Here is a 222068-nt window from a genome sequence, read left to right on the forward strand (position 1 = left end):
TGTAAAAATAAGGCTATTTGAAGGAGCTTTTGTCAGACAGCTTTATATCTCTCACAGCCCTGGAGAATTTTGAGGACCATTTCTTTCTTAGAATTTTTTAAAATGCATACACTTGAATGACCAGTGGGCTTTTGTATGCAGTGGTTCATCTTCTTGCATTTCCCTCATTCACCTTTATAACTGTCTCTTAAGAATTCTCACACTAGGGGACAGCTAGGTGTCACAGTGGATAAAGCACCGGCCCTGGATTCAGGAAGACCTGAGTTCAAATGTGGCCTCAGACACTTGACAATTACTAGCTATGTGACCCTGGGTAAGTCACTTAATCTTCATTGCCCCGAAAAAAAAAATTCTCACTCTAAGGATCCAAGATTCTTCTCTTCATTATAACTGGTAGGTCACATTTGGTTTGTAAACTGCAAATCTAGGTAATTGGAAATGGAAAGTGCCACAGAGAGCCACCTCAGAATTGATCCTAGTAGTCCCTTTCTCTTTGAGGAAGAAGGGACATCACATGAGGACCAGATGGAGATACCAAGAACTATTGAAGGCTGTTTTCTATTGTATTTCTATAAGTATGTGAGAAAGAATCACAGAGTGAATATGAACCCAAAAGAAAATTAGCAGTGCTATCTTAAGGAGAAGTAGAAAGGAGGTGACCCTTTAGGTCTTTCTTGCCTAGTAAAGATTAGTTAAGTAGAGGGAATCAAGGAAGACATCCAGCCAGAGGGAACAGTATAAGTAGAGTGTAAAGGATAAAGCAAGAATGCATAATGTGTATGCAGAAGATAATAGTGCAAAAGTTAATGGTGCAAAAGCTCTAGAGTGGAGGATCTGTATTAAGAAGTAATGGGGGTCCATATAAGGAAGTATAAGGTCCAGTCCTGAGTTATGCCCATACAAGGAAGAAGGGTGGGAATACTGCGTTCCGATTAGCTAGTTTTTCCGTGTAGATTGTAACCCCAACCAGTGATGAAAAAGGGGAAGGTCCATTTGCGTTAGGGACTAGGGTATAAAACAGGGCCTGCGAGCCCCCTTTTGGGGCACCCACTAGCTGCACACTAGGGTGCTTCCTTCTCATGAGAAGAAAATAAAGCCTTTGTCACCTCAAAAAAAAAAAAAGAAGTAATGGGGGGGCAGCTAGGTGGCGCAGTGGATAGAGCACCGGCCCTGGATTCAGGAGGACCTGAGTTCAAATCCGGCCTCAGACACTTGACACTTACTAGCTGTGTGACCCTGGGCAGGTCACTTAACCCCAATTGCCTCACCAAAAAAAAGAAGAAATAATGGGGGGGGCAGCTAGGTGGCGCAGTGGATAGAGCACTGGCCCTGGATCCAGGAGGACCTGAGTTCAAATCTGGCCTCAGACACTTAACACTTACTAGCTGTGTGACCCTGGGCAAGTCACTTAACCCCAATTGCCTCACTAAAAAAAAAAAAAGAAGAAGAAGAAGTAATGGGAGGGTAGTTGGAGTCTCGGAGGCAAAGTCGGTGGTTGAGGTGTAGTATTAGCGCGTTCCTTTCTGTGGCGTATCCGGATTGCGAAGTGAATTGGTCGCGATGTTTTTGCAGTATTACTTCAACGAGCAAGGAGACCGGGTCTACACCCTAAAGAAAACAGACCCCGCAGGACAACAGACCTGATCAGTTCACTCTGCCAGATTCTCCCCAGATGGCAAGTACTCAAGACATCGTATAACTATGAAGAAGAGATTCAAGGTTCTCATGACCCAGCAAGCACGATTGGTCCTTTGGGTTACCAACAAAGCAAGCAATGGCAACCACCAACGACTCTGGCCCAAGAACCTTTTTCTACATCTAGGAGACCTCATTCAGGAAGAGCTCAAATCTTTGATTCTCTTAATCCATTCTCACAACTTTGAAGTTACTCCCTTAGTACATGATAGCAATAATCAATGCTGTAGGCTATTAAAGCTGAAATGATGTAGAGATCTAGTTTCTTTTAATTGGGGGAAGGAGGGTCTTGTTTGAATTGATTAGAGGAAGCTAGTTGAGTCAGTGGATAGACTGCTGGGCCTAGAGTCTGGAAGACCCGAATTCAAATACAGTCTCATTTACTAACAATGTGACCCTGTGCAAGTCATTTCACCTCTCTCTGCCTCATTTTCCTCAGCTATAAAATAGGGATACTCAGCACCTACTTTGAAGGATTGTTTTAAGGATCAGATGATAATATATATATGTCAAAAAGGTGCTTAACACAGTACCTGGCGTATAGTAGGTGCTATAGAAATGCTTATTTCCTTTCCTGATCAGAAAAGTTTTTTGGGGGTCTTTGTTCTAAGGAAAATGCTTTGTAAACCTTAAGGCACATTAAACACTTAATGTGTGAGCTAAAAAAAAAAAAAGTAATGGGAGGGGGGCAGCTAGGTGGTACAGTGGATAAAGCATCAGCCCTGGATTCAGGAGAACCTGAGTTCAAATCTGACCTCAGTCACTTGACACTCACTAGCTGTGTGACCCTGGACAAGTCACTTAACCCTCATTGCCCCACAAAAACACACACAAGAAGTAATGGGAGGGGCAGCTAGGTGGTGCAGTGGATAAAGCACCAGTCCCAGATTAAGGAGGACCTGAGTTCAAATCCGGTCTCAGACAGTTGATACTTTCTAGCTGTGTGACCCTGGACAAGTCACTTAACACTCATTGCCTTGCCAAAAAAAAAACCAAGAATGCCATATTTTGGGCAAGTCACTTGACCCTCATTGCCCTGCAAAAAAGAGAGAGAGAAGTAATGGTAGATGAATAGACTCCTTAGATGACAGGGGTACCCGATTATGGATGTTGTATGCTAAGATTGAGAGTTCTGATTTCATTTGATGGACAATAAAATTTGATGGAGGCATCTCATATTCTTGAGTTGGGATATGATAAAAGTGTTGTTTTAGGAATGAAAGAATGAGAAGATAGTTACTGCTTTTTTTCATATAAGAGGTCACAAATAGACAAGGGGACTAAAGCAATGTTGAGCCAGAAACTGATTTTTTCCCCTTTTCTAAAGAATACTGACACACTAGGCAGCTGCCTCAACTGAAAAAATGAGCCACCAGGTTTCTGTACATACCTCCTCAACAGAATATAAGAATCTGAACTGATAATATTTATTTAACTTTAAGAATTATTTATACTTTATATCAAATGCTATTTTAAAGAAACCTAACATGGGATTAAAGGAGATATTCTTATAGTCAACTGATTTAAACTTCTCCAAATAGTGAGCTTCTCTAAGGTTGGTAATGAACTAGTTTTAGCTAATATGTGCATAAATCATCCATAAGGGGGTTTGTACAAACATTTCTAAAATAACAGATGATGGGGCAGCTAGGTGGCACAGTGGATAAAGTACCGGCCCTGGATTCAGGAGGACCTGAGTTCAAATCCAGCCTCAGACACTTGACATTTGTCAACTGTGTGACCCTGGGCAAGTCACTTAACCCTCATTGCCCCCCCCCAAAAAAATACCAGATGACACAAAACTCTTCTGGATTGTAAAATGTCCCATACCTTCTATATTCTTGTCTTCATACTTAACTGATCAATCCCAGGAATATGTCATTCAATTGTAAGTAAAAACTGTGAGATGAATTTAAATGTAGGCATAAAAACTATTCTTCTAAGGTGATGGCCTTGACCATGACCCAATACAACTATTTTGGAATTACTGGAGACTGTTCACTGAAGACAAAACTAGTGTGTTGCTTCAATTGAAAAAAATCAACAAAGTGCTAGGCATTTCCTGCCAGGAAAGGGAGCAGGAGGGGATCCAGAGGCTGGTCACTTTGCTCTTCTCAGCAGAGATACCAGGCTAGAATTATATCTGCTCCCTTAAATATTGTTAGTCTAGGGGAAGTAACTTCAAGGTTTAATCTAAATTCCTGATTGCTATGCATTAATGGGAAAAACCTTTATCTGGAGGGCTTGACTCCCTTTCCAGGGAATACTAGTTCCACCATGAATACTTTATAAGTAACAAAGAAACTCATTTGCCTGAGTTGATAGCAAAATAGAAATCAAAGAATGTATACATAAGAGAATATATACAAGACAATACAGGGGCAGCTAGGTGGTGCAGTGGATAGAGCACCAGCCCTGGAGTCAGGAGGACCTGAGTTCAAATCCGGCTTCAGACACTTAGCACTTACTAGCTGTGTGACCCTGGGCAAGTCACTTAACCCTCATTGCCATCCCCCCCCCCCAAAAAAAAACTAATCACAAGACAATACAGATCTAAGGAACTCTCCCATACAGATTGAGATAGCTCAACCAAGCAAGAAAATCCCAGGTCTCAGCAAAGGGAAAAATTCCCCAAAGTCTCTAATATAACAAGCTGAGGATAGGGACATAATGGAGACTTCCAGCTCTTCTCATGTTGAGAAGAATCGTTCTCTCCCTTCAGTGACTGGGAGAGAAGTTGGAATGGCCATCTCTCAAAAATAGAAGCCAGAAGAATACTGGATTTCTCTCTTCTCATCCTCTTCCCAATTCTGGGTCTGCCCTTCACATAGACACAGCGTTCTCTACCAATCAAGACAGAGTCCTATAACAATGGTCTTTGGCAATCAGGATTAATCCTATATTGGTTGATGAACCTTACATTTTTCCCAATTTTTTATTTCTACTTAAACAATATTAATTTTTTATTTTTATTTTTATTTTTATTTTTGTTTTTGTTTTTGTTTTTGTTTTTGTGGGGTAACAGAGGTCAAGTGACTTGCCCGGGGTCACACAGCTAGTAAATGTCAAGTATCTGAGGTCGGATTTGAACTCAGGTCTTCCTGAATCCAGGGCCAGTGCTTTGTCCACTGTGCCACCTAGCTGCCCCCAACAATATTCATTTTATATATTTCTCTTGAAGATATGTGGGTATACTATCTCTCTTTTTTAAGACTCAGTTTTACATTATTAAAAATACTTTATGGGGCAGCTAGATGGTGCAGTGGATAAAGCACCGGCCCTGGAGTCAGGAGTACCTGGGTTCAAATCCGGCCTCAGACACTTAACACTTACTAGCTGTGTGACCCTGGGCAAGTCACTTAACCCCAATTGCCTCACTAAAGAAAAAATACTTTACAATAAAAAAAAATCAGCTTAAAAATGTACATTTTCCTGGATTTATCATCGTACAGTTTAAGCAAAAGATTATGGTATCTAAATATGAAGGTCATTCTCCAATTATCAAAGCAGAATACTTATGGACTTACTTCATCAAAACATACTACACAATATGTGTGTATATATATATATATATAATGATTGATAAGTATTTTCACAATTAACCAATAAAGCACATTTACCTCTTTGGGTTTATCTGTGTGTACACCCTATTTCTCTTAAAGAGGTCTGCCATCCTCAAAAGATGTGTAACCCTCACAAGTATATGCTACATCCAATGTTAAATACAGTATTTTATGTTAAAATGAATTAGGCTGTGATTCATAGTTCATATTCCCCTATGTACCAAGATAAACAACTATGCTTATTTATTTCCTTTAGTTTATCTTATTGCAAATTTTAAATTACTGTGTTACCACACTCACCTAGAAGACACTACAAATTAATTTCGAAAGTGGGATTTCACAAGATGTTAGACCAAATGCTTTTCTGATGTTTCAATCTAGAATATCTAGCATTTCTTTTCTGACTACTGTTCCTGGAATTCTTAAACCAAAAAACCCCCAGAAAACCAATCAAATCAATCTGGCAAGGGCTGCTATTTATAATTCATCACTGCTGCTCAGGATTCCTTTAACCCCCAGAGGTTTTTAAGATTTTTCTTTTTTAAATATTTATTCCGTTTTTTTAATCATTGTTGAAATCTTGGGGAATGGTGGTTTCCAAGAACACTTTTAAATTTAGTATGTTTCTTTTCTTTCCTCCTCCTTCTTTGATTGCCCTAATGCCTAAGGCATTTATTCAGCACCTGTAGTATACAGAAAACTGAAAGAAACTGACATAATTTTCTGAGATTTTTAAAATGTGTGGTATATTAAACCTCATCATCACTGAATAGCACTACTAGTGATAATAAATTGAATTTCCCAGATTTTTACCAATAAGTATTTGTGAAGGATATGTACTGCTTCTATTCCATTATGATTAAACCTGATTTTTCCTGTGAAAAGATTAAATGTAAACATATATTCAGTACCTCAGCTGTTTGACTGTTCTCATTTTCCTGACTCCAACTTGACAGTCGTGATTCTTGTAATCTCTCCTCTTAACAATATATTTTATAAAAACCTTCTCTCTTCTCATCAGTATGATTTATCCATACTATTTGTTTTCTCCTGAAATATTTTCTCCATATGTCTGTTACTTCTGATGGTCTCATATTTTCATTCTAGCTTTCTCTTAGGAGCTTAGTACTTTTTTTTTTTTTTAGTGAGGCAATTGGGGTTAAGTGACTTGCCCAGGGTCACACAGCTAATTAAGTGTTAAGTGTCTGAGGCCGGATTTGAACTCAGGTACTCCTGACTCCAGCGCTGGTGCTCTTATCCACCTAGCTGCCCCGGAGCTTAGTACTTTTGACATATCATATGGTTTTCGTTTTTGTTTTTGTGTTTTGTGGGGCAACGAGGGCTAAGTAACTTGCCCAGGGTCACACAGCTAGTGTCAAGTGTTTGATATCGAATTTGAACGCAGGTCCTCCTGAATCTAGGGCCAGTGCTTTATCCACTGCGCCACCTAGCTGCCCCTGTAGTATGGTACTTTTAAAGATACAAAAGATGCTTGTGGAGAATAGAAGTTTCCCTCTTTAACATCATCATTCCCAGAAACCAGAAGTATTTCTTAAGTTAACCACCGTTCAGTTCTGTGTACCACATATAAAGAAGTACATGTAAGCAAAGTCATCAGGTAGTGACAGGTCTGGAAATTGTATAGCTGACAAAGGGTGTTTATCCTAGAGAGAAGCCTGAAAAGGGAACATAATAACTGTCCCCAAGCATTTAGAGTACTATCCTGTGAAATAAACAATAGATTTGTGTTACTCTTAGGAGTAGAACTAAGACAACTGGGAAGAAATTATATAGAAGCAAATTTCAATTCAGTACAAAAGGAAGAATTTTCCAACAATCGAACTCTCCAAAAATGGAATTAACTGCATTAAAGAGTAATGAGTTTTCCCAGATAAAGGGAATTAACTTAGAAAAATGGTCAAAGGATATGAACAGTTTTCAAAAGAAAAAATGCAAACTATCAACAACGGTATGAAAAATATCCCAAATAACTAATGATTAGAGAAATAAAAACTAAAATGACTGAGCTTTTACCTCTTACACATCTAATTGAAAAGATGATAAAAGAAAGAAATAGTTTCAGAGGGGGGAAAGAATAACAAACACTATTACACTTCTTTTGAGGTTCTAGATTAGTACAACCATTCTGAAAAATAATTTAGAATTAAATAAGACAAGTCACTAAACTTTTTTTACCCTTTGACACCAGCAATCAGTCTTCTGAGTATGTATCTCTAGGAGGTAAGAACAAAAGGTATATACCAAAATATTTGAGCCCTTTTATGGTAGCAAAAAAATTGAAAACAAAGTAGGTACTGATATGTTGAAATATTCTCAACAAGTTGTGGTATATTCAGACAGTGGGCATTTATTAAGTCTCTTCCATGTGATTTATATTTATTCTGTGCCCTCTTCTACTCAAGAAGTGCCAGTGGCTTCCTGTTGTTTTTTAGGATAAAATATAAATTCCTTTTTGGCAATTAAGACCCTTTGCTGTATGGACCCCATCTCCCTTTTCAGACTTATTATACACTATTCCCCTTTGTAAAATTTACATTTCTAGCCAAACTGAATCATTTACTGTCATATATAAATAAAACATTCTATAACTGGCCTTTGTCCCTTTGCACAGACACCCCTCCTCCTGCCTTGCCTCAAATTCAGTCTTTGCCTCTGCCTCTTAAATATCTAGCTTCCTTTAAGTATTAGACTTCCTATATGAGGTCTATCCTAATTTGCCCATAATTACTATATCCCAAATTGCTTTCTATTATATTTTGTTTTTATCTGTGTACATCTTTTTTTCTCCAATAAAATAAGTTCTTTGAGGGCAGAAACATTTAATTTTTATCTTTGTATCCTTAGTGCCTAGCACAGAGGTGCTTAATGAATGCTTGTTGAACGAATGAAAAAAACCCAACAACGGTTAATATAAGGAATTCAGAAAAAACACAGGAGATCTAAGTCCTAGAGCAAAGAATGAAGAATCAAACATCTATAATATGTGTGTATGCATGATGACTATAAAATGTAAATAAAACACTAATAGGCATGTGAACTTGGCTGAAATGTAAAGGACAATCTTGGTTTTAGAGGCTAGAACATGAAAAACACTTTTCTCCTCTTGCTATAGAGGTGGGAATCTAACGTATAGAATGTTGCATATCCTGCCAGAAACATTCATTGTGTTTGTTGGTTTTGCTTAAATCTTTTTGTTTGAAGAGAGGATGTAACTGTGTTGGGGGAAAAAAACCTAAGAGTAGCAATAACAATTTTTTTTAAAAACTAAAATATTGGTTTAAAAAGTAGTGAGGTCTCAGTTACTAGAAGTATTTTAATAGAAGCCTCATAGCCAGTAGTCATAAATGTTGTAAAAAGAATACATTAAGTGAAAAATTGTCCTAGAGAACTCTTTGAGCTTAGTCTCACCTCTAAAATTATATAATTAATAAGTACTATCTGAATGTAGTACATGGAATTTGTCAAGAACCTCATTATGTTTCCATTTAAATAAAAGCACTGAAGAAATAAGCATTCCCTGAAATCACTCTATTTTAAGGAAGATGACAAATTTTTCATGAGGGAATATACTTTTTTTCCCTAATAATAAACATTTTTATTTATAGTCCCTTCCTCCTCCCTTCCCCTTCCCCCTTCCTGAGGCAGTAAGCAATCAGATATGGGTTATACATGTGCAATTATGTAAAACATTACCATATTAGTAATTTTGTACAAGAAAACTTGAATAAAAGAAAAAAAGAAAGTGAAAAATAGCATGCTTCAGTCTGTGTTCAATCAATATCAGTTCGTTCTTCAGAAGTGGATAGTATGCTTCATCATTAGTTATTTGGGATTGTCTTGGATCATTGTATTGTTGAGAATATTTAAATCAGGGGAATATACTTTTTAAAAAGTAACTTTTAACAATGTTTTCTGCTTTTTATATCATCATAGTTATCACCAGTACCTTCTCCCTCTCCTCCACCCAGAGTTATACCATATAATGGTATTTTTTTAGACAAAAGAGAAAATTATGTGGGGGTGGGGGGGGGGAACAGCATAACAGATGAATACATTGAAAAAGTCCAAAAATATGTCCACTTCCTAACACCTTGTGGACGTCCCATCTCCATGAAGGGAGTATGGATTAGGGGTGTCTTCTCATATCTTTAGTCATGTTTAATCTCTATAATTATATTAAATTCACTTTTTTTGGTTTTTTGTTTGTTTTTGATTTTGGTGAGGCAATTTGGGTTAAGTGACTTGCCCAGGGTCACACAGCTAGTGTCAAGTGTTTGAGATCGGATTTGAACTCAGGTCCTCCTGAATTCAGGGCTGGTGCTCTATCCACTGCGCCACCTAGCTGTCCCGCTATATTTGCTTTTGAATTAATCTCATACATCATTTCTTTTTTTTTAATTAATAAAGTATTTTATTTTTTTTCTGTTACATGTAAAGATAGTTCTCAACTTTTGTTTATACAAGCTTTACAATTTCAGATTTTTCTCCCTCTCTCCCCTCCCTCCCCCCCTCCCCTAGACAGCAGGTAATCTGATATAGGCTATATATATATAGACATAATAACATTAAACATATTTCTGCATTAGTTCATACATCATTTTTTAAAAATTTATTTATTATTATTATTATTTTTTGGTGAGGCAATTGGGGTTAAGTGACTTGCCCAGGGTCACACAGCTAGTGTCAAGTGTCTGAGGCCAGATTTGAACTCAGGTACTCCTGAATCCAGGGCCAGTGCTTTACCACTGCGCCATCTAGCTGCCCCCATACATCATTTCTAACAGCACAGTGATATTCCATTACATTCATGTACTACAGTTTGTTTACCCATTCTCCCAGTCAATGGAAATTTACTTTGTTTCTAATTTTTTACTATCACAAAAAAGTACTGCTACAAATATTTTTGTGTATATATGTGTTGTGGGCCCAAAGTTCCCCAGAAGTTCTCTGGGGCACATTGAGAAATTAAACCAGAGGACAGATATGCCTAGAGAGATAAGAGGAACCAAATCCCACTGAGCTAGCTTTGGGACCTCCACCCTTCATTATGATCTCCCTTACCCCTGGGGAGATAAATTTGGGTGTGGCTGCGGCCTTTGTGTCCTGAAGAGAGAGATGGCTAGAGAAATCCGTAGCCACCCCTCACCCAATTCCTCTAGCCACCACCAGTAGGGGATGGTCCTCCCTCACTAAAGGAACTTTCCACTGATGGTCCACCCCCATCAGTCCCCTATAAAAGTACCCGCAGGTCTCCTGCTCCAGGAGATTGGTACCTCAGAGCCACGTGCTTTGTTCCATACCTATCTCCCCAAGAGAAGTCCGAGGATTTCTTTCATGGTTTCCCTTCCCTTGCCTTGCCCCTAAATAAACTACCATTTTATTCTAACTGCTTTCATGTGCAAAAGGGTGTGATTCTTTAAAGAGGAATTCCTAAGAACCCCATCCCCTCACCCAAACCCCGTACCCCATTTTCCCCATAACATATGGACTTTTATGATCAATGGCTTTTTGGGGGTATAAACTCAGTAATGGAGTCTCTGGTTCACAGTGATGTAGGAAGCAAAAAGGGGTTAATAGAAAAACCTAACATCCAAGCTCTAATTCAGATATGAGCTCTAAGAGGGATTCAGACCCCAGGTAATGGATAACTTACAAGTCAGGATGCTAAGTTCTCTTACCCACAGTAATCAGTACCTATAACAGGAACAAAGGCAACTAGGCCATGAAGACCTAAGACTATAACTATATACATTGACAGGGTATAGAAACTCAAACTAGGAATAAATGATAAATGAAGATGTTTTGAAACTAGCCATGGGAATCAGAAAGAGACATGCGAAAAGGCCAAATTTGTCCCCAGATTCACTTTATAATGTGTAAACCCGCAAAACAGACCTCCACAGAAAAAGGTACCCACCTTGGGGGTTGGTTTAGGACCCCAGGAACTCCAAATTAGGATAAGCCCTCCCTTGTACCTCCCTAAAGTGGAGATTATTATAATGAGACTGATCATTTATCCAAACTATAAATATAACTGTCTTTTCTTTCCCTATTTGAGAGATACCTTTCCACTGTTCTGGTTCTCTCTTTGTGATCACTCACAGTATTGCAATAAACCTTGGGAAACCAAGTCACTGAGTTTGCAATTCTTTTGGGATGACTCACGATCAATTTGACCCTAATTCCTTCCCATATCAATAGGGTAGGCATATTTTAGTCACTTTATTTGAATAATTCCAAATTATTTTCCAACCATTTTATAGCTCCACTAATGATATATTAGTGTGTCTATCACTCTACAATCCTGCCAACATTGATTCTTGCCTTTTTTTGACATTTTTGCCAATTTTCAAAATGAGAAATAAAAGCCTCAGGGTTGTATTTATTTACATATCTCCATTATTAGTGAATAATTTGTAAATACTTTGCAATTCTTGAGAACTTTTTGTTCATATCATTTGATCATTTAGCTATTGGGAAATGACAGCTGTGTTTGTGTGTGTGTGTAACTGGCTTATACATCTTGGATACCAAACCCTTATCAAAAAAATTTGATACAAAGATTTTTCCCCCATTTGAGTTTCCCTTTTAATCCAAGGTGTGTTAATTTTTGCTATGTAGAAATTTATCAGTTTCATAAAATCACTTATTTTCTTTTCTTTGGAGGAATGTTCTTTGTAAAAGCTTTTGCTTGGTGTTCCTTGGAAAGTATTTGCATCAAAATCAAATAGATTAAATTAAATGACCATCTAATCCTTTTGAATTTGGAGTTCCTATTTATGAATGAAGGAATAAAAATGCTAAATGCTGGGGATACAAATGAACAAGCAAACAACTCCTGCCCTCAAGGAGTACACAGTCTAATGGGGTAAAATAGCATATATAGAATGTTTTAACTGCAAATCAGATGGAAAGGCCCAGTGGTCCTTAGGATCCTTTGAGCAACAATGCCAGTACATTTCCTTTATTGTTATTTCCACTGATAAAACCATGTCCATTTCTTAGGTTGAACCATTTGACAGTGTCAAAGTCTGCGGGGGTGAGAGCTTTGTTTTCCAGGACTTTAGAAGCTGCATCATATACAGAGGCATTTGTCAGTTCTCATCTCCACAAAGGTTGATTCCCTTGATGGTGGCTGTGGAAGCAACTATAGGCACATACTGAAAACCTTGCTGGAACAGAAAAATGGGATCACAGATTTAGAACAAGAGGGGCCTTTAGTAGTGGTTAATTAAGACTCTATATGGGGGTCAGCTAGATGGCGCAGTGGATAAAGCACTGGCCCTGGATTCAGGAGTACCAGAGTTCAAATCTGGCCTCAGACACTTGATACTTACTAGCTGTGTGACCTTGGGCAAGTCACTTAACCCCCATTGCCCCACAAAATTTAAAAAAAAAATTAAAAAAAAAAAGACTCTACAGAGTTCGGATGATTAGCATGTTGGTAATAGAGGTTATTTTCAATAACACCCTTGCTAGATGCCCCCCTTGGGTATATGTATAAAATTCATTAGTTTTCAGAGTAGGCAGTAAACATGTGGAATTTGTGACTACCACCCCTCTCTGCTCCTAACAAGAGTTATACAGCCTGAAAACCAAATTTTAAGTGTTTTTAGATAAATTCATGAATGTCACAGAAGCAATGTACTTAAGAACTAGTCCATAAGCACTGAATCTGTTATTTTAAATTAATTATGCAAAAACACACCCAACAAGTTAACAGCACTTACAACCTAGCAAAAGGAAAACAGTTAACCAGAAACAACACTTAACAATGAAAATGAAGCACTAATGATGTAATTTCACATCAAGTTTCAGGCCTTGGGACCTTATAGTAGGAGGCTGCAGTAAAGCAGTTAAGCTAAGGCTGCCCTCTGTTCAAAGATAAACAGGATTACTATGAGTAAAGAGCTTTGTATAATTTAAAGTGTGTAAATTCAAGTTATAATTTTTACTGTAATTGTGACTTTCAAAGATAGGGTTACAGCAAAAAACTGCTTTATAAACAAATACTCTGGTAGAATACATACATTCAACTTTGAAGGCACTATTTAATTTTACAAAATTTTAATATGTATTTTAATGTATACTTATAACTTTAAAATAATAAATTTTATTATTAGCATGTTATTTCATTCTAATTTGTCTTCTTTTTCCTCTTAAAGAAAAATAGAGGCCTTCAATTTATTTAACCCTAATCAATTTTGAGCTTTCAACTGGCTTCTTAAAGAGCCAACTATGGATGTTCTCCAGTCAAGTTTCACAACAAATGCAACTTCTTCCACTCACTTCCCCGATTACTGGAACTTAGTGTTTTGGCCATTCCTTGGAAATCTTTTCAAAAGAATTTTTTCCATTACAAGACTTTTACTTAAAAGACTCAAAACTTGGATATCAGGTGACTTTCAATTTGCAAACAAGAATGTACTTTAGGGGAATTTGAGAAATCCAGAATGAAGGAGGAAGTATCTTACATGAATCAGGGATGTCACTTGGATACCAAATTAAGTTTTTAAAGTTTGGCACGTCGTATCTGAATGTGTTTTGCTTATTTGTTCAGTCCTTCTAGCAGTATAGTCAGTTTCATGAAGAAACAATACATGGAAACAGAATAATTCCTAACTCCACTAATCATCTCTTAGTGTCTTCTCAATCCTTATCTTTCTTGATCTCTACTTAATATTCATTCTCTCTAGAATTTCATGACCCTTCTGGTATTCCTGGTTGTTTGATCACTCCTTCTCCATCTCCTTTATACGTCACACCAGCTAAGCATAGGTGTCCCTACCAAGGCTCTTTCCTGGATCCTTTTCTATGTACTATTTTGCTAAGTGATCTCATCAGCTCCAATGGAATCAATTATCTCTTTGAAGATTCTCAGGTTTATCAAGCCCAAACCCTTTCTCTTGACCTCATCACATGTCTCTAACTGCCTGTTAGACATCTTAAAGTGGATGCCCTGTACACATATTAAACTCAACAAATCCACACTTATCTTTTCATTCAAATCCTCTTCCTCATTTCCCTATCAAGGTTACCACCACCATACTATCAGTCATCCAGGCTCCCAACCTAGGTGTTATCCTCAACGCCCAACTCTCCTTTAGTCCAGATATTTAGTCTGTTATTGTCTTGTTTTACCTTCACAATATCTCTCCTATATGTGCCTTCTTTCTTCTGACATAGCAGCTACACTGGTTCAGATTTACATCACTTAACACCTAAATTATTGTCAGTCTTTGGTTAGTCTTCCTGCCTTAAGTTTCTTCCCACTCCAGTGCATCCTCCATTCATTTATCAAAGTGATCTGCCTAAAGTACAGGTCTAACCACATCATTTTCCTATTCTATAAACTCTAATGGCTCACTATTTCTCCTAAGATCAAATATAAAATCCTCTGTTTTTTAAAGCCCTTCAAAACTTTGCTCCTTCCTACCTTTCCAGTCCTCTTACACATTACTCCCATCCACATACTCTGTGATCCAGTCACACTGGCCTCCTTCCTGTTCCTCACACATGACACTCTGTCAGCTATCTCTGGGCATTTTCACAGGCTATTTCCCATGTCTAATAGTCTTTCCCTTCTATCTGCACCTTCTGACATCCCTGGTTTCCTTAAAATCTAAGCTGACTCCATATCCAGAAAAAGAACTATGGTGCCTGAATGCAGATTGAAGCATACTGTTTTCACTCTTGTTGTTGGTGTTTTTTTTGTTTCTTCTTCTTTGTTGTTTTTCCCTTTTGTTCTGAGTCTTCTTTCAGAACACGATTAATGTGGAAATATGTTTAACATAATTGTACAAATATAACCTATAGATTGCTTGCTGTCTTGGGGAAGGAAGGAGGGAGAAAAAAATTGGAACTCAAAAATCTTATAAAAATGAATGCTGAAAACTATCTTTACATGTAGTTGGAAAAAAAAACACTTTTAAGAAAAAAAATCTCAGCTGAAATAAATACCCTCTTCTGCAAAAGGACCTTTCTTGTTTCCTGTCAGTGCTATTGCTTCCCTCTAAGATTATCTCCAATTTATCCTGTATATATATTATTTGTATGTAACTGGGTTCAAAGACCATTTACAAAAGACTATCCTTTTGGGTGAACATTGATTTTTTTTTTTTAAGCGAGGCAATTGGGGTTAAGTGACTTGCCCAGGATCACACAGCTAGTAAGTGTTAAGTGTCTGAGGCCGCGTTTGAACTCAGGTACTCCTGAATCCAGGGCCGGTGCTTTATCCACTGTGCCACCTAGCTGCCCCGTGAACATTGATTACTCAATGCTTTTTACCTGCATGTGGAGTGAAGTAGGCAAGAGCTTGAGAGAAGAGGGATCATCGTCTTCTGTCTTCCAGCTTTGAGAGAAAAGACATGCATTTACAGATTCTCTTCAGGGAGAGATTCTCTTAAGGGAGAAAAAGACTGGAAAGAAATCTACTTGCAGAGAAATTAGCATCTTAATCCCATCAATATCCCCAGTTTATTACATTAGAGACTTTGGGGTATTTCCCTTTAGATGATATCTGGGACTCTGTGCTGAGCTATCTTGATCCCAACTGGACAGCTCATTCACTCTGTGTATTGTATGGTATGTTCTTATCTGTATATCCTTTAAAGTTATCTTCTATCAACTTGGATAAATGGGTTTATTTGCTATTCACTATATGTGTTCTTTAGTAGGAAGGGAATCAAGCCTGGTATATTTAGCTTAGTGCACTCATTCCCCATTAAGAGGTAGTCATGAAGAGCTCAACTTTAGCCTAAAGATTCTCTTAAGACTAATAATATTTAGGGGAGATACCAGATATATTTATTCTCAGTACCATTTCTCTAAGGAGAACAAATCTGGCCACAACCTCTGGCTTCCCCTCCTGGCAGGAATCAAAGGACTCCCTTGGAGAAAGGTGGACAGAGGAGACTCTAGAAATATCAATTCATGTCTCATTGCAAGCCACATCTAGACGCACTTAAGTGGACACATATAACCTACATAGACATAATACACAGCATACACCCTTGCATGTAAATAGTTGTTTATACTTTGTTTACCCCTATTAGATTGTGAACTCTTTGGGGACAGGGATTGTTTTTGCTTTTCTTTGTATCCTTACTACTTAGCACATTGTCTGGCACATAGTAGGAGCTGACTTGCTTGTTGACTTCATATTTTTTTTGTTTGTTTCTTAGTTTGTTTTTTTAGTAAGGCAGTTGGGGTTAAGTGACTTGCCCAGGGTCACACAGCTAGTAAGTGTTAAGTGTCTGAGGCTGGATTTGAACTCAGGTACTCCTGAATCCAGGGCTGCTGCTCTATCCACTGTGCCATCTAGCTACCCCCATATTTTTTTTTACAAACTGCCTAAGGGCAAATTTGAAATCCATTCTGAGAATGAAAGTATTTCATCTTTTTGCCCCCATAAGTCTTAACTTTCAAAGTTTAGAAACTTAGAATTATAGTTCATATGACTTAAAAACTAATTAGTGTTCAATGTTCTGTAGCCTTTATCTTACAGACTTTCAGCTTCAGTGGAAGGAGTGGAAGAAAAAGCTTAATAAAGCTAAATAAAAAGAAAAATAGTGTAGGTGATTTGAGAGGGGAGAGAGGGATGTGTGAAGGTAAGAGATTGAATTTGGGGGAAGCAAAATTTGGAAGAAATTGAAGAAAATCTGAAGAACAATTTACATGCTCAGGTTCTACTTCTGATTTCTATGAGAAAAGGTTGGAGGAGTAGAAGGGACCAGCAAAGGAAGAATGAAAGACAAATATTTAAGAAGGAAAAGGAGAAGGTAGTTGGCAAAGCAAGGTCGAGATTCTCTTTCCAGATCTTTAAAAGAAGATTGCAGGGCAGCTAGGTGGCGCAGTGGATAGAGTACCAGCCCTGGATTCAGAAGGTCATGAGTTCAAATCCAGCCTCAGACACTTAACACTTACTAGCTGTGTGACCCTGGGCAAGTCACTTAACCCCAATTGCCTCACCAAAAAAAAAGAAGAAGATTGCATGAGAAGTAAGATCAAGGAGGAAATGACTCAAGAAGGGAAGGAAAGAAGAACAAATTGGAGGGGAAAGCAGATCTGCAGAGTAGATTGGTGGGTACAGTAAATGAGTCGAATAGGTAAAAAGGTTAGTGCTAGGGGGTTGGGGAAGGAAAATGTTATTGTGGACTTGATGTTGAACAACAACAGAAAAAAGAGGGGCTATCAAGTTATTAAGAGATGATAACTGTTTATAAAGGACTTATGGAGGTGTTTAGAGATAAGGTATAAACATAGATACAATTCAGATAGGTCAAGTCAGTAACTTGACTGAAGTTTTAAAAAATTGAAATTATTAGTCAATATGGAACAGGGCTAATTTTGCAGTGACTTTCATTGACCATGTGACAGTCAAGCAATTATTTTCTGTTTTTGTATGGGTTGCTCTTCCTCCTGAAAGAGAAGGTAAAGGAACTCCATGAAAGTCTATCCGATGTTCCAATTGAGCACCTAGTTGAAATGTTCCTAAGGGAAAAAGAATCAGGCATCTAATGGGGGGAAAGATAGCAATATGGTAAAAGCTAAAAATAATAATAATACAGAAAACCACAACAATTATCAGGTGAGAGATCATCCAGTAAGGATCTGAGGTAAAAGCAAAGATTATGTTGGTTTGTAATTGCCTGCTTAGGGGTACTGAGGAAGCTATTTGTTAAACTGATAACAATAGATCTTTTGTATTTCTAGTGTCTCAGACATGTCAGAGAACCCCAAAAGATATATCAAAATAAATAATTACACTCCTGGTAAGCAGAATTGTAACAAATGATACTGTTGGGGAAATGGAAAAAAGTATTACTGAAGATTATGGAGTTTGAGACAAGAAACTAGTGATCATAGGAAGCACAACTTGTGTTCTCCTCACTGTTGTTGACTGAAGTCAAGACATGCAGAATAGAAAAATAGGTTTGGAAAGTAAAAACAGCTAGCTAAGATAGTGGTTTCCAAGAATGTAATTTTGATTTGTGGGTCTCAGCTTTAAATATAAGAATGAAAATTCCTGGTCAGGAAAGAATACACCTAACAAAGATTGATAAGAATGTATTTGCTGCAAGTCTTGGAAATTTAATCAGAAGAGCTTTAAGCTAAAATGGATGGGGGAGAAAGAAAATTACCTATTTATATCCAACAAGCTAGATACTATAATAGAGAGTATTTATAATGAATAAAGAACAGCATTTAAAAACCCAGAAGTCCACAAGAGATAAAATCCAAGAAAGAAACCAATATTAAAACTCAAGGGCAACTAGTTGGCATAGTGGCTAGAACACTGGGCCTGGAGTAGAGAAGACCCAAGTTCAAATCTGGCTTCAGACACTTACTACCTGTGTGACCCTGGGCAAGTCATTTATCTCTTATTTGTATCAATTCCTCATCTGCAAAATGGAGACACACTAGAGAAAGAAATGTCAAACCACTCCAGTATCTTTGTTTTTTTTGTTTGTTTGTTTGTTTTTGTTGTTGTTGTTGTTGTTGTTGCTGTTTTGTTTTGTTTTTTGTTTTAGTGAGGCAATTGGGGTTAAGTGACTTGCCCAGGGTCACACAGCTAGTAAGTGTTAAGTGTCTGAGGCCGGATTTGAACCCAGGTACTCCTGACTCCAGAGCCGGTGCTAAATCCACTGTGCCACCTAGCTGCCCCCCACTCCAGTATCTTTACCAAGAAAACCCATGGACAAAAGTCCATGGGGTCACCAAGAATAGGATGTTACAAAATGACTAAACAACAGTAAAATCTCAAATGTCTATATACAAATGCCTAGAGTTTGGGCAGTAAACAAGAGGAATTAGAGTTCCTAATATAAGGAGGATAATTTTACCTCTGGAATGAGATATTGGATAGGGGATAAAAGCATGGCTGGCCTATGGCTCAGGATGAGAAGACCTAATTCTAAAGAAATAGGATATCCAGCAGCAAGACATAGAAGGAGAAATTCCATTTAAAATAACTGTAGACAATATCAAATTCCTGAGAGTAGACACCTGTCAAGACAAACCCAGGGATTATATGAACACAATTACAAAACGCTTCACACAAATAAAGACAATTGGAGAAATATCAATTGCTCATGGGTAGGCCAAGCCAATATAACAAAATGACAATTATACCTAAGGTAATTTACTTATTCAGTGCCATACCAATTAAACTACCAATGAATTCCTTTATAGAGCTAGAAAAAATAACAAAATTCATCTGGAAGAACAAAATGTCATGAATATCAAGTGAATCAATGAAAAAATGTTAAGGAAGGCAGCATAGCAGTTCCAAACTATCTTATAAGGTGGTAATCATCAAAACAATCTGGTACTGTCTAAGAAATAGATCAGTAAAATAGATTAGATACCGAATAAACAGTAGTAAAAACTGCCATAGTAATCTATGTTTGATAAACCCTAAAATGCAAGTTGTAAGAATTAACCATTTGACAAAAATTGCTGGGAAAACTAGAAAGCGGTTTGGCAGAAACTAGACAGAGACCAACATCTGACACTGTATACCAGGAAAGGTCAAGATGGATAAATGGTTTAGATATATAGAGTGATATTAAAAGTAAATTGGGGGGGCAGCTAGGTGGCGCAGTGGGTAAAGCACTGGCTCTGGATTCAGGAGTACCTGAGTTCAAATCCGGCCTCGGACACTTGACACTTGCTAGCTGTGTGACCCTGGGCAAGTCGCTTAACCCCCATTTTCCCGCAAAAAACAAAACAAAACAAAAAAGTAAATTAGGGGGGCAGCTAGATGGCGCAGTGGATAGAGCACTGGCCCTGGATTCAGGAGTACCTGAGTTCAAATCTGGCCTCAGACACTTAACACTTACTAGCTGTGTGACCCTGGGCAAGTCACTTAACCCCAATTGCCCCTCAAAAAAACAACAAAAAAGTGGATTGGGGGGACTGAAGAAGCTGTGTTATATGATTATAATGGAATGGTATGGTGCTATAGGAAATAACAAAGAGGATGATCCCAGAAAAAATGGAAAGATTCATGAACTGATGTATAGTGAAGTGAGCAGAATTGGGAGGACATTGTGCATAGTGACAGCAGTATTGTTCAATGAGCAGCTGTGAATGACTTAACTACTCTCAGCAATACAATGATCCAAGATAATCCCAAGGGTCTGATGATGAAGCATACTATCCACCCCTATAGAAAGAACTGATAAAAAGAACACTTGTGGATTGTACATATATAACCTGGTTGCTGTCTTGTGGAGGGGGGAAGAAAGGGAGGGAGGGAGAAAAATTTGGAACTCTAAATCTTATGAAAATGAATGTTGAAAACTACCCTTACATGTAACTGGAAAACATAAAATAAATGTTTGTTGGAAAAAAAAGTATATTGGGGGGCAGCTAGGTGGCACAGTGGATAAAGACCAGCCCTGAATTCAGGAAGGCCTGAGTTCAAATCCAGCCTCAGACATTTGACACTAGCTGTGTGACCATGGGCAAGTCACTTAATCCTCATTGCCCTGCAAAAAAAACAACCCCAAAACCGTAAATTATGGAAGCATAGAAAAATATACCTGTCATATCTATGAATAAGAGAAGAGTTTATGACCAAACAAGAGAAAGACTCACAGGAAGTACAATAGATAATTTTGATTACATGAAATTAAAAAGGGTTTGCAGCCAAAATCAGAAGAAAAACAGGAAACGGGAGGGGAAATTAAGATCAAGTTTCTCTGAGAAAGGCCTCATTTTTCAGATATATAGGGTACTCATAATGGTCAAAGCATTGACTAGGCAATTTTCAGAAGAAATCAAAAGCTATCAATAGTCACATGGATAAATGCTCTAATTCACTACTGATTAGAGAAATGCAAATTAAAATACCTCACACCTATCAGAAACTAATAGAAAAGGAAAATGACAAATGCTAGAAGGAATGTGGAAAAATTGGGGCACTAACACACAGTTGGTGGAGTTGTGAATTAGCCCAACCATTCTGGAGAACAATTTGAAACTACACCCAAAGAGCATAAAACTTTTTTTTTTTTTGAGCATAAAACTTTTGACCCAGCAATGCCACTACTAGGTCTGTATTCCAAAGAAATCAAAGAAGAGGGGAAAGAGCTTATTTGTTAAAAAATATTTATAGCAGCTCTTTCTCTGATGGCAAAGAATTGGAAATTGAGGGGATGCTCATCAATTGGGGAATGGCTGAACAAGTTGTGGTATATGAATGTGATGGAATACTATTGTGGTATAAGAAATTATAAAGGGGATAGTTTCAGAAAAACCTGGGAAGACTTATACAAACTCATGCAAAGTGAAGTGAGTAGAAACAGAACATTGTACACAGTGGCAGCAATATTGTAAGGATGATCAACTGTGAAAGACTTAACTACTCTGATCAAGACAATGATCCAAGACATTTCCAAAGGATATATGATGAAAATGCTATCCACTTCCACAGAGAGAGAGAACTGATGAACTCTCAATGCAGACTGAAGCATATGTTTTTAACTTGCTTTATTTTCCTTGTTTTATTTTTGTCTGTTTTCTTTTAAAACGTGGTTAGTATGGAAATAAGTTTTACATGACTTCACATGTATAATTGATATTCTGTTGTTTGCCTTTTCAAGGGGCAGAGGGGAAAATTTGATACTCGCAATTTAAAAAATCAATGTTAAACATTTTACATGTAATTGGGAAATAATTCTTCCTTTCTTTTTTTTTGTGGGCAGAGCAATGAAGGTTAAGTGACTTGCCCAGGGTCACACAGCTAGTAAGTGTCAAGTGTCTGAGGCCAGATTTGAACTCAGGTACTCCTGAATCCAGGGCCAGTGCTTTATTCACTGCGCCACCTAACTGCCCTGATTGGGAAATATTTAATGAAATAAAAATATATTTTAGAAATAAATAAGATAAGCAAAAGGGGTGAGAGCTACACTGTATATTAAGAAAGTATAATTATCGGAAGAAATCCCAGAACTAGAGGGATAAAGCATGATAGGGTGCTTCACTTGGGTGAAGATTAATGGAGAAAAAACAGAAGTGATTTTGTCTTTGGCGTATACTGTGGACCACCTGAACAGAAAGAAAAAAGCGATGAGGAATTTAGGAAACATATCAATCCTGGAACAGAGGTTTGATATAAGAGTGATAGATTTTAGTAATCCATACAGATGCTGGAGCTTACTTCATTTGCTGCCAAAAGTGGAGCAGGTAACAATTTCTCGACTAGTATTCCAGTTAATTTCATCCTTCAAAAAGTCAAGAAAACAATATGTGAAAATGTTATTCAGGATTTGATTCTCACTAACTGGGAGGGACTGGTTTCAAGATAGAAATGATGGGAATTGGGCAGGGGGTGAGAGGGGCAGGGTTGAAGAAAGTGACCAGTCCCTCCTAGAGTTTGTGACAGAGGATTGATTTTAAGAAAGTAAATTTCAAAAGGATTCAGAAGAAGGCAAGGGGGCAGCTAGGTGGTGCAGTGGATGGAGCACCAGCCCTGGATTCAAGAGCACCTGAATTCAAATCCGGCATCAGACACTTGACACTTACTAGCTGTGTGAACCTGGGCAAGTCACTTAACCCCAATTGCCTCACCAACAAAAACAAAACAAAACAAAACAAAACAAACAGAGGAAGGCTAGGTCAAATCCTTATAGCGAAATGATATATTAGAGAAGTGGTCCTGTGCCCCCATGCCAATAGGAGTGTGTATGTAGAAAGAAATGTGTGTAGAAGAGTGTTATAGTAATATACCAGAGAGTGTTATAATGATGTGTGGACACTCGGTGATGCTTGAGGTAAGATTGGACAGCATCCCAGCACCAGGGCAAGCTGCCAAACAGATACCCGGCTAGATTAGCTGAAGCCTATAGGCCCCAAAGGGAGACATCTCACTAATGTGGCTGAGGCCTTCTAGGCCCAAACAGCAGCTGACCACTTCATAATATTGATGCATGCACCCCATAGAATATGCTAAGGCAACCCAAAGTGATACCAATAAGGGATGCACCATCCCTAGGACTGACCCCAAGGCAAAAGTATAAAAGTTAGTGTCAATACCCCAGAGTCCCAAGCACTGCCTAGCCAGCTTGATTGAGACATTCATCCTCTGCCATCCAGTGCTCCCAATGGTCCCAGAATGTAAATCTTCTATGTTCTCATGATAGTGTTCAATAAAGTATGTGAGCATTGCACCTCTGTCACGTCTATCTATTGGAGAACTTTCCTGGCAAGAATCTAGAAAACTAGGGCTTTTCCCCAGCCCTGGCAGAATCCCTGAGGCCCTTCCTTAGCTTATAAGTCAGACACCCAGGCCGGGACTAAAGGGCGGCTGCCACACATATCACAGGGGAACATGGCGCTATGATTATGGGGGTAGAAAGCAAGGTCCATGATCAAATCCCATGCCCCTTGGGACAGGAATACCCTGACAGCCAGGAGCATGACAGCAACTGATTCAATGATTGGGATTCTCTATGGGCAGCTACTTTAGCAGCAGGGCAAGAAGATCACCAGAATCTTCTTTGGGACACATCCTGAAATAGCCAAGACAGAAATTGTGGGAGGCAGGTAGAGACATGTGGAGCCCCTCCACATAGGGTTTCTGTACCTCCTGGTTTTTAAGTTTGTCCCTTTTGTTGCCTAGAGATGAAGGAAGGAGGAGAGGGCACCAGCACAGGATTGACAGGAGTGAAGCTAATGACTCTCTCACAGCATAATGAAACCCCCCGTGGTATGTCAAACACACCAGAGGAGTAGGGGATCAGACAGTGGAGAGCAAAGCTGGTGGAGGTGAGAGACATCCCACCTACCCCATGAGAGTTGGGTACTGTCCTGGAGATCAGGTGAAACCATTTCTTTGTAGGCCTCAGGAAAGGAGGGCACAAGGACCAACTGAGGGCATCAATCAGGCAACCAGCAAAGCCACTTGTTTTCAGGTCTCAGGCTGCTTGAGTCAATTTCCCTTTTAGAAGGGATAAAGCCACTATTCAATGCCAGGTTAAGTAAACAAACTGGTATAGCAGAGAAGAGGGAGGATAAAGAGAACAAAGCCATTTGTAATCTCAGACACCTCTAGAGATATCACAGAATCTTAAAGAAAACTATCAGCAGTCTACCAATAAACCTTCATCCAACTGGCTTAGCATAAACTCTAAGCCCCTCAGCCCCATGTGAAGGGCCAACCAGCCCAGAGAACACAGTCGTGGGTAAGGTCTGACAATGCCTCTGTTGCTGTTTATGCTCTTGCTGCAAGAAAAGCCCCAGTCCCCAGGGCTACCAGCTACCTGGCCCCTGGTCCACACTTGCCAAAATCCTTCTAAATAGGCTGGGTCCAGAGTACCATACTCCCCAGGAAGTGGTGACCAAGTGAGACAAGTGCAAGAACCTAGAGATGAGTTGGCACCTGCTGGCACTACATGCCACCATGATCCAGGTGGGAAATTAACAAGAGTGAATAAGAACATTTCTAACCCCTGCCCCAGTTAGCTAGGATCCAACAATCCCTTAAGAGAAGAAGCAGACCCCACAACTAGTCAGTCCCACCCCATCACCACTAGGATGGTTTAGAAATGGGGGATTAAGGATAAGGAAGAAGGGGAAGGAACAGAGATAGAATAAGGTTAAACCAATGACCTGCCAAGAGATTTAGACCATTCTAAAAGACCCCCAACAACAGCTGTAGGAAATGGCGGCCACCTGAGTGTACCACTTCTACTGACAGGTGAGGGTCTGATCCTTACAGCCAGGGAAATAAAGCAATTAGTCTCCATCTGCAAGAACACAAGTTACCCATCAGCTCAAAAATCCAGAAGAGCTCATTAGAATCATGAGGCCCAAGCCAGAAGAAAAATCTCAGCACATCCCAGTATGGCCTAGCTAGCTCAAGACTGCATACTCTAATCTGGAACTATGCCCAAAGGGCTATAAAGCTGTGCATACCCTTTGACCCAGAAATACCACTTTTGGGTATTTTCCCCAAAGAGATCATAAAAAGGGGAAAAGGACCCACATGTACAAAAATATTTATAGCTGCTCTTTTTGTGGTGGCAAGGAATTGGAAATTGAGGGGTTGCCCATCAGTTGGGGAATGGCTGAACAAGTTGTGGCATATGAATGTAATGGAATTCTATTGTGTTGTAAGAAACAATGAGCAGGAGTTCAGAGAAACCTGGAAGGACTTGCATGAACTGATGATGAGTGAGATGAGCAGAACGAGAAGAACATTGTACACGGTATCATCAACATTGTGTGTTGATCTACTGTGATGGACTAGATTCTTCTCCCCAATGCAATGGTACAGAAGACTTCCAGGGAACTCATGATGGAAGAGGATCTCCAAATCCAGAAAAAAAAACAAAACAAAACTGTGGAGTACAGATGCTGATTGAACCATACTACTTCTTTTGTTTTTGGTGCTGTTGTTTCTCTATTTTGAGGTTTTTCCTCATTGCTCTGATTCTTCTCTTATAACATGACTAATGCAGAAATATATTTAATGTTATTATATATATATATAAAACCTATATCAGATTACCTGCTGTCTAGGGGAGGGGGGAGGATGGGAGAAAAATCTGAAATTGGAAAACTGGTATAAACAAATGTTGAGAACTATCTTTACAGGGCAGCTAGGTGGCGCAGTGGTTAAAGCACCGGCCCTAGACTCAGGAGGACCTGAGTTCAAATCTGACCTCAGACACTTAACACTAGCTGTGTGACCCTGGGCGAGTCACTTAACTCTCATTGCCCTGCAAAAAAAAAAAAAAAAATCTATTAGAGAACTATCTTTACATGTAACTGGGAAAAAAAATACTTTTATAAAAAAAAAAGGGGGGGGCAGCTAGGTGGCGCAGTGGATAGAGCACTGGCCCTGGAATCAGGAGTACCTGAGTTCAAATTCGGCCTCAGACACTTGACACTTACTAGCTGTGTGACCCTGGGCATGTCACTTAACCCCAATTGCCTCACTTAAAAAAAAAAAAAAAAAGACTGCATGCTCTGCCATTTGTCTCCCAATGGTATTGGAATACAAATCATCTATGTTTTTGCTGTTGTTATGTCCAATAAAGTATGTGAACATTGCTACTCTGTAACATTTGTTTTTTGGAGAATTGTCCTCGTGAGAATCCAAAGAATCAGGGCTTTGTTCGACTCTGCCCTGGCAGGATTCTCAAACCCCATACTCCCTGACAACCAGGAACATGATAGAATAATCCTATGCGCTAAAATTCTACAGGAAGAATCAGCTGTGGAAGGATGAGGAATCTTAAATGAAAATTTGAATACACAATTGAGTGAGAAGGAAAAACAAGGGTCATCTGAATAGACAATTTGCACTCATGGGAAAGTCACCAAACAAATTTTTTAAAGTTATATAAAGAAAATGGAGGTCACAGAGAAAGACTATAACAGCATAGCACAGTCCTATACAAAGTATTAGAAGTATAGCTCAGCCTCAGCTGGGATTAATGAAGGAAATGAAGGGCAAGAGAATGACAGTGGTGTCTATCCTTTTTATTTAAAGCTGCACTGAGGGAAACAGGAGGATCAAAGAAGACAGACCATTGAATGGAGTGATTTGGATGATATCTGATGGAGAGAAGGCAGAACTACTTATTCTGATACTGTTTCTTCTGCTAAGAAGAGTAACATTTGAATTGGACATGAAAGAACTAAAATGACTAATAAGGAGTTAAAACACTGATAAAGGGGCAGCTAGATGGCGCAGTGGTTAAAGCACTGGCTCTGGATTCAGGAGTACCTGAGTTCAAATCCGGTCTCAGACACTTGACACTTACTAGCTGTGTGACCCTGGGCAAGTCACTTGACCCCCATTGCCTGAAAAAAAAAAAAACCAAACAAAAACACTGATAAAGAGAAAGTTAAAGAGTATCTAGTTTCTCTTGATGAAGTAAAGTCATCTGGCCCAGATGAACAATATCCATAAGTATTGAAAGAACTCACAGATATGATTGCTAAGCTACTGTCAGTAATATCTGAAAAATTACAGAAAACTCAAAGGATGTCACAGGCCTAGAGAATGGAAAACATTTCAGTTTCCAAAATAGGGAAGAAAAGTCTGTAAACTATAGACCAGTGAGCTTGACTTAAGATTATTGGGAAAACTCGTGCTCATTAAAGAGATAGTGAACATCTAGAAAAAAGGAAAAAAAAAAAAGGTGCTTATAAAGAGCCAGCATGGCTTCATCAAGGACAAGCCATGTCAGACTTTTATTTGGCTTATTTTATAGAACTACTCAAGATTGTAGCAGATCTTCTGACAAATTATTTCATAATATTATTGTGGACAAGATGGAGGAATGGACTAGACAATAATACAAATTGATTCAAAACAGGTTGGATGGCCAGGCTAGAGTAGCCCTCAATGATTCAACATCAATGTGAATGGAAGTCCAAGTAAAACATCTGAGAGCTCTGTGCTTTGCCCTGTGCTGCTTTAACAATTTTATCAGCAACTTAAATAAAGGCATGGATGTCACATTTATCAAATTTGCAAATGACACAAAGCTGGAAAGACAGCTAAATATAGTGGATTAGAGTCGGGATCCAAAAAAGATCTTGACTGGCTAGAACACTACGCTAACTCTATTAAGATGAAATTTGGTAAGAATAAATGTAGGGGCAGCTAAGTGGCACAGTGGATAGAGCACCAGTCCTAGATGCAGGAGGACCTGAGTTCAAAGTCAGTCTCAGACACTTGACACTTACTAGCTGTGTGACCCTGGGCAAGTCACTTAACCCTCATTGCCCTGCAAAAAAAAAAAAAAAAAGAATAAATGTAAAGTCAAACAGGTACAAAAAATATACTTCATAAGTATAAGATGGGGGTAGGAAGGGTCAGACAGCAGTTCTGGAAAGAAATTTGGGAGTTTTAGTGGTCTGTATGCTCAATATGAGTCAGCAGTAAGATATGGCAGCCAAAATAGCTAATGCTATGTTGAGCTACATTCAGAGAGATATGGTTTCCAAGAATAGGGATTGGGATAATCCTACTGAACTCAATGAATGAAAAAGCATTGTAGGTTCCAAGTAATGTGTTAATCTCTAAAGATAGAAATACAAAATGCATGGAAGGTCCCTGACCCCAAGGAGCCTGTATTCTACAATAAGAGAAGACCCCACACATAGGGACTGGAGAGCAGGAAGGGTGTTTTGGTCTAAGAAGTGGAAGACATAGTGAGTGGACAATTGTGTTTTCAGGAATGGTAGTGTTGACTTAATTACTAAACCCAGACCTACAAGTTAAAAGGAGGAGGGAGGAGAAAGATACACACAAGGGAGACATGGTATGAAGATAGCTGGAAAGCAACATAGAAAACTTTAACCTGTCATATGCTCAAAGCTCCAGAGCAGGAGATGCAGCTCCTTGTCAATACAGTGGCCAAGATGAGTGTAAGATCTCATCTGATGTATTATGTTCAGGAACAAAACCATTCTGAGAGTCAATGGGTCTGAGTCCGAAGGTGGAGGCAAGAAGGCACATTTGATTATACTAGGGAGTGAGAAAGTAGATAAAAGGCTATTTTCTGATGTCAGCTGTCACCCTTTCTTTACTGCCTTCTTTCTAGTTCCATAGCTATCAACCAAGTTCAAGTCCCTACTTTGTTTCACCTGGACTACTGCAATAAACTCCTAATTTGTCTTCTGGTTTTCCCACTGTCCCCCCCTTTCAATCCATACTCCACACAGCTGCCAAATTAATATTCCTTATGCATGTCTGACCACATCCCTTTCCTGAAAGACCCCTTGTTACTTCTATGATCAAAAACAAAAACAACTCCTCTGGCACTTAAAACTCTCCAGATCTGTTTCCAACCAACGTTTCCAGGTTTCCACATTGCTACCCCTCATATGCTACTTTCCAATGAAATTGGCCCCCTTGGTGTTCCCTATACAAGCCCACCTGCCCCCTCCACACACTTGCCCTAGCTGCTCCACAGGGCTTGGGCTGCTCTTCCTCTTCATCCTCCCCTGGATAGCCTGGGTTTTCTGACTTCTTCCCTTCCTTTAATACTTGCCACAATGTTGGTTATTTTGTACATAGCATGTGTTTATTTGTATATATTGTAACACCTTCCCTTCAGTAGAATATAAACTTCCCAAAGGCAGAGACTGGTTTGTTTTTATTTATATCTTCAGGACAGGTTGTCTAGAACATAGAAGGCACTTAATAAACATATTCGATTGAATAGAGGTAGCTCTTTTTTTTGTTATGTTACATACATTCTACATATCCATTCAGTTAAGTGTCTTGTCAGTGCTACTGTAACATTGTCCATCAGTCCTTTGCCACCCCCATTATCATGACCTCAGCTCAGATTCCCATCACTTCTAACTGGAGGAGCCAAGATGGCGGAGGAAAGACATTAAACCCACAAGGCTCCTGATACAATCACCTCATCACTTTTAACTGAAGTGATTTTCTAAATTTCTTTGCATATGTCCTATATTTACCTATTTTAGGTGCTTTTATATATCTTTTGCTACACATCATCTACTTTTTTCAGTTATATTCCTCTCTAAGAAAGTCAACACATTGTAAAGAAATATAAAAAGAGATTATGTGAAACTAAAAGGCTTTTCTAATAACAAAACTAAGGGTCCTAGGATAAAAAGAGAATCAGATGACTTGGGAGGGGTATCTGGATAAAATATCTCTGATAAAGATCTGTTATTCAAGATACATAGATTAGGAACAAATAAAAGGACCAAAAGATATTCCCTGATAAATAAAAATTTAAACTGTCTTCAGAATAAGAATTGTAAACTATGAACAACCATGTGAAATGCTCCAAATCAAAACAACTGTGAGGTTTCACCTCACAGGAAACAAACTGGTAAAGATAACAAAAGAAGGAAATAATCACTATTCTGGTGGTTGTGGAAATAGGGGCACAAGGATGCCCCATAGGTGGAATGTGAATTGGTCCAATCATTCTGGAAAGCAATTTGGAACTATTAAATAAACTGACTAAGTTGTCCTTAGTCCCAGGCTTTGTCAAAGGTAGCTGGCAAGTGCCCTAACTCCAATCACTACAATTAGGACGTGAGATACATAAAGTAGCTTTCAAAATACCATGTTCTAAAAATACCTAGTTTTCTTCTGGATTATTTAATAAAAACCAAACTTTGATCCCCACAGCAAACTTTTTGAGAACATCAATTTCCAAAATAAGCTTGTTTATCTTTAATAAACAACATTTTGAAAAAATTGTAAATCCCAAACTACATAAGCTCAACAAACACCTAAGGAAGTACCCAAGCCCAAGTATGAGGACCTCAACTAAGGATTTGAAGAAAAACCCACCCCTTTGATATAATTTATGAAATGAAAACAGTAAGTCAAATTCTTGTGCTAAGCAGTGTATTGCTTTAAGAACAGGGATAAAAAAAAAAGAACAGGGATAAATAAATTGCTGACAGCGTATCACTTTAAGAACAAGGGTAAATAAATCAAGTACAAAGAAACTAAAAGAATTTCCTTGGTAGAAACTTGAAATATAATTCTCTGATGCTTGTTTATAGCACAAAACAAGTAAGTCATTCAAAACAAAGCAGAAAAACCAAGTTAAAAACAATAAAGGTTACAATGTGCCAACAGCAAAGTGCTCTCTATAAGTAACTGACAAATTAAAATTCACCACCTAAATCAAAACTAAACCAAAATTACCAGAAGCACTGAGATGACTTTCTGATAATGAACATAAGATTTTCCTCCTCTTCAAACTTTTTTGTATGCAATTAAGAAATAACTATTTCTGCCACTGGTAACCTTACCATACAATGACATATATGATTCTGAATTGGATTTTCTCCATTATTTAACATGTCTGTTTCCAACCCTCGACAGACACACAAAACCCTAAACAACAACAATTAAAAAAAACAACTAAGGAGTAGATGAAGAAGAGTAAAGAGAGAAAAGATCACATATGAGAGCTGGAAATCACCCACAGAGGAAAACTCTTGCTACACTTACAAAACTATTAAGATGGTAACTTTTCTTACATAGGAGTAGAATGACTATATGCATGCTCCATTACCAGGGGTGTGAGCTAGCTTCCAAGTTTGAAGAGCAACTAGGTTTTATATGTGAATTTAGCTAGGAGTCAGGCTCTTTCAAGGTTGGACAAGAATAAAATTAGGCAACTACAGATCTCTTAAGCGTTAGCTTCTTACAGAAGAAAAAGAGGCATTTTGCTTTCTACATTCTCAATTATCTTCCTTTCCCCCCATCAACAGCAGCTCTATTTTCTCCTGCAAGGACATGCTGGATTGACTCTGTTTTGGTGTATCAGTTTGTTCCTTCCGAGTTACTTTGACATCCTTTGACCCCTGTAGGCCAAGGCAACTGAGTGTCTTTGTGGTAGAGTCACCTGTTTCTGCCTCCTCTGTGGAAGATGAATGTTGATGTTTTGTTCTCACTTGTTTACCATCATATTTTGTTTCTTGTTTCTGCAAACACGTGTCTTCTTGAGCCTGCTGAGGTTTGAGATATTCTAAATCCAAAGCTTTAGGAAGCATGGCTTCTTCAAAAGGCAAAGAACCTCTAGTGCTTTTCTGTTTCCCTTCTTCTTCCATTGCTTTTTCTTTGGGATATATTAGCTGTGGTCTAACCAGGAGACCCTCTGCATTTGTCTTATAATCTTTCATGGCTCGTTCTCTTCGAAGTCTCTGGAAATCCATCAGCTGACGCAACTCCTCTGGCAGCTCCATACATGATGGCTAAGGAAAGAGAATGAAACATTCCTGCCTTTTCCAAACTCTTTAATATAGTATTTGAAATCATCTAATACTTAAAAGCAAGTGCCTACACCTTAAATTACGTTAACACAGTGCCCTCTAGTGACATCAACTAGTATTGAAGATGGAAATTAAATTCATCCACAAATTTTTAAGACCACACCTGGTATGAGTGTGTATATGGGGACAAATAATACCAGAATGTGGCCCCAATGAGAATAATTGACCCCATTAAATGCCATCAATATAAAGTTTGCTATAGCAACTGGGAAACAACTAGGTGTAACCGTAAGAACACTGGTCATGAAGTCACAAAACCTAGATTCAAGTCTTGTTGCTGATCCTTACTGTGTGATGATAGACAAGTCTTTTATTCCCTCTCTTAGTTTCCTCATCTGCAAATGGGGACATTTACATGACCTGCCTCACAAGTTGTTTTTTTTTTTTTAGTGAGGCAATTGGGGTTAAGTGACTTGCCCAGGGTCACACAGCTAATGAGTGTTAAGTGTCTGAGGCCAGATTTGAACTCAGATCCTCCTGACTCCAGGGCTGGTGCTCTATCCACTGCGCCACCTAGCTGCCCCCCTCACAAGTTATTGTGAGGAAAGCATTCTTTAAATCAAAGTGCTCCGTAAATGTTGATTTAGTAAACATTTTAAGTTGAACAATCCCACTGTGCTCTCCCTAAAAAATAAACACTGAGGTCTTTGTCATCTACCCAGAAGCAAAGTTGTGCCTACCTCTGTGCCTCCTAACAGATCTCCAGACCCTTCTCTATAGGTATTTAAGTATGCATCCACCAGTGTGGTCAGGTCAGACATCATCTCATCCAGAAGCAACAAGCGAAGGGGCAACAAATACGTCGTCTCCAGGGCTAGCACTTTCAACAAGGAAGGTGGAAGAGGTCGCAGAAACCATATTTCAGGATTCTCCTATAGCCCCAAAACAATGTCTTTGAATTACAAGCCAATATTTAAGGTTAATGCCTACTTTTAGCTAGGTTTTACTCAAGCGAATATTTAAGGCTAATATCTACTTTCATCCATTTTTTACTCAAAGGACAGCAGCTCTTGGATTATGACCCCATGTTTATTTGATACTTTAGTCAACTATTTCTTAATATTTACTTATAAGGAAGTCTATCACGCTCTACCTTCTCAAATTCCCCCAAATGAGAGAGAGCTGACTTCTAATCAGGTAGAGACTTCTTTACTCAGAGCTGGGCCTAGGAAAGGTAACTCTGAACAGACTTATGGTTCTTGCTGCCATGGGCTAAAGTTTGGGGATCATCATCAGACCTCCCCAGTAGCAAAAGAAATTATCCTTTCTTTGAGAGAAGCAGCTGGGAGTAATTTGATTCCTATTCCCTCAATTAAGAATCTTGCTCCTTTACCCCTAAGCTTTAAAACTGAATGCTTTCAAGAACATCTCTTCAGAAATCCAATAAGATTGGTTTTAGCATGGTTACAAATATTTTTCCAAGCAGGAAAATTAAGAATTTGGTACTATCCATACTTTTAGATTGCATCTAGCCTCTTTCCTGTATACTAAGCTGATCACTTGGCTCAGCAAACACTGAAAAAAGCAATACCATACAGAATATTCTTTGAAAGTCTCTACTAATCACCTGAACCATCTTTCGCTTGTCATCCAGGAAAGAGACACATTTAGGGGACATTTTAAGGTGTCGAATTAAGCTCTCCTGTAAGGTGCTGATGCAATGTGGAAGAAAGCCACCTGTTTCCATGGAAAACTGAAGAACATCAGCCACCTGTTCCATTAAAAATAAAAATAAAAACCATCAAAAAGTGTGTGCACAGTGTGAAAACACTATAAAGTAGAGTTACAAAAACATAAGTCAAATTTATATTTGTGTGACCCAGTTTAAATCATTTATCCTTTTTGGGCCTCAATTTTATTATCTATAAAATACAACGTCTGACTAGGTGGGTTTTATAAGGTCCCTTCTATCTCTAAATCTATGATCCTAGTCTTATTCCATCATGGCATAGATGGTCTGTACACTATATTCAAAGGTTGATTTCTCCAAAAACTAATTATCTAATTCATGAACTATTCTTGCTTAACATTTCTCTTGTGTGTCTTTTTTTTATTATTATTTCAAGGGCCACTAGTATTTTCATTAGAGATACAATAAAGAAGTAAAATTCAAGAACCAAATATGCTTGTTGTTAATGATTCAGGTTAAGATTTGATAGAGAAAATGCCTGGAATGAATGTTAAAAATAATCTTGGCCCGGGGGGGGGGGGGGGGGTCAGCTAGGTGGTGCAGTGGATAAAGCACTGGCCTTGGATTCAGGAGGACCTGAGTTCAAATCCAGCCTCAGACACTTTACACTTACTAGCTGTGTGACCCTGGGCAAGTCACTTAACCCTCATTGCCCCGCGCCCCCCCCCCCCCAAAAAAAGGATCAAGCTCAGCAAAAATAATCTTAGGAGCAGCTGGGTGGCATAGTGGATAGAGCAGCAGCCCTGGAGTCAGGAGGACCTGAGTTCAAATTTGACCTCAGACACTTGATATTTACTAGCTGTGTGACCCTAGACAAGTCACTTAACCCCAATTGCCTCACCAAAAAAACCAAACAAACAAAAAACCAACCCAAAAAATAATCTTATCCACAGACTCCATTACAGATAATGAGATTATCAAAATCTAAGTCTCAAACTCCTGCTTCCTGGTCTATGGAGATCTGAGAGAAGTATGAAAAGGTTACACCAAGTTCATCTTTACAAGAGATTTATATATATGTAGGCACAAGGCAAGGACAACAGAAGACTTGGGGATAATGCTAATAATGCCAGGAGAATAACTCCTTAGCAAAGAGTGGTACTTTTTCTTGGGCTGAGGGGTAAGCACGAAAGCAATCCCTTACTTAATGAAATAGCCTGAAGATCAGAAAGGTCCTGAAAAAAAAGAGAGAGAAATAACACAAAGGTTTCTACATGAAGAGCCACAACAAACAAAAACCAATCTATGGTTTCAATGAACAGAGACTTGATCTTTCTGGGGTTGCTGCCCCACAAAATGTATACAAACTTTTAGTTTATTATATTTGCTGTTGAGGTGAGATTAATTTTATTTCCTGTCCTAAAAAGCCTTCAGGCTCAAACCCCCGTATTGGCACAAACCTGGTGGCCTAAAAGAAGTTTTAAAAGGCCTACTAAAAATCAATGTGAAATTAGCTGCTTGAATTTATTTGCTCTCAAAGGCCAAAACCAGAAATTTAATTTCCTTTTAGATCTGGACTACCAGGATTTGGCTAAGATTATCCTACATTCTAAGGAAAACAGATTATTTGAGATAGACACTATCTCGATGCTATTAGGGAGCATATTTCATTCCCTGGCTTTGCCCCGTTTAGACTTGCAAACCTCATTCACAAGCATCCTGACCCTCACAAGTGAATCATTTTCCATCTCCTGGCACTGTATTTATAAAGTGAGCACTAAAAACCATGATTTCAGATGTCTATATACAAATGCACAAAGTACAGGTGACTAGTAAAATGACCTGGAGATTCTGATGTGAAGAGGCCAATTTTACTTCACAGTTGGTTATTCCTAAGACTTCATGGGATAAAACCCATGACTAAGATATGGCTCTAAAGGAAGAAAACAAGGAGAAAGAGAAGACAGGTATAGAACAGCAACATCTAGGCATACCCATAAAAGGAAATCTGAGAACTAGAAGGGGGAAACATTAGGGTGAAAATTAGAGAAGCAAAAGTGGCATCCTCTGAACTGGAAAGAACAAAACAAAAATGACTAACAGAGTATTAAAACTTAAGATGCTTATAAGAACATTTTGCTTTTGTCAGAGCTCTGCTCAAGTCAGCAGATTAATAAGAACTCCAGCCTCAGGTTGCTGCAAGAACCTGCAGATGGGGTTGCTAACCCAATCCATCAGTGATCTCTGAAGGATTGCTGAGAAATGGAGAGGTACCATGGGCCAAGGGAGAAAACATTGTAGAATATGCAGTTAAATAAGTCTTTTTCTCTTTTGGGGGATGTCTTTGGGCTATAAACCTAGCAGTGGTATTGCTGGATCAAAGGGTATGCACAGTTCTATAGCCCTTTGGGCATAGTTCCAAATTGCTCTCCAGAATGATTGGATTTTTTCACAACTCCACCAACAGTGGATTAGTGTCCCAGCTTTCCAACATCCAATATTTTCCGTTTTTGTTATATTTGCCACTCTGATTGGTGTGAGGTGATACCTCAGAGTTGTTTTAATTTGCATTTCTCTGATCAATAGTGAGACCAGCAGTTAAGAGAAATCTGCAAGGCATGGGGTGGTAAGCTCAATTTAAGTTCCTAGTAAAGTTCTAAAACGTTATTAAAGATAGTAAATATCTAAAAAGAAAAACATGGCTTAATCAATTCAGATAATAATGGACTAATTTCACTTCATAATTTGACACAGGGTTACTAAACTGGAAGAAGAAGAGAATGCCACAAACAACTTTTACCTAGAAATCAAAGTACTCAACAGTCTCTCAATATATGGATAAGACAAATGGAGGTGAAACCATAGTATAGTTAGGTAGATTTAGATTCTTGAGTTGATATCAAATTGTATGGAGGTCTTTAGTGGAATGCCCAAGGATTCTGTTCTTGTTCCTCTGCTACCTCACATTTATCAGTGACTTAGATGAAGTAATGTGATGCTTATCAAATCTGTATATGATAATAAACAAAAGTTGAGAACTATCTTTACATGTAATGGAAAAAATAAAATACCTCATACATTAAAAAAAAAAAAAGAAAAAAAAATCTGTATATGATACAAAGCTGGAAGGGATAACTAACAATAAATACCAAAAAGCTCTTGACAGACTAAAACAATGGACCAAATAAAAAAAATGCAATTACTAAAGACATGTAAATTCCTACATATGAGTTCAAATATTATAACATTCCAAGAACAGTTTTCTGAAAAAGATCTGGGAATTTTAGATATATGTAAATTCAACATGTCACCAGGGAAATATGAAACACCAACTTATGGGCATGATCTTAGGCTATACTAAAGATGGAACAGTGTTCAGAACAAGGGAGGTAATAACCCCACTATACTGTGCCCTGCTTAGGCCACAGCTGGAGGACTGCTTTCTGTTTGGGGTTCCATGTTTTAAGATGGACTGCACTGTTCTTAAACTGAAGAGTATCCATAAGAAGATAACTAGAATAGCAAAGGGCCTCAAGGTCATGTCATTAGGTTTGAAATAAGGAAATACTTCCTAACTGTCCAAAAGCTTCATGGGATGCCTCAGGAAGTACAGTGGAGGTATCAAAGAAAGGATAGATGAACACATATGAGGGAAACTGCAGAGGGAATTAGAAGTCTTTGAGTTCCCTTTCAATTCTGAGATCTTGTGATTCACTGCCAGATTTCTGAATTTCTCCTTTTTACACAGTGGGATCGGCCATTCAGCATAACAAGGTTTTGATTTTATTTGTTGTCATATTTCTTTAAAGTGAACTTAGAAAAAATAATCATATATCTCCTATACTAAAAAGTGACTCATTATTCTTTTGAATCAGAACTATAACATTTCCTTTACTGTCTTCTATGAATACAAACCCACAAAATACACATATTCCAATAGACTTCTATATGCCAGAGGAGATTATACAGTGAAATAGTGACAAGACTAATGAGCTGAAGAAGACAAAGACCCATGCTGGAGTGCTGCCTCTGACACTTGCTATAAATGTAACTTCAGGCAAATAAGTTCCTTCTCTGGGCCTCAGACTTATCTGTACAATAGGGATAGTACTACTACACTCCCTGCTTCCCTGGGTCACGGGGAAATGTTTTGCAAAGCATACTACACTGTAAATGTCAGATTTTATTATTTCACACACCTGTGTGTCAAATACATTGGAAAGAACAATTCCATACTGGTGAGAAAGGCAGTCAGAAAGCCAACGACAATCATGAATAACCTGAGGAACAAGAAAACAAGGTGACCAGGACCTGAGTGATACCACAAACATGATTCTCAGACTACCCGCCACCTTCATTCCCTATATCAGGAGAGCTACTTATACTCACCTTCAAAATCTTCCTATCTTCTAACACCATCTGAAGTCCATTATTGAAAGCTCGACTTCCCAAAAGGAAAATGTCAAATAAATAAACCCGACTACTAGTTGCCACCTATAAAAAAACATCCAGACACATGAACCCCAGGACTGAGAAGTTGTGGAAGAAACGGGAAGAAGTTGTGGAAGAAAGGGTTCAAGGACTGAATAATGGGGAAGGATGTAACAAAAAGTTTGACGTCCATGTTTTTATGCTATGGAATATGTTTATAAATATTTTTCAAAGCAGGTTTACAATTACTTGAGAAAGGAACCATAAACAATCTGTGCTATTTTCTTTTACCCCCCCTTTTTGGGGGGGCTATTTTCAAAGGAAAGAGACATAGTGTTTATACAAATAACCTTTTCTCTGCAAATATTCGGATCCCATTTATGTTTTTACTATTTACCTTTAATAGTTTAGTAATCCCCTTCAAAAACAAAGATTCAGGAGGAATGAGGAATAGTATATAATTGCTACTAGATAATAACTATTTGCCAATATGAACGTAGCATTGTGCTAGGTGTCTGTCACAAAGTTTCACAAGGCAAAAACTGTTTATCCAGACGCTTACATTTTAAATGGGCAACAAAAATTTGACAAGTGTCAATATAGCTTAGAATCCTCTGAGGTAGATAAGTTAAAAAAAAAAAGATAAGTTGATAACCAGTTTCCAGTTTCCAAATAAATCTTTTCTTTACCTGAAGCCAACAGAGTTTCCCATGACGACACAAATTAACTCCTTCAGCTGCTACACTCAGGACACTCTGTTTCTTGATGTGCAGCATCTAGTAACAACCAAAAGAAAACAGTTCCTAGAAATGCTCAGGCTAATCAACAAAGCAGTGGGATATGAGCAGGACACAGGTTTTAGCAATGAGAGATTTTTCACATAAAGTAAATGTCCACAATTTGGTGAACAAGTTATCTTATAAAACTTGCCTTACCAAACCTGCATTAAGCATTGCTTCTTTGCTTCATTGGTAAATTCAGCAAAGAAACCCTAACCTGGGAAATGAACTACATTTACAAGCCAGGATAAAAGGAACAGAAACTAAAACAGCTCCCTTACCACGAATGCTATAGCTGCTTTTTGTTGTTGTTTCATTATTTAGAATTTTATTTTATTTATTTTTATTAATAAAGTATTTTATTTTTTCCCGTTACATGTAAAGATAGTTTTCAACTTTTGTTTACACAAGCTTTCCAATTTCATATTTTTCTCCCTCCCTCCCCCCACCCCTAGACAGCAGGTAATCTGATATAGGTTTATGTGTATATATATATATATATATATATATATATATATATATATATATATATGTATGTATGTATATATATATGTATGTATATATATGTGTATATATACATACATATATATATATATATACACACACACACACTAACATTAAACATATTTCTGCATTAGTCATGTTATAAGAGAAAAATCAGAGCAATGACGAAAAACCTCAAAATAGAAAAACAACAGTACCAAAACCAAAAGAAATAGTATGGTTCATTCAGCATCTATACTCCACAGTTCTTTTCTCTCTTTTTCCTGGATTTGGAGATCTTCTTCTATCATGAGTTCCCTGGAACTCTTCTGTACCATTGCATTGGTGAGAAGAATACAGTCCATCACAGTAGATCAACACATAATGTTGATGATACTGTGTACAATGTTCTTCTGGTTCTGCTCATCTCACTCATTATCGGCCCACACAAGACCCTCCAGGTTTCTCTGAACTCCTCCTGCTCATCATTTCTTACAGCACAATAGTATTCCATTGTTAGAATTTTATTTTTTTCCAAATTACATGTAAAAACAAATTTTTACATCATTTTTATAGCAGAGAAATTTCAAGATTCAAGTCATCAATACCAAATTCTACAATGCTGTTACTTATATTTGTATAGCGTCTTTCTTCAGAGGAACTAAAACACTCTACAGAGGCAACATAACATGATACGGTGGAGAGAATGCTGGATTAGAAGCCAGAGAACCTGAGATCTAATCCTAGCTCATCCATTTATTCTCTGAGACTTTGGACAAGTCATGTATTGTCTCAGAAACAATTTCCTAGATTGTAAAGCTGATGGAGGAAAGAGGAAGAAAAAGGTAAGATGATTTCCTAAAGTCCCTTCCAGCTCTAAATCTATTATAATAATGAAAAGGAGAGAATTTAAAACATATTTTCTTGTTGAGTGACTGAAGAAAACAGAATTGAGAATACAACCAAGTCTCTTCAAATCTACTATGCTATAGAATGGACTCATGCTTCAGGTCTCAGGTGTTGAATCTCTAAGATACTTTCCAATTATAAGTTTCTATAAATTTGAGGTTCCTTTTATTAATCATTAAACCAAAATAATTTCTTTGAACCCTAAAATTACTCAAATTAACGAACTCTGGAGGAAATAAGAGCTAATCAATGGGCAAAACTATCTAAGATATTGCAGAATTTTGGCCAGTAATGTTAATTTATAGAGCATAGAAGAGATGGAAAAGAATTATAAGTAATACTTACAGCAGAACCAAACTTTTGTTGGAACTGATTAACTACTATGTAAGTCACATCTTCTTCATCTGAATGAGAAAGACAGTGTTACAGACAAATCTCTCTTCAACAATGGAACTGACTCTCCAAATTTGGCCATATTCATGCACCTTCCCTTTTTGCAAATTGAATACCAAAAGAATCTTTGTTATTGTCGGTCAAAGCCTATCCACTATCCCCACATCTATACTCCGAAAATAGGCACAGGAAAGAGAATACCAGTGACAATTTCCTCTGATATTTCAATAATGTTTTCATCCTTGTAAAGAATCTTTTAAAAAATCCTCTCTGGTTTAGGCCCCATGTTAATTTCACAATAATTCTCACAGTAACAGAAAATAATCTAGTCTTAAACAAATTTGGAAGCCAGGGTATGAATAAAAAGTCCATGTCTTATCCAAATGGCTATCCCATCCATCAGTTTGTATTATGTTGCTGAGTCATTTTTTCAGTCATGTCTGAGTCTTCAAGAGCCCATTTGGAGATTTCTTGGTAAAGATACTAGCATGGTTTGCCATTTCCTTTCTTCAGCTCATTTAACAGATGAGAAACTGAGGCAAACAGTTAAATGACTCGCCCAGGGTCACCTGGCTACTAAGGGTCCTAGATCACATTTGAACACAGGAAGAGGCGTCTTCCTGACTCCAGGCCTGGCATTCTGTGCACTATGGCGCCATCTAGTAGTCAGTTTGTATTATATATTAAACCTATTTTCAATACCACGTTATTTTATTGTGTACCCAGAGGAAATGGTGCAGGTTAAAATTTTTCAGGAGTAATCTTGCTTTCGTTAGGACAATCAACACTAGGTCAAGTCCCAAAAAGTTTTAAGCCATAATAAATGTCATTCTGCAAAATGTATAGCATAAGATCCTGACTTCCAGGCCCACTATCAATTAATTACCTGATGGACTGTATTTTAAGTCATTCAGCAGGGTGATGGTATGTGACTCAAGGGAAGGAGAAATGGAATCATTCATACTCTGGTCTGCTTCTTTCACTTTGTCCATCCTTGTTCCTTCTGTATTTAGGCTATCCCTACATTAAGACAACACTTGGGCTTTTATTCTCTGTCATTGACATAAATAGATTTTGCAGGCCCTATAAGGGTACACACTATATATAGCAGATGCTTAATAAATGCTTACTGACTAAATCTAATAAAAGGGACCTAGTTCTTCTAGCTTAGACTCATTTAAGAAAGAAAAATTGCCTACAAAATGGAAAAAAGCCACCCCCACATCCCTAAAAAATTTTTTTTACATCGAAACAATTTATTTGACAGGAAAGGCTTTTCATCCTGACCAGGGTTTCATTAATGGACATATTCCTAAAACACCATGATTTTAAAAAATGATTCCTTCTCCATACCTGACAGAAGCTATCTTTTCTCCTACTCCTTGTTCCACATCATCCAGCAGTTCCACTAAAAAAAAAAAAAGTTTCCAACAGTTCCCCACATAGAAACCATCATAATCCCCTGAAAAACACACCCTGATCTTGGTAGCCTACACAAGAAATAAACTTTGAGAAACAAAGTTTTATTGATGCCTTTTGCTTTTATACAACTTTCCCTTCTCTATATATTCCTCTTCTCTGCAATGATCCTTTTCTTCTAATAAAGATTTTTAAAGAAATCAAAACCAAATAAGACCTGTCTGATATCATATGTTAACAGGCCACCCCCCTCCCCCCCCCCCAGTCCTCCCACTATCTATACAATGAAGAAGGTAAATTTTCTTATCTATTCTCTCGGCCAAACCTGGTCATTATTATTATAGTGTTGTTTCATTTTATTTAAGAATTACATATTTATGTATACTTGTTGTCGAGTAGTTACCAGAAGAAAGAATTAGTCACAATACAGTCACCTCCAAATTTTCCATGCAGTCCAAGGACCATTTGCTCCCTTCGATGCCAGTTTCTTGGGCAGCTTTTCAGCTGTCCCAACAATGGCTGGGATCACTCTGTCCTTCTTTCCTCCTGGCTCTTTCAAAGCATTTGTGGTAACTCAACTGAATTATAAGGCTCTTTCCCTTTATTTACCTACATTTGCTAAGTCATCCTCTTTTATATTACAAACTTTTTATATTATTTTAAGTTATCCATGGCAAGATTTCTCTCCATTAATGTAGACCAATGAATTACCTCTATTGAAACTACTTTTTTTCAGAGTTTACCAAATGCTCTAATTATTCAATCTAATGGCCTTTTCTCAATCTTCCTCTTCCATGATCCTGGCACAGCTTTCCATAGTCATGACCAATTCATCCTCCTCCATTTTCTTTATTTCCTAGATTTTCATAATAATGCTTTCTCCCTGTTCTCCTCCAACCTGTCTGAACATTTCTTCCCACTCTCTACTAATTTATTACCTTTGAAGCACAAGTGTCTCCTGGGGCTCTCTGTCTTGAAAGATTTTCTCTGCTTATTATACATTCTCTCCTTTTATGTGATCTACTCAAGTCCATTACACATACCCTTATTATCTCTCTTAGATTCTAGACCTGCATCTTCAACAACCTACTAGCCATATCCACCACTAGCACTTCAAATTCAGCATCTCTTAAAATGTATTCTTTATCTCTCCCTCCCCTCCTCTTCTAAACTTCCCTGTTTCTATTGTTAATAACACCATCCTCCCAAGTACTTAGGTTCAAAATCTTGGGGTCATACTTGACTCTCACATATAATCAGCTGACAAATCTAATGGATTCTAGCTCTACAACATCTCTTATCTCTCTTCCTTTTCTCCACTAATACAACTATCACTCTACTTCAGGCACTTATTAACTCTTGGCAAAGCAATTACAAAAAGCTCCTAAATGGTCTTTCTACTTTCAGTTGATCTCTTTCGTGATATAACTTCGGGCCTCCACACCAAATGTTTTTAAGCCATAGGCCTGACCATGTTATTCTTCTGGTCATATATGCTCAGTAGACCCGCTACTGCCTTCAGGATTAAATGCAAACTCCTTGGCCTAGAAATTAAGACCCCATTGCTACCACCATCCAACACCAAACTACTGTTCACTTTACCTCCATTCATATACTTTTTTTTTTTTGCAGGGCAATGAGGGTTAAGTGACTTGCCCAGGGTCACACAGCTAGTAAGTGTCAAGTGTCTGAGGCCGGATTTGAACTCAGGTACTCATGAATCCAGGGCCGGTGCTTTACCACTGCGCCATCTAGCTGCCCCCCATTCATATACTTTTTAAGGCAAACTAGATTACCTGTCATTTCACCAAACTCAACATACTGCCTTCAACCTTTGTGTAGCCACACAGGTCATACCCTTCATAGAAGAATGCACTCCATCTCAGATTTTGGGGAATTTTTTATTCTCATTTAAAGCTCATGTCAGGCATCACCTCCTCCCCTACCACCCCCTACCCCTGAGGCAATGAGGTTTAAGACACTTGCCCAGGGTCGAACAGCTAGCAAATGCCAAGTCTCTGAGGCCAGATTTGAACTCAGGTCCTCCTGAATCCAATGTCGGTGCTCTATCCACTATGCCACCTAGCTGCCCCATCACCCCCTTTTGTGAAGCATTTTCTAATCTACACGTGTCCTCTTTCTCTTCAAACTTCTCTTTAACCACTTTGCTATTAATACCAATCTGATATCATATTTAATCTGAGTACAAATATTTAATCTCCTCCAGTAGAATGTAAGCTCCTCAAGGGCAGGGAAGTTCTCATTTTTGCTTTTATTACCTGGAGTGCTGAGATGCTTAATTAATTTACTTTTGTTGAAATGAATTTAACAAACTAATGTACAGTGAGATTCTATGGGACAATGCTTCCAAAAAGTATGAAAAGGTAAAACTAGGGCAGCTAGGTGGATAGAGCACCAGCCCTGGAGTCAGGAGGACCTGAGTTCAAATCCAGCCTCAGACACTTGACCCTTACTAGCTGTGTGACCCTGGGCAAGTTACTTAACCCCAATTGCCTCACCAAAAAAAAAAAAGAAAGAAAGAAAAGGTAAAACTAGACATTCCAGTAACTTTGTTTAAAGCATTCCTTAATCTTTCTTTTAAAAACATATTATCGGGGGTGGGGGGGTGGCTAGGTGGCACAGTGGATAAAGCACCAGCCCTGGATTCAGGAGTACCTGAGTTCAAATCCAGCCTCAGACACTTGACCCTTACTAGCTGCGTGACCCTGGGCAAGTCACTTCATCCCCACTGCCCCGCAAAAAAATAAAAACAAACCAACAAAAACATATTATCAGGGCAGCTAGGTGGCCCAGTGGATAAAGCACTGGCCCTGGATTCAGGAGGACCTGAGTTCAAATCTGGCCTCAGTCACTTGACATTTACTAGCTGTGTGACCCTGGCAAAGAAAAAAAAAAATCAAAACATATTATCAAGAGTCTAAGATAATAATTCCCATTATAATAAAATAAAGTAACACTACCCCTTTATTCCAAATATTGGAGAACCAAACATCAGTGTACTAATAGGGCAAATAGCAATCTTACTGTTCAAGATGAAATACTCACCATTCATAATCTCATGGCCAAAAAACATCTTCACTCCTGGGACACTTCGGCCAGTCTCCAAATTCTTGACTACATTTTTGAAAAAATATGTTAATGAAATATTATATGTTAACAAGAATAATGGGGCAGCTAGGTGGCGCAGAGGATAGAGCACCGGCCCTGGAGTCAGGAATACCTGAGTTCAAATCTGGCCTCAGACACTTAACACTTACTAGCTGTGTGACCTTGGGCAAGTCACTTAACCCCAATTGCCTCACTAAAAAAACAACACAAGAATAATGAAACTGCCCCAAACCTATAAAATATCTTGCCTCTCAAAAGCTTAAAATACTTAAATTTGTTATATAACATAAAAGTACTAGCATACTGTCTCTACAAGAAAAGTTAAAAATGAAAATTAAGTTATAGCCTTGAATAATAGAGAAGAAAGACATGGTGATCACAGAATATACCAATAGGAACCAGACAGACTGGTAGTACTGCAAAACTTATAATATTCTCTATTTTAGACTCTTTTCTAGGTCAAAAAAACCCTTAAAAGAAATCTGTGCTCAATTTTGCAACATTTTCCCATTTCACTAAGCTTACATAGTGCTAAATGCTCTTTGAGCACACAAATCTTAATTTTCACGAATAATAATCAGGTCAAATCACAGGTCTGAAATGTGGATGGGTAAAGGAAAGAAACTTCAATATCAGTTTTTAAATATTTAGTATTCTTTGGATGGAGGAATAAATTATAACATACAATACTGACTGACATTGACAACTCTACCCCCCTCCCCCAAACACATATCCTCCATTCCCCACATGTCCAAGTATAAACTTGAAAATTCAGGTAAATCTGTAACTATTTCAGACAAAAGAAGACTAAACTAGAACTGTTCTAATAGATAATGCAGACAATTGCTTTGACAGTAGAGATTAATTTTATAATACTTTTGATTGTGTAGAATTAGTTTTCAAAATGATTTTATATTAATGATCTCACTTGAGACCCACAATAGACATGTAAGTTTTTCATCAACTGCATATTCTGGGGCAGCTAGGTGGCACAGGGAATAAAGCACAAGCCCTGGATTCAGGAGGACCTGAGTTCAAATCCGACCTCAGACACTTGACACTTATTAGCTGTGGGACCCTGGGCAAGTCTCTTAATCCTCATTGCCCTGCAAAAAACAAAACCCAAAAAAAGTGTTAATAATAATAGTTAATATTTGTTGTCGTTGTCCTTCATTTTCTTTTTTTTTTTTTAGTTTTGATTTCTTTATTGGAAAACTTCCTGTTCATATCCTTTGACAATTTTTCAATTGGGGAATGACTTGCATTCTTTTTTTTTTTTTGTAATAGAGTATTTTATTTTTTCCCCATTACATGTAAAGATAGTTCTCAACTTTTGTTTATACAAGCTTTCCAATTTCAGATTTTTATCCCTCCCCTAGACAGCAGGTAATCTGATATATATATATATGTATATATATACATATATATATATATATACACACACATACATAATAACATCAAACATATTTCAGCATTTGTCCTTCATTTTCAAAGAGGACCATGACATCTGCGTGATGCACTGGATAAGATTTAAATGAGGGAGTGCTGTGCAGGGTCACCAACCTCACTTTCTCCTCCAGAACCATCTGGGTCCAGTGGCAAGATATGCTTCAGTATGACTGGAGATGGCCCTGGATGTTTAAGGCAATTAGGGTTAAGTGACTTGCCCAGGGTCACTCAGCTTGTGTCTGAGGTGAGATTTGAACTCAGGTCCTCCCAACTTCAGGGCCAGTACTCTATCCACTGTGCCACCTAACTGCCCCTAATAGTTTATATTTATAGCTTATGTAAACCATAAGATTCACAAAGTTGTGGTAATAAAGTACTATATCCCCTTTCATAAATGAGGTACTGAGCATCACAGTAATTAAGTGACACATGTAGGGTCACACAGTCAATTAGTGTTGGGGCCAGGACATAATTCTGAGTCCTCCTACACTATGCTCCACTGTGCTCTACTATGCCTCTTACAAATGGATTGTGTTCTAAAAGTTCATTTGTAAATACACTTTGAAATTTGGAATTCACTTTTCCACAGAAATCATGTTATAGCTAACCTAGAATTAAGGCCAAAAAAAGCTATTTAACATGAAGAAAGAAATGGCAAACCACTCCAGTATCTTTGCCAAGAAAATATAGGGCTAAGAATGATCATATAGCAAACGACAGAACTAGACTTAGGGGATTTAGCACTTTACTAAGTAGTTGCCTGGATTTGTCATTTAACTAGCTGAGTAAACCTGGCCAAGTCAGTATCTCTTCACCTTACATTTCTTACCTGTAAAACAAGGTAATTGGACTAAATGATTTCTAATCAAACTCGAGTTTTGATTCTGTGAATTTAACATTCTAGGCAAATGAAGAATGTGAATTAGAATATTTTTTCACTTTAATGGAAAAAAGGAATATAGAAACACAGGCAAAACTCTTATAGAGTTATAGAGCTGTTGTGCAAATCATTATGTTATGATGCTCCTGTGTTCAGAAAAAGATTTCTAACCTTCCAATTTCCCTCAAAATAGAGAACACCTCAATTACCAAATGATCATAATGGTATCAATTAAACCTTAATCATAGTTTGCTTAAGAAAATAGTAAGCAGGGGGCCCCTAGGTGGCACAGTGGATAAAGCACTCGTCCTAGATTCAGGAGGACCCAAGTTCAAATCCAGCCTCAGACACTTGACACTTACTAGCTGTGTGACCCTGGGCAAGTCACTTACCCCTCATTGCCCTGCCCCAAAACAAAACAAAACAAAAAAAAAAAGAGAGAGAGAGAAAGAAAGAAAAAGAAAATAGTAAAGCAGAAGACTAAAAACAAAAACAATAAGACCTTTTTTCAGAACAATAATCTTGCTAGGGTCCACATGTTGAAGCACTCCCTGAAAGATGCCACAGACTAAAGTGATTTTCACCCTTCTACCCAAAATCTGGTTTAAGAAATGATAATCAGTGCTGGGATCCATCCTGTTTGATAGTGAAAACAAGTCTTCAAGCCTTCAGTTTCCTTAAATTTCTAAGCAGTTGAAAATCAAAAAGAAAATGTGGTAAGATTTTTTTTGCTATTGGTTTTTCCTTTTCTTATACCTGAAAGAGACAAAGAAAAGAATAAGAATTATAAGTTTGCTATAGTTATTAAGTTCCTATTATATGAGCAAGTACTATGCTATGGGATCTCTCAGTAAGTAAATAATGATTCTTTGTCAGAAATATACCATCACAAACACCAACCGAAAGTAATATAGGAAAATTCTCTTTCTTCCTTAACTAAAAGGTCAAGCAGACAGCACCTTAAGGCAATTTATATAGCTAAAGAGTACTCCAAAATAAGAGCAGATAGGAAAAAACCAACATTGGCAAATTGTTTTCCAAAACATTATTCGTTTCTGTTTAATCAGTCTGACATTCAAAAAAGCATAACTACAATGCATGACTCTAGGTAAATAAACAGGTATCTCTGAACCCAATACACAGATGCAGGACTGCTGGAAGAATGTTGAATAAATGCTAACACTGAACACAGAACATTACATGCTATCCTGCATACAGCACAATCTCCAAGTCCTATATGTCAAAATATATCACAAGCACAGAACAAAGCAAAAGATCATTAACTTTAAACAAATTATTTTTTGGTTCTTTTTTTCGAAGTTGAATAGGTAAGATTTACAAGTAACAGAAAGGGAAAAGAAACTGGAGAAAATTGATTTGAACAAAAAGTAAGACAAAAATGCAATTTCCTCCTATTATCCCCTCACTTTATTTGTTCTGTTCCAAATCTTTCCTTTACTATGGCTAAGGCAAAAATTAAGCTAAGTAATAATAAAACCACAATAGGCTTTTGCAATTATATATTTTATCATGTACATCATTTATATAGAATAAGCTGGTGAACATAATTTAAACTCAACACCTTGAAGAAAGTCATCCAAGGTGCACAAAAGATTAAAATGCAAACATATACTTAATATTTCAAGGACCCATGATTTCGCTGAGTACTCCCTCCAGACTATTAACTCCTCCACCTGAGTTGTCTTTTGAGTTGCTTTAACTGAAATATGTATGTTCTATTGCCAACTTTCTCCTTAAGATGATAACCATATAGTTTGGAGGCTAGAATACTATAACTTTCCCATCTCGATAGGGGCTTCCAGAGCTTTTGTTCCCGGTGGCAGTTTTGAATATCTCCAGGTTCGCCCCTGTCAATATTGGGATACAGTGGAGGAGGTCCCCTCAAAAATTAAAAGCAGCAGCCCATTTTTTTCAACCATCTAGGCTAAAAGGTAGCTAATTCGAAATCTACACAAAAAATTCTATTCTTCTAGAAATGGCTTAAAAGTTTTAAATGTAAACGTGTTTCTAAAAAAAAAAAGAAAAATCCAAAATATGGATAATTAGGAAATAGAAATAATCCTATGATCTGCTGGATTTGCTGGTAAAAAGCAAACAGAAACCTTAGGAAATAGCAACAATGGAAAGCTAAATAGAAAGCTACAATCCAAAACAATCAAGATTGAGCAGGATAAGAATTGGGAAAACAAATAATAGGATCATGTATTTAAAACTGGAAGTTCTCAGATCTGACTTCACAATTTTATAGATAAGGAATGGGAGACATCAACAATAAAGCAAGCTTAAAATGAAATGCCTATCTTTTCCAAGGCTGTTATGATTTTCCTAGCCAACCATAAAAATCTACAGTGCAAAAAGAAGTCCCTTGGTTCCTTCACGAGCTATTCCATCACTTAAAGACCCCCCAAAAAAAAGAAAAAGAAAAGAAAAAAAGAATAAAAAAATAGACCACTCTGAGAGATGAAAACTACTGGCAACAAAAAGGAGTGGTTTTCAAGGCCTAGTTGGGCAAGCATTTCCTTCTTTATTTACCAGTGAAATAAAGAAAATTAGTGACCTGCTGGTGCTTCACAAATTCAACCCCTTTTCTGATTAGGGGCAAAAGGATTATTTATACTACAGAGCCGAGGGTGGGAGAGGTATCTGACGCCCAAGTCGGTGACTATTCAAGGTACAGCTAGGAGGCACAGGAGGGGGCAACAAGGTAGGTAAGGGGAGCAGAAAAAAGGGGTGCGGTCGCGGGCCAAGGTCGGTATTTCTCGAGGCCGCGAAGGGCTGGGGGCCCAGACAGGGATAAACTCGGACCAGGACGTCGTTACCCGGGAGGTCAGAAGAGCCAGGCCCGGGCTGGGAAGCGAATAAGGGCTGGAGGTGAAGAGCAGCGCGCTGGACCGAGCTCTGCGTCGCCGCGGACCAGATCCGGGTCCGACCGTGGTACACAGCGGTGATCCTCGTGCTCGTGAAGGACTCGGCCCACTCCCAGCTAGTCCGACCCCGTTCGCTGGTGCCGGAGCGAACTCGTTTCCACGTGAGCCAATCAGCGGGAGCCAATGAACGCGCGCCCCCGGCGGCGGGAGCGAAGCCGTACGTCACCAGAAATCAGAACCCCTCAACTCCCGGCTTGCAGTTCTCTAGCGAATTGGACTAAAAAAAGGGTTTGGATTGGTTCCCCCACGTCCCATCGTGCCAGCACCTGTATGCTGGGACTCGTAGTCACCTTTTTCCCAGACTATAGAAGGGACCAGGCCTCGAAGGAGCAAAAAAAAAAAAAAAAAAAAAGGAGGCGGGGAGAAGATTGCACTTTAACCTCATTTTTGAGGTCACCTTGTCAGTCCACTACCTTTTGGCTTACAGGTGGCTACGCGCCTCTTGAATTGCCCCCTTTAAGGCCAGGCGGCCTGGTTTCGGGGGGCGGAGTTCTTCCCGCTATAGACTAGAACTGAGGAAGGCGCTCGGCAATTCCCGCACGGGGTCAGCGGCCGGCTGCGTGGACGTCGGTTCCGTGCACGGTGCTTACGGGCCGCTTTTGATTGGCTAATTTTCGGGCCGCCCTCCTCCTCGTGCCCGCCCACAGTCCTCCCTCGGGTCGGCTAAGCGTCTCTGCCTTTCCCTTCCTGACCCCTATCCCTTCCTTCCCTCTCCCTCCCCCCTTCCCTGCTACTGCTGCTGCTGCTGCTGCTGTTGCTGCCGCCGCCGCCACCTCCTCTTCGGGAGGAGCTCGTCCGTCTTGGCCATGGGTTCTCGGGCCTCCACCTTATTGCGGGATGAAGAACTCGAGGAAATAAAAAAGGAGACTGGCTGTGAGTCGGGACTGCGGGTGGGGACGAGCCGGGCCGCGAGTGTGGGCAGGGCAGCTGAGCTCCCTCTCCGGACCCCCGGGACACTTGCGGCCTCTCGGAGGCCAAGCTTCCGTAGCCATGTAGGGATCTCCCCACCCCTCCCGCCCCGAGCCGCAGCACCCCCCGACAGTGGCCGGGGAACCCGGTCCACTCCTTGGTCAGCCTGGCATCGCGCGACACGTCGCCGCCGTCCAGTCCGCGGACTTGTTCGGGCCGGAGGAGGGGGTGGGCGCGGGCGAGGGGGCTGGGGTGCGATCTCAGAATGCGGGCGCCCTCCGCTTTGTACGCGCATCCCATGTACTCATCCCCCCAAAGAGGGCGAGGGGTAACTCCAGAAATGAGGACGTCTGTTTGTTTAATCCCAACCTTCCCCTTCTCCAGCTCCTCTTTAAACCGAGCGGTGCCCCGCACTCTGCAAGACAAGCTGGATCTCCTTAGAGGAGACAGTCGGCTCTTGTGACGTTTCTGAGCAGGGACCTCAACCGCCACCAGCTGGTGGAAATCAGAGATCATTGCCAAGCATAGGAGGGGTGTCCACAAACCAGGAATTAAAGTTAGGCAATCCGAGTTTGGAGGAGTGACCCTCGACCAGAAACCTGGCCGCTGTGATGGATCTAAGGATGCCTCCAATAACCCGTCACCCTACCCAAAGATCACCTTTGTGAAAAGGAATCTATAGTTAGTCCACTAGATCATAATGATGAGTTATCCAAACTTGTTAGCAACATGTTGCTTACTGCCCTAATTTCCAGATATATTGACTTCTACCGCGATGGTGTGCCTTATAAAATGGCCTTTCGCAATTGAATGTGTTGCAGAAAATTTAGTGAGAGTTTGTACTACGAACTGGCCCAATATATGGATCTTCTCAGCCTGCACTGAGGAGGAGTAATAGAGGACTTTTAAGTAAATCAAGAGTAATAATAATGATAGCTGACATTTATATACTAATTTAAGATTTGCAAAGTACTCCACACAAGGACATAGATTTAGAGGTTAGAGGTTGTTTTAGAGAAGCAGTTGTGGGATAGTGGATAGGTCAAAAAAAGCTGGGTTCTGGGGCAGCTAGGTAGTGCAGTGGATAGAGCACAGGCCCTGGAGTCAGGAGGACCTGAGTTCAGATACGGCCTCAGACACTTAACACTTGCTAGCTATGTGACCCTGGACGAGTCATTTAACCCCAATTGCCTCACTTTAAAAAAAAGATCTGGGTTCTAATCCCACCTCTACTATACATAGCTTTGTGACTAAGCCAGTCACATCACCTTTCTGAGTTTCTTCATCTATAAAATGGGACAGTAATACAGGTATTGCCAGTCTCAAAGGGTCTTTGTGAGAGGATAAAATGAAATTATATGTAAAATACTTTGCAAACTTTAAACTGCTACTTGCATGTCAGCCATTATTATTATTATTATTGAACCCAGTTCCTTCATTTGATCTTTACAGCAACCCTGTAAGATGATTGCTTCAGTTACTCTCATTTTCCAGCTGGAGGAACTAAGACTAAATGAGTTAGTCTCCTTTTGGTCACACAGCTTTCCTGATCTATAGGTGAAACTTGAATCCAAGACTTTCCCCTGACTTCCAAAGTACAGCACCCTTTCTGTTATACCATATTGAATGCCTTTTACATAGATTATCTCTTTGGAGCCTTGTCATAACTCTGAATTATTACTACAGGTTTTATCCACACTTCACATTTAAGGAAACTTGGCCTTAGAAAGGTTGCGCTGTGTGTGTGTGGGGGGGGCAGCTAGGTGTCACAGTGGATAAAGCACCGGCCCTGGATTCAGGAAGACCTGAGTTCAAATCCAGCCTCAGACACTTGACACTACTAGCTATGTGACCCTGGGCAAGTCACTTAACCCTCATTGCCCCTACCAAAAAAAGAAAGAAAGGTTGCTGTTTGTCTCTCACTACACAGCCTAACCAGCTAGCAAAATGGAATTCAGACCTCCAGACTCAAGATCCAGTGCTTATTCTCCTACATCAGGCTAACTCCCAAGAATTTTATTTGAACTCTGGCTTGAGTTTTCTAAATAAGATACAAACATTGACCCTTTAGTGATGTCTGTCCCCAGTATTTGTGTTGCCATGAGAGATAGTTCCTCAACTTTAATGACCTGTATGTAAATGTATGTAAATCATAGAGGACATGGAATTGCTAGTTTTGTAAATATCTGATGGTCCCCTTGCGGTAAATAAAATACTGTCTTATACATCCTGACTAGGACTTTGTTGCACAGCTTTATAGAGCCTTAGAGGTGGGAGGGGCCTTCAAGGTTAAATAATCCTATCTTTCACCCATTGCAGGAATCTCCTCTTGTACCACATTCCTGGTAATTATCCAGCCTCTGTTTAAATACCTTCTGTGAGGTGAAGCTTACTAACTCAGAACTGCAAGGTTGTTCTTGGATCTTGAACAGGAAAGATAGTATAATTAAATGTTTTTGATTTACAGTACTCAGTTGGATTCTTAACCTCACATTCTCATTATGGCTGGTTCTAACTCTAGGAATAGAGATGTTTGGAGTTCTTAAGTGCATCAAGTACTTTATTACATTTAGTGACTTTGGCCTCTGGCCACATTCACAAGCACTTCCTATCATCATGCCCTATTGTCAACAGACACCAGGAAATAAGATCTTCAAACATATTTCACACCCCACCCCACCCCCTGAAAAACTACACACAAAATGAGGAAATGTGAAGAAGTTGGAGAGATCTTTCCTTTAAAGTGGAGAAGAAATAAGCTTAGAACTGCCCTGTGCCTGTCTGATTAAGTTTCTGTATCTTTTATGATTCCCAATTTCTCTCTTAAATTTTCCCCCCTGCCACCTGTTGTATTCAAACTTTCCCATCCATCAGAGAATGCCTTCAGCATGAAGCGGGTCTGGGTTTCAACAGATGAAGATATAAGTGATGGACCAGAAAGTGCTCCTAGCTCTCCTAGGAGGGATTCTAGCTTGCTTTTTGTTAGAGCAGGTGGGGTCAGCTTACTTGAAAAAATTGTACAGTACTCTCTTGTGAAGGTCAGCTGTACATAGACAACAAAAATATCCCTATAAAAGTATATGAAGGGGCTGCCAGGTGGCGCTGCAGTGGATAAAGCACAGGCCCTGGAGTCAAGAGGACCTGAGTTCAAATCCAGCCCGAAACACTTGACGCTTAACTAGCTGTGTGGCCTGAGCAAGTCACTTAACCCTCATTGCCCTGCAAAAAAAAAAAAAAGTATATTAAACCAAAGAACAACCTTTGCTTAAAAGTCTCATACCCTTGTTAAAATATTTTACTGAATAGGCTAATTTGACAGGGGTACTTAATCTGGGGACTTTTGACTAATAGGCTATCTGACTGCTATTAATTTCGTATGGGCTATTTAAAAAGTTCCACCACACTGCTCCACTCCCCAAATTGATAAGCAAAGGATTAAGAAGCCTCTTAACTAAATAATCAAAGCAGAGTTTATTTATGAGATACTATTTAAACATAAAAAAATACAGGGAAATAAAATGTACAACCCGGCTGCCTCCCGATGCTTCCACCTGCTGCCCTTGGAACTTTTTTAATACAATAAGGGCCATAGCCGCCTCTTGCCTTAGGGTATGTTCCACTTTCCCTACTCAGCTCCTTTCTTCTAACTTTGCTCTTCATCTTCTGGCCTCCTTCCAGCATCTCTAGTCTCCATTCCCTCCTTGTAGCCCCTTTCTGTCCGTTCCTCTCCAACCTCTTAACCTTCCGGCCTCTCCCTTGCTCCTAGTGCTCTAGCCTTCCTCTGTGTCCTTCTTCGTTCCCTTAATCTTCTCAGCCTCCTCTCTGTTCTTGTCCTTCGGCCTCCCTGCTGGCCTCTCTATTTTGTAATCCAACTCCCAGGTCTATATATATCTTTCTTCTCTTCTCTCAAATCTTGGGGCTTTTTGTGCCCTCACAGACCCCAAGCTAATCTGCCAACCAGGGCTGCAGCTGGGGGAACGGGGACGCTCAAGTGTCTCGTGCATACCATACCCAGGGCTCCAAGGGCCCGTCCCCCCTGCTGCGTGCCTAGGGACCACGGGCTACGCCAGAGCCTGGCCTGGATGAGCCTGGGATTTCTTGGATAGATCCTCTCAGGTCAGAGGGAGCTGGGGGCTTTTTCCCTCCCACACAGAAGAGACCCTGAGAGCCTAAGGCTTTCTAATCTCAGCCCAAAGGTAGGGTCCCCAAATCAAAATAAATTTTCACACCCTTAACAACCATAGCTCCAAATAATTAATAATACAATGCAAAACTTGGTGAGGTTTCACTTCATAGTGAGCAAATTAATGAAGATTATTCAAGATGGGAATAGACAATGTTGATGGGGTTCTAAAAAGACAGAGACCCATGCACTGTTGGTAGAGCCATGAATTGGTCCAGCCATTCTGGAAAGCCATTTGGAATTAATCAAGGAAAATAACTAAAATGTTCATACACTTTAGATATTCCGCTGCCGGCATAGATATGAAGGAGGTTAATGATAAAAAGAAAGTCGCAGTATAAATATTTACAGCAGCACTTTGTGGGGAATAGCTAATACCACTATTCTGTAAGAAATAATGGGCAGCTAGATAAAGCACTGGCCCTGGATTCAGGAGGAGGTGAGTTCAAATCCAGCCTCGGACACTTGACACTTACTAGCTATGTGACCCTGGGCAAGTCACTTCGCCCCCATTGCCCTACAAAAAAAAAAAAAAGGAAAAAAAAAGAAATAATGGATTATTGAATACAGAGAAGCCTGGAAAGACTTATATGTGAACTTATTTGAAGGAAAGAGAACCAGGAAAACAACATACACTATGATGACAACAGTGTAAATAGGAAATTATCTGCCTAGAGATGGATTTTGTTTTGTTTGTTAGATTTTTTGGTGGGGCAGGGTCATCAGTACAGCCCATTTACTATCTCTCCTTTTACCCTTTCCTCCCACTACCTTAACTGGCCCACTCCCTGATGTCCTATCAGTTCTGTGCAAGTCGAGAACAATTATCCTCCCTTGAGTTCTCCTTCCCTATCACATGGGGGGTGGGGTGGGAAATGGGGGGTTAAGTGACTTGGCCAGGGTCACACAGCTAGTAAGTGTCAAGTGTCTGAGGCTGGATTTGAACTCAGGTCCTCCTGAATCCAGGGCCTGTGCTTTATCCACTGCGCCACCTAGCTGCCCCATCCCTATCACATTGTAAGGTAATCTGAGAGCATGAATTTGAGATGATCTCTATGAAAACTTTGCATTGGAATTGGAAACCATATACTAAGATTTCTTTTTCATAGTTTCGGTTTGTTTGAAATTCAGATGGCCAGTTTAGCTGTTGTTCCCAACTTGAGTCATTAGCATTAGGTAAAATAATTCTAGGAGCAGTTCAGGTTTTTTTTTTTTACGTATAAGGTATTTTATTTTTTCTGTTACATGTAAAGATAGTTCTCAATTTTTGTTTATACAAGCTTTACAATTTCAGATTTTTCTCCCTCCCTTCCCTCCCTCCCCCCTCCCCTAGACAGCAGGTAATCTGATATAGGTTATATCTATATAGATATATAGATATAGATATAGATACACACACACACACACACACACACACATATATATATATATATATATATATATACACACATAATAACATTAATCCTATTTCTGCATTAGTCCTGTTATAAGAGAAAAAATCAGAGCAATGATGCAAAACCTCAAAATAGAAAAAAACAAACAACAGCACCCAAAACAAAAGAAATAGTATGGTTCATTCAGCATCTATATTCCACAGTTCTTTTTTTTTTTTCCTTGGATTTGGAGATCCTCTTCTATCATGAGTTCCCTGGAACTCTTCTGTACCATTGCATTGGTGAGAAGAATATAGTCCATCACAGTGGGTCAACACTCAATGTTGATGATACTGTGTACAATGTTCTTCTGGTTCTGCTCATCTGATTCAGCAGCAGCAGCAGTTCAGTATTAACCATTTTAATGGAACTAGAGATCATTTCACTTGCCAAATATCCTGTGTAAACAATAACAAATTGATATCTAGAACCAAGGCAGTATTGCATAGTGACTAAAGTTGGCCTCAAAGACAAGACATTTAAATCCTGCCTGACACACACTGGCTATGTGACCACGGGCAACTCGCTTACTTTCTTTGTGCCAGTCCAGGCAGTTCTTTTAAGTTGAAGAGAAAGTACCTCTTCTTTAGAGCCAAGCTTGGTCTTTGTACTTTTGTAACATCTCGTTTATGTTGTTATAGTCAGCGGGTGTATTTTTTCCTTAGCTCTATTTATTTGCTTGCCATCAGTTCACATAAGTCATCAAGTTTATTGCATAATAATCTTCCATTACATTCATATAACAATTTGTTCAGGTGATACTCCTCAAATGATGAACGTCTTGTTTGTTTCCAGTTCTTGATTATCACTAAAAAAAAGTACAGCTGTAAATATGTTGGTGTATGGGAAGCCTTTCTTTTTGTCATTGACACACTTGGCATATGTGCTTAGCAATGCAATGTATGGGTCAAAGGGTATGGATATTTTAATCACTTTCTTTGCTCATTCTAAATTGCTTTCCAGAATGGTTGGATCACAGATCTACCCACAAGGCAATAGTTTACCTGTCTTTCTAGAACCATTCCTACATTGACTGTTGCCACCATTTATCATCTTTGCCAGTTTTCTGGATATCAGACAAAAACTTAAAAGTTGTTTTGATTCATTTTCTCTTATCATTAGTAATTTCAAGCATTCTTTCTTTTGGTCTTTAATAGTTTGCAGTTTTTTTGTTTGTTTGTTTTGGTTTTTTGTGAGGCAATTGGGGTTAAGTTACTTGCCCAGGGTCACACAGCTAGTAAGTGTTAAGTGTCTGAGGTCAAATTTGAACTCAGGTCCTCCTGAATCCAGGGCCAGTGCTCAATCCACTATGCCACCTAGTTGCCCCAATTTGCAGTTCTTTTGAGAACTATTCCTTTGACACTATACTTGTCTTTTGTTCTTATATATTTTTGTGAATTTTTTATCTGTCTTGGATATTGAATCCTCGTCAGATATTGGATAAATAGATTTTTCCTGCAGTCTGTTGCTTCTCTTCTTATCCTAGATGTGTTCATTTTGTTTGTGCAAAAGCTTTTCAATTTCATGTAATCAATATGACCTATTTTATCTTTTGTAATTGCCTCTGTCCCTTGTTTGCTTAAGAATTCATCCCCTAACTATAGTTTTTTTATTGAATAGAATTTTATTTTCAGAAATATATGTAAAAACAAATTTTAACATCGATTTTTTAAAAAAAATGTGTTCCAACTTCTCTTCCTCCTCCATTCCCACCCCCCACTCACTAGAACGCAAGCATTTCAAAATAAGTTATACATGAGTAGTCATGGAAAACATTCCCACATTAGCTAGGTTGTAAGAGAAAACAGTCAAAAAACTCCCAAAACTTCAGACTGAGGAATTGTCAAAGAGAAAAAAATTTTTTTAAAAAAATGTGTTTCCAGGGGCAGCTAGGTGGCGCAGTGGACAGAGCACCAGCCCTGGAACCAGGAGCACCCGAGCCCAAATCCGGCCCCAGACACCCAAGACCCACCAGCTGTGTGACCCCGGGCAAGCCACCCAACCCCAATTGCCTCACCAAAAAAAAAAAAAAGAAAGAAAGAAAAGAAAAAAAAATGTGTTTCCATCTATTTTCAGATACTATCACTTCTTTCTCTGTAGATGGGTTGCCATTTTCATAAGTCCTTCAGGGTTATATTGGACCACTGCCTTGCTGAAAATAACCACATGCTTCCCAGCAGATCATCTTACACTATTGCTGTTATTTTGTATACAGTACATTTCACTCTGCTTCAGTTCATGTAGGTCTTTCCAGGTTTTTCTGATAGTATCCTGTTCATCATAACCTAAATAAAGTACCTTAAACTTGACAAAGAATTTTCTTCATATTAGCCCAGCAAAGTAGGTACCATATGTTTTGCCATTATATTCAATCATCATAACTATTTCCCTCCATCCTATTCCCTTCCCATGATATTTACTCTCTTTTCTATCTTCTTTTAAACTATTCCTCCTCAAAAGTGTTTTACTTCTGACTGTCCCCTCCCCTACTCTGCACTCCCTTTTTTTTTCACCCTTCCTTCCTTGTCCTCTTCCCCTCATACTTTCCTATGGGTTAAATAGATTACTCCTCTCAACTGGGTGTGAATGTTATTCCTCCATGAGCCAACTCTGATGAGTTTAAGGTCTTTGAGCTAATTCTGTGTTCCAAATTTTCTTCCTCCCTCTTTCCTCAACCCTCCCTATGAAATCAAGCAATTCAATATTTCATACTTGTGCTGTTATGCAGAACATCTTTACCCTCCTGGAAAGTATTTTGCTTTTTACTACTCTCTTCCCAAACCTGCCCTTCCCTCCTTCCCCTCTCCCCCTCTCCCTTATCATCTCCCTCCCCTCCCTCAGGGCAAAAATGTATTACTATACCCACTTGAGTATGTATGTTAGTCCTTTGAGCCAATTCTGATGATATTAAGGTTCACTCACTCCCCAATTCCTTCCCCCTCTTCCCCTCCCCTCCATAAGCTTTTTTCATGTGAACAACCTCTCCCCTTCCCCCTCCCCCAGTCTATTTCTCCTACACCTCAACCCTATTTTAAGGATGTCATTATGGGTTAGGTGGCACAGTGGACAGTGCACCAGCCCCGGACCCAGGAGGCCCCAAGCCCAAATCCGGCCCCAGACATAAGACAACCCACAAAGAACAAAACATAACATCCCTTTATATTCAGTTCAGATCTGTGTCCTCTGTTAAATCCTTACTGAGATAGTTCTTATGAGTTTGAAATATTATCTTCCCATGTAGGAATATAAATAGTTTGATCTTTTAATATCCTCATGAAGTCTTTTTCCTGTTTATCTTTTTATGCTTCTCCAGGGTCTTGTATTTGAAAGTCAAATTTTCTATTCAGTTCAGGTCTTTTCATAACAAATGCCTGAAAGTCTTCTTTCTCCTTGAAATTCCATGTTTGCCTCTGAAAGATGATGCTTAGTTTTGCTGGGTATGTGACTTTTGGCTGAAGTCCCAGTTCCTTTGCCCTCTGGAATATCATATTCCATGCCCTCCGGTCCTTTAATGTAGAAGCTGCTAGATCTTGCTTTATCCTTATTGGAGCTCCTCAGTATTTAAATTCCTTTTTTCTAGCTGCTTACAATATTTTCTCCTTGACCTGGGAGTTCTGGAATTTGGCTATAATATTCCTGGAGGTTTTCCTTTTGGGATCTCTTTCAGGAGGTGATCGGTGGATTCTTTCAATTTCTGTTTTAGCTTCTGCTTCTAGAATATCCGGGCAATTTTCCCTCATAATCTCTTGGAGGATGGTGTCTAAGCTCTTGTTTTGGTCATGGTTTTCAGGTAGTCCAATGATTTTCAAATGATCTCTCCTAGATTTATTTTCTAGGTCAGCTGTTTTTCCAAGGAAATATTTCACATTGCCCTCTATTTTTTCATTCAGTTGGATTTGCTTTACTGTGTCTTGGTTTCTCATAAAATTACTAGCTTCCATTTGTTCAATCCTAATTCTTTTTTTTTTTTTTTTGGTGAGGCAATTGGGGTTAAGTGACCTGCCCAGGGTCACACAGCTAGTAAGTGTTAAGTGTCTGAGGCCAGATTTAAACTCAGGTCCTCCTGAATCCAGGGCCAGTGCTTCATCCACTGCACCATCTAGCTGCCCCCAATCCTAATTCTTAGGCAATTATTTTCAGCAGACAGTTTTTTAATCTCCTTTTCCATTTGGCTTTTCAAACTGTTGACTTTTTTCTCATGACTCTCCTGCATTGCTCTCATTTCTCTTTCCATTCCTTCCTCTCTTTCTCTACATCTTCGTTCTTTCTCTCCTACTTTCTCTTCAAAGCCCCTTTTGAGAGCTTCCATGGCCTGAGACCAGTTCATATTTTTCTTGGAAGCTTTGGATGTTGGAGCTTTGACCCTATTATTATCTTCTTCTTCTGAGGATATATTGTGATCTACCTTACCCCCAAAGAAGTTTTCTATGGTCTTCTGCTTTCTCTGCCTACTCATCCTGGCTTATATTTATTGGCTTTTTACTCCTTAAAGTGTAGCGCTGCTTCCAGGACACACTGTTCGTGCTACAGCGTGGCCCAGGGGGTGATTGGGCTTCTTCTCAGCCTGCCTGGCTTGTGAGTAATTCCCTAACTATAGTTGTAAAAAGTTGTAAAAAGTATAATCTTTAATATTCAGGTCATGCATACATTTTGAATTTACTATAAACTATTTCCCTCTTGTATTTTCATTGATTTGCTCTCTCTTTTCCCTTCACAGAACTTTGTACATATCAGAAATTTGATAACTAATTTATTATTATTTTTTTTACTTTAGTGAGGCAATTGGGGTTAAGTGACTTGCCCAGGGTCACACAGCTAGTAAGTGTTAAGTGTCTGAGGCCGGATTTGAACTCAGGTACTCCTGACTCCAGGGCCGGTGCTCTATCCACTGCGCCACCTAGCTGCCCCTTTTTAAAAAATTTATTATTTTTTTTTTAATTTATTTTTTTAAGAAATTTGATAACTAATTGAAATATATTTCTCTAGATTAAACACGCTTGTGAAATACATAATTAAGAGGAAAGTTAATAAATGTTAAATTATTCTCACAAATTGTGTAATTTATACCTACTATTAAGGCATAACTTTATAGCAGTGTTCTGGCTAGGAATTATACTATTAAAGCAAGAGAGTGAAAAATGTAAAATGATATGAAAAATCATTAATGCAAATAGAATGATAAAAAATTCAGGTTTATTTTACTACATTCTAATGAAAGTGGAGAATAGGCAATTAGAGATAAATAGGGGGGAAATCAATTTTTAGGCTGGTAAAGTTTTTGTATGGAGAAAGTATAATTTTACCAGCAGTTCTCTACCATTCTTGTATCAGAAAAGCTGAAGCAATGGGGGATGCTGGTGTTGAGATTCTTATCCTTTCCACCACTAACAAGCTTTACATTGACAAAAGTGTTTGGATAATTGAAGAAACACCCTAGCTCCAAGTATTGTTCCCCTTCCCACTTAGAACCTCCTTTTTCTTTATGTTAACCACAGTAGCCAATTTTCATATTAGCAGGGCCACTGGGAATGAGGTTACGATATAAATTTTGTAATAGCAGCATGGTATAATGAGGGGAATGCTGGGCTTGGAGTTAGGAAGAACTGGGTTCAAATTTTTACTCTGATAACTGGCTGTAGAACAAGTTATTTAATCTCAGCCTCAGTTTTCTTATCTGTAGAATGGGGGTGATACCTGCTGATTCATACTTCCCAGGATTGTTGTGAGGCTCAAATGAGGAACTTTGGAAATCTTAAAGTGCTGTATAAATGTCTGTTATTTGGGGCATGAAATTCTATAGACAAAGCTTAGGAGTGGGTTCAGTAAATTTTTATTGAGCTACTTTGATATATAAGATAGTGTTTTAGGGGGTTCTTGCCTCCAGGGGCCTCACTCCTTATTATGGAAGATGAAACAGCCCGTAACTCTTAGTCCATATAAGCATGGTTGCCATGTGAGTGGTAAAATTTCAGTACTAGAAGAGTTAGGGTAGAGAAACCTTTCAAGGGACCTGAATATTGTTTATCATTTTTCTTTATTTGTGTGTTAATTCAGGATAATTGTAGAAATAAAACAGTTTTCATTTTTTTCCCTCTACTTCCCGCCCCCACTTTTTTTTTTAATTAATAAAGTATTTTATTTTTTTCCCGTTACATGTAAAGATAGTTCTCAACTTTTGTTTATACAGGCTTTCCAATTTCAGATTTTTCTCCCTCCCTCCCCCCTCCCCTAGACAGCAGGTAATCTGATATAGGTTTTATATATATATATATATATATATATATATATATATACACACACACACACATAATAACATTAATCCTATTTCTGCATTAGTCATGTTATAAGAGAAGAATCAGAGCAATGATGAAAAACCTCAAAATAGAAAAAACAACAGCACCAAAAACAAAAGAAATAGTATGGTTCATTCAGCATCTATGCTCCACAGTTCTTTCTTTTTTTTTTTCTTGGATTTGGAGATCTTCTTCTATCATGAGTTGCCTGGAACTCCGCCCCCACTTTTGTTTAATCTTTTTGTGCTTTTATGCCAGGCTGTCTCCTGCTAGTTAATGTTGTTACCTCTTCCGTTAAAAATACACAGTGCAGGAGGCAGCTAGGTGGCGCAGTGGATAAAGCTCTGGCCGTAGATTCAGGAGGACCTGAGTTCAAATTCAGTCTCAGACACTTGACACTTTTTACCTGTGTGACCCTGGGCAAGTCACTTAACCCTCATTGCCACGCCCCCCCCCCCCCCAAGTACACAGTGCATTATTCACTTTTCGAAGAGCTTAAAAGGATGGACAGTAAAGAAAATGACTGGAAAGTCTTTACCCTTTGACCCAGGGATTGTACTGGTGGGCCTGTATCCCAAGTGCTTTAGTGACAAAAAGAAAGGCTCCCCGAAAGAAATACTTCCCAAAATATTTATGTAGCAACAGTTTTTGTGCAACCAAAGAACTGGAAATAAAGTAGATGTTCACTGTTTGGAAGTAGACAAATGTATACAATGAATGTACTATAAGAAATGATGAATGTGATTAATACAGAGAAGCATGGAAAGGCAAATATCAACTAATGCAGAGTGAAGGAAGCAAAACCAGGAGAGTAATATTCACAATTACTCCCACAGTATAAATGGAAAGAACAACAAAACCTGAATGCTGGGAAATGAAAATGACCAAGATTGGTCTCCCCAAAAAAGATATGGGAAGGTAACTCCTCCTGTTCCTTTGCAGAAATAGGGGACCATGAGTGTAAAGTGCCTTAAATAATATCAGATTTTTTAAATATATTAGTTTTTTAGGCTCTTTTTTCTTCCTTCAAACTTTATTATAAGATATGGGATATAATGAGAAATATAGATATTACAAAAAAGATAGCAATCAGGGTTAAGTGACTTGCCCAGTCACACAGCTAGTATCAAGTGTCTGAGGCTGGATTTGAACTCAAGTCTTTCTGAATCCAGGGCCAGTGCTTTATCTACTGCGCCACCTAGCTGCCCCTAATAAAAAACTTTTAAGGTCTATTCCCTGTGCATGTGATGTAAAACATGGTATATTGGTTAATTTTGCTAAATTTTTTCTTGATTGTAAATGATGGTTCTTGGGGGGGGGGGGGCGAGCAGAGAATACAGTGGGAAATGTATATGATACAAAAACAAGATAAATTTTTTATTTTAAGATTCCATTCCATGTTAGATGTATAAGTCAAGAAGGCTTTCAGGATCCAGTTTCCTTCTTAGAAAGAGCGCAGGATCTAAAGTCAAAGGACCGGAGTTTGCGTCCCAACTTAGCCACTTTTAGCTAATGACCATGACCAGGTCTCTGAGCTGAATTTCATCGTATGTAATATGGGACTAATACTATTTGTTTTTTCCCACTTCCTAATAATGTATGTGAAGCACTTTGTAAACCTTAAAGTGTTATAGAAATGTGAACTATTATTATTTTATAGTATGAAATAATGCCTTGTTAGAGTAGATGAAAAAGATATCTTTCCTTCAATGACCATGAAATTCCCATTTATTTTTTATGTTAAACATTCCCATTTATGCTTCATAAGGAAGCAGCTTTAAACTGCTGAGGGTCTTCCTTTGGTCACCAAGAGTGATGTAGTTGTTAGGCAGTTGTTCTTAGCTAATGCCTTTCAAGAGAAAAGAGTTAACAGGAAACACAGTAGGGATTGAGTTGATGCCTGTAACTTCCTGAACTTCAGCTCCTTTTAGGGGAAGTTTGGAGCTGTGCCCAAATACACCCCACTCCCTTTTTACCCTTGTAGGGTGTGCTTTATGTTCACAGCTCAAAGAGTAGTATTATCATTTAATTCCCCAAAGCCCTTTGTAATAGTTTCAATAGTGAACTGCCTTTGGAATCCAGGAAGTAGGTCTTGAATGACACGACATTGGAGAATGTTAAATATTGACATTTGATTGTATATTTCCCCAGCAATTCAGTACCTTGCCCATAGTAGGTCTTCAGTAAATATTTGTTGAATAGCTCTGATCCAGTATGAAAATACCAGTTCATGGTATTGGTATCTTTAAAATAAAAATTTTTTAAATCTTGTAAAATTATGCATGTAGTCAGTTGTAAAGACTGAAGCATTTTACAAGTTAATACTATATGTTGGTTGCCCTACAAAATGCCTTTTGGGGGATGGAGAAGGTAGTCTAAAAAGCATCATGGAGAGATCTGTTTCAATTATAAGAGGTTTACACAAAAGAATATCTTTTGTTTGTTCAGTTCACTTTCTAAAAGGAAAGCAGCCTGAGAGGCATAATATTGGATTGGAATGTTATTTTATGATTGAGTCCTAGTGCCACTTCTAAGACAACTTGCTTATATAGTCCAAGCACCTGTATACCTCAGAATTCTAGTGGTGGTGCTGATTGAAGGGCTAGAGAAGGGGAAACATCATTTTTAGTGGTAGATAAGCCCTTTTCTGAACTTTCCCCCTCGTTTTGGGTTTTTTTTGTTTGTTTGTTTATTTTGTGGGGCAATGGGGGTTAAGTGACTTGCCCAGGGTCACACAGCTAGTGTCAAGTGTCTGAGGCCGGATTTGCACTCAGGTACTCCTGAATCCAGGGCCGGTGCTTAATCCACTGCACCACCTAGCTGCCCCCGCCTCATTTCTAAAATGGGGATAACACCTGAAGGTGTCTACCTCACAGGGTTGTAAGGATCAATTCAAATAATAGAGACTTGTCAGGTTTTGCCAGAGGGAGCCACTATATATGTTCAGATTAGGGTAGAAGGGTATTTTTAACTTCTGGTCTATCCCCTGATCTCTTCAAATTGCTGAACATAAAGAAGGCAGCCCATAAGAGTAAAACCTAAGGAAACTGTTGGTATCCTGATATTAACATCTGTTCTGTGATCTCTGGCCAAATTTTGCCCTACTCCCTTTTCTACGTTCCCTTATTTCACTTCACTTGCAGGTGGGTTTTTGTTTGGTTGTTTTACTGCTTTTCTTCTGGGCTATGACTAGATATTCTCAAAACTATGACTGAACTGTCTTAGAGAACTAATTGTGCCACAGCCCTTATCAGCTCCTCCCCAGCCCAGCCTCCAGTTACACATCTCTGGTCACATGCAGCCTTCCTGGAGACTGAACTGTAACAAAGTCCAGGCTTGCCACACCCTCCTTTTCTCCTTTGTTGTTTCCCCTACCTTTTCTGATACCTTATTTCTCCTGCACAAAAACTGAGTGGCTCAAAAAGGCCATTTTTAGGGACTAATTTTGTAAAGTTCTTTGCACTTTTGTCATTTGATAGTGACATCAAAACTTTGTATTCTGGATTTACTTTTCTGTGTGTCTTTCCCTTCCCCTAATAGGATGTGAACTCTTCAAGAGCAGAAACTGTTTCATTATCTTTTATTTTATCCTTAAGGCATAGTGCATAGGCACTTTAATAAATACTTATTGAATGGATGTTGGCATACCCTCTAATTCCCTAATTTTCTTGCTACCAGCCTTATTGGGAACTACACAGTACTCATGCTCAGTCAAGAAAAAGAAGGCTTATTTTAGGGTGATAGTAAGGTTATGACTAGGCTTTACCTTTCACAAGATGAGTGATGTCTCAAATGACTGATAAATGAATAAACCTGATTTAAGAGATATAGAATCAGGGCAGCTAGGTGGCACAGTGGATAGAGCACCAGCCCTGGAGTCAGGAGTACCTGAGTTCAAATCGGGCCTCGGACACTTGACACTTACTAGCTGTGTGACCCTGGGCAAGTCACTTAACCCCAATTGCCTCACTAAAAAAAAAAAAATTAAAAAAAAATTTTTTTAAAGAGATATAGAATCTCCTTATTGTTCCTTAATCTTTAATACTTAATGACTCGTCATTCACATAGTACCAAACTGAAACATCAAAATTGATAAATATGTTTGTGTTTATAGTCAACAGATATATATATATATATATATATATATATATATATATTTTTTAAGTGAGGCAATTGGGGTTAAGTGACTTGCCCAGGGTCACACAGCTAGTAAGTGTCAAGTGTCCGAGGCCGGATTTGAACTCAGGTACTCCTGACTCCAGGGCTGGTGCTCTATCTACTGTGCCACCTAGCTGCCCCAACAGATATGTTATTAAAATCTATCAATCAGCAAGAACATAAAGCCCTTGGAGTTTCTTTTTCTTTTTCTTTTTTTTTAAAGGAACATCTGAGTCTCCTTGGCTAAGAATTTATATGGGAAAGAGAACCTTTTAGAGTATATTGCTCTATGACATGTAGGTTTCAAGTTCTTAGCCAACTGAAATATTAACACAGAAATTTTAATTAAGCCCAGCCATTATTTGTGGCCATATTTGATTGCATTTGATTTAGCTTAGATTTTCTGGTTCGTTTTATTCAAGTATCTTTACTCACCTAAAATCTTAGTTTATTAATTTAGTTGGCCATATGGTGGCAAATTAGATGCAAGAGGAAGAACAAGTTAACCTGGTCCAAAAATGGTATGCAATATTGTATTTTGGTTTTGTGTTTAACTTTGTGGAGGGAAAGACCCTTGCCATATTAATCTGGATCTACTTTTGTATTCCTTAGTTTCCCACAGTCAAATCACCCGTCTCTACAGCCGGTTCACCAGCCTGGACAAAGGGGAGAATGGTACTCTCAGGTAAGTGTTGCCTTTCTTCATTTGCTGGACACCATTCCACCATTCCCAGGTGTTCTCTTACCAGCTGCCATTATGGCAAGGGCACACTAGACAGACACTTATCATACAAAGAGCTACCACTCCTTGAACAATGAGCTGCAGTCTCATTTGGTTCTCTTCATCCTTCCCACCGTGACCTCCTAGGCATGCTTGGCCAGTGAGATTAGCTAGTAACAGTTATATATTTATTGTCTTTGTACTGTTCCTTCTGTTTAACTCAAATATTTATATGGCTGGTTTTTAATCAAGATCAGGGTTAAGAAATAGGTGATGGGTTGCATGTCAGATAAGCCTGATTATTAAACTTCCCCACAGTAGCCTTTCTGTATCCCAGAACCAAGCTTGTTTTCTTTTTTTTCTTTTTTGTTTTTTTGTTTTTTTTTTTGCAGGCAATGGGGGTTAAGTGACTTGCCCAGGGTCACACAGCTAGTAAGTGTCAAGTGTCTGAGGCCAAATTTGAACTCAGGTACTCCTGAATTCAGGGCCGGTGCTTTAACCACTGCGCCATCTAGCTGCCCCCCAAGCTTGTTTTCTTATGGTGATGTAATGTGCTTTTAAACCATTTCATACTGATGCTTGTCTTGTTGAACTCAAATGAAGGAGCACTCCCTCTAGTAGTCATTCATCTTGGTCCCAGCCTCTGGGTAGATAACACACAATGAAACTGGTCTCTTTTGGAGGCTGGCCCAAAGAAGGTCAGGCTTTCTTTGCAGCAGGCTTCTGGCACAATCAGTGGAATATAATATGGGACTGAGGCTGCAGAAAGAATGTTTAATGTTGTAGTCTCTGGAAGTGAAGTATAGAGGGGAAAGCCTGATCCATAAAACTGCTTGAAGGAATATCCTGATGTCAGAGAAAGCTATAAGTTCTTTAACACTAAGTTTCAAAACCTAATATTTATTTGCTTATGAAGAGTCAGGCAGATTAGAAATTCTGGCCTGATCTTCTATCCCCAAACACAATTTAATAACCTCTTTAAATTGAGAGATTGGGTAGCAGTCCTCAATTAAAATGTAAAGCACTTTTAAAAAGACTAGCCTGCTTCAAGCCAGTTTCAGACTAGTTCATTCCTTTTTCCTTTGTGGGAGACAAATTTTTTTCAGTGTTTGTGAGGAAACTCATAGTTCCTCCCTCCCTAGTTTGCACTGCCCCTAAGTAACTATAGGAAAACTAGAACCTTTGTTTAAAAAAACAAAGTAGGGGGCTCCTCAATTGAAAAGGGTAAATAGCTTGACCTTTGTTCTTTTCATCTTTGACTTGATTTTTTTGTTTGTTTTTTGGTGAGGCAGTTGGGGTTAAGTGACTTGCCCAAGGTCACACAGCTAGTAAGTGTCAAGTGTCTGAGGCCAGATTTGAACTCAGGTCCTCCTGACTCCAGGGCTGATGCTCTATCCATTATACCACCTAGCTGCCCTCTTTTCATCTTAGTATCCTAAGATCTTCTGTGTTTGCCTTTTTGATTGGGGAAAAAGGTTCTAGGACAGGAAGTAAAATTCCCTCAAGTTTTGAGAATGTATGTGGTATACTATCCAGAGCTTGCTCCGGTGGCCTTCCTGTGACCTTGAATCTTTCTTCTGTGGTCATTAAGTTCAGTTATGTCTCACATTCATCAAGTTTATATTAATCCTTTCTTCTCTTTTCTCTGCCCTTTATCTTTTCTGGTGAAAGTTATCAGATAGGCATGACAAACTCAGGTTCCAATCACAGTGGTTTATATCATACTTTATCTTAATAAAATGCTATTTTTCTATTACCTCATCGAATCTTCTCAACAATCCTAATTGACAGGTAGCATAAGTATTATTTTCTCTCTTTTACAGATTAGAAAACTGAGTCTCAAAGATTGGGTGACTTGCCTAAGGTTGGATAGTGAATGAGTAAGAGAGCTGGGGTCACACTTTAGGTGCTCTGGCTCCTGGCCCAGCACTATTTCTAAATTCAGCCTTTCTGAAATGTAGTTACATTCTGTAGATACTAAGCCCTTCCCATGTGTGAGACACTGTGCTACCCTCTATGATACAAAACAAAAAAGAAAAAAGAGTTCCTGCCCTCAAGGAGCTTACATTCTACTGGGAAATGGCATGTGTGAAACAGATAGAAATAACTAAAGGCCAATTTGATGAAAGAGAAATCACTAACTAGGGAGGAGGTGCACTAGAGCCGAGCCTTACAGGAAGCTAAGGCTTCCTGGACATGGATAGGAAAGGGCCATATAGTCTAGGCCTGTAGGAATGCTTGGGGAAGGCAAAGAATGTCAAGTTTGGGAGAACACCACATAGGTTACTTTGGTTGGAACATAGTTTACATGAAGGGAGAAGTAATATGAAATTAATAAAAAATAAAAAGTAAGCCAGAAGCAGGGAGTGAAGGGCTTTAAATGCCTGACTTTCAAAGAGAAGCTTGTATTTTATCCTAAAGGCAATAGGGAAAGATGAACTATTTGAGAAGGGAACTAAGATGATCAAACTTGTACTCCTTAAAGTTTATTTTGGCATTAGACAGGGGCAGCCCTTTAACTGGCTAATATAATGGTCCAGGTGAGGGGTATTAGGGCCCTGACTATGTGTGTGCTATGTGAGTTAGGGAAAGGTGAGGGGCTTGGATCTGATGTAGATGGAGAAGTACGCTCATTAAGTTCTGGAAATTGATTGATGTAACAGGAAAGAATTGAGGGTTACAGGATAGAAACCTAGGTGATTGAAAAGATCATGGTACCTACATCAGAAATAGGGAAGTTTGAAGAAGGGACTGGTTGTTTGAAGGGGGGAAAACTGTGCTAGGACTTTTGTGACACCCTGTATAGATTTATTTTTAGGACACCTATGTAGATTTGGAAGTCTTCAATGTAAACTGATCATTTGATTTAAAAGAGAAGAAAGGGGGCGGCTAGGTGGCGCAGTGGATGGAGCACCGGCCCTGGAGTCAGGAGTACCTGAGTTCAAATCCGGCCTCAGACACTTGACACTTACTAGCTGTGTGACCCTGGGCAAGTCACTTAACCCCCATTGCCCCGCAAAAAAAAAAAAAGAAAAAGAAAAAAGATCTTGAGACAAAACTCTGAGAAAAACCACAGTGAAAGAAGGGAAATGCGGAATGATCCAGAAAGCAAAACTGGGAAAAGGAATGGTCAAGCAGGTTGGGAAAAAACCAGAAGAAAGCATCATCATGGAAGCCAAGGCTGGAGAGAGTATCAAGGAAGATGTTGTTAGCAGTGTGGTCCCAGCTGTGGAGAAATCCAGTAGAATGAGCACTGAGTAAAGCACACATCAGATTCATCATACCAAGAGTTCCTTGGTAAACTTGGAGAAACCAGTTTGATTTTAGTAGTGTGGGCAGAAACTTGATTGCAAGGGAATGAGAAGTAAATGAGAGCTAATGAGGTGGAAATAGTGAGTGTAGATGGCTGTTTTTAGGAGTTTGGGTGTGAAAGGAAGGAAGGAATGAATGCACATTTATTTTTTTCTTCTTTTTTTTTTTTTGTGGGGCAATGAAGGTTAAGTGACTTGCCCAGGGTCACACAGCTAGTAAATATCAAGTGTCTGAGGTCAGATTTGAACTCAGGTACTCCTGAATCCAGGGCCAGTGCTTTATCTACTGCGCCATCTGGCTGCCCCTGAATGCACATTTATTAAGGGCCTACTATATGCCAAGCACTAAGGATATAAATAGCTAGAAGAGGTAGTCAGGGATGAATATCGTGGGAACTGTATAAATAAGTGTCTCCCTAGCTTGATGATCTTGAGTTTAAATCTCCCTCTTTGGAATAGATTTAAGGGTGTGTGTCCTTGCTAGATAACCTCCTCCTTATGCTTGCTCATTATTTTAAAAGCTTCTTACATGTTAAATCACTATGCAACTCAATTTGATGCTGCTACTGCTCAGCTGACCTCTGTTGGAAAGCAATTGTTGGAAATTTTTAGTTTCTGTGTTGTTTATCAGCTAGGAAAATAGACAACCAGCAGTCCTAGTGGCAAATATTTACCTACCAGATTGCATAATCTCCTTAAGTTCCTTCTAGTCCTCCTTTTTTGATTCTATTCTAGAGTCAGACTTATTTCAGAATCCCCCAGTAGCTTCAGCTTTGGCAGAATTGGATTCCACCAATTCTCAAGACAAAGCTATGAAATGGTAATAATAAATTCAATTTATAAATGTTAATAATGATAAGTTAACACACTCAGCTTTAGAATTCCTTCCAGACTGAACCTATTTGTCAAGTGAATTTAACTCATCTGCCTATAGGGCCCAGCAGTGCTTCATGTTCATCCACCCTGAACATTTTGAGACATCTTGCCATCCCTCTTTAACTCCCTTCCCTATTTTCCATCTCTTGCTGTGATAATAGGAATCAGATCAATACTACTGTTTCTGAAATGGTTGTGTTAAATTACCCACTAGCTATGTGACCCTGGGAAAGTCACCCTCATTGCTCCACACACCAAAAAAAATAATAAGAAGAAGAAATAGGGTGATGGGCATTGTACCTTTTCATTGAGTATAAAATTATCTAATGCATTAGCTTCTTGTGGAGACAAGCAGGTGAATAATTGATGAAAAATAGTGTCAGAGAAAACAATTTGCATGTTTGGACTTGGGTTTAAGATATAAAAATGATGGCTATTTGATGAGTAGGGAGAATATATCTGCTTAGAGACTTGCTTATCTGATCCAAAGAGCCTTAAACTAAAATGAGATGGGGCGGGAGACAACTGCTAGACCAAAACCAAAAAAATAATGTGCTTGTTGGAGGAAGAACAATAATGAAAGGTTATAGTAATTCACAGAAAATAATAATCAGAAAGAAAACAAAATTATTTTTCATATCTACAGACATATTAATGATGCAAATTGTGGGTAATAAGTTGAGATAGAGATCTTAAAGCAGTGATAAATGTAAATTCCTAGACATCACTAAGATGCAGTGGGATTCAACTCATAACTGGATATGAGCAAAAGAAGGCAGCAAGGTGACATTATATAGCAAAAAAAATTTACTTCTCTATGAAAATTCAGATGTCTGAGGGTGCAATTGGGGTAGAAAGTATATATAAGTGAGAATTAAAGAAGAGCTACAAGTGATTTGAAAGTGAGAATCAACTATAGGAACCTGGCTAAAAAAGGAATTGGATTCTGAATTCCTAATACAGATCACAAAACTGACACAAAGCCAACATAGTTGTCATCACAGGTATTTCTAGGACAAAAGCAATGTAGCTAATAAGTTCTTGACTTGCCTTACTAATTATTTTATCTTTTAGAAGGTAGAAACAATAAGAATTGGTATCATAGATCTAATTTTGACCAATAAGGAAGAATTGGTGGGGGAAGTAAAAATGATGGGACTAAATTAGCATGCTGTTTTAGAGTTTTTAATAGATAAGGACATTGCCCAGTATAGTCTGTATTATATATCACACTTTAGGAGAGTAGATTTTTAGGAATTCAGAGAAAGGTAGATAGGATTATTTAATCTGAGGCTGTAAAAAAGAAAGGTTTGCTTACAGAAATATGTTTAATGTGATTGTACATTTATAACCTATATCAGATTGGGGAGGGGATACCGAGGGGAGGGAGGGAGAAAAATTTGAAACTAGAAATCTTATAAAAACAGATGTTGAAAACTATCTCTACATGTAACTAGAAAATAATAAAATACTTTTATGATTAAAAAGAAAGGTTTGCTTACAAGGGACAGGAGACAAAATTGTAAATAAATCCTTGAATGGGAAAGTTGGGAGGGGGTGAGGTAAAAACAGAGATACGCTGTGGATGGCTCTATGATATTATTGGTATAGCAAACTATCTAATTCATGTTGGCTTCCTCTAGCAATAAGAGCCTGTGACTAGCTCAGCATATATGTCAAAAACCAAACTTGAAGAGCAGGGGTAGGTAAACTACAGGCAAACTACAACCTGCCTGCCTGCCTGCCACCTTTTTAAGTGCAGCCAACAGGCTAAGAATGTTTTTTACTTCTTTAAATAAGATTTTATTGCATTTAAAACTGTAAAAAAAAATTATTATTAACTATACCTGTTAATCTGAAAATATTATAATTGTAAGAAAAATTTTAACTAATTCGTAAATCCCATCTGGGTTGCCATTCAAATGTAAAAATTGTTTTTAACTGGTGGGCCTAATCTGTGGACTCCTGGCTGGCTATCTGACTGCTTTTTGCTGGTAAAACTATAGCTGGCTATTAGCTGCCTAAGCCAGTCTGCAACCCACTGCCTTTCAGACTGATAAGCAAACAGCCTCTTTTTTTTTTCAGTGAGGCAATTGGGGTTAAGTGACTTGCCCAGGGTCACACAGCTAGTAAGTGTGTGTTAAGTGTCTGAGGCTGGATTTGAACTCAGGTACTCCTGACTCCAGGGCCGGTGCTCTATCCACTGCGCCACCTAGCTGCCCCTCTTTTTTTTTTTTTTTTAAATTTTTGTGGGGCAGTGGGGGTTAAGTGACTTGCCCAAGGTCACACAGCTAGTAAGTGTCAAGTGTCTGAGGCCGGATTTGAACTCAGGTACTCCTGAATGCAGGGCCGGTGCTTTATCCACTGCGCCATCTAGCTGCCCCTCTTTTTTAAAAATAATCAAAGCAGGGTTTATTTATATGAAACAAACTTAGAATTAAATACAAAACAAAATATGACCTGACTGCGTTTTACTTTTTTTCCTGCGGCTGCTGCTTGCGTTTACAACCCCCGAGTCACATCTCTTTCCCCTGTCTGGCCCTTTCACTGTCAGCCGTGCCTGCAACTTTCTTAGTGTCCCCCTGCATCTCCTTTCTCCATAGCCTCTCCTCACCTCCTCCCGCTTTCACTGCTCTGCTCCTTTCTCTGTCTCTGTAGTATCCACGAACTAACTGAAAAGCCTCCCTTAGTCTCCCTGCATCTCTTTTTATTAACCTCCTCTCTCAGGGCCATGGCATAGCCTGTGCCTGTGCCTGTGCTGGGAGCTGGGGGTTGGGCACAGGAAGCTGCAGCGTCCCTCAGGCCATCTGTGTGCCTCCCCGCTGCATGGGGCCTCCACACCAAGCCTTCGCACCAAGCCTTCGTGCAGCTTGTGCCAGGAGCCGGGAGGAGGAAACTGGCATTTGTGAGGCTTATGTGCGTATCCCCACTGAGTGGGGCTTGGGCTCCCGAGGCCTTGGTGCTAGGCGGTTTCGGGAGAGCAGTTGCGCTGGGGGAGGGGCAGCTCGTTCGGGGACAGTTTTAGCTGCCCACAAAACTGTAAAACCCATTGTTACCTAAGGGGGAAGCCGGTTGGCCCCCCAGTCATACTTTGCAGAAAGGAAAGACTTTAAAAAGACAGGTACACCTACACATGTTGCTCACGAATGAACTCCTATTTTTAAAGCAGACACAGAAAAGATAGTAGGTGGAACAGGTAACTGAAGGTGAATGAAAAAGTACAGCAAATTCTTTTGAAAAGAATATTAGTGAGACCAGAGCCTAGATCGGATTGAGGCACAAAAAGTGCCTTTTTTTTAAAGCTCTTTTGGGATGGAGGAGGAACATGGACAAGGCAGGACTGGGAAGGAGGGTAGAATATCTACCTTTTCTAACCAAGGAGAAGGCTTCAGAATGGGAAAGGATAGCATAAACATGATTAACAAGTAATTGAAATCCAAGCTAAGTGAAATAAAAGAGCCCCTAGTTGCATTCTGTTATACCTATAATACTGATGAGTTTTGAAGGAACTTGCTAATAATACTAAAAAGACAGTGCTCTTTGAGGAATTAAAGAGAATTAGGGAGATATCATGGGACTGGAGATGTACAAGCATGGTATGATTTTTCCAAAAGGGGAAAAAGGTACATTAAGCTACAGACCAATGAAATAGATGTTGGTTTCTGGAAAAATTGTGGAATAGGTTGTTAAAAGAATAACTGGTGAGCATCTTGACCAAGTCACTACTTTGCATCCCTCAGTCTCAACTCCAGTCTTTGAAGTTCCTCCTAGCTTTAAGTTTCTGATCCTAAGGCCTCAGAATGCTGCAACAATGGGTAATGTATAATAATATTGGCTAGCATGTATTTGGATTTTAAGGTTTGCGAATTGAATTACAAATTAGTATCATTTGATCCCCACAACAACCCTGGGAAATAAATACTATTATTAACTTCATTTTACAGATGTGGAAACTAAGAGAGACAAAGGTTAAGTAATTTTTCCAGTCACACAGGTATGGAATTGAACACAGGTCTTTCTGACTCCTAACCCTGAACAGTATCAAATGGCCCACCAGCTGCATCTAATAAGATGAAATCTACTGGGGAGAAGTAAAAACAAAAAATCAACTCTGCGAGATTAAAAGACAGTTTGGTTAAAATAGACCTGATGGTTTTAGTGAATTTCAAACTGAATAAAAATCTCCAGTTTGGTGGTACAGTTGAAGCCCCATCCCATAGTAGGATATGGGATATGCACTGGTGGTCCAGAGCAGTTACTAAGTCTGGAGTGAAAGAATTTTTTTTGTCGTTTGCTTTTGTTTGTTTTTTTTTTAAAGAAAAAAGTGGGTTAGCTGGAGTAAATAACTTTTAAATACTAAGAGGGGTTTGCTTAATGAAGCCAGAATCCATAGAATGAACTCAGGAGGCTCAGCATGGAATCACTAGTAGTCAATAAACATTTGTTAAGTTTCCACTATGGCTGTAGAAAGGCTTAAAGAAATCATTCTGGCACCAGCACTTTCAGGTCAGGCATTTAAAGGTCAAGACAAAACCCCTAAGGTGTGTCAGTACTGTGAAAAACAAGGACACTCATTGAGAGAATGTAGAATTAGAAAGCAAGAACTCGGGTGGGCAGTAACTGAGGGTCTGGAATATTTTTTCAGGAGAAACCAGAATAATTATGGAAATTTTTACCAGAAAGGAAACAACCAAGATAATTACAAACCTTATTACAACCAGAATCAGTATAATCGTAGACCCTATCAGGGAAGTATAGAAGGACAGAATCAGAATCAGGGTAACTCTAGAATCCCTCAGAGGGAGACACAGGACTGATGGTGTCCAGGGGAGGAGTGGAAAATAAATACAGAAAGCTTTACTTTTCCAGATCCTAAATTTTTGAACCCCCTTATACCAATCCATTCACCTCCCCAGAGTAATGAACCCCATGTGACCCTCAAAGTTGGGGATACGTATTATGATTGTCTGTTAGATACAGGAGCCTCTAAATCAGTCTTAGTGCATAAACCAGACCCTGGATGCAATGTTATTGGATCTTTAAATGTGGTAGGAGTCTCAGGTAGAATTAACCCCTTGCATGGTATCTATGGGGCCTTTAACTGTAGAACATTCATTTTTACTTATGCCCGATGCCCCTGTAAATTTATTAGGTCGTGATCTCCTTTGTAAACTTAGAGCAACCATATCTTGTGCTCCAGATGGGGCTGTCTCTCTGCGGTTGCCAGAGGATACTGTTCATTTATTACCAGTTTTGATTGCAGATGCTTCAAGGAGCAGTACGGGATACATCCAAAATTCCCTCTGACATTCCTGAGCCCCTATGGGCCTCATCCTCCACTGAAGTGGGGCTCCTTAAATCTGCTATTCCTGTTACTATATACATCATCTGTAATATGTATTTTCCCTTTCTTAGATTGTTATTAGTATATTGTTTGTTAGCATTAGTTATGATATTGTTATTTTTAAAAATTTGTTTATTGTTCCATCAAGGAAACACCCCATGTTTCTTGATGGAACAAAGAGGGGAATGTAAAGAATTAATTGTTATTTGAGGTTTTTATGCCTCAGCGAGCACTGGCCTGGGGCTCCACAAACCGCAAGGTGCTCCACCCACTGGTTGCCAGGGCTCTAGCACCTCACGTCATCACCACTCACAGAGGCCTACATGGGCCTGGCAAAATTATAATGATTGGAAGCCTAGTGAGGGCAGTCATATGACTGTCAGAGCAGCCATCCCATTGGCTGGGACTGTGTGGGGTGTTTCTAGGTTTGGGGGAGAATTGGGCATTCTAGGTGGAAACTGGAAAGCGACAGGTGTTCTGCTGCATATTTTCAGCTGATTCCTGGGCAGTGGTATTTTTTCAGGTATTATAATTCCCCTTTCCCCATTTTATTTCCTTTTCCTTGATCCTACTGATCCTGTTTGTGTGTTGTTTTTTTTTAAGTTCGTTCTTGTTAAAATAAATCTTGTTCTGTTTTGAGGGAGGCTGCTGGTTTCCTTCCTTGCCCCACTATTGCGGCGAGCTGCTTAGCTAGCACTCCCCAATTAAAAATTGGTCCCCAGGCAGCTAGGTGGCGCAGTGTATAGAGCACCGGCCCTGGAGTCAGGAGTACCTAAGTTCAAATGCGGCCTCATTAGACACTTAACACTTACTAGCTGTGTGACCCTGGGCAAGTCACTTAACCCCAATTGCCTCACTTTAAAAAAAAAAAATTGGTCCCCACAGAGGGAAAGCCAGTATTGAAGGACAAGAGGGAGTGCGTCCTGGCATGGAGGCGGCCAGAGCACAGTCAGAGATGGGAAATGGGATGTCGTGTAAAGAACAGTTTGATTTGAGTGTAGAGTTGGTAAATGGGAGTGACTCATAAATCTAAAAATGTAGGTTGAAATCATCTTGTAAAGGGCTTTAAATACCAAACAGGATTTTCTGTGTAAGAAAGTTGATGGTAACAGGATGAAAGTTTCTCTAGCTCACTGTCTCTACATGACACAGTGTTCTTCTATACTGACATCCCCACCTTCCCTTGCTCTTCGCTCTTGGGATAGATGTGGTTTCAGACAGAGGGAGCCAAAAAAATCCAATGCTCAGAGCAAGGGAAGTGATAATTATGCTGTACTTCATCCTGGTCAGACCACATCTGGAATATCACATCCAGTTCCGAATACCATATTTTCTCTCCTCTAGAAAACAATAAAAACAACCAACATTTAGCTAGGTCTTTAAGGTTATAAAACACTGTGTTTCTATCATCTCATTTGAGTTTCATAGTGACTTTGAGTGGGTACCTAATGTTTCCCCATTTTTCAGATAGAGAAACTGAAGCTCAAAGAGGGTTATGTGGCTTGCCTAAAGTCACAAAACCAAGTGTCAGAGGCAGAAGTCAGATCTAAGATTTCCTCATGCCAGACCCAGCATTATCCACCATAGAATGCTGCTTTTCCTGTTTTGACACAGCAGATATTTCTCAACAAAATCCCTCTGCAAGGTATATTCACCCCTCCCCCCAACAATTATATCATTGATTATTAACAGAAAGGAGCTATGTCTTCTCTATGTTTGGCTGTTTTTGACTTGTATTTGATTGGAGTTTTGTTGCTTCTTCATGTTGACTTTCCATTACATTTGTAGATCATAATTTGTTCATCCATTTCCCCATTATAGGATCACAGATTTAGAATTAGATTAGATGACCTCTAAGGTTCCCTTTAAAGGGATCCTTAGAGGTCATCTATTCCACTTCCCCACCCTTTTTTTAAACAGATAAGAAGCCAGACCCAGAAAAGTGTTTGCTCACATGGGTTGGAAATAGGAGAGATTTGATGTAAACCCAGGTCTTCTGACTCCAAATCCAGCATTCTTGACATTGTACCATGCTGCTGGGTACATTTTGTTCCTAGATGTTTGTCAATACAAATAATACCACTCAATATTTTTTGTACATATATGTCTTTTGTTAATGTTGATGACCTCCTTTGATTATAATACCAGTGCTGAAATCTCTAGATCAAAAAGTAGGAATAATTTAGCATCTTATTCCAAATTATTTGCTAAAATGGTTGAACTATTTTGCAGCTTGACCTGCAGAAAATTGTCATTTTTGATTTCCCATAGCCTTTCTATATGCTACCACTTCTGCATTATCATAGTTTTCTAATGCTTTAAGGATTATCTTTTGTGTGTGTGTTTTAAATAAACATTTTCATAGTTTTGAGTTCCAAATTCTATCCCTCCTGCCCTCTTTCCTCTCCCACCTCCTTGAGGTAGTAAACAATCAGATATAGGTTATACTTGTCCAATTATGTAAAACATTACCATATTAGTCATTTTGTCTTAGAACTTAAATAAAAGAAACAAAATGAAAGAAAGTGAAAAATAACATGCTTCAGTCTGTGTTCAGTCAATATCATTTCTTTCTTTGGAGGTGGGTAGTATGCATCATTAGTCCTTTGGGATTGTCTTGGATCATTGTATTGCTAAGAATAGTTCAGTCATTCACAGTTCTTCATCAAACAATACTGCTGTCACTGTGCACAGTGTTCTCCTGATTCTGCTCACTTCACTCTACATCAGTTCATACAAGTCTTTCCAGGTCTTTCTGAAATCATCCTGCTTATCATTTCTTATAGCACAATAATATTCCATCACCATCATATACCACACCTTATTTAGCCATTCCCCAGTTGATGGGCATTTCCTTTGGTTTCCAATTCTTAGCCACCACAAAAAGAGCTGTTATAAATATTTTTGTGCAAATAGGTCTTTTTCCCTTTTTTGGCATGTCTTTGGGATATGAACCTAGCAGTGGTATTGCTGGGTCAAAGGATATGCACAGTTCTGTAGCCCTTTGGGCATAGTTGCAAATTGCTTTCCAGAATGATTAGCTCTTTTCACAACTCCCAACTGGATTAGCATTCCACTTTTCCCACATCCCTCCAACATCCAGTGTTTTCCTTTTTTGTTATATTTGCCATTGTGAGTATGATTAGATTTATTCTCTTTGGCCCTAAAAAAGCAGAAGAAAGCCTAGTGAGTGAAAGTTACAGCAAGACAGGTTTTTGGACCTAGTTAAGGAAAAACTTTAATCAACTAAAGACGGTTAGTAAACACTAATTAAGCCTACCTTGTGTCAAGATACAAAGAAAGGAAAAGATGCCCCTGCTCTCAAGGAGCTCACAATCTAATAGGGGGAATGACATGCAAACAACTACATACAAACAAGATACTGAGAGAATAAATTGAAGGTAATCAACAGAGGGAAGGCACTAAAATTAAGGGGATATGAGAACGACTTCCTATAGAAGGTGGGATTTTAGTTTGGACTTGCCTGGGAGGTGAGATGAAGAGGAAGAGAAATACAAGCAAAGAAAGGGCCAGTGAAAATGTCCAGTTAGGAACTGGAGTATCTTGTTTGAGAAACAATAAGGAAAAGTCAGTGTCCTGAGCAGAGAGATTAGGGCTGGAGAAGTAGATTTGAAAAGCATCAGCATGGGGACGATCACTGAATCCATGGGAAATCACAAAGTAACATGATATTGGGGGAGAAGAAAGGAATGTCTAGAACAGAGCCCTGTTAGGGTTAGTCTTGGGCTGGATGAATACCCAGCAAAGGAGACTGAAAAGGAGTAATCAGGTAGGTAGAATCAGGAGAATGGTGTTATGAAAGCCTAGAGAGAAGATAATATAAAGGAAAAGAACCTTTGCCGTCATGGGGGGTTGTCAAAGATGAGGATTGAGAAAAGGCCGTTGCATTTAGAAATGAAGTTCAATAGTAATTTTGAAGAGAGCAGTTTCAGTTGATGAGGTTTGGAAGCCAGATTATATATATATTAGAAAGAGAGCAGCTGGACAAGAAGCATTTATTATAAATAGCCTTCTCATGGAATTTAGCCACAAAAAAGGAGGGAAAGGTATGGAACTAGAGCTAGCCGTTATGGATGGATCAAGGAAGGGATTTTGAAGGGTGGAGGAAATATAGACATGGCTATAGGCAATAAGGAAGCAGCCAATAAACACAGAGAGAATGAAGAAAAAGAAAGGTGGGAGTGATAGAGAGGACAGTCTTCTGGAGAAGACGGGATAGGGTGAGATTATTTGTGCATGTAGAGAGGTTTGCCTTAACAAGGAGAAAGGCCACCTCCTGATTTGAGACGGATAAAGGTACAGATCATGGTAGAGGGCATCTGGTAAATTTGAGTTGAGGAGAATTGGGAACTTCAAGTGGCTTCAGTTCTTTCAATAAAATAGGAGGCAAGATTCTCAGCTGAGAAGATGGGAGGAAAGAAAGCTGTAGAAAGTTTGAGAAGGACTGAAAAGGGTTTGGAAGAGTCCCTGTGGTGAGTGGAATAGGTCATCATAAGGAAGGCAGAGAGAGATGTGGTTAAAAGGGAGCAAGCTTCCTGGAAAGGTGATGAGTTTCTATCATTCTGGATACTTGCTTATTGAAGATGTCATCCTGGAAGGAATTCGTGCTTCAGGAGCAAGTTAAACTGGATAACCTCCGAGAGTCCTTTAAATTGTAACACTGTAGATTTTATGGGGAAGGATGGCCCTTGTCTTATCAGTTCACACTCTTGTAAATGAAATCTCAGGGCAAGAAAAAGAACTTTCAAGGTAGAGACAACTTGTATAGAGTAGAGTCCGCATCCATAGTACCTGTATCTTTGGTACTCTTCCCCTTCTCAGTGAGGATTGTTGTTTGTTTGTTGTTGTTGTTGGTTTTTTTTCAGCAAAGAGAATACTATTGAGCATAGTTAAATCTTAAATTTCACAACCTTAAGTCATGATGACTTGTAGCTTTCAAATAAATCCTTGAGAAACATAAAACTGATGGGGCTGAAGAGCTATCAGATCCTTTCAGAAATCATTAAGCCAAATAACATACCGTGCTTGCTCCTCAGTCTAATAACTCCTGCTGCATTTGGCTATTTGACCTCCATGATGATGGTGCCATTGAAAAGTGTCAAAGTACAAGGTTTAGGTTCTCACTCACATATGAACTTGGGACGAACTGAAGTGAAAATCCAAAGCTAGGGCCATTTTTTCAGACTGAGTTGAAAGGAAATTGCTCACTAACCACTTAATACTAGACTTGGTATTTAAACTGGGCTTTTTCTTGATTGAAATCACTGAAGGCTGGTTAGAGATTAAACTGAAGTCTATGACCCTTGTAATTCAAATTAGCCTTCTTCTACCCCCAAGAAACAATTCCCATCTCTTTTCTAAAAGCTTCCTGCTATCAGACAACCAAGTAGCCACTTTGGATATAGTGTGACCTCCACTTCAGAGAGTTTATAAATTACTTACAAGATGCCTTAAAAAAAAAGTACTTGCTAAACTAACTGCATCTGGAGTTGTCTTATTTTTTTATACTCTGTTACATTAAGTAAACCAACTCATGACTAATTTCATGACTAACTCATGGCTTTTCCTGATTTATTAGTATTTTAAAACATTTCTAACCAAAGAACCTGGGATCAAAACTTAGAGACATGGTGATAGTATCAAAAAGCAAGAGCTAGAAGGGATCTCAGAAGCCAGCCTCCTCATTTTACAGAAAAGTAATTGAGTCCCAGAAAGAGAAAGTCATTTGCCTAAAGTCACACAAGTAGTAGAGAGAGCACAGAGGGCCATGAGAATTCAGTGCATGCTGCAAACTAAGCTTATCTACACCCCCCCCACACACACACACACGTACCCCAACTCATCCTTATTATGCTATTTCCATCAATAGCATTACCACTGATGGGTCTTTTTACTCTTGCACTACTAGTTTCCATGTCCTTTCAGATATGTTCAGGAATATCTTTCATGTCCTTTCCCTTCTTTCTTTTACTACTGATTCCATTTTAGTACAGGTAGTAGAGATACTGCCTTAGTAGACCCTGCTCTGACCTCCTGATAGAAGAGGGGTTATATTTATTTTGCTCACTTCCAGAGGACAGAATTAGGAATTGTGGTTGGAATTTTCAAAGAGACAAACCAGTTCAAACTAAGAAAAAACTCCCTTATGTAGGGGGCTAACATTCTAGCTATGATGTCTAAAATTTACTAAAATCTAATGAGTGGTTACCTTAAATTAGAAGCTTTAGCATGAGTTTAGACTTTTAAGTATTTATTAAAATATATTAGGGGTTAGTAAAGAGAAACTCGTGGATGAAAAATTAGATCTGCCTGCTCTCTCCCTAATCTCTTCCCCTGCTCCCAATTTGAATTCTCCAACCCCCCCCCCCCAAAAAAAAAGACCCTTCCTTGGGCTTCCTCCCAAAGCCTCCTGTGAAACAGGAAACAGGGCTATCCACACATACAGCTCCAAGCTAATTTGCTGGTAACACTGACACAACTGACAGGCGGTTCTATAAGTTCCGGATGCTAAAGTCACATGGTTTCTTTATCACATGCTTTCTCCTCATGGTAGAGCTTCCCTGGAATATCTCTCCAGCAGGGGGTGCCATTCCAATTCTCACACTTATAATTAGTACTATCCAGAAGTAGAATAGGCAGCCTTCAAATGTAGGGAGTAAGCTCCCCAGCACCACAGGTTTTCATATTGTAGAGGTAATTCTTGCCCAGGTAGGTGTTAGACTAGATGACTATATAAATGTTAGTCTTTATCATCTTTCTTTCTAACTTTGAGGTTCTGTGGTTCTCCATGTTTGCCACACATTTTCACTTGTAATGATTGGAATGACGCCACCTACTGGAGACTTGCTGTGGAGAGCTCCACCATGAGGAAAATGCCTCAGAGGCATTGTGGCTTTTCCTTGGCATCAGGAAATAACGTTTGCTCATGGGTGCTGTCTATCAAGTCTACCAGCCAATCAACTGGAGGAGCCTCCTATGGTCTGGGAGGAGACAGGAAGGAGGAAAGGGAGCCTGCACAGAGAGCGCTGGCCTTTTTGGTTTCTGGACTTGATGGTGGTGGCGGCGGAGGACTTCACAGGAAATTTGAGGAAAGATAGGAATGCCAGGCTGTTAGAATTCTGTTCTCAATCTTTTTCTTTCTATTTTCCAATAAACCCTTAAAACCTAAACTCGTTTTATCAGTGATTTTTAGTCAGTTTCCCCCAAACTGGGGGAACACATTAGAATCCACATTTAGAATCTTAGATTACACACACTCAATATGAATCATGTTTGACTCTACCTGCCATCTTATTTCCTTAAATTGTTCATTTAGACATAAAAATGACTTGATAAAGAAATTAGAAATTGAGGGGATGCCCATCAGTTGGGGAATGGCTGAACAAGTTGTGGTATATGAATGTAATGGAATACTATTGTGCTGTAAGAAGCAATGAGCAGGAAGAATTCAGAGAAACCTGGAAGGACTTGCATGAACTGATGATGAGTGAGATGAGCAGAACCAGGAGAACATTGTACACAGTATCATCAACATTGTGTGCTGATCAACTGTCATAGACTAGATTCTTCTCACCAATCCAACGGTACAAGAAAGTTCCAAAGGACTCATGATGGAAAAGGCTCTCCAAATCCGGGGGAAAAAAAGGAACTGTGGAATATGGACACGGATTGGACCATACTATTTCTTTTTTGGTTTTGTTTTTGGTGAGGCAATTGGGGTTAAGTGACTTGCCTAGGGTCACACAGCTAGTAAGTGTTAAGTGTCTGAGGCTGGATTTGAACTCAGGTCCTCCTGACTTGAGGGCCATTGCTTTATCCACTCTGCCACCTAGCTGCCCCCATACTATTTCTTTTGGTTTTGGTGCTGTTGTTTTTCTTTTTTGAGGTTTTTCCTTTTTGCTCTGATTCTTCTCGTATAACATGACTAATGCAGAAATATGTTTAATGATATTTTATATATGTATATACATACATACATACATACATACATACATACATACATACATACGTATATACATACATACGTATATACATATATATATAAAACCTATATCAGATTACCTGCTGTCTAGGGGAGGGAGATAAATTGGAAATTGGAAATCTTATTTAAACAAATGTTGAAAACTAAAATAAATAAATTAAATTAAATTTTTTAAAAATTACTTGATAATCTCAAAATCTGAAACTGAATGGAAAGTATATGTGATTTTGTTTTGACTTTACCCTCAGGTCTCAGCAGTTTGCTTACATTTAACCAATTTGTATTAAATACCTATTACGGTCAGAATGGGGTGTTACTCAAGCCTCCAGAGGAGCTACACAGATTAAATAAGATACCTACCTGCCCTCTTGAAGTTTATAATTTAGACAGGAGGATGCAACACAAATTCAACTATAATATAAAATAGAATGTGAGTGCTTTGCTTAGGTATATAAACCAAGTACTAGGTGAAGTCCAGGCTGGGGAAAGGTGATTTACTAATATCAGGAAAGGCATAATTGTTGATAGAGAAGGCATTTGAGTTGGGTTTTTAAGAAGGATTTCATCAAGCAAAGATGGGGGGTGGGGAGTAGGGGAGGTGACTTTGCAAGTGCAGAGAGAAGCATAAGCAAAGACACAGTTTGGCTGGAGCCTAAGATGATTATGATAAGGAGCCATGTAAAATATGGCTGGACGAGCAGAGTGGTATAAAATTCTTGGGGAGGTTGGGGTTGGGTAAGGGCTGCATACCAAGCTAAGAAATTTGGTCCTTTTTTTAGGAGGCTGTAGGGAACCACTCAACAGGGCAGTGATGCAATCAGATACCTGCATAAGGACTAAAGTGCCATCAGGAGCTGGCTCTAGGGTTTCATGAAACTGCATTTTGTGTAAAATGTTCAGTACTGCAAAGCTTGTTGTAGGTAATTACTATTACTGAAATTTTTGAAGATTAATTTTTTTCCTCTTGATTTGCAACGGGCAGGGTGGGCTAAAATAAAACCAGAGCTGAGATGCCTGTTATCTCACGTTATTCTTTCTTTAGCCATAAACATTGCCTAAGTAGCCCTATATTGCATTGGGGCCAGAGTTCTGCTGACTTTGCTATTAATTAGGGGTAAGAGGGCTATTTCTAAATTCTTGCTTAGAGAACCAAAATTTCAGGCTATGCCTTTGCTTGATGATACCATCACTTTTGCTGTAAATTGTCCAGATATGACTGAAAACAAAATGGGAGTGCCTAGGGAATCATTTACTTGTAAGGATTAGCATTTGCACGGAATTGGTTTCCTTAATACAGCAATGTGCTGAGTTCACTGGAGTGTAGCATAATCAAATCTGGCTTTCTGCTTCTCAGAGTTGTTGAAGGAAGAACATTTGGCAGCTATTACTGTGCTATATCCTGCAGTTGTTCAACTACATTTGACACAGAAGTACCTTTCAGAAGGTGAAAAGTGTGGTCAGGGTCAATGGGTTCTTACTCAAGGTGGTTTTCTTTCTGTTGGGTAGCCGGGAAGACTTCCAGCGGATTCCAGAGCTTGCCATCAACCCCCTGGGGGATCGGATCATCAATGCCTTCTTCCCTGAGGGGTGAGTTTTTCCCCCAATGTCTGATTTTTCCTTTCCAGGTAGAGCCTTAAGCTACTGTGGAGGTCTAATTTGAAATGGCTTTGTAGGCTAGTACCTCACTGGAATTGCTTCACAGTTCCATACCTCTCCCCCTAACATGGTTTTTGTCTTACATACCACAAAGCCTAGATTTGCTAGAATCAAACTAACTTTGCCTCTAACTTTTGACATCCATCAATTTTTTTTTAAAACTTTGTGTTCCAAATTCTCTTCCTTCCTCCGCCCCCCCCCCCAACTCAAGCAATTCAATATAAATTATACATGAGTAGTCATGCAAAACGAAAAAATTGCCTTTTTGTGGTTTTTTGTTTGTTATTTGTGGGACAATGAGGGTTAAGTGACTTGCCCAAGGTCACACAGCTACTAAGTGTCAAGTGTCTGAGGCCCCAAGTTTGAACTCAGGTCCTCCTGAATCCAGGGCCAGTGCTTTATCCACTGTGCCACTTAGCTGCCGCCCCCCCCCCCTCCCCCTTTTACTGGAGAAAGTGTTTAGAGGTAAGCTGTAAGAAGTAAATAGATGCAGCACAGTATGTTACAACACAACCTCTAAAACACCATTTCTTAATTGGTCTCTTGTCTGTCCTGACAAAGGCCTCTAGAACTGTTCTGATCTGCCTGTCCTTTGGCACTCTCTTTGTTCTCTCAGACAACTATGTATTTACTTCAACCCTTCTCAGAACCAGAATACGAGTTAAGCAGCTGTTGTTTTTAAATTGCATAACTCTACCCACCCTTTTTCCCTCATATCAGGTATCCTATGGCAAATTAGAAGTTTCTGTGTCTGTCACAGGATGAGAAGCATTAGGAAGCATTACCACAAGACTCCATGTTCCTACCCTAATCCTCTTCCCACTCAATTATCTCCCTTACCCCTTCATTTTTAATTCCAGATTTCCTCTGTCCTTTTTACTTAATAGGTGCTCAATAAATATTTGTTTATGAAACTTTTAAACTTTAACGTGTTTGGCTATATTCATATGAATAAAGACTATAATGTAACTTTATATTGAACAGTCCCCTTACACAATCCCTTTCTATCTCCATGTCCCAAGTGAAACTGGGACTAAGCACAAAAATTGAGCTGAGTGCCAGTTCTCAATTGTGAAACCAGTTCCACCCAGGACAGTTAGCACAAATGTCTAGTCTGGAAGTTTTGATATCTCAGATTTTCAACAAAGGACCTTTTTAGTTATCTAGAATAAGAAAGAATGGGAAAACTGGTAGCTATCTTATTTAAACAGATACTGAATCTTAAAAAAAAGTTAAACACAGGAGGGTGATTCATGCTGATAATACTTTCCCTAAGCCTCAGACTTTACTACCATTTCTCTACCTACTAATCTAGTTTATTCCAGGTTCAATCCCCTACACACACAGTCTTTCCAAGTTCTGAGTTTTTTCTTTAGCTTCTACAGTAGATTTAAACTCCTGCAGAGATAACATTGAATGCTGGGTTTGCCCAGTATTTGGGCAGCTTTTCATTGCATAAAGAAAAATCTAGTTAAACTACCCTTATTTCAACTAAGATTTTTATCCCTTGTAAGGCTCCTCAGATATAGCTGGTAAGTATCTGGTAAATAAATATTGAATCTAAAAAAAGTTAAACCCAGAAAGGCCAATTCATGCTGATAATACTGTTTCTAAACCTTAAGTTTGCCTGCCTACAAGCTATTTCTTCCAAATATTTTGCCAGGCCAAATCAGTTTCTACCCTGAGTACAGCATCATCTGTATTTGTGTCAACTGAATTCCCATTTTCTTGAGAAAGGTGGAAATAGACTGTATATCTGAGCTCTTGGCCAAGTGTAGCTCACTTGCTACCCAACATTGCCCTAATCAGAATTAGATCTTGGGCTTCCAAGTTTTTCTTTTCTGGTCTTTTTGACTCACTGTGAAAACTCAGATTTGGAAATGGGTTTTTAAAGATGGTTTCTTATCATAATCACTTCCTACATTTTACTCTGATATAACATGCCACCATACCATCTACCAGTACTATCCTAGCAAAGGCAGGTGTAAGCTTCTTGAATGCAGAGACTATTTCATTTTTGTCTTTATATTTGTACCACCTAATATAGTACCTGGCAAATAGTAAATTCTTAAAAATGCTTATTGAATGAAAGAATGAAGTGTTGTTTCCTAGCCCTCGTGTCCCCCAGTTCTTTTTTACCTTCATTTATATGTTGCCACTTTGTTAATAGGATAACTCCTTTTTGAGGAGCTGAAGGTCCTTTTGGCTGCATAGGGAAACAAGAAATGTATCAACCTTTGTCTTTTCAAATCCCCCATTCCATCTCTTGCTCATGTTGAACATCCTATCACCCCATATACCCCACATAACACCCACTATGGCCTGGGATTTCCTTTTAGGTGCTTATGGTAACTAGGCAACCTGTTCCCATGACTGCTTTTGAGAGTCTAAATAGCTTTCTAAAATGCTTCATTAGTTGCTTTTAAAAAAAGACTTTTGGAGAATCATTTCTTTAAGAGATACTGTTTGGTCTAGAGGCCTGCATCATGAAAACAGCTTTTTAATTACTAAAAGAACTAGTTACAAGCATATTAGTGCAGTAGGAACATAGACAGTGGAGATGTCAATGAATTGAAGCAGTTGCCCTTAGTTATCACTAATTTGCTAGTGGGCTGCTAAATCTTTAAGTCCTTGATGAATGTGAATGATCACAATTGATGTTTATTTAGCAAACATTTTGTGAATTATCCATTATCCATATATAATATATTATGATACATTACATTATTATCGATTATATTATTTATGAGCTTAACAACAGTTCTGTGGAGCAAGTGTTATTATTCCCATTTTGTAGATAATTAAAAAGAATTTCAGAGAGATTAAGTGACTTTGCCCATGGTCACATGGTGTCAGCAATGGAATTTGAACCCAGGTTTCCCTTAGTTCCAGTATTAACTACATAGGAAAAGTCGTGCTAATCAATATACACTGTTGTGCTTGTTATAACTCTTATTCAGAGAGGACCAGGTAAACTTTCGTGGATTCATGAGAACTCTGGCTCACTTCCGACCAATCGAAGATAATGAGAAAAGCAAAGATGTGAATGGACCAGAACCACTCAACAGCCGGAGCAATAAACTACACTGTAAGGAGCTATCTTTTTTGTTGGAACCTTTTACTTATCTGCTTTGTATTTGTATTGTAATCCCATTCGTATCTTTTCAGTCAGACTCTAGCTGTCTTATAAATGTGATGAGTACAAGGTCCAGACCTTCTATTCATCCCTGTTACCTAACTCCTTTAAAGATATTTTAGATTCCAAGACTTTTAGGAGCTGACTTTCTAAATCTGGCCCCTTGTCTCATTTAGTGACACCTCCCTATTTTCCAACTCCCATCTTACCCCTTCTTCTACATTTCAAGAATACTTCATGGTTTATGTTTTTAATTAAAGCATATTAAAATTGAATTAGCACATAGATGGAAACTTAAAACTTAAAACCAAGACTACTACTGTCTGAAGCAAGAAGTGGTCATTAGGAAATTTCATTATTTGGCAGAACTTGCTTATAATTAGGAAATGGATGTGTGTTTGAATTCCAGAAGTTTGAGTTTCAAAAGTCTTGCATTTCACAATAGACTATGTTGAGCCTCTAAGTAATATAACTTTGATACATATTAGAGAGAAATAGTAATTTAGCATTTTTTCCCAGTGCTAGTTTTTATTTTAGTTTATTGTGAAAAGGATGATTACCACATAGTTACATTTGATTATCCAGAATAATAGAAGGGAAAAACAGCATGGATGATCCAGTTTTAGATAATTCAGAAGCCATTTATATTTTGTTTAAGAAAGTAGATTTTTTTTAAGTAGATTTTAAATGGGTCTAAGTGATTTTCCCACCTCTGACACCTTAAACCTGGCTGATCTTTGGCAAATCATTTAACCTACTGAGCCTGTTTCCTCATCTGTAAAATGAAGATGTGTTTGAGGCAGTGAGTGCATAGATAGGCTCCTCTTCCTGAGTTCAAATCCAGCCTCAGACACTAGCTATATGACCCTGGGCAAGATATCTAACCCTGTTTGCCTCAGTTCTGAACTGGAGAAGGAAATGGCAAACCAATCCAATATCTTTGCCAAGAAAACCCCAAATGGGGTCACAAAGAGTCAAGCATGTCTGAAATGACTGAATAACAACAAAATGAAGGGTTGGACTAGTGAAATGTGAGGCTACTTCTGATTCTAGATTTTTGATCCAAAAATTCTCTACAAACAAAATAATGAAACCATATTCTGTAAGCCTTAAGAAATATATAAAGCTGACCTTTCTCTGTGCTTAGTTCTACTGAAAATATCCAGTTTTCTAATACTGATGCTAAGTAGATCACCTCTCAGATGTTCCTTCGAGCCAGGTTATGGTATAAGTTACAGATTCCAAAGATCTTTCCTGAATGAGAAGAAAGAGTAAATAGAATGTAATAGCACAAAAGCAGTCACTTTTTTTGACAAGAAAAGTTGGATTCAACTTTTTTTTAAAGTTAGTTTTAAAGGAAAAGTTAATTTTTTTTCAATCAGCAAAAATCGGTCTTTTTACCCTTTCATTCTAACACACCTGTTGAAAATTCAAAGAGGGGCAGTTAAGTGGCGCAGTGGATAGAGCACCGGCCCTGGATTCAGGAGCACCTGAGTTCAAATCCAGCCTCAGACCCCTGACACTTACTAGCTGTGTGACCCTGGGCAAGTCACTTAACCCCAATTGCCTCACCCAAAAAACCAAAAAATTAAAGGAAAACAAACCCCTGTATGAACATGTATAGTCAATCAAAACAGACTTCCACATTGGCCATGTCCCACCAAAAAAAAAGTTTGTCTCATTCTATGCTCTGAGTCTTTTACCTCTCTATCAAGAGCTGGGGAGAATGTTTCTTCATTTGTCCTCTGGAGTCATGGTTCATTATCACACTGATAGGAGATCCTAAGTCTGTCAAAATTGTTTGCCTTTTCCATTTTGTTGTCCCTCTATAGATTGTTCTCCTGCTTCTGTTCACTTTACTTGGCATCTGATCATAGAAGTCTTCCCAGGTTTCTCTGAAACCAGCCCCTTCTTTCTTGTTTTTTTGTTTGTTTTTGGGTTTTTTTGCAGGGCAGTGGGGGTTAAGTGACTTGCCCAGGGTCACACAGCTAGTAAGTGTCAAGTGTCTGAGGCCGGATTTGAACTCAGGTACTCCTGAATCCAGGGCCAGTGCTTTATCCACTGCGCCACCTAGCCACCCCCCCCCCCCCGCCCCTTCTTTCTTGTGAGGCAGCTTATAGCAGAGTAGATAGAGCTCAGGGCCTGGCTTCAGGAAAGCCTCAGATACTTAGTAGTTGAGGGACCCTGAGAAAGTTACTAAACATCTATTTGTCTCAGTTTCTTCATTTGTAAAATGGGGCTAATAACAGCATCTACCTTAGAGTTGTTATGAGGATCAAATGAGAAAATATTTGTGAAAAAGATGGCATAGTACCTAACACATAGTAGGTACTATGTAAATGCTTATTTCCTTCCTCTTTCTCTTTCTTATACCACCATAGTATTCTATCATTTTTATATACCATAACTTGTTCATCCATTTTCCAGCTTATGTATACCCACTTAGGTTCCCATTCTTTGCCATCTCAAAGGAGCTATAAATATTTTTGTTTATCCTTAGAGTTTGTTTTACTAACCTCTCTTTAATTCCCCTTTTCCTTCTCCCCTTTCTTTCCTACTTCTCTGTTGTGTGAAATGTATTTCTCTGTGTTTATTCTTCCCCTTTACAACGTATTTTATCTTAAGATCAATAAAGCATAACAGAATGTCTTTCAAACCTTTTTAATTATACTTCCTTTTATGACCCCCTGATGATGATAGGGATCAGGGGGGACACATGTATGGAGTGATAACTCTATATTTGAATTATCTCTCTTGGACCTATTTTCCAGGTCAGCAGTTTTTCCAAGGAGATATTTCACATTGCCTTCTATTTTTTTATTCATTTGGATTTGCTTTATTGTGTCTTGGTTTCTCATAAAGTCATTGGCTTCCATTTGTTCAATCCTAATTCTTAGGCAATTATTTTCACCAGAGAGCTTTTCCATTTGGCTTTTCAAGCTGTTGATTTTTTTCTCATGTCTTTCCTGCATCACCCTTATTTCTCTTTCCATTTTTTCCTCTACCTCTCTAACTTTATCTCCAGTCTTTTTTCAACACTTCAATGGCCTGAGATTAATTCTTTTTTTTTTTTTTTTTTGGCGAGGCAGTGAGGGTTAAGTGACTTGCCCAGGGTCACACAGCTAGTAAGTGTCAAGTGTCTGAGGCTGGATTTGAACTCAGGTCCTCCTGAATCCAAGGCCAGTGCTTTATCCACTGCGCCACCTAGCTGCCCCGACTAATTCATATTTTTCTTGGAAGCTTTAGATATAGGGGCTCTGACGTTGACATCTTCCTCTGAGGGTGCACCTTGATCTTCCTTGTCACTAAAGAAACTTTCTATGGTCCTCACCTTTCTCTGTCTGCTCATCTTGCCTTTCTTTGACTTGACTTTTAGCTCCTTAAAGTGGGGCACTGTTTCCAGGCTGCAGTATCCCAAGCTTCAGAAATCCCAGGTGGTATCATTTAAGGAGGATCAGGTTCTTCACTCGCCTGGGCTGGTCCGTAGATGGTAACTCTATATTTGAATGTAAGTGGTTTGTCATTGTTTAGTCTCTTATTTTTCATTTATGTGTGCCTTTTTATCTTGTTGTTTACTTTTGTATTTAAACTTCAGAGTTTCTTTGCCCCTCTGGTCTCTTCATCAGGAATTGCTTAGAAGTTTTCTATTTTGTTGAAGGTCCATTTCTTTCTCTTGTAGCATTATACTCAGTTTCTCTAGGTAAATTATTCATGGCTGTAAGCTGTTTGCCTTCTGCAATATCTAATTGCAAGTTCTGTTTTTTTATCATGGTGGCTGCTAAATTGTGTGTGATCCTGGCTGTGTTTCCTCAGTACTTGAATTCTTTCTTTCTGGCTGTTTTCAGTATTTTTTTCTTTGACTTAGAAATTCTGGCTTTTAGCTGTGATATTCCTTTGAGTCTTGATTTTGGGATCTCTTCCAGAAAATGACCAAAAGATTCTTTTTCTTTCCACTTGACCCTTTGCTTATAAGAGAGCTGGGTGATTTTAAGATTTCTTGAAATAGGATGTCTAGGCTCTTTGTCTTTGATCATGTCCTTCAGATAATTAAGTGATTCTTAAATTTTTTTATCTTTAGATCTATTTTCTAGATCTCCTTAGATCTGTTCTTTCCTATTCAATACTTTATGTTTCTTTTAACTTTGGGTTTTGTTTTTTTTTGGTGAGGCAATTGGGGTTAAGTGACGTGCCCAGGGTCACACAGCTAGTAAGTGTCAAGTGTCTGAACCAGATTTGAACTCAGGTAGTCCTGAATCCAGGGCCGGTGCTCTATCCACTGCGCCACCTAGCTGCCCCTTAACTTTGTTTTAATATTTCTTATGGCCCTATGGAATAATTAGCTTCTGTTTTGTCCATTCTAATTTTCAAGGAGTTTGGTTTTTTGGCAAGATTTTTCCAATTCTTTCTCCTGTAGCTCTCATTTCTTTTCCAAATATTTTCCCCTCAAATTTTGGAGTCATTTTCTACTTCTGGGTTTGTGTCCTGAGCATCCCTGCCACTCATAATAGCTCTTCATGGTGGGATTCTCTTTTGTTTGCCCATTTCCACGTCCCTGACTTCAGACTTATGTTAAAGCCAGGCTCTGCACACTTCTGGAAGGAAGGTCTGATCCTATTACTATCTTCTTGCAGTTTTGAATGTTGTGTTATCTCAGGATCTTGGGGACAAGCTGGAGACCTGCAGGAACATTTCAGTGCTTCCTTTTTGGTTCTGTCAGTCAATAAGCATTTACTAAACCTGTACTAAGTATCAGGAAGAAATCAATGAGTCCCTTCCATCAAATAACTTAAATTCTATTAGGAGAGAAAATGTTTACCTATATTAGTATATGCAGACTATGTATTCTGCAGTATATGTGGAATAAATACAAAATGTACACAAGGTCATCTGGCAGGCACCAGTATCCAAGGATGGAGGGGCGGTAAGGGTGCAGTATGATCTGTGTGTGTCATGTGCAAGGACAGTTTGGCTAGACTATATAGAGTTCAGGAAGCAGAAAAATGCATAGTATAACTGGAAAGGTAGGTCTAGGGCCAGTCTGTAAAGGGCTTTAATTGCCCAGCAGAGTTGATATTTGATGCTGTCAGTCAGTAAGCCTTTATTATAGTAGTACTATGTGCTAAATGCTCTGTTAAGCCCTGAAGATACAAAGAAAGGCAACTTCTGCCCTCAAGGAACTCATAATCTAATTGGGGAGGCAACATGCAAATAATCATGTACAAATAAACTTTATACAGGATAAATAGGAAGTAATCAACAGAGGAAAGATTAGGAAGAGACTCCCTGTAGAAGGTGGGATCTTGTCTGGGAACTAAGGGAAGCTAGAAGGTAGAGACAGTGGAGAGTCAGTGAAAATACCCAGATTCAGGAAATGGAGCATCTTATCCAAAGAACAGCTAGGAGGCCAATGTCTTGAATCAGTGTTCACTGAGGCGGGATGGGGGGGTGGGGGGGGGGATGTGCAGCAAAGGTGTAAGAAGCCTGGAAGGGGGTGAGGAGGGAGCCAGATTATGAAGGGCTTTAAATATTTGATCCTGGAGATGATAGGAAGCCACTGGATTTTATTAAGTAGGTGGGAACCCCTGGAATTTCTTAAGTGTAGGAATGACATAGTCAGACCTGCACTTAAGGAAAATCACTTGAGTCATTCAGGTCATTTAATCAGGAACTGGAAATCAATAGTAATTCTGCTAAAAGGTCTAGAGCATCAATTCTGTAGGCTGGGTATTTTATGCCTCAGTGGGCAATGAGGCCAGATAAATGTTTCTAGGTCTAAACGACTCAGGCCAATTAGCTCTCAAGGACACCCTCTATACACCCTTACTAGGCAACCAGCCCAGTCTGTCTAAAATAAGCATCACGCTATTACATCCCACTCATTGGTGACAAGGCCCCCCAAATTTTCTAGGATATCATCTACTATGTCAGTAGTCTTAAACAATTCTAAGCTCATAAGCAACATTGGAAAAGGGGTTTAATCCAACAACAAAAATGTAAACATTTCTTCATTCTTCTAGTGAAGATAATATCAAGGGCAGGTTTGAGTAGATTTCCTGATTTAAAAAAAGACAATGTCCAGGAGCATTGCAGGAACATTAAAGTGGTAGCACAGATGACAGAACCTCCAATGCTACCATAAGTCCATATAACTACAAGGTCAGAGGCTTCTTGCATGAAACCCCTGCTTGGACCTGAGTTAATGGCAGACTCACCCCATATAGTATTTTAACAACCAAATATCCCCCTCCAAAGAAGCCCCATCAAGGAAATGGTACCAAATTTAACCCCTTTAGAGGCCTCTACTGTGAGACTTGGGTGCCCACTCTACCTTCATCCAGGAATTTAGATTACTACCAGGTCAATTAATGGATCTCTTTTCTTCCAGGTGAATTCTTATCAGCCATGATCATAAAAATATAATTGTTACCTCTTCTATATTTTTTAAAAGCCACACACCTGGGCAGCTAGGTGGCACAGTGGATAGAGCACTGGCCCTGGATTCAGAAGGACCTGAGTTCAAATCTGGCCTCAGACACTTAACACTTACTAGCTGTGTGACCCTGGGCAAGTCACTTAACCCCAATTGCCTCACCAAAAAAAAGAAAGAAAGAAAGAAAAAAGCCACACACCTCCAACCTTGTAGGAAAAAGTTGTTCAAATCATCCTTGGTGAAAGGATACCAATTAACTGGAAGGAACCTGCACCATTTTCCTGGGTTATATAGAATTTTCTGATGAGGCAGAAACCTTAACTGAGACAATGTCCAAAAGTAGCCTGTGCATATCAGGTTAGTCTGGAAGGCCAGTTCCAAAAAACCACTGGACCAGTACTTTTAAAAAATCTCTTCAAATATTCAGGGATACCACTTGCCCACAGAAAAGCCAATGAATGTGCATCTGACCTTCATAATAAAATGAGTGCCCTGATCAGAGGCATCGGTATGAGAGGGCCATGAAGACTGAACATGTTCCACACAAGCTTCAATGGTGGTTTCCATGGGAGCAGATTTAATTGGCACTTCAGTCTCTTCTTCTGAATAGGTAGAAATTGCAATGAGAGCAAACCTCTTGGCATGAGGTGGAGTAAGAGAATAAAGGTAATTGCCCTGATTGGCATGAAGAATATCATATCAACTTTGTCCTTACTTAAGATACTCATGCCACATTCACTGCAAAGACTGCATGTCCACACTTATGATAGACTCAATCCCTAATCTGCCACTATTGGAACAGATTATCTCTTAAGGGCATTAATATACTCCACAAACAATTGTACGGAATAAGACACATTAACAAATTTCCTCCGTTGTTCCTTACCTTAAAGAGGTCACTTTAATTTTCCTGTGCTGTTCTCTCATGGCCATTACCCGGAAGGCAGTATAAATAAAATTTTTGTCTGCTTCATCCCTAAAGACTCTTACATGCCAGCCATGCAACTTACATCTTGACCCGTCTGAAGGATTTCTTAGGTTGATCTCCCCCACCCCTTGTTCCCTACAAAACACCATCTATCTATTCTAGGGCCTCTGCTATTCCATTCAACATTGATTATTAGGGTCTTAGACATTAGTGCCTTCAGGAAGCAGAGCCTTTTTCTGGGCTCTGTCCACCAAACTGTCAATAAGAGAATTCAAGAAACCCTGAGGGAAAATGGTGACAGTATAGTGAAAGCCTTCCCAGGTAGAAGCAAGCTACTTCTACCTCATCTTCAGCCAAGGGAATGGAGAAAAGGTCTTGGTATAGATATCATTCACTCAGGGCTTGTTCTGCCATGTTGTCAAGATCAACCAAGAACAACCACAGCAATCAGAACAACTCTCTTTATCTCCTGATAATCTGCTAGAATTTACCAGATACCATCTGCTTCCTTTACTGACCACATAGGGAGTTTGTGTAGTGAAATACTCCTGCCTCCTCCATCATTGAGGTGGAAAATATCTATCACTGCTTCCCTCTTCACAACCTGAGGAACCTGATATTGTTTGATATTAACTATGGAGGGTGGTTTGGGTAAATCCAAGAATTTTTGTTTAGCCTCACCCACCAGTATAAATACTACCATAAGTTGCCATATAGATATTGACTCCTTAAGAATTCATAATATCCACAACTACTATACACGATGCCTAATTAACTCTCACAATTGAAATCCAAATGGGGATCTTCTACCCATCTCCACCTGAGCACCAGGTACTCCTTCCCCTGGATTCCCTCTCACCACCAAAGCCCACAGCAGAAATTAGGAAACTCCTATGGAATCCTCAGGAGTCTCCTGGAATGATAATAACTAGATTACTGGTATCTAGCAGCTTTCTCCCTTTCCAAGTCACAGTGACTAGTCGTGGCCTCCAGATCCTCCTCTGGTCCTATGGGATAGACCACTAGAACATTGGAGGAACCACTCTTCCTCTGCTACCTAGAAGAATTTGAAATCCTTTTGTAAACTTTTTTCATTTTAATTTTTGAGGTAATTCAACTTAATGCAGTCAATAATAGTCATTCTGCCTTTTGTCTTTATAATGGTTTATCATGAGTGCCCAAGCAAAAATTTAAGAATGTAATCCTGTTTATTTTCAAGGTAAGTGAATATCTGTCCCCCTTTGTCTGTAAGGGATACTTAAGATTAACCTGAGTATTTTATGGAAACTTAAGAGGTCTCTAATTACTTTTCTGAGAAATTTTAATATTTTAAGTTTATTTTATTCAAATAACTTATGGCTGTAATTATGTATATGTTTATGTTACCTTATATAATGTGAGAAGGCAGTTTGTTACCAATGGTACTGAACCATTGTTAGGAAGAACTGGGTTCTAGGCTAGTCACTGAGATTCTCAGTACCCCCAGGCCAGTCTTTAAGACTGATTCTAGGGGCAGCTAGATGGCACAGTGGATAGAGCACCAGCCCTGGAGTCAGGACTACCTGAGTTCAAATGCAGCCTCAGACACTTAACACTTACTAGCTGTGTGACCCTGCGCAAGTCACTTAACCCCAATTGCCTCACTAAAAAAAAAAAAGACTGATTCTAGGTTTCCAAACAGGTATTGATCTGCAGTGGTAGTACCACTAAACAGGTTGGGGGTGTGGGAGGGGGAAATCATCTATGATTTTCAAATGGGTTGAAGCTTATCCTACTGCGGAAGAACCTAAACTTTTACTTTGCTAAACATTGTTACTTATTGAAAGTTAAGGTGGGCAGCTAGATGGCGCAGTGGTTAAAGCACGGGCCCTGGACTCAGGAGTACCTGAGTTCAAATCCGGCCTCAGACACTTGACATTTACTAGCTGTGTGACCCTGGGCAAGTCACTTAACCCCCGTTGCCTAAAAAAAAACAACAAAAAAAAGTTAAGGTGATAAGAGGTGTTAGAAAAAGACAGGCTAAATTTACCAGCAGTCTTATTTCTCTATAGATTTAATAATCATAGAATCACATGGCTAATAAATGAAACCAGACTAGAACTCAGGTCAGTAGGCATTTATAAATACTCTCTATGTACAGGTACTGTGCTAAGCTCTGGGGGTACAAAGAAAGGCAAAAACATGGTCACTGCCCACAGGCATTTTGCATCCTAACGGGAAGACGATGTGCCACATATACAAGAAATAATGGAGGTAACTTCATAGGGAAGGCACTAGCATTGAGGAGGCCTTTGAAGGATTGGAGCTGAAACTTGATGGGAAACAGGAAGCAGAGACAAGGAGAGAGAAGATTCCAGGCATGAGGAACAGCCAATGAAAATGCCTGGAATCAGGTCGGAATGTCTTGTACCAGAAGGCCAGGGAAGAGGCCGGGTTATGAAGAGCTCTAGAATCCAAAGAAAGGATTTCATGTTTGATCCTAGAAGTAATAGGTAGTTGCTGGTGTTCCTATTGAATGGAGGCTTGGGGGGTGGGGAATAGTAAATGTTTTAGGAAGCTCTCTTTGATAACTAAATGGAAAAGGGTTTAGAGAGAGGAGAGACCTGAGGCAGACCAACAAGAAGACTTATTTCAGAAGTTCAGGCTTAAAGTAATATGGGCCTACACCAGAGTGACAGCTGTGTTAGAAGAAGGGGATGTATAGAAGAGATATTATTGTGAAGGGGAAACGACTTAACATCAGATATGTAGGGTAAGGAGAGTAAGAAATCAATGATGACAGCTAGGTGCCTGGAAAGATGGTGGTGTCCTCAACAATGATAGTAAAATTTGTAAGTGGGAAAAGTTTGGGAGAGAAGAAAGGAGAGTGATGAATTCATTTTTGGACATGTTGGGTTTTATCCAATTTGAGATGTCCAATAGGCAGAGATGAGAGACTGAAGGACAGGAGAGAAGTTCAGGCAAGAGAGAAGTGAGGATTACTTACATAGGGATGATAATTGAATCCATGGAAGGTGATGAAATCAAACGAGATAAAATAGAGTTGTTTTTTTTTCTAACTGGAAGAAAGGATTAGATTTGTGGCAGTCTTGTACACCCTTGTACCCAAAGCAACTAGTTGCCTAATAGGCTGAAACCAGATGACTTAAAGGGATAGGTAGCTAGCTGACCACATCTTCTGTAGGGATTTTACTATAAAAGAACAATCTGCTGAGACTTTAACCAGTCCTCAAATTGGTTAACATCATGCCCCCATCTTTTGCCCCACCATTTTTAATGGTGGAGGGAAGCATCAGCTAGGTTAGTTATCAACATGTTTTAAATTAAAACCTGATGTGCATTAATTCTTAGGACCAAGGGTCATCATTTCAGAAGACATTTCTTTTAATCTTTAAAAACCCTTCAGTAATAATATTGCTTTAAGAGAAACCTACTGTGAATTGATTTTCACTTCTGCATATTTCCTTTTTAATTTCAATTTCTTGGGAAGAAAAAAATGCCATTCATTGGAAATAACTTTCTCTTTTCCTTTCTAGTTGCTTTTCGATTATATGACTTGGATAAAGATGACAAGATTTCCCGAGATGAATTGTTACAGGTATGTGGGGCTAGAGGTATGGATTAACTTGTGTTTTGATCCTACCCACTACAGAGGAAATTATCTCTTCGTTCAGCCAGACTCTATATAGAGCACTATATAAAAGAAACTTGAGCTGCCAGGTATTTCAGTAGAAAGATGGCAAAAGATGGCCCTTGCAGTATAAAGTATAAACAAACGTACAGGAAATAACTAAGCTTAGACAAATTAGTTCTTGGCAAATCACCTTTTGGGCAATAAGACCACTTCCTGAGAGGATGGTTGGAGTGAATACCTACACTCAAAACTCAGCATCCCAAAAAAGACCAGGAGACACAGGCTAGGATGAGAGAACAAAGGCATTGCTGTAAAGGCCTCCCTCCAGCTGACAGCTGGCCTTGCTACCTGACACTCCTGGCCTAGCCCCAAGTTCTCCTGCTAGGGGCTGCCAGACGTTTGCCCCATCTGCACCCTCCATCCTGCCCTCTTTTCCTTTGGTTTAGAGGAAGAGAAGAATATGTTCCAGTTTGATACCACCTTTGACTAGATTGTGAATCTGAATGATCTTCTAGGACTTCAGTTGACTCAAGACCCATCTTGTAAGCTAGTTTATTCTAGAGTAGGTTCACAGCCTCACTTATAGGAAATAAGAACTAAATTAGTGTCCAGAGAAGAGGAAGATGATTCAGGCCACATTAAGGGTTCTCTCAGTTAAATGTCAACCTTGTTGCTGCTTTCTTGGGGTATTGAGTGTTGTGCTATTCCCGCATCTCAGAGGCAGGCTGGGGTCCTGCAAGCTTTCAGTGCCCCAGAGTGGTCTGAGCCACGGCAAAAGCTTGAGTGCGGCCTCCTGGTCTGAACTCCATGAGTTCCTGACCTGGGTTTGAGTCTGTGCCACAATTCTGCTTGAGAATAACAGAACTGGAAACTTCCCTTTGGTCTATGATCCCTGCCCCGGTTTTTCTTTGCAGGCTTCAGATTGGGCTAAAAGTTTGAATGGAAACCCTGTTCCACTGCTAGGGTCTGAGCCACACCACTGTGGTTATTTTTTTTATTTTTATTTTTTTTTTTTAGTGAGGCAATTGGGGTTAAGTGACTTGCCCAGGGCCACACAGCTAGTAAGTGTTAAGTGTCTGAGGCCGGATCTGAACTCAGGTACTCCTGAATCCAGGGCCGGTGCTTTGCCACTGCGCCACCTAGCTGCCCCTGTGGTTACTTTTGAAGTTGGTCCTCCCGATACACAGCCTGGGTCCTACACCACTCTTTACCTTGTGATGTTGCCCTTAAATTCAGGTCCCCTCCTCAGCCCATCCTGGATATTTGACCTGAAACCAGTAGTAAGCAATGCAGCTTCTGCATATCTGATATAGGTCTGTGACCTTGTCTTGCCCTTGAGCACAGCTTCTGCTTGTTATTCCTGGTCAGACTCTGTACCCAAAGTTCATAGACTTCTCTATTTGTGTTTCTCTGATGACCTGGACTAGAAAAATGACTCACTGTGACATTTTCTTGGATTTCCCAATTAGGATTTGGTCTGGTGCATTTTCTAGATGTGTTTCAAGGAGTTAGGGCAGGGAGCTTACTGTACTTCCTGCTACTTTGCCATCTTGGCTCTCCTCCTACTCCTTTTTCTTTTTCTTTTTTTTTTTTTTTTGAGAATTAAAAAGAGTTTATTAAAATATGTCAAGGTTTGACACTTTGACAGGCTGATCACTGGAGATCAGCAAAGGTTTCAAGATGGAGCCAGCTTTTTTTTTTTCCCCAACATTTATTTTATTTTCCATTTACATGTGAGGGTAGTTTTCAACATTCATTTTCATAAGATTTAGAGTTCTAAATTTTTCTCCCTCCCTCCCTTTCCTCCCCCCTCCACAAGATCGCAATCAGGTTATATATGTACAATCCACAAGTGTTCTTTTTATCAGTTCTTTCTATAGGGGTGCATAGTAAGCTTCCTCATTAGTTCCTTGGGATTGTCTTGGATCATTGCACTGCTGAGAGTAGTTAAGTCATTCACAATTACTCATTGAACAATACTTGCCCTCACTACGCACAGTGTCCTCAGCTCTGCTCACTTCATTATACATCAATGTTCATTAGTCTTTCAAGGTTTTTCGGGGATCATCCTGTTTGTCATTTCCTGTAGCACAAGTCCATTCCACTACAATCATATAACACAGGGTCATGTCTAATATTAACTTCAGAAAAGTAGTTTTTAAACTCTGGGCTGAGGAACCCTGGAAAGCCACTGAGTTTATTGAATGAAGTTGTGTCTTGGAATCTATGTGTGTTCCAAGTATTGTTAATCTTTATTTAGCCCCAAGAGAGTGTGCAGCATGACCCACTAGTCAAGAATAAATGTAACTTCTCTAGACTGACACACACAAATGTATGTTGCTATTTTTCAAATATACATGGATGCTGTTATTACACGAATTCATTTTTAAATGTTACTGAATTCATAGCTTTTGTATTCATGTTTTTTCTCAATGGATATTAATAACATAAATAGAGGCTATTATTTGGGGGGTCTCTGAAATTTTATATATTAAAAAGGGTCCTCATAATCAAAAACACTGGGGATTAGTGCTTTTCAACAAATGTATGAGATGTTGCTGCATTGCCATGGCTGCTGACCATCCCTAACAAGGAGGACTTTTCTTTTTTTCTTTTTTTTTTTTGCGGGGCAATGGGGGTTAAGTGACTTGCCCAGGGTCACACAGCTAGTAAGTGTCAAGTGTCTGAGGCCGGATTTGAACTCAGGTCCTCCTGAATCCAGGGCCAGTGCTTTATCCACTGCGCCACCTAGCTGCCCCCAAGGAGGACTTTTCTTGAATGGCAAATAAATTTCCTCCTTCCTTTTCCACCTGTAAAACATTGTGTAAATGTAGTACTGTGCCTGCTCATTATTTCTATTGTGTGTGGTGCTAATTGTTTTATAACCACAGCACACTCATACATGGGATGCCCTGTAGAGGAACAACACACACATTAAAGACTTAGACTTTAGGTTCTTACGGCCTAGTATTACAGCCTAGTATTTGGAATTTAGGCTGCAATCCCTGTAATTTAGACGGCTCTTTGGACAGGAGGTACAGGCCATTCTTTAACTAGACTTGAACAAGAGAAATGACAGCTTGGCTCAAGGAGAAATAGATGAAGTGTTTAGTCTCCTGCGGCACGTAGTTACTAAAATTCGTCCCCACAACGATAGGATGGTAAAGCACTCTAAATGTAGAATAATGTTGTTTTTTTTCAGACATAGCTAATGTGAAAAGTTGTTTTGATTGTATGTGTTTCTAGTGGGTTTTATTTTTCTTGTGTTCTCAGTTGAGAAGGTGAGATGGCAGGTATTGGCTGATCAAAAGGAAAAAAAAATTTAACATAAATAATTTCTCAGTATTCCTGAGGAAAGAACTTAAATTGAGTAGACACTTTGAAATGGAAACAGTGCCCAGAAAGTCAGTATATTACGTATGCCTTTTTGACCCACCAATTTCATTTGTAGACCTATATATACTCCAAAGAAATCATCAGGAAAAAGAGGAAAAAGAATATCCAAAAAATATATATAGCAACCCTTTTTCATAGTAGCAAAAACTGGAATATAAAGGAATTCTCACCTATTGGGAATGAATGGCTAAACAAATTATGTGAATGTAGTGGAATATCATTGTGCCGTAAGAAATGATGAAATGGACACTTTCCAAAGAAACAGCAAAGATGATCTCTATGAACTGGTACAAAGTGAAGTGAGAACAACCAGGAGAATAATTTATGTAATAGCAACATTATAAAGAAAAATGACTTTGAAGGACTTTAGAACTGATCCGTGTAATGACAAAGCACCATTCTGTAAGGCTCAAAATGCAACACATTATCTAACAGAATTGTAATGAACTTAACATACAGAATGAGATGTGCATTTTTGGACGTGAACACAAGGGAATTTTCCATGCTTGATTATTCATAGTATGAGGGTTTAGGTTTTCTTTTTTATTGTGGACGAATTGGGAGAGCATGAAAGAGAGAGAAGATAATTTTTAATTGGAAAACTAACCAAAAAAATTTAAGAATATGAATGTAAGGGGCTAAAAAGTAGGAGGGAAAAAATGAAAATAAGGTTATCATGGTGGACTGGTAGCAGTTGGGGGGCCTAAATTCTAGTCCTCGTTCTTCCACTTATGACCAAGTTGTAAGGCAAGTCCTTTTCAGCCTTTGTTAGTCTCACTTTTCTCATTTGTAAACTGACAAGTTCCTTTCTAATACACCTACCATTTTGGGTTAGTTAGTTTAATTGAATATAATTGACTAAGGCAAAATTTCAGACTACCCTGGCTTACTATTTTCATGCTGATAAAAGATTTTCCCCAAAAGCAACCTGTAATTCCTGGATGTTTCATGTTGATAGGTACTACGCATGATGGTTGGAGTGAATATTTCAGATGAGCAGCTGGGCAGCATTGCAGATAGGACGATCCAAGAGGCTGACCAGGATGGGGACAGTGCCATATCCTTTACAGAGTTTGTCAAGGTCAGGGAATCATTTCTTTTATGCTAGAAGGTAAATTCTAATCTGTGGGAGGGATTGCTGGGGACAGAGCCTTCGAACCTGACCTTCAGTGTTGGACGTGGGCTTCTCTCCTTCCCCTTTCTTCTCTGAGATGTGGCTTCTTGTCCTGACACTTGACTGATTTCTGGCTCAGGGTACCAATGGGATGATGGCTTTTGAACTTAAAGAATTTGTCTCATTGCCTATTTGGATTCTTCTTTCAGGTTTTGGAGAAGGTGGATGTAGAGCAAAAGATGAGCATCCGGTTTCTTCACTAATAGATTGGGACCAAATTATTCCTGGCTGTCTTGTATTTAAGAAGCAGAACTTGAGTTTTTCCTCCCTCTCCCTTCAGAGCCCCTTCTCTCCCCAAGCGCTGCTGCTGTTGCATGACAAATCCTGCCCTGTTTGTGCCAGCACACACCTGCCAGCCTTGGTGTTAGAAGCAGGGCACTAAGGAATGAATGGTACACCTAGGCTCTCCTGCTCTCTTCGGTTTCTCCCTCCACAGTTCTCCATCTATCAATATTGCCTTTCCTTTTTGTGCTTCTGTCAGCTATAAATCCATCAGTCAAGAGAGGGAGGGAGGGAAGCACCCCTACCCGTCCCCCATCCCCCATCCCCAAAGAGCCAGCAAAGTCCCTCCCCTGAATGGAGACTGGAGCCATACATATGTTCTAGTCAGGTTTTAGCACACCTAAATGTCTCCACCTGCATGTATGTAACTGCACAGCCAGTCCTTTAGTCTCTGCGTTCCTTTTTGAGCCTCACCCTCTTTGTCCTTCCTTCCTCCAAGCTATGCCTATCACATTCTCACATCTCTGATTTGTCAGGGCTTATAAGCTTGGTGAGGTGGCTTAATGGTTTTTAACCACCTTCCACCCTTAAATGGGACTCTAGGACATTGCCTCCCCAGGAGCTTTTGGGTACCTACCACTCTTCTTTGAAGAATAGGAACATTCTTGGGCTCTTTACACTCTGTGTTGTAGTTGAAAGACGGCAGGATGGAGGCATCCTTCCTGAAAGTGAGTGGCCAAGGTGAGAAGTGGAGGGTCAAACCCTCTGGGTGTGCTTGCTTAGGGCACCTCACCTCTGGTCTCTGACCTGCATGATTACTCGTTAGTACAGTATTTACCCTTCAGAAACTAGCCAGCCACCTGGAAGCATGCTAGATTTCTGGGCAGGTATTACCAGAATGGCATCTATGGCAATATGTATGTGAGATTTCTCATGGCTCCTTGGAAAGGGAGGCAGGCTTAGTGTCCTGAGATCCTTGGTATTGACACCTATAGCATGGTTTATACTTCGATATTACAACACTCAAAGTATCTTATACTTTGAGTGTCCAAGTAGATAAACTAGTGTTAAGGAAGTGCCTAACTTAACCCAGACCAAGAGATTTAAAGATTGTCCTCAGTATCTTGAAGTTTTGCACACAAATTCTCTTAAAAATTGACATTTGCAAATGATTATGCTGGGATTCAAAGCCAGCTCATGTTACAGGTCCAAAGAGATGAATGTATTGCAAAGTTAGCCTCCTGGTTAACTAGTTTCCTAGTCCCTCATATATACTGCACCCGATTCTTCAGAAACAAGGGGTCTGACACTGATCGCACATCCAGAGGTGGGTTTGTAGGCCCGTGAAAAAAGCCAGAGCAACTTCCCTGCCAAAGTCAGCTTAATTGAGATTTCCCTGAATCAGGCTGTGCCATGCTAACTGTTGTATGAGTTAATTCATTTCTGTATCTGCCCTGGACTGGCTTTTTCCTGGCTCCTTGCTTGCTTATTTGCATCAGAAGACTGATCAAGATGTACATGGGATTCTTTTGGGAAGGTAGCTTGCTGACCTGTCCTGAATCAGAATGCCAGCTGAAAAAGTGGGATGGGGTATGAAGTGGTCAGGTGGGGCAGTGTAGATGCAAAGTGCCAGTGACTTTCTCATGAGGGAATGAACCTAGATCACTGCTCAGATGATGTAATATAGGAATTGTATAAAAGGGAAGAATTGTCCGATGTGATCTGTTAGAGAGGTACTTTAGTGGCTTCATGACTTGCATATTTAAGATTCTTAAAGGAAAAAAATGCATCCCCCCCCTTTGGCTGTATAGCAAACTGTTTTAATCCACGGTTGTGCCTTACTGTTCCATTAAAATTGTATTCTTCCATCCATCAATAAAAACTTGTGGTTAAAACAAATAAAAGACTCTTGTTTTAGACTGTTTCGAAGCACAACTCCTCTCTTCACACACACACACACACACACACACACACACACACACACACACTTTCTAGCTTCATCTCCCCAACCAAAAGTGTGTTGCAAGTAATTTATCACATATCCAAGGCTGCAGACACAACTAGATAAAGGACGATTCTGTCATGTAAAGCTATAAATGTGTATGCATATATGTGTATAATTTAACATGGTAGTTTCAACACTGCACCAGCTGTGTATCCTAAACTTCCTTCTGCCCTCTTCTTTTTTTTTTTAATGTTTCCTTGATGTTCTTCCTTTTGGAGACTATCACTACCACTCCACAATTCTCTACTTCAAAAAAACCTCATAATAAGTAAAATGCAAAATGAATCTATACATACATAAGCTGTGTCTAAAAATGTATTTCATTCTATACCTCTATTCCATCACCTCTCTGCCAAGAGGTCAGAAGTATGATTCCTTATCAAACATCTGGAAGAGTTACTGGCCATTTAATCTTATTTCACAGTTACTTTGTTTTACAATATTGTAATGCATAAATTGCTCTGATGCTGGTTATATCACTGCCTCAATTCATACAAGTCCTCTCAGGATTTTCTGTGTCCCATGTGTTACTACTCCCTACCCCTCTTATAAACACAATTCTAACATTTCAATCAAACAAGGATTTATTGAGCACCTGCTATGTTCCAGATGCTGGAGAAACAAACAAAAAAGCCCTACCCTCAAAGAGCTTAAAATTAGCTTGGTAATCTGTTTTCCAGCCAACATCATACCAGAAACAGCAAAAACAAGAGTGGGTGTGCTGTGAGAATGACTGCTGAGAGAATATGACATAGCAGAGATCTGACCTGAAAAAGCCAGTAAAACTGGGTTCTGGCTAGAAGACTCTATGCAGGGACAGCTAGGTGGCACAGTGGATAGAGCACTGGCCCTGGATTTAGGAGGACCTGAGTTCAAATTCGACCTCAGACACTTGACACTTACTAGCTATGTGACCCTGGGCAAGTCATTTAACCTCAGTGTCTTGGCAATGCTCTAAGAATATAAGTTATAGCGAATGTAGAGGGAATTTATGAAATCACAGATTAAAAAAAAAGAATAATAACTGATAGGGAGAGAAGCTCTCCAAAAAATCCATAAAAAGCAATAATGGGGGCGGCTAGGTGGCGCAGTGGATAAAGCACTGGCCCTGGACTCAGGAGGACCTGAGTTCAGATCCGGCCTCTGACACTTAACACTTACTAGCTGTGTGACCCTGGGCAAGTCACTTAACCCCAATTGCCTCACTAAAAAAAAAAAGCAATAATGATGTCCTCTGGAGCTACAGTGACATGATATAAACTATTCTGTTCAAAATAAAACCATGAGTAAATAACTATATTCTGGATAGTCAAAGAATCAGGTGAAACTGCTTAGAAAAATTTCTGTCCAGAAAGCTTAAAAGGGCAAACATTTATCTAGAAATTCCATTTATGTGGAACAGAGTTGGCATCCTGATAAATCCAACTAAATAAAGTGTTTCTATATGTGGAAACGTTATATTTGGACTTCAAGAAACTGACATTCCAAGCCTGACATGGCAGCTGTAAGCCGATTTTTCCCCCCCAAAATTAACCGGGAAAAATCCATAATGTGAGATCAGCACAAAACGAGAATGGTCCTGTCTACCGAACTTATCAACAGAAGCTATATGGCCATAAAACAGTTCTTGGAATGGTAGGAGAAAAGCATTTCTGCCTACAAGCTTCCCCCTCCTCAACTGGCTTAATTCACACCCAGATTGTGACTGTTCTCTAAAAATGTTCAACTTGTTTAGATGTGACTTGGGCTGAGGTAAAAGGGATAATAGCTAATTTTGCTTGTGTGCATGTATACACATTTCTGCAGCAATGTGGCATTAAATGGTGTCCAGATTCTGTACCTTATGTGTTATGAAGAGAATATACAGTTGAATCTCTTGAATGCTCATTTTCTTGGAGGCAGAAGTTGTTTACTAGGCTTCAGTGAAAGCAATCTAAGTTTCAGGCTTATAATGAAATACTAGTTTTTAGGGAGGAAGAGTTATCCAAGAGACTTTCACCATCTTATGAAATAGTTTCTCTAAACTGAACAGTGAGTGGCTACATCACTTCCTGAACGGAAACTATCCTTTTCAGCAAAATACTCTCACATTTTAAGGGATCTATATTCTCATCAATGCAAATGTTCCCTTCAGTGATACAGATTACACCCCATCCATGGCTACCCATCCAATACAATTCCTTTCCATTTCTTCCCATGGGGGCAGAGAAAGGGTTGGGGCTGTGCAAAGTTTTTAGCTCAATGGCAAAGTTCAACTGTTCAATGTTTGAATTCAAAGATGCTTTTTACCCCCTCCCACGACCCCTCATTTTTCTGAAACAACTGCATAAAAGGACACTGGAAAGCAAAAGAGGACAAGCAGTAGTTACTTTTTAAAAAAATAACTTCCTGTGCCCATGATCACAGATCATACTACTACTGTTTCCATAAATCTATCAAATATTCACAGTTTAGGAGACTTTGACTCCAAGGGAAGTTGTGTTAAAAAATTATATACAAAGGGGCAGATAGGTGGCTGAGTGGATAAAGCACTGGCCCTGGATTCAGGAGGACCTGAGTTCAAATCCAGCTTCAGACACTTGACACACTTACTAGCTGTGTGACCCTGGGCAAGTCACTTAACCCTCATTGCCCCACAAAAAAAAAGGAATATTTTTTTAAAAGGATAGAAGGTCCTAAAAATGAAATTCTGACTATATACTCACAAGTACTATCAGCGAAGAGGATAGATGAGAAGGCATCTAAAGAAACCACTGGTGAAGGGCAGCTAGGTGGTACAGTGGATAAAGCACTGGCCCTGGATTCAGGAGGACCTGAGTTCAAATGTGGCCTTAGATGCTTGACACTAGCTATGTGACCTTGAGCAAGTCACTTAACCCTCATTGCCCCCCCCCAAAAAAAAAAGCCACTGTTGCTGTATAGGAAGGTGGGAAAGATGGAAGGCAGTGAACATAAGGATGACTAAATCTGGGAATACAATTTGACAAAAATTAAGCACCTACTATGCCAGATACTTGGGAGAATACAATATTAGGTAGGCCCAGGCCAAATATAAAGTTTACATAAAATAATATACCTGCACTAATGGAGCTTCTACTAGAACAATATAACGCATACCTAAGTAGCTATAGTATAATAATATAGTAGATATAGTATAATATAATAATAATAGTTGATAATTACATAGCACTTTCAAGTTTGCTAATCCCCTTAGATATTTCATTTGAGTCTCACTCACAATCCAATCAATGGTGACACCAAAGTTGTGAACCTGGATGAATAGAAGGGTTGTGGAGCCATCATGAGAAATAGGAAAGCTAGGAAAAGAAGAGGATTAGGTGGGAAAGATAATGAATTCTGTTTGAGATATGGGCATATGATTCGAAATGTCCACTAGGTATCTGAAGAAGCAGGACTATAGCTCAGGAGAGATGGATTTGAGAATTATGCTGGAATCAACAGGGCTTTATTGGTACAAATCAAGACTACTCAAGATTAACCTATTATCCACCTCCTGACAAAGAACCACAATGAACTCAGAGTGAAAGAATGACATTTTCTTTTCTTGCAATAACCAATGCAGGGGCAGCTAGGTGGCGAAGTGGATAAAGCACCAGCCCTGGATTCAGGAGGACCTGAGTTCAAATCCAGCCTCAGACACTTGACACTTACTAGCTGTGTGACCCTGGGCAAGTCACTTAACCCCCATTGCCTTGAAAAAACAAACATCAAACAAAAAAACAATGCAAGAATTTGTTTTACTTGATTATACATATTTGCAATGGGGAGGCAGGTGTTGCCTTTCTTACTTTCTCAATGGGAGGGGGGGGTGAGGTAGGAGGGAGAGAAGGTTTTTTGAGGCAATGAGGGTTAAGTGACTTGCCCAGGGTCACACAGCTAGTAAGTGTCAAGTGTCTGAGACCAGATTTGGACTCAAGTCCTCCTAATTCCAGGACCTGTGCTCTATCCACTGCACCACCTAGCAGCCCCCTGAAGTTTTTTTTATGTATGAAAAAAAAAAAAAAACCTAAAATACTCTCTCCAGTGTGGCTTCCTGAGCTGTCCTGCATTCTCATAATGCAAAGTAACAAATACAGGTGTTTATGAGAAAATAAGATTAGAAGAGTTAGGTGTAGTATTTAACAGAATAAAAGAATATGCTTAGAAATACTGGTACCACAACAGCAACATTGTGTAATAATCAGCTTTGAAAGACACAGCTCTTTCTTCTCAGCAATACAGTGATCCAAGGTAATTCCAAAAGACTCATGATAGAAAAAGCTAACCACATCCAAAGAAAGAACTATGGAGTCTAAAGACAGATGAAAGCATGCTATTTTCACTTTAAAATTTTTTCTCTTGTGTTTTTTTCCTTTTTGTTCTGATTCTTCTTTGACAACATGACTAATTTGGAAATAGGAATAACATGATTGTGCAAGTATAACTTGTAACAGAACATGCTTTCTGTCATGGAGAGGAGACAGGGAAGGGAGAGAGGAAGAAAAATGTGGAACTCAAAATCTTACAAAAATTAATATTGAAAACTCTCTTTACATGTAATTGAAAAAAATAAAATACCTTTAAGTGAAAAAAAAAAGAAAAAGAAAAAAGAAGGGTGCCAATCTTACTCAGCCGAAGTAATGGAGGTGTTATGGGCCCAGAGCACCCGAGAAGTTCTCTGGGGTACATCAAGGAAACTTCTGCTTGAGAAGCTAAACCAAAGGACAGATACGCCTAAAGAGATAAATGGAACCAGATTGGACTGAGCTAGATTTGGGACCTCCACCCTTCATTCTAGTCTCCCTTACCCCTGGGGAGATAAATTTGGGTGTGGCTGCTGCCTTTGTGTCCTGAGGAGATAGTTTGAGAGAGCTGCAGCTGCCCCTCCCCCAACTCCTCCAGCCACCACCAGTGGGGGATGTTCCTCCCTCACTAAGGGAACTTTCCACAGTCAGATGGTCACCCCCATCAGTGCTCTATAAAAGTACTTGCCAGTCTACTGCTCGAGGAGATTGGTAGAGCCATTCTCTCTGTGCCATGCCTTTCTCCCCATGAGAAGTCCAAGGATTTCTTTCATGGTTTCTCTTCCCTTCCCTAGCCCTGCCGCTAAATAAATTATTATCTTATTGTCCTGAGGGAAATGGGAAGGAGATAGGGGTCCTTAGAAATTCCTCTTTAAACAATTACAACCTCTTGCACACAAAAGCAGTTAGGATAAGATGGTTGTTTATTTAGGAGGGATGAGGGAGACTAGAATGAAGGGGAGGTGGGTTGTAGAGCTAGCTCAGTCTGAACTGGTTCAGGCGTATCTGTCCTCTGGTTTAGTTTTTCAAGGAGAAGGTTCTTTGATGTGCCCCAGAGACTTTCTGTAGTGCCCTGGGCCCATAACACTTATTCTAACTGCTTTTGTGTGCAAGAGAGTGTAATTCTTTAAAGAGGAATTCCTAAGGACCCCAAACCCCTATCCCTATCCCCTATTCCAAACCCATTCCCCATGACAGAGGGCAAGGGGATAAAGGCTGCCAGTTTTTCTGTATCTGGTTTTTTCCCCCCTAGCACTCCAACCCAGTGAGCACCTGGGATTAAAAGAAGAAAAAAGTCTTAGATCTTGCTGCTTCCCCTTTTAGCTTTCACATCTCTGGTGTCTGGTGCTCTGTCACTCTTTTCCTGAAGGCATGGGTTTGATAATTCCGTAACATTTTAAAATTATCTGGGACTAAAATATCTTTATCCTACATACCTAAAGGTCACATGCTTACCCTTCACAGTCCGCGTGCCTCCTCGCTAGGAGGTTATTATCGGTAACTCACAGCTATATAGTGCTTTACAGTGTGCAAAGTGCAGCGCTTACAACACAGTAGATTTGTGAAAGCACTGTCCCCCAGGCACGCGCAAAAGTTTTCCAGTAACCGAGGCAGAAAGGAAAACAACTGGGTTCTAAAAGCCAGGAAGGAGAGTAATTCCATGCCGCCCCCGCCTGACTGCTTGGGGAACAACCATCAACCTGGGTCCGGGAAAAGGTGGAAAGGTGGGCCAATCCCCTTAACTAGTGATGTCTGCCTTGTTGTCCAATTGAATTAAAAAACGGAGTGAAGGACCAGTTGATCGACATTGATTTCGACCAATTACTACAGTAAGTTCGGGCATGACCGCTGAGTTCAACCATCAATCGGATTTCGGAGACGGATACGAAGGCGGGGCTTAGGGAAATTCGTCTATCTCTGGGTAGGCGGAGCTGAGAAGAAGAAGAAGATGGCGGAGTGAGAAGTGGCTCCCGCTGCGGCCGCGGCTGCAGCTGCGGCTGCCGGGAACCCACGATGGCCGGGGTTGGCCAGCCCTGGTCTGCAGTCCGCTAATCTTGACAGCTCAGGTAAGTGTGGGAGATGGATGGATAAATGGCTACAAGGCGCTTCCTCCATAGACCATGCTGTGGGAAGTGTGCGCTATGTTCTCTGTTGGGGCCACCCCGACTGGCCAGGGCCAGATGGGGCCCATCTCTCCGAGGTTGCCTAGTCCTCTAGTTAGGAAATGCCTCCTTCCCCACCGCCGCCATTGGCCAGCACCCTGGAGGCCCAAGTTCCCTCCTTCTCTACGGCTTCCATTGGCCCTCTTCCGGCCGTCTTTCCGACAGCCCGCCCTCTGGGCGCGCCCATTGGCTGACACTTGGTCCTCCTCGATCAATCTCTCGTCCTTTTCATTGGCTTGCTCTTGGCTGCCTTTGTGTTCTCTCGGGCTGTGCATCCCTGATTGGTCGAGACTTGGGCGTGGAACGCATCCGCTTTTCCTGTTATTTATTGCGGCCTAGGAGACTCTCTTTCATTTCGCTTATTGATTTGAATTGTTTTTGCTCCTCTAATTAGAATTTCGACTCTTTGCTCCCTTCCTTCACACTCTTCCTCTTCCCCCTTCCCCATTTGATGGGAATTGATTTGAACCTGGCTCGCCCTCGTCCCATTGACCTTGAGATTTTTTTTTCTCCGAGATGGGTTTTATACTGGTCCAGTGCAACGTGGACATCGCCCGGGCTCCCCTTATATGCTGAATATGTAAATTTTTACACCATACTGCGGAGGGCACTCTTAGGCTCCCTTAACTTTAGCTCTCTGAAATTCACAGTTGTAGGGTTTTGTTTCAGGGCCAAGGGAATCCATATATAGTGTTTGTCTTTAGTGGGAGAATAGGTGGCCCAGTGATAGAGCGCGGGAATTGGAGTCCAGAAGACCGGAGTCCAAATCTTGCCTCAGACACTAGCACTGTAACCCTGGGCAAGTCACTTAACCCTGTTTGCCTCAGTGTCCTTATCTGTAAAATGAGCTGGAGAAGGAAATGACAAGCCTTTCCAGTAACTTTGCCAAGAAAAATTCAGGTGGGGTCATGAAGATCTAACAGTCTGAACAACAAATTAGAGGGAGATGCCAGCGACATTTTTAAGAGATTTGGTTATATAGGTTGTGCTGTGTTATTTTGACACTCTGAGAGTCATCAGAATGCACTGTGTAACTTGGATTCGATAATAAAATGTAATTGAGACAGAACTGAATTTATTATATAGTAATATTGCTCTGTCACTCTTTGTATTTACAACCTCCCCTCTCCCACCTCACCATATGACTTCAGCGACTTTTGTAGACTCCAGACTGGAGTATAAATGTAGTTTTTCTAATTGAAGTTGATAAATAATTTCTCTATTATGTACTTTAAACTCTGAACTGATGAACTTGAAAATCAGTCATTTACATTGTTGTAACTGACATTTACAAAATGTATCATTTAATTTGATCTTGAGTTACTGCAGGTGTTCTCAGGGTTGTAGTAAATCACTTTAATTCCTTAATTCCTAAATCCTTAAATATTTCATCTGTAAATTGAGTATGATAATATTTAAACTCTCTGTCACTGGGTTTTTCTCACAGAAAGTGCTTTAACTATTGCCATGCTATATCACTGTATGGAGTTGTTGAGAGACTTGCCTTGGGGGACCCAAGACTTAAACCCAGATCTTTTGACTCCAAGGACAGTGCTCTTGTACTTGTACCACACAAAACCTTACAGAAATTCAAGTGTTGGAAGACTAGATCCTTATTTGCTAATGAGTTTGTGTTGGAGGAAAGCTCATGTAAGAGGAGCCTTACTTAGAGCTCTTGTTTGTCAGTCAAGACCTGTTTGAACAGACCTTTCATAATGTAAGGACAGAATGTTTAACGTAGTCCCTTATATATAGTATTGTCTATGTAAGGAATTAAAGTATTTCTGAAATTATATGTGGTAATAGGAAAGTTCTTGTTTCAACATAGCCTTGAAATACCCAAAAGAGCAGCACTTAGTTACCCTAAAGTCATTTCTATGCATTTTCATAAATAATAGATTATTCTCCTGTTTGGCCCTTGACCATAAGAATGAATATCACCTGGACCCTTTTCTTTTCTTTTTTTAGTGAGGCAATTGGGGTTAAGTGACTTGCCCAGGGTCACACAGCTAGTAAGTGTTAAGTGTCTGAGGCCGGATTTGAACCCAGGTACTCCTGACTCCAGGGCCAGTGCTCTATCCACTGCACCACCTAGCTGCCCCACCTTGGACCCTTTTAGAGGAAAAAAAGAAAATTTGGAGGAAGGGGAAAAAAGCAGGGAAATTTTTTGTCACAGTTATTGGTTATAAAGAGAAATATTTTAGCATCATCTTTAAGTAAATTCAGTTCAAGGTAAAGAGTAATTATCAAGCTGTGATTTCTCTGTGGTATGTGATATGCTATTAAGGTAAATTGTTTCATTTTAATAGCTGTACTGATTCATAAAATGCCAGCGAGGAGCATATTTAAAAGGCTTTGAAATTCTGTGATTTTTCCCTTTTTCTTTATCCATAGGTTCCTCACCCTAGGCAGAACAATTTTCCTACAGTGTTTATGTTGTCCTCATCTTGGAAGAAAAAACCCAACCCAGAGTTCAGGATTTAGTAGGTAAGTAAAAGTTGAAGTGCTGTTCCAAATCTTTTGTCTTTTGAACAGCCCTCTTAATAATTCCCTTGGCAGTTTGCTCAAAACAAGTAATGTTTTCTGATGGGCAAGAAAAAAAAGAGAAAAATGCAATTCAGTTTACTACCATAAAGGAAGTAGATTGGTAAAACTGTAATATAAATAAGCAAACTTTTGGCCCAGGAGCTGTGGTTTAAAACCTACTGTACATGTTTATGTGGTTTTTGTTGTTGTTGTTGTTGTTTGTTCTGTTTCTTTTTTAGTGAGGCAATTGGGGTTAAGTGACTTGCCCAGGGTCACACAGCTAGTAAGTGTTAAGTGTCTGAGGCCGGATTTGAACCCAGGTCCTCCTGACTCCAGGGCTGGTGCTCTATCCACTGTGCCACCTAGCTGCCCCTATATGAATGTGTTTTAAGTTATGAACTTGTAGCCTATAAAATAATTGCTATGTAACGCTTTCTTTGATGACCACTATTGCATTAAAAACGTCTCAGAAAATACACCTGAAAGATTCCTAGTTCTTTTTCTTCTATAAGAGGTGTTTGATATCCTCTGAATTTACCAAAAAGGATAGTTTTTATGCTCAGAAACTTGACTTGAAATATGAATTTCTTAAAGTTTCTGCCCAGTCTCCTAACCTAAGAAACAGGGATCATAACTACAATATCTGACGTGATGCTCACAACAACCCTTAAAGGTAGATATTTTTATTATCTTCATTTCACAATTGAGGAAACTGAGGCAAATAGGTTAAGTGGTTTTCCCAGGGTCATACAGCCAGTAAGTATCTGTGGCCATATTCAGATCCAAGTTTTGCTGACTCCAGACCTAGTGCTCTCTCTACCATGTCACCAATTGCCCCTTAAAAATAACATAAGGGGGCAGCTAGGTGGCACAGTGAATAAAGCACCAGCCCTGGATTCAGGAGTACCTAAGTTCAAATTCGGCCTCAGACACTTGACACTTACTAGCTGTGTGACCCTGGGCAAGTCACTTAACCCCCATTGCCCTGCAAAAAAACCCCAAAAATATGATGAAAGGGGGGCAGCTATGTGGCACAGTAGATAAAGCACTGGCCCTGGATTCAGGAGGACCTGAGTTCAAATCTGGACTCAGACACGACACTTACTAGCTGTGTGACCTTGGGCAAGTCCTTTAACCCTCATTGCCCCACAAAAACAAAAATAAGATTAAAGTCATTTTGCCCATGTATTTTATATCTTCCTTAGATTATAAATTCATGATTTTCAGAAACTATTTTCTGTACAACTTTGTGATGTTTAGCATACCACATTAAATTAAACAATTCTTATCAAATAGTATTCCATATTTGCAGTCTGCCCAGTAGGGCAAGATGCCTGCATTATTCTGCACAATGAATCATTCTTCCTGTCACAAAAAAAGCAAACAACAAAAAAACACAGTTCTTAATCACCCTGAGCAGGGTAGTCAAATTGCTTATATCAGTTTTCACTGACAAATCCTGTTTTCCTTTTCCACTAATAAGTCATATTTCTTAATGACATACTCACTTTAACTCTATAGACAGATGGCTTCAGAGGCTTGTAAGTGAAACTTCTTGGACTCTAACATAATAGGGTATGTTATATCTAGATTCTGCATATCAGAATGATAATTCTTTCCCTTTAATGGTGAAGAAATGTACTTCCACCCTTTCTGTTGAGTTCAGACATTTAATAAGAGCTTGTTGTATACAAAGCATTGTTTTAGACACTGAAGGAAATACAAAGGTTCTTGAATCTAACACATACTCTAGTATGGCAGATAAGAAATGTAGGTCACTAATTTAAATACAAAATGGAACCTAGGTATATAAGAAAAGTAGAGGAGAAAGTTGATTGGATTTCTGAAAGAAGGATGTTGCTAGTGTAGAAATATTTTATTAACTAGCCTAATTTTGGGGGCTAAAGCTGACTGGAGGACTGATCTGGGAGTTTTGACTGACTGCTATTAATATAATATGGGCCGTTTATAAAGTTCCACCACACTGCTCCCAAATTGATAAGCTAAGGATTAAGAAGCCTCTTAACTAAATAATCAAAGCAGAGTTTATTTATGAGATACTATTTAAAATGAAGAATACAGGGAAATAAAATGTACAACCTGACTGCACCTGCCTCTCAGTGTGTCTCTTTCCCACCGGCTGGGCCTGGAACTTTTTTAATACAATAAGGACCTTAGCCGCCTCTTGCCTTAGGGCATTCAGATCCTTTATTCTAACTCCAAGCCCCTTTCACTTTGTAAATCCCCTTGCTTCTGTGGAAATTTATTTTGATTTGGGGACTCTACAAGCCTTAGGCCCTCAGGGTCTCTCCCCCTCCTCTTCAGCTTCAGCTGAGCGGAAAAAGCCCCGTCAGAAAGCTGGGGGGAAAAAAGCCCCCCCCCCCCCACCTGAGCAGAGCTATCTGAAAGATAGCCTGTGCTGAGGCATGTGAAGTAGGAGTGCACCCCCCCCCCAAACCAGCCGCGGCCCTGGCTGGTGGATTAGCTTGGTCTGTGGGGCGAAGGAAGCCCTGAGATTTGAGTGGAGAGAAGAAAAGGTATATATAGACCTGGGATGGACAAGGAGAGGGGACAGACTAGAGGATGGACTAGATAGACAAGATTGAAGGAGAGGCTGACTAGAGGGGAGCACGGACAAGGATGGAGGAGAGTTTGGTTCGGAAAAGGAGAAACGGGGCTGACAAGGTTACAGGCCTTAATACAAACCAGAGAAAGTATAACGTGCCCTGAGGCCGGAGGCAGCTAAGGCCCTTATTGTATTCAAGAAGTTTGAAGTGCAGCAGGTGGGAAAGAGACCTCAGGAAAGCAGTCAGGTTGTACATTTTATTTCCCTGTATTCTTCATTTTAAATAGTATCTCATAAATAAACTCTGCTTTGATTATTTAGTTATAGAGGCTTCTTAATCTTTAGTTTATCAGTTTGGGAGCAGTGTGGTGGAACTTTATAAATGGCTCACATTAAATTAACAAAGTCAGATAGCCAAATAGTCAAAAAGTCCCCAGATTAGTCATCCATAAATTAGGCCCCCCAAAATTAGGCTAGTTAATTCAAAAATATTTCTACACTTCTAACTTTCCTCTCCTTACTGCCACCGCTGAACCCCTGTGTTTCTCTCTCACTGACCTTCTGTCTGTCTGTCTGCTCCGCCAGTCTGCCCTTTGGCCTCTCTTTTGCCGCCCCTCTAATCTTGTTCGCCGGCCTTTCCTCCTTGCTCCTAGTCCTTTAGCCTTCTCCTGCATCCTTCTAGCCCTGTCTCGTCTGCCCCAACCTTTCTAATCTCATCAGCAGTCCCGTCCATCTCTAGTGTTAAGGGCTAAAATTCTAGCTAGTCTGTCTAAAATATCTAATGAGTGGTCGCCAATAAATTATAAGCTTTAGCAAGAGTTAGACTTTTAAGCATTTATTAAGGAGAATAAGAATTTGGTAAAGAGAGAGAGAAAGGCCTACATTCATCTATCTATTAAAGGGAGAGCACATTTCTAGCTCCCCTCTCTGCCAGCGTCCTCAGGAAAAAGCCAGAGTGAGAGCGCCAGGCTCCCCCCTTCTTCCTCCCACAAGCAAACGTCACTTTCTGATGCCAAAGAAAAGACTCCTGGTCTTGTCCTCAAAGACCTTCACTTCATGGCGGAGCTTTTCTATAGTAAGTCTCTAGCAGGGGGTTGCGCTCCAGCCTTCCGTGCCTCAGCACAGGCTATGCTGGCCTGGATGAGCCCAGGATCTCAGGGCGGAGGGAGCTGGGGTTTTTTTCCTCCCAGCTGTCTGACCTGGTATCTTGTACAGTCCACAGGGCTTTTTGGCTCAGCTGAAGCAGAGGGGGAGGGGCACCAGCACCTCCCTCACAGAAGAGACCCTGAGGGCCTAAGGCTTTCTAATCTCAGCCCAAAGATAGGGTCCCCAAATCAAAATAAATTTCCACACTAGGGTAGAAGACTGGGGAAAACTGCATGAAGTAAGTGTTAAGTGGTATTTTTTGTTGGGCCTTCCAAAGTGTAGATAGGATTTCAGGGGGGGGGGGGGAGGATGAGATTCTAGACATAAGACATTAGGAAAGCATAGGATGTATACAAGGTAGTATTTGACTGAAGAATAGACTATTCTTTTTTTTCTTTTTTTTTTTTTTAGTGAGGCAATTGGGGTTAAATGACTTGCCTAGGGTCACACAGCTAGTAAGTGTTAAGTGTCTGAGGCCGGATTTGAACCCAGGTACTCCTGACTCCAGGGCCAGTGCTCTATCCACTTCGCCACCTAGCTGCCCCAAGAGTAGACTATTTAAAATAGAAGAGAATAATGTGAGCTAAAGCTGGAAGGCTAGATGTTGCCAGGTAATGGAAGGCCTTGACTGCCACTTAGGAATATTATTTGGCAGGCTGTGGTGAATCATTTGGCTCAGTGCAGTTGGAATCCTGTTATCCAAGTTGAGTAGATGCAGTCAGTTATTTGGGCCATTTTGGGCATATGTATTTCAAGAACATAGTCTATAAATGAATGTGCATATTTGAGATATTAAGAAATACTCTTTTTTGTTGTTGTTGGGTTTTTTTGTTTGTTTTGGTGGGACAGTGAGGTTTAAGTGATTTGCCCAAGGTCACACAGCTAGTAAGTGTCAAGTGTCTGAGGCTGAGTTTGAACTCAAGTCCTCCTGAATCCAGGGCCAGTGCTTTATCCACTGTGCCACCTAGCTGCCTCAAGATATATTCTTTTTTTTTCCTTCCTGCAGGGCAATGAGGGTTAAGTGACTTGTCCAGGGTCACACAGCTAGTAAGTGTCAGGTGTCTGAGGCCAGATTTGAACTCGGGTCCTCCTGAATCCAGGGCAAGTGCTTTATCCACTGCACCCCCTAGCTGCCTCCTCTCTTTCCGTTTTTAATCCATTCAGTCACCTACAAGAAATCTAAGTACGGAATTGCTACCTTTCTCTTTCCTGTTCTGCATTTACATAACCTGAGAAAAAGAATTAGCAAATTCTTTTTTTTTTTTTTTTTTTTTTTTTTTTTTTTTGGTGAGGCAATTGGGGTTAAGAGACTTGCCCAGGGTCACACAGCTAGTAAGTGTCAAGTGTCTGAGGCCAGATTTGGACTCAGGCTCTCCTGAATCCAGGGCTGGTGCTTTATCCACTGCACCATCTAGCTGCCCCCGAAATTGCTAATTCTTAAACAAAGATGATCTTTTTCTAAAGTGGGGTTGAGAACAAAAACACAGAATAGTGATAGTAGAAACAGAAGACTGCAGAAAGGCTGTTTTTTTTAGCCTCTTGTCCTTTAAGGATATTTGTCGTTGGGGCTAAGGCTAGGGATTAAATACCGTGTCATGCTAAGTTGAGCAAATGATTCAAACCATCGTATATAAAAATTGACCATAGCTGCCTACACAAAGTATAATGCAGAAGTAGGTATGGGCCCTTCTAGAAATCAGTGTTGTAGCCTGTTCAAAATTCCAAGCAAACAAGTGATTAACTTCTTTGGTGATCTACCAAGATGAAAGGATTTAATGTGGTTTTTGCAAACTGGATTCATTCCGGCACTGCCCATATGAAAGTTTATTTTCATTTACAAATAGACCATATTTGGTGTGACATATATAATTGGCAACTGTTATTCCCAACTCTGAGTGCCATTGTACCAAAGGTAAAGATTTCTTTCACTGACAACCTTTATACAATTTGACCTCATTTCAGAGAACCCTGTACAAGTTTAAATGCCCATGCTATTTTCACTTTTTTTTTCCCTTTCTTGTAGTTTTTCCCTTTTGTTCTGATTCCTTTCACAACATGACTAATGTGGAAATAGGTTTAACATGATTGTACATATGTAACTTATCAGATTGCTTGCTGTCTTGGGGAGGGGAGGGAAGGAGAAAAATTTGGAACTCAAAATCTTTTTTTAAAAAATGAATTTTGAAAACTATCTTTACATGTAATTGGGAAAAAAGCAAAGTACTATTAAGGGGAAAAAAAGAAAAATAAACTAGTTATATGCCCCAAACTGTGGCATGTAAAATTATATGTGGTCACCTTATTTCTGTCCCAAGTTTGGGGGAAATTAGCTGATGTTTCTGATATGTTGCTGCTTATAAATTAGAAGCTTTAGCACCAGTTTTGGGCATTAAGCATTTATTAAAGCATACCAAATATTAGTAAAGAGAGAACACTTGGCTCAGAAAGTTAAGAAGCCTATCTACCCTAGAGGAGAGATAAGAGCTCAGCCTGCTTCCTCCAAGTCCTCCATGAGTGCATGTGAGACCCTAACTCAGAGTGCCCTCCCACCTACAACAGTCAGAATTTTCCTACCTTAAAAATATCCCTGAGTTTCTCTCCCCACCTCCCTTCAACAGTAAATTCCCTAAGATTAATAGCTACCAACTTCTGTTCTTTTTTACTTTTAATGAATCCTTATTAGATAAACTTTTTCTTTGTGTCTTACAGATTCTTCAGAAGAAAAAAGACATTCATTTGAATCATTCTGTAGGTATCTCTGGATTTTGTTTTGGGGAAATCTAACTTAGTAATAAATGATTGATACAGGGTTGGTTTTATCCTCCTTCCAATTCATTGCATGACCCAGAACAAGTTCTTTTTGATGTCTTTGTTTCCCCATGTGTACAGTGAAGATAATTTTTACTTGCTTACCTCATCAGGCTGTTATGGGAGTTAAACAGGTCATGTTTTTGAAATTAAGTTTCTCAGGAGTATAGTACCAGGCAGGCACATAACAATTAATAGTTAATAATTGTTTTGTACTTTAACCAGATACCAATGTCATTCCCATTTTAGGTTAATCAGTTGAATAAACAGGGTGTAATTGACTATTTCTTGTAAATTGCTAATCTTGGAACATAGGGGTACGACTTCACCTTTGCAGAACCCCTAAATCAGGAACCAGCAGCACAATGAGAAATATGAAATGTGATTTTTTTAGTATCGAGACCTTTGACTTTTTGAGATGTCTGTGTGTTTCCTTTTAAAAATTAGTATTGCATTATACCCCTGAAAGTTAGTGGCAATCATTTCCCTTTTCCCTCATTACTTTTGGTTATGGTTTAGATATTTATTTCTCCTTTTAGGGAATAGCTTTGGTTTGTTTGCATGTGCTTATTTCATATGTGACTGGGTATTGAAGATAGATGCTTTGATTTGAAAATCAGAACAAAACTGTCAGGAACCACAGAAAAGGAAGCAAAATGCATAGGAATGTTCCATAGGAGGAGGAGAATAAAGGAAACCAGCTTTTGTAGGCTTTGAATTAGCTGAGTAAACGATGGCTAATGAAGGAGTCTTGCAACCCAGAAGTGGTCATCAGTCATTTCAGCTGCTGGGTTGTTAATGTCTCAGAGAATTCCAGAACCCTGCACCCAGCCTGCTTCTTCCTTTCATCTCACCCACTGTACTTCTTGCTGGATTTGTGCATTTTCCTGTTGAGTTTTCCATAATTCACAGTTTTTTTTCCCCGGGCTTTTACAGCAGGTTTAATTATATATTTGTAATAGGCCAAAAGTAGACCAAAGTAGAGGTAGCTAGGTGGATATTGCACTGCGCCTGGCGTCAAGAAACTCTTGAGTTCAAATCTGGCCTCATCCTCTTATTAGTTGTGTGATCCTTTGCAAGTCACTTAATTTCTGTTTTCCTTAATTCACTGGAGAAGGAAATGGCAAACAGTCTAGTATCTTTGCGAAGAAAACCCCAAATGGGGTCACAAAGAGTCAGACACGACTAAATAAATACCAAGTAGGGGCTTTAAAAATTAAATAATTAGAATCCTAGTTAGATTGTTGTCCAGTTTATGTCCAAATCTCCCTTCCAAACCGCTCTGGGTCTGAGCATGTAAGCCCCTGTCACTAACAAAAAAAAAAGGCCTTATATATACCAAAATATTTAAAACAGGATTTTCATCCTGTAGTGTTTAGCACAGTGCCCAGCACATAGTAGGCACTTCAGTGTTAATTGATTTTTAAATTTTGTGGTGGCAAAGAAATGAGAACAAATCAGATGGCCATTGACTGGGGAATGGCTAATTAGATTGTGGGTTGTGAATGTAAAAATTGGATATAATTAATGCACAGTCGGGGCAGCTAGGTGGCGCCCTGGATTTGGGAAGACCTGAGCTCAAATCAGGCCTCAGATACTGGGCACTTACTAGCTGTGAGACCCTGGGCAAGTTACTTAACCCTCATTGCCCCACCCAAAAAAACCAAAACAAAACCCAAAAATAAATAAATAAGTAAATGCAATATAATAAAATTCAGAGAAGCATGAGGAAACTTAGATGAAATGGCATAAAGTGAAGTAAATAAAACTAGAGCAGCAATATATACAAAGTATTACAATATAAACAGTGACAATGGGATGAATAACAGCACCAACCAAGCCTGGCTTCAATAGAAGGAGTATTTACTGAAAAAGAAAAAAAGAAATATCAATAGCTCATTGGTAGGTTGAGCCAATACAATAAAAATTACAGTTCTACCTAAAAAAGAAAGAAAGAAAGAATATAATCAGGGGCAGCTAGGTGGCCCAGTGGATTGAGCACCGGCCCTGGAGTCAGGAGGACCTGAGTTCAAATATGACCTCAGACACTAAACACTTACTAGCTGTGTGAAGTCACTTAACCCCAATTGCCTCACCAAAAAAAATTTTTAAATAAAAATTTTGGGGGGCAGCTAGGTGGAGCAGTGGATAAAGCACTGGCCCTGGAGTCTGGAGGACCTGAGTTCAAATACGGCCTCAGACACTTGACACTTACTAGCTGTGTGACCCTGGGCAAGTCACTTAACCGCCATTGCCCTGCCAAAAAAAAAAAAGAAGAATATAATCTGGAAGGCATTTTTGCTTTTGTATCCCCAGCAACTGGCACACAATAGGTGCTTATTAAATTTCCTTAGTTCCTTTTTCTGCCCTTCCACAGTAATTAATGTGTCTGTCTAATGATATTCATCAAGCACTTACCCTGTACCAGGTACTGTACTAGGTGCTGGAACATAAAATCAAAAGATCCTTTGTGACACAGGGCATAGCAGGTATCAGGAGCCAGGAATAAAGTTAAAGACTAAAAAGAAATCACTTTTGTCTCTCAAGGAGTTTACATTTTATTCACATTTTATTATAGATATAGGAAAATAAATACAAACTACATAAAGATGTGATATTTATGCGCAAAGTATTTACTCAGTTACTCTAGTGGTCTTAATCTGGTGCAAATTTATATTTTCAGATGAGTTTAGTAGTTTCAGTCACAGTAAAATTTTATCAGACACAAAGCACTTTTTCAAAACTCTCAGCTTTTTTCCAGGAAAAATGAGGTAGGGTACATAAGTCTAAAGAGAGGAAGAAGGAAGATGTGAGTCTGGACTTTATTATAAGTTAGTTTCTGGGAAGACTTGATATCATTTCCAGAGTCGTATAAGCTGGGTTGGGGTATAATAGGTAAGAACTGGATTGAGTACAAGTACTTCTTTAAGCTAGTACATTCACAGGCTCTAGAGTATGATGTATTTAAATTTGATCTCTTTTATTTCTATCTTCATTTCGAAATACATTCCCCAAACGAGTGAGCCATCCCTTATAATAAAAAAGAAAGAAGGGAGAGAAAAGTAGTTCAGCAAAACTAGTCACATTAACCAAATGTGGCAGTATTTGCCATGCTGCACAGTCATGACCCCTCACCTCCATCTCTGCAAAGAAGGGAGGGAGTTGCATTTTCTTATCTTTTCTTTTGGGTTGAATGAGCCCACTTAAAATTACACAGCATTCAGTCTCAGATTTTTGGTCTTTCCATTTACATTGTTGTATATTTCCTGGTTCTTTTACTTTGTGTACATACATAAGTCTTTCTGTGCCTCTCTGAATTTATGATCATGTGTTTTTCCTGTATCTTTTAATTTTTCAGCCTTACATTCAGAAACATGGACTCAGACTTGGCTAATATTTTCATATACCATGTATTCATGTTATATTGTCTTAATTAATCAAGGCTAATTCTCAGAGGTATAAATAGATCTATGTTTAGTGAACCTTGTATAACTGGCCTGCTGCTTTGTCTTTAAGTATATCGCATTTAAATCACCTTTAAGGTAGTTTCAGATGGAACTGATTTCAAGTCTTATTCATGAAGTAGAGAATGTTGAAGTTATTAGAGGAGGGCATAAAATAAGATGTGTTTCATAGGTTCAAGGATTAAATGTGGAGTTGTTTATACCTTTAGAGAGGAGGTACCTCAATTCCTTCTCTTGGACTTTGTTAAAGAACAGAATATTCTCACTGTTTTCTGGATTGCACCTGAACCAGAGTAGAGTCCTAGGCTTTTGGGAGTGATTTAGTAGAAAAACTCCACCCGATGCAGGTGTTTTCCAATATCCTTTCTTTATAGCCAAGCTTTGTCATTATCATTTTGCAGCACTCAATTTCATTTGCTTTGTTCTTAACATTTCAGTTGTAGTGATTATCCATATTTTTTTTGCTGGTTCTATAATTCAAGGGCATCATCCTTGATGGAAGTATGAAATGGGATTTGGTAGACTTTCACAATTACATTCTATAGCACGCTGTTATCTTTTAACCCATCTGACAGAAAGATGCACAGAATACAAAATTCCATTGTTTATTTTTTGTTAACTTTTTAAAAGCATTGAACTTAGTAGAACAATGAGCAGCTTTAACAACTAGTTTCCAACAAGTTTTCTCTTGTGCATATGTAAAGAGTGTATGATTATAGAGTCAGAGCTTAAACACCTTGTAGTTCAACCCCATGCCCATCCACCTTTCATTTCACAGAAGAGACAAGATTTGAGCTTAGAGAGGTTGTGACTTGTCCAAGGTTTACACAGGTAGTAATTGGCTGAGCTAGGAATTAAATGGAAGTCCTTTGCTCTAAATCAATCATATAAATTCCTTGAAAGATATAATAGGATAATGTTGTTTCCTCTTAATATGAATATGAAACCAGGCATAAAACAAGGAGATATGTGCTCTTTCAAAGTGTTTTCCACTGTCATGTAGGGTATCCATTTTGTGATAGGAGGATTCCCTGTAGATAACAAAGTTCTACATAATCTTCTTTTTCTGAATTACATTGTTAGGATTATAACAATCTCAAAAATGTTGAAGAGAGTCTTAAATTATAAACACTAATTAAATCTAATAATGCATATAGGAAAACAAAAAGTGGGATACCTGTTGCCCAGATTGTAATATGCAGTTAGTTGGACAATAGAACTAGCCCATTGGTACCCAGCATATAAAACTAGATACTGAGTTGGGCCCAAAATTAAGAGGAAGGAGAGTGTTTTAGGTTTACATTTGGAAAATTGTCAATGCTTATGATTTGGGGATATGTCTATAAATATTTAACTTTTCTCTAACTGCTTAGTTGCTTTTCTTTTTTCTTTTCTTTCTTTTTTTTTTAAAGTAAGGCAGTTGGGGCTAAATGACTTGTCCAAGGTCACAAAGCTAGTAAGTGTTAAGTGTCTGAGGCCAGATTTGAACTCAGGTACTCCTGACTCCAGGGCAGGTGCTCTATCCACTGTGCCACCTAGCTGCCCCAGTTGCTTTTCTAGAAATAACATTTTGTTTACTCTTTGGCAATATTTGGTTCTCCTGACTGAAAATTTTAAACCATGTGCTATGCACTATTTTTCACGTGTGTGTGTTAAATAAACCTTTAGCAATGAAATAAGCTCAAGCCGAAATAACTATCCTAATCATCCTATTTTTCATTTGTGTTTTTAGATCCTTCACTGTTTTCTCAGGTGATCCTGCTTTTATTTAACTGCAGTCCTTGGTCCTGATGTGTGGATCTGTCTCCTCTCTACTCTAACTTCATGGACCAGAATGGAAAAGATTTCTTCACTTCATGTTCCACTTCTCAAATCCAGCACATTGAGCTGGTCAGGTGGTTTCTCCTAGGGTGCCATCTGGCTGGCATCATGCCAGATCTGCCAGGGGAAAAAAAGTAATTGATGTTGGTACTCAGCAGCTATTTGCTTAGATGAAAGACAGGATTTTTTTTTTTCAAATAGGAGCATAATATTTAGATTAGTGCCAGGTGCTTATCTGGTGGCATTTGTGAGTTCTTTTCCCTTTCTGATTTATGAGAGTACACAGTACGAAGTCCAGATGTCTGCGGGGGCCACTTGTATCCTGTTTGAACCAGTATAAAATTACACCTATACATAATTACAGCAGGAAATCTTGTATTTCAATATGAAAAGTACATTTCAGAAACTAAAAATAATGGATCTGAATTCTAATTAATTCCATTACATAGATTTCTCAGTCCAGAACAAAGGGCCAACCCGGTAATATGGTAAGTAAATCAGCTTATGTAAAATACATTGTCCCTGGATTTTTTTATGTGTTTGAAGAAAACATCATGTCCTTTGAACAAATATTCTTCTGCATGGGCCTGTCCACATTTATCAGAAGAAAGAATTCTTCCAAGAAACAAAGCCTGGCTGTAGCTGCATTGCCTCCTCCCCTGGTAACATTTGGTTGCTTCATACCATTTTAAGAAGTTTTTCCATTTTCACAAGAAGCAGACCCCAGGAATGCATTCCTGGGTCCATTGGAAAACAGTTTTCATTGAATTTTGACTAAAAGAACAACAACTTTTAATCTAAGCAGGAATAGGCACTGTCTCATGGATATGTACTGGCTTCTGTCACCTTTCTTCCTTGTGGAGTGTCATGGAACATTCTGAAGTTGGCTTTTCGTACTGCTGTGGCCAAGAATGACCTAGAACAAGGGGTCTGCCACTGTATGCTCATAATATCAGATCAAACCTGTAGTTGGCTATGAGTATAGCAGGATGGTAAAAGAGTGGGAGTAGAGACAAAAGTGTTTTCCCAAATAGATTCAACCTGAGGGACAAAAAGCAAAAATATTTTATGTAGCTCCATCTGATTGACATTTTTGCATGACATTCTGTATCTTCAAACCATGCCGTTTCATGGGAACATTATCCTTCAAGAGGCTGTGAGAATGATTTCCATGGGTGAAACTGAAGCATCTTAACAACAAGATGGATCTCAAAATAATGCCCATCAACCTGGGTTTTTGAGGCAGGGTGAATTTAGGTGTAGAAGAAATTTAGGGACTACATCTCCCCTCTTCCCTCCTTCCCTCCTCCCCCCCAAAGAAAAGCTCCACAAAATAGTAGATTCACAAAGGCAGTGAATATGTTTTCCTCTTAAATTTAAAAGAAAATAACCTGACATTACCCTCGGCAGCTGAAATTCTTCCTTGCTCCTGCACCTGAGAGATGTACAGCAGAGTTTGGAATGACTTGTTAATAGTACAGGAGAACATCCACCCTCCTTTATTTGTTATCTTACATGTCCAGAGAAATCAATGTAAAACTTGTCGAATATTAAGGCCTTGCATCTTTGTGTTTCTGAAAATCTGCAGTTAGAGCCCTGGTATAATGCTGGAGTAAAGAGCCTGGATTCAGGACTGCTCTGCCCAAGTGGAATTTTGTTCAAAAGACAAGAATTGCCAAAATGGAATATTTTCCTCTGATGAATAGTAGGTCTTGGCCAATGGGAATTGAAATCTGAATCTAAATGTCTTAGAGAAAAAAAGATTTGAATAAAGTATGATTTTAGAAGGACAGTAGTTAACATTGGCTAGTAGCAAAGTACAGCATTGTCAAAGTCTTGGTGTACTTGTAAGCTTTAATAGCTTACACCTGCACTAACATTTTTGGGATACCCTGTATAAGTAGTCATGTCTTTTGAAAGTTCTATGTTTGTAGTAGTTAGAAGTCTCTCAGTTCAGTCAGGCAGATCTCCCAGTCATTTGTTTTCTTTTTTCATTTGTTACTACTTTGTAAAGATAAAGACCAGCGTTGCGGGGAAAACTCTTTACTAAAAGGGTCCTCTTTATTACAGGTGCCACCGGGATGTTGAGAAAGATTTTAAATCTTGTTTTTCTGCCATTCCCTTTAATGTCTTATTATTGGTAGCCTTTCTGGCAAGATCTGTTGGCAGGCAGCAGGGCCGTCCTATTTCTCCTTACCTCTTCTGTCACATTTGGAACAGATCCACGCTGGCCTGTTGGTGCTTCAGGCATCAGACCTACTTCTTTAGATCCCTTAGAATTCTCTGAATTTATAGCCAATAAAGTAGCTGTTAGTGTTTCCCTTAAATATACTCCTGCCTTATTTACAACTGTTACAAAATCTTATTACAGCTAAAATTTGTGTGATGATCAGTGGTTTCAGCCTTATATTCCCTTAAGACTCTCAATTTCTTTTCTGCCTGTCTTTCTGCAGTTTCCTTCTGGCTGTGGTTTTAGGCAGCACTATCTATGGTCTATTGCTATACCTTCTCCTCTTCCAGTCCTCCTTGTTGGTTGGACATTTTCCTTTTTGAAAAAATAAAAACAAATAAGGGACATGTGCAATAATTACATATATATACATACACACACACATATATTTTAATACTTGTGGACAAAATAATGTTACAAGTTGTTTGAGAACAACAAAATCACCAATGTCTTCCATTTTGATAATATGTATAGTTTCATAAACATTAGTGCTTTGTAGCAAAATGTAGTGCCATGTTAGGGGCCAGTGCATGAGCCTAGTAGTAATTTAAAAATGAAAAATGATTAATTCTTTATAGTAGTAACCAGTAGTGTAACCAAAAAATGGAAAATAGAAAAATTTCCTTTTTTTCTTAAAGTTCTGAGCCTGTATCTTCTCCCTGGGGAAAAGTGACAGACTTAAAAGGGCTAGTCTAGAAATAGAATTATTCTGGCTTGGAGGGCTTGGAGAATGTGCTTGGAGATGTTTTAATTTCACGTAATGTTGTGGAATCCTAAACCTACTGTGATTGTCCAATTTGAACCACAAACTAAATTATAGGTAGTGAACCTGTCTTATGCTTCTTGTGTGCAGTGATACTGTTCTTCCTATGTCTTGTAGCCTACTCCTGTTTCCTTTCTGTATGTAGACATTCTCTGCATCAAGGAACCACATACATTTTCTCTATCTTAATTGGGTACTCGTACCAGCCTCGCATGAGGTGCTACACTCAAGGGTAGTCTGTAGACTTGTACGTTTCCTGTCTGCAGATCACCATCTCTAGGTTGTACCAAGAAACCCTTGGAAATGTTAGAGTCAAGGTATTTGTTTTAGGTTGTCACCACTTCTCAGTATGTTGTATTTTTTTAGTTGTAGTTTTCTTGCTACTTCTCTTGCTTGATTTGCATTTTGAGAATTGGGTTTGTAGCTAGATAGAACCTTGGTTAGGTTGCCATGTAGTGAGAAGTAAGAGAGCATTTGCTTATGTTTACAGTATGCAATTTAAGGGTATACCTTTCAAACTTGTACATGTCTCCTTTCCCCTGCCTTTGCAGAAGGAAACTGTTTTGCCACTCGTGGGATAGTTCATTTTTTCTCTAGTAAAGCAATTCCTTTCTGTAAATGGCTTGCTTGAGAAATTGGACAAGCTGATTTTTCTGAAGTGATCTGAGGGTCCAAGTACTCAGATAATCCAGGTTTTGTAAAACATGGACTCTACAAATAGTAAATAATGTGATAATGTACAACACTGCATGAATAAACCGGCTTTGAGTAAATAGGCCCTTTTTAGCAGTTCTCTTAGGGACTAGGTTCAGGTTCTCTTAGTCTAGCCTCTAGTAGTTGTACCTTTGATTCAAATAGTATAATGCTTAGGAGAAACAGTTTCTTTGAAAAAAAAAATACCTCTGAAACAGGAATGCAAAATAGCACAGTATGCAGGGGGAACGCTCCTGATGCAAACAAAGCCATAAAATGATTTAATAATTTTAAAAGGATAAAACTAGTAGCAATAACTGTTGTGCATGTAATAGTAACTAACTTGAATTAGCAAACCTGTATAGTAAAGTAAGTTACCACTCAAGTTTGTGGTGTGTGGTGCTCAGTCCTTGACAGAGCTGCATGAAAGGAAATATGTTTTTAGGTTGATGACATGTATAAAAGCTGCTCTTTTCTTTCTTTGAGGAGGGAAGAGAGTGAATGAGAGAGAGAGAATGTGTGTGTGTTTGTGTGTGTGTGTGTGTGTGTGTGTGTGTGTGTGTGTGTGTGTGTGTGTGTGTTGGAGAGAGAGAGAAATATATTTTGATATTTGAGACTGAAAGCCCATTTGTTTCTCCAGGTAACAGGAGGGAGCTGTTGAAGTAAACTCTTTCTGGGAGACAAATTGGAATTTCATCAATGCATTCCAAGTAGATTTTCTACTTGAGACTTTACTTTGAGGCTAGATCCTCCATAAGTTTTTTTTCCCCCTTTCTCCTTTTGTTTCTTAAATTCATTTTTTTTTAGGATTAAGAAAAAAACCTTAAATTTGGTGTTTGTATTTTCTGTATTTATGGTTAAGAAAGCTCTTATTAACACTTGTGAGAAAGGCTTTGTGTATGTGAAATTTTTTGGTTTTGACCATATTTTTAATGGAAGCGTGGCCAGGGCCACAGCCTCTGACAGCTTCTAATCTGACAGTCACCTAATGTGGAAAACCATTCCACCTCCTAGCACACTGTCCTGGATTAGGAATCCAGGACAGAGCAGTGGGGACCGAGGTAATCTTTCTATTGTCTCATGCCATCTGTCTGTGTGGATAATTCATCCTGCCATTTAGCACCTGGAAAATAACTCCATCTCTCTATAAGCTAGTTAGAAATTCCCTTGGTTCATGATGTTCAATTATATGCCTATATGTGAACCTAGGAGAAAAAATGGGGGAGAGCCAAGAAAGGCGTGCCTCTTGACTAGATTTAAAGTAACGAAGCATCACATTGGATTCCTCTTGCTCTCTTTTTAGTGTGTGCCACAGTGTTACCAGTTAGACATATTGGAATAGCCAAGCAATTTTCAGCTGTCTGGCTTGATCCCAGGTGTACACTTATGCTATATAAATAATTTTGTAGAACAGCCACAATAAATGTTGATATAAATGCTAAAATTGACCAGACACATCCAGGGCATGGATGGTGTCCAGATAAGCTCATTACACCAAGGGTGTAGGTATCACCCTGATTGGTAAACTCTTATTAAATAGGAAGTGTGCGCTTAAAATATGCTAGGTACTATGCAAAACAGGATGAGGTCTTTGCCCTTAAGGGGTTTACATTCTCTTGGTGCTGCAGGTAAAGGCAAATAGCCTCTAGTTTGTTAAGATGATGTTTGGCTGTTAGAATAACCTTAGCCCAAAGGATCATTTGTCACAGCAGTTTCTAGAAGCAGAGGGCTGCACCAAATTTTAGGGCATTGAAGATTTAACTGGTTTACATTGTACTAACTAGGCTATTTATAAATCTTTCCAGGGTGTGTGGGGTGGGAGGGGAAGAAGTGATGTATAGGTAATTTCCTTCGGTAGTAGTAAAGGGAACCACTTGACTCATTAGGGTCCCCACAACCTACCACCTTTGTCTGTTCACAGTATCATACCCATAACAAAGTTGGCCAGGAAAATCCACAATAATTAAGGTTATTTCCTTCTCTTAATAAGTGGCTCTTATTTCTGCTACCAGATCATTCCCACCCTTAAGGGAATAGATTTCACACTGGTACAGTGTGAAATGATCCTAACTTTTACCTTTTTATTTGCTCATTTTGTATTTCAATTTAGAAGTATCATAGGGATAGACATGTGGAGAACTTGATTAAAACTGTCATTTCTTCTTCCCAAATGTTTTCTCCCTTTCAGTTGAAATATTTTAATGAAAATAAATTGCATGTACCCTAGCTAAGCCCCATAATACGTCTGAATCAAAAGGTTTTGTTTTGCATGTTTCTTTAACACGGGTCTGATCGAGAGGCCTTAGGTAAGAATGCATGATGATCATATAAGCAACAGTGGCACAAAGCCCACAATCCCAGTCCTGTAGAGCTAGTCCTCATTATGCATGCTTCGCAATGTCTAGTGTATAATTACTTTTAAAAACCCTGATATATGCATTTATATATAATGAAGCAATAGTAACTATTAAACTAATAGCTTGAATTTACTGCTTGAAACCTCAGTTCTTATTTATCTTAAAAAGATGATTTGCCTCCATCATTAAAGGGAGGTTAAAGAATAAACAGGGACAACAGCATCACACTCTCAGGCTGTTTTGAAGAGGGAGTAGCAGAACTCTCCTTTCCTGGTTGATATTAGTCCCCTAAGCATGTTTTTTCAAAATAATAAGGCACAAACTAAGAAGCATGGTGTGTCAGTGAATGATTTCTTAGTGGCCTCAACTGTAGCAATCAGAAAGGTGCAGAGTTTCAGGAGTAAGAGTGGAAGTGAGGCCCAACGGTACTATAGAAAGTAAGAACTGGGTCTATTAAACAAGGCAAAAGTGGCCTGAGTGTCAGCCCAGTAAAACTAGTACTTTGAAGGTGAATAAAATCAATAAGCACAGTGCACACATTTCAGGTGTTCAGTAGCTTTTTAATACAGTATTTTTAGGTAGCGATAGCCACTTAGGCAGCTGTACTGAATTGTACTGGTGTTGATCAGCAATAATAATGGCTCCCTGCAGCAAAAGAGACTTCACTTTGCAGCATTTGACCTGAAAATATTGTTAACACCTGTGATTTTGTTTCTCTTTAGTTGTCATATTGATGTATTTTTGAATTTATTTGACTTGAAATGGATTTTTAGAGCCAGACAAAATTATTTACCCCTAATGGTCTGATTAGTCAGTCCAGTTAAACTCCATAAAGAACTCTTGCCCTTCAAGGTGAATTTATATATCCTCATTTCATTAGATGAATTTGCCACTAACTTCCTTATTAGGGAGAAAAAAATCAGATGCTATTCAATTCACTATGAGAATAAAGATTCTTGTGGGGTTTTTGGAGTAACTCCTAGAAGTATATGTGATTATAGCAAATGAATCATCTACTATAAGCAAAAGAAGCAACAATGAACTTGTAATTCTTCCCACCAAGGTTTTCCCTCTTAAATTAGTGTAACCTCATTTTATTTGCAGTAGGGCTTATCTTGACATACTTGGAAAAACTCCATTTTCCAAGTTAAAGGATGAAAGTAAAAATGTTTCAAAATTGAACTGCTCAGTTCATACTTAGAAAATTTATTCCCAAAACACATTGGGAAGAGATAGCTTTACAGTTTTTTTCTTTTGGCCACTTATTGATAGAACATATGTGAAATAAAGTTGGAAAATTAAATGTTTATTGATTTTAGCTTAAGAATACAGTAACTATCAACCTTTATTAATTGACCCCATAATTTATCAAGAAACTCTGAAATTTTCAGGATTATTCTTTAGAAGCAAAATTTCAAACAGAAGGTCTTCCTTCTAAACAAGATTCATTTCCCCAGAAAACAAATATGTGTGCTGCGCCATTGTTGAGATGTTGCATGGTTGGGGGTTTTTTCCAGCAGTGGGGAGAAGTATCCAAAAGAAACTGAAGCAGTGCATGGCAATTTTCCATGTTTAAGTATCTGTACTCTTCTTGAAGCAGCTTTTTAAATTGTTCAACTCTTCTATTTGAAATAAAACAACTTGGCATTAGATTAGAAAGACCCATTACTAAAAGTGAGCTAATTTCGCTATACTTTGTATATTCGGTTGACTCTCTTTTAGTGTGGGAAGGTTGTTTACTTAACTGTATGTACATGCAACACTGTAATCTCTACTCCATCGCAGTTATATTTTACAATATTGTTAGAATTTCTCATTGTATATACCTGAAATTTTGCAAAAGGCAGCTTGCTGTTATATCTATGCATCTTTGAGTGTTTGAAGAGATGTTATTTTGATGGTGTAAAGAGGAACTGTTTTAAAAAACCCCAGTTGGAAACTCTGCAACTATGTATAAAACTTTTGGGGGTTGTTTTTGGTTTTTAGCAATAAAGCAGCATGGGCGAGAATGCACTGAACCTTGACTCTGTGTCATTTGTTGCTCAGAATGGGTACCCTGCAGTAGTTCTTCAAATGATTGTGAAAAGGTGAGTTGGGAGCTTTGGGAAATGGAAAAGTTAGAAGAAAGTTCCTAAGGAACAAGATGACTCAAAGCAGGTAATATATTTATAAGGAGACCTCATCTCTCTCCCCTCTCCCTAACTTCCACTCTTCAGACTTCCCCCTTACTGTGAAGGATTCCACCATCCCAGTCACCCAGGCTTACCCATCTCTGGCTGACTTGCTATATCCTACATATCCAGTCTATTGATGAAACAGCGGTAGCACAACAGACAGCTCTGGGGCCTAGTTGAGGTTAAACTTGAGTTCAGATATGGCCCTGGGCAAGTCCTGCTTCAGTTTCCTAATCTATAAAAGATGGGGATAAAAGCACTTATCTCAGCGTTGTTGGTGAGAATTAAATGAGGTAATATTTGTAAAGCACTGTAGTGCCTGGCATATCCTAAATGCTTAATCCCTTTCCTTGTTGAATGTCATTTCTAACATTTCTACTCAGCCACCAAATTGGTGGTATGAGCTTTCTTCATCCCTGGACTAATGAAATAGCCTTCTGGTCAGTCCCCTTGCTAGTCTTTCCCTGTTCTAGTTCATCACCTACCTGCCCAGGTCCCAAAATAATGGTTGTTTTTTTTTTGCAGGGCAACGGGGCTTAAGTGACTCGCCCAAGGTCACACAGCTAGTAAGTGTCAAGTGTCTGAGGCCAGATTTGAACTCGGGAACTCCTGAATCCAGGGCCGGTGCTCTATCCACTGTGCCACCTAGCCACCCCAAAATAATTTTTCTAAAGTGTGGGTCTGACTCACTCCCTACCTAATCAACTCCAGTGGCTCCCTGTCACCACCAGGATCAAATACATCATGATGTTTGGTTTTTAAAGCTCTTCACCTCTCGACCTTTTGTTAATCTTACTTTACTCTCCAATCCACCCGTTTTGACCTCATTGCAGTTCCTTCAACATGACACTCCATCCCTCTTGACTGCCTGCCCCTCATGCCAAGAATGCTCTTGCTTCTTACCTCTGCCTCCTGTGTTCCCTGGCTTCTGTCAAGACTAAGCTCAAATCTCACCTTCCACAGGGAGTTTCTTAGACCTTCTCTATGGCTAGTGCCTTCTCTGAGATTTCCTTTTTTTTTTTTAATTTTCAAGATGTCAAAGTCTTTAATGGTAGAATTTCAGTTATAATAAGCCCTATATGGTGGCAAAATGGAAAGCACTTGATTGTGAGTCAGGAGACTTGCATTCTTGAATTCCAGACATGGCTTTCATGTTAACTGCATGCCCTTAGGCAAACCACATACACTCTTTGGTCTTAGTTTCCTAACTTGTAAAAAGTAGAGAGCTAGAGAAAATTATTACTAATCTTCCCACTCAAAAATTCTCCTGTATTACATTCCATTATCCTGTCCTGTTCTCTCCTCTCCTGTCCTCTATTTTGCTCAACTGTGTTGCATTGAATTCCATTCTACTGAGCCAGGGACCCTTTTGTACCCCTCAAGCCATAGCAAAATATTCTTCCATTTGTTCAATTAACATCTGAGATTTCTTTTTATTTGTATTACATATATCTTGTAGGTACGCTGCATGTTGTGTCTCCCATTAGAATGAATGTAAATCTGAAGGCAGGAATTGTGTTTTTGCCATTCTCTGTAACCCCAGAATATGCCTGGCACATAGTAGGCACTTAAGAAATACTTGTGAACTGATTTGACAAGGTACCACCTGTATGAATAGCTCACATTCACATAGTATCGTAAAGTTAATAAAAGCACTTTATGGCTAAAGGAGCAGGGTGTAGAGCCAAGTCTTCTGATTTCAAGGCCAATGCTCTTTTCACAATGGCACCCCACTTGGAATATAGGAGGATATATTTTAATGAAACACTTAGTAGTTGATAATGTCATCAGAAAAATAAATAAAATGGGAACATAAGATATTGTAGGACATGAGGGCATTATGAGCAAAATCCATTTAAACAGACTCTGGTAGGGGGCAGAGGGACTTGTGGTTAGTGGGGGCAGGAGTCTCACCTATCATCGGTTTTTCAGTGAAAGGAGGGCCAGGAATTCTGTCTTCAGGATGTGGTAGAAGTGATTCTCTGTAGTGTGGGATGGATGAAGTGGCCAATCCACCTTTGATTAAAGATCTTTGGTGTGGGGAAGGAGGTGGAGAGGCAGCTGGAAACCCACTACCTCCCAAGGCAGCCCATTTCACTATAGGACTAATTTTTCCCCTTTTATCTACTGCCTCTCTGCTGCCCTCTGCCCAAGAACAAATCTAGTCTCTTCTTCCATAAGATAACTTGTGTCTCCAACAAATCTTCTTTTCTCTAGGCTGCAAAACCCTTCAAATAATCCTCATACAGCATCTCAAGATCCTTCCCCATCATGGTAGTCCTCTTCTAGACATCACAATTCACCATTTGCTTCTCAAAACTAAATACAAGTATAATTTTGATTACATTAAATTTAAAAGGTTTTGCAAAAAACAAATGCAGCCAAAATAGAAGTAAAGTAGGAAACAGAGTGGGGGAGAAGGGGGCAAATTTACAAAAAGTTTTCTGATAAAGGTCTCAATTCTTATATATGGAACTGAACCAAATTTATAAAAATAAGAGCCATTCCCCAATTTATATTTTTAAAAGGATATAAACAGGCAATTTTTCATAAGAAATCAAAGCTATCAAGTCATGAAAAAAATGCTCTATTAATAATTCTAAGGGGGCAGCTAGGTGGCGCAGTGGATAAAGCACCAGCACTGGATTCAGGAGGACCTGACTTCAAATCCGGCCTGAGACACTTGACACTTACTAGCTGTGTGATCCTGAGCAAGTCATTTAACCCTCATTGCCCTGCAAAAAAACCAAAAAAAACCCCAAAACTAATAACTAATGAGAGAAATGCACATTAAAATAACAAGTTATTACCTCACACCCATCAGATTAACTAACATGACAGAAAAAGATGACAAATGCTGGAAGGGATTTTTCCACAAAAAGTTACATTATTGCACTGTTGGTGGAGCTATAAATTGGTCCATTCATTCTGGAGAACAATTTGGAATCACACTCAAAAGGTGAAAAATTGTACATACCCTCTGACTCAGCAATACCTCTATAAAGACTAAGTCAAGGAGATCAATGAAAAAGATAAAGGATCTGTATGTACAAAAATTTATAACAGCTCCTTTTGTGGTGGCAAAGAATTGGAAACGGGATGCCCATCAACTGGGAAATGGCTGAACAAGTTATAGTATATGAATGTGATAGAATATTATTGTGCTAAAAGAAATTAAGGGGATGGTTTTAGGAAAAACCTGGGAAGACTTATATGAGCTGACACAAAGTGAACAGAACTAGAAGAACATTGTACAGTTACAGCATTATTGTAATAATGATCAACTGTGAAATATTTAGCAATTCTGATTAACACAATGATCCACAACAATTCCAAAAGACTCATGATAAAAAATGCTGTTTACCTCCAAAGAATGGACTGAAGCATTTGTTTTTCCCTTTATTATTCTTGGATTTTTGTTTTTGTTTGTTTTGGCAACATGGCTAACGTGGAACTGTTTTGTATAACTTCATATGTATAATGATAATTTTTTGTCTTCTCAATGGGTGGAGAAGGGTGTGGGAGGGAGAGATTTTGGAACTGAAAAGAAAAATAACAAAAAATGAACAATGAATAAAGATCAAAATAAAATTTAAAAACTAAATATAATCCTGCAAGTGTGGTCCGGACAGGATAAAGTAGGACTACTATTTTCCTAGTCCCTGGACACTATGTCTCTCAATGTAGGCAAAGGTCACTTGGCTTTTTGAGACTATCATATTGCATTGTTGACTCATGCTTAAGCTTGTTTGTAGTACTCTAAAGCAGCAGCATCACCCTGCTAGAAAAATACAGACACTACCGTAGTCTGGCATTAGAAACCCTCTGCAATCTGTCTTCCATCTATTTTTCTGACCTTATGACATGCTACTCCCTTAAAGAACTGTTTCAATCAAACTGAACCACTGGCCATTTTCCATAGTTGGAATGCTTTTGCTTCTCATTTCTGCCTTTCTACTATGTTCAATTCAGATGCCACCTCCTATATGAAGCCTGCCCTGACACCATGCTTTTTCTCTTTGTAGATATTTTACATCCAGCCAAATATAATTTATCAAGATCTTTTCACATCCGGACTTTGTCCTGCAACTTGTTAGCTAGTCTTACCAGTTTTATCTTCTTTAAGTTGTACTAATAAGCATGTCATCTCTGCCCTTTCCCAAGGCATTTTCATTGGCGGTTTCTGATGGCTGAAATGTTCTCCCCCCTTGCCTTCCCCAGCTTCTTCAAGTTCCAGCTAAAATCCCTCTACAGGAAACCTTTCCCCATCACTCTTTTTCTAAATTTTTTAGTGAGGCAATTGGGGTTAAGTGACTTGCCCAGGGTCACACAGCTAGTAAGTGTTAAGTGTCTGAGGCCGGATTTGAATTCAGGTACTCCTGACTCCAGGGCCGCTGCTCTATCCACTGTGCCACCTAGCTGCCCCTCCCCATCACTCTTAATGCTAGTGCCTCCCCTCTGATGGTTATCTCCAATTTATCCTGTCTATATCTTGTTTGTATATTATTAGCATGTTGTCTCCCACATTAGACTGTGAGCTCAAGAGCAGGGACTATTTCTGCCTTTCTTTGCACCCCCAGAAGTTAGCACAGTGCCTGGCACATATTAGGTATTTAATAAATGTTCCTGAATGACTGGCAAAAATATTAAACCAGTTCGGGTCTGGCCTCAGACACTTAACACTTACTAGCTGTGTGACCCTGGACAAGTCACTTAACCCCAATTGCCTCACCCCCCCCCCCAAAAATTAAACCAGAAATTCCTTTGTAACAAGAAGTACACAGCATGTCAAAATTTTTTCCAAGTTCTTTTAATAACTATTTTTTAAAAAAATAAGCATTCTATAGAGATTCATAGGTAAGAAAAAATTTAAAAGACAAGACATGGCAAAAATACAATGTCAAGATTCCAGCAATATTTATATAAACAGTTGCTTTGTGCAAGGTTAAAATTAAATTAACATTCCATTTACTTCCTATTAATACTTCAAACAAAAGACACATTTTGAGGACAATCATGCACCTGAAGTTTGGGGCACATAGAGCCCACTATAATTACTAATAACCTTTTTTTCTTAAAAAAAAAAAAGACTATACTGGTATTGATAAGTTGAAAATTTTTTTAACATGACTGAATTCTGAAGCACCACAAAATGGTCAACATTGAAGGGAAGTCTCAATAAGCTCACTTGGTAAGAAATGTGCTTCAAGACAAATTATTTTATGAAGCTTGAATCTTGATGTACATTCCTGGTTTTTCAAAGCTTTCTCCTTACCTCCTTTCTTTCCAGTTGCAATTTATCAATACATTTGGTTAAGCAGAAGAGAAGGCTTAGTTGGAGAACATACTTCTTCATGTCCCAGAAATCAACCAAAGACAGCATGCATAGGCACCATTAGAGAATTCCTGAGATTGCAGTACAGGATGAATCTACTCTTAAAGGTTTGTTTCTGATTCAAATATTAATCTAGCTCTACATCCAATGGTCCATGGATCACCGTCTTCAGATCCTGAATTATTGTTGTTAAGTTAGAGTCCATCATCATAATCTTCTCTTTCAGCTGGGAAGCAAACAGTAATCCAAAAAATTCAACATGTATTATGCTATCCAGTGACAAAAAAGCATCTTTACTTTTAAACTAGGTCACTAGCAATATTCTTTCAAGACTTAAATCTTAATATTACATCCATTTCCAGAATCATGGAAACCACATCAAGGTTTACATGTTTTGTTTTTTTACTATAAAACTGAAAAGCCACAGAAAACCAGGAAACACTCGAGAACAAAAGAAAAGTTAAACAATACCAAAGTTAACATGGAATAATGTAGGAGCAGTAAAGAACAGAGGCAACAATATAATGACACAATCTTATTTTCATGATGTCCTTCCAAATGGATCTTTTTTCTATATCACTTCTTAAGTCTTAACCTACTTATTATTGTAAGATGCACTTCTGTCATCATTTATAGTGCAATAACATTCCACTCCACTGGCATACCAGTTTATTCAACCGTTTCCCAATCACTGAACATTAACATTTCCTCCCCCTTACTTTAGTAGGAACTAGTTACTACTATTTTTCAAAATCATCAAAGCCTTAATGTTTCACAAATACTTTTTAATATGTTTCATTGTTTAGTATATTTATCAGAAGTAATGAAAAATTTAAAAAGTCCTAAGAGGGGCAGCTAGGTGACATAGTAGATAAAGCACTGGCCCTGGATTCAGGAGGACCTGATCTCAAATCTGGCCTCAGACACTTGTCACTTACTAGCTATGTGACCCTGGGTAAGTCACTTAACCCTCATTGCCTCACAAAAAAAAAAAATTTAAATCAAAAGTCCTAAGGGATCCCCAAACTTAGGCAGGACCTATTTCCAGATGCATATATCTCTTTTAAGCCTAGATAATATAGATAAACAGAGTCTTGGCTATTTCAGAATAGAGGGCTTAAATTTTATAAACTCGTGGTTCTTCAGTTTCAGATATAAGGAGACTTTTGCCAAGCATAGAAAGAAAACAGAAATACAATGGAATTTTACTGAACTGTCTGCTAAAGTAAAAATTTCTAGGCTTGTCAGATTAAGCCAAATTCGAATAAAAATTCAAAAACATATTTTAAAGCCAAATATAAAGGATTGTGGATTATCGGGAAAGACATAACCAACAGAGATACTGGGCCTCAGGAAGCCAGAGACTCTTGAGTTCTCAGAGACTGGGAAGTAAGTACCTCATCCACATTCAGCTCATCTTTGGAAGAGCAGAAAACAAGTATGTATTCAATCTAGTTCACAGGGACACAAAGAGCCATCATCTGCCACTGCAGAGCTCTCAGAACCAGAAATCTTGCTCACAGCAGTTTAGGATGGCATATGTTCTGTGGGACTCCCATCTATCAGAAATGCTGGGTTTTAAGGTACCATAGGTCCTAAGTAGGCAAACTTATAATTCTCATCATTCTAAGTGCTGCCTCCTCACCCAATTCTAAAGGTAATGTCTGTGTGTGCCTCATTCCCTGTTTAAGAGATTGCAACTAAGCCCAGAGAACCCAAACACCACGTACTTACTTATGTGACCCTAACTCCCTATTGCTAACCCCTCTCCCCTGCAGCGCAGGGTTCTCCTCTTCCCAACAACTGGCTCTCCTCCCAAATTCTGAATGGATAAGGCAAGAAAGGATAGGAGTTTGCCAGTCCTTGTCTGCCTGAGGTCCCCTCCCTATATGCTCAGCCCTCCTTCTTTGTGCTTTTCATCTGCTGTGTTCTCCATGCTTTTCCCTCCCCGCATTCACCTCCCCTATATCTTGGGTCTCTTCCTCTCCCTCTCTACTGGTCTTCAGGAAAGGCTGGCTTCCCCTCTAACAGTTGTCCTTTCGAGGAGCGAGGGCTTATTCAAGCACGACCCTCAACACCCTGGGCATACTTCTGGGTTTCTTACAGCTCCTTTTTTTCATTTCATTTCATTTCATTTCTTTTTTTTTTTTAGTGAGGCAATTGGGGTTAAGTGACTTGCCTAGGGTCACACAGCTAGTAAGTGTTAAGTGTCTGAGGCTGAATTTGAACTCAGGTACTCCTGACTCCAGGGCCGGTGCTCTATCCATTGCGCCATCTAGCTGCCCCCCTTCATTTCATTTTTTTCAATTAGCTAATCCATTTTTCATGGCCACGTTCAGACTGTCCCCTGACACCGTCACATAGCAACTGCTCCTCTGGTTCACTGCCTCCACTGGGATCCCAGTCAAAATTCTTGGAGCAGTCATCTTCTGGTCTCTACATTTCTCCTTTCTCAAGGAAGTCAGGAACTGGCTCACAGCCTTCCTCTTCATCCCAATGGGGTCCTCATACTCAGGGGCATCAATAAATATGCTGGTGTCTTGTAAAAGGACTACCTATTTTACCCCACCTCCCATGACCTACACCATCACTCCTTCTGCATCTCTGCCAGTCACAGGAACAATCACATCCTAGATTTCTTCATCGGCCATTATCAGGGTTATTCCAGGATCCTGAATCCTGCATTTCTTCTAACCATAACTTCCTATGCCTTCAGTCTCTCTGACTATCCCACTCCTCTTCATCCTTTATCAATGGAACTTCCCTGCACCCCTCCCCCATTCTACTAGTTTGTCACTCCTGCTACAGTCTTACTTTTTCCCCTCAAACATAGTCTTGGTTGATATCTTCAACTACCCACCAACCACCACCTGATCACTCAATCCAATGACCTTTTTCCAGCTCTGCTCTTCTTTTTTGTTTTTGTTTTTTTTTTAGTGAGGCAATTGGGGTTAAGTGACTTGCCCAGGGTCACACAGCTAGTAAGTGTTAAGTGTCTGAGGCTGAATTTGAACTCAGGTACTCCTGACTCCAGGGCCGGTGCTCTATCCATTGCGCCATCTAGCTGCCCCCAGCTCTGCTCTTCTTGATCTTTCTCCAGTTTTTGATGCTTATTTACCACATATTTTTTCCTACCTTGGCTTCTGTAATACCACTCTCTCCTAGTTCTATGCATTTGACTGTTCTCAGTTGCCTTTGATGAAGGCAACTGAGATATATATCTATATAGATATCTATATATCTCTCCTATATATTGAGTTGGAGTGCCTTCCATACCCAAGTCCAGAGCCTTGATCTCTTCCTAGTGATCTGCTCTCCTGAGTTCAAGGATCATCTCTGTGCAAATAACTCCCAAAGTTATATATGCAGCATTAATCTATCTCTGAACTCCAGCCCCATATCATCAATTGCTTACTAAAGAGCTCCACCTGGGTTTCCTATCAGCATCTAAAACTCAACATGTCCAAAATGGAACTTACCTTCTTTCCTCAATGTAATAACCCTCCTCCAAATTTCCCTGTTTAAGTTGAAGGCATCATCAGCCTCCTAGTCATCTTTTATTTCTTCCCTACTCCTCAACCTTCATAGTCAATCATCTGTCAAGTGTTTCTTCTACCTCTGCAATATCTCTTGGATCCATTATTTTCTTCCTACTCACACAGCCAACACCCAAGTTCAGGTCCTTATCACTTCTCATGAAATGTCATAAATGGTATCACTGCTAATAATCTCTCCCCAAACTAATCTATCTTCCACAAGGCTGTCAAATATTTCTACAACAAAGGTCTTGCCCATGTTCTACCCTTGCTAAAAAAACCTTCAGTTTAGGGGGCAGCTAGGTGGCACAGTGGATAAAGCACTGGCCCTGGATTCAGGAGGACCTGAGTTCAAATCCGACTTCAAACACTTGACACTTACTAGCTGTGTGACCCGGGAAAGTCATTTAACCCACCAAAAACCAAAAAACCTTCAGTTTCTTCTAGGACAAAATAAAACCTCTTCACTCAAGAACTTGAAACCCACTGCCCTTCATAACTAGACTTGCCCTACCTTTCCAAACATTTCATTATATTCCCTGCCCCACCCCCTCACATTCTATGTTCTGGTCAAGCTAGTCTGTTAATGCTTCCTTAAACTCAATATTTCATCTCCTACCTTTTTATTCCTTTAGCTAAACTGTCCACTGTACATGAAATGCACTCCTTAACTCAGTCTCCGGGAATCCCTAGCTTTATTCAAACCCAAGTATTACCACCTCGTACTTGTAACCATTCCTATGTCTTGTATTTACTTATATGTGTAGATATCCAAGGGATAGAGCATATGGTTTGATGACTGTTTTATTTTTGACCCTGTAACTCCAGTTCCTGAAACAGTCTTAGAGATATAGCTGGCATTTAATGTTTTAAAATTTCACTTCTATCCACCTGAAATCCATTTCTATTAGTGCAAAATCATCAAGAGGTTTATATTTAAAACAGAAACATAAAATAAAATGAAAGTTTACCTTTGAAATCTGTTCATTTAGATGCTTAGCAGGAAATTCCATCTCAGATGCATTTATTATAGATTTTGTTTTTAAAAGGTAGCTGTAAGAACACAAACAAGTCATTCTTATTAGTTTCCTTCACTTAACAGAGTAGATACATTCCAACAACACTGCCTACAAAACCAATTTCTGTGAGCAAATCCTACATTATTACTGACCTCCACCATAAATAAGAGAACAGAGGAAGGGTGGAGATACTTAAGGTCATGATGAGGATAAAGAGAAATTTCTGTTATGAAAGAGATAATAGAATAGTGGAACCCAGGTGGGAAATAAAGTGTGGCGGTAGTGGAAAGATGATCAGGTATGAGTAATCCCCAGGATCCTCTGAAGAAAAAAAAAAAAAAAACCCAAGCCCAAATAGTGGCACCAGGCAAGTGATCACTCTTGTTCTTTACTAACAAATTCCAAGATCAGGCCACCCTTCTTTCCCCACCCCTTCCCACCAAAGCTCCATTCCTGATCTTAACAGCTTTCCCTCAATGTAGGTATTCATGGTCCAAAAGTTTGTAGTGTCTAACACTGAGTTGGGGAGGTGTCAGTCCCTTGTTCCCAAATCCCTACAGTAGTTAGGAGGAAGATATATTTCTGGTATCTCTGAAAGCTATTTCCAAAAGAAACACTGCTGCACATGGTAGTCAGGTTGTATAGTACAATAAGTACAGTACCATAATTCAGGTATATTGTGTCTTAAAGAGGCCCAGGTGGAAATCTTATCACTATATCACTATATGGAAAAATGCCTTTGCAGTTTCAAACAATTCACTAAAATAGGAACTTATGTATAAATTTACCTAAGGGTTGTGTTCTTAAACAAAAATTAAACGTATCTTTCCTTTAGTGATACGCAGCATGTTATAAAAAAAAGAACACTGGTCTCTGAGAGGAGGCCTGGGTTTCATCATGGACTGGCCACCAATTTGCTACATGACCTCAGACAAGTCATTTAACCTCTCAGAGGCTCAACTTCTTCAAATGTAAAAAATTATAATACTTGCAATACCTACTGCAGAGTTTTTGAGAAGATGTTTTGCAAACCTTAAAGCATAAAAATACAGGTTCAGAGGATTATCAGATTTAAAACCAGAGTCTTGGGGCAGCTAGGTGGCGCAGTGGATAGAGCACCAGCCCTGGAGTCAGGAGTACCTGAGTTCAAATCCGGCCTCAGACACTTAACACTTACTAGCTGTGTGACCCTGGGCAAGTCACTTAACCCCAATTGCTTCACTAAAATAAACAAACAAACAAAACCAGAGTCTTCAAGAACTTAGAATAACCCTTTCATTTTATAAAGAAACTACTGTCTATTGTCACTCAGTTTAGCTTTTGCTTGTCTCTAAAAATTATAGATGACTATTTATAAATTGTAACTGAAGCAATGTGTTAATGACAACATACCTACTACATTTTAAGAGAAATTATAATTAACCTTAAACAATTCTAATGAAGATATGGTATAAAATATTACATAGGTGTGAGAAAATAATAGGGGCCAGGGGCCCCAAAACCCCTATTATTTTTTCAAATAGGGAAATATAAAACAGCAGTAATATAAAATTATTATTATTGTAACGACTCTGTAACCAACCCCAACCCTATCCAGTCAGAGCACTAAATGAAAGAAAGCAAACCCTGAGGCACTTTATCATAAATTGTCTGGATTACAGCTTACCCGTGAATCCTCTACATAAAGGCTGGTAGAAATGTAAGAACGTGCTCTCATTTGGTTGGGGGTTTTTGTGATGTTTGTTGAGGGTGAGGAGAGAATTGGTTTCTTCGTTTTTTCCCCTCATATTGCTACCACCTATAGTTTTTTTTTTTGTTTGTTTTTGTTTTGTTTTTTAGACAGGCGTCTTTCCATGTCACTCAGGTTGGCATGGAAGTTTTGTCCTTCTTTGTTTTTGACCAGCATTGGTTCTCCCCTCCCTAGGCAGCCTATTGGCCTCCTGCTCCTGGAGGCTTGTTATATCAATGGTGGGCTTAGCTACCCAATCATTGTTAGCCCTTCTGCAGAGGACTGGGCTCACAACTCCAGAGGTCAGGCACCCCCAGTAGCACGTATTACAATCATGTACCACCACACCCTGCTTACTTTCTGCATTTTGACAGCTTCTATGGTGACCCATGGAGCTACTCAGGTCTATAAAAATCAGTAGTGTTATTGGCATTGCACATATCTCATAAGAGAGAATATGGTGCAGTTGATAATAAAGTTCTGGACTTGGAATCAAGAGATGTGGGTTTAAATCCTGCTTCAGTCACTCATTTTGTGACTGGGGCATATCATCTAACTATTCAGTCTCAGTTTCCTCATCTATAAAAAGGCAGTGATATTTATATTACCAATCTCAAAAGGTTGTTGTGAGAAAAGTACTTTGCAAACTTTAAAATACTGAAGTGTTATGTGAACTTCAGTTATTTGTTATTTTACTAAGACAAAAAGTCAATTTTAATACTATTATTTGGAGATGATTTTCTATTTTCTAGATAGGAGACATACAGAATTTTAGAGGTGCAAGTGACTTTTTTAAAAGCCCATCTGATCCAGGGCAGCTAGGTGGCTCAGTGGATAAAGCACTGACCCTGGATAAGCCTCAGACACTTGACACTTACTAGCTGTGTGACCCTGGGCAAGTCACTTAACCCTCACTCCCGTGCCCCCCCCCCCAAAAGCCCATCTGATCCAACCCCATCAGTGTATAGATACAGAAACTGACCAGGCCCACAGAATCACTTACCAAAGGCCATAGCCCTAGTTATTTAGGTGAAGGGCCAGGACTAGAACCTAGTTTTTCTGACTCTCAATCTTTAAAGATCTTTACCTTTTTTAAAAAAAAGATCTTTAATGAGTGAGATGAGCAGAACCAGAAGAACATTGTACACAGTATCATCAACATTGAGTGTTGATCTACTGTGATGGTCTATATTCTTCTCACCAATGCAATAGTACAGAAGAGTTCCAGGGAACTCATGATAGAAGAGGATCTCCAAATTCAGGGGGAAAAAAAAAAGAACGGGGCAACTAGGTGGCACAGTGGATAGAGCACCAGCCCTGGAGTCATGAGTACCTGAGTTCAAATCTGGCCTCAGACACTTAACACTTACTAGCTGTGTGACCCTGGGCAAGTCACTTAACCCCAACTGCCTCACTTAAAAAAAAAAAAAAAAGAACTGTGGAGTAGATGCTGAATGAACCATACTATTTCTTTTGTTTTTGGTGCTGATGTTTTTCTATTTTGAGGTTTTTCGTCATTGCTCTGATTTTTCTCTTATAACATGACTAATGCAGAAATATGTTTAATGTTATTGTGTGTGTGTGTGTGTGTGTGTGTATATTACCTGCTGTCTAGGGGAGGGAGGGAGAAAAATCTGAAATTGGAAAGCTTGTATAAACAAAAGTTGAGAACTATACATGTAACGGGGGAAAAAAATAAAATACTTTATTAATTAAAAAAAAGATCTTTAAATGCTTCATTTCATTCTGAATAGAAATTTCATAATGGCAGAAACTAGAAACTGATAATCAAGTTTCTGGGCTGTAATACCACGAAATTTTATTACCTCAAGCCCCTTGATGGAAAGGAACTATAGAAACGGACTGGGCAAAGTAAAGCTAGCATTTTCTCCCTATTCAATTATTTAGAGCCTAGCTAATATGCTCAAATAGGATTTAATTATAAGCATAAATGGAATGGCTTCTTTAATAATGATGATGCCTAGCATTTATGTAGTGCTTTAAGGTTTACAAAGAACTGCATATGTTACCTCATTTATTTGCACTATTAAAAACAAGAGATCTCTTCTGAGGATATTTGTTAAGGAAAGTATTTAGAAATTATTCTGACTATTTAAATGTCCAATATTTTCTTGCTAAAAGAACAGTTGTATTCAGTACTATTTTCCATACTAAGATTCATAGGTCCTGTTCTTAATTCAGTTCTTTAACATTATCCCTATAACAAAGCACCCTGATCCTCTGAACAATCTCATGTATTTAATAAAAATTAAAGTCTACTTACTGGGGCAGCTAGGTGGCACAGTGGATAGCACATGGGCCCTGGAGTCAGGTGGACCTGAGTTCAAATCCGGTCTCAGACATTTAACACTTACTAGTTGTGTGACCCTAGGCAAGTCACTTAACCCCAATTGCCTCACCAAAAAAAAAAAAAAAAGTCTACTTACCACACAATGCTGTTCTTAAAAAGGCAGAAGAGACCCTTCAAATCAGAAAGGGTAGCATATGTAGAATAAAGTCTGAAACCTACAGAAAGTCCACAAGAATGGCAGAATAAAGGGTTGTAGGTACTGAAAAACAACCAGAAAGAGATTAGAAAAACTGCAGCACAAAAGTTAGTCAATCTCAGGAAGCTATCCAGTTTTCACTGTCTCCCTCTACCATCCACTTCTAGGAACGATAATCAAATCACTTTTGTCATTGCTGCTGGAAAGAGTATGTCAATCAACTCCCCTAAGGGTCTACTCACCATCCTTATAATTTTCCAAAGCAAAATATCTCTCCCCTGGCCACCATTCCCCAATGTGTTCTCTCACTCATTCAAATACAAGCTCCTGAGAGCAGGGACCATCCTTGCTTTTGTGCTTAGCACATAATAAGCAAGTAACAGGTGTTTTTTCATTCATTCATTGCTATAAAAATCTAGCCAGTCACTAAGCATTTATTAAGTGCCTACTATGTGCTAGACACTGCTGAGTGTTAAAGATACAAAGAAAGGCAAAGACAATCCCTGCCCTCAAGGAGCTCACATTCCAATGAGAGAAAAACATGCAAACAGGATAAATCCTGTAAAATATAGGATGAATTGGAGATAATCAATTGAGGGAAGTCACTAGCATTCAGAGGGATCAGGAAAAAGTAAAAGGTAGGATTTTAGCTGGGGCTTGTAGAAAGCCATGGAAGTCAAGAGGTAAAGATCAGAATAGGAATAATCCCACGCATTCAGGACAAATAGTCCAGGGATGGAGTATCTTGTGTGAGGAACAGCAAAGAGGCAGTGTCACTGTACATTACAGATTTGGGGGATGGGAGGGAGCATAAGGTAGAAGGCGGCTGAAAAGTTAGGAGGTGACCAGGTTATGAAAGGTTTTGGATGCCAAAGGATTTATATTTGATCCTAGTGATGATAGGGAGCCACTGAAGTTGAGTGAATAATAGGGTGATAACATGGTTAGACCTACACTTTAGGAAAATCAATTTGATATTTGAATGGAGGATGGATTGGAGTAGGGAGAGATTTGAGGCAAGAAGCTCAACTGGAAGATTACTATAACAGTCCGGCCATGAGGTGATAAGGGCCTATACCAGGAAGTGTCAGATGAGAGAAGGAGAATTATTAGGAGAGATGTGAGAAAGGCAAAAATCAATATGACATGGCAACAAATTGGATATGGAAGGGTGAGAGCAAGAGAGAAACTGAGGATGACACCTAGGCTGGGAGCCTGAGTAACTAAAAGGATAGTAGTACCCTCAACATTAATAGGGACATTTGAAAGACAGGAAGATTTAGGGGAAAAGATGAATTCAGTTTTGGACATGTTGAGTTTAAGATGTCTTCTGAACATCCACCTCAAGATGTCCAATAGCTGGCTATTAGAGATCCACTGAAAGGTTACGACTAAATAAGTAGATTTGAGAATAAGCAACATAGAAATAACAACTAAATCCATGGGTAATCTAACCTAATGGTAAAAAAATATTGTGGATGCCAACTGAAAACACCAGTCATAGATGTGTTTTAATTGTTTTAAATTATCATTGAAAATATGAGAAATTATACAGTAACATCAAATACACAAAAGAATGAAGATCACAAATATCACACTATAAAATTGCCATCATCATGTCAATTCCTAGTAGACGGGGGAAAAAAGGAAACCAAACATCTCCTGGTACTGTCGATAGTTTCCTTGTGGCAGAATTTGGTTAGAATATTGATAATTACAGTGAAAATCAACTTTATCTGAACGTTCTGATAATAATATAGGCCAGTAGCATTCAAGGCCCCCTATAGCCCACCTTTCAAGTTAAATTTCACCCTGCATCCCTTCATACATTTAGCCCAAGTGGGTTTAACATATAATCTGAATTGGATGGGATCTCAGAAACCAATTCAATTCAATAAGCATTTACTAAACTCTTACTGTGTGCTGGAAATACAAAGATAAAAATCAGTTTCTCTGCTCAAGTTTAGAATCCTGCTCCACCCAGTACTTGACAAATGGTCAGCTGTCCAGCCCTTTGCCTTGAAGATTTTCAAAAAAGGGAAAATCACCAGGTTCAGAGACAACTGGGCACAGCTTCAGTTGTTGGGAAATCCTTTCTTATATCCTACTTAAATCTGCCTCTCTGCAATTTCTAACTACTGTTTCTACCTCTTCTCCAGCATAAGTCTAACCCTTTCAGACAACAGCCCTATAAGTCTGCCTGTATGAAACCTTGTATCTTTAGTTCTTTAGGCTAACACCCCATGGCATAGTTTCTGTCCTTTCCCCCCTCTTCTGGATATATTCCAGCTTATTTATGTTCTTCCTAAAAATGTAAGGACTGGACCCAGCCCCTCAGAGGCAGTATTCTAGGTATAAGGCTGCTCTTAAAATGTTGTCTAGTCACTCCTCCTCTGAGGTTAAGTTTTGTTTCTCAACTGTAAAACTTAACATTTACCTCTATTACATTCCATCTTATTCATTTTGGTCTATCAGCCTAACTTGCTGAATCCTGAATCTGTCATCTAATGCATTAGTCATCCCTCCAAGCTTCATGGCATCGGTAAATTTGACTACTAGTTAAAGATAAGTTGCCGATTTGCATGGAGTATCCCTTAGCTGAGAGCTCCTCACAGGCAAATTTAAAAAAAGGGGGGGGGGGAGTGGAAAGAAAGAAGTATAAAATAACACAAAGGTCAGATAAAATATGAGAAATAAATGGGGGGAAATAAACTCTTTTATTCTAGGACATTTAAATATCTCTCATTATAGTTTTATCAAATCAGAAACCACAGATCCATTTCAAACAATTAGTACCTACCTGCCCAGGAGAGCACCTTCAATGCCAACCAGTAAGGACTTATCCAAAATGACATTATTTGTGATTCCTAGGGAGAAAAACACTAATAAGAATCTGACTCTCAAGTAGTATTAATAAGATTTCTCCATCTACTATCTTCTAGATTGATACATTTCTCCTTCACCTCTCTCCCCTTTCTCAACAAAACAAAAGACAATTATAAAGCTCCTATTAGATAGAAGGTACAGTGTGTTAGACCTGGAGATACAAAGATCCAAAAAAAAAAAAAAATAGTCCCTGACCTCAAGGGCCATGCATTCTTTTGTTTGTTTTTTTCAGGGCAAAGAGGGTTAAGTGACTTGCCCAGGGTCACACAGCTAGTAAGTGTCAAATGTCTGAGGTTGAATTTGAACTCAGGTCCTCCTGAATCCAGGGCTGGTGCTTTATTCACTACACCACCTAGCTGCCCCCCAAGGGGCATGCATTCTAATGGGGAAATACAACATGTACACACAGATAAGTTAAATACAAGATAGTTTGAGAAGGGAGAGAACACTAACTGTGGGTTATCAAGTAAAAATTCAGAGAAGATGGGCCCTAAAGTCTACTTGCAAGTTAAATACTCTGGGTAGACCAAGCTAACTAAGCATCGAGTATATTCTAGGCATGACTGAAAGTCCCATGTGAAGGTACAGAAAAGGAAAGTGAAATGCTTGGGGAAATCTTCACTTTGGTTGAAATGTAAAAAAATCAGTACGGAAGGGTAGGCTGGAAGAAGATTGTGGAAAGGGAAATGAAAAGTCTGAAGATTCTGTAGTTTATCCTACAGTTAACATAGAGCCAATAAGTTTCTAAGCGGGAGAGAATCAAGCTTGTGTCTGAGTTGGACTGTTTCGCAACTTCATAGGGATCATGTTGAAGCAGGAGAGTCTATAAGGAAACTATAAGGAGGCTTACTGCAATAGGAAGAGTATGTGGGAAAAGGCTTGAACTAGAATAGTGACTGTGGGAAGAGAGAGCAACTGGAGGCATGGCAAAGGGATTGTAGAATGACTTGGTGCATCAGATCTTGGGGCAGGGAACAGGGAGAGAAACGGAGACAAAGAGAAACAGAGTCAAAAATGAATCCTAGTCTCCAACAACAAGAAAAAAAAAGAAAGAACTGTGGAGTATAGATGCTGATTGAACCATATTATTTCTTTTGTTTTGGGTGCTGTTGTTTTTTTTTTCTATTTTGAGGTTTTGCATCACTGCTCTGATTCTTTCTCTTGTAACAGGATTAATGCAGAAATAGGATTAATGTTATTATGTGTATATATATATATGTGTGTGTGTGTATATATATATATCTATATGTATATGTATAGAGATATATAGATATAACCTATATCAGATTACCTGCTGTCTAGGGGAGGGGGGAGGGAGGGAGAAAGATCTGAAATTGTAAAGCATGTATAAACAAAAGTTGAGAACTATCTTTACATGTAACCGAAAAAATAAAATACCTCATACATTAAATAAATAAATAAAAAGAATGAATCCTAGGACAAATCTCAAAGTAAATGGGGAAATTTAAAAGAAGGCCTGGAGAAGAGTGGGAAGTAACCAGTTCCATTTTGAACACATTAGGTTTGAAATACCAGATGACATCTAGGTGATGTTCAGCAGGCAGTTGGCTATGCTTTACATGACTATAACTTAACTCCAGGGAGGAGTAGATATGGACTTCTGGAAGTTATGTACATAAAGACAATAATTAAAGGAATGGAAAGTGATCCTCAAACAAAGAACAGTACAGAGAGGTAAGAGAAAAGGATCCAAGACAGAACCTTGGACGATACCCACATGTAGCAGGCCAGAGATGGGTCTATAAAAGGAATGAGGAGCAGTCAGATAGGTTAAAAAATGCAGGAGAGAGCAGTATTCTAGAAATCAGCAGAGATAACTCTATATAGAAAGAGAAAGAGAGAAACTTCATACCACTGGATTTGAATGTCAGATTTTTAAAGCATCCAAGATGTATTTTTTGGTTTCCTTTGTATTGCTTAGCACAGCGTCTGGCAAATAACAGGTGTTTAATAAATACTCGTCGACTGTTTGACCATTTTGGGGGAAGACAGGGGACCTTACTTCCTGGACATTTATTTCTTCCTTTTCCCACCTATTTTGCACAGTTGAGCAAAAGAGTTTTGAGGAGTGAGCAAATAGAGGTCCACAACTCAGAGAGTTCTTGGTAGTCTGCTTGAAGGAGAGCACGTAAGCAGCTATGGACTGAGCTGGGAAGAAATTCAAACCCTACGTTTTACAAATGAAGAAAGCGAGACCCCCAAAGTGACTTGCCCCAAGGTCACATAAGTAGAAAGTGACAGTGGCAGAGAATCTGAAATAAGAGCTTCAAACTAATTCAGCATTCTTTCTACTGTGCCAAGTGTAAGGCGGCCTCCAAATGAGTTAATTTGCCATCTAAAACAGCACAGTCCAGATGGGATTTCCAGAGACTGTAAAGCCACAGAGGCTTAGGTGGACAAACTTAATCAGCACTAACTTCAGAGGACTGTTAAGAGGAGCAAATAAGATAAAAGTAAATTGTTTTGGGGCAGCTAGGTGGCGCAGTGGATAGAGCACCGGCCTTGGAGTCAGGAGTACCTGAGTTCAAATCCGACCTCAGACACTTAACACTTACTAGCTGTGTGACCCTGGGCAAGTCACTTAACCCCAATCGCCTCACTAAAAAAAAAAAAAAGGTAAATTTTTTTGAAAACCTTAAAGCTCTATACAAATGCTAATTTGGTTGGTTGTTTCTTTTTTTATTTAACCCACAATATCTAACTGGCCCAAGACCCATAGTTCACAGCTCCATCAGTCATCCACCGGGCGGGAAATCGCTATGCCTGTTACTTCCCAAACCCAAATTCCCTTCCCTGGCCGCGGCTTCCCCTTTATACGTAGATGTCTTCAATTCATTCTATATTTACTAAGCGCTTACTAGGTGCCAGGCACTGTGCTAAACCCACTCTTTGTCTCCCTTCGATAGTGGTATCCACCTCCGCCCAGCGCAGTGCCTAGCACACAGAAGGTCGAGCTCCTCATTCATTCATTCATTCATTCATTCATTCATTCATTCATTCACTCACTCATTCGCAGGGGTTGGGGAGGGGAGAGGGGTCCGGCGCTGCACTTACTGCTTAAGACGAGGATGCTCAGGAGGCGCGTCTCCTCCCGACACAGATGCACCGAGTCTCCGAGCACGGCGAAGCAGCCCAAGCAGTGGAATACGACGAAGTTCTCCAGAGGCCCCGAGTCTCTCTCCGGCAGGGCCGAGGGCCCCGGCTTGGCCTCGTCTCCGCGGAGCCCGTGGGGGCCCAGCGGGCAGGACCTCTTCGCCGCCTTCGTGTCCCACTCCATGGAGGCGGAAGAGGCCTCCTCGCCAGCCGACGGCTCCTCGGACAGGCGGCTCTCTCTGACGGCCTGCGCCTCCAGCTCCTGGAAGATCTGACTGAGCGGCTTCGACGTGGTCTTCCCCCCGGACCTCCGGGAAGTCACTGCCGCCGCCGCCTCCTCCTCTTCGTCCTCCTCTTCGGACCTGGCTCCGGCGCGCGTATCCAACTTCCGACGCGAAGACCTCCTCATGACGGGACTCGGCGCGAGCAACCCGGGCGACCCCGACTCTCCAGCCGACGGAGTAGGAAAGCGGCCGGGAGCTGAACGCGTGACCTAAATGCGTGGAGGAAGGATCACGGGCCCGAAGACACAAACGCAAACCAAGCCGAGCCAATGGTGTCGGCGGGGGGAGGGGACGGAATCGAGGCCGGCTCTGCTATTGGCCAAACGCAGGGGCCCCGCTTCCCTTACCATCCTCAACCAATGAGAAGGCGGCATCCCTCAATTTAAACCTTCTGGCAGAAGTTAGCAAATAACGTTTCCGGGGGTGGCGCGGGAGTTTTGAATTGCGGCTGTTAGACTGTGGGCATCCCTGTAGCTGGAAAGACGTATCTCGATGGATGAGAGCGACATGGTCTTCCCTTTGGCCGCGCAGCTGGACTCCTTCAAGTACTGCGAGCTGCAGAGCTTAGCCAAGAGCGTGGGCCTCCGGGCTAACCTCCGGGTACGAAGGGGCGGGCAGCTACGGGGCTCTGCGAGAAGGGTCGGTGGGTAGTACGGGGGAAGGTCGGTGGGTACAAGGGCAGACAAAGGCAGGTGACATTCCAATGATCTGTAAGACTGATCCCGTCCAGCCTGACGTGTCCTGGAGCCCTTCAAGCAGCTGGGGAGGGCCGATTGTGAAATGTTTCGGTTGTGAGCATTTACAGCACAACTTTCATATTCGTTCGGTAAACGTTTATTAAGCGCCTACTTTCTGCCAGGCACTGTGCTAAGTGCTGAAAATGGGGCAACCGCTACGAATCGGGGTTTGATGTATTGAATCGTCGATCGTCCAGACTGTGAAGTAGGTGCAGGCTATTATTTTTTTTTTTTAATTTTTTTTTTTTTTTAGTGAGGCAGTTGGGGTTAAGTGACTTGCCCAGGGTCACACAGCTAGTAAGTGTTAAATGTCTGAGGCCGGATTTGAACTCAGGTACTCCTGACTCCAGGGCCGGTGCTCTATCCACTGTGCCACCTAGCTGCCCCTGTGCAGGCTATTATTAGGTGCTATTATTGGCAACACTTACGAAAGATTATTTAATTTTATCCTCATCACAGCCCTAGGAGGTAGGTGCTATTATTACCCTCGTTTTACAAATGAGGTAACTGAGGGTCAGATTGGTTAATTGGCTTGCCCAGTGTCTCATAGCCATAGTGTGTCTGAGGCAGGATTTGGATTCAGGCAGCCAGTCCCAGCACTGTTGCATCACGTACTTGCCAAGTGATAAATACACCATGGTCCTATTCTCTTTTTCCCAAAACGGTGGTGGGCTAGAGAAACAACAGTGGCCATGTATGACTAGAAAAGTCTAAAAATAACCTTTTATGTTTTACCAGTTTAGGTGTGTGGTCTTAGTAGACAGAATTCTTCAGTAAGTTCCATTCAACAGACATTGTGTACAGAGGGCATGGCCCTGGGGCAGCTAGGTGGCACAGTGGATAAAGCACCGGCCCTGGATTCAGGAGGACCTGAGTTCAAATCCTACCTCAGACACTTGACACTTACTAGCTGTGTGACCTTGGGCAAGTCACTTAACTCCCATTGCCCCACAAAAACAAAAATAAATTAAACAGAGGGCATGGCCCTGTGTTAGGTGCTCTAATTGAGACCCACATTTGTCTTGGGGTATGGACTGGACATGTCTATACAAGTAACTTCACAAGAGAGAGTTCACTAAAAACTCTGGGGATCAGGAAGAGCAGTCTAATGCTTGGGTAGATTTTCAGAATAGGGCTGTGGTTTTGTATTATCCTTCAGGTTGTCATTGCTCATTATTGTGGGAGGCACAATCACTCTGAGGTCCATAACTAGCTGTTGTAGACTGTAAGTTTTGGGAAGAAAGTAGAGAGCAGTATGGCATATCTGTTTTTTTTTTGTTTTTTGGGTTTTTTTGTGGGGCAATGGGGGTTAAGTGACTTGCCCAGGGTCACACAGCTAGTAAGTGTCAAGTGTCTGAGGCCAGATTTGAACTCAGGGACTCCTGAATCCAGGGCCAGTGCTTAATCCACTGCACCACCTAGCCGCCCCCAGCATATCTGTTTTAATAGTGCTTATTCTGTAACGTGATCTTTTATATGAAAAGAATTCATTGGGCTCCTCCCCTTACTCAGTAAGTGACATGATTTGTGATAGAAATCTAAAGCTGATTCACTTGTTGTTCAGTTTTGTCCCACTCTTCGAGACTCTGGACCATAGCACGCCAATACTGTCCATGGGGTGTTGTTGGGTTTTTGTTGGTGGTGGGGTTTGTTTGGTTTTTTTTTTTGTTTTTTGCAAAAATACTGGAGTGGTTTTTCATTTCCTTCTGCCACCTGTTGTGTCTGAAGGATATGATCTCTTTGGGATACAGACCTAGTGGAGATACTGTTAGGGCACAGTTGACACAGAAAATACTCAGCCAGGTACTCGGGGTGGAAAGAGGGAGAGAGAGTTTATTACTCTCGGGCCCAAAGTGGGTTTCAAGCCTCCAACAGTGGGCTCTGAGTCTTGTAGCCCACATGGTTATATACAAAAAGACTAGGTGTGTTATAGTGGCAAGTTTATTAAACGAAGATGAGGTCAGTTATTCACTGAACAAAGGATGCATAGTGGCAGCTAGTGGTTTAGTTATCATTACAGGAATATATAAGAATGAGGTCAGTAGTTAAGGGGGTCCTGTTGTTGCAGTTGGGGTACCTCAAGGCCAGAGCCTGTCTGAGAAAGAGAAGGTTGGAAGGCAGAGATTACAGGCCTGCAGCTGTAGCTGGAACACAGCAAGGCCAGGGTCTGTTTGAGACAGACAAGGTCAGAGGCTACATGTGATTTTCTACATCAGTACAACTGGGTATGAACAGTCCCATAGCCCTTTGAGCATAGTTTTTTTTTAGGCATAATCTTAAATTGCTTTCACAACTCCATCCAGCATTTTCCCACAGCTCCTCCAGCATTTGTCATTTTCTGTTCTGTCATCTTTGTCAGTCTGATGAATCATAATTTCTTTCAGAATCTCAACTGCAAAAGAGAATGTGAAGTTACTGTTCTAGTTAAGGAAACTGAACCTGCTTACTAGTAGACTAGTATCTCTTTCATATATAACGATCCAAAGCATGTAGAGCTGGAAGGTACCTTGAAGATCACTTAGTTCAACCCTTTCATTTTACAAATGAGAAAAGTAGGCTCGATGAATTAAATGTCACGTTAGGTAATAAGTAGCAGAGTTCATGTTGCCGGGCTGGAACACCAGTGTTCTTTTTACTTTTTTTTTTTTTTTATAAGTGAGTCCCTAAATTGGCACTCAACTCATATAAAGTTCAGTTTTCTCATAATCATTTCAGATATCTCTCATTTGGGAAATCTGTTCTTAGTGATAAAAGTTGGAGCCAAGGAAATAGGTAACAATGGGGAGGTATACAAGGATTCTATTTCTCCATTTGATTTCTGCTCTAATTGTGAATTCTTTAACCCCTTTATAGGGAGACAAACTTTTAAAATCATTGAAAGAACACTTTCAACAGGAGCTCAAGAAAGAAAATGAGAGTCAGGTAAGTTGTCACATCTTGTCATTAGCCTGTAAGTCAGCAAAAAACTGACCAGTAATGAAGTATTCATCATAATTGAAGCTGACTTAAAATCTACTGTTGATGGGGATTTGGGGGACCACCATTGGAAGTAGTATTAGTTTCCATGGGTAATTAACTAAACAAATGACTTTTGTTTCTGTTTCTGTTTTTGTTTTTGATCAGTAGTACTGCTTTGCAGTAGCTAAGTGTTGAATATAGTACCCAGATGACAAATTAGAAAATGTAATGAAACCATTGACTGTCAAACTCTGCTTCATCGAGAAAGACCAAAGTTCTCAACAGTCAGGAATTTACATGGTACTAGATGTACCACTGAAGCCTCAATGAAGCATGAGAAAACATAGTTAAAAGGAAGGGAATTTTAAAGTGCTTAAGAGATTGGAACAGTGGTTATGTGTAAATATGACCTGAAAATTCAGTATTATTCTTCCCCAGGGGCTTTCTTCCATTCCCTTCATAGTCTAAATAGATCTGTGTCTCTGTCGCTAGCCTTTTTAAAGTCTGGTTTCCTGTCATTGAATCCTCCATAAGTTATTCCGAACTAATACACAATTATTAAGAACCAACTATGTGTAAGACACTGTGAAAGGTGCAAGAAAAACAAAGCCAAACTAGTCCTCACCCTCAGGGAGTTCACTTTCTATTGGAATAGGGTAGGGGACAACATATAAACACTTTAGCTTTCACTTATTTATTTAAAACACTTTAGAATACACCACAATTATTTGGGTCGAGAGAAAGCATCAGAGAAATAAGGATGGTCTTCCTTGAGAAAGTGGTAAATGAACTGAGGAAGGTAGGGATTCTGAGAAGCAGAAGTGATGTCATCATCCATTCCAGGAATAGAAAAGGGGCAGGTGGAAATTCTTTTTTTTTTTTTAAAGTGAGGCAATTGGGGTTAAGTGACTTGCTCAGGGTCACACAGCTAGTAAGTGTTAAGTGTCTAAGATCGGATTTGAACTCAGGTCCTCCTGACTCCAGGGTCGGTGCTCTATCTACTATGCCACCTAGCTGCCCTGCAGGTGGAAATTCTTAGAAGTGGTAAAGAGATAGCTAAGACCAGGGATCACCAGCTAGGCAAGTTTGGCTGGAATTTAAATGTATGAAGGAGAATGTCATGACATTAGTTTAGAAAGGTAAACTGGAGCAAGATTATGAAGGGCTTTGAAGGACAAACCAAGTTTATATTTATTGTAGAGGTAAAAGAGAGACAGTGAAGGTTCTTGAGCAGGAAAGTGACCTGGTTAGACTTGGGCTTTAAGATTATTGTGACAGGTTTGTGGGAGGTGAAAGAGAAAGATGAGAGACCAAAAGACTGGAGTCCAATTGGGCAATTGTTGCAATAACTAAGCTGAGGGATAGAAACAAAGATCCAGCTAGGAACCATAATTCCATGAAAATATCAATTCAGTTTCTTACTAAGTTATTTATAATAAATTATTTAATAAAAGTAAAATATTAATTATATTTCAATCTTATCTGTTATATCTTTTTTTTTTTAAGTGAGGCAACTGGGGTTAAGTGATTTGTCCAGGGTCACACAGCTAGTAAGTGTTAAGTGTCTGAGGCCGGATTTGAACTCAGGTACTCCTGACTCCAGGGCCGGTGTTCTATCCACTGTGCCACCTAGCTACCCTCTGTTATATCTTTTTTAACTGTTATTAAATAAGAGCAGTTTGAATGAATAGTTAAATGCAACATTTTGAGGGGTAGAGTCAGCCAGGACCTATGATGCATCATAGCTCATAGCTCATAGTACCAGAAGGCTGTTGGTGGCACTCAGCTGCCAGGGTCGCATGGCTAGGATGGGACAGAGTCAGAACCAGAAACCGTATCTGCCTAACTCCAAGGCCAGCTTTCTATCTATCCTTAGATGACTACGTCTAGAGGAGATATCTGTTTACATTTCTGCAGCCTTTATGATTAACATGGCATTTTATCTCATTGGATGATCGCAACAGTTCAGTCAAGTGAGAAATGAAAGTATCTTGATCACGGATACCTAGAAATATTAAGTAACTGCCCAAGGTAGTTAGCGGTAGGGCTGAGATTTGATCTGAGGTCTTCTCATTCTATGATTGACACATTTTTTGCTCTATCTCACTGCCTCCTTGTCAGTCTGAGATCATTGTCTCTTAACATTCAGAGCCCAATGAACTATAGAGGACACCTATGGCACCCCCTCTCACCTTAGAAAGGAGGAAACCAAGGCTGAAAGAAGCACAGCTTAGGAAGGGAAGGGGCACAATCATCACCAAACCCAGGTCCTCTTCAGCAGATCCAGTGCACACTGGTGGATCCTTGTCATCCACAGGACTGAAAAAAAGATAGTGTCTGCTTGATTTCAAGGATCTGTTATTTTGCCAGTGTGGGGTGCCCCCTCTACTGATGGAAAAACCCTCTATAATGTATTAGATGGCATATCAAAATTGTTGTTCTTCCCCATGCTAGCCCCCACCTCCAAATCACTCTGCAGCCAGCCTAGTGAATTTAGCTCCAAAGTTAGATAAGCTGGTCCTCTGACTAGCCCTCACTGGACCTTCATGCCTTGTTCCTGAAGTCTTTCCAGTTTAGGAGCATTTATAAGAACTTGAACTGTGCTCAGATAACCTTCAAAAACCCAAAGTCGCCTGTAACAAATTAGAGTAGTGTAGAATAAGATTAGAGTAGAATAAATCTGCTTGTCTATAAAAATACCCTCATTTTCTTCCCCTAGACCTGGTCTTAATTTAAGGGGGTTTTCAAATGCTGCTATTGCACATGGAAAGTATGTTTTGTATTCCATTTAGAACATGTTTTTTCACAGATAAAGTAGTTTTTCACTGAGTATTTTCCTATACTTAGGATGTGATAGGTATGTTCCTCCTTTGTTACAGAAGGGTAAACGTAATATTTCTGCTTCCGTTCATGAGGAGATGGAAATGCTTGATGGCAATGAAGAAAAATCTGACCAGAAAACCATGGTTGCATCTGTCACTTCACCCCTGGGAAGAGCCAAAGTAGGCCGAAGAAACAGCGGCTCCAAGGTGAGAGTGTGGAAATCCAGGCTAGAGCCTGTGAAAAGGGGGAGCATGAGTAACCCCATGGGTTTCTGGATTCTGAGCATGTTTCTTTAGGGCCTAATGTTAGTGTAACGGTCTAAGAAGAAGGTAGGACAAAGTAGAAATAGCTGCTGGTTTCAGTGTTGCTACCTCTGTGGTGGTGAGTCTTCTGTTTGGTCTAGGCTCCGTTGGGTCCCCCTGAACTAAATGAATTGGAGCCCAGGAGTTACAGAGGCTTCCTTTAAGCATGGCCCATATAGTATGTGTGCTAGAAGCAGACCGCCCTCCATGGAGTATATTCAGAGACCCCCATAAGCCCTTAAGGCTTTGTGGCATACAGTTGATTTTTCTCCCTATTCTCATACTCTAAACATCAAAACTGTCTCAGACTTCTGTGGTGGGTCTGTGTTTCAGAAAGGACACCCTTTTTTCATGAGCTGTAGTATAATAATGTGAAAAAATAGAAACATAAACCTAAAACTTTTTTTTACAATTCAACTGACAGGTTCACTCTTCACCTAACCTTGTTAATCTTTGTAGGTTGTTATGCTGCTTTTCTCTGGAGTCTTCCCTCATTTACTCAAGTGGCTTGATCAATAAATCTTTCATCTCATCCTTTCTTTTATTCAGATGTCACTTCAATAAGACATACTGTCAGGGGCAGCTAGGTGGCGCAGTGGATAGAGCACCAGCCCTGGAGTCAGGAGTACCTGAGTTTAAATCCGGCCTCAGACACTTAACACTTACTAGCTGTGTGACCCTGGGCAAGTCACTTAACCCCAATTGCCTCACTAAAAAAAAAAAAAAAAAAAGACATACTGTCCTTCACTTAATATGCTTTTTATGTAGATGTGTCCAGTCTCTGCCTAGATCAGGTCTCCAACCTTACAGGTGCCCCCAAAGAATCCTGTCTTCAAGTTATCCTCAGTGGTGGACAAAAAGGTATCTCCCAATTGCACATTACATGATAATGATACTATTGATATTACAGTTAAAGGGCCAGCCCTGTCCTGTCTTTCCCCCACCTGCTCTCTTTACAAATAGACTTGAGTGGAAATTCTTTCCTTCCTTCCGTCTCTACTTAATTTTTTGTTTCCCTCACTTCTATGACTTAATGGAGGCTCTGAATTTTGTAGCAGGATCATTCAGAGATGATAGAAAGTGACCATCCTGGGTCCCCCAGACAGAAAAAATATCAAAAGGAGGATCTTTTAGCCGTCACAGAGGCCAGAAAGCCATCCAAAGACAACCAAAAGAACAAGCAAACAATTTGCTCTGAAGAAAACGAAATGGAAGGTACGTAAAGTAGCTAAAGAATTCTGATTACCAAGGAGTCATCTAAATTCAGAGCCAATAAAAAATTTAGCAATATTAAGTATCAGTAGGAGATCCACAGTTTAATTAAGAAAGGATACCTGGGGGCAGCTAAGTATTACACCGGATAGAGCACTGGGTCTTGGAGTCAGGAGGACCTGAGTTCAGATCTTATAGCTGTGTCACCCTGGGCAAGTCACTTAACCCCATTGCCTCACACAAAAAAAGAAAGGGTATCTGTTCTCTTGCTTTTTTTTTTTTTAACTTTGGAGTCAGGTTTAAAGTAGAAGAACAAAGAAAATAAACACCTCCCTCCTACTAGTAGTCTCTGTGGCTAAGCACATCATATTGAGAGGCTGCATGAAATGGAAATTTGCTATGTGATCTGGGAAGACGTTTCTTTAAGTCCTTTTAACTAATTTTTCTCTCTGAATTAGGTGATACTCTTTTAACTATCCCTTCAGGAGGAAAGAGCCCTAATGGTACGGATGGTTTATCCAAACCAAAGAAGAGGAAAACAATATTTACAACTCCAAGTAAGTCTTTAAAGAATTGTTAACACACAGCCCTGAGTCAGAACTGTATGCATGCTTCCCTCTTTGATATTTATATTGCCTACGTGCTACTATGTACAATAGGCACTAAAATGCTTATAGAACTAATGAATTAGAATCTAGCACCAGGCTTTCTAAACTATTTTGAAAAGTCAGATTGTGATGCCTATAGATGGTATAATTTCTTTCTCAATTCTGTCCAAACCAAGATATTTTGCGGAGCAGTGAAAAGGATAAAGGATAGATAATAAAATATAGAAAACCTACAAGGTGGGGTTATTCTTTCCCACTCTCAGCCCACCTAGAGTTACCACACTTGGGAAATCTTACACAAGGATCATGTTGAAATTTTCATGCCTATGATAGTCCATCAACAAGCACTATTATGTGGTAGGCACTGGGCTGAGTGAGGAAATTAAAAGCAAATGAAGGGGGGCAGCTAGGTGGGGCAGTGGATAAAGCACTGGCCCTGGATTCAGGAGGACCTGAATTCAAATCCGGCCTGAGACACTTGACACTTACTAGCTGTGTGACCCTGGACAAGTCACTTAACCCCAATTGCCTCACTAAAAAACAAAAAAAGAAAAAAGAAAATGAAGCAGTCTCTGCCACAGGGAGCTTTTGTTCTAGTGCAGAAGGTGTGTACTTATATAAGAATACATGAAATGAATATGAGATAGTTTGGGGAAGGATGAGAGAGAGAGTCCTAGCAGCAGTGAGGGAGACGTGGAAGGTGTCACTTGAGCCGAATCCTGAAAGAAGTCAAAGATCCCAGGAATTAACAAAAGAAATGGTTAGTATTAGGGACAAACAGAAAATGTGAATAAATGGGTTTGGTTTTGATGATTTAGCTTTCATATTTTGTTGGGGTAATACTCTAGATTTTAAGAAGATTCATGAAGCTCATTTTAAGGAAATGGAATCTATTGACAAGTATATTGACCGAAAAAAGAAGCGTATGGAAGTCCTTAACAACTCAGTGAAGGAACTAAAGGTATGACACCCAGATTGCATCCTTGATTGATTTGGGCATTTATTTTTAAATGGTAAATAAAGTTATGGGAGAAGCTATTGTTAGTGATTTACTAAAGATAGCTTTAATTTTATACACACAGTTACTATTCAAGGCATTGTACTATGTGTGTCGTTATTAGGCTGACTTTTACATAAGAATTTTCATCCTGTGAAAGATCATGAACTACCCAGAATATATCAGTGACAGCAAGGAACATAGGGTATAGATGTCTTCAGTGATGTGAACCTTAGTGACTTTAGATACAAAACCCCCAAACATCCAGGATTTTTCTCCCATTTATGAGTGACAGCCTATCAAATCCAGTCCCTTGCAAAGTTACCTTATTTCTAGCCCATATCACTTAGAAACAAATTCCCTGGCTTCAAAGTAATTCTACCAACATTATCTCACCCACTCCTGACTAAAGTTGCCCAGAAGAGTCTCATCATCTACAAACTGTGATTTTTACAGGGCCTTGACTCTCAGATTGACAAAAGTTTTTAATGAGATCAGTCCTTGCACTGATTCCTAAGGAAGGTGCTTATTCAACTATTTCATTAGAGAAATTGAGGTCTGACCAGGACATTCCCCTGTAGCTCCTCATTGCCAATAGCATAAAATACAAACTGCTCCATTTGGCATTTGAAGCCCTTCCCCATGAGCTCTGGGAGCCATCTTTGCAGGCTGCATACACATTACTTCCTCCCCAGGGCTCTCACTAAACTTGCTTTCTATATTTTTGTTGACAATATTCCATTTCCACATATGTCCCCCAGAACTGAGGTGTTTTTTTCCTCACCTCTGCCTTATGGAACCCCATATTTCCCTATGAAGCTCAGCTTAAACGTTACCTCTGCTATGAGGCTTTTTCTGATTAGTCCCTTGTTGTAAAGACTTCTACCCCAAATCACTTTTGTATTTATCTGTATTAATTACTTATGTCCTAGATTTACCTGTCTGTGAATATGTTGCATTCTCCCTTCCCTACTCTCCACTAGAATGCACATTCCTTAAAAACAGGGACTATCGGGGCAGCTAGATGGCGCAGTAGATAGAGCACCAGCCCTGGAGTCAGGAGGACCTGAGTTCAAAGCTGGCCTCAGACACTTAACACTTACTAGCTGTGTGACCCTGGGCAAGTCAACCCCAATTGCCTCAGTAAAAAAACAAAAACAAACAAACAAACAAACAAAAACAGGTACTATCGGCTCAGCTAGCTCAGCTAGGTGGCGCAGTGGATAGAGCACCGGCCCTGGAGTCAGGAGGACCTGAGTTCAAATCCAGCCTCAGACACTTTATACTTATTAGCTGTGTGACCCTGGGCAAGTCACTTAACCCCAATTGCTTCACCAAAACAAAACAAAAACAAAAAACCAGGGACTATCTTCCTTTTGTATTTGTATCACCAGGACATAGTGCATAAAACACAATAGATACTTAATAAGGGCTTAGTGATTGATTGGAAAGAGACTTGTTTGTGTATTTCTTCTAAATCCCTTCCCTTGCCAAGACCCAAGAGGCCCATTTCTTCCCTACTCTAAAGCCACCAAAATTCTTTGGCTCTCCCTCTTTCTTTGTCTTACTGAATACATTCCTTCCTTTTGTCTTAGTGTCCATTGACAAGTACAAGTAATGAAATATACAAATAGGAACAGAAAAACAAATAAGAAAAACAAACACAAAAGATTGAAAATTATACCTGTGGCATAAACAATTCTTTATTAGCTGTTCTAAGTAAAAAGTCCATAAAGTTGTTGACTCTTTTTGAAGAGAGTGTGTGAGTTGTGAGTGTGTGTGTATCTGTAAGTAATGTGAATGTTTGTCTCTAATTGCTTTAACTGGTCCAAGATGCAGCTGCAACTTGGCTGCAGACAAACAGGATGGAGACGGCAATATCCCCTCCTTTTTAGGACTGAGTCTTGGATACCTCCAACAGTGTTCTTTCTCTGCCACCTACCACATTGTGGCTTTTGAAGTCAATGGTAGAATTCTTTTTTCTTCCTAGTATATCATTTGGGATAATTACCACTGTCAAAAACAGAAACTTGTCTCCCATAGAAAACAGAAACATACTGAAGCACAGTTATCTAGACAAGCACCCATTTTATTTCTGCTCAGCAAGATGGACATGCATGCATGGGGAATCTCAAGAGATACCCCTGAATTAACTCAGGGAAGGGGATATTTAAACAGCAGAATCACAGTTCTAGGGGGATACAGGTAAGATTTATAGCCTCATTTCTTCCTGGTAAAAGAGATGTTTGCACAATCAGGAATCTTGGGTTCCTCATTCCATTCATTCAAGCCTCCAGCATAAACAGCAAGACAAAGGCAGGAAAGAGTCTCTAGATAAGCTGATGTGAGCTGAAACTGCTTCAGAAGATCTGCTTCTGGTTTCCACAATGAATTGTTGGTATGTCAACTAAGTCCTCATACAGTCCTCTGGTTACCTGGATAACTGAGAGGTTGAAGCAAATTAAGGTATCCTTTTTTCTGCACCATCCAACAAACCTTATAATTACCATTACATTATGGATAAATTTTATTTTCTCCTAGAAGCCCTGAGAGGCTGAATGGCAGTGACCAAGGACAGTGGTGTCATGGAAAGATGAAATGCTTTGGGGCTTTTTGGTCTAACCATTTATAGTAAATACCATTTATAAATTATAAAATGTGTTCTGGAATCGAATACGAATTACCATTACAGTCTTCCCACCTTTTTTTTTTTTTTTAAAGTGAGGCATTTGGGGTTAAGTGACTTGCCCAGGGTCACACAGCTAGTAAGTGTTAAGTGTCTGAGGCCAGATTTGAACTCAGGTTCTCCTGAATGCAGGGCTGGTGCTTTATCCACTGCGCCATCTAGCTGCCCCTCCACCTTTTTTATTGTAGACTTTTAATTTTCATAATGTTTTATTGATGTCTTTTATCTTTACATCACAGTGATTTCAACCCCTGCCCCACAACTGAACATGCCCTAATGCTCCCACAAAAAAAAGTTATGCAAAAAAATCTAAAATAAGAACTAAATTTTATAAGGTATATGATACTCTGTTCTAATAGTCCTCAGTCCTTCTGCCACGAGATATATTTCAGTCTATTCCATGGGATCCTAATTGGATTTTGTTTCTGAAAGTTTGACTTTTTTTTGATGGTCTTTTCATCTGTATTGTCAGAGTTATTGAATATGTGCTTGTCCAAATAGAAACTTATAAAATGGCTCCTTAGACTGAAATGAATTCTCTTTACTTATAGTCTTCCACCACCACCTTTTTGATAGCAGGCTTTTTGTCAACTACAATGTATATGTGCCTGGGAGAGAATTAGATAAAAATTTAAAATAAGGTAAATTAGAGAAATTACATAAAAGATAAAGCCTATTACCAGAGGAGCTATGGACACAGTTTTCTTCCTGACAAAACCTCAGATCGTTTTATTAGAAGAGTTAAACTATTGTTAATACACCCAGGTACCTGACTGCCTGTTAGAGCCATTATAAAGCTGTTCAAATCAAATTTAAAATAGAAATATGAATGAATTTCTTTTTCAAAATGCATTTTGTAAAATAGGCATTAAATGTCATAGGTCTAAATACTGCTGAATCTATGTAAAGGGTAAGTTTACTTTAGATCTTGGCATTGTCTTATAACATTAGACTGTTTAAATGTAGTTCTCTAGTTTCTCTTTTAAACCTGAATCTGAATTTTTGCTACCTTTGACAACATATTGCCAGTTTCAGCAATCTTCTCTGTGCTATCAAATAAGATTAAATTTCTTTGTGATGTAGTTGAGACTAATGGAATTTAATACTCAATTTTTTCTTTCTCTTTTGACAGATATTAGCTAAAAAAGCTAAACTAACTGGAACTCCCCACAGTAATTCCAAGGTGAGCCTTCTAACATTTTTCTGAAGAATTTAGGAATTTCTGTGCAAGACCTTGATTCCATGGAGCATTAGATATATTCTAGTCCTCTTGTCTTAAGCCAGTGAGCTTAATGTCCAAGGCATAGCAGGTACTCAAAAAATGTTGAACTTCACTATGTTGGGTTTCTTTCTTCTTTAGCAGGGGTTTTCAAAGAGGCTAACATGCATCTAAGAAATCTCACAGATGTTCCCCTTTGGGCTATTCTGGATAGGAGTCTTCTGCTCTTTATTTATCCTATATGTTGGCCAGTAACTAGAGAGTCGATGGCTGCCATTTGTGCTAGTACTTGTGCTCCAAATCACCGTAGCAACAGGGCCACTGGTGCAGTGCTTGAAATGATATAATCCTTTGACCTTTGGTGGGAATGGGATGAAAATGGGATTATGTTGGAAGCTCTCCACTCATACCAAAGAAATAAACCTTACCAGTAAAACATGATTTTTAGTGCACTTACTGTCATTGGGAATCATTACATTAAAAACATGACAATCCTTTTTGTTTCTTCTTTAAGAAAAGATCAGCTAGCATGAGGGTGATAAGCCCTGTTCCTCAGAGAGGCAGGCCCTCTTCTACGCACACTCCTGTCAGCCCCCGACGTTCACTTCGTGCATCTCTTGGGACTGCGAATCGAAGTATCTTGTGTCAGAAACTGTTCAAGCCATCTGCCCTCTCAACTAACAAAATGAATGTCAGGTAAAGGAGAACCCCCAAATTGAACCAATAGGCAATCTTCAGAAACTCTTTGTTGTTTTGTTTTGTTTTGTTTTGTGGGGCAATGAGGGTTAAGTGACTTGCCCAGGGTCACGCAGCTAGTGTCAAGTGTCAAGTGTCTGAGTCTGGATTTGAACTCAGGTCCTCCTGAATCCAAGGCCAGTGCTTTATCCACTGTGCCACCTAGCTGCCCTTCAGAAACTCTTTTAATCCTATCTAAAGGTTCTAATAATCCTACTGCACAATTATATTACCCAGGTGTTAAGATGGTGAAATAGGGCAGCTAGGTAGCGCAGTGGATAAAGCACCAGCCCTGGATTCAAGAGGACCTGAGTTCAAATCCGGCCTCAGACACTTGACACTTACTAGCTGTGTGACCCTGGGCAAGTCACTTAACCCCAACTGCCTCACCAAAAAAAGAAAAAAAAAAAGATGGTGAAATACCAGGTGGGGATGAGAAAAAAAGTACCAATTGCCTGATTTTTTTTTTAAAGTTACCCCAATTGACTAGCCTCAAGTTTGAGGGAATACAGTGTTTTGGATTTTTTGTTTTTGGTCTTTTCCAAAGTTTCCCTAAATTACTAGAAAAAAAAAAAGAAAATGGACCACTTGGTAGAATGGAAAGAAAACTAGTTTGGGAGTCTGAAATCTCAGCTATGACCACCACGATGGTCCACTTTTTGCCTGGATGCACACTCAACAATGTGGTTGAAATAAAGTTGGCTCAGAACTATCATATTCCAAACTTGGTCAAAAAAGCTAGAAGATATTAAAAGAGCTGTGAATGCCAAAAAGATTCCCTATAGCTCTTTTGTTTTTAAACCATAAAAGTATTTTATTATTTTCCAGTTACATGTAAAGATAGTTTTCAACATTTATTTTCATAAGATTTTTAGTTCCCAATTTTTTCTCCCTTACCCAAGACAGAAAGTAATCTGATATAGGTTATACATGGACAATCACATTAAACATATTTCTGCATTAGTCATGTTGTGAAAAAAGAATCAGAAAACAAGAGGAAAACCTCAAAAAAGGAAAAAAAAACAACCAAAAAGTAGAAAAAATATGGTTCAATCTGCATTTAGAATCCACAGTTCTTTTTTCTACCAGCTCCAGTAATATTTTCTGAATGCTCTGATCAAAACTTCCAAGATACTTTTTACCATTTAAACCCAAAGCATCTAATAACCAGACTTGGGTAATTTTCTTCAATCTTCGATAAAGTGAACTGCCTGTGAGCTAACAATTCAGCTATAACATCACAACTACCCCTTTAAAAAAAACCACATCATACTACATCCCCTGTGTCCTTTGATCCCTTCACCTCCTTGGGAAATTTTGAGACATGAACAATGGTATCTGACCAGGAAGTATTCCATTTAATTAGTGATCCCTCCCCTGACCTTGAAGACTCCAAATAACATATCCATGAGACCATAGGTAAATTATTTCATTTTTCTCAGCCTCATTTTTTTCTTCTGTAAAATGAGGGTATCATCCTAGATCATCTCTAGTTCTGTATTTTCATAAAATCTCCTTGAATAGATTGAAGTGGAAGCTAGCTAGACAGCCTGAATGGTTCGTCCACACTCTACCACCTTGTCTTAGCATTAAAAAGTCAGGAATTCTGAGTTCAAATTCTCACTTTGCCACTTAGCAACCTTGTAAACTTGGGCAAGTCACTCCACTTTCCCGAACTTCAGTTTCCTCATTTGTAAAATAGGAATAATAATCTTTGCATTCTTTACCTCATAGGGCTCATAGGAAGAAAGCCTTTTGTAAGCCTCAAAGCAGTGAATCAGAAGGGTCATTTACTCTTTTGGGGGTGGGGGGGCAATTGGGGTTAAGTGACTTGCCCAGGGTCACACAGCTAGTAAGTGTCAAGTGTCTGAGGCCGGATTTGAACTCAGGTACTCCTGAATCCAGGTCCGGTGCTCTATCCACTGCGCCATCTAGCTGCCCCGGTCATTTACCCTTGCTTTCTCTAACCTAGCCTCTCAGAGGGATCCGGACTATCCCAGAAACATTTGGTTCATCCAAGGATAAAAATTTAAAAATATTTTTTCCTAAGACAATGTCTGGAGCCAGTAGTAACTATAACTAGCATTTATATTACACTTTAAGGTTTACAAAGTACTTTACAGATACCTCATTTTATCCTTACACCAGTGTTGAGAGGCATGGGGTGCTATTATTCCCATTTTACAGATAAGGAAACAGGCAGGAAGAGAACAGCAAGTGACTTGCCTAGGGTCATATTTCTAAGGCCATATTTGAACTCAGGCCTTCCTGATTCCAGGTCCAGCACTCTATCCACTGTGTCACCTGGGTCAAAAAAAAAATGCTAGAGTATTAAGAAGAAAAGTTAAATACAACATAAGAATGTTGAACTAGATGACCTTCAACACTAAAATTCTATTTCTTAGCATATTTGTGTTGAATTATCTTCTCTAATACCTTTTACCATTTTTTTGTTTTGGTTTTGGTTTTGGTTTTTTAGTGAGGCAATTGGGGTTAAGTGACTTGCCCAGGGTCACACAGCTAGTAAAGGTCAAGTGTCTGAGGCCGGATTTGAACTCAGGTCCTCCTGAATCCAGGACTGGTGCTTTATCCACTGCACCACCTAGCTGCCCCCTTTCACCATTTTTTACCAATATTCAAGAGATTCTATTAAAATAAATGGCTATTTTCAGAACTGTAACAAATTTTCCACCTCCTCCTGTAAGAAGAAAAATCAGAAATTGAAGAGCAGAGTTTGAGTGAATGAGAAAGTTCAACAGTTTACTTTAGGTTTTCCTCCCAAACTGTTTGGTGAAACTGGTCAACAAGTGTGCATCAGCAGATAGTGCAAGCCTCTCAGTAACAGGGATTTTCCATTATATTATTCTTTTAAGGTTCTCAGAGGCTACTAAAGATAATGAGCATAAACGCTCACTGACCAAGACTCCAGCCAGAAAGTCTCCATATCTGAGCATGCTTGACACCCAGCCTAAATGCCAGGCTATCCTTGTGAAGAATAAGGAAAAGGAAGCCTGTCAAGCCAAGGCTGAACAGACTGCAGGTAATGTTTACTTCATGTGATCTTGTCTTTCCCTTCTAACAAGAAAGTATAACTAATCTTCATCTTTAAGCCAATCAGTTTCCTGGATTTTTTATGTATACTTGTTTCCCAGAGTTCCTCACTGAAGGCATAATGATGGTTATAGTCACAACAGCAAATATTTAGCACAAAAATTAACATCTATCTGCTGGGGGAAATGCCAGATGCTCCCAAGCACTGAATCAACTTGGCTTTCTAGATTCTGGAGGTAGGGCCCAGAGATTGAGCAACACCTACCTGGGTTATATTAAACATTCACATTCTTTTTTTTTAAATATTTTATTTTTTTCCTATTGCATGCAAACAATTTTTAACATTTGCTTTTTTAAAAATTTTGAGTTCCAAATTCTTTTCCTCCCTCCCTGCCTCATTGAGAAGCCAAACAACTTGATAGAAGTTATACATTCATATCTTAAAAGAAATACTGCTGCTGATCCTATTAGCCTCTCCCCGGGCAACTGCTTGTAGATTAAATTCCATGCCATGAACTGTATTCAGAAATAGACTGCACAAACTAGAATTCAGCTTGCAGTAATTGCAACCATACCTCCTCCTGCAGACACTGACTACAACTTCTGGCTGCAAAATACATTGCAGCAGTAGTCTGAAAGCTGCAAAGGTGTCTACACAGAGAAAGACAACAGGAGAAAGAGGATTAATTCATTGGAGGCTTTCTTCACCACTCAGGTCCTAAGAACCGGGATAGTCATGATGTGGGGCTCATTGGCAATTAGAAGAGAGTACAAAGTGTTACAAGTAGTAAATTCAGACCTCTACCTCCTAAATAGCCTTGCTTTCCTTATCATAGATCAGCAGGCAAACGACATTTTGGTTAATGGACCAAGATGCCTTGGTTTGAGGCAGTGTGGCACAGTGGCTTGAGTCAGAAAGGCTCCAGTTTGGGTCCTTTTTCTAACACATACAGACTCAGGCAAGTCACTTAACCTCTCATGCCCCAGAACATGAGTCTCTAAGACCATGGCAGGTGCCTGTCTGGTACAAAGTGGTTCCCCATACCAGTGAAATCACGGGTTTGCTTCAAAAAAGAAAAAAGCCAGATTAGCTCAAGTTTCAAGAGCGTCAAGGTATTTGAAGGAACGAGCCCTGCTCCTTCCCCTCCATAGCCCTGCACACCCACTGTGTGCTGAGTCAAGTCTATTGTGTGAGGACACAAAGACAACAAACCTAGAAGGCTGGAAGGGAAGGCCTACATAGGAAGCATGGACAGGGCAAAGAGACCAAGACAACATGAGGGGGTAGCACAGTGGATAAAGCACTGGCCCTGGATTGAGGAGGACCTGAGTTCAAGTCCAGCCTCAGACATTTGACACGTACTAGCTGTGTGACTCTGGGCAAGTCACTTAACCCTCATTGCCCTGCAAAAAAAAAAAAGAAAAAGAAAAAAAAAAGGCCACATGAGGCCAATGGAACCAAAATCACCACTTAAATCAATTTACTTATTTGATGCCATATCATACCACCAAAGGGTTACTTTATAGAGCTAGAAATAATAACAATAAAATTTATCCGGAGGAACAAAAGTTGAAGACCCTAAAGGGAAATAATGGAAATGAGTGGGAGGAAGGGGACTCAACAGTACCAGACTTCAAACCATACTATAAAATAATAATCATCAAAACTACTTGGCACAATATAAAAAAATATTGGAAAGTTGCTTAAAGTATACAGCACAATGAAGCAAACAGTATTCAATAAACTCAAAGGCCTCAACTATTCTTTTTTTTTTTTTTTTTTAGTGAGGCAATTGGGGTTAAGTGACTTGCCCAGGGTCACACAGCTAGTAAGTGTTAAGTGTCTAAGGCCAGATTTGAACTCAGGTACTCCTGATTCCAGGGCCAGTGCTCTATCCACTGCGCCACCTAGCTGCCCCAAAGGCCTCAACTATTAAAGACTTGCTTCACAACAAAAACTGTTGAGAAAACTGGAAAATAACCATGTAAAAATTAGGTTCAGACCAATATCTCACACCAAATACCAAAATAAACTTGGAAAGGATACTTGACTTAGATATAAAAAGTCACATCATAAACTGGAGCAAAGAAGCAGATTTATAACGAAAACTACAGATAGGGAAGAATTCTTGACCAAATGAGGGACAGAGAGGATCACAAAATACATTTTGGGAAATACAACAGAAAAATAAGGCTCAGTGGCTAATTATTTAGCTAATCTTTCTACCACATAACCTTTCATTGATTCTCTATTTCCCTTTTTTATCAAGTTTAGACTACTTAAATGTATTGCCTTCTCAAGACAAGGTACCATTACTTTGAAGGGTCTGAAACGCTGGGAGTGATTTATGTACTATTTACCAATCTTCTGTATGTCCTTTGGATTTTTAGCTGTTACCCCATTCAAGTTTACAGCTGAGGCAGCACAGACTCCAGTCAGTAATAAGAAACCAATATTTGATCTCAAAGCAAGTCTTTCCCGTCCACTTCGATATGAACCACACAAAGGTATGTAATGATAGTTTATTCTGTACACAACTCTAAGCAGTTCTACTATCCTGAAGATTTAAAAATTTTGTCTAAAGCTATCACACTAGTTTAATGTGGTAGTAGTTAGTTAGTGGCTGAAATGTCACTACACATCCATTTATCAAAATTTAAAATTAGCACCTATTTTTGCCAGTTGTCAAAAAAATTGCCTGGAAAAGAAATTACAAAATTCTCCTTAAAGGAATAAGACTAATTTAAATATTTTTTCTCTCTTGAGGCTAATGGTTACTAAATGGTAGATCAGAACAAGTAGGTATAGTTTGCCTAGATTTTACCTAGTGTTTAGTAAGGCATCTCATGCTATTCTTGTGGAAAAGATAGAACAGTAAGATGGGCTTGGAACTGGTTGAATGTTTAGGCTCAAGGAGTTGTCACTGATGACCCATTGTCAATGTGGAAAGTGTCTGATGAGGAGCAGTAGAGGTCTGTGCTTGGCCTGGATAAAGGCAGAACCCATATACTTATCAGATTTTAAATGTTAGAAAGTTAGGAGGTATAGTTAACACAGTGGATATCAGAATCAAAAAAGATTTTTACAGACTATAATATTAGGCTGAATGCAAAATATTCTATTTGGTTCAAAAAATCAACTTCACAGGGGCAGGTAGGTGGTACAGTGGATAAAGCACCAGCCCTGGATTCAGGAGGACCTGAGTTCAAATCCGGCCTCATACACTTGACACTTACTAGCTGTGTGACCCTGGGCAAGTCACTTAACCCTCATTGCTCTGCAAAAAAAAAAAAAAGAAAAAAAGAAAAACATCAACTTCACAAGTATAGGAGAAGGTAGGGAAGCATGGCTATATAGGAGTTTCTTTGAAAAAGATCTGACAGTTTTAGTGGCCTACAAGCTCAGTACAAATCAACCATCCATAGTGTGATAAGGCAACCAAAAAAGCTCATGGGATTTAGGGCTGAATAAAGAATGGCCTAACCTCCAGAAGTAGGGGAGTGATGGTCAGGCTAGCCCCTGTCCTGGTCAAATCCTGTCTAGAGCATGCTTTTCAGTTTTGCACTGCACAATTTAGGACCTTAGTTCAAATCACATTTACTGTGTGACCCTAGGCAAGTCACTTAACCCCAATTGTTTTAAGCATCTGAGGCCTTCTCCAGTCATCCTGATATATATTTTGCCATTGGACCTAAATGGCTCTGAAGGAGTGAGGTTGGTGACCTTGCACAACCCTCCCTCACTTAAATCCAAATCAGTGCATCACCCCAATGCCATGGTCCTCTTTGAGAATGAAGGACAAACAACAACAGCAGCAAAGTTGGGAAGGACACTGAGAAGCTGGAGAATATCCAGAGGCAGGCAGCCAAAATTGTGAAGGGCCTCCAGGTAATGCTAGATGAGGATCAGCTGCATCCTTGGGCTGAAGAAGAGACAGTACAGCTATTTTCAACTTATACAAAGGACTATCATGTGAATGGGGAATTAAATTTTTTCCTATTGGCCCCAAAGGGTAGAACTAAGAATAGTAGATAGAGGGGGCAGCTAGGTAGCACAATAGATAAAGCACTGGCCCTGGATTGAGGAGGACCTGAGTTCAAATCCAGTCTCAGACACTTGACACTTAAAAGCTGTGTGACCCTGGGCAAATCACTTAACCCTCATTGCCCTGCAAAATAAATAAATAAAAGAATAGTGCATAGAAGTTGCAACTTTAGTTTGATGTAAAGAACATTAATACTAATAACTAGGACTTACTCATAATTGGAGCTTTCTGATTGGTATGGGGTGAAGACAAGATGGACAGGTTTGATTACATAAAACTAAAAAGTTTTTGTACAAACAAAAGGAAAACAGATAACAAGGAAAAAAATCTTTGTAGAATGTTTATCTGATAAAAGTCATTTCCAAGATTTATGAGGAACTGATTTAAATTTTTAAAAATAAGAGATATTCTCCAATTGCCAAATGATCAAAGGATATGAATGGGCAGTTTTCAACAGGAGAAATCTAAGTTATCAATAGCCATATGGAAAACCAATCCAAATTGGAAAGATGCTAATTAAAATAACTCTAAGTTTGCACCTCATTCCCATCAGATTGGCAAAGATGACAAAAGTTGAATGGGCTATGGGAAAACAGGTATGTACATTAATAAACTGTTGGTGGAACTGGTGGATTGATTTGGCCATTCTGGAAAGCATTATTAAATTGTGCATACCCAGTGAAACTATTTACTAGGCCTATACACCAAAGAGATCAAAGAAAGAGAAAAAGAACCAATATGTACAAAATTGTTTATAGTAGCTCTTTTTTGGTGGCAAACAACTGGAAAGAACGGCAAAGCAAATTATGGTATATGAATGGAATGGAATATTATGCCATGAGAAACCTGAGAAAACTTATGAGTTGACACAAAGTAAAGTGTGCTGAACCTGGAGAATAAATTATACAGTAACAACAACACTGTGAAGACAAATAAATGTTTTATTTTTTTTTATTTTTGGTGAGGTAATTGGGGTTAAGTGAGGCCAGATTTGAACTCAGGTCCTCCTGAATCCAAGGTCGGTGCTTTATCCACTGCACCACCTAGCTGCCCCCAGAAGACAAATAAATTTGAAAGACTCTAAGAACTCTGATCAATGCACCAATGATTCCAGAGGACAGGTGAGGAAGAATTTTTGGACAAAGCCAATGTGGGAATGTTTTCCTTGACTATGCATACTCATTACAAGGGTTTTGCTTTTCTTTTCCCCCTAAGGGAAAGGAACGTAAAAGAGAGAAAGACCAAGGATAGGGTTCCCCCAAAATTGAGGACATTAGGAATCACTGAGAAGTTAGACCGCTTTGAAAATTACATGATGAACTTATTATAAATTGTAAAAGAAAAGTGAGCTCCACATAATAGTGATTTTCAGGTATATGTTCTACAGAGTATATGGAAATGTTATTTCTGTTTGATGTTTGAATTCAAATTCTTTTTTCAAACCTCAAACAAAATTGGAATGAGCTACCTGTAAAGTTAGTGGAATCTTCCCAGAAAACTTCTAGCAAAAGCTAGTAAGTGTCAGTCTGTTGTGAGAGGGATTCTTTATTGTCTATAGATTGGATTGGATGGCCCCTGAGGACCCTTCCAACTCTTCCTTTCTGTGACTAGCATAGAAAAATATCACTCTTGATTTATGTTTGGAGTAGTGTTTGGGCATTTTAGGTGAAGAGAGGCAAAAGTCTGTGACTAACACATAAGTAAAAGCACAATTGAGGGCTACATACAAAACTTGCAAATGAACTGTAAATTGAGAGATGAGTGAAAATACTGTGCTGATGTCCACTTTACCCTCAACACATTTCAACAGCTAACAACGTGCTGCAGAAACAACTTTAATTCTTTTTGTTTCACTAGAAGCAGTGTTAAACCATTTTCAATGTCACCCTTTAAGCCCTCATCAGAATTCACCATCCATTTGATCTCTTTCCTTTTTCCTTCCTTTGTCTACACTCCATTCTTCTGATTCTGTATTATTTCACAAAGATCTTTCCAGATTTCCTTCAACTCCCCACACATGTCCATATCAATTGATTTATGTTGTTACCTTACGGTTGTGTATCACAACTTAGAACCATGGCCTAAGTGCTGGAAGGGATACCAGAAGTCATCTAGGCTAACTCCTTCACATTACTGTTAGGAGAGTTTTTCCAGGTTTTTCTGAAATCCATCTACTTATCATTTCTTATAGCACAGTAGTATTCCGTTACCTTCATATACCACATCTTGTTTAGCCATTCCCCAATTGATGAGCATCCCCTTGATTTCCAGTTCTTTGCTACCACAAAAAGAGCAGTTATAAATATTTTTGTACATGTGAGTCCTTTTCCTTTTTTATCATCTCTTTGGGACATAGACCTAGTAGCAGTATTGTTGGGTCAAAGGGTATGCACAGTTTTAAAGTCTTTTGGGCGTGGTTCCAAATTACTCTCCAGAATGGTTGGGTCAGTTCACAACTCCACCAATAATGCAGTAGTGTTCCAATTTTCCCACATCTTCTCCAACATTTATCATTTTCCCTTAGCTAATTGGATAGGTGTGAGGTAGTACCTCAGAGTAGTTTTGTTTTGTTTTGTTTTGTTTTGGTGAGGCAATTGGGGTTAAGTGATTTGCCCTGGGTCACACAGCTAGTTAAGTGTCAAGTGTCTGAGGCCGGATTTGAACTCAGGTCCTCCTGAATCCAGGGCTAGTGCTCTATCCACTGTGCCACCTAGCTGCCCCTCAGAGTAGTTTTAATTTGTATTTCTCTAATCAGTAGTGATTGAGACCATTTTTTCATATGGCTATAGATGGCTTTAATTTCTTCATTTGAAAACTGCCTGTTCATATCCTTTGACCATTTCTCAATTGGAGAATGCCTTGTATTCTTATATATTTGATGCAGTTCTCTATATATTTTAGATGTGAGGCCTTTATCAGAAACTGTAAAAAATTGTTTCCCGGCTTTCTGCTTTCCTTCTAATCTTGTTTGCTGTTATTTTTTCCAATTACATATTATACTGCTAGGAAAATCTTAGAACATGCAGCTCCTAAATTAATAAATAACTATCCAGTTATGTTCATAACCAAAAGAACTCTTGAGTCAAAAGGGTATGACTATTTTTTGTTGTTACTGCCATATTGCTTCCCAGTAATGTTTTAAATTCTACCTGCAGTAAATGAACATACTTGTTTTGCCACAACCATGCTTACACTCAGTTTCTTTGCTTTTAATTATTTTTGCCAGTTTGGTGGGTGTAAGGGTAGTACCTCAAAGTTGTTCTGGTTTTAGAGACAAGCATTTTTTCCAAGTGGTTATTAATCATTGTATTTCATCTTTTGAAAATTCTTTTCCTATTTTTTCACTATTTAGGTCAAAAGGCCTTTAGGTGTTACCACTGACCCTTATATTTTAGGTGTCTAATTTATGTCAATATTCATATATGACCATAAACATTTTTCCTAATCTATCTATTTTTTAATTATATAGGCTTCAGGTTTGGTTTGTTTTTTTCTTTCTTTCTTTTTTTTTTTTGGTGGGGCAATGAGGGTTAAGTGACTTGCCCAGGGTCACACAGCTAGTAAGTGTCAAGTGTCTGAGGCCGGATTTGAACTCAGGTACTCCTGAATCCAGGGCCGGTGCTTTATCCACTGCGCTACCTAGCTGCCCCTGGTTTGGTTTTTAAAATTTCAACATACTCTAACACATCTGTCTTGTCCCCGTAATTCCTTCTATTTGTTAAATCAAAAAATTGGTCTCCTTCCAGTTTTAACATAACTTTCATTTTATTTCCTTCCAACTCTCCCAGAAGTGTTTATGTTTTTGTACCTCACCTATTTAGAACTCACATGAATGTATAATATGGATCCAAATTCCTTTCCTCTCAGACTGACAAGTAATTTTACAGAGTACCATTGTTTACAACATCTAAATAGTTAAAAGTACTGCTGTCAGGTCTATATTTTTAGAAAGTACCTGTTAAAATAGAATCAGTTGAATTTTGCTCTTGGGGTTGTAAACTGACCCTATAATCTAAAAGTGTCTCCTTGAGAGAGGTAGTTATTGTATACTTAGAGAACCCTAGAGAATTATTTATTTATTTTTAAATTAATAAAGTATTTTATTTTTTTTTCCGTTACATGTAAAGATAGTTCTCAACCTTTGTTTATACAAGCTTTACAATTTCAGATTTTTCTCCCTCCCTCCCCCCTCCCCTAGACAGCAGGTAACCTGATATAGGTTTTTATATATATATATATATATATATATATATATACACATAATAACATTAATCCTATTTCTGTATTAGTCATATTATAAGAGAAAAAAAATCAGAGCAATGATGGAAAACCTCAAAATAGAAAAAAAACAACAGCATCAAAAACAAAAGAAATAGTATGGTTCATTTAGCATCTATACTCCGCAGTTCTTTTTTTTTTTTCTTTTCCTGGATTTGGAGATACTCTTCCATGCCATTGCATTGGTGAGAAGAATATAGTCCATCACAGTAGATCAACACTCAATGTTGATGTTACTGTGTACAATGTTCTTCTAGTTCTGCTCATCTCACTCAACATCAGCCCACGCAAGACCCTCCAGGTTTTAGAGAATTATTTATAAAACTAGTTAAAATAAATAACAACTTTGGTAAAGTTGCAAGGATAATAAAATAAACCCCCCTAAATTATCAGCATTCCTATATATTACCAATAAAACCCAGTAGGAGTAGATAGAAAATTTTCATTTAAAATAATCATTGGGAAAAAATTTTTTAAATAAATTAATCAATGGGAGTCTACCAGCTGAGAGTTGTTGTTAGCATCTTCATGTTTCCATAGTTGAGATGTTAAATGGTTTCTTTGTACTTTGTAGAAATAATGATCATTTGAAAATGAAATTCCTTATAAAATTCATAATTTTTTCCTACATGAAAATCATTTGATCCAAGTTTTTTTTTTCCACATCGGACTTCCAAAAACCTCCTAAGGAATACACTGAAAATTCAGTCAGTTGTGCAGATAACAATACAAAGATAGCTCTATGCAGTAGGGGCAGGGAGGAAAGGGGAGTGATGTAATACTTGAAGTTCATTCCAGAGGTATGGGATCAAAATAAGTAGAAGACAATAGGGAGGGGCAGCTAGGTGGCGCAGTGGATAGAGCACCGGCCCTGGAGTCAGGAGTACCTGAGTTAAAATCCAGCCTCAGACACTTAACACTTACTAGCTGTGTGACCCTGGGCAAGTCACTTTACCCCCATTGCCTCACTAAAAAAAAAAAAGAAGACAATAGGGTGTGGGTGTGGGGCATATGCAAGTGTCTGTGCACACTTACATATACTCATTTATTTATTTATTTATTTTGCAGGGCAATGAGGGTTAAGTGACTTGCCCAGGGTCACACAGCTAGTAAGTGTTAAGTGTCTGAGGCTGGATTTGAACTCGGGTCCTCCTGAATCCAAGGCCATTGCTTTATCCACTGCGCCATCTAGCTGCCCTCACATACATATATATTTTAAAGGACAAACTCTGACCTTCAGCAGGGAGCCTTAGCTGATAAGAACAAAAATAACAACAATATAAATGCGATCATCTACTAAAACTTTTCATTTCTTTTTGCCCTTATGTAGGGAGGCTAAAACCATGGGGGGAATCTAAAGAAAATATGGCTCTGAATGAAACAAATAGAATTGATTTCCACAAAAAAACTTACAAACAGCCACATCTCCAGACCAGGTTAGTATATAACTATTATGATTGTTTAGTTTTGAACCTTTCTATAAAACATCTTAAATGCTGTTCTTGTTCACTAAAGTGCTACTTTTTAACTTGTTTAGCTGTAACTGTTAGGGATAATAAAGTGTCTCAATCATTTGTGTGTTCTGGACCCCTTTGGCCCTCTCTTGAAGTCTCTGGGCTTTGTGTTTTTAAATAATGGATGGGAAATACTGCATTTCAGTTAGAGGTTAGTGAAAATGAAGATGGAGGGGGTTTTTCCCCCTGTAAAGGTCACAGATACCCCTGAAATGTATCCGTGGAACAAAGAAAATCTCAACAAAAAAAGAAAAAAAACCTCAATAGTTTTATACTTTCATATAGATGAAATGTCATTTCCTTCTCATTTGGTAGAGTTGTAGTTTGGGCATTAATACTACTGTAATGTTAAAGTGGTACTCTAATTGCTGCAAGATATCTCATTGCACCCTAATCTCAAATATGTGGTTGTCTTTGTCCTCAGAGAAGAGCAACGGAGGAAACATGAGCAGAAAAGAAAAGAGAAAAAAGACTGTGTCCTTGGAACTCGAAGAGGACTAGTCATGCTTGGGGACTAATGATGTGCCAAGCACTTTGTAGATATTCTTAATTGTTAATCTTTTATGCTTCTGTAAATATTTCTATATTTGTTGGTCGTTGTAAATTTCATCCTGCCTGTCCTAACTCTGTTCTTACCCCCTGCTTGTATAATTGATGGATCTTTGGAGCTATCATATTAACCTGCTACTAACCGCCATGATTGAAATAGTCATAATATCAGCTTACAAATGTTTCATTTATAAACTTTGACAAATTATCTAAAATGGTCTTTCCCTAACTGTTTAATAAAGGACAGCCTCTCAATCCTCAAACTAGATTATTAATGTCATGTATTCTCTTCTAGTCCTATGGCTTCAAATAACTTGCAAGCATAACCTTTTTCACATTTTAAATGAAGTGAAAAAAGGAGAAGGCAGAATAGAAGACTCCTCTAAACCCCTAGAGAACTTACCAATGAAAAATACTGAACCCTAACTGAGTAAGCATCAATATAAAAAAGTCAAGCTTCAATGTTTTCTTAGGCTTTTCCTTAGATAACTGTTCTCTATAAATACATATTCATTGCTAATTTGTTATTAGATGCCATAGTTCACATTTATGCCCTGAATGCTTTCAAGACTAAAGCAAAAGGATCATGCTTAGAAGAGTCTTTAGGGTCTTTGGGGGGCAGCTAGGTGGTGCAGTGGATAAAGCACCAGCCCTGGATTTAGGAGGACCTGAGTTCAAATATGGCCTCAGACACTTGACACTTACTAACTGTGTGACCCCGGGCAAGTCTCTTAACCCTCATTGCCCCTCCAAAAAGAAAGAGTCTTTAATGCTTATATTATTTCTTTAAGTTAGTCTTCAAGATTATTGTGCTCTGTCATCTATTTTCTTATTCAAAGGATATAAAAAACTGCGGATGTTTAGAATTATAGCCATCTCTATTGACTTTCAGAATTTTACATTTGGCACAGTCTCTGTCAGATTAAATACTGTACGTACCTAAGTTAACTTGCTACAAGTTTTCTACTGCTTTGTAAGATTTTTATAAGTAAAATTAAAACTGAAAATTCAATTTCTCCTGACCTATACTCTGTTTTGTACTACTACTAATAACAATACTTGTACTACTACTAATAAAATTTGGTATCCCAAAGAGAAAAAGTGTACCAAACAAGAGGAGGGGAGCCAGTGGGAACAGACACACCTTAAAAAAGCTTAAGGTAAAGTAAGTGAAGGAACATAGTACTGTGTTTGGAGCAGAAGGGGAAAAAATTCTAATGAAAAAAATGCAATATTAGAGACAGAAGGAGGAAAATATAAACCTAACTCATAATTTTAAATATGAATGGATTTAAACAAATAATATAAAAATGAGTGACAGACTGAGTAAGAACACAAAACCCTACAATCTGTTGCTTACAAGAGTCACATTTTTAAAAAACAGACATAAATGATAGAAAACTGAAGGGATAGAAAAAAAATTTACTATGCATCAAAAAAAACAAAAGATCTAGAATATCAAAGGAAATGATTAAAAGTAGTTAAGGATGAAGGAAGACTACACTTCCAGACCTCAAACTGTACTATAAAGCAGCAGTCATCAAAACCATTGAGTATTGGTTTAAAAATAGATCTAGGGGCAGCTAGGTGGTGCAGTGGATAGAGCACCGGCCCTGGAGTCAGGAGGACCTGAGTTCAAATCTGGCCTCAGACACTTAACACTTACTAGCTGTGTGACCCTGGGCAAGTCACTTAACCCCAGTTGCCTCACTAAAAAAATAAATAAATAAAAATTTAAAAAAAAATAGATCTAGATCAATAGAACAGAGTAGACAAGGGAGATTCAAAAACAACAGAATTCAATAACCCAATATTTGATAAAGTGAAAAACATAAATTACCTAGGAAAAAACTCCTTGTTTGATTAAAAACTGCTGGAAAAAAACTGGAAAGCAGTCTGGCAGAAATTAAGCTACACCAATACCTTATATCAGGGCTTAAACTTTTTCCACTCGTGATCCCTTTTCACCTGAGAAATTTTTACAGGTATATAAAATTAGGTACACATAACCTTTTACTGTTGCTAAATTTTCTGGGACCTCCACATTGTTAAGTGACCCCATATGAGGTCGTAATCCACAGTTTAAGAAGGTGGGCCTTACATCACTCCACATTACATTTTGTTTTGGGGTTTTTTTGTGTTGTTTTTTTTTTTGGTGAGGCAATTGGGGTTAAGTGACTTTCCCAGAGTCACACAGCTAGTAATTGTCAAGGGTCTGAGGCCAGATTTGAACTCAGGTCCTCCTGAATCCAGGGCCGGTGCTCTATCCACTGCACCACCTAGCTGCCCCTCCACATTACATTTTAAATGAATGTGTGACCTTAATATAAGATTATACTATAAAAAAAATTAGAAAAGAAACATCACATACCTCTCAAAATTATGGGTGATATATATATATATTTTTTAATCACAAAAGTATTATCTTCCAGTTACATGTAAAGATAGTTTTCAACATTTCTTTTTATTTTGGTGAGGCAATTGGGGTTAACTGACTTGCCCAGGGTCACACAGCTAGTAAGTGTTAAGTGTCTAAGGACATATTTGAACTCGGGTCCTGAGTCCAGGGCTGGTGCTCTATCCACTGCACCACCTAGCTGCCCCTCAACATCTCTTTTTAAAAGATTTTGAGTTCCAAATTTTTCTCCCTCCCCTTTCCCTTCCCCTTCCCCAAGACAGCAAGCAATCTGATATAGATTAAATATATACAATCACACGAAATATATTTCTTCATTAGTCATGTTATGAAAGAAGAATCAAAACAAAAGGGAAAAACCTCAAAAAAAGAAAAAAAAAAGTAGAAACAGTTTAGTTCAATCTGCATTCAGATTCCACAGTTCTTTTTTCTGGATGTGGAAAGTATTTTCCATCATGAGTCCTTTGGAATTGTCTTGCTGAGAAAAGCTAAGTCTATCACAGTAGATCATCACACAATGTTGCTGTTATTGTGTAAAACTTTCTCCTGGTTCTGCTCACTTCACTCAGCATAAGTGAGGCATTGTTAACCAAACAAGAGATAGATGCAATCACAAAAAATAAAATAGATAACTGATTACCTGAAACTGAAAAGCTTCTGCACAGTTGATATTGATGCCAGGATAATAAGGGAAGTGGTTGAATGTGAAAAAATCTTTGTATCAAATTTCTCTAACAAGGGCTTTGTATGAAAGATACATAATAAATATATATGGCATACATGTATGTGTAACTAACAGCCATTTCCCAATAGCTATATCGTCAAAGGATATGAACAGTTCTCGAAAGAACTGCAAAGTATTCAAAACGACATGAAAAAATGCTCATTGTCACTAATAATAACAAGAGAAATGCACAACAATTTGGTCTTCACCTCACACTTTGCAAACACCAAAATGACCAAAACTGCAACAGTCAATGTTGGAGGAATTACAGGCACACTAATACATTGTTGGTGGGACTGTGAAATGGTACAACCATTTTGGAAAGCATTTTAGAATTATGTAAATAAAGTGGCCAAAATGTCCATGCCCTTTGAATCAGAGACTATTACTGGACTTATACCCCAAGGAAGCCATCAATAAGAAAACAGTCCCCACATACACCAAAAATTTATAGCAGCACTTTTTGTGATAGCTAAAAGTTAGAAACAAAGTAGATGCCCATTAATTGGAGAAAGTTAAACTGTGGTATATAAATATAATGGAGTATTACTATGCTCTAAGAAATGATGGATACAGAGAAATATGGAAAGAACTCTATGAACTGATGCAAAGTGAAGTAAGCAGAGCCAAGGAAACAATATACACAGTAATTATAACAATGTAAATGGAAAAACTAACATCAAAAAATCAAAAGTAAATGTAGGGGGAGCTAAGTGACACAGTGGATAAAGCACCAGCCCTGGATTCAGGAGGACCTGAGTTCAAATCCAGCCTCAGACACTTGACACTTACTAGCTGTGTGACCCTGGGTGGGTCACTTAACCCCAATTGCCCCACCAAAAAAAAAAAAAAAGATTTATTACTAAAAGTAAATGTAGGGGGCAGCTAGGTGGTGCAGTGGATAAAGCACCAGCCCTGGATTCAGGAGTACCTGAGTTCAAATCCGGCCTCAGACACTTGACACTTACTAGTTGCATGACCCTGGGCAAGTCACTTAACCCCCACTGCCCTGGGGAAAAAAAAAAGTAAATGTAACAATTTTTTTGTTCATTTTTTGGTGAGGCAATTGGGGTTAAGTGACTTGCCCAGGGTCACACAGCTAGTAAGCATCAAGTGCTTGAGGCTGGATTTGAACTCAGATACTCCTGACTCCAGGGCTGGTACTCTATCCGCTGCGCCACCTAGCTGCCCCAAATGTAACAAAATTATAAAGATCAAGCAGGTTAGGAAGAGATAAAAGAGGATACCCCTAACTCTTCATGGAGGTATTATACACTGTACTCATTTTGGGGCTTTTTCAATATATTTATAATTTGGGATGATTAAAAAAAACACAACACTTTGTTATATGGGATAGTCCTCTGCAAGGAGAAGAGGGAGATACTTGAGATACCTATGATAATATGGAATCAAAAGATAGCATTAAAAACTTATTTAAAAACAAATAAGATTTTAAATGGTAGTAGACTTTCACACATTTCTTATCTACTGTCCTGGCAGTCAAGTAACCTTTTTGAATTCTGCCACTTAAGAATTTAAATTCAAATGCACATACTGTCAGATGGATGTCAGATGTGGTCAGTGTGCTGGCTAATTTTGCTGAATTGCTATTTCTTTTTAAAATTTTTGTTACAAGGGAAAGCTTGTTAGAGGAGGCATATATTTGGAAATTAATATGATATGAATAAAAGGTATCCATATAAAACATTTTCTTAAAATTTATATTCATAGTCAAGAAAGCACATGAGTCCCTATGAAGACAGTTACATGGAAATACAGAGAATGAGCTACAGGCCAAGACAACAGAACTATAAGCTGTTTTGCTATTCTAAAAACATCATGGTACAGTAGAATGTCTGACTTGGGCGATCAGAATCTCTAGGTTGAGAATCCATGGTCATAACATGACTAATCCAGAAATTTGTTTTGTATGACTATACATATCTCCAATGGGTTTTGTTTTTCTTGCCTCCTCAACAAGGAGGGGAGGGGAGAGAGATATGGGAGGCAGAGAATTTAGAACCGAAAATAAAACTGAATTCAGGATGTATGGTTATATGGCTAATGGCTGAGACGGGAAAGCAATGTACCTCAGTTCACTTCCTTACCTGTAAAAGGATGTTAATATGGCCACCACATAGAGTTATTGAGAAGAAAGCTGACCTTAAATGCTATTTAAACAAATGACTAGTCTAAGAGTCCTATATATCCCGCGTGTGAGTGTGTGTGTGTGTGTGCGCACGCGCACATGTGCACACGCACATGTGCCTTCTCTTTCTACTTTTTTTTTTTTTTTGCAGGGCAATTGGGGTCAAGTGACCTGCCCAGGGTCACACAGCTAGCAAGTGTCAAGTGTCCAAGGCCAGATCTGAACTCAGGTCCTCCCGAATCCAAGGAGGGTGCTCTATCCACTGTCCCACCCAGCTGCCCCATGCCTTCTCTTTCTTTAGATTTGAACCTGGTTGTTCCTGTTCCTCTTAAGAAATAAAAGGGATTGAGGGGCAGGTAGTTAGCACAGTGGATAAAGCACCAGTCATGGATTCGGAAGGACCTGAGTTCAAATCCGGCCCCAGACACTTGATACTTACTAGCTGTGTGACCCTGGACAAGTCACTTAACCCTCATTGCCCTGCAAAAAAAAAAACCAAACCAAAAAACAGAAATAAAAGGAATTGATCGTTTCCCAATACATACCAACCAAAGACAGTACTGCATTCAACACTAGCAATAAAAACTTTATTTCATCACTGTCAAGTGATAGAATGATATCAATTACTTCATTATGAACAAATGATGCTGGCTAAAGATTCCCACAAATCTTCTTGCTATTTTCATAGGCAAATTCTTCGGTATGGGTTGGATCATGATAAACTCCAATAAAATCTAATTCCAGGTAAAATGGACCATTAACTTTATCAGCCAGGGTGAATCCAATACTACTGATCTGTATTGAAAAGGGAGAAAATAATTAAAATCTTGTGCTCATTCTTTACAATATATCTTTAATTCTCTCAGATGCTTATTATAGCTGAGTGTCTTCACACATCAGTCTAAGATGTTTCTATGTTCTAATAAAGACATATAAAACCCTGCTAATCCCTAGGAAGCATTAAAGAAGGTCCTGTCCTCTCTAGCAAAGCTAGAAGAGATTATCACTTGCCCATCATCCAGGCCACTAGGAAGGTGCATGACAAAGGGGAGAGAGCGCAGTGTCTGAAACCTGGTTCTGTCACTACCTCGCCTTGCCATGGGCCTCTCCATGTTTCAGCTTTCTCATATGTAGAAAAAATAGCAGTCAGCTATAGGTGGTGCAGTGAATAAAGCACCGACCCTGGATTCAGGAGGACCTGAGTTCAAATCCGGCTTTAGATACTTGACACTTCCTAGCTGTGTGACCCTGGGTAAGTCACTTAACCCTCACTGCCCTAAAAACAAATAAATAAATAATTCTTACTTCACAGAGTTGTTATAAGAGAGTTTATAGACTTTTAACACACCATAAAAATGTGAGTGGTGGCTCTTTTCACATGCAGCCTTCACATGCATACTTCATTTCTCTTCCATTCCAGAGAAGGCCTTTGAATTAATTTGTGATAGATTTAATAAGTTCCTGGATTCTGAACTGTTCTACCCTGCTTTAAAGATGAATACACTATTTTGGCTCTATAAAGATGGGAGTATCTCAGTTCCTTCATTCCTTAAGCTGCTTACTAAAAGAAGTGACAATCAGCTTAGACATAAGATTGGCACTTTTCAGGTATAAACAGTCATCCTTTACTGTCCATGGAAAATGTAATGAATGCCTTCACAGGAACAGCATTGCACAAAAAGACCTGTGGTCCTGAAAATTCATAGAAAACTCACCTGGTCTGTGAGAAGCTGATGCTGTCCATCCTGGATCCTTCCCTTACTGGAGAAAAAAAACTTGGAGAATGGAATCTGCAGTAAGAACGTATTTATCTCATTATTCATGCCTGACATGCAAAGAACATTGGCATTCACTTAGATATAACCACACTAGGTAACAACAGTTAATTTAAACTTAATTCTAAACTCATATAGTAAGGTAATACTACACTTACATATAAATATATGTCTCTACATAGCTAATGAAGGTTTCCCCCAGTTAATGTATTAAATCTTACATAATCCATTTTTTTTTAAAAAAAAAAAAGCCCTTTTCTGTAGCCCCCTTGCCATTCTCACCATTTCTCATCCATCTGGCCATTTTTATCCCTGTACTGCAAACTTACTCTTCTGAGAAACCTATCTGGAAGTAGCCTGACCGAACCACTGAATAAAAAAGATGTTGGGCAGCTAGGTGGCACAGGGGATAAAGCACCGGCCCTGGATTCGGGAGGACCTGAGTTCAAATCCAGCCTCAGACATTTGACACTTACTAGCTATGGGACCCTGGGCAAATCACTTAACCCTCATTGCCTCACCAAAAAAAAAAAAAAAAGATGTTTATACTCACCTACGGTTTGACTATAATATTTTTGTAGACTTCATATCTCCTTGGCATATGAATTCCACAAAAACACTTGACCAATCCAAATTTCCTATTGTCTATGTGTATATAACCTCAAAAACATAGATATGCACAGATGTACCGAGAGACTATGCAATGTATAATTCTCTTTTTCTACTCCCTATATATGAAAGTGCCCATTTTTTTGGGTGTTATGTTCTGAATAAAAATTAATTTTAAAGCTATATATGCAGGGCAGCTAGGTGGTGCAGTGGATAGAGCACTGGCCCTGGATTCAGGAGGACCTGAGCTCAAATCCAGCCTCAGACACTTGACACTTACTAGCCCTGTGACCCTGGGCAAGTCACTTAACCCCAATTGCCTCACCAAAAAACAAACAAACAAACAAACAAAAATCAAATAAAGTGAAAGAAAAGGGAAAACATGCGAACATATGGGTATAGTTCCACCACAAACTTAAGCAATTTTAATTAATACTTGAGAGTCTCAATTTTCAGGGGGCAGCTAGGTGGTTTAGTGGATAAAGCACGAGCCCTGGGTTCGGGAGGACCTGAGTTCAAATCCTGCCTCAGACACTTGCCATTTACTAGCTGTGTGACCCTGGGCTCACTGCCCCACAAAAAAAAAAAAGAGGAGAGTCTCAATTTTCCCCAGCTCACTAAAGGTTAAACAACATCAAAAAGTTAATTAAAAGATACATCCCCTATGGCATCTCATTTTCTTGCCGATCTAAAAAGTACTGCTGAGAGCAAAATCATTTAAGTCAAGCTTTGCTGTTATAAGATTTGTACAGAGAACAGAAGGAAAATAATTTGCTAGTGACTTTAAAAGTATTTACACATAAGATTTATTTCATTGTGAGTGTTTAAATAACTTTTGGTTTAGGGGAAATATTAATACGTATTAGCTTAGTACTATAGTCCCTTCTTGCTCTTTGCTTTTGTGACCATTGGAGTGATGCCCCTGCTGGAGAGATACTGTAGGAAAGCTCTGCCGTGAGGAAAAGGAGTCTGAGGGCAAGCCCTGTGGCTTGGAAGGTCAGTTCCTTGGCATCAGGAAGTGACGTTTGATGTTTCCGGTTTAAACAGGAGACTTGTGGGACGTAGAAGGGGCGTGCACTCTCTCTCTCTCTCTCTCTCTCTGTGGTCAGGACCTCATGGACAGTGGAGTGAGAAATGCTGGCTCCCTGAGATAGATAGATGTAGGCATCTAGGTTTCTTTCTCTCTCTTCACCAAATTCTTATGCTCCTTAATAAATGCTTAAAAGTCTAAACCCTTGCTAAAGCTTTTAATTTATAAGCGACCACTCATTAGAATTTTAGACAGACTAGCTGGAGTTTACAGACAGCAACCATTCACTTCTTTAACTAAAAGATGAATAATATGGAAACCAACATGTCAGCAAACCTGGTTCCAAGTCCTGCCCCTTACAAGCTGTGCAACTTTGTCCAATTTAATCTCTCTAAATCTCAATTTCCTAATCTGTAAAATGGGAATAAATAATACCTGCCCTACCTAGCTCTAAGGAATTCTTTTAAAGAGTAAATCAAATGCAATAATGTATGTGAAAGATTCGGTCAAATAAACAAAATCAATGCAAGCAAGATTAGAAGGAAAGCAGGAAGCTGGGAAACAATTATAACAGCCAGTTTTTCTGATAAAGGCCTCATTTCTCAAATATATAGAGAACTGAGTCAAATTTATAATACAAGTCATTTCCCAAATGATAAATGGTCAAAGGATATGAACAAGCAGTTTTCAGATGAGGAAATTAAAGCTATCCATAGTCATATGAAAGAATGCTCTAAATCACTACTGTTTAGAGAACTGCAAATCAAAACAACTCTGAAGTACCACTTTACAACTAGCAGATTGGCTGATATGACCAAAAAAAGGAAAATGATAAATGTTGGAGAAGGTATGGGAAAATTAGAACACTAATACACTGGGGTTTGTTTTTTTGTTTAGGCAATTGGGGTTCAGTGACTTGCCCAGGGTCACACAGGTAGTAAGTGTCAAGTGTCTGAGGCCACATTTGAACTCAGGTCCTCCTGACTCCAGGGCTGGTGCTCTATCCACTGTGCCACCTAACTGTCCCCGCTAATAAATTGTTGGTGGAATTGTGAACTGATCCAGCCATTCTGGAGCACAATTTGGAACTATGCCCAAAGGGCTATGGGGCTGTGCATACCCTTTGACCCAGTAATACCACTACTAGGTCTTTATCGTAAAGAGATCATAAAAAGAGGAAAGGACCTATATGTATAAAAATATTTATAGCAGCTCTCTTTGTTGTAGCAAAGAACTGGAAATCAAGGGGATGCCCAATCGACTGGGGAATGTCTGAACAAGTTGTGATATATGAATGTAATGGAATACTATTGTGCTTTAAGAAATGATGAGAAGGCAGATTTCAGAAAAACCTGGAAAGACAAGTGGACTGATGCTGAATGAAGTGATCAGAACCAGGAGAACATTGTACACAGTAACAGCAACATTGTGTGATGATCAACTGTGATAGACTTAGCTCTTTTCAGCAATACAATGATCTAAGACAGTTCCAAAGGACTCATAATGCAAAATGCTCTTCACATCCAGAAAAAAGAACTGTGCATTCTCAGTTATTTGTTGTTTATTCAGTATTAGGGTTAGTATGACACTTGAGGAATCAGTTGCACCTTTGTACATAGATTTTTTTATATAATATGGAAATTTACAACTATTGAGAGAGAGAGAAAGATATAGGTAGACAAAATCAGGTCCTCTGGAAGGGTGATACATGGGGCCATGCTGGAGAGCCCTAATGGAAGGGAACACAAAGGTAATCAATGCATCAAAGTTTTACTACTGTATGTTGTTTCATGTCCAGGAATGTTGTCTTCTGGACCTACTAGAACCTACAGCACCTACAAGGCAGGCAGTCATATACCTGGGGGGGAGTTTGGAGAGCCAGTGCTGGCTCTGTTTAACAACTACTTCCAGACTGTACATATCCAGCATCACTAGGCAAACAGGGTTTACAAGTAGCCACACTGTATTATTCCCCCATTTCTAAGGTTAGGAAGAGTGTGTTCATAGGTTTTATATTTCTGGTGTCACTAATCAGAGGAAAGATTTGACCTACATGAAAAGCGCATCATACCTAATCCCTTAACCAGTGTCATAGAACTGTGCGTTCTCAATGCAGATTGAACTACACCATTTCTACTTTTTGTTTTGTTTTGTTTTTTGAGGTTTTTGCCTTTTGTTCTGATCCTTATTTCACAGCAGGACTAATATGAAAATATGTTTAATGTGATTGTACATATTTAACCTATAGCAGATTGCTTGCTGTCTTGGGGGGGAAGGGAAGGGAGGGAGGGAGAAAAATTTGGAACTCAAAATCTTACAAAAATGAATGTTGAAAACCATATTTACATGTAATTAGAAAAAAACAAAACACTGTTATATGATGGGAAAAAAGAAAGATTCACCCATTCAACAAGCACTTATTAAATTCTTACTATGTGCCAGGGACTACACTAAGTGATTCTGTGAAAACATAAAGCAAGCACTAACCAAATGAAAGGAAATATTATTACTAGTTCAAATAAATGGGGTGAGAAGTGATAAACACAGTCTCACAAAATAATATCCCATAGATAGGCCTTCTGTTTGTATCCCTCAGAATTGATGCAATTTTGTTACATAAAATTTCAATAACTTTAATCCCTGAGAAGCTTATTTCTCTTCCTTGAGAACTTATCAGTGCCATTCATTGAGGTGAGATGGTTCAGAGTTGCTATGATATAAATTATATGTGGAAAAAAAAAAACTATTTGTGCATTGGGCATTGATCTAAATCACTGTGACTTAGCACATTCATGAATATCACCTTTACCTAACCATGTCAATATACTTAGTATCAGCATATGATACTAGTATTATAATATATCTAACATAAGGGGGCAAAGGCCAGCTCCTCAAACCTCCAAATAATGAAGTTCCACACTCCATCCCTTTACTCTACCAATAGAGATTAATAAGACAATCAAGATGTAGCCACGATTTCAAAGGATCTCATTTCCAGAACCTAGAAAAAGACTTTGCACTATTACCTTGATCTCTTGCCAATATGGCCCCCCACGCGTGAACATGAAGTAACTATGCAAATGATGACTTTTATGAACCAGGTCGGTGTCTGTTTTGATATTCACCATCCAGGGCCTACCATCCCCACGCACACGGAGATACAGAGTATTAAAATTGGACCAATCATAATACTTCTTCCTTTCAAAAGCACCCTAAAGGCAAGGGAAAAGGTAAGTTAATGTATATTAGTTGATAATTTTAATAATATAACCTAATATTTATACTGATAGTGAGAGAACTATCCACTAACTGTGAAATATGGAACACCATCTAAAATAACCATAATCAGAAAACGCTATCTTTCTTGCAGAGGAACCATTTTTGGCTTTCTTCAAATCTGCTAATATTGGACCACAATGAAAATAGGGCACTGAATAGTTATTACTGTCTGAGCACAAGATAACTATGGTTATTTATTTCCGAATTTATGTAACTCTCCCCTGCCCCATTCTGTGGGGTAAAAGTCACTGAATGAATCCAAGAATTCCTTGTCATATACTTTTCTGCAGTTCTCTACACTCCTGTTAGATTATAAGCTCCTAGAGGGTAGGGAATGTCATTTTTCATCTTTCTATCCACAGGACCTATATGTATTGCTCACAGAAGGCACTTAATAAATCTTTGTTGCTAAAATTAATTGAATATGCAGCATGAGCAAACCACATTCCACCACACAATACTTTGCATATAATAGTTTTGTTTTTTTTTAATGAATGGATTACAAACAACTTTGAAAGTCTTAGCAACTCTGATAAATAGTTATGCTCTACTATGATTCCAGAGAGCTGATTATAAAGCACCCTACCTCCTAACAGAGAAGCAATGGAGACAGGGTCCAGAATGAGACATGATTTTTGGACATAGCCAATGTGAGAATTTGTTTTGCTTAACATGTTTATAATGAGAGTTTTGTTTTTCTTTCTCTTTTTTTCTTCAATGGCAAGATAGAAAGGAGAAAATATAGATTTTTGTTCATTAAAATTATATTAATTTTTTAATTAATTAGATATAAGGAAAAAGTATAAACCCCTGCCCCTGAAGTCATCTTCTCTGATTCAGGAGTCCCTGAATGCCACCATTTAAGGAGATGCCCAACCATTCATACTCAGTACTCTCAGGCATAAATATAAAAAACATTCCAGGGGCAACTAGGTGGCACAGTATATAGAGCACTGGCCTTGGATTCAGGAGGACCTGAGTTCAAATCTGACCTCAGACACTAAACACTTACTAGCTGTGTGACCCTGGGCAAATCACTTAACCCCAATTGCCTCACTAAAAAAAAAAAAAAAAACCACTCCACTCCTGACCTTCAAAAATGTTTCACCTCCTAGCCAATAGCACGCTCTTTTCCTTTTCCATCCCTTTTCCCTATGTTCAACTATTACAATGTAAGCTCCTTGCAGAGTACAAGCTTAACATTGGGAGTATTTGCAAATAATAAATGCTTAATAATGTTTAAATTTATCTATCTAAACAAAATATAAGAGGAAAAAAAACCTAGGAAAAACAGATGTAGAAATTAAGGACTTTTTTAAGTTTCAAAGGAGTTGGGTTCAGATAACCTCCAATACTATCTAATAAATCTGAAATAGAAAGCACTGAACCTAGATGTTTTCCATAAAGGGTACTTACCAAAGACTTCCATCTGCACTGACTAAACACTTTCTCTGTACTGTCAGGAATTAAACATAACCTATCTACATAATTTGATGACTCTGAAACATAAAATCCTTTTCTGGAGAATAATCTGGAAAATGGAAAGAAACCTTTTTGCAATCCAATCTAATCACTCTTTATTAATAGCATCTATGATGTTCAAAGCACTCTACAAGGCTCAAATTGTCCTGAAAATCCGAGCTTGCTCTACGGAGAGTTAGAGGTGGCTGCAGGGATCCTAGTTCAAGGCTAAGCCATGAACCCAACAAAAGAGCAGCAGACCCAAATCTTCACTGGTCATTTCTAAAACTGCCCTGGATACATAGGACTTTTCTGATACTGGAATGACCTGTTCTGGCCCAAATGACCCAGTTAGGCAATAGGGGCCAGTCAACAGATAACTTGGGGCTTTCCACTCTACTTTAGGAATGCTTTTTTTTCTCTTTAATGTCAGTGGTATAAATGCACCCCTTGGTATGAATTAGAATCCTCTGCTTGGATATTCCATGCATTTCCCTTGTCATATATAAAGGCAATGAGCTACAATTGAGACTGCAGAGAAAGGCGCTTCAGAGAGCCCAGGAGCTTGACTGTCTCACCCACCCTTGGAATCCTGGATGTCATTGAACAGTATCCACTCCGCTGGGTCTCCCCATCATGAGGAATTTCGGTATTGAGAATCCCATAGAAGAGTGCGCTTTGGTTACTGCTGGCCATCTTCAGGAAGGCTTTGCTTCTGCCTCCCATTGTCCTGTCAGAAGTCACTAGCCATTTATCCAAATCTTCGTTACTGCGAAATTGCCACATTACTCTAGTATTTTCCAGTAAAACTTCATGCAAAGGGCGACCTTCGGGTCCTACCCAATAGTCTACCAATTCCTTTGTTAAAAGTTTAAAATGGTCCTTTATCTCAGTCCTAATTGCTTTGTCAAAATTAATTTCAACCTTTTCCTTGGGTGAAATTATATCTAAACTAACCTCACCCTTACTTTGTCTTTCCAATCCACCTTGAGTCTTTCCCTTGGGGGAAGATCTGCCCGAAGCAGACTCTGCTTTTTCAATACTACTGTACAGTCTGGAGGTATAGCCAGCAAATAAAGGCCCCGACAGAAAGCATCGTGCAGCATCTGAATATAATTTAGGAAAATGAATGCCAGTTTGCAGCTTGTAAAGTAAAGCCATGGTCGGACCAACCCAAATCAAAAAATTATCCAGAACTCATCAGGAAAAAGAAATTTCAGCTACCAGTCTGGCTCTACCTGTAACAGAAGAAACAATACAGAAGCTATCAAATTAGCAGTGAATTTATCATTTCTTTCAAATGTAACCAGAATCTGTAAAATGCATCACAATAATCAACATTTTCCCAAGCCTTAGGTTAATTAAGTTCTGTAAAATATAAAGAAAATTGGGGGTGAAACTAAGATGGTGGAGTATAAGGAAACACTGCAACTGAGATCCTTTAACTCCTCCAAATACACCTACAAAATGAACCAAACCAAATCTTGATGGGGAAATCTATAAAAAGTCATGGTGAGTCCTTTGTCCAGCCCAGGTCCAAGACAGAGAGGAGACAGAGGGGAGACAGAGAGGTCAGCAAGACACTGTCGACAGGTTTGGGATCAAGGCACAGGGCACTCCAGCACCAAGGGGAAGGCCATGCACCATCACAAAAGGAATTCCCAGACCCACACCAGGGCACAGAGATAGGGACAGGTGCCATTTGGCAGCCTTGCACCCACAATCCAATTCAAGGTCAAAGACCCAGGACAGAGGAAGAAGGGGATTGTGCAGTAGTACTGTTTCCCAGGAGGGAAGCCCTGGGTGATGTATGGAGATACAGAACCCAGTAACAGTCCAGCGTGGCTCGGACTCCAAGCTTAGACTGAGGTCTCAACGTCAGCATCTAGCCCTGCCTGCAGAAGAATAACTAAGGCAGGAATTCCAGACCAAAGGGAAGCCTACAATTCTGCCACAGTGAACCAACGCAACTCTGCAGCTGGCTGATGGGGCTGAATCTAGTAGCAAGCTACTCTTGCTCAAACCAAAACACAAGTCAGAAACTTGAAGAGCTCAGGTCAGGGGAACAGTAATCAGAATTTGCCCTGGATCAGATCACTCTGGGATCATTGAAAGCTTTCAGGTCACCAGCCTGCCCCTGAGATCCTGGAATAACACAACACTCAATAACCCAAGAAAGCAGCAGGAGTTCTCCACTCCAGAAGTTCCACAGAGCTGAATCCTAACATCAAGTCCAAAGCCAGGAAGTAGGATGGAAGAATGGTCAAACAAAAAAAGGAACCACACCATAATGAACTATTATGGTGGCAGGGAAGCTCAAGATACAAATGCAGAAGAAGAGATTAACTCCAAAGCATCTACAAGCAAAGTAACAAAGAAAAACACAGATTGAGCACATATTCAACTAGAATTCTTGGGAGAGATGAAGAAAGGTTTTTTTGTTTTGTTTTGTTTTTTAAGGGTTATAAAATGTTTTGTAAATGGAAAGAGAGTACTTGAGGAAAAAATTAGACAAGAATGAGAGGACTGGAAAGGGAATTGACAGCTTGATACAAGAAGTACAAAACCTTGTCCAAGCAACAAATTCCCTGAAAATTAGAATGAACCAAATAAAAGCCAATGACTTCAGGAGGCAAAAAGCAATATTAAAACAAAGTCGAGGGGGCAGCTAGATGGCACAGTGGATAAAGCACTAGCCCTGAATTCAGAAAGACCTGAGTTCAAACCTGACCTCAGACACTTGACACTAGCTGTGTGACCCTGGACAAGTCACTTAACCCCTGTTGCCCCCCCCCCCCAATTATTAGTCTATCCAAACACCATAACAACAACAACAACAAAAAGCTCAGGCATTCTATTTCAAGAAATCTTAAAAGAAAATTGTCTAGCTCTCTTGGAATCAAGAGGACAAAGTAGAAGAACCTCCTGCTCACCTCTTGAAAGAAACCACCAAGTGAAAATTCCCAAAAATATCATAGCCAAAATCCAGAACTTCCAAGTCAAAGAAAAAATACTGAAAACACCTAGCAATAAAGAATTCAAGTACTCAGGAGCTACAGTCAAGACAGAATCACACATTGCCCTCCCCCCAGCGCTCCCCCCACAAAAGAAATGACAGAATCACACATAATTTTGCAGCCCCCCTATAAAACAGAGAACTTGGAATACAATATTCCAAAAGGATATGATATGGGCTTACAGCCAAGAAAACTTACCCAGCAAAACTGAATGTAATATTACAAGGGGGAAGAAATGGATCTTTAATGAAATAAAGGGCTTCCAGCCATTCCTAAAGAAAAGACTAGAACTGTGTAGAAATTTTGAAGTTCAAACATGGGAGAAAAGAAAAGCATAAAAAGGTAAACATGAATGAATTCTAATAAAAAACTAAACAAGGATTAAATGCTTACATTCAAATATGGGGAGATATGTGTCAGAGGAAGTCCAATTAGATAAAGCCTATTGAATGGTTCTGTTATATCTCGACCTTAAAAAAAAAACTAATGAAAAGAGAAGGGAAGAAGAAAACATTGGGGAGGCAGCAGGGAGGGAAAGAAAGGTTAGGGGGCAGCTAGGTGGTGCAGTGGATAAAGCATGGGCCCTGCATTCAGGAGGACCTGAGTTCAAATATGGCCTCAGACGTGTGACACTTACTAGCTGTGTGACCCTGGGCAAGTCATTTAACCCTCACTGCCCCACAAAAAAAAAAAAAAAGAAAAAAGAAAGAGAGGTTAGGGAAAATTATTTCCGTGAGGATGCACAAACAGATATTTATACAAACATGGAGAAGGGAGTGGGAGAAACAGCTGACATTTGAGCCTCGATTGATCAAAAGAGGGAGAAATACACACAGACTCAGTAATAGAAATATATTTCACTCAACAGGAAAATAGAGAAACGGAAGATTAGAGGATTAGTCTTAAACAAAACAAACTCTGTTTTTTATAGTTGTTCAGTCCTGACTCTTCTGACCCATTTGGGGTTTTCTTGGCAAAGATACTGGAGTGGTTTGCCATTTCCTTCTCCAGCTCATTTTACAGATGAAGAAACTGAGGCAAACAGGGTTAAGTGACTTGCCTAGGGTCACACAACTACTGTCTGAAGTCAGATTTAAACTCATTTCGTCTTCCTGACTCCAGGCCCTGCCCTTAGTGGGCTATAAAATAGGCACTGAGTGATTTATAATTTAATATAATCCCAGAACCTCTAGAGACATCAATGATCACATTTCCATTCCTCTTACACAAGCATTCTGGTCTCGATTTGAGGTGGGTTGTTTCTTTTAATTCTTCAGTGCTAATTCACACCAATGGCCTCATTTAATGCTCACAAAGTGAGGCAGGAAGGTAGGCAGGGCCCCCATTCTCATTTCATTTCCTATGTCCTTCTCTGCCAGCCAAGGAAAAGACTGCCTTATTGCGTTATAGAATGCTGGACTTGGGTTCAAATTTTAACTCTGACGCAGGCAATGCTCTTAACCTCAGTTTCCTCATCCGTAAAATGAGAGAACTGGCCGAGATGACCTGTAACGTCCCTTCCAATTCTCATCTAGGAGTCTCCTGGGCAGGATCTGGAGCCTGAGGATAGGCGATTTAAAACTCCATTAAATGCGTGGGTTTAGATTTGAAGACCTGGGTTCGAATTCTTACTCCGCCAGTCCCTACCTCTGTGACCTAAAGCAGGCCAGGCAACCCCAAGGGACTCGGTTTCCTCACCTGTAAAACGAGGGCGTTGCGCTGGAAGACCCCTGCCCACAAATCTGTGATCCTCCACAAAATTAAAGCCACTTCCGAAAGAAGCTGGGAGGAGGGGTTGCAACAGGCGACAGCTTGGAGACTCGGCGGGAACGGGGTAACCCGACACCCATTTCCCAGCCAACTCCCAGTCTGGGTGCTGTCCTGACCCCTAACTCTTCCTAAACATCCGCCTCCCGAGGCCGGAAGTCACTGGTCCGAGACCTAACGAGTTCCCCAAACCCACCTCACATTGCTCTTCTTTCCTTCAACGGGCACAGCTCGCCTTCCCGATCAGTCCTGCTCCGGCTTCAAAGACCAACTTCCGGCCGCGTCTACGTCCTACACAGATTCCGGTCCACCGCAGAACGAAGTCGTAGAGCACAAAGTTCCGCTGATTGCAGATGGATGATGAAGATGACACCCTATCTTCTTTCTCTTTTTAGGTTCCCCGCTCCACCACCATCACCCCCCCATGCTGGAAAGATTATGTAGGAAGTCCGTCTGGACTTTAGGACAGCTGGGCGACACAGGAGATAAAGCCCTGGGACCTGAAGCCCAACTTACCTGAGTTCAAATTTAGACTAAGAGACTGTGTGACTCCGGGCATCTTTGGTCATTTTTGTCTGCCTCAGTTTCCTCATCTGTAAAATGGGGATAATAATAACACCTACCTTCCGGAGTTTTGGGGGTTTTTTTTGGTGATAGATCAAATGAAATATTTGTAAAGCGTTTTGGAAACTTTAAAGTGCTAACTGTATTTACAGTAGTAACATGACCCATAGATCCCAACTCTTTTTGGTATTCTATATAATTCATGTTTTTTTCTATTCCTTTGCCCCTCCTTTTTCAAACTAGAGTCTCTCAATTTAATTTTTAAGCAAATTTTGTTTAATTAAATTTTATCTTTTTGAATCAACAAAATCCAATTTTTATGCCCCCTTTATTCACTTCCCATTTTTAAAAAATATTTTATTGTTTAATCAGTCAATATCCTCCTCACCCTCCCATTTCTTCCCTTATATATTATACTTAGTTTTGTTGGGTAAGTTATTCTTGACTATAAGCCCAAATTCTTTGCCTTCTGGAGTATTGTATTTCAAGTTCTCTTCCCTTCTCCTTTTAGTTGCCACCATTCAATGCATAATTCTGAATGTGGCTCCTCAGTATTTGAATTGTTTCTTTTTGACTGCTTATAGTATTTGTTTTCCTTTTGTCATGGGAGGATTATGGGTCCCTGTTACCCCAACAGTTCTCTGGGGAGTTCAAGGAACTTTTTCCTTGAAATCAAGTAGGCCTCTCCTTGAACTCAATCAAAGACACGCACACACCCAAAAGAGATAAGCGGCAAGCATGCTCTAGGACCACCACCCTGAATTCCAGTCCTGAGCACCTGGATGAGGTAATCCAGGAGAAGACCACCTGGAACCACCCACCAGCAGACTTCTTAGACCCATCAGGACAAAGTTGACGCCTACCACCAGATTGCTCAGGAGGGATTCCTTCTACCCCAGTGAAATGTGGGAGGACCCCCAGCCCCTCACCCAATAAGAGACTCTTACTCACCCCATCTAAACCCTATAAAAGGGCGTTCCCTGAGCTAGTCAGGGAGGAAAGCGTTTTGTTTCTGCAAAACCTTCCACCCGGCCAGTTTCTCTTGTACCCCAATAAACCTGTTCTTTTATTCCTAATTAGGTCTTGTGCAAGCATGTAATTCTTTACAGAGGAATTCTAAGGACCCACGTATTTTGGCGCCTGAACATTTGAAGGGACACAGGAATTTCCTCTTTCCTCTTAGCACACAAAACTAGGGGCTGGGAACCTCCCTTCTGGGTTTCCTTTCTCCCTCTCCCATCTGACTCAACCTCCCGTTCAAGTCACAGAGAGGTAGAGAGAGGGTCAGCTTCCACTCGACAGTGGAGGGCAGCCTGGGTCTCCCTCCCTTGCCGAAAGCTCAACAGGGTCTGGATTCAGGAGTACCTGAGTTCAAATCCGGCTGGGACACTTAACACTTACTAGCTGTGTGACCCTCACTTTAAAAAAATAAAAAAGAAAGGGAAGAAGGAACAAGTATTTATTTAGTGTCTCCTTTGTGCCAGGCACTATGCTAAGCACTTTATTTATTTATTTTATTTTTAGTGAGGCAATTGGGGTTAAGAGACTTGCCCAGGGTCACACAGCTAGTAAGTGTTAAGTGTCTGAGGCTGGATTTGAACTCAGGTACTCCTGACTCCAGGGCTGGTGCTCTATCCACTGCGCCACCTAGCTGCCCCTTATGCTAAGCACTTTACAAATATCTCATTTGATCCTCATAACCTCCTAAGGTAGGTGCTATCCCCAATTTACATTTGAGGAAACTGAGGTAGACAGAGGATAAATAACTTTGAATCACACAACTAGGAAATGTCTAAAGTTGCATTTGAACTCAGGTCTTCCTGATTCCAGGCCCACTGCTCTATCTACAGCATCACCTAAATACCTCTATAAAGGCATAAATAATTTGATAACTTTTCTTGCACAATTCCAAATTGTTTCCCAGATTTCTTGAATCAATTCCCAGATCCACCAGCAGTATTACGTACCTACTGTGTGCAAAGGAATGTGCCAGCCACTAAAAATATAAAAATGAAATAAGACTAAGATCTTCAGAAAGGGTTACAATCTAACAAGTGGGTATAATACATGTACACAAATGATTTTACTGTAAGGCAGATCATGATAAATGCAAAAGAGCACTCCTTGCAAGGCACTATAAAAACTCTGAGGATGGAGAAATTACTTTTATTGGGGATAGAAAGGGGAGACAAGAAAAATAAGGGAAGACTTCATGGAGCAGAGATGGAACTCGAAGAAGGAGTTTAATAGACATGATTGGGACAAGTCATTTCAAATCACAGAGGATCTGAATAAGGCAAGACCAGATTGGGAAGACATTGAATAGGCTGGTATAATTGGAGTGTAGAGTATATAAAGAACAACACTAGAAAGGAAGATTGAAACTTTGAAGTTCAATTTAAGTAGTTTATACATTTTTTGACAAGTTATTCTGTTATCTATTATCTGTTTATTATCTGTCATCTGGATTATTGTAGTAGTCTCCCAACTGATTTTTCTAACTCTATAACATAATAATAATAATAATAACTGTGCTAGTTACAATAGGAGTGGATGCATATAAGAGATTTCAGAGGAAGAATTCATAGCATTCGCCACTTGATTGTACATGGAGATAAAGGAGAAGGAAGTTCCAAGGAAGAAAAGAATTAACAAAAGGCCATTGGATTTAGTGATAGGGAGATCATTCCTGACTCAGACAGTCTCCAGCCTCATCTGTGGGTAGAGCCAAGAGGGTGGACTACGGGAATGGTAAAAAGAAGTAACAAACACTGGAGAGGGTTGCAGGAGTTATAAAGTCCTCTGGGGAAAGCCAGGTACCCTCCAGTTAATCCTCAGGGTTGGAAGAAGTATAATAGAAAGAGGTAAAATATGAAGGGGAAGTATATTGGCAATGGAACAGAGGTCTGAAGGGCACAATGGAAGGAGTAGGCAGAAGATAGGGAATAGAGAAATGTCATTGTTTGTCTATTTTCAAAGAGGACCAATGACATCATGGGTTGATGTCTTGACTCCGGTGTGAATCGGATTCAAGTGAGGCAGAGTTGCACAAAGTCATCAGCCTCATTCTTTCTTCTAGAATCATAGATGTCTAGTGGCAAGACAAAAATCAACATGACTGCTGATGGCCTGGGATGCAGGGGATGATCTTGGTTTCTTTGGTGTCTGACCAACCTCTAAGCCTGCCACATTGTCTGCTTCAGCTGCCTTCATGGCCATTGGAACAAATTGTTCTCATCTACCATTTTGCCCAGAGAAGTCTTCACATGCTTGGGGTACACATCCTCCTAACTCACTGATGGGTTTGAGGCCTATTGGTTACCCTCAAACTGGTTTAGCCCATCTTCTGAGACAGTTTACTGGGGTATGGCCCCTGGTCACACTACATCTTCTTGGAACCACAGGTGAGAACTGATTGGCAGGTAGACACCAAAAGAGGATGAGCAGCCCTGAAAAGGGCTCACAAGCCTTCATACCAGTGGTACTAGGCCTCCTTGAATACCCGAAAGCTAGAATGGAAGGGAAAAAAGCTTGTACTTTTTAGGTGACATGTTTGGATTGTCTCTTTTGGAGGTATGGGACTCAAAATGGAAGCCCCCAATTTATTTACAGATTTATATACCCCATAATCATTTCTTGGTTCCATTTAGACAAAATTCCCTTCCCTGAACATAATGTATTTGCAACTCTCCTATCTATATCTTCATTCCTCATAAACTTGCTTTTTGCCTTTACCTTAGGTCCCTCAATCAATTCTTCTTTGTTTTCCTAATCCTTCCAGACTATTCCCCTGGGGATATTGTTTCATTTGTAAAAATTAGGGAACTAGATGAATTCTAAAAGTCTCTTCCAGGGCCAAAATTCAAGGGTTTCAATTCAGGGATTTCACATTAATGTAAAATTAGAAGACAATTTCACTTCTATACCTTATGTGCTCTTTTGTAGCTATTTACATTAGGGGCAAACTTGCTAACCCCATGGAAATCAGCTTCACTCCATTCATAGGACTGGCATTCTCCCTTACCCTTGATCCACTCACTCCCTTGATTTTTCATTCTGTCCTAACTTCAACTAAGCCCTCACTGTTGCCTAGCAACGCTTTCATTCATCTTTCACGGACTCCTTAGCATGTTCCCTACTGTGGTTGCTTTAGAACTTCTCTTCAACCCATTACTCTATCATTGACTTTTCCTCAACAGATGATCCTTTACTTTCTTTTACTCCTCTCCATACACTCTACAATTCAGTCTATCAGCTTCCTTTCTGTTTCTTCTCCATAGCTCTTGATTCAAGGAATCCCTGACTTTCTTCAATAGCCACCTTCAGCAAGAGACCTTTTATGGTTCCCAAGTTGCTGATGCCTTCCTTCTCCAAAGTCACTTTGTATCTATTTTGTATGTGTTTTGTATGTACCTATATGTACACTTTGTGTCACTCTTTAGAATGTAAATTCCCTCTGGGGACTGTTTCAGTTTTGTCTTTGCATTTTCAGTACCCAAGATAGTGTCTGGAATCTAGCAGGGCACTTAATAAATACTTGATTGATGCTGAGGTATCACCTCACACCTGGCAGACTGGCAAATATAACAAAAATGGAAAATATTGGATATTGGAAGGGATATGGGAAAGCTGAGATGCTAATCCACTGTTGGTGGAGTTGTGAAAAGATCCAACCATTCTTGAGAGCAATTTGGAACTATGCCCAAAGGGCTATAGAACTGTTCATACCTTTTGATCCAGCAATACCACTGCTAGGTTTATATTCCAAAGATATCCCCCAAAAGAGAAAAAGACCTATTTGTACAAAAATAATTATAGCAACTCTTTTTGTGGTGGCTAAGAATTGGAAATCAAAGGAAATGCCCATCAACTGGGGAATGGCTAAACAAGGTGTGGTATATGATGGTGATAGAATATTATTGTGCTATAAGAAATGACAAGCAGGATGATTTCAGAAAGGCCTGGAAAGACTTGTATGAACTGATGTAGAGTGAAATGAGCAGAACCAAGAGAACATTGTGCATAGAAACAATAATATTGTTTGATGAAGACCTATGAATGACTTGACTATTCTCAACAACACAATCCCAAAGGACTATTGATGAAACATACTATCCACCTCCAAAGAAAGAACTGATATTGATGGAACAGACTGAAGCATTCATGCTCTTTTTCACTTCCTCTCATTTTTTCTTTTAACCAAGTTTTCTTGTACAAAATGACAAATATGATAATGTCTTACATAATCAAAAAGAAATAGATACATAGATTACTTGAATGATTTTCTGAAGAGACATATTCCATGAGTTTCTTGTATCCCCTTTTCTCTATTTCTCAAAACCTTTCCGTATCTTCTTCCAAATTCCTTTTTAGAGAATTAGACGGCTTTCTCACTTGCACAAATAATACTTTTGGGGGGGCGGGGGCGGGTTGTGCGCACGGTGCTGATAGTACCATTCTCTCCTCTCTTCTTCAGTGCTTTGCCTTATTAATCCACTTCCCTCACTTTTAGTCTGACCCTCTACTGGCTACTTCCTTTCTGCCTATAAACATGCTCAGGTCTCCTCTATTTGAAGAAAAACCTTCTCTTGACCCTATTATTCCCCTAAGTTATTGTTTTATATATGTTCCCTGCTAAGCTTTTGGAAAGAACATGCTTCAGAACAATGCTTCTTAAACTTCTTACCAGATAACTTCAATCCCTACTGAAAATCCCCACTAGTAAAACTCTACCTAGGGTTCCAGGACTTTTGAAAAAATCTTAGAATCATCACTATCAAAGCTGGAAAGTACCTTAGATATTTAGTCCAATCCCCTTATTTTATAGATGAGGAAGTGATGTGTCTTACCCAAAGTCAAATCACTAGTCTATAGTGAATCTTGACTTGAAGCCAGGTCTCCCAAATTCCCTACCAGTACTCTTTCCATTCTATCAGTGACATATGACTTACCCAATTCAATGATCTCATCTTCCTTGACCTATCTGTAGCATTTGATAATACTGACCATCTGAACTCCAGTCCTACATTCCAACTGCCTGCTGGTCATTTCCATCCAGACAGCCAGCTGACAATGCATCATGTCACAAATAGAATTCATCACCTTTATCCCAGTCCTGTTCCTCTACCTAACTGCCTATTCTTATAGTCAGTCATCGTTCTCCCAGTCTCTAATATTAAAAATTTGAGCAATATCTGACATTCTCTCTGCATCTACAGTCAGTTGGCAAGCATCTACCTTTTATCTATCTGTGCCCTTTTTACCCTACCACCTCACCTCTGGTGAGGACTTGGCATGGATTTTTATAGGTCTTTTACTTGTTCTCCCTGCCTTTAGCCTCTAACCCTCTCTAATCCACCCTTCAAAGAACTATCAAAATAATCTTCCTTATGTATAGGTTTACTTGTGGTACTCTTTCTCAAAAACTTTCAGTGCCTAATAATTGCTTACTGAATAAAATACAAACCTACTATGTAGTGGAGACTGTGATAAGGTCTAGGGATAAAAATATAAGCAAAAAGAAAGACACTCCCTGCCCTCAAGGATCTTACATTCTAATAGGGAATCTAGTACAGAAAAGGAAACTGAAAAGGGGATAGGGGAGGGAGAGAGAAAGGGACCCTCATGAACATGATGGAGAAGGCCAGAGGAGCTCAGCCTGGTAGGAAATGAAAAGATGACTCACCTGAGTGCTCTCTTTAAAGGGAGGTTTGGGGAAGAAGTAAGCTAGAAATAAAAGGTTGGGTTGTTTTGAGTCCTCATGTCAAATTAAGTCAACAAACATTTATTAAGTGCCTACTATGCATGCGTCAGACACTGTGATGCATTCTGGGGATAAAAAAGGAAGCCCAAAACAGTTCTTATTCTCAATAAGCTCACAATCTAACAGGGAGGGGGTTAGTATAGAGAGACAATAAACAACTACATACAAACAAGATAGATACAGGGTAAATTGGGGATTGTTGTTGTTATCATTCATCCTTTGATAATCTCTGAGGGAAAGCAATAACCTTTAAGGAGGACTGGGGGCAGGGGAGGAAGCCTTCTTGCAGAAAGTAGAACTTAGCTGAAACTTGAAGGAAACCTGGGAAGCCAAGAGGCAGATGTAAGGAGAGAAAGAATTCCAGGCATGGGAGTCTTGATTCATTACCTTTTTATTTATTTTTTTTAATATGGAAAGTAATAGTAGATTGGCCTTTGAATATGAAAAGCAATTATTAGGGGCTCAAAAAGCTACAGCAATGTAAAAGGCTGTAACATTATAATATATGCTTTTGAGGACAAGTCAATGGTTTCTCAAAGGATGCTCAGCTGAGTTTCCTACATAGCCTCTCACAAATCCAGTCTACCCATTTCTGGAGGCACAATCTGCTTCTGTTTGTTAACTCTCAAGGTCAGGTGTTGCTTCATTGGACTACTTACTATAGGTTACAATGGAGCCAACTTATTTTAGTCTTCCTGGAGGCCATAGTAACATCGAACTAATCCATCCATCCATCCTTCCTTCGATCCTTCGATCGATCCTTCCTTCCTTCCTTCCTTCCTTCCTTCCTTCCTTCCTTCCTTCCTTCCTTCCTTCCTTCCTTCCTTCCTTCCTTCCTTCCTTCCTTCCTTCCTTCCTTCCTCTTTTCCTTCTTTCCTTCCTTCCTTTCTTTGTTTTTTTCAATCTTAATAGTATTTTATTTTTTCCCAGTTACATGTAAAAATAGTTTTCAACATTTGTTTTTATAAGATTTTGAATTCCAAATTTTTCTCCCTCCCTCCCTTCCCTCCCCCCTCCCCAAGACAGGCAACAACCCGATATAGGTTATATATGTACTGGTCCTTTCAAGTGATAGGCTTAACTGATAGTTGCCATGCTTCTGGCTTAGACAACAATAGCCAATCAGTTGAATTTGTACTACTGATTTGAGGGCCCAGGCCAAAGAAGGATAAAGACACCCTGGAAGAACTTTCACCTTGGTACCCTCCTCTCCTGATTGGTGACTGTCTTTCCCAGCCATACTTTACTTCCTTCCCTTCTGTCCTCCCATCACCTCTCTTATAACTTCCTGGACAAATCAGGTCATAGCTGCTTTGCTATTGTTCCTATAAGGCCCCACTCACCATCCTATTAACTTTAAGGACCAAAGTGCCCTTTCCAGCCTCTACTTTTCCATTAGAAGGTAAGCTTATAAAGGGTAGGAACTTTTTAGCTTTTGTATTCGTACCCCCAGTTTAAAGCAGTATTTGTCATGTAATAGGGACTTATAAACACTTTTTCATTCAGTTATTCCACCATACACTTACATATCCCCACTGGATAATTTGAATATTTGAATGCATAGACACAGCAGAATGTAAGCAACAATTGTTGAGTGCCTCAGATGAGTTTATTTACACAACACACTTAGCCTAGAATTTAAGACTATACATAGTTTGACTCTAAACTTAACCTTTTCCAATCTCATTTTACAACCCTCTCCTTACTCATTCACTCTACTTTAGCCAAATCTCAATGACTCAAAGCCTTCTAGACTTTGCATTTGTCCAAAACTTTTCCCCAGACCTAGGAGGCACTTCTCCCATACCACTTCATTTTTGGTTTTTTTGTTTTTGCAGGGCAATGAGGGTTAAGTGACTTGCCCAGGGTCACACAGCTAGTTAAGTGTCGAATGTCTGAGGCTGGATTTGAACTCAGGCCCTCCTGAATCCAAGGCCAGTGCTTTATCCACTGCACCACCTAGCTGCCCCCCATTTTTAGAAATAATATAATGTCAGTGGCTTGCATCTATATGATGCTTTAAGGTTTTCAAAGTGCAAAGAGTCTTGGCACTGGAGGTCAAGGACCTTGTTCCAAATTCTGCCTCTGAAATTTACTACATTAGACCTTGTCAGGAAACTTCATACTTTGGGACCTCAATTTCCTTATTTGTAATACAAAGTAGGTGGAGTAGATGGGGTAGGTCCATTAGGCTTTAAATAGATAGGCCTGTAATCTTCACAACAACCTTGTGAAGTAGGGGATATTAGCCCCCTTTCACAGATGAAGAAAATTAGGCACAGGGGGGTTAAAAGATTTGCTCAGTTACAGACCTTATCTAAAGCATAACTTGAATGCAGATCTTCCTGATTTAAAGTTGGCACTCAATTTATTAGACCTTGCTCCTTTGGCCAGCTTTTTTTTTTTTTTAAAGGCAATCAGGGTTAAGTGACTTGCCCAGGGTCACACAGCTAGTAAGTGTCTGTGGCAGGATTTAAACTCAAGCCCAGCACTCTATCCATTCCTCTATCTAGCTGCCCCCATGGCCAGCCATTGAAATTTTTCTCCTTCAATTCCCAGTTCAGATGTTACCTCTTCAGTAATCTTTCCTATTTGTACTAGCCCAAAGTGATTCTGTTTGACCTGTCCTAAGCACTTAATGATGAGGACTGGGGCTGATTTTTTTGTTAGAGGAGAACCCCTTCTTCCACCCCATACTTCCACCCCCTTCCCCAAGCCAAGTTCTCTTTACCAATGCCTTTCAACACCTAAGGGCTGCTAGCTGACTATGAATAGGGTATTGAGCCTGGAGTTCAGACAAATGAAGTTCAATTAGTCTTAGCCTTTTATTAGCTGTGTGACCCTGGGCAAATTACTTAATTTCTGCCTGCCTCAATTGTCTCATCTTTAAAATGGAGATAATAATAGCGCCTACCTCAACCAGTAGTTGTGAGGATCCAATGAGATAACATACTAAAGTGCTTTATAGGTTTTTTTAAGGTTCTTACATAAATGTTAACACTGAGATGATTTCTCAGGTTCACACCACAAGAATGAGTTCAGGGCAGGCTTGAACTTCATTCCCCTGGAAGCTTTCTAGCCACCTGCCAAGCTACCAGGTCTAGAGTCAGGAAGACTCTATCTTTCAAATCTGGCCTCAGATACTTCCTTAGCTGTATGACCCTGGGCAAGTCACTTAACTCTGTTTGCCTCAGTTTCCTCCTCTGTCAAATGAACTGGAGAAGGAAATGGCAAACCACTCCAGTGTCTTTGCCAAGAAAACCTCAAATAGAATCACGAAGAGATGGAAACCACTGAACAGCAGAAACAGATGTTAAGAATAGCAGAAACAGGTGTTAAGTACTGTGCTAAGTCCCTCCTCTCTCAAGCAGCTCACTTTCTTACTTGGGTGTTATCACCTAAGAGTTAACGATGTTCCTACCTCTCTCATCCCTATACCCCCAAATACCTGAAGGATAAGATCCTTTAGAACTGAGTCTCACCTTCCACAAACCTCTAAGCGAATAAATGTTTGATGAATTTGAGTTGTTGAGAATTCCTGCACTGAATTGCAGGATCCTTTGAATACATTTGCTTTTTTTCCCAGGATACCACATTTTTGACCTTGTCCATGTCATCTTTTTTTAATATCCATATCTCTCCTTTTATTTGGGGCAGGTGGTTATAACTATTTCCTGAAGAGGAGATGATGGGGAAAGAAAGGAGTTGAGAAAAGAGACACAAGAAATGACAGAACATATAAGAGAAGAAGAAGAGAAACAGAAAGGGAGAGAAACCTAGGGGCAGCTGGTGGTCCAGTGGATAGATTGCTGGACTTGGAGTCAGAAATCCTAAATACAAATCCTTCCTCTAACCCCTGGCTACTTACTAGATGTGTGTCCCTGGGCAAGCCATTTAACTTACCTCAGCCTCAAGGTTGAGGCAGTTGGATTGGATGGCCTCCAAAGTCCCTGCCAGCTCTAAATCTAGGATGAAAAAAAAAAAAGATAGACATGAGAAAGTAGAAAAGGCATATGATAAAAGGAAGGAAGAGGGAGAAATGGAAAAGGAAGGCCCTTCAACCCCTCTGCCCTTAAGCTGAAAGTACTCTCTCATGACCTACTATGATACCCCCCTCACATCTACAGTCTGGGCTGCCTCCTAAACCCTAAAAATTTCCTTCCCTCTACCTGTCAAACTCCCATCCTTCAATGGCTTGTTCTCAGCTTACTGAGAAACAAGGAAATTCTAGTTGTATAGTGGAAAGACTGGCCTAAAGACCCAGTCCATTCATGACCGGGCTGCTAGCCGTGTGACCTTTGAGCAAAAGTCATTTCATCTCATTGGGCCACAGTTTCCTCCTCTATAAAACTAGAGGATTAGAGCTAGCATCCCTTGTGGCTCCAACATTAAAAGATTTCTGTTTGATTAACTTATTTCACACTATTATGTGAAATGTGTGACTCCTAACACCTTAATACGTTTTCATTTAAGATTATTTACATATATATTGTCAACTTTCTGATGCTATAATAGCTAGCAAGTAGAATTAATTCTTACTGTTAGAATTTTATTTTATTTTATTTTTTTTTGCGGGGCAATGGGGGTTAAGTGACTTGCCCGGGGTCACACAGCTAGTAAGTGTCAAGTGTCTGAGGTTGGATTTGAACTCAGGTACTCCTGAATCCAGGGCCAGTGCTTTATCCACTATGCCACCTAGCTGCCCCTACTGTTAGAATTTTAAGCTGTAAGGCAGAGATAGTGGAAGGTAGGAGGACCTCAAAACACAACAGTTAGGATTTCCCACTTACCCATCTTTTTTTTTTTTTTTGCAGGGCAATGAGGGTTAAGTGACTTGCCCAGGGTCACACAGCTAGTAAGTGTCAAGTGTCTGAGGTCAAATTTGAACTCAGATCCTCCTGAATCCAGGGCTGGTGCTCTATTCACTGCGCCACCTAGCTTCCCCCACTTACCTATCTTTGTATAAGGTTCGTGACAGTAAAAGGCTTAGGGAAAAAAAAAGGAAGAGAAGAGAGAAGAGGGTTGAGAAGTACTACCACCTGCCTTTTCAGAAGCACCAGGAATACCTACTCCCATTGTTATGTTCCAAAACTCTGCACCACCTTCCATGTGCTAGGTACTGTTTCCCTCTCTGTCTAGAATCTAACACCTCCCAGCCACAGTATTCATCTTATCCAGTATAAACTAGGTATGTGAATAATTACAATGTGACAATGATTTTCATATGTACATTTAAGAGGTACAAGCTAAATTACATGATGGTAAAGAGAAAGAAGGGTTCACCTTTAGCTGGGAAAATTATGGAAGGTTTCATGGAGAAACTGACATCTGAGCCAAAACCCTACCAGATTTTTCTCTATGTAGGTATGCCTTGCCCCCTCCCTCCCAACAACATGGTTTCTTCCTTTGCATCTTCGAGAAGATTCAGTACAGATGTATGAGACAACGGTCTCCCAGTTGGTGGGGCTAGTCAGCTAAGCTAGTCAGTTGCCAGTATCTAATAAATTTATTGTGCCTTACCACTATATTTTGATTCAAAGTTAGCTTTGTGGGGGCAGCTAGGTGGTGCAGAGGATAAAGCACTGGCCTTGGATTCAGGAGAACCTGAGTTCAAATCCAGCCTCAGACCCTTGACACTTACTAGCTGTGTGACCCTGGGCAAGTCACTTAACCCCAATTGCCTCACCCCCCAAAAAAATAAATAAATAAAAATTTTTTAAAAAGAAGTTGACTGATTTGATCTCTTTGCTGTCCAAAGGCCTCTCAAAAGTCTTTTCCAGCACCAGAACTCAGCATTGATTCACCTTTGTCAGCAAGGTGATGTCTCTGCTTTTTAGTAAGCTCAGATTTGCCATAGTTTTCCTTTTAAGGGGAGAGTGTCTTTTAATTTCATGGCTGAAGTCACCATCTGCAGTGATCTTTGAGCCCGGGGAATACAACAGGAATTTAATACACATAGATATGTATGAGAGGCAGCATAGAACAGTAGAAAGAGAACTGGATTTACAATCAAAAGACCTGGAATCAAATCACAGCTCTATTTATCATATGACCTCAAGTAAGACTTCTGTGTCTCAGTCCCTCATTTGTAAAATTAGGAGGTTAGACTGGATGCCTGTAGGTGGCAGGTGTCTTTGGGGTTGGACTGGACAATGCCTGGCTAGCATCAGCAGGCAACATGCAGCAGCATCTATGGACTAGGGTGACTTTTTCCTGATGGACCATAGCCAGACTCACCCTAATACAAAGAAGTCTTCCTGGGTCAGGGGTACACCTCTACTTTGACTTCATAAACCGTCCAGATATCTGCCCTGGGGAACTTGAGAAGCGGGTTAGAGTGGCAAGGCAGCTGTGAGCCAAGCAGGATTATCCAGCTGTGCAGCCTCATTGTTATCACGAATCCCTATTGGCATGTCTTGACTGCCATGAAAATCATGGCTGATCTCTACCCATGGCTGCTGGATATGATTGGCACCCCTGAGCATGGGGTGCTACATGGGTTGATGATATCTATTTCAGTGCCCTGCTTGGGATGAGGACCAGGTAGGTTGATTTACAAGTATGCACTACCATACCTGGTTGTTTTTTTTATTTTAATTTTTTTAACTAACAAAATTTTATATTTTCTCTTTTCTTCCCTCCTCTTCCAATGTGGGGGAAAAAAACCTTGTAGCAAATTTGTGAAGTGAAGAAAAACAGATTCCCAAGTTGGCCATGCCCTAAAATATACGTCTTATTCTGCAATTTGGGTTCAACACCTTTCCGGTTTTTTGTTTGGGTTTTTTTTTGGTGAGGCAATTGGGGTTAAGTGACTTGCCCGGGGTCACACAGCTAGGAAGTGTTAAGTGTCTGAGGATTTGAACTCAGGTCCTCCTGAATCCAGGGCCAGTGCTCTATCCTCTTTACCACCTAGCTGCCCCTTCAACACCTTTCTGTAGGATAGACTTTTCCATGAGCCATGGGTCTAGGGTTTGTCCCTGAGAGAACAGCAGGGACAAGAACACACCCTTTTCCAGGAGTAGAACAAATCACTATGTATTGCATCTGAGGTCAAGCAGAATAAGTCTGATCCCTTTCTCCAAGCTAGCCTTTCAATCACTTGAAGACAGTTGTTGGCCCCACATCCCTTTTAAGTCTTCTCTTCTCCAGGTTAAGCCTTCAACTTTTCCTTAAATGGCATCTTGAAGCCCTTCTGGTTACCCAACTTGTGATTTTCTTCCACTTATGGATGTCCTGTGATGACCTGTAAGGACCATTTCAGCTCTAAATCTGTGATCTTATAATTCTTCCCAAAATGACTAATTTACAACCAAATACAGTCCTCTAGATGTGATCTGACCAGGATGAAAAAAAGCAAAGCTTTCACTTCCCTAGCTCTAAAATAAAGTAGTTGATGCGCAGCCATTAATAGCTATTTTGGGGGGTCCATTTCCACATCCATTTAATTGTACTTGGTCTAACTCAAATTTGTCCATTTTGTCAATATCATCAAAAGCTTTACTAAAAGCAACGTAAATGATAATCACAAGCATTTATGGAACACTTTTAAGTGTTGTACAAATATCAACTCATTTGATTTTACAACTCTGTATAGACTACTATTACCCCCATTTTACAGATGAGAAATTAAATGACTTGTGAAGGATCACAAAGCTAGTAAGTGCTTGAGGCAGGATTTGTATCAAGTCTTTCTGACCTGAAGGCCAGCATTCTATCTACTAACCCAATTTTTGTTGTTCAGTCCTTCAGTCATGTCCCAGTCTTTGAGACCCCATAGTTGGGTTTTCTTGGCAAAGATACTGGAGTGGTTTGCCACTTCCTTCTCTCGTAGTTTAAGGTAAACAGAGGTTAAGTGACTTGTCCAGGGTCTTTGTTTTGTTTTGTTTTTCTTTGTCCTTCATTCTCAAAGAGGACCATGACATTGGGAGGTGATGTCATGAGTTGTAGTGAATTGGATTTAAGTGAGGGAGGGCTCTGCAAAGTCACCAGCCTCACTCTCTTCCAGAGCTTTCTAGGTCTAGTGGCAAGATATACATCAGGACCCCTGGAGATGGCTCCAATGTTTGAGGCAATCAGAGTTAAGTGAATTTCTCAGGGTCACACAGCTAGTAAATGTCAAATATCTGAGACTGGATTTGAACTCAGGTCCTCTTTATTCCAAGGTCAGTGTTCTATCCACTGCACTACCTGGCTGCCCTATCCAGGGTCACAGCTAGTGTGTATCTGAGGTCACATTTGAACTCAGGTTTTCCTGACTCCAGGCCCAACACTGAGCCACTGAGCCACCTAGCTGTCTCTATGCCAGCTACTTGCCTATATTTAGGGTATTTTCCTTATCTATGTATTTGGTAACTGACAAAAAAAAAAAAGGAAATCAGATGGAATGACCTTCTCCATGAAACCATTCTGCTTCCTTTTCTAGATGTTCATAGAACTAGATAGAAAAGTATAAATTCGTGGTGTACTGTCATTTTTCTAGTGTTTATGCAAAATACTTCTGAGAGATTTTATAGTAGGCAGATGGCAACAGAGTTATAAGGAATGGAAAGGAGAATATTTATTTATTGAATTTATACATGTATGGTCATACAAAATATATTTCCATATTAGTAATGTTGTGAAAGAAAACACAGACCAAAACAACAACAACAATCTGGAACAATAACAAAACACCAAGAGAAATAAAGTTTTAAAAAGTATGCTTCAATCAGTATTTGGACTCTATCAGTTCTTTCCCTGGGGATCCCTGGGGATGGATAGCAGTTTTTTTCATCATAAATCCTTCAAAGGGGGCAGCTAGGTGGCAAAGTGGATAAAGCACCAGCGCTGGATTCAGGAGGACTTGAGTTCAAATCCGGCCTCAGACACTTAACATTTACTAGCTGTGTGACCCTGGGCAAGTCACTTAACCCTCATTGCTCAGCCCCCCCCCCAAATCCTTCAGAGTTGTCTTGGATCATTGTATAGCTGAATAGCTAAGTCATTTACAGCTGATCATCTTAGAATATTGCTGTTACTCAATTTGGAATTGTGCCCAAAGGGCTGTGAAGCTGTGCATACCCTTTGACCCAGCAATACCACTTTTGGGGCTTTTTCCCAAAGAGATCATGGAAAGGGGAGAAGGACCCACATGTACGAAGATATTTATAGCTGCTCTTTATGTTGTGGCAAGGAAGTGGAAGTTGAGGGGATGCCCATCAATTGGGGAATGGCTGGACAAGTTGTGGTATAGGAATGTAATGGAATACTATTGTGCTGTAAGAAGCGTGGACTGATGGTGAGTGAGATGAGCAGAACCAGAAGAACATTGTACACAGTATCATCAACATTGTGTGTTGACCTGCTGTGATGGACTATATTCTTCTCACCAATGCAATGGTACAGAAGGGTTCCAGGGAACTCATGATGGAGGAGGATCTCCAAATCCAGGGAAAAAAAAAAAAAAGAATCGTGGAGTATAGATGCTGAATGGACCATACTATTTCTTTTGTTTTTGGTGCTGTTGTTTTTCTATTTTGAGGTTTTTCCTCATTGCTCTGATTTTTCTCTTATAACATGACTAATGCAGAAATGTTTTTTTTGTTTTTGTTTTTTTTAGTGAGGCATTTGGGGGGTTAAGTGACTTGCCCAGGGCCGGTGCTCTATCCACTACGCCATCTAGCTGCCCCCCAGAAATATGTTTAATGTTATTATATATATAACCTATATCAGATTACCTGCTGTCTAGGGGAGGGGGGAGGGAAGGGAGGGAGGGAGAAAAATCTGAAATTGGAAGGCTTGTATAAACAAAAGTTGAGAACTATCTTTACATGTAACGGCAAAAATAAATAAATTGAAAAAAAAAAGAATATTGCTGTTACTGTGCACAATGTTCTCCTGGTTCTATTCATTTCAGTTTTCGTCATTTCATGTAAGTCTTTCCAGGTTTTTCTGAGAGCATCCTGCTCGTCATTTCTTATAGTTCAATAGTATTCCATTATAATTATATACCACAACTTGTTTAGCCATTCCCCAACTGCTGGGCATCTGGAGGGGAGGATATCAAGAGTGATAAAGTGCATAGTATATTGAACTTCAGAAGGCATGGGTTGGAATCTTGCCTCAGGTACTTATTTGCCTTAGGATATTTGATGAACTCTTTTCAGCCTTAGTTTCTCCTTCTGTAAAATAGCACTTTACATGGTTGGTTAGAGGATAAAATGAAACAATTTGTTATGATGGCTGAAATTGATATGGCGCTTTAAGATTTAAAAAGCTCTTTACATACATTATCTCATTGGAAAAGCCCTTTGCAAATCATAAAGGGCTATATAAACATGAGCTATCATTATTAATTTGGGGAAGAGGGGAGTGAAAGCGTTAACAAGGAAAGGACTCTAATCCTGCTTCCTCTATCTTCCTTCTTTCAGATCTGAAATAGTAGAAAGTGTTCAGGAAGATTATCTCATTTCAAAATATTTATCACAGCATTATATTTAATAGGAAAAAACTGGAAACAACCAATCACCTATTGGGGAATGGAAAAACAAATGGTTATATATGTATACAATGGGGTGTTATTATGCCAAAAGAAATAACTAAAGGAAAATGAAGTTTGGAAAGGCGTAGGAAGTGATAAGAATGAAGAAAGCCAAATCAAAACATACACGCTTTGTAAAAATAACAGTAGCCGCAACAAACCTCTGAAAAAAAAATACAAAGGATTGTGAGGGGAACTCTTTTTTGTTACTCTTCTGTTAGATATACACCATTTTCAGCAACAGGTAAATGATTCAATTTCTGGTTTCACGTAGAACCGCTGTATTTCTTGTTTGTGTGTGCTCATTTTTTTCATCGTTAAGAAATTTGGAATAAATCGACAATCCCTGAGAACCAGACCAATGAGGTTGTTGACAGACAGGAGGCATACTCAGATTGCTCCCCCAGGTCCGGCCTCATCCCGCCCCACCGAGTCAACAACACGTGCACTCAGAGTTAGCTTTACACCCATGGCTCGTGCACACAGGTCTTCTTCCTAGTTTTTATCGTGG

General features: G+C 39.4%; 5 protein-coding genes, 1 long non-coding RNA gene and 2 pseudogenes across 14 annotated transcripts; 5 read left to right on the plus strand and 3 right to left on the minus strand.

The window, feature by feature from the left end:
* Positions 1-1560: 1560 nt before the first annotated feature.
* Positions 1561-1944, plus strand: LOC122738551 (annotated as a pseudogene).
* A 27461-nt stretch (positions 1945-29405) lies between these two features.
* EXD1 (exonuclease 3'-5' domain containing 1) lies at positions 29406-51073 on the minus strand. The gene is made up of 11 exons (XM_043985770.1): positions 48089-51073; positions 45195-45263; positions 42063-42117; positions 41596-41729; positions 40662-40720; positions 38835-38921; positions 38104-38208; positions 37914-37994; positions 33652-33795; positions 32765-32956; positions 29406-32006 (listed from the first exon to the last, which is right to left on the minus strand). Exons 1-11 carry the CDS (start codon positions 48219-48221, stop codon positions 31494-31496), a joined length of 1572 nt encoding a protein of 523 aa, XP_043841705.1. The 5' UTR covers positions 48222-51073; the 3' UTR covers positions 29406-31493.
* Positions 51074-51093: 20 nt separating this feature from the next.
* CHP1 (calcineurin like EF-hand protein 1) lies at positions 51094-108246 on the plus strand. The gene is made up of 7 exons (XM_043985771.1): positions 51094-51407; positions 68123-68195; positions 87271-87351; positions 90381-90508; positions 101451-101512; positions 105903-106025; positions 106268-108246. Exons 1-7 carry the CDS (start codon positions 51341-51343, stop codon positions 106319-106321), a joined length of 588 nt encoding a protein of 195 aa, XP_043841706.1. The 5' UTR covers positions 51094-51340; the 3' UTR covers positions 106322-108246.
* A 6326-nt stretch (positions 108247-114572) lies between these two features.
* LOC122740714 lies at positions 114573-137203 on the plus strand. The gene is made up of 4 exons (XR_006354767.1): positions 114573-114715; positions 117206-117298; positions 123759-123797; positions 129054-137203. It is a non-coding gene; the product is annotated as an uncharacterized LOC122740714 (long non-coding RNA).
* Positions 137204-142198: 4995 nt separating this feature from the next.
* Positions 142199-157999, minus strand: OIP5 (Opa interacting protein 5). Of its 2 annotated transcripts, XM_043981539.1 has the most exons (5): positions 157447-157999; positions 154286-154352; positions 151426-151548; positions 147202-147283; positions 142199-142920 (listed from the first exon to the last, which is right to left on the minus strand). In XM_043981539.1, the coding sequence occupies exons 1-5, from the start codon at positions 157892-157894 to the stop codon at positions 142822-142824; spliced, it is 819 nt and encodes a 272-aa protein (XP_043837474.1). In that variant the 5' UTR covers positions 157895-157999; the 3' UTR covers positions 142199-142821. The 2 variants fall into 2 exon arrangements, with proteins under 2 accessions (XP_043837474.1, XP_043837475.1); XM_043981540.1 differs by lacking the exon at positions 151426-151548.
* Positions 158000-158161: 162 nt separating this feature from the next.
* On the plus strand, positions 158162-186560 carry NUSAP1 (nucleolar and spindle associated protein 1). Of its 5 annotated transcripts, none has more exons than XM_043987152.1 (12): positions 158162-158369; positions 161360-161428; positions 164383-164493; positions 165648-165804; positions 166260-166358; positions 167258-167370; positions 171225-171275; positions 171826-172007; positions 174920-175086; positions 177489-177605; positions 184752-184857; positions 185360-186560. In XM_043987152.1, exons 1-12 carry the CDS (start codon positions 158262-158264, stop codon positions 185451-185453), a joined length of 1374 nt encoding a protein of 457 aa, XP_043843087.1. In that variant the 5' UTR covers positions 158162-158261; the 3' UTR covers positions 185454-186560. The 5 variants fall into 5 exon arrangements, with proteins under 5 accessions (XP_043843087.1, XP_043843082.1, XP_043843083.1 ...); XM_043987147.1 differs by having other exon boundaries at positions 158163-158369; positions 164344-164493; XM_043987148.1 differs by having other exon boundaries at positions 158165-158369; positions 164380-164493; positions 165645-165804.
* NDUFAF1 (NADH:ubiquinone oxidoreductase complex assembly factor 1) lies at positions 169578-203998 on the minus strand. Of its 4 annotated transcripts, none has more exons than XM_043987155.1 (5): positions 203643-203892; positions 199510-200165; positions 197214-197399; positions 192489-192563; positions 169578-169849 (listed from the first exon to the last, which is right to left on the minus strand). In XM_043987155.1, the coding sequence occupies exons 2-5, from the start codon at positions 200086-200088 to the stop codon at positions 169838-169840; spliced, it is 852 nt and encodes a 283-aa protein (XP_043843090.1). In that variant the 5' UTR covers positions 200089-200165; positions 203643-203892; the 3' UTR covers positions 169578-169837. The 4 variants fall into 4 exon arrangements, with proteins under 4 accessions (XP_043843090.1, XP_043843089.1, XP_043843091.1 ...); XM_043987154.1 differs by lacking the exons at positions 169578-169849; positions 203643-203892 and adding exons at positions 191335-191568; positions 203908-203998; XM_043987156.1 differs by lacking the exon at positions 169578-169849 and adding an exon at positions 191335-191568 and having other exon boundaries at positions 199510-199657; positions 203643-203890.
* On the plus strand, positions 172694-172853 carry LOC122741616 (annotated as a pseudogene).
* Positions 203999-222068: the final 18070 nt, after the last annotated feature.

This window comes from Dromiciops gliroides, chromosome 2 (assembly GCF_019393635.1).
Source record: "Dromiciops gliroides isolate mDroGli1 chromosome 2, mDroGli1.pri, whole genome shotgun sequence".
In the NCBI taxonomy this organism is placed as follows: Eukaryota; Metazoa; Chordata; class Mammalia; order Microbiotheria; family Microbiotheriidae; genus Dromiciops; species Dromiciops gliroides.

Bases quoted from the DNA above. Each gene is read 5' to 3' on its own strand.
- EXD1 (XM_043985770.1), bottom strand. From the start codon at position 48,221: ATGGATCCCAGCACTGATTATCATTTCTTAAACCAGATTTTGGGTAGA. The intron at 41,730-42,062 runs GTATGGAGAAGG...GTCTTAATGTAG, and splicing joins GAAAAGATAGCTTCTGTCAG to GGATAGCCTAAATACAGAAG. The intron at 32,957-33,651 runs GTGATTAGTAGA...TTGGGGCTATAG, and splicing joins ACAAGCGAAAGATGGTTCAG to GAGAATCCTGAAATATGGTT.
- CHP1 (XM_043985771.1), top strand. From the start codon at position 51,341: ATGGGTTCTCGGGCCTCCACCTTATTGCGGGATGAAGAACTCGAGGAA. The intron at 101,513-105,902 runs GTATGTGGGGCT...TCATGTTGATAG, and splicing joins CCCGAGATGAATTGTTACAG to GTACTACGCATGATGGTTGG. The intron at 106,026-106,267 runs GTCAGGGAATCA...TTCTTCTTTCAG, and splicing joins CCTTTACAGAGTTTGTCAAG to GTTTTGGAGAAGGTGGATGT.
- OIP5 (XM_043981539.1), bottom strand. From the start codon at position 157,894: ATGAGGAGGTCTTCGCGTCGGAAGTTGGATACGCGCGCCGGAGCCAGG. The intron at 154,353-157,446 runs GTAAGTGCAGCG...TTTTCTCCCTAG, and splicing joins GAGCATCCTCGTCTTAAGCA to GAATCACAAATAATGTCATT. The intron at 147,284-151,425 runs GTAAGTAGACTT...GTGTTCTTACAG, and splicing joins TTTAAGAACAGCATTGTGTG to CTACCTTTTAAAAACAAAAT.
- NUSAP1 (XM_043987146.1), top strand. From the start codon at position 158,262: ATGGATGAGAGCGACATGGTCTTCCCTTTGGCCGCGCAGCTGGACTCC. The intron at 161,429-164,343 runs GTAAGTTGTCAC...CCTTTGTTACAG, and splicing joins AGAAAGAAAATGAGAGTCAG to AAGGGTAAACGTAATATTTC. The intron at 167,371-171,224 runs GTATGACACCCA...CTCTTTTGACAG, and splicing joins ACTCAGTGAAGGAACTAAAG to ATATTAGCTAAAAAAGCTAA.
- NDUFAF1 (XM_043987154.1), bottom strand. From the start codon at position 200,088: ATGGCTTTACTTTACAAGCTGCAAACTGGCATTCATTTTCCTAAATTA. The intron at 197,400-199,509 runs GTGGGTGAGACA...CCTTGCCTTTAG, and splicing joins TGACATCCAGGATTCCAAGG to GGTGCTTTTGAAAGGAAGAA. The intron at 191,569-192,488 runs GTGAGTTTTCTA...TTTTCAATACAG, and splicing joins ATCAGCTTCTCACAGACCAG to ATCAGTAGTATTGGATTCAC.